This window comes from Oncorhynchus keta, chromosome 27 (genome assembly GCF_023373465.1).
Source record: "Oncorhynchus keta strain PuntledgeMale-10-30-2019 chromosome 27, Oket_V2, whole genome shotgun sequence".
Taxonomy (NCBI): Eukaryota; Metazoa; Chordata; class Actinopteri; order Salmoniformes; family Salmonidae; genus Oncorhynchus; species Oncorhynchus keta.
In genome coordinates this window covers 32,992,036-33,280,393 of record NC_068447.1, presented here as the reverse complement: position 1 = coordinate 33,280,393, position 288,358 = coordinate 32,992,036, and the positions used below count along the sequence as shown (strand labels likewise).

Sequence of the window (288,358 nt, the reverse complement as noted above, 5' to 3'; positions counted from 1 at the left end):
CGTGCGTGCGTGCGTGCGTGCGTGCGTGCGTGTGTGTGTGTGTGTGTGAATCAAAGAAAGGTTAAACACAATAACAACCATACATTTTTTCTCTATTTTAATTGCATGAAACATGAAAGCTTTCTTAAGCCTCGATCACACCAAAAGCATCATTTAATTTCGGTACACCAGAGGTACATTCATTTCCAATGGAAAGCTGCGTTTGTCTTGCAGCATTGCGTTGCAGAGGTAGTTGCAGTGCATTCTGTGTGGTACATACATTGGACTTATCAAACGTATGCATCAAACTGCATTGCGTAGAAGGCTTGACAGAAATGGTAGCAGAAGTTGAATCCAGATGATGCTGCATCCTATTTTGCGCAATGACGCTGTCGGTGTGGTTAAGGCGTAAGGCGTCTATCATCTGAGTGGGCGGTATAGGGCCGCAATGCAGCAGCATTTCCAGTGCTGTGGAGTTAATAACATATTTTGATAATATGGAGTCAATATCATTGAATTAAATCAGTTGAAAAAATCTGGTCCAGGACACATAGGATGTCATGGTTTGAAAGATGACTATCAGGAAATCTAAACCTTGATATGGCTATTATTTTACACTAGTTCAGCTGAATCCCAATCTCAGATATTTTTTGCTACTAGTATCTGAGATTGTAACGAAGAAAGATGCGCCTGAACAAAATGTCTTCCACAAGGGTTTCAAAGAAATACCACTCAGGGGACTCTCGATTAAATATCTTGGAATTAAGACTTGTCTTTTCCCTATTGATTTGACGGCTAGATCAGGACCTAAGTACTCCCAGACCCCAAGGTAAAACGCCTAATTGTATGGACCTCAGAGCCAGTGTGAGGATAGGACCCCATGTCCTTTACAACCTCAAGCAGTCAACAGTAGACCAATAGACATAGAGACAATGGGGGGAATGTACAATATCACTTGTATGTGCAATCATCTTAAAATCGTGAATTTGTTACTGCTCCCTGTTTTCTGAAACATTGGTCAATATTGTTGACAATAAAAGCGGTTTGTGTCATTCGACCATAACACATCACACAATAAATCTTATTCACTGTGACATGGTTTTCAAAGAAGCTTGATACATTAAATGTTACGGGTGCACCCTTCAAATCCCTTACTTTATTGTATGTAGGAGGAAACGAAGAGACGCCATGTCTATGTGTGTCCCAATGGCACCCTATTCCCTACACGTACCGTAGATAGTGTACTACTTTGGGCAAAAGTAGTGCACTATATAGGGAATAGGGTGCCATTTGGAACGCAAACCCAGGAGTATCAACTGCTGCTGTGCCCTTCTCATTACTCTGGTCAGGCTGCAGCTGCCTGCCAGCAGTCCATCACACACAGCCATCAAACCAATGTTAACTTGCACCATGACACACATCTCCACAAGGACACACGTCACATCCCACCCCACACTTCCAGACTTACACTGCTTTTCATAATGCATATCAACCTGAGAGAGAGCTATAGAGGAACATCTATCATTACAATGACACACCCATTCATCTACAGTATATGAAAAACATACACTACTGTTCAAAAGTTTGGGGTCACTTAGAAATGTCATTTTTTTGTCAATTAAAACATCCAATTTATCAGAAATACAGTTTAGACATTGTTAATGTTGTAATTGACTATTGTAGCTGGAAACAGCATTTTTTTTAATGGAATATCTACACAAGCGTACAGAGGCCCATTATCAGCAACCATCACTCCTGTGTTTCAATGGCACATTGTGTTAGCTAATCCAAGTTTATCATTTTAAAAGGCTAATTGATCCTTAGAAAACCATTTTGCAATTATGTTAGCACAGCTGAAAACTGTTGTGCTGATTTAAAGAAGCAATAAAACTGGCCTTCTTTAGACATACTTGAGTATCTGGAGCATCAACATTTGGTGGTTCAATTACAGGCTCAAAATGGCCAGAAACAAAGATATTTCCTCTGAAACTATCCTCTATTCTTGCTCTGAGAAATGAGGGCTATTCCATGCGAGAAATTGCCAAGAAACTAAAGATCTCGTACAACACTGTGCACTACTCCCGTCACAGAACAGCACAAACTGTCTCTAACCAGAATACAAAGAATGATCACATGAAGATCCTAGATCTGTACCCATGAGCCCCCTCTCTATTTACTGTAACCAGCATCTTCACCCACTGAGCACCCCTGAACACACTGTTCACACCTCTCGTTGGTGCAGAGGATTTTGCAGGTTTAAAGCTGCAATTCTTCACATTTTGTGAAAAGAAAATTGTGCAGTTTTAAAGCACATTTTCTTGCAATTCTATACATTTTGCCATGTCTAATGTGTAGTCATGTGATATGAATGACAAAAAAGGACAACTATCTATGGGCTAAAAAAACTAAATTAAAAAAACATTAGCTGACATGGGCTAGTTGATCTGGACATTTCTGACAAGTTATAAATAGTTCTCTAAGGTATGCAATGACTAACATGACAAGAGGAGCTGATGATGAACTACCCCATTTAGAAACTGCACCTTGTCCATTCTACTATTACAATTTTCAAGAGTACGTTTGGAAACTTACTCTCCCACAGTTTGGGAACCACTGCATTAGAGCACAGTACAGTAAAGGAAAGAGTATAGTTCAGTACAGTAGGCCTATAGTAAATGACAGTGCAGTAGAGCACAGTAGAGTGCAGTACTGTGCAGTGGAGTAGCATGAAGTGGAGTAAAGTTTAGTACAGTACACAGTAGAGCACACGAGTTGAGTACACAATAATGTACTGTACTGAACTATACTCTATTGTACTGTACTGAACTCTGCTGCACTGTATTGTACTAAACTGTACTCAACTTGACTATATTCTATTCTACTCTACCATTCTGTACTTTGATGTCCAAACTTTTGAAACATAGACATCTATGATTGGTTAAGATAATTATGCATTTCTGTATAGTACAGATCAGGGACCCATGATGCAATTCTGTTACAGGATCCACTTCACTTACTGTAGTTCAATAACCAAAATATATATTTTCAAACTCAAGGTGTCATGTCATAGCTGACACCCCATTCTTTTTGCAGACATTGTTGAATCTTAATTTAGACCAGATATTTTACAAAGATTTTGGAAAAAGTGGTCGCATAAAAATAATTGTCAGCACAGTTCTTCCAGTAAATGTGCTTCTGAAAAATGTTGTGTTAATGGTTAAGATTGGTAATTGTGGGTAGAAGTATATGGTTTGGCATACATTTTAAGTAAAGATCTGAGTCACCGCAATACTGATACTGTGGAATTGCCCTCAACCTACCTCAAGATGTTCTTTACATGTCCAGGGCCAATGCTACACACAGAGATGGAATGGCACAGGTAGATTCTGGAGGAGTTGTGATCATGTCCTAAAAAGGATATCCTGCAACAACATAATGGTGCATTGAGTATAGGGATCAGTTCTCTTTGCGTTTTTGAATTTGCATCTTTTGTAAATCGAGCTTAATCAGTCTGAGTTCAGATAGAGTGATGTGATACATTAAAATAGAGTTGGCTGTAATAAGTAATGGTCACTCAGACAATTGAATGAAATAAGCAGCAAATTCAATAAGAAGCACTGGGCATAAGCTGCTGACATAACCTCCATTGATACATGTAGAAAATAAAGAGCTTTCAGGCAATGAACCCAGGGTTGAGCCTCCTGAGTGGCGCAAAACTACCTCCATATCTCCCTTATTTTATATTGGTTACCATCAGACAAGTCCCGTGACACTTATGGGGGTCTTAGAGCAAAACGGCGAACACCATTGTGTTCGTGAAAATCTCCCCATAGGGTGGACATATTAGTCTCTAGGCCAAACGGTTTCGAGCTGTTACAGACGTTTTCGTGAGGTCTCATGGTCTGACAAACACCACTGTAGATTGTCTGTAGCCTGCGGAAGGCCGACATAGGCAAATGCTGTTGAGACGCAGCCCATGCAAAAACGAGATGTCTCGTTAAACTGACAGATTTTGATGGGGATTTTTAAAATTATTTTACTTCGATTGACGCATGGGTACGTCAATAAACTCTTGAGGATTTTAACTCGGGTCGGAATTGGGGCCAGAGCACATAAATAATGTAGAGGTTACACTTCCTATTTCAAGTCTAGATCAGTCAGAGGGAGAGATCAGCACTTTTTGGTGCCAGTGTGCCCTCGCCCTCCAAAAGGCTTTGATAATGGAACAGGGTATGTCAATTCTGACCACATGTTGAGTGCCAGGCCTTGATCAGTGGAACAAAGTGGCCAGGTACAGTCAATAGTGGTGTCCATGTCCCGTGGATCAAACCCCAGGAAAATAACTGTGGCTAATGAGTTACAGTCCAATACATCAATCTCCTCTCACCTTTTCTCACCTCCCTGTATGCGCTTCAAACTTTGTAGAATAACCTAGTAGTAGAAGGACAAGAAAAAGTGAAGGGATCTCGTTGTTGCCTTATGGCCCAAATTAGATGACGTGGATTAATTAAGTGAAGTAAGTAAACGTCTCAGAGTAGACCGGCTCAAGTCAGTACAAGACAAGAGCAGCATAAACTTGGCCTGAAAAAACCTTGCACAGGCCTGATTCTCCATCCTCATCATGATGACCACCACCTCCTCCTCATTCTCCTCCTTCACTGTCTCCTCCTCCATCCCCATCCAGCTCCACTATATCATCCTCCCCCATCCTATTTGCCTGCCTCCCAGGACCTGAGCACCTGACTCTTGTGCCGTTGTTGCCAAGCCTGGCCCCTGGAGAGAAGACTGTCCCCACCAACTAACTGAACCATACATTCTAATCCCTCCCTGAGTACCATGCAACAGCAGCGAGGGGGAACAAGGAAGGATTGAGCAGAAGGACATGTTGGTCTCAACAAAGTTGAGAGAGAGAACCAAATCATGAGAAAACAAAAAGATAATTACTTGACACATTGAAAGAATTTACCAAACAACAGAGCAAACAAAGATGCTATTTGGCCCTACACAGAGTACACAGTGGCAGAATACCTGACCACAGTGACTGATCCAAAGTTAAGGAAATATTTGACTAAGTACAGATTCAGTGTGCATAGCATTGCTATTGAGAAAGGCCACCAAAGGCAGACCTGGCTCTCAAGAGAACACAGGCTATGTGCACACTGCCCACAAAATGAGGTGGAAACTGAGCTGCACTTCCTAACCTCATGCCAAATGTATGACCATATTAGAGAGGCATACAGTTGAAGTCGGAAGTTTACATACACCTTCGCCAATTACATTTTAACTCAGTTTTTCACAATTCCTGACATTTAATCGTTGTAAAAATTCCCTGTCTTAGGTCAGTTAGGATCACCACTTTATTGTAAGAATGTGCAATGTCAGAATAATAGTAGAGAATCATTTATTTCAGCTTTTATTTCTTTCATCACATTCCTAGTGGGTCAGAAGTTTACATACACTCAATTAGTATTTGGCAGCATTGCCTTTACATTGTTTAACTTGGGTCAAACATTTAGGGTAGCCTTCCACAAGCTTCCCACCATAAGTTGGGTGAATTCTGGCCCACTCCTCAAGTTATGTCAACAGAGGACTCGTTTTACTGTGGATATAGATACTTTTGTACCCGTTTCCTTCAGAATCTTTACACGGTCCTTTGCTGTTGTTCTGGGACTGATTTGCACTTTTCATACCAAAGTACTTTAATCTCTAGGAGACAGAACGCGTCTCCTTCCTGAGTGGTATGACAGCTGCATCATCCTATGGTGTTAATACTTGCATACTATTGTTTTTACAGATGAACATGGTACCTTCAGGCGTTTGGAAATTGCTCCCAAGGATGAACCAGACTTGTGGAGGTCTACACATTTTCTTGGCTGATTTCTTTTGATTTTCCCATGACGTCAAGCAAATTGAGTTTGAAAGTAGGCCTTGAAATACATCCACAGGTACACCTCTAATTGACTCAAATTATGTAAATTAGCCTATCAGAAGCTTCTGGAGCCATGACATCATTTTCTGCAATTTTCCAAGCTGTTTAAAGGCACAGTCAACTTAGTGTATGTAAACTTCTGACCCACTGGAATTGTGATACAGTGAATTATAAGTGAAATAATCTATCTGTAAACAATTGTTGGAAAAATGACTTGTGTCATGCACAAAGTAGATGTCCTAACCGACTTGCCAAAACTATAGTTTGTTAACAAGTTTTAATGACTCCAACTTAAGTGTATGTAAACTTCCGACTTTATACTGTATATATACAGTATAAAGTCGGATATATATATATATCCCTCAGATTACACAGACCCACAAAGAATTTGAAAAACAAATCCAATTTTGATATACTCCCATATCTATTGGGTGAAATACCACAGTGTGCCATCATAGCAGCAATATGTGTGACCTGTTGCCACAAGAAAAGAGCAACCAGTGAAGAACAAACACCATTGTAAATACAACCTATATTTATGTTTATTTATTTTCCCTTTTGTACTTTAACTATTTGCACATCATTACAACAATATGACATTTGAAATGTCTTTTGCAATTTTTGTAAGTGTAATGTTTACAGTTCAATTTTTGTTTATTATCTGTTTCACTTGCTTTGGCAATGTAAACATATGTTTCCCATGCCAATAAAGCCCTGAAATTGAATTGAGAGAGAGAGAGACAGAGAGTAGACTATAGTAATAGTAGAAAGAGAAGTAGACAGTAATAGACAGACAAGGAGAGAGACATAATAGAATAGAAGAATGTGAGAGAAAGAGAAACCAGAAGAGACCATAGAAAATAAACTGAGAAGAAGGAGAGACAGAGAGGGCAAACCGAGAAGGAGAGATAGACAGAGACAGTGGTGCACGGTGAACGAAAGTGTGATGAGTTGAGGGCCTTGTTCCACAGACCTGTCAGCTGGTGATGTATAGCCATCTTATCTCAGAAGATCAAAAGCATGATCAAAAACACTAAGACAGTGTGTCAATGCATCTTATGGTGGGGACATGATAAATAAATAAATAAATAACGGGGTGTCAGTGATGGTGTCTCCCTTAGTCATGGTTCGTGATGCTTGCCTTGTGGTGGCTGTTTTGCCCTCGCTCCAGTGACTGAAGACGGATTGGTTGTTTAGCAACAAAACCAATGAGTGCGCAACTATGGGGCAAAACGGACATGGTTGGCATAGATTGTTGACTTCATGTAAACTATATTTGGTCTCCAATGTTTATTGAACACAAATAAAGTTGCACAATGAGCACGTGTTGCACATTACAGTTGTTGGTTAGTTAGATACCTCATTTTAGCCATGTTAGCATCGATGTGAAATCAGTTAAAACACCTCAAAACAAAACATGGTATCAAGAACAGGATACAACTAGCTGAAACAGGCCACTTACAATTCACCACATGGCATTTTCTTGTCATTGTTGCTAGCTATCTGTCCATCCACAATCATAACAAGACACGGCCTTCTGCCCCATTGACGGGTGCATCGTTTTCGTGACGTTCATTGTGCATGTTATATAGTGAGATAGAAATGAAAGCATGACAATGGGGGAAAAACTGGAATAAAATCTTGAGGTTACACGTGATGGAATGGTTTAACGTTCAATACAGTCCAGACAGTCATTGCTATTTAGACCTATAGTGTTTTTTGTTCCAACTCAGGCTGCGTCATATGACTTGCTGGATATTCAACTATAGTGAAATGATTTGTCAGTGCATCTGCCAGTATTGTTGTGGCAGGGTTGAAAAATTCTGGGAACTTTCAATATATTCCTTGTTTTGCAGAAATCCTGGTTGGAGGATTCTGAATTTCCTTAATAAGAAAGTGGTCAGATGAAGCAGATGATAAGCTACAGTACTGTTTTGCTAGCGTAGACTGGAATATGTTCAGGGATTCTTCCAAAGGCATTGAGGAGTACACCACATCAGTCACTGGCTTCCTCATTAAGTGCATCGATGACATCATCCCCACAGTGACTGTACATACATTTAATAAAAAACTAAAACATTATTTAACCTTCATTTATCTAGACAAGTCAGTTAAGAACAAATTCTTATTTACAATGACGGCCTACACCAGCCAAACTCGGATGGCGCTGGGCCAATTGTGCACCACCCTGTGGGACTCCCGATCACGGCCAGTTGTGATACAGCCTGGATTCAAACCAGGGTGTCTGTAGTGTCACCTCGAGCACTGAGATTCTGTGCCTTAGACCGATGCCCCACTCGGGAGCCCTACATACCCCAACCAGAATCCATGCATTACAGGCAACATCCGCACTGAGCTAAAGGGTAGAGATGCCACTTTCAAGGAACGGGACACTAACACAGAAGCTTATAAGAAATCCCGCTATGACCTCCAACGAACCATCAAACAGGCAAAGCGTCAATACAGGACTAAGATTGAATCATACTACACCGGCTCCGACGCTCGTCGGATGTGGCAGGGCTTGCACACTATTACAGACTACAAAGGGAAGCACAGCAAGCTGCCCAGTGACACGAGCCTATCAGACCAGCTAAACTACTTCAATGCTCGCTTCGAGGCAAGTAACACTGAAGCATGCATGAGAGAATTAGCTGTTCCGGCTATGTGATCACGCTTCTCCGTAGCCGATGTGAGTTAGACCTTTAAACAGGTCAACATTCACAAGGCCGCAGGATTACCAGGACATGTACTCCAAGCATGCGCTGTCCAACTGGCAAGTGTCTTCACTGACATTTTCAACCTGTCCCTGAAATAGTCTGTAATACCAACATGTTTCAAGCAGACCACCATAGTCCCTGTGCCCAAGAACACTAAGGTAACCTAAATGACTACCGACCCGTAGCACTCACGTCTGTAGCCATGAAGTGCGTTGAAAGGCTGGTCATGGCTCACATGAACACCATTATCCCAGAAGATCTAGACTCCAATTTGCATACTGCCCCAACAGACCCACAGATGATGCAATCTCTATTGCACTCAACACTGCCCTTTCCCACCAGGACAAAAGGAAAAGCTATGTGAGAATGCTATTCATTGACTACAGCTCAGCATTCAACACCATAGTGCCCTCAAAGCTCATCACCAAGCTAAGGACCCTGGGACTAAACACCTCCCTCTGCAACTGGATCCTGGATTACCTGACGGGCCGCCCCCAGGTGGTAAGGGAGGGTAACTAAACATCTGCCATGCTGATCCTCAACACGGGGGCCCCTCGGGGACTTCCTCAGTCCCCTCCTGTACTCCCTGTTCACTCATGACTGCATGGCCAGGCACCATCATTAACACCAACACCATCATTAAGTTTGCAGATGACACTACAGTGGTAGGCCTGATCACCAACAACGATGAGACAGCCAATAGGGAGGTGGTCAGAGACCTGGCTTTGTGGTGCCAGGACAAAGACCTCTCCCTCAACGTGGTCAAGACAAAAGAGATGAATGCGGACTACAGGACAAGACCGAGCATGCCCCATTCTCATCGACTGGGCTGCAAGTGGAGCAGGTTGAGAGCTTCAAGTTCCTTGGTGTCCACATCACCAACAAACTAACATGGTCCAAGCACACCAAGACAGACGTGAAGAGGGCACGACAAAGCCTATTCCCCCTTAGGAGACTGAAAATATTTGGGGTGGGTCCTCAGATCCTCAAAGGGTTCTACAGCTGCACCATTGAGAGCATTCTGACGAGTTGCATCACTGCAACTGCTCGGCCTCCGACTGCAAGGCACTAAAGAGGTTAGTGCGCACAGCCCAGTACATCACTGGAGCCAAGCTTCCTGCCATCCAGGACCTCTATAACAGGCGGTGTCAGAGGAAGGCCCTACAAATTGTCATAGATTCCAGCCACCCTAGTCATGGACTGTTCTCCCTGCTATCGCACGGCAAGCGGTACCGGAGCGCCAAGTGTAGGTCCAAAAGGCTTCTTAGCAGCTTCTACCCCCAAGCCTAAGACTAATAAAAGGGCTACCCAGACCCCTCTTTTATGCTGCTGCTACTCTCTGTTTATTATCTATGCATAGGCCAAAACATTAATATCCACCACTGTTAAAAACTGCTTACATTAGACACTGCTGCTGTACTGAGGTGACATTGTAAGTACAGTGGAACCTCATCCGATCGTCATGGAGACAAGGGCTGATTGAAGCGATGCCATGTATGAGGAAATAGGCAGCGAGAGAGAGGGAGGGAAAGACGGAGAGAGAAGGAGGGATGGATGGAGAGAGAGTTATCCAATAGCCTTGGCAAGATACAGAGAGATGATCAGGCTGCTCACAAAGATGGAACACACCATACTTTTTTCACTCACGAACTTTACCCAGGTGATTCATCCATCCATTCATATATATCAGATGACCTACTGTGCTGCGAATACCTTTAGGAATGTGAAAGTAATGGGTCCACAAACAAGAAGTGCTTGAAAGGCAATTAGATTTAAGCAGAAGGACTATGTCATCATGTCTGATACCGAGGTGTCAATGAAGAGCAAAAGATCAAAGACGTGCCAGCTGTCTTATTGTCATGTTGAAGCTTTTCTATTTCTGTATCTTATGCAACAAATCCTGGAGGAAGGCAACATATACAGTAACACAGCAAGAAATGAGTTGAAATCTAAGAGTGATTGCAGAACTACACACGCACACATCACTCAGTGACCACTGGCAGTTTGCCCTCAGATTTGGTTGCTTTATGTTATGAGAATTGTGTGCAGTGCACCTCCCTTCCTCCTCCCAAAAGCACTTATATTGTGCATTACAGTAAAATCACTGGCAAACTCGCTCAACCCTGGGCTTGATCCACTGCCAACAGAGGTAGAAAATCTAATCAAATATATTTTATTCGTAACATGCTTAGTCCACACCTGTTGTTTACGAACAGTGAAATGCTTACAGGCCCTTCCCAACAATGCAGAGAAAGGAAATAATAGAAAAGTAAAGCACGTAATAATAAATACACAATGAGTAACGATGACTTGGTTATTTACAAGCAGTGGTGTAAAGTACTTAAGTAAAAATACTTAAGTACTACTTAAGTAGTTTTTTAAGTATCTTTAATTTACTTGGATATTTATATTTTGCACTACTTTACCTTTACTACATTCCTTAAGAATTTGTGTACTTTTTACTCCATACATTTTCTCTGACACCAAAAATTACTCATTACATTGTCAATGCTTAGCAGGACAGGAAAATGGTCCATTTCACTCACTTATCAAGAGAACATCCCTGTTCATCCCTACTGCCTCTGATCTGGAGGACTCACGAAACACAAATGCTTTGTTTGTTGTAGTGTGCCCCTGGCGATCCATAAAAATAATGAAAATGGTGCTGTCCTATTTGCTTACTATAAGCAATTTGAAATGATTTATCCTTTTACTTTTACTACTTAAGTATATTTAAAACCAAATACTTTTAGACTTTCACTCAAGTGGTATTTTTCTGGGTGACTTTTACTTGAGACATTTTCTATGAAGCTATCTTTACTTTTACTCAAGTATGACAATTGGGTACTTTTTCCACCACTGTATATAAGGGGTACCAGCATCGAGTCGATGTGCAGAGGTATGAGGTAGTTGAGGTTGATATGTACATACAGTGGAGAGAACTGCAAATTAATTACTTAAAAATCATACAATGTGTTTTTCTGGATTTTTGTTTTAGATTCCGTCTCTCACAGTTGAAGTGTACCTATGATAAAATTACAGACCTCTACATGCTTTGTAAGTAGGAAAACCTGCAAAATTGGCAGTGTATCAAATACTTGTTCTCCCCACTGTATAACTAGGATTAAAGTAACAGATAGTAAACAGCAGCAGTAGAGTATGTGATGAGTCAAAAAAGTTACATGCAGATAGTATTTAACTAACTACTAGCAGTCATATGGCTTGGCGGTAGAAGCTGTTCAGGGTCCTGTTGGTTCCAGACTTGGCGCATCGGTACCACTTGCTGTGTGGTAGCAGGGAGAACAGCCTGTGACTTGTGTGGCTGGAGTCTTTGACAATTTTAAGGGCCTTCTTCTGACACCGCCTGTTATAGAGGTCCTGGATGGCAGGGAGCTCAGCCCCGGTGATGTACTGGGCCGTCCGCACTACCCTCTGTAGCGTCTTGCGGTTGGATGCCAAGCAGTTGCCAAACCAAGCGGTGATGCAGTCAGTCAAAATGCTCTCAATGGTGCAGCTGTATAACTTTTTGAGGATCTGAGGGCCCATGCCAAATCTTTTCAGCCTACTGAGGGGGAAGAGGCGTTGTCATGCCCTATTCACAACTGTGTTGGTGTTTGGACCATGATAGGTCCTTAGTGATGTGGACACCGAGGAACATGAAGCTCTCAACCCGCTCCACTAAAGCCCTGTTGATGTGAATGGGGGTGTGCTCAGCCCTCCGTTTCCTCTAGTTCACGATCAACTCTTTTGTCTTGCTGACGTTGAGGGAGAGGTTGTTGTCCTGGTACCACACTGCTAGGTGTCTGACCATGGCACTGAAGTCTGAATAGCTGCACAATCTTTCACTGTACTTCACAAAGTAGTATTCCCTATTTAGTGCACTACTTTTGACCAGGACCCGTAAGAAATAGGGTAAATAGGGTGCCATTTGGCATGCATACAAAGACCCCCGAAAGAAGATGCCTACCAGTCCACAGTCTATAGAACAGATGTACCAGATGGTGGTCTGTCACTTCTAGTCAAACATACTAATTGCTGGTAGACGGACAGAGGGATCAACATTAGGAACATGGTGCCACACATACAGTAGTGTTATTAACTAATGCCACAAAGCTTAATGAGCTCCTTTAAATACTGAAGCATTTCATCACCAGCTGGAGGAAGGAAAGGAGATTTAAACTTTTATCTCTCCACACTCAATACATGCACACACACACGTTCTCAAATGATCGTATCCTTGGGAAATGACAAACAGGGGATCTGCACTCCGGCCATCCGGGGACAATGCGGCAATAGCAGCAGCAGCTCCATTACTGTAACAGGGCCTGGCATGGCAGGCAGGTTTAGCTGAAGGAGAGGGAAGGCAGTGACACCCATATTAATGAGACAACACTAAGCAGTCACTGAACGACCGCCTAGCATGCAGGAGGCAACAACAGCAGAGACAATCACATCTCCACGAGAAAGCTATTATCTCACAATGGAGTCCCGACTTGTACCCATTCAGAAAAAGCTAGTTTCTCTGCTACTTCTATCAGTTTCTTAAACCACTGTACAGATGTAGGATCTTCATTTGAGCCAGTTTGCTACAGCAGGAAAATAATCCTGCAGTAAAAGGAAATGTGAATTATTATGTGGATTATAATTATGGGTTGACCCATTTTTGTCAGGGCAAATCAAGTCTGATATTTTAAAGTGGAAATGACTAACCTTAAAAGCCCTTTTAAACATTGAATACACGACAAGTGTACACTTCCTGCTGTTAGACTTGGGTGGTATACCATATATACCGTATACCGGGGTATTTGGAAATAGCAAGGGATGGTTTTTCAATTCCGTAAATACCGTTTAAAACGATGTATTTCAAGTTTTTTAATACATTTTTATAATACCTGCAGTCAACTTGTGCAATAACGTTAGGAGATAAAGCAGATTGTGTTCTTATTTCACCTGTCACATTATGTTACATTATGAAGCTTACTTGGTTCCCCAACACAGTTGAGCCAGTCATGTGTTTGTTTGTAAATGGCACAACAAGAGAAAGTCGAAGCAGGTGAGTTCAGCTGTGTATTGACAGGGGTCGTTTTTGTATTGCAAGTGTTTTTTTCTTTCTTGAATAGAGTGATCAGGGACATAGAGTATATGAACATACATTAGTGCAACACATTTGGCAGAAAATAGCTTCATTTTCATCAGATGATAACAGAAATGCAACGCTATTTGGCTGGCAGCCACACAAGTAAATGAGTTTACAATGAAAAGGCAAAAACGATGCATGGCCATCAAAGTTCTGATGTTTACGCCTATTATGGAAATAATGTAGCCGGCAACATTTCATGATGTTTGGTTAAAGTTAATCTTGCATTTTACCAGAGAAAAATAGGCTTGCTACTCCTGAGAAAATAACCAGAGAAAAGTAGCTACACATCAGCCAGAGCACTGTCTGCTGATAGAATGCCGTTGGTGAATTCTCATCAAAGTTTAGAAGTGCAACTGAAGCATAAAATGAGTCTGGTGCTGAGCAGAAATTACAATAAGAAGCCTTTCAGATCTGTGTTTACAAAACACTGTAAGATAATTCTTAAGCGTTTTATCTATTTTTCCTGCATAAAAAAAAAATCTGAAATATGCCTTTAACACAACCCCTAGTTTAACTTGCCATCTAAGTAAGTGGTTGAATTAATAAGGTGACTGGGCATCATATTGTGTTAGCTTTCTGCTGTGTTTGAGAATGCAAAGCCCTTTGGATGAGTTATTTGCACAGCTGCCACTTCCATCTAGATTTCCTTGCTCCTCCCCCTTCTTCTCCAAGCAGAGCGGACAGGCCCATTGCCCTAGCGATTCCAGACTCCACACAGACACAGGGTGTACACTGCTGAAGATCCAATACTGCATGCGTAAAAACTTTTCATTTGCACAATGCCACTCATTCACATTCGCTTGTAAATGTCGAAAATAACATTCGGTAGCTCCTACCTATATATGTTTAACTTTATGGGGCTAGATAGCCTGTCTTTGCAATTCATATATATTTTTTAATGATGTTAGCATTCTGGTAATTGATGCCCAATGGGCTTTTTTGTGTCTATTTGGCACCCCTCTATCTTGGGGTCACTTGGCTCTGTCAGGTCTCTCCTATCATTGCTATGCAGGCAGAGAGATCACCCCCTTGTGTACTAAATCGGTAATACCGTTCTCATATCTTGGGGTGACAGGAAGCGGTTTGCATGTGGACATCTTCAGCAACAAATCACGGTCCCTACTTGATTGACACACCTTTCTCAACTAACTGTTGGCTGGGTTTGACAATATGGATATCTTGATACCGCCCTAACCCTACCTGCTGTGCAGGAACATTCTCAGCAACAAAAGAGTAATCAAAGTAAGATCCTACAACTGTATTGACACATTTCCATAGATCTACTACTGTGCTCCGAGCTTTCATAAAAGCATGCCCCTAAACCTCATTGATGTTCACACTGACGCAGAGATCCAAAGGGAATGTGTTTGAAACTGGATCCTCTTATAGCTAGCTACTGTAGCTGCTCCTAGCTACTGTATCTGGCTTATGCCTGAACCTTAATGACAATATCCTGAGTGACTAGCACTGACAGAACTGACTATGTCCTCATTTGGGCAGTTGATTAATTATCAGCGTGTGTTTGTGTCTGTGTGTACGTGCGAGCGTGTGTGATTGACAAATGCAAATAGGTGAGTCAGTCAGCAACCTTCGAGAGCCCTTGAAAACCTCCAGAAGAAATTCCTTACAAACCCCAACGGTTTAATAAAGAGCAGCATTGCCTTATGATGACAGACAGATGCTATCCATGCAGGGAGGCAGCCAATGATCGACTGACATCGGCTCACTTATTAATGTCAATTCCTGATTCTAGTCTGTGCCTCCCCAGGTAAAAATACATTTGAAGACCTATGCATAAAGAGTCTGGGACAGTTTTATATATTGTATCATCTTATAGCAGAAAGGCAGTAGCTCCAGTACAAGGGCCAGCAAAAAAAGGAAATACATTTGACGACATTGGCATGGGGTGGGTGTGTCGACTGTGTACTTTGGCATGGGGTGGGTGTGTCGACTGTGTACTTTGGCATGGGGTGGGTGTGTCGACTGTGTACTTTGGCATGGGGTGGGTGTGTCGACTGTGTACTTTGGCATGGGGTGGGTGTGTCGACTGTGTACTTTGGCATGGGGTGGGTGTGTCGACTGTGTACTTTGGCATGGGGTGGGTGTGTCGACTGTGTACTTTGGCATGGGGTGGGTGTGTCGACTGTGTACTTTTTGCACTACATTCTCCAAGCCAAACCGTCAGTCTGCCTCCCGGGCTCCAGTGCAGTTGAAAGCCACTGGCGTAGCAAATACCCCCGGAGGTCGGCCCCCCCAGATAGCATATGAACACGTCATCAGCCATACATTTTATTATTATTATTACTACAGGAAATGGGCTTTAAAACTGCAACATTTTCGCTCAGCCTCATGGCAAAATGTGTAGAATAGCAAGACATTAGCTATAAAACTGCAGTTGTCCTCTCTACCCAAAAAATAATAAACCGTGCTATGCTCCTGGCGAGAGCCCCATTATGCTGCCCCATTACCTGCCTCTCTTGAGGCAGCAGCTACCTTCCTAATGTGAATTATGCAACAGCAATGTTTCTGTTCACAATACAAGTGCAGTGCTTGGGTAAACACAAACAAGGACACCTAACCCCGAAGGAAGGCTGGGTCTGGGCTGTCTTGTCCTGCCATAGGTAGGGATGTCAAACAGACAACTCACACTGACCTTAAAGTCACAAAGCCACAAGAGGAGGTCTGAGGAGAACACATGAGAACAAGACAAGATGGTGTGTGTGGGTGTGTGTGTATTTGTATGTGTGTACGTGCATGTCTATCAGTGCCAATCCAAACCATCCTTCTGTAGCAAGAGGAGAACAGAATTCCTTGTCGTAGATGAGTTGATGTATTACATCATTCCCTTCTCTATAAATCCCACAAACAGTTGTGTTACAGTTACCACATGCTAATGAATGGCGAATAGCATAACATCATAAGTGAATTAGTGATCCCCACCTGTAAGTTACAGTAGATGACCAAAAGTCTGCTCGTCGAAAGTCTCATTCCAAAATTATGGGCATTAATATGGAGTTGGTCCCCCCTTTGCTGCGTAAACATCCTCCACTCTTCTGGGAAGGCTTTCCACGAGATGGAACATTACGATGGGGACTTACTTCCATTCAGCTAGAAGAGCATTAGTGAGGTCAGGTACTGATGCTAGGAGATTAGGCCTGGCTCGCTGTCAGCGTTACAATTCATCCCTAAGGTGTATGATGGGGTTAAGATCAGGGCTCTGTGCAGGCTCGTCAAGTTCTTCAACACTGATCTCAACAAACCATTTCTGTATAGACCTCGCTCTGTGCACGGGGGCATTGTCATGCTGAAACAGGAAAGGGCCTTCCACAAACTGTTGCCACAAAGTTGGAAGCTCAGAATCGTCTAGAATGTCACTGTATGCTGTAGCTTTAAGATTTCCCTTCACTGGAACTAAGGGGCCTAGGCCGAACCATGAAAAATAGCCCTAGGCCATTATTCCTACTTCACCAAACTTTACAGTTGGCACTATGCATTCGGGCAGGTAAAGTTCTCCTGGCATCTGCCAAACCCAGATTTGTCCATTGCTCTGCCAGATGGTGAAGCGGGACTCATCCCCCCAGAGAACGCATTTCCATTCAGTCCAATGGCGGCAAGCTTTACACCACTCCAGCTCCCAACGAACAGACGTTGCTTCCAGAGGCAATTTAAAACTCGATAGTGAGTGTTGCAACCGAGGACAGATGATTTTTACACACTATTCTCTTCAGCAGTCGGCGGTCCCACTCTGTGAGCTTGTGTGGCCTACCACTTCACAGCTGAGCCATTGTTGCTTCAAGGTGTTTCCACTTCACAATAACAGCACTTACAGTTGACCGGGGCAGCTCTAGCAGGGCAGAAAATTGTTGAAAAGGCGGCATCCTAAGACAGAGCCACGTTGAAAGTCACTGAGCTCTTCTGTAAGGCCATTCTACTGACAATGTTTTATGGAGATTGTATGGCTGTGTGCTCAATTTTATACACCTGTCAGCAACGGGTGTGGCTGAAATAGCCAAATGTACTAATTTGAGTCCACATACTGTTGTGTGTGTGTGTGTGTGTATAGAGTTGAAGTCTGAAGTTTACATACACAACCAAATACATTTTAACTCAGTTTTTCACAATTCCTGACATTTAATCATAGTAAAAATTCCCTGTCTTAGGTTAGTTAGGATCACCACTTTGTTTTAAGAATGTGAAATGTCAGAATAATAGTAGAGAGAATGATTTATTTCAGCTTTTATTTCTTTCATCACATTCCCAGTGGGTCAGAAGTTTACATCCACTCAATTAGTATTTGGTAGCATTGCCTTTAAATTGTTTAACTTGGCTAAAACGTTTCAGGGAGCCTTCCACAAGCTTCCCACAATAAGTTGGGTGAATTCTGGCCCACTCTCCCTGACAGAGCTGGTGTAATTGAGTCAAGTTAGTAGGCCTCCTTTCTCGCAAACCCTTTTTCAGTGATGGCCACAATACCTTGACTTTGTTGTCCTTAAGCCATTTTGCCATAACTTTGGAAGTGTGCTTGGGGTCATTGTCCATTTGGAAGACCCATTTGCGACCAAGCTTTAACTTCATGACTGATGTCTTGAGATGTTGCTTCAATATATCAACATAATTTTCCTACCTCATGATGCCATCTATTTTGTGAAGTTAACCAGTCCCTCCTGCAGCAAAGCACCCCCACAACATGATGCTGCCTCCCCCATGCTTCACGGTTAGGATGGTGTTCTTTGGCTTGCAAGCCTCCCCATTTTTCCTCCAAACATAACGATGGTCATTATGGCCAAACAGTTCTATATTTGTTTCATCAGACCAGAGGACATTTCTACAAAAAGTACAATCTTTGTCCCCATGTGCTGTTGCAAATCGTGATTTATAAGTGAAATAATCTGTATGTAAACAATTGTTGGAAAAATTACTTGTGTCATGCACAAAGTAGATGTCCTCACCGACTTGCCAAAACTATAGTTGTTAACAAGAAATTTGTGGAGTGGTTGAAAAACAAGTTTTAATGACTCCAACCTATGTGTATGTAAACTTCCGACTTCATACTGTATATATATACATATATATATGTATATATATGTAGTGTCTGTATTCAAAGAGAATGGCTTACTTAGCTTTCAGCGAAGTCTAAAAAAATGTTTATTCCATCCCATCTCCAAACATTCTATCTTTGCAATGGTGCTAAATGATAGACTTCGTACAATCGTATGAATTGTTCAGATGAGTTGTTCAGAAGCCTGTGCCTGGTATGCCTTGTATGACTTTGAGTGCTTCTTTGTGTTTCAATACTGCATGCATGAGTACGTGTGCGTGTGTGCACTCGTAAATATTTTAATATTTTTATAAAGGCAGAACATACAATGAATGTGGAGTAGCATATCATTAAAGCAGGGGAAGCAATTACCGTGTATGCACTAATGCCGTTATTAACATTATGAGTGTGAAGACAGAGCCATATTGTCATGCAAATAACTCTGAATCCTTAGACTCGATTAATGAGGCTTGAGGGGCTAGGCTGGGGCTGTGAACGTCGACTTCGTTTCATGAAGATTTCTACCTCAGGGATTAGACAGCTTCCAGGAAGGAGAATAACTTCTCCCAAACAGAGCTGCCTGTGTACATGATCAGAGAAAGGCCTACTATTTTTCAGCCCCTAGTGGGGCATTTTCACAGAATGCTAAAGTGATAACAACAACAGAGATAACTGAGAGGAGAATAGACATTTTGGGGTATCCTCGGGGAGAGTTTGTAAGTGCTACTAAATGCAAAACTATCTGCACGATTCATGTGTTGTGAGCAAAACTGTTTTTAAAATGTTGTGCAGTCTATTCATATTATCCAGCATTATCACATAACTTCCTACTTCTACAGCATTTTATGGTTTCAATTATTAGACATCAATGTTAGTTGTGGTCTACTGTAATTCCTCTTTAGGCTATGTATTATAATCATCCTATATAAAAGTCACTTTGGCTGCAACTAAAAGTTCCTGCAATGATCGAATCAGCAGGAAGAGCTGCAGAGAGGGACCCTGTGTCCTGAGGATGACAGGGGAAAAAGGAAACCCCACCATTATAATGCCAATTGAAAAAACAGCAGCGTGGATTTGGAACATGCCCGAAGGGGGATTGTAATACGTCTTATATCAAGGTCACAACAGGGGATGGACACAAAGTGATTGTGCTAGGAGTCCTGGGAGATATTTAACACACACACACACACACTTGTGTGCATAGGCACACACATACACTCTTAGAAAAAAATGGTTCCAAAAGGGTAATTTGGCTATCCCCATAGGAGAACCCGTTTTAGTTCCAGGTAGAACTATTTTCAGTTCCATGTAGAACCATCTTTGGAAAGGGTTCTACCTGTAACCAAAATGGTTCTACATGGACCCAAAAATGGTTCATTAAAGGGTTCTGCCATGGGGACAGCCGAAGAACCCTTTTTTGTTCTAGATTGCACTTTCTAAGTGTACACACACATACCCATTCAAATCAAATCAAATCAAATGTATTTATATAGCCCTTCGTACATCAGCTGATATCTCAAAGTGCTGTACAGAAACCCAGCCTAAAACCCCAAACAGCAAGCAATGCAGGTGTAGAAGCACGATGGCTAGGAAAAACACCCTAGAAAGGCCAAAACCTAGGAAGAAACCTAGAGAGGATCCAGGCTATGTGGGGTGGCCAGTCCTCTTCTGGCTGTGCCGGGTGGAGATTATAACAGAACATGGCCAAGATGTTCAAATGTTCATAAATGACCAGCATGGTCGAATAATAATAAGGCAGAACAGTTGAAACTGGAGCAGCAGCACGGTCAGGTGGACTGGGGACAGCAAGGAGTCATCATGTCAGGTAGTCCTGGGGCATGGTCCTAGGGCTCAGGTCACCCAGGTACCCATACACACACACACACACACACACACACACACACACACACACACACACACACACACACACACACACACACACACACACACACACACACACACACACACACACACACACACACACACACAGTTCTCTCTGTGAGAAAAGAGACAGCCTTTAAAGGGGCAGTTCAGTCAAAAAAAGTGATTTTCCACACTATAAGGTTGAAATAACACTCTGAAATTGTGAAAAGGATGATAATGTCAGTTTTTTCCTTTTTTTACGCCTGGAATGTCAGTCTGTTCAGGTGGGATGGAGTTTCTGGTCCACAGCATGACATCACAATCTGATCTCATTATTCTGACCAATGACCAGTCCCCTTTTATTTGCATATGTACTATATCCTCCTACTTTGAAGGGGCACACGGGGTAGGCTACAGAGCAGTGGTCACCAAGAAACAGAGGCACAATGTTATTTTAATGAGAGTTTAGTCCACTTGAGAATTCAATAGTCATGCTGATGATCTGTACAACATGAGACAGACAGCAATACAGTACAAATAGTTTAAAACATAATATGGAATATAATACAGATACAGATCATGTGCATGTGGTGGTTTCAAATAACAATGTTACTTCTACTAGCTTGCTCTATCCCTGCTTTTCCTGAAAATGTCTCTGATATATAACGGGGGCACAACGGGAGCCTAGCGGTTAAGAGCTTGGACCAATAACCAAAAGGTCGCTGGTTTGAATCTCCGAGCTGAATAGGTGATAAATCTGATGTGCCCTTGAGCATGCACTCAACCCTATTTTCTCTGGTTAAGAGCGTCTGCTAAATTACTAAAATGTCAATATAAAATAATAACTAGCTAGTTGAAATTGTTCTACAGCAGTGGTCACCAACCTTTCGCAGTCAAAAGGCAAGCCGAGATCTATCCCTCAGATATTTATTTTAAAATGACTTTAAAAAATTGAACATTAACCTAACAAAAACAGTTATGTACGAATGAGGTTGGGTAGTAGGCCTAAAACATTATCACAGCATATTGGCTATATGTCTGGCCTGCCAATATTGTTCTTCTCAGACAATATTATAGACCATATTATATTTCAAAACTCGAGCTTTGATAACAAAATAGATCAGTTGGTTCAACACTTGCGAGGTACTGCGGAGCAAAAATGTAAATAATTTGCTTTTTTATTTTACTGGACTGATGGTGCCTGTATCTGATGGTCATGATGCTGTCAATAAAACTGGGAACTTTAAAAAAAAAATAAACTAGGTCAAATCATGACATCAGTGATCTTCAGGTTGGAAAGTCGGAGCTGTAGAAAGATGCCAGTTTCCGACTTGGAATTCCGACTTGGAAGAACGTTTAAAACCATTTTTCCCAATCGGATCTAATTTTTTTCCAACCCTCCCAATTGGCTTGAACACACTGAAGTCAGAGATTTCCAAGTTCCCAGTTGTTTTGAACACGGCATTAGTCTCAGCGGAGGGAGGGCGAGAGCAGCAGACGGTCCACCTCTCGAGGTCCCTGCTTTCTCCTTCCTTTCCTCTGGTGACACTGACCAGAGAGAGGGGACACTGACCAGAGAGAGGGGACACTGACCAGAGAGAGGGGACACTGACCAGAGAGAGGGGACCCTGACCAGAGAGAGGGGACACTGACCAGAGAGAGGGGACACTGACCAGAGAGAGGGGACACTGACCAGAGAGAGGGGACACTGTCTTCCGATGGCGAAACTCAAGCCGCATCTGCCTCATACACAAATGTTGTTCCTATGACCAGAGAAAGTGAAATATTCCTTGATATGAAAATATATATGACGAGTTGCTGCTAATAATAATAAAAACAAAGGGCTATCTATACACTTGGCTACTCATTTATTGCAGATGCAGCATGAGTGGAAGTATGGAGAAGCGCATTTTATGTTTCGTAATAGTGTTGAATAAAAACAGCGTTGACAGTGCTGAATAAAAACTTTAAACATTAACTCACTCCTAAAAAGAGCAGTTATTTGCTGTATTCTTTGACGGTCTCTCTGTGGTCACGGTTTTAAAAGTTAATAAATCTTACATAGGCTAGTATCAAATTTAGTTTTGGCCGGGGTTGTGAAAGCTCTGTAGGCACAGCGTTTTGAGCAATCCGATTGGCCAACGCAGTAGGTGCACTCGATTTAGCCTTTAACATTGGCTTTTCGACATAAATATTTGCTGATCGACTAGGAATACCTTGAAGATCGACCGGTTGGTGGCCACTGCTCTAGAGTCTAGATGATTCTATCCATCAATCAGGGCTGTGCATCTAAATATATAAAAATGTGTATCAACAAGCCAACACGATCAGGATAAGCATTTCAATGACAAAAGGAGGCTCAAAGAAATAAATGATTGCAAATATATATTAGACGTACAGTGATGGCGACCACTGTTCTATAGGTCTTTCCTCCTCAACGGTCTGCAGATGCTTGATACTTGATTATGATGTTGTGGCTGTAACATTTCATGTTCATTGCATTAGAACAACAACTAGCTAGATTTATCATAGACATTTATTGGAAACGCAGCTCATTTAACTTGTTCTCCTCAAACCATTAGCTAACGTAAACTCATGTAAACTCGTACATCGACTTGGTCCGTACAATGCCCTTATTTTAGCGCCCCAAAAACGTAATACTTCCAGATCAACTGTAATGTCAATACCATTGTAAAGCATAATTTCTCCCCTTTCCAACAGAATCAATTACATGACCTAAACACTGCCCGTTTCTGCATAATTCAAGCAGGCAATGAGCCCCGTCGGGTCTTTTTAAAAATGGCAGGTGGGGAAGCTAAACTAATGTGTGATAGTGAGAAGGAAAGATGTTGTGTGGGAAAATTGCTTTTTTTCACTCGATCTGTCCAACTTATCACCTTATCGCCTCTAAAATATAAATTAAACACTATAAAGAGTTTATATAATGTGTCATTACATACCTATTTGAAGGTTTGTGTCAAATTAGAAACCGAGTTCACACCCCCGATTTTGACACAGTCGCTACAGTTCCATTAGTTTTCTTTGTAGCCTCGTTTGAATGTTGCGGTTGCGCACATTTGTACAGAATGGGGTGAGTTTACCCTTGCTAGCCAACTTCAACCAAATGACAAGTACTGTACATAGACCTTTTGCTCTGTTACACAACGTAATAACAACCATACGTTACAGGCTAGCCAGGAGGCTCAAATGCTAGCTAGCTAACCAGCCATGTTATTTAAATGAGAAATCATCTTTGTAGCGACAATGCTGTGGAAACACCTTCAATTTCTCACCAACGCCTTGCTTACAAATTCTGTGAATGTCATTTAGTAATTTCAACTATTTTGATCCATATTTAGCAACTTCGCCGTCGTCCCTGAGTTAGCAAAGCATCGCGACGGGCTGGAAGTCAAACCAAAGTCAAACGGAAATTAAACCCCTGGTATGAAGAGGAATGGAATGTGGGAGGTGCTTAGAATGCATTGACTGTATTGTATCATGGAAGGAGACAGAGCAACGATGTCACAACGATGCATTTTGCCTTGAGCTGTAAATGGTCATCTAGTAGATTTTATATGGTCATCTTTCCCCATTCCATCTCTTCTCTACACTTCTCTTATTTCTCCTATAACCAAGACTATTAGCTACATATGTATAAGCAAGCGGCTACCATTATCCTAAACATCTAAGTAAAAACAGATGGAATTTGCAGCATATACTGTATAAACCTTGTGTCTTCAAGCACTGAATTTGTTCACATTGAATTGATTACTTTTTGTATTCTTTCCCTCTCCCTAGCTACCTTTCTGACTGCTCTCCGCATTACAGTACAGTAGTGGGTGTAGGTCAGATGGTGGTACACTGCAAGGCAATTACATTACAGTGGCTCTCTCCACCAGCCAGCCCCATACACCACTGGCTACATTACACTGCGTTGGAGTGCACCGTAGTAACCATGACACTTGTGATGACACAGATTGCCAAATGGCCTGCGTGTTATGCACACTGAAGCATAAAGTTCACTTTGTCAAAAACCCACGCTAGCCTGTGTCATGGCGCCACCACAATTTCTAACATTTTGGGTCCATTTGGAGTTGAAAAGATGACATGAAAATCAAAGTGCCTATTCATGTCTGCCTTGTCTAGTGTACCATGTCCAGAATAGGGATTAACATGGGTAACTGGGATCCCGGAACAAAATTATTCAATGTCAGCAACAATGCAATTCAACAAAATACATAACATGAGCAGCATCAGATTAGCAAAAAATAAAAGTGCACATTATCAACATCACATTATCACATGGAAGCCTTTAGCCTAGCGTATTTACTTCACACAAAGTAACCATAAATTCAAAGCACACACAGGATTGACAACCCCTACACTATAGTTTATAAAATAATTTGCGCCTCTTTGAGCTATCATTGTGACTCTTCAGACAGTCACATATTTGACATGCATATGCACAATTCTCTATATAAGCATCTCTATTACAGACATGAAGTCTGTTAACAATTCAGAGAGGCATGGGGGAAAATGTTGTCCTCTCCTTGTCACGCCCTGGCCATAGAGAGGTTTTTATTCTCTATTTTGGTTAGGCCAGGGTGTGACTAGGGTGGGCATTCTATGTTAATTTTCTATGTTTTGGATTTCTGTGTTTGGCCGGGTGTGGTTCTCAATCAGAGGCACCTGTCTATCGTTGTCTCTGATTGAGAACTATACTTACTTAGGTAGCCTTTTCCCACCTGTGTGGTGTGGGTAGTTATTTTCTGTTTACTGTGTGTTGTACCTGACGGAGCTGTTTCGGTTGTTCTTTTATTGTTTTGCATTTTAGTGTTCAGTTTCGAATAAACATGATAAACACGTACCACGCTGCGCTTTGGTCCTCACCTTCTTCCACCAACGGCCGTTACACTTCTGACATAAACATAGGCTATTTTCCTATCCAGTCCCAATCCCACTGACCACCCCCAAAAATCCTGACTCCATACCAAATGTAACATATCATGCTAATTGGAGTGTCCCGAATTTACTATGTGACATCTACATTTACATTTACATTTAAGTCATTTAGCAGACGCTCTTATCCAGAGCGACTTACTAGTCTGAGACCAGGTTCAACAATGATTCAACAATGCTATGGGCCCTACTCGGGGTGTCTCTGTGCATCCTAAGCGGCTCTTGTGTTGAGATAGCCTACTGCTAAAATGCACTGAGGAACATGACAACGCTCTGAATTTATGAATGGCCTGTTTCTCCATTCACAACAAAGTCATTGACAATCAAAGATAACTATCATTACAGAGGGCACTATTCAATCTGTAACGCTGAAGCAGTATACATTTAACAGTAATTTCAGATTGAGCCGACATATGCAGCGTTTACCGTGAATGCGGTCTCCGCTAAAGCGGGAACATTGCCTTTAAATTTCAATCACTCTGTAAAGCTGAACTTCCATGATGCAGATTGAATAGAGCTCTAAATATCAGTTAAATTTGCTCTGAAATCTTTACATAGTGGTGCAGCCAAGCAGATAAGCTGGCGCAGCTCCACTTTTATTTGGGGAGAACTCTGGCCTATTGACCATGGGTACTTCCAATTTTTGAGGTATGGAAATTTAGTAGACTTTCAGGAAAATATTCATCCCTAGTCCAGAACACATGCAGCTCAGAGTGGCCCTGTATAATATAATGTATTCTGTGGGGGTTAATTTCTGTATTATCAAATGAGGAGAGACAAACGTATCACACAAGTCAGAGTTATACTTAAACTAAATCTTTATTCACTTATAAATAAGGAAAGCATGTCACACACACATGCACACAAGTAAATGATGTGAGTGCTCTGCAATAACGATGGCTGGTCGACGAACCACCCTTAGATGATTCATTAAGAGCCCCGACACAAAGGATACAAAGATATTTTATAGCAAAGATACATCCCCTTAGTCTACATGACAAACAACAGATGTGTGGAATGGGTCACAAGGTTAGGATGTGTATGAAATAAATGAACAATTCACAGAAGACAGTATCTGCTGTAAACAACTGTTCTTATTGTGTGGAAACCAGGGTTTGGCCCCCAAAACGAGATTCCTCTCATCATTATCCATACCTGAGCCATCTCCTCCCTGGTACCTCGCAGTACACAAACACCAACTCATGTTTGAATGCGGCCTTTAGGTTTTATCACCAAAGGCATCGTAAATCCACTGTCAGAATTAAGCCCCAAAGGCCCAATTCAGAAGAACACATACAGATGAGAGTGCTCTAAGAACCCTATTCTATTCCATAAAACAACCATTTGATGCAATAACAGTATTATAACATAATCTTGTAATTTTGCTCTCACAGTTCATAGTACTGTAGGTAACAAAATATATTCAGCAAGGAAGGAGAGGACATTCTGAAATGCGTCAAATTTTGTCATTGAGTGGGGGTGTATTTGTAGACTCTTGACCGACAGCTTATTTTCATATCCGTTTTATTCTCCATAGAAACAACGCTTGGATTTGAGGCAGATTGAGAGAATGCAGAGAGGAGATCAGCAAGAGAAAGAGTGTGAAAAGCTCCCTGTTGATGGCCATGTATTAGGCTGATATATGCACCATAGTGTGGAGGGAGGGAGCAGATGATCAGGACATACTCAACGAAGATCCTGACTTTATTTAGATGTATGCCAGTGTTAACCCAGTATCTTACTTAATTCAATTTGTGCATTTCATTCACTTGATTTTATGGTCGAGTCGATATCCTAGTGGGAAACTCAATTTACTGTACATCAGATATCACAAATCCTTGGCCATGCTAAACTCCCTGCCAATGCTTGTGTTGAGGTCAAGAGAGAACATTTAGGTGTCCTCAATTTTCAGATGACTTTCAAAGGAAGATAACATAATGAAATTAATACATTTTCAAGTAGAATTTCCTTTAAAAAAGGGACTTTCTCTGCCACCACCGCTGAATAAAAAACCTTAGGGAAACATTGGTGTGGTTATGTGTGTGCACAAGTATGTGTGTGTGTGTGTGTGTATGTCTGTGTGTGTGTGTCTCAGCCTTCAACAAATACATTTTATATGCAGAACACCCACAGACACAAAATCACCCAGCAATGCCCCTGAAACGGCAAAGAGAATAACAGAAATTGCTTTGTAGTCACCAAACAAAGTGTCTCTCTGCATTGGATGTAGTGTACAGCCCTGCAGTATTCCACTGCAGTATACATGCATTTTTCTCCCACCATCGCAGCCTCCTCTTCCTAACAAACAACTTATCTTCTTGCTAATGTAATTAACTGCTTAGAGGGCTTTCTCTCCGATTATTTTTCTTTCAGTGCTGTAACTGTATATTATTTACCCTGAAGACTTTCTGTTATGTCTCCCTGTAAGTTAACTATAACAGGGTAGGACATTTTCCAGTACCAGAGCACAAATAACTGGCTGTTTCATTTTCAGTTAAATAAAAAAAGAGCCTGCTTGAAGCTACACTTTTATGATGGAATTGCCTCAGAATGCACCATAACTCATGCCACAATTACAGACTATTTTTCTCCTCAAAGTTGAGTAAATAGAAATATAATTAAAGCTTATTTAATAATATGTATTTATTTTTATCTATAATTTTTTCACTCTTTATGTGCACTGCAGAGAAGACCGGAATAAGAATTACCACTGATTTATCACAGTGAATTATTGTAATGTTTGTTTATGTGTCAATTAATCCCATAAGGGACGGGTTGCCAACTGGCGATTAGACATCATTTTTCCCCTTAAATCATTCATTATAACAGAACGCCAGAAAAAAAGCTCACTAAAAGGAACAAACAGCTGGTCCAGCTTCTTCCCTGTGTTGGACGCAGGAAATGTAAATGAATCACCTAGGGACACACTCATTAACTGCTGTGCTGCTCATTAATCATCCCTTGTGAGTGACGTTCAATTTAACATGCTAATCTGTGTCAGAGGATCCTTTCAGTGAGAGTGGGGAGGCAGGGACATACTGGAAACAGACACGACACGTGTTGTCGGAGATAACAGCTAACACACAGTCCATCAGGAACATAGGACAGCTATTTCCAACATTTATTTTTATGGAGAGATCACTGGAGAGAGAACAGAACGCAGAGGGACAAGACGATTGTTGTACAATCCACTAACATGCTGGCAGGAGCTGTGCTGTTTTCTGCTGAGTCAATGACATGGTGCTTCAGTGTCAATGAAGCCAGCAGCCCAGCACTTAGCAACCACCTCCATCCACTTCATCAGCTCTAATAGGGGATGTATGGAGAGGAAGGTCATCATATGCTAAATGGCATATATTATCATATCACAGAGGAAACTACATAGAATGAGGATGGCAGTCCTCTCCGAGATGAAATGACAACGGTTATTTGGGCCATTTTGAGTCCACTCTGTCCAGAGTTTTGAGAGAGTGGGCTCAAGGATAGGAGAGAGACATTATTATTGAACCTGGAGGATGTGATGAGAATCTGAGGAAGATATGTAACTTGTTATAACTTGTCACAATCTTATAAGCGTGTCTCGGCAAGTAAGCGTGTCTCGGCAAGTATTCATACTCCGCGATTACATTTTTCCCTCATCACTCTACACATAATACCCCAAAGCAAAAACAGGTTTTTAGAAATTTTTGCTAATTTACAAAAGAAACAAAACAAAAATACCTTATTTACATAAGTATTCAGAGCCTTTGCTATGAGACTTGAAATTGATCTCTGGTGCATCCTGCTTCCATTGATTATCCTTGAGATGTTTCTTCAACTTGATTGGAGTCCACCTGTGGTAAATTCAATTGATTGGACATGATTTGGAAAGGCACACACCTGTCAATATAATGTCCCACAGTTGACAGTGTATGCCAGAGCAAAAACCAAGCCATGAGGTTGAAGGAATTGTCTGTAGAGCTCCGAGACAGGATTGTGTCAAGGCACAGATGTGGGGAAGGATACCAAAAAATGTCTGCAGCATTGAATGTCCCCAAGAACACAGTGGCCTCCATCATTCTTTCATTCTTAAATGGAAGAAGTTTAGAACCACCAAGACGCTTTCTAGAGCTGGCCACCCGGCCAGACTGAGCCATCGGGGGACAAGGGCCTTGGTCAGGGAAGTGACAAAGAACCCGATGGTCACTTTTATTTGATTACATGTTTTATTTAACCTTTATTTAACTAGGCAAGTCAGTTAAGAACAAATTCCTATTTACAATGACGGTCAACCAAAAGGAAAAAGGCCTCCTGCGGGGACAGGGGCCTGGGATTAAAAATGTAAAAAATATTATATAAATATAGGACAAAACACATCACAACATGAGAGACAACACAACACTACATAAAAAGAGACCTAAGACAACATCATAGCAAGGCAGCAACACATGACAGCATGGTAGCAACACAACATAACAACATGGTAGCAACACAACATGGTAGCAGCATAAAACATGGTACAAACATTATTGGGTTAGGGTTATAGATAACAGCACAAAGGGCAAGAAGGTAGAGACAACAATAAGAGGGTATTATAAATAAGTTTACAGAGGAGTATAAAGTGCAGTGATGTGTCCTATAAGGAGCATTGGTGGCAAATCTGAAGGCTGAATGGAACATCTTGCCGCTCGAGAGCACCCTTACCTGCCGATCTAAAAATTATGTCTCAGTAATCTAGCATGGGTAGGATGGTCATCTGAATCAGGGTTAGTTTAGCAGCTGGGGTGAAAGAGAAACGATTACGATATAGGAAACCAAGTCTAGATTTAAATTCAGCTTGCAGCTTTGATATGTGCTGAGAGAAGGACAGTGCACCATCAAGCCATACCCCTAATTACTTGTATGAGGTGACTACCTCAAGCTCTAAACCCTCATAGGTAGTAATCACACCGGTGGGGAGAGGGCCATTCTTCTTATCGAACCACATTACCTTTTTTTGGAGGTGTTCAGAACAAGGTTAAGGGCAGAGAAAGTTTGCTGGACACTAAGAAAGCTTTGTTGTAGAGCATTTAACACAAAATCCGGGGAGGGGCCAGCTGAGTGTAAGACCTTATCATCTGCATATAAATGGATGAGAGAGCTTCCTACTGCCTAAGCTATGTTGTTTATGTAAATTGAGAAGAGCGTGGGACCTAGGATCGAGCCTTGGGGTACTCCCTTGGTGACAGTCAGTGGCTGAGACAGCAGATTTTCTGACTTTATACACTGCACTCTTTGAGAGTCCAGCCCAAAGACCCCTCAGAGACATCAATACTCCTTAGCCGACCCACAAGAATGGAGTGGTCTACCGTATCAAAAGCTTTGGCCAAGTCAATAAAAATAGGAGCACAATATTGCTTGGAATCAAGGGCAATGGTGACATCATTTAGGACCTTTAAGGTTGCAGTGACACATCCATAACCTGAGCGGAAACCAGATTACATAACCAAGAGTATACTGTAGACATCAAGAAAGCCAGTCAGTTGATTATTGACAAGTTTTTCCAACACATTAGATAAACAGGGCAAAAAATAAATAGGCCTATAACAGTTAGGATCAGCTTGATCTCCCCCTTTAAATAAAGGACGAACTTGGCTGCCTTCCAAGCAATGAGAACCTCCCCAGAAAGGAGAGACAGGCTGGAGGTAGGCTTGGCAATGATAGGGTGAGCAAGTGTAACGGATGTGAAACGGCTAGCTTAGTTAGCGGTGTGCGCTAAATAGCATTTCAATCGGTTACGTCACTTGCTCTGAGACCTTGAAGTAGTAGTTCCCCTTGCTCTGCAAGGGCCGCAACTTTTGTGGAGCGATGGGTAACGATGCTTCGTGGGTGACTGTTGTTGATGTGTTCAGAGGGTCCCTGGTTCGCGCCCGGGTATGGGCGAGGGGACGGACGTAAAGTTATTCTGTTACATTGATGCTGTTGACCCGGATTACTGGTTGCTGCGGAAAAAAAAAAAAAAAAAGGAGGAAGGTCAAAAGGGGAGTGAGTGTAACGGATGTGAAACGGCTAGCTTGGTTAGCGGTGTGCGCTAAATAGCGTTTCAATCGGTTACGTCACTTGCTCTGAGAACTTGAAGTAGTAGTTCCCCTTGCTCTGCAAGGGCCGCGGCTTTTGTGGAGCGATGGGTAACGATGCTTCGAGGGTGACTGTTGTTGATGTGTGCAGAAGGTCCCTGGTTCGCGCCCGGGTATGGGCGAGGGGACGGTTTGAAATTATTCTGTTACACAACCTTAAAGAAGAAAGGGTCTAAACTATCTGACCCAGATGGTTTTTGGGGTTCAAGTTTAAGGAGCTCCTTTAGCACCTTGGACTCAGTGACGGCCTGCAGGGAGAAACTTTGTAGCGGGGCAGGGGGAAAAGAAGGAGAAGCATCGGGGATAGTCGCATTAGAAGGGGTGGGAGATAAGGAGGCATGGCTGAGTCAAATAGGAATCACATCAACGTTAAGGGACATGGGCAGCTGTGAGGAGGATGGTTTATTCTCCAAGTCTTTAAACATTTTCCAGAACTTCTTGGGGTTAGACCCAACTGCTCCTTAAAGTAAGTAACTTTGGCCTTCCGGATATCCTGAGTGAACTTATTTCTCATTTGCCTAAACGATAGCCAGTCAGCCTGAGTATGCGTGTGCCGAGCCTTTCGCCAAATGCAATTCTTGAGGTGGAGTAACTCCGCAAGATCACGGTCGAACGAGGGGCTGAACCTGTTTTTAATTCTAATTTTCTTTATCAGGGCGTGTTTGTTAACAATACCACTGAAAATATAAAAAAAAGAAGGTCAAATTGTCTTTGACAGAGGGGATCAAGCTGATTCTATACAATTTTACACTTTTACAGAGCTCCAGAGTTCCTCTGTGGAGATGAGAGAACCTTCCAGAAGGACAACCATCTCTGCAGCACTCCACCAATCAGGCCTTTATGGTAGACAGAAGCCACTCCTCTGTAAAAAGGCACATGACAGCCCGCTTGGTGTTTGCCAAAAGGCAGCTAAAGGACTCTCAGATCATGAGAAACAAGATTCTCTGGTCTGATGAAGCCAAGATTGAACCAAGCGTCTGCAAGAAACCTGGCACCATCCCTACGGTGAAGCATGGTGGTGGCAGCATCATTCTGTGGGGATGTTTTTTAGCGGCAGGGACTGGGATATTAGTCAGGATCGTGGGGAAACTGGACGGAGCAAAGTACAGATCCTTGATGAAAACCTGTTCCAAAGCCCTCAGGACCTCAGACTTGGGTGAAGCCAAGACAAAGCAGGAGTTCGGGACAAATCTCTGAATGTCCTTGAGTGGCCCAGCCAGAGCCCAGAATTGAACCCGATCAAACATCTCTGGAGAGACCTGAAAATAGCTGTGCAGCAACAATCCCCATCCAATCTGACAGAGTTTAAGAGGATATATCGGGAAGAATGGGAGAAACTGGTGTGCTAAGCTTGTAGCGTTAAACCCAAGAACACTCAAGGCTGTAATCGCTGCCAAAGGTGCTTCAACAAAGTACTGAGTAAAGGGTCTGAATAATTATGTAAATGTGATATTTTGTTCTTTATTTAAATAGATTTGGTCAAATTCCCCCTCCAAAAGTTTTTGCTTTGTCATTTTGAGGTATTGTGTGTGTATTGATGAGGGGAAAAAACGATTTAATCAAATTTAGAATAAAGCTGTAACGTAACAAAATGTGGAAAATGTCAAGAGGACGAGCCATATGCTCTCCCAACATATTTCTGTGAGATTTCTTCTGTTCATCATAGAAGAATATCCCACTCAGTGGCTACTACTATTCTTCATCTTTAGAAACTGTAAGCAGAAACCATCAAGTCAGTTCTCTCATTTCATTGGACAACAGTATGAGATCAAGATGTCAATGGGAGTCAAGCAGAATTTGATGTGTGAATGTGATGTGTGATGACTCACCTACACATAAACAATTAAATTGATTTGAAATATTCCAAATGCCATCACAAACGATTACTTCATGTGGCATTTGAAATATTTGGCTTGATTTGTCACCTGAGATAGTACTCTGTAGGTGTCTCATCACAAATACTTTTTACAGACAGTGGCAGGGACATATTGAATGTCAGTGAGCAGAGATGAGTCCTCTGATGTCAGACGAACACTGCGGGATGCCAACCTTGTGGCTCCGTGCTCAGATAACACCAGATTGCACCTTTAGGGCTGACATCAGAACCCTGGTGCCAAGTAGCAACCTCATGTTGTCAAACACACAATCTCTAACAGGGATACTGTTCGATTAGCTTTAGGCTCATTAGAATACAGTCAGAAGTGACACTAGTGCAATTAATAATGAGAAGATTGGTTTCCATGGCCATTCTTTATGTTGGTTGCCTATTTAATTTAACATATACTCTAATATGTTATTGGTTCAACTGATAACACATTCTATGTTACAATAATTATACTCAACAGAGATCACTTTAATAACCTGCTAGGGAACATGGGTATGGTTTCTCTTTGATTTTCTCTTCTCATCCCTAATCCCAAAGTCCATCGAACTGGAAGGTGCTTTGCACAGATTCCTAGTGTAATTAAAAATGGAAGGAAAAGCCTATTTTACTCACACACAGCTCAGTTAGAGAAGCGTAGGGGTTGAACCCAGTGGAGGATTTTCTGACTAGGAGTCAAGGAATCCTCTTCCCCTATCTGAACCACTAGATTAAATTAAGCTAAATTCGAGGTTTGAAAATCACACCAAGGCTTCAATCTGACTTAATCCTGCCTTTGAATAATGCCAGGGTCTTACGTAATGAACTGAAAGTCAATGCAAAAGTTATAACATTTCCATGAACATCATAACTTTGATGGAAGGCAGGAAGGAAGTGGCAGAATGAGCTGTTCGGAATAGTGACGGCAGCTCAGCAAAGTGTTCCCGGGTGCATTTAAATCTCACTGGTTTATGGGCCTTTGATTCATGTACATTTTTTGAGTTATAGGTGGGATACCTCTGGGAGACTGGGAGATTATATTCTTAGGCTGTCACTAAAGCTGCTTCTCTGCAGGTCCTGCTGCTTGAGAGTGGAACAAGCTGGGCCTGCAAAGGCAATGGAAAGTATGGGATATACTTACATAGGAGATCTCTGAATACCTACTAGGTTGTTTTGTTCCTTTTAAAAATATAATACAATGGCACTGGGGTTGATAAGGAGAGTGAGCCAAGCACACTTGATACTGGTTAATTTTGAGTCAAGAGTAACACTTAGCCTTGTGAAATGACCCTCCGCTGACAATGGCTGTCCGGAGTGGAGTGTGTGTTTGTGTGTGTCACCGTCATAATTGCTGTGTCTCTTTAATGGTCAGGTAATTTAAAGCCCCCATGCAGTCGTTTTATTATAATTTTATATACACTGAACAAAAATATAAATGCAACATGTAGTGTTGGTCCCATGTTTCATGACCTGAAATAAAAGATCCCCCCAAAATGTAAACGCATAAAAAGCGTACTTTTCTCAAATTTGGTGCACAAATCTGCTTACATTCCTGCTAGTGAGCATCTCTCCTTTACCAAAATAATTCATCCACCTGACAGGTGTGGCATATGAAGAAGCCGATTAAACAGCATGATCATTAAACAGGTGGATGTGCTGGGGACAATAAAAGTCTACTCTAAAATGTGCAGTTTTCTCACACGACACAATGCCACCGATGTCTCAAGTTTTGAGGGAGCGTGAAATTGGAATGTTGACTGCAGGAAAGTCCACCAGAGCTGTTGCCAGAGACATGAGTGTTATTTTCTCAACCATAAGCCACCTCCAATGTTGTTTTAGAGAATGTGGCAGTACATCCAACCTGCCTCACAACTGCAGACCACGTATATGGTGTCGTGTGGGAGAGAGGTTTGCTGATATTATGAACAGAGTGCGCCATTGTGGCGGTGGGGTTATGGTAAGGGCAGGATTAAACTACAGACAACGAACACAATTGCATTTTATTGATGGCAATTTGAATGCACAAAACTCCTGTAAACAGATCCTAAGTCCCTTTGTGAGGCCTATTTTTCTAAGGTATCTGTGACCAACATCTGTATTCCCAGTCTTGTGAAATCAATAGATTAGGGCCAAATAAATGTATTTCAATTGACTGTTTTCCTCATATGAACTGTAACTCAGTCAAATCTATGAAATTGTTGCATGTTGTGTTTATATTTTTGTTCGGTATAATATGGTCTGAGAAGAACAATATTGGCAGGCCAGGCATATAGCCAATATGCTGTGATAATGTACTACCCAAACCTCATTCCTACAGAATTGTTTTTGTTAGGTTAATGATACATTTTTAAAGTCATGTAAAAAAAAATCTGAGCAATAGATCTCGGCTTGGTTTTTGAATACAAAAGTGATCTTGACTCAAAAAAGGTTGGGGACCACTGCTATAAAACATGTTACATTGACATTTTAGTAATTTAGCAGACACTCTTATCCAGAGAAAATAGGGTTGAGTGCCTTGCTCAAGGCACATCAGATTTATCGCCTATTCAGCTCAGAGATTATCAGATTTATCGCCTATTCAGCTCGGAGATTCAAACCAGCGACCTTTTGGTTATTGGTCCAAGCTCTTAACCGCTAGGCTCCCGTTGTGCCCCCGTTATATATCAGAGACATTTTCAGGAAAAGCAGGGATAGAGCAAGCTAGTAGAAGTAACATTGTTATTTGAAACCACCACATGCACATGATCTGTATCTGTATTATATTCCATATTATGTTTTAAACTATTTGTACTGTATTGCTGTCTGTCTCATGTTGTACAGATCATCAGCATGACTATTGAATTCTCTTAGCACTTTGTTACATTTATAAATACATTTGGTTGAAATTTGATTGATCTTGAATTGTCAAGTGTACTAAACTCCCATTAAAATAACATTGTGCCTCTCTTTCAGATCTGCCAAACACATCTCTGCTTCTGACAGCTTCTCCCTGTGCTGACCATGATGGACAGTGCCCATGAGAGCTGCTGTTGATGGGCTTCTGGCCAAACACCACAGAGAGAAAGACATCCTGAAGTAGGTGGATGCAACATACAGCTCTGCCATCAGCTCTACCACCAGTACAGTGGCAATCGGTGGCGTTTAAAATTAGGGAGGCAATGGTCTTATTTCTATTACAGCATAAACAGTGACACATTCAGACAGTGACACATTCAATACCGCCTTGCATACACTTGCCTGCATCTAACTGATTTAAGGTGAAATAATTAGTCTAAACAGTTACAAATTCAGTAGTTTATTTCTCGTTTTATTCCGCTTAAGAAACGTTTTTCAACAGAATTGGCAGAATGTATACACCCCTGATCACCCGCACACACAGTTCACTTTAATAGCAGCCACATACAAACAGCATGATCACTTTGCCCGTTGTATAATTCCTTCTTGCATGAACATCTCTCCACCTCTGACCTTTTCCCTTCGCTTATGGACTTTTCCAAGTCAAACCTACCATAATCGCTAACCGTTACACACAGCCTACATTATTGTCACCATATTAGCTAACGCCATAGTCAACATAGCTACTTGAACTAATGTGTTAGTAAACCCACTACGATCATGCAGTAGAGTGTACAGTAGGGATGACCCCATTTAGTCAACTGGTCGATAGTTTGGTTGATACGCTGTTGGTCGACTGAGATTTCTTTAGTCGAGCAGTAGCAAAATATATATATATCATGATGTACCCAAGACCCAGTCTGATTCACGCTGATTGGTCTGATCCATTGTGGAAGCAGTGAGGATGTCACAGTCTATAAGTCTAAGACACGTGCTACTGAAAGTATATATGGTTATATTACATAAGAACAATGGTGCAACACTAATAAACAATTTATTATTTTATAACAAATGCGCTTTCTCCCTCGTCGGATAGCTCTCGCTGTCCAAGGTTCTGAAACACATCAGTGCGCTGTTGAATTGGCGCCTTTTCCTAGACTTGCTATGTTTCTATGTGCGCAATAGCAAAGTTAACCAGTGTATTGGTGTTGAGAACAATGCCACGGAGGCAGAATGAGGAGATGAGAAAACAGCCCTTGCCTTATTGTCTAGGAAATGGAGGAGAGAGGAAACCCAAACTTAATTAGGTCTATAATCAATAGCCTAACTCTTAAATGTGCCTGGCTTTATAAATCATCAATATATCTACAGAAATAACACAGCTCATGCTTCTGTTGCCTGTTGGAGTGGTTGTTTAATAGCCTACAGATTCCGTTAGCAAAAAGTAAACAATTTCACAAATTCCTCTATTTTTAATCTTCGCTTTGCTGTAATAAAGACTTTAAACTTTTTTTTCCCATTAGAACAGCCTCTCTGGTATAATTTATTTAGTGTTTACACTGTTTCAAATTGTGGGAAAAATAATATTTATAATAATAATATTATGATTATGATCATAAGTAATGTCATTATCAGTAGTAGGCTTAGTATAGCAGCCTTGTATAACCACGATGGAGCTGTAGGCCTAAGAGCACATCCTGTCTAGTCTTAATACCGTAACTTACTGAGGCCTATATTCAATACTTCTATAGGCTACTGTATCAGTCAATCATTCATTCATGTAATCACACAACATACGAGTCATTCATGATTGGTTTGAGGCTAGACTATGATCTGTAAATGTCTACTACCCTTTTTAAAAAGTTGTTGAGTGAAATTAGCACTATCCAATTGGTAGTTAGAGTCTTGTCCCATCGCTGCAACTCCAGTACGGACTCGGGACAGGCGAAGAGCCATGTGTCCTCTGAAACACAACCCTGTCATGCCACACTGCTTCTTGACACAACGCTCATTTAACCAGGACGCCAGCTGCACCAATATGTCTTAGGAAATGCTGTACAGCTTGCGACCGAAGTCAGCATGCATGTGCCCGGCCCCCCACAAGGAGTCCCTAGAGCACGATGGGACAAGGACATGCCGGCCAAACCCTAACCCGGATGGCGTTGGGCCAATTGTGCGCCGCCTCATGGGTCACCCGGTCGTGGCCGGCTGCGGCACAGCCCGGGATTGAACCCGGGATTGTGGTGACGCCTCGAGTACTATGAGGCAGTGCCTTAGATCACTGCCCACTCGGGAGGACCGCAATTAGCACTGTTTCTATTTGATTTTTGGTGAGGAAGTAGGCAATATGGAATACATTGGAGGAAGGGAGAATAAATGAGTAATCTGTTAATGGATGTACAAACAGAGGGCATCTGTACAAGACATGGACAACGTCAGGGAATAAGCAGGTAAATGTAGAGCGTATCAATGACAAAAGTTGGGCAGAGAAATAACAATTATTTAGATAACATTAGATAGTAGATACGTATGCTATGTACTGAACAGGGCTAGCAAGCTGTTTTCAAAACATTGGATCAACTTGAGCAATGAGTTCTCAGCTTGCTAGATAGCAAAGCCAACCAAATATACACCTTAGCAAACAATAGTTTTGTAAACTAATGTTGGCTTCAACTAATATGGCAAGTACATAGACCTATTTCTCTGTAAATACAATGTTAGATCGAGTCTACGATATTAGCCAGAAGGCTCTGATGTTAGCTAGATAACCAGTCAAGTCTATGGAAGAGACTAGCTAGCTACAGTAGCATCCTCTTTGTAGTGTTTCTACTATGTTGAAACAATCATTTTCAAATGTTCTTAAATGTTGCTAACACACACATTGCTGTAGCTTTTAAATTCTGTGAATTTAATTTTGTAATTTTAAACAATTGAATCCACATTAAACATCTCCTCCCTGTTGCCAATGCCTGACAACGCATCGGAAACGGCTCCCACGATACGAAGAGGACTTGGATATGAAGAGGACTTGAAACGTTCGAGCTTGGAATGTGCAAAGTCCGCATTATGTTTCCCAGCAGCTTAGCAGTAACAGTCACTGATTATGTCACAGAGAGAGATGACAATAACATTCGTAAATTCGCTCTGGCTATCTACTCTGATTTCAGAGCACTCTCATCTGAGGAAAAAAAGCATAATTAAATTGTTGCCAGCAGCACAGTTACAGTCACCAACGCTCTGGATAACATGAAAAAAGCCTAACTAGCTCTGCCAGGGTGAGAAAAATGGTTACCATGGAGATTACCCAATTCACTGACTGAACTTCTAGTCAAAGAGATTGCACTTATTTGGGGAGATCGCAAAATAGAACTTCTACATTCAAGACAGGAGAAACAAATTGATTCATAATATAATAAAACACATTTTTACATTTTTTCTCAATTTGTTTCTATTCCTACTTTCTGCAACTCCCCAACGGGCTCTGGAAAGGCGAAGGTCGAGTCATGCATCCTCCGAAACATGACCCACCAGTCCGCGCTCCTTAACACCCGTCCGCTTAACCCAGAAGCCAGCTGCACCAATGTGTCGGAGGAAATACCCTTCAACTGACGACCGAAGTCAGCCTGCAGGCGCCCGGCCGCCACAAGGAGTCGCTAGAGTGTGATGAGCCAAGTAAAAAATACCTGTTCTTAACCGAATGACATGGGGCCAATTGTGAGACTCCCGGTCACAGCCAGTTGTGGCACAGCCTGGGATCGAGCCGAGGTCTGTAGTGACGCCTCAAGCGCTGTGCCACGTGGGAGGAAAAATTAAGGAAGCTTTAAGGGAAAAGATGAGGGGGAAATTAACTTAAGATGTTTTATGCAACTGGGACTTAATCTTTGCATTGGTGAGACTGAGGTTGGTGAATATCAATTATTCATATTATGTTTTCCTCCTCCCCCTATGAGCAGCACAGTGGAACATAAATCAGCCAAGCCATCTTTTCATGCATAATTTGCTTACACAAGTGTTTTTCACCTTACCATTGACTGACTTTACTTGGCTGTTCATCTTGGAAAATTGATAGCAATAGTCCATCGCAGCAATGTTTTTGTCTCTTCTCTTCAAATGTGATGAAATCCTGGTACATCAACCAGTTGCCATAGCGCCCTGGTAGCAGCCTAAGCACAGAGCTCTGTAAATGTGTACATATTTAGTTATTTTTAGGTGTTTTAAATTGTTGTTGTTTTAATCAGCTCTTTTGTTTTGATAACATCTGGTTGTTATTGCATATATCTGCGTTTTAGAGCCACAAATTTGCAGATTGACTGACAGGTTCACACTTTGTGGCTTGGCTAGCTAGTTTAAAAAAATGCATCTGGACACAGTACCATCTATTTAGTTTCATTTGCCAATTCCAGATCTTTTGAGAACATAATTTGAGGAGTCGCCTGAAGCGTGAGAGGAATGGGATATACAGGAATACAGCAATGCCGAGGCAGAGGGCTCGTAATGAGGATGACTGGCTACTATGGTAAACTTTGTGTGGTGAACTTTCTGGTGCTGCTGAGGAACCACCCAAGTGGCTGCTACACAGAGTGGAAGAGGAGAAGTCCAGTGGCTATAAGACTCTACAAGATCATCAGCAGACTCCATCACCATCATCTACCATCCCCTGTCCAGCTCCCTTCGCTCAAGTCATGAACTGACCCTCTCTATCTTCAGAGGATGCAGCTTCCAAAGACTAAGCCTCTGTTGGTTGACCTGTCATGATATAGGCCTATTGTTTTAGTTGTTTTGCTCACGAAGCGTTTTGGGATTCTATGAAAAGAACTATAGAAATGTCATCAATTATTATTCATTATTGTATAGTGTCCTTACTGAGATGTCTTGCCATTTCTACATAATGGCCAATCAGAGGTTACACGCCACTGAGGCTCATGAAACCTGATTAAATGCATCTTACAATGAACACTCTATAACCATGGAAAGGGAGAGAGTCAAAACAAAGCCCATGGATTTCATATCGCAGAAGAAAATATTGTCACTTTGAGCAATTACTAATAAAACATTGGTCTCTAAAGTCATGATATGGAATGACTGTGTTTCGCTGTACTCAGCTTGACTAAGACAACTGCTTGCAAAACAACCACCATTCTGGACTTAAGTTAGCTCCATTTTCCTTAGTTAAAGCTCACTAGGAGTAGCAACATTGCTGTTGATGCCCTGCTGTCAGTAGATACTGTAGAACATTGGCAACCCAGTGACTAAGCAGAGAGAGAACCTTCAGCAGAGAGGGGTGTTTTAATTAGTCACTTCAACCTGATGGAGTAGAAGCCTTCAAACCTCCAGAGTGGCTCCTCAACGTACAGTATTGTACTGTATGTGCATGGTGGGGGGAGCTTGTATGTTACATTTGCCTGAACCCGCAGGTATAAAATTTGAATGGAAATGTTAGACCTTTTTCTGTAAAAATGCTAACATACAGACATGCTATGACCTATTCACAGCAAATTCAACACAACAATTTATTCAAACATAAATCTGCGAGGATGGCAGCAATATTTCACAGGGTTAAAACATGCATAAGCAGCGATTCCCTCTGAAATGTCATAGAGCGGCCTTCCGCTTAGCAGTCGCAGGGCTATCACAGTTCACAGCTGCAGAGGTGACGCCACGGCAGGGCCTTGCCAAATTGAACACTGGCCCACGCAATCAGGCTGGCTTAAAATATGAAACAACATTTTTTAAATGAAATATTTTGGGCCTCCCGAGTGGCACAGTGGTCTAAGGCACTGCAGTGCTAGCGCCGTCACTATAGAACCGGGTTTGATCCCGGGCTGTATCACAACCGGTCTTGATCAGGAGTCCCATAGAGTGGCGCACAATTGGCCCAGTGTCTGGGTTAGGGGAGGGTTTAGCCGGGGAAAATTTACTTGGCTCATCACGCTCTAGCGACTCCTTGTGGTGGGCTGGATGCCTGCAGGCTGACCTTGGTCATCAGTTGAACAGTGTTTCCTCCGACACATTACGAAGCGTGGTTAGGCAGATCAGGTGTTGGAGGATGCATGACCCGACCTTTGCCTCCCGAGCCAGTTGAGGAGTTGCAGCGATGAGAAAAGATTGAAATTGGGGAGAAAAATACTAAAATAAATTTTAAAAATACAAATAATATTGTATAATATTTATTTCCACTTTTCGTAGGCCTAGATTGCATGGTTGCATTCAAGACAAGGTTGTTTTTATTGATCTCAGGTTGTCAGTGTCGGCAGAGTAGGTCTACAGGTTCATTTTTGAAGTATGCATATTGCCTATTATTAAAGATTCTGATAATATCTCCAGAAATGTAAAGTGTCGTAGAATTGCATAAAATATGTTTATAAAAGGCACATTTTTTCCCCCAGATCCTCCTAAACAATGTTCCTCTAGCTGGGGCTGAGCTGCTTCCCCACCTATGATGTGTATTTCATTATGTTTGTTTACAGTCTTCCTGTTTTGTCAGCGGTGTTGTTGTAAGCGGTTGTAACTTGTGTAGTTGCTACCTAACAACCGGCCTAGTAACGGCCTAGTAAGGAAAAATTGTGGTGTTTCTTAGTCACAGTTATCTTGTGTTATGTGTTAAATGATGCAATGTGATCGCACAAATTTTCACTTTAATATGTCTGGGTATGTTTGCTGTATTTTTGCTGGAAATGGTTGGCCCAGTAACTTTTACTCATTCCCAGCCACACAGGAATTTCTGCCTACACCTCTGCACAGCTGCCCAGAGCTCACTGAAGGCCTGCCTGCAGCAGCAGCTGTGGTGGGCATCAGAGTAGAGCACCACCAAGCTGCCACACTGTGACATCCCTCAATATGCTCTGTGAGGATTTGTTGCCGACTCGATTTGTGGATGACTTATTATTAATTCTTCCAATGACAAAATGGGCCTTTAATTCGGGAAGTCATGTCGGGCAACAACAACGGCTCAGGCCTCGACCAACGCAAACCCATCCCATCGATCTACCCTGACTTCCCCTGGCCTCCTCTGACTGAGGTGAGTGAGCCAGATTACATTAAGACATCTACCAAGGGGAAGGCTGTCCTGCAGTCCTTCTATACTGTCTCAATAGGTCTGTGTGTTGTCGTGTTAGATCTCATACAGGCTACAGTATGTTTCTCGAATGTTATGCCATGCTTCACCCACAATTGGGATTTGCCCGAAAGCTTTTGTGTTATTCCATTTGCAAAATGTCAATAACAGTAAACCTCAGATAATTGAGCTGGAGTGCAAGGATTTGTCTCTTATAAAAACAGAACCAATTTTTCAACTACTCAATCAATTGGAGTATTACTGAACCTATTTACATTGCTTTTGAGGATTTGGATTACCTGACAGTAATTATGGGAAATTATAGCATAATGAACAGGCTATAGGCTTAGAGACAAACTGACATCAGGGAAAACTTCTGGGTACATAGGGATACATTCCCTATATCCACACAAATGTGGACATTCTATTGATTTGCCTGAGTAAATGATGCTCTTGAGTTTGACAAGATGGTGTGGTATATACACTATTCAGTACAAGCACCATACATTTAAATCAACGGTGAATACCATCACTATCCAAGTCTCAATCACCTCTATTAATGCGCATTATAAAACAGGTGGTTTGAGCCCTGAATGTTGATTGGCTCAAAGGCATATACCAGGGGAATGGCTAAACAATCATTTTACTGTTCTAATTATGTTGGTAACCAGTTTATAATAGCAATAAAGCACCTCGGGGGTTGTGGTATATGGCCAATATACCACGGCTTAGCGCTGTGTCCAGGCATTCTGCATTGTGTTGTGACTAAAATCAGCCCAGAGCTGTGATTTATTGGCCGTATACCACAACCCCTCGGGCCTTATTGCATTAATTATACTTTGTCCAATATCAATAATCAAAACGTCACTGTTAAATTGGATGGCATTCGCTACAATACTAATTAACTGCACATACTGTAGAGGCGTGCAAATATCCATAGGCTACTTTATTGTACATATAATTGTTACATACATTATTCGATCACCGTACGTAAAGTTATGTGAAATGTAGCCAACTTAATTTAACATGAGATCACCCGCAGTCTGTCAGCCTATCCCTGTATCTCGACTGCAAAATTGTAACACAATTCGGATATCTCTCAACATTCCTCACAGAGTCGGCCAAACATTCAATAGCCTACCTTATTTCATCGTTGACTGTTAGATGGGTTTCGGTCGCACAAGATTTAATACTCTGTAATTCCGTTTTATCTGCAATATGAGTGATGAGAAGGAAAACGGTACTGGTCTAAAATATCACGCAGATTAGATTGGCGGTCCTTCTCATTCGAATCGAATCAACAATGTTTTCTGGTGCCCGCCGTATTGCCCCACTGCGTGACGATGGATAAACGACGCTAAAGTGGAGCTCGCCGGCTCACGGTGGTAAATGCAGCACAGAGGCTCATTCACGTTTGCATTGGAGATGCAGTTGTGTGGCAGTTGGTGATGCTGCTGCTGCGCTGGTCGTTTGGTCCGTGCAGACATAGGATTAGAGGTGGGGGTGGGGGCAGTGGGCAACACAGGGCCCTGAAACAGAGCATTTCAAGAATCACTATCAGCTCAATTAATAGCAAGCTGTCCTTTACAACAAGAATCTGCATTTGACACGACAGTCATGGTAATCAATCGTGAAACAAAATACTGCATATATGTTTACTTAGCATGTACAACAACATAAAATATAGTGAGGTGGATGTCATTTTCTGAGCATTCTCAATTTATAATGTGAATAGAAGGTATGACCCTTAGATTAAAATAATCTGCCTAGTTAGGGTTTATTTTAGCAAAAGCACACTTTGAAGTGTGTGCATGTGTGTGTGTTTGGTTTTACTAACCTTGTGGGGACCAGAGAGAGAGAGAGAGAGAGAGAGAGAGAGAGAGAGAGAGAGAGAGAGAGAGAGAGAGAGAGAGAGAGAGGGGTGGGTGGGTGGGTGGGTAATAGAAAGGGGAGAGGGGGATTTGTTTTACTCAAAATATGATAAATATTCAGTGATGATACATTTTGGATGGGCAGGGGCATTCCAGGTCCTGAAAGATAAACCATGTTTTATTTTTTATTACTACTAGTTCTTTAATACCATCCTCAAGTCACATATCCATTAAAAACATCATAAACGGTATTTGCCCTGGTCTAACCACTTTCATCATGTTGCATTACCATAAAATACATAGCTCATCTGTAAACAGCCCATCCAATCTACCTCATCCCTATACTGTATTTATTTATTTATTTATCTTGCTCCTTTGTAGCCCAGTATCTCAACTTGCAACATTCATCTTCTGCACATCCTACCATTCCAGTGTTTAATTGCTATATTGTAATTACTTTGCCACAATGGCCTATTTATTGCCTTACTTCTTTTGTCCTACCTCATTTGCACATGCTGTATATAGATTTTTCTACTGTATTTATTATTGACTGTATGTTTTGTTTATTCCATGTGTAACTCTGTGTTGTCGTATGTGTTGAACTGCTTTGCTTTATCTTGGCCAGGTCGCAGTTGCAAATGAGAACTTGTTCTCAACTAGCTTACCTAGTTAAATAAAGGTGAAATTTAAAAAAATGAATGTTAAAGAAAGTGCCAAACCCAGATTCGTCCATCGGATTGCCAGATGGTGAAGCGTGATTCCTCACTCCAGATAACGCATTTCCACTGCTCCGGAGGCCAATGGTGATGAGCTTTACACCACTCCAGCCGACGCTTGGCATTGCTCATGGTGATCATATGCGTGTGTGCAGCTGCTTGGTCATGGAAACCCATTTCATGAAGCTCCCGATGAACAGTTCTTGTGATGACGTTGCTTCCAGCGCCGTTTGGAACTCGGTAGTGAGTGTTGTAACCGAGGACAGACTATTTTTATGCGCTTCAGCACTCGCAGGTCCCGTTCTATGAGCTTGTGTGGCCTACCACTTTGCTGCTGAGCTGTTCTTGGTCCTAGACATTTCCACTTCACTATAACAGCACTTACAGTTGACTGGGGCAGCTCTAGCAGGGCAGAAATTTTACAAACTCACTTGTTGTAAAGGTGGCATCCTATGATGGTGCCACGTTGAAAGTCACTGAGCTCTTCAGAATGACAATGTTTGTAGAAGGAGACTGCATGGATGTGTGCTTGATTTTATACACCTGTCAGCAATGGGTGTGGCTGAAATAACCAAATCCACTAATTGCAAGGGGTGTCCACATACTTTTGTACATATAGTGTATAGCTCAGCAATAATGTAATTTCTCCTTGAGGCATCAGCAAATATAGACTTTGCAAGATGAAGGGCTTCAATTGATTAAATATTGATTTGATTATGTGGTGATCATTTAAATGGCTAATTTCAAAGATCAACAGCAGGCTTGCCTTAGCCCTAATCCTAGCTTCATTTCCACATCCCGATTCCACCCTAACCCTCAACCATAACTCTAACCCTAGCTTCATGTCCACATCCACGTTCAACCCTAACACTAGCCTCAACGCTAACCCTAGTCATACAAACATTTGTTGTTGTTTCCAACTCAATGACCGTCTCTATGTGTCACGACTTCCGCCGAAGTCGGGTCCTCTCCTTGTTCGGGCGGTGCTCGGCGTCACCGGTCTTCAAGCCATCATCGATCCACTTTTCATTTTCCATGTGTTTTGTCTTGTTTTTCCTCACACCTGGTTTCAATTCCCTCAATTACTTGTTGTATATTTAACCCTCTGTTCCCCCCCATGCCTTCGTGTGGGATTTTTTATTTATTATTAAGTGCATGTGCACGTTTTCTCGAGTGCGCAACGGGTTTTGTCCCCATTTGTTTGTTGTTCTGGTTTCCGGTGGTTTTAGGAATGAAACTGCTCTGTTGATTACCGAGTTTTCTCTCCTGCACCTGACTTCCCTGCCGCCAGTTACACACTCCCTTACACAATGGGCCATTCTTTTTACCATAATAACTTTTTATTTGCCCTCTATTCTAAGTCTATAAACTTTACCTTCCAATGGCCTGTATACAAATACTTCTTTACTTGTATAAGCAGGTAGTTTGTGTTTTTTTGTCAGGCATCTTGCTTTTTTGTAACCCTGGGGAATGCAATGTAAAAAATACTGTGTCGTTGAAATACTATCTCATGGTTCTTTATGTGATTGAATTTTCTACGATTTTAACTTTATTTATGAATCCTGACACAATCCAAATCCTGACACACACGGTTGGACAGTGTTAGCTTGCACCATTCGCCTGCAGTGTGATTAATTCCCAGTTTGAAATTGAACTGACAAACAACGACGATCTATCCTCTCCTGATAAATGCCCCATCGGCGGACCATTAAGGATGCTTGATTTGATAAGACCATGACTAACATCTTGGCATCTAGTCTGAGGGTAAATATGTAAATTGACCAAGTAGCAGCCAATCGGTGAGGTATAAACTAAAGGGTGATTAGACAATGTTTTGTCACGTCCCTTACAAAGACACACAATTAATTCTCCCTTTCAGCTTAGCTGAAGAAGAATTGTTGCAGAGAGGTGGAGAGGTAGACAGACACAAGCACAGCTGTAGCAGGATGCATGATTGTGTCAGCCACATCATGTCTCTGGTCACAGATCTGGTTATTGCTACATAGTCTCTGCTTGAGTCTAGAAAATGTAGATGTACAGCCTGTACATCCTACAGTACAGCAGGGATGGGCAACTTTGATGGGGTGGGGGCCACAGAAAATCTGAAGGCTCTAGCCTTTTGGGGACCATAAGCAAAATAATGTCATACATTTCTTGCCATAAAGTGGAGAGAAATGTTTGCAGTTTTTAATATGATATCTGAGTGAGAGTGACTCACAAAATCAATGGGGCGCCCCTAGTCGGTAATTCAACCATGATTAAGTTTAGATAGCTGTCTATACTAATTTACCAATCCAAAATGTTTTAGCTGACATGGAATAATTGAGTGACTGCCAGTGACTGACATAACAAGAGAAAAACTGCTGATACACAACCACATGTCAAATTGCACCTTGTGTAATGTACTATTCTTTCTCTCAACAGTAAGTTGAGACCCTGACTGAGTTCCTAAAAACTCAACAAATGTTGTTGTTTTTTATTGGGGGGGGGGATATTTATCCACACCCTACAGAAGGTGGGCCCCCAGCTGCCCATCTCTGCTGTACAGTAATGCAGTTAACATTTCAAAGTGCTTCAAGGATTACAGAGTAGGGTTGGGAGGGAGGGAGGGAGGGAGGGAGGGAGGGAGGGAGGGAGGGAGGGATGGAGGGAGGGAGGGAGGGAGGGAGGGAGGGAGGGAGGGAGGGAGGGAGGGAGGGAGGGAGGGAGGGAGGGATGGAGGGAGGGAGGGAGGGAGAGACGGTGCTCTGTAAGGTTTCAGCATCTAGTGCAAACAGCATTGCACAGTGATCAGCAAGCTCTGTGCTGATTGGATGGGAAACAAAAACATGGTTGACAATTGACAAGATATCGGTTAATCAGACTTGTCTTCACCATTTCGCTCCACTTCTTTATTTTCCCAATTTGTGTGCACTGGGGCATGTGCAGAAACCCTGCTTTTGATACCTTGGACTTGTGAGACCAATTCCCTTTCACAATCTATTGTAGTGGATATACAAATAGGTAGTTGGCTTTGCAAAGGAGCGTATTGATTTTTTATCCAAGGCTGTGCTGTTTATCTGTTAGCAGATACTGTTTCTCCTCTGACTGCTGTGGCACTGGTTCACTGAACACTGGCATGACACACATCCACAATTCATGTGGAATTAAATGGTTATATGCCGCAGTGTATGACATCATTAGCAGTGTGCTACTGTCGGCTACCTACCTCCAAATACTGACTAAAGATGAACTAACCTTAGTGGTAAATCACCTACAGTTATCACAATGGTTCACACACGGCAGCAAGACTGCTAGGCTGCTTTATAAAGACCTTACGTTGAGCACAAAACTCAACGCATTTGAGTGAGACATTGTGAAAGGAAATAGAGAAATCGTTTTTTGCACTGATTCCAAGAAGCTCTCCTTCCAGTAGGAGTTGTACTGCTGTCTGGAGCCAGTGCGGTCCTGACATGCCTATCAAGAGACAAGCAGACCTTGGCTAATTAGTTTAGTGCCAACAGCCTGTGTATGTCAAAATATAGTCATACTTTGGTAGACTCAGGTATTTGCAAAGTAAATGAGTCATTGTGTTTTTCTTGCCAGGCCTTACTAACACATTTGCTCAGTAATTGTACATAAATCTTTGCAGTTCAGCATAATTACGTTCATGGATGGGTAAGGAAGTACAGTAATTCATTGCAATTCCAGCATTGGGCACAACCCCAAAAAATCACAGAATCATTCAGCAATTATTACAAGAAGAGGGGAAAGCAGCACAATCTGATGAGTAAAGAATTTAGTTAAACTATTTTGAACTGGAAAAAATGCTGCACTTCTTTACAATGGCAACACAATTCTACTAAGCTAACACATGGAATTGTTTTAAGATAGTCATACCGTGCATCATTGAGCTACTTGATTTTGAATTTTAGGACCCTTTTAGGCCTAATTTTAATTGTATGTTTTATAATTGATAAAATATTGAATTTGGCCTTTACTACTATAGTCCATAGAATCACATTGAATAACACATTCATAAATGGCTAAAAAAAAAGACAGTCCAAAATACAGCATAAGGAATAAGGTTTTGAAGAGTCTATCATATATATCAAGGAAATATAACAAAGCTCAGAAAATGTAGTTTTTTAAATGGACACATATTTAACCCCTTTTTTTTAAAGAAATCTCAGGAAATACAGTACTGTGCAACAGCTTTAGGCAGGTGTGGAAAAATGCTGTAAAGTAATAATGCTTTCAAAAATGGACATGTTAATAGTTTATATTTATCATTTAACAACATGCAAAGTGAGTGAACAGAAGAAAAAATTTGGTGTGACCAAGATTTGTCTTCAAAACAGCATAAATTCTTCTATGTACACTTTTTGAAGGAACTCAGATGGTAGGCTGGCCCAAACATCTTGGAGAACTAACCACAGTTCTTCTGCAGATTTAGGCAGCCTCGTGTGCTTCTTTCTCTTCGTGTAATCCCCGATTAGACTCAATGATGTTGAGATCAGGGCTCTGTGGGGGCCATACCATCACTTCCAGGACTCTTTGTTCTTCTTTACACTGAAAGTAGTTCTTAAGGACTTTCACTATATGCTTGGGGTCATTGTCATGCTGCAGAATACATTTGGGATCAATCAGATGCCTCCCTGATGGTATTGCATGATGGATAAGCATCAGCCTGTACTTCTCAGCATTGAGGAGACCATTCATTCTGACCAAATCCCCAACTCAATTTGCAGAAATGCAGCCCCAAACTTGCAAGGAACCTTCACAATGCTTCACTGTTGCCTGCAGACACTCATTCGTGTACCGCCCTCCAGCCCTTCGGCAAACAAACTGTCTTCTGCTACAGCCAAATATTTAAAATATTATGACTCATCCGTCCAGAGCACCTACTGCCATTTTTCTGCACCCAGTTCCTGTGTTTTAGTGCAGAGTTGAGTCGCTTGGCCTTGTTTCCAAGTTGGAGGTATGGCTTTTTGGCCACAAGCCTTCCATGAAGGCCACATCTGACCAGACTTCTCCAGACAGTAGATGGGTATACCAGGGTCCCACTCCTTTCTGCCAATTCTGAGCTGATGGCACTGCTGGACATCTTCTGATTGTGAAGGGAAGTAAAGCTTTCATCTGCTGCAGTTAGTTTTCTTGGCCGACCACTGCGTCTACGGTCCTCAATGCTGCCCGTTTCTTTGTGCATCTTCAAAAGAGCTTTGACAGCACATATGGAAACCCCTGTTTGCCTTGAAATGTCTGCCAGGGAGAGACCTTGCTGATGCAGTATAACTACCTTGTGTCTTGTTGCTGGGCTCAGTCTTGCCATGGTGTATGACTTTTGACAGTAAACTGCCTTCAGCAAAATAATCTTGTTAGCTGAGTTTGGCTGTTCCTCAACCAGTTGTATTCCTCCTACACAGCTGTTTCTGTTTCAGTTAATGATTGTGTTTCAACCTACACATTGAATTGATGTTTGGAATAATTGTTTAATCACACACCTGACTATCTCTGCAAAATCCCTGACTTTGTGCAAGTGTACCTACAAGAATTGATGCTGTTTTGAAGGCCGTGTGTTCACACCAAATATGGATTTGATTTAGATGTTTTTTCTGTTCACTCACTTTGCATATAGTTAGTTGATAAATATAATGTATTAACATGTCTATTTTTGAAGGCATTCTTACTTTACAGCATTTTTTCACACCTACCTAAAACTTTTGCACAGTACTAAATATATATACGTACACTATCGGTCAAAAGTTTTAGAACACCTTCTCATTCAAGGGTTTTTCTCTATTTCTACTTCTTTCTAGATGTAGAATAATAGTGAAAACATCAAAACTATGAAATAACACATGGCATAATTTACTGTAGTAAGCAAATAATTGTGAAACAAATACCAAAATATTTTAACATATTTGAAATTCTTCAAATAGCCAACCTTTACTTCGATGACAGCTTTGCACACTCTTGGAATTCTCAACCAGCTTCACCTGGAAGGCTTTTCCAACAATCTTGAAGGATTTCCCACATATGCTGAGTACTTGTTGGGTGCTTTTCCCTCACTCTGCGGTCCAACTCATCCCAAACCACTTCAATTTGGTTAGGGTCAGTGGATTGTGGAGGCCAGATCATCTGATGCAGCACTCCATCACTCTCCGTCTTGGTAAAATAGCCCTTACACAGCCTACAGCCTAGGCCGACATCGACGGATGAGTCGAATTGAGATGCAACCCATGCAAAAACAAGATATCTCTAGCTTACACTGGCAGATTTTGGCGTAGATTTCTTTTATTATGTTACTTAGATTGACACACGGGTGTGATAGGGGCAATTAGACAAAACTATGGGAGTGAGGTGGGCAATGAGACAAAGTTCTTATTAAACTGAATCTGATTTTTTTTAAATGATGTGAAACGTTTATTTACTTTATTAAATAAATTCATGAATTGCATGAATTTACCCCAACCCCAAACTGTTCTATGTGCCCCTTGTCTTCTATTTGTTGTTTTCACCCCACAGATGCCAGCATTAGCACTTCCCGGTTGCAACAAAGGGACAAGTAGGAATGGCATAAAACAGTAAAATGGTCAAATTGAGAAGCAAAAAAAAGAAAATTGTGTTTTTTGTGTTATGTCATTTTAATGTTTTATTACCATGGCTACAAGTATCACTGAAATAACGCTCCTGTAACATACACTCACGCTGAGGTTTATTAGGTACACCACTCCGTTCACCAAAATGGATCGCTCCTACAGACAGAGAGTCGCCTGGCTGTGACTTACTATAGAAAGCAGGCAAGACAGGCATAAAATCACTCAGTTACTGTTTGATTGAACTTTAATTTGGGCAAAACGAGTGAAATAAGCAACTTGAGCGTGGTATGATCGTCGGTGCCAGGTGTATCTTAGAAATGGCTGCCATCCTGGGATTTAGAGCATCTTTGGGATGAGATGGAATGGGCTGTTCACAGAATGAATGTACCACCATCCAATCTGCAGCAAATGCATGATGCCATCATGTCAGCATGAACCAACATCCCTGTGGAACGTTTCTGACACCTTGAAGAATGCCCAGAATAATCCATTCTGTTCTGGAGGCAAAGGGGGTTCCGACCCCGTACTAGAAAGGTGTACCTAATAAACTGGCCGGTGAGTGTACATGTTAACACATAGTGTTAACATGTATTGTGAAAAACAAAATATTTCAGGTCTCTCCAGAGATGTTCGATTGGGTTAAAGTCCGGAGTCTAGCTGGGCCAACCAAGGACATTCAGAGACTTGTCCCAAAGCTACTCCTGCGTTGTCTAGGCTCTTTGCTTAGGGTTGTTGTCCTGTTGGAAGGTGAACCTTTGCCCCAGACTGAGGTCCTGAGCACTCTGGAGCAGGTTTTCATCAAGGATCTCTATGTACTTTGCTCCGTTCATCTTTCCCTCGATCCTGACTAGTATCCCAGTCCCTGTCGCTGAAAAGCATCCCCCCAGCATGATGCTGCCACCACCATGCTTCACCGTAGGGATGATGCCAGGTTTCCTCCAGATGTTATGCTTGGCATTCAGGCCAAAGAGTTCCATCTTGGTTTCATCAGACCAGAGAATCTTGTTTCTCATGGTCTGAGAGTCTTTAGGTGCCTTTTGGCAAACTCCTAGTGGGCTGTCAAGTACCTTTTACTGAGGAGTGTCTTCCGTCTGGCTACTCTACCATAAAGGCCTGATTGACCATCGGAGCACACAACATACAGGTCCTGACCATCGGGTTCTTGGTCACCTCTCTTACCAAGGTCCTTCTCCCCCGATTGTTCAGTTCTAGAAGAGTCTTGGTGGTTCCAATCTTCTTTTTTTTTACCCCTTTTTTTCTCCCCAATTTTGTGGTATCCAATTGGTAGTAGTTACAGTCTTGTCTCATCGCTGCAACTCCCGTACGGACTCGGGAGAGGCGAAGGTCGAGAGGCGAAGAGAGGCGAAGAGGCGAAGCTAGTTCCCCAGATCTGTGTCTCGACACAATTCTGTCTTGGAGCTCTACGGACAATTCCTTCGACCTCATGCCTTGTTTTTTGCTCTGACATGCATTGTCAACTGTGCGACCTTATATAGGCAGGTGTGTGCCTTTCCAAATCATGTCCAATCTATTGAATTTACCACAGGTGGACTCCAATCAAGTTGTATTAACATCTCAAGGATGATCAATGGAAAAAGGATGCACCTGAGCTCAATTTCGAGTTTCATAGCAAATGGTCTGCATACTTATGTAAATAAGGTATTTGTTTTTTTAAACTTTGTGTTTATGGAGTATTGTGTGTAGTTTGCTGAGGAGGATAAGAAAAATTGATCCATTTTAGAATAAGCCGTAACAAAATGTGGAAAAAGTCAAGGGTTCTGAATACTTTCCGAAGGCACTGTATAAGCATATATGGGCACATATGTTTCCACCATACAATATAGGCCCATATAAGTAATATATCTTTAAGTAATATATCTATTGCCATTTATTACTTTTCCGTATGGGCACCCACACTAGGCATACAGTTGCAAGAAAAAGTATGTGAACCCTTTGGAATTACGCTCAATTATAGTTCCATGGTTGTCATGATTAAAAATGTACATCAGAGCCTTGATTCAGCTAGATGTGAAGCACTCGGATTTACAACAGCCGCGAGGAGATTGCCATGCCAGTTTTGATAGTTGAGAATGTTTTTATTGTGATGAAATATACATGGCTCCATTCTCATGGCTGCTGGTTGTACTGTCACCTGGAAAATCCACATGCAGTCAGAATTTTCCAGGCAATATAGAGATTTGTCGAATCATGTTTGTCTACAGATTTGCAATTTGTTTTCAGGGTTGACAAACGATACTGAAGCTAGTACGTTGTACACTTAAATGTTAGACCAGTTTGTCGGCTTTGGGGGAAAAATGAACAGCCAAATATTTTATTTTTCAATTATTAGTCCAAATATATTCCTGTAAATCTGAATCATTGATTCCAGCCTACTACCCATTATTTTGAGTTCAGTCCTGACTCAAGTTAGTGTTTCTCTAAACACAGTCCTGAGAGTGTGCCTGTTGGCGTGTATAACTCAGTTTTTCCTGTGGAGGGTTGGCATTAAAATGCAGAATGCTCCTCATGCAAGTGCCCCCAAGATGTCACGCCAATTATTTGTCTCTGTGGGAGCAGCCTATTTGTACAAGCTTTTCTTAAAATAAAAGCAGGAAGTCACAGCCTCTCTGTATTCTCTCCTGCTCCTGAGTGGACAGATAGGCGGGCCACGTGTCACCTGTCGCTGTGGGTCATGCAGGGTCAGCGTACCAGATCCATAGCATGGTCATTGTGACATCACAGCCCACGTGAACCACAACTTATTTCTTCCATTCTCACCCCTGCAGAGTCCTACATCAGTCACACCGTGGTCGTGAGCTTCACTGCTGCTCCATTTAGGCCAGTCTCAGAGATCTTTTACCACCTACTCAAGGCTCTGCCAAATATCAAGCCTCCCACTCCTCTGCCAGTGGGCAAATTTGACATTTCCTCAGTTGACTGTACCTGTACTGGAGCTAAGCATGTCGTAGCAACATTCTGTACCCTTCTACAGTGACATCCCTTTACCTGTGACCTGGAGTAGCTCATTAACCCCAAACTATGAAAGCTGCGGTTTTATGGTTGATAGCACTGTAGTGTATGTGACACTTGCCACAATATATGATCCCCTATATTCAACTTTAAGACAGGAGCATACTAAGAGGGGTAACGGGGTCACAGCTAGATTATACAACCCACCGGGAACGTTAGACAAAGTAAAATGCTTGACTAATAGGTAGAAATGGGAAGCAGTGGTATGCCAGGAGCAGCTGACGAGGATGTTAGGTAGGCAAGTTACATTCTGCCATGGATTCCAATGTAATGACCTCTCAACGGTGAAGGAAAGACAAGGACAAGAGGACTGGAGAGGAGTGAGAGAGTCAGTTGGCGTGTCAGATAAAAGCAGTGAAGGAGAAGAAAGGAAACTAAAGAAGGCTGCAGGGGAAAGAGTGCAGTGGATAGGGGAGCCAGAATCCTAGGGAGAAAGGGAAAGAGATTAAAGTGAACAGATGATTATGTAAGAGATTGGTCGACAGGCACAAATAATAGAGGGAAAGAGGCCATGGAGCATTTGGCCAGGCTGGGGAGCCCGGAGCACACAACATACAGGGCCTGACCGACTCTATAATCTGGCTTTCACTGATTGCTCTTCATATCAGAGTGGGACTATTTTAACCTAATTAAACAGGCCTCATGTTTCATGATGACCGCCAGGGACAGTCACGGGTAGTAAGGCGTGGTAACTGAGATAGACAGACACACTTTCCAGCTCACAAGAGTACAAGTTATTCCGTCTTTGACGGTCATAAAGAGATAATGAGTATCCACAAAAAATGAACAATCCTTCCAAGGAACTACGATAGGGAAGAGTGGGTAAAGTTGAGCCAAAGGGGTAAATTGAGCCACCCATGTTTCTAGGAAAACAAAATGAACCATTTGACCAGATATTTGGGAAAAGGTCATAATTTCATGGAGTCTGTGAAGAAAGAAACAACATGGGAAAAGGTCATAATTTCATGGAGTCTGTGAAGAAAGAAACAACATGGGAAAAGTGGTAAGCAAGTTAGGTAACATTTTTACAAGTTGAGCAAAGTGTTTTCTTCCCAGGCATAAGGCAAGGCATTATCACTGGGATATTAGGTAACAACAGGGCCTGGCCCATGTTAAATGTGTTTAACAAGTGTGTTAGGTGTTAAACCTGTGTTAAATATATATATATATATTATTACAATACAAAAAGTGATTGTGATTGTGTCGAATTGTGTTTGGGAAAGAAACATAGACATGGTTTTAAAAAGTAGTTGTCACGTTCTGACCTTTTGTCTTTATTTAGTATGGTCAGGGCGTAAGTTGGGGTGGGTAGTTTTTCTATGTTGTGTTTTTCTATGTTGGGGTTTTGAGTTCAGCCTAGTATGGTTTTCAATCAGAGGCAGGTGTCGTTAGTTGTCTGAGAATCATACTTAGGTAACCTGGGCTTCACTTTTGAGTTGTGGGTGTTTGTTGCCACATGGTACTGTTTCGGTTTCATTTATTGTTTTTTATTTTCATAGTGTTCAGTTTATATCTTAAAACAAACGTTATGGACACTTACCACGCTGCGCATTGGTCCTCCGATCCTTCTCGCTTCTCCTCCTCAGAAGAGGAGGAGGAATGCCTTACAGAATCCAGAAGCCGCTAGAGTCTCCCGCCAGTCCTGAGCCGCCAGAGTCTCCTGTCTGGCCTGAGCCGCCAGAGTCTCCCGTCTGTCCTGAGCCGCCAGAGTCTCCCGTCTGTCCTGAGCCGCCAGAGTCTCCCGTCTGTCCTGAGCCGCCAGAGTCTCCCGTCTGTCCTGAGCCGCCAGAGTCTCCCGTCTGTCCTGAGCCGCCAGAGTCTCCCGTCTGTCCTGAGCCGCCAGAGTCTCCCGTCTGTCCTGAGCCGCCAGAGTCGCCAGTCTGTCCTGAGCCGCCAGAGTCGCCAGTCTGTCCTGAGCCGCCAGAGTCGCCAGTCTGTCCTGAGCCGCCAGAGTCGCCAGTCTGTCCTGAGCCGCCAGAGTCGCCAGTTTGTCCTGAGCCGCCAGAGTCGCCAGTCTGTCCTGAGCCGCCAGATTCGCCAGTCTGTCCTGAGCCGCCAGAGCCGCCAGTCAGCCATTTTTTTCTCAGAAATTCCTTTTTCCACCTCTTTTCCATCTGTCCTTGAGGTCTCCTTTATGTTGGGGCTCTCAGTAGTTACAGCAAGTACCTAGAGCTGGTCTGTCTCAGTTTGGGGTTGACGCAGCAGCCAATGGTTCTGTCTCAAAAACAACATCAGTTCTTTAATCCTGGCACCACTGAGCCAGCTCTGTGAAGCCAGCTCCAATATCTAATTCATGTTGAAAAAAATAAAGGGAAAGAAACGCTATAACAAAATGATATAAAATCATAATTGAATTGAGGGGTTTTAGATCCATGAAACAGCTTTTAGATCATGATCCAGACATGAGTCTTTCTGAGACACCTAGCTAGTCCTTCATGGACTGTTGTATTTCTGACCAGCACCTTTTCTACAGATTAGGCATGTGCAAGATTAGCTATAGCTTTAGCGTGTTTATTTTAGAGTTTATCTTGTACCAGATACAGAAAAATGCAGAAAAGGCTACTCTGTCCGTTAGCTAATATAATGGTTGCTCTGCAATATGATGTGTATCAGAGTAGGCTAATGAGCATGTGGTGGGGGAGGTCAGAGTTGGGTTTTGTTTTTATTTATGTTCTCTCCTCATTCAGATCACCCTTAATCCTACCTGATGTACAAAACTGTACACACAATTCATTACATTAATTACCACATCAATCATCTCACAAAACAGCTCAACATCAACAGCCTAAACAAAAAACAAAGTAATCCATCGTAAAACGTAAAGTCATCAATCAGATAGTGAGTGACCGAGACGGTAGCCTTTTATGATTATTCCGTCTAAGTGAGGGGACTGGAGTTGGTTCATTTTGCATCAGGAAGTCAAGTATTGACCTCATTGTGGAAACTTTTTAGTTTGGATTAGATATACATGTATTTTCCTGTGTCTAGTTTGTTGTCCAAACCTCCCATTGTTTCTAGCCTTGCTTGGTGAAAAGGACACAGGGTACCGAAACACTGGAAAGAATACACACACTTATTGATGTTCCTAACAATGGTGAAGTTGAATTTTCTTCACAATGTCAATCACAGCTGGTCTTTGTCAGGCAAGCTTTTGTCAATTAAACCCACAACCAATTGTCTCATTTTGCCTATTGGCATAATGGGCTAAATCAATGGGCTAAATCTTCCCTAAAGACTATTGCCATCAAAGGCAGCCTCTGAAGAGACCCTCTATCCTCACCATATAAAAGGCAGGATATAGATAGAAATATACCTCATTACTCAACCCCTTAATCTATTCTACACTATTTAAATGTATGTGACTGACGTTTCAATGCATTTCAACGTTCGATCCCATATATTGAGAGTAAAATTGTTGGTAGTTTTTGCCCTTTTTTCACCCCAATTTTGTGATATCCAATTGGTAGTACAGTCTTGTCCCATCGCTGTTTACTCCCGTACGGACTCCGGACAGGCGTTTCTAGAGCGCGATGGGACAAGGACATCCCGGCCGGTCAAACCCTTCCCTACCACGGACGACGCTGGGCCAAATGTGTGCCGCCTCATGGATTTCCCGGGCGCAGCTGCGACACAGCCTGGGATCAAACCCAGGTCTGTAATGATGCCTTCAGCACTGCGACACAGCCTGGGATCAAACCCAGGTCTGTAATGATGCCTTCAGCACTGCGACGCAGCCTGGGATCAAACCCAGGTCTGTAATGATGCCTTCAGCACTGCGACGCAGCCTGGGATCAAACCCAGGTCTGTAATGATGCCTTCAGCACTGCAAACAAACCCAGGTCTGTAATGATGCACAGCCTGGGATCAAACCCAGGTCTGTAATGATGCCTTCAGCACTGCGACACAGCCTGGGATCAAACCCAGGTCTGTAATGATGCCTTCAGCACTGCGACGCAGCCTGGGATCAAACCCAGGTCTGTAATGATGCCTTCAGCACTGCGACGCAGCCTGGGATCAAACCCAGGTCTGTAATGATGTCTTCAGCACTGCGATGCAGCCTGGGATCAAACCCAGGTCTGTAATGATGCCTTCAGCACTGCGACGCAGCCTGGGATCAAACCCAGGTCTGTAATGATGCCTTCAGCACTGCGACACAGCCTGGGATCAAACCCAGGTCTGTAATGATGCCTTCAGCACTGCGACACAGCCTGGGATCAAACCCAGGTCTGTAATGATGCCTTCAGCACTGCGACACAGCCTGGGATCAAACCCAGGTCTGTAATGATGCCTTCAGCACTGCGACACAGCCTGGGATCAAACCCAGGTCTGTATGCACACATGACTGTAAGTCGCTTTGGATAAAAGCGTCTGCTAAATGGCATATATTATTATTATTATTATTATTATTATTATTAATGATGCCTTCAGCACTGCGATGTAGTGCCTTAGACATCTGCGCCGCTCGGGAGGCAGAGTCAAATAATTTGTACATTGAATCCCATGTATTGAGAGAGAAAAATCTATAGCAAAATGTGTACAGTAGCTCAGCAGGACTGCAAGATAATTCTCTAGTCCCAGTAAACAATATTCTGTGCTTTGTTATTTTTTAGTGATATGATTCAATCTCCCATTCTCCTCTCTCTTCTTTCAGCCCTTCATACTGTGTATACTGTAGATAAACACAAACAGTTAACCTGCAGCTACAGTAACTAACATGGGAAAGGAGAGGTTAGGAAAGGGGAGGAGAGGATTGCTGAGCAATCGCAGCCCGACCAACCGGCTCCCCTGGGAGAGACATCACAGCCATGGTGGGTGGGCCTGATCTTCGAGTGATGCTAGCTCCTGTCGAGACAGCGGGGAAGAAGCGCTGAATTTCCGATCCCTTGCCTTATTTCTTCCTCTTGTTGTTCTTTGCACCTATTTGTGCCCACTGGGAGCAGGAAAATATAGACACTGGGTGAGAAATGGAATTTAATGGTGCCCATTTCAGAGAAGGACACATTACTGCAGAGAACCTCATTATTGATATGCAGCATTACGTGCAGTTGTCCGTTCTGGTTTTAGTAGTTATCATAAGGCTGTTCTGCAGAATGCATTGGATGTGTGTGTGTGTGCTCGCATTTGTGTGTGTGCATGCGTGTGTGTGTGTGCATGCGTGTGTGTGCATGCGTGTGTGTGTGTGCATGCGTGAGTGTGCGTACACAGATATTCTCATCCGTTTCTCTGACAATTACCTTCATTGCCTGTGAATCAACTGTCATTTCACTGAGCCTGCTGCCTGCATAATCCATTGGCTGAGTTTAATGGTGAAAACATCTGGAAATATTTGTCTCATGCACAATACTCACTAGCTACAATACATGCATTACATAACATTGTTTAATACTATATAATTATAATTCCTCACATAATACATGTAACAGCATTATATTGCTAACATAACATGCAGTAACATGTCAATATTACACATACAGTTGAAGTTGGAAGTTTACATACACCTCAGCCAAATACATTCAGAAGCTAAAACAAGAAGCTCCCGCCCTGATGTCTGTTCAACGCTGGTCCGACCAATCTGATTCCACACTCCAAGACTGCTTCCATCACGTGGACTGGGATATGTTCCGCACTGCGTCCAACAACAACATTGGCGAATACGCTGATTCGGTGAGGGAGTTCATTAGAACGTGCATTGAAGATGTCGTTCCCATAGCAACGATTAAAACATTCCCAAACCAGAAACCGTGGATTGATGGCAGCATTCGTGTGAAACTGAAAGCACAAACCACTGCTTTTAACCAGGACAAGGTGACCGGAAACATGACCGCGATACAAACAGTGTAGCTCCACAAGGGATTCAAACAAGCTAAGCGTCAGTATAGAGACAAAGTAGAGTCGCAATTCGACGGCTCAGACACAAGTGTGGCAGGTTCTACAGTCAATCACGGATTACAAAAAGAAAACCAGCCCCGTCACGGACCAGGATGTCTTGCTCCCAGGCAGACTAAATAACTTTTTTGCCCGCTTTGAGGATAATACAGTGCCACTGACATGGCCAGCAACCAAAACATGCAGACTCTCCTTCACTGCAGCCGACATGAGTAAAACATTTAAACGTGTTAACCCTCGCAGGGTTGCAGGCCCAGACGGCATCCCCAGCCGCGCCCTCAGAGCATGCACAGACCAACTGGCTGGTGTGTTTACGGACATATTCAATCAATCCGTATCCCAGTCTGCTGTTCCCACATGCTTCAAGTGGGCCACCATTGTTCCTGTTCCCAAGATAGCTAAGGTAACTAAGCTAAACGACTACACTCACGTCCGTCATCATGAAGTGCTTTGAGAGACTAGTCAAGGACCATATCACCTCCACCCTACCTGACACCCTAGACCCACTCCAATTTGCTTACCGCCCAAATAGGTCCACAGACGCAATCTGAACCACACTGCACACTGCCCTAACCCATCTGGACAAGAGGAATACCTATGTGAGAATGCTGTTCATCGACGACAGCTCAGCATTTAACACCATAGTACCCTCCAAACTCTGGGTCTCGACCCCACTCTGTGCAACTGGGTACATGACTTCCTGACGGGCCGCCCCCAGGTGGTGAGGGTAGGCAACAACATCTCCACCCCGCTGATCCTCAACACTGGGGCACCACAATGGTGCGTTCTGAGCCCTCTCCTGTACTCCCTGTTCACCCACGACTGCGTGGCCATGCACGCCTCCAACTCAATCATCAAGTTTGTAGACGACACTACAGTGGTAGGCTTGATTACCAACAACAACGAGACGGCCTACAGGGAGGAGGTGAGGGCCCTCGGAGTGTGGTGTCAGGAAAATAACCTCACACTCAACGTCAACAAAACAAAGGAGATGATTGTGGACTTCAGGAAACAGCAGAGGGAGCACCCCCCTATCCACATCGTTGGGACAGTAGTGGAGAGGATAGTAAGTTTTAAGTTCCTCGGCGTACACATCACAGACAAACTGAATTGGTCCACTCACACAGACATCAACGTGAAGAAAGTGCAGCAGCGCCTCTTCAACCTCAGGAGGCTGAAGAAATTCGGCTTATCACCAAAAGCACTCACAAGCTTCTACAGATGCACAATCGAGAGCATCCTGTCGGGCTGTATCACCGCATGGTACGGCAACTTCTCCGCCCACAACCGTAAGGCTCTCCAGAGGGTAGTGAGGTCTGCACAATGCATCACAAGGGCAAACTACCTGCCCTCCAGGACACCTACACCACCCGATGTCACAGGAAGGCCATAAAGATCATCAAGGACAACAACCACCCGAGCCACTGCCTGTTCACCCCGCTATCATCCAGAAGGCGAGGTCAGTACAGGTGCATCAAAGCAGGGACAGAGAGACTGGAAAACAGCTTCTATCTCAAGGCCATCAGACTGTTAAACAGCCACAGCTAACATTGAGTGGCTGCTGCCAACACACTGACTCAACTCCAGCCACTTTAATAATGGGAATCGATGGAAATTGATGGAAAATATATCACTAGCCACTTTAAACAATGCTACTTAATATAATGTTTACATACCCTACATTATTCATCTCATATGTATATGTATATACTGTACTCTATATCATCTACTGCATCTTTATGTAATACATGTATCACTAGCCACTTTAAACTTTGCCACTTTGTTTACATACCCTACATTACTCATCTCATACGTATATACTGTACTCGATACCATCTACTGCATCTTGCCTATGCCGTTCTGTACCATCACTCATTCATATCTTTATGTACATATTCTTTATCCCTTTACACTTGTCTGTATAAGGTAGTAGTTTTGGAATTGTTAGGTTAGATTACTCATTGGTTATTACTGCATTGTCGGAACTAGAAGCACAAGCATTTCGCTACACTCGCATTAACATCTGCTAACCATGTGTATGTGACAAATACATTTGATTTGATTTGAATAAATTCAAACTCAGTTTTTCACAATTCCTGACATATAATCCAAGTAAAAATTCCCTGTCTTAGGTCAGTTAGAATCACCACTTTACTTTGAGAATGTGAAATGTCAGAATAATAGCAGAGAGAATGATTTATTTCAGCTTTTATTTCTGACAGTGGGTCTGAAGTTTACATACACTCAATTAGGATTTGGTAGCATTGCCTTTAAATTGTTTAACTTGGGTCAAACGTTTCGGGTAGCCTTCCACAAGCTTCCCATAATAAATTGGGTGAATTTTGGCCCATTCCTCCTCCTGGCATCTAGCTCGCACACGCTTTTTCAGTTCTGCCCACAAATCTTCTATGGGATTGAGGTCAGGGCTTTGTGATGGCCACTCCAATACCTTGACTTTGTTGTCCTTAAGCCATTTTGCCACAAATTTGGAAGTATGCTTGGGGTCATTGTCCATTTGGAAGACCCATTTGCGATCGAGCTTTAACTTCCTGACTGATGTCTTGAGATGTTGCTTCAAAATATCCACATAATTTTCCTCCCTCATGATGCCATCTATTTTTGGGAAGTGCACCAGTCCTTCCTGCAGCAAGCACCCCCACAACATGATGCTGTCACCCCCGTGCTTCACAGTTGGGTTGGTATTCTTCGGCTTTCAAGCCTCCTTCTTTTTCCTCCAAACACAACGATGGTCATTATGGCCAAACAGTTCTATTTTTGAATCATCAGTCCAGAGGACATTTCTTCAAAAAGCATGATCTTTGACCCCATGTGCAGTTGCAAACCATAGTCTGGCTTTTTTTATGGCAGTTTTGGAGCAGTGGCTTCTTCCTTGCTGAGCGGCCTTTCAGGTTATGTTGATATGGGACAAGTTTTACTGTGGATATAGATACTTTTGTACCTGTTTCCTCCAGCATCTTCACTACGTCCTTTGCTGTTGTTCTGGGATTGATTTGCACTTTTCTCACCAAAGTACGTTCATCTCTAGGAGACAGAATGCATCTACTTCCTAAGCGGTATAACGACTGCGTGGTCCCATGGTGTTTTTACTTACTATTGTTTGTACAGATGAACATGGTACCTTCAGACGTTTGGAAATTGTTCCCAAGGATGAACCAGCATTTTGGAGGTCTACTATTTTTTTTCTGAGGTCTTGGCTGATTTCTTTTGATTTTCCCATGATGTCAAGCAAAGAGGCATTGAGTTTGAAGGTAGGCAGTGAAATACATCCACAGGTACACCTCCAATTGACTCAAATGATATCAATTAGCCTTTCAGAAGCTTCTAAAGCCATGACATAATTTTCTGGAATTTTCCAAGCTGTTTAAAGGCACAGTCAACTTAGTGTACGTAAACTTCTGACCCACTGCAATTGTGCTACAGTGAATTATAAGTGAAATAATATGTATGTAAACAATTGTTGGAAAAATGACTTGTTTCATGCACAAAGTAGATGTTCTAACCGACTTGCCAAAACTATAGTTTGTTAACAAGAAATTTGTGGTGTGGTTGAGAAATTAGTTTTGATGAATCCAACGTCAGTGTCTGTAAACTACATGCAAAACTGAGCAGTGTTTAAAACGGCCTTTTAATATCAAGTTCTCTTTCAATGATGTCCTGAAAAAGCCATTTTTAATTAATTGAGTTTGATTGAGTTATGTTGGGATTAGTGTAGTGTGTGTTTTCTGTGAAAACTTTTGTATCCATATTTCGAGGCCAAACATTGACGATATACTGTAAATGTCAGTTGTCATAGGGAGACAAATTTTTCACATTTTCAAGCTCTGCTGCATGAAGAAAACATTCCTTTTCAGCAAAATATTCTGGAAAATGTCACACAGAAATGATTGCAATACTCTGTTGGATGATTGGTCAATTTTTTATTTGTTTTATTTCACCTTTATTTAACCAGGTAGGCTAGTTGAGAACACCTTTATTTAACCAGGTAGGCTAGTTGAGAACACCTTTATTTAACCAGGTAGGCTAGTTGAGAACACCTTTATTTAACCAGGTAGGCTAGTTGAGAACACCTTTATTTAACCAGGTAGGCTAGTTGAGAACACCTTTATTTAACCAGGTAGGCTAGTTGAGAACACCTTTATTTAACCAGGTAGGCTAGTTGAGAACACCTTTATTTAACCAGGTAGGCTAGTTGAGAACACCTTTATTTAACCAGGTAGGCTAGTTGAGAACACCTTTATTTAACCAGGTAGGCTATTTGAGAACAAGTTCTCATTTGCAACTGCGACCTGGCCAAGATAAAGCATAGCAATTTGACACATACAACAACACAGAGTTACACAAGGAATAAACAAAACATACAGTCAATAATTACAGTAGAACAAAAGAAAACAAAAAGTCCATATATAGTGAGTGCAAATGAGGTAAGATAAGGGAGTAAGGCAATAAATTGTGGCAAAGTAATTACAATATAGCAATTAAACACTGGAACGGTAGATGTGCAGAAGATGAATGTGCAAGTAGATATACTGGGGTGCAAAGCAGCAAGATAAATAAATACTGTATGGGGATGAGGTAGGTAGATAGATGGGCTGTTTACAGATAGGCTAAGTACAGGTGCAGTGATCTGTAAACTGCTCTGACAGCTGGTGCTTAAAGCTAGTGAGGGAGATATGAGTCTCCAGCTTCAGAGATTTTTGCAGTTTGTTCCAGTCACTGGCGGCAGAGAACCAGTGAGATATAACTGCTGGAGCGTGTGCTACGAGTGGGTGCTGCAATGGTGACCAGTGAGCTGAGATAAGGCGGGCCTTTACCTAGCAGAGACTTGTAGATAACATGTAGCCAGTGGGTTTGGCGACGAGTATGAAGCGAGGGCCAACCAACGAGAGCGTACAGGTCGCAATATTGGGTAGTGTATGGGGCTTTGGTGACAAAACGGATGGCACTGTGATAGACTGCTTCCAGTCTATCAATTTATTAATTGGATAGTTGTGAATTATAACTCAGTAAAATGACATCTAGTGAGTTTGCTATTGCCAGAAACATCACCATACTGCTATTCCGCCTAAAATACATTTTTGATGAAAAATTTCACAAATGGACATATTATGCTCTCATTTTATGTTTTTATCGTTTTCAATCAATCTACAGACACGGTATGGATAAATTTACCACATGCTGGCCTCAATATTGGCTGTTGCCTCTACACAGCAAATCATAGTTCTGTCAGCTCTCTACTATCTTTCTTCTTTATCTCTTGGTCATTCTTTAGAATTGGAGGATGAAGAAGAATGCTGTATGTTTGTCTGTCTCAGGCCAGAGGGGAAAGTTTGACAGAGTCACAGGATAAATGTCACAAAGCCAAGGATTCAATTATTTTCCATTTTTAGACTGTAGTCACAGAAAGTCAAGGTGAGGAAAAACTGTAGCATCCATAACAGGTTTACAAAAGTTTTGCAGGATCAGTGACTATATAATACAACTGTCATAAAAGCATTCAAGACCTGCGATAATGTCCCTCAGTTTGGCCGACACAACTGTTAGGCCGAGGGATGTTTATACCACTAATTATCCCATTCAGGATAATAATTGTCTGAATGCATGAGTGGAGAAACTCAGTATGGTTGGTCATGCATATTGGACAGCTGTTGTTATGACAGAAAAAGAACACACTGAGTGTACACAACATTAGGAACACCTTCCAAATATTGAGTTGCTCCCTCTTTTTCCGTCAGAACAGCCTCAATTCGTTGGGGCCATGGACTCTACAAGAGGTCGAAAGCGTTCCACAGAGATTCTGGCCCATGTTGACTCCAATGCTTCCCACAGTTGAGTCAAGTTGGATGTCCTTTGGGTGGTGGACCATTCCTGATACACACAGGAAACTGTTTTGCAGTTCTTGACACTCATATCAGTGCGCCTGGCACCTACTTCCATAACCCATTCAAAGGCGCTTCAATCTTTTGTCTTGCCCCACTTAACTGAACACACACACAATCCATGTCTCAATTGTCTCAAGACTTAACAATCTTCATTTAACCTGTCTTTTCCCCTTCATGCAGGTGCAGGAAGGAAGATAGCCAAACTGCATTGTCATCTCTTAAAAAAAGCTCATTCCACATTTTATTGGGTAACCAAAGTAACCAACAATTGCAACATAGTTTGTGTATTTCGTTCAATTTAGACCAGACATACAACCTTATATTGCCATCTGCTGTTTTTATATAGGACTGCAACACACAGTTTGAGAAACAGTTATATTTGGGACAATTTGAGGGACATTGGGATAAATAAATTGCAGTATTATATTGTATTATATTGGGGTTTGCAGCAGGTATAATTTTTAATCTATAAGACCAGATCATATTACCTGTACTTTAGGGCAATGTAGATATTTTAATTTAGAGAAATAATTTAACTGGCAAATCCAATCATTTAAAAGTTACTGAAAAAATGGAAAGGGTCTGGATGACCTCTACTAAACACTATGTACTGATTCAGGGATGTGTGAAGGACCACAGGGATGTCCGGCAAGAACAGAATCAAAGATTACAGAAAAGGTTTTTTATTGTTGCCACACAACAAGGCACTTTCCGTTTTGTGTGCTTATACAACAGTGTGTGTGGTTTCTAGGAGGAGAGACAAACATGGAAATGTAATTTATACACATGAGAGACTATACAAGGCAACTCGGGCTATATATACTTTCACACTACTGCGTCACAGAGGTTAAGCTAAATACAGTAAATCATCTTCTCAATGGCACACTATAAAGCTTATCATGTATAAAGCTAAACATGCATAATCTTGCCTGAAAGTGCCTGAATCACATGTCAAAGAACATGGATGGCTAAATAGTAATCAGGCCCAGGTATACAGTACCAGTCAAAAGTTTGGACACACCTCTACATTGTAGAATAGTAATGAAGACCTCAAAACTATGAAATAACACATATGGAATCATGTAGTAAGCAAAAAAGTGTTAAACAAATAAAAATATATTTGAGATTTGAGATTTTTCAAAGTAGCCACCCTTTGCCTTGATGACAGCTTTGCACACTCTTGGCATTCTATCAACCAGCTTCATGAGGTAGTCACCTGGAATGCATTTCAATTAACAGGTTTGTTAGCCTTGTTAGAAGTTAATTTGTGGAATTTATTTTCTGAGTCAATCAGTTGCACTGTGACAAGGTAGGGGTGGTATACAGAAAATAGCCCTATTTGGTAAAAGACCAAGTCCATATTATGGCAAGAACAGCTCAAATAAGCAAAGAGAAATGACAGTCCATCATTACTTTAAGACATGAATGTCATGCAATGCGGAAAATTTCAAGAACTTTGAAAGTTTCCTCAAGTGCTGCAAAAACCAGCAAGCGTTATGATGAAACTGGCTCTCATGAGGACCGCCACAGGAAAGGAAGACCCAAAGTTACACTACAGGTCAAGTTTTAGAACACCTCATTCAAGGGTTTTTCTCTATTTGGACTATTTTCTACATTGTAGAATAATAGTAAAGACATCAAAACTATGAAATAACACATATGGAATCATGTAGTAACCAAAAAAGTGTTAAACAAAAATTATTCAAATAGCCACTCTTTGCCTTGATGACGGCTTTGCACACTCTTGGCATTCTCTCAATCAGCTTCACCTGGAATGCTTTTCCAACAGTCTTGAAGGAGTTCCCAAATATGCTGAGCACTTGTTGGCTGCTTTTCCTTCACTCTGCAGTCCGACTCATCCCAAACCATGTTAGTTTAGTTGAGGTCGGGGTATTGTGGAGGCCAGGTCATCTGATGCAGCTCTCCATCACTCTACTTCTTGGTCAAATAGCCCTTACACAGCCTGGAGGTGTGTTGGGTCATTGTCCTGTTGAAAAACAAATGATAGTTCCACAATCACCCAACCTCAACCCAATCGAGATGATTTGGGATGAGTTGGACTGCAGAGTGAAGGAACATCTGCCAAAAAGTGCTCAGCATATGTAGGAACTCCTTCAAGACTGTCGGAAAAGCATTCCAGGTGAAGCTGGTTGAGAGAATGCCAAAAGTGTGCAAAGCTGTATCAAGGCAAAGGGTGGCTACTTTGAAAAATCTAAAATCTACATTTTGATTTGTTTAACACTTTTTTGTGTTATTTCATAGTTTTGACGACTTCACTATTATTCTACAATGTAGAAAATAGTACAAATAAAGAAAAACCCTTGAATGAGCAGGTGTGTTCAAACTTTGATGACTGGTACTGCAGGAAAAAACGGTTTGCATGCAAAAGTGATTGCTTTTGATAAAAACACATTATCTGCCTTCCCAATGAAAAGTAGTTAGTAAATTCAAACCTTTATTTTATGAAAAAGAGACGTTTTATGTTTCTGGACGATCAACCATGTTGCCCTCCTGACAACATGCCCGAGCGGAGCAGATGACTGTTTGATTTGAGAAGGGTGCTCTTCCCTCCCCACTATCTCCCTATGACGTGACAGGCCATTGGCCGATTCAACCCGGGCCAGCGTAATAGATCTCCCTCAGTTACTGTATGTTGATGACTAACCTATGTTATGAGAAAATGTTATCTCTAATCAAATGTTCTTGTTCCCACGAGAAAGGCTTGACTGATATAAACAGTGTTGGAATGTGAAGCATCATCATACTGTACATGAGGGGAAACTATGCTGCATGTAACTTAAAATAATACACAAAGGCAATAGAAATGATGAAATGAACAAATCATGTTTGCTTAAGCTTTGGACATGCTGATCTACAGAAAAACAATGTCATTTTTGGGATCCTTCAAGGATCTGAGATAATCTGTCATTGTCCTCAATCATATCCTATGTTTTGTATAAGATGATAACATATTTTAGAACATTGTAGACCAATACAAACTGAACCAATAAAGCCAGGCAAAGGAAGGGAGAGCTTCAAGAGAAGAGAGATAATGTATAGTTAATTAGGAATACTAACCGATCCATGTTTGGCAGTGCATTGTTTATTTAGGGGAGAGACAGAACAGAATGCCCTTGTTTGGAATGGAGTGACCTGTGTTCAGTTCTTTTTGAAGAAAAAACTGCAACATTCTGAACCACTCAATTCCCACACTCATATCCTGTTCCATTAATAACTTAGACTCACTCATGCTATGCACGTTGCCATGACTATAAGCATTTTCAGTTATATTTGAAAAGCTGTAAATTCAGCAGAAGGACACAAGTCACATTCAACAGCTGTACGTTTCAACAGATCAGCTCTAGTACGATGATGATCTTACAAAACCGTTCCATGCACCTAGAAAAAGACGTTGGAGACACCATGGCACCAGACGGGTGGGCACCAATCGTGACCTGAACAACAGGGCCTGTCAGCCAGTCATAATTGAAGAGCCTCGATGACCTTTCACACTTGCTGCTGTGACTGCAAGCATTCCCGCGGCGCAGATGGAGGCACACAGGACAACTTCGGGTCTGTAGCCGAGATTTGTCTACCTGTCGATTAGGTTGCAGCAAGGTTATCTTCCAAATCAAGCCTCTGGGATTGATTATTCGTCTGTCGACCGCTCATGGAACTTGATGAATATGAAACGAAGAGCGACATAGACACGTTAAGGGCTGGTAAGTGTTTCACTCTTGACATTTTGCTCACACAATTTTCTTCAGAATTGATCATGCATTCATTCAAAACGTTAGTCAGGTCAATAAAATCATATATCAGTGTAGGGTTTATAAATACTGTGCTAATGTGCTAATGGACTAAATTACTCAAACCTTTGCAGGTTACTGGTCCAGAAAAGGTTTTGTATGTGGTTGAATTTTGTTTGGAAAAGTTTTTGTGAGAATGAAGATCAGTTGCAAGCAGGAGCTGTAGGATATAGCCTACTCGGGACAGAGTCTGCTGACTTCAATGTTTACTGTTTGAGATTCGCACAGCGGCAAATAAAGGCATGTTTGCTTGTCACTTAAAGGAGTTACATTGAACACAAGGGGCCTTATTTAATTTTCTCAGGTTTAAAATTGACTCGTGTACAAATTGTCTACTCTACAAATGCCATGTCTCCTTTGTAAAAGGGTACAGAAATGGCCATCGTTTCGTTTTCTAGACACATTTAGCATCACATCCATGTCTCAAGACTAAAGCATATTAATGATCATCACCTTTACATTAGGCTATGGTACATAGAATATTATGTTAGTCCATCCCATGTGTCTTGGTCAGGTGTTATTTTAACTGGGAGAAATATGACTGTCATGAATTGGTAAATAAATGTTGACCATTGCCCACACACTTTTCATTATGCACTGTAAAAAAGTCTAGATGTCGCAACTAACTATTATTAAGTAACTGGTTCCACTGCTTTTTTTGTTTGTTTACTCAACTGTTTGGTCAAAGTGTTACCTTCATTTAATATTTTTAGTTGGCCCAAACTTAGCTCCAACATGAGAAAATCTAGGACAAAATGCAGTCAATAAAAAATGACACGTTTGCTCAATTTGTTTCATATGTTCATTCAATTACAAATGATTATTTTACACAGAAAAAAAGGCATTAAAACAAGTTACACAGTGCTTTTAACATACAATGTTTTAAATTAACATATCTCACAAACATGATTACATTGTGCATGCATACAATAATTAGTATTCAACATGTCCTCACCAGAGATTTGACCTCACAACCTCTTGGTTCACAGCATTCCAATCTTCCTGCTATGCCACTATTGCTACACTTTACACAAAGGAAAACTCAGCTCTGTTAGAAGTGCACTCAAGAAAAACAATTGTATTGATCATAGTGATTAAGGAATAACATTAAAACAGTAATATGCCCCACCAGCATAAGACAACTATACAGAAGCCACCCAAATTACTGAAATAAGTCAATCAAATCAATGATGAGAGAATAGTAATTAACTGATAACTGACACAGACATGGTGGCATAGCAGGAAGATCTGAATGCCATTAATAAAGAGGTTGTGAGTTCAAATTTCAGGTTAGGATATGTTTAATAATGATTACTGTATAAATGAACAAACACTATTTAATTATCTGAACCAATCATAGACATCTATGTTTCACATGTTTGAACATCAAAGTACAGAAAACTAGAGCACAGTATAGTGTAGTTCAGTACTGTAGAGTGCAGTACAATACATTACAGTGTGCTCTACTGTGTACTGAACTATACATTTCTTTAGTGTACTGTACTGTGCTGTCCACATTTGTGGACCCAGCTATGGTTTGTGACTACTATGATTTCCCACTGTAGTCAATTTAATTGCAGAAATTCCGTTACCGATTTTTCAGAAATTCTGTTCGTTTTAATCACTTAATAATTCATAAACAAACTTTATATCAGTAAAAACACTATAACTAATTGATAGGTCTACCTATACTTGTTACTTCTGTGAACTTTCATTATCCTTCCTTAATTATCTTAAAGATATGTAGGGTTTAGGATAACAGAATTTCAAGGCCCAGGGTAATGTTACTTAAACTTACAGAAGGCTAATCATTTCCCAACAATTAAATATGCATTGATATTAGTTGGCAGGGTTCTTTACTTCAGCATTGTTGTGTTTTGATGTATTTCTACCTTTTAAGACTTTTCTGATAGATGTTGAATCCCCCCTTTCCATCTGTTTGACCAGAAATCAAAGCCTTTGCTTATTCCACATTTTCTTTACAGAAAATGGTTGAAAGATCTATATATGCTTTAATATCTAAAAATATATAGACTCTTAGCTTTCATTTGACACCCAATTTGACATGCTCCTATGAACTTAACATGTTGGTGCTCAACGTCAACGTCTATTCCACGTTGGTTTAACATAATTCCATTGAAATGACAACCTTGATTCAACCAGTGTGTGCCCAGTGGGGACCCTCTGGCATTGGTATTTAACACTATACTATTCACACCATTTGTTGGTCACCAGATCCTTTTTAATCATTATTTACATAAATCATTTATAATTGAATCTCTTGCTATCCCCCACCAGAATATAGAGTAATACTAGGTATTATATTCATCAGAAGCCCAGTAGAGGGAGCTACAATTTCTCTAGAATCCATTACAACTAACACCAGAACTTTTCAGGTATGAGACAATTAGTGAGTTGAAATATGATGATTCAATTCTTCCTTTCCATTCTCTTTCTATATCTTCCTTCCCTCCAGTGTTTCCTAATATCCCACTATACCACTTTCTCTGTTCCTTGCCAGCTGCTGCTGTCTGTATCTCTCCACTAGGACTGCCCCTGTGCAGCAGGTTATAAATAAGGACCATCCCAGCAGCAGCAAGACATTCAGCCATTGTGTTGTTTAAGCAGCTGCACACTGTCAGTCCAATCGTTCTATTAGAAAAGGAGGAGAACAGCTATGGGGGGAGCTGCGGTGGAAAGGAGGAGTGGAGGAGGTGGAGGGGTCTGTGTGAGTCAGGGAGTAGACTTGTCCCTGGCAGGCTCCAGGGAGAACATGCTGGGAGAGCCAGACTGAATGTGCACGGGGAAGAGACCACCAGTAGGCTTGGCAGTCTATATTATCCATGAAAAGGGTCATATTAGATTTAGTTTCAGGGTATGAGGTGGGTTGGGGTCAAAGTGATGACTTATCACCAACAGATTCTCCAGTTAAAATGAGATTGGCTTGTCTATGGGTGATTAATAGTAGAGAGGGCATCTTTAGAGATACGAGGATGGAGGACATGTATGAGTCAAAGCCAAGGCTCCGTGTGAATTAGCCTGAAGGACAGACACTGACGACTCAAGGTTACCCTGAGGTGAATTGTCCCCTAATGCAACATGGAGTCTTCATCCACCAGTAACCCCTGCTTAGATAAAGGGATGTTATATTAGGCATTTCAGCTGGATGTTGTGAGTGAAAATTGCCTAATGCCTCCCTTTACCTCAGTACTGACCACATCTAAACTTTCCTGTAACTCACTATCGTTACATTCCTACTCATCAGTTTTGTAATTTATTGTCATCTAGAGTTATTTTGTGGTCTCTTGAGTTATTTCCCCCCCGGCGGTTTACTCTTGATGCCTCAGAAAAAAAGGAAGTTCACGCACAGCTATGTGAGAACTTAAAAAAGGGATGCAGCTGCTTTTAAGGCCAGACTGTTTGAAACGAATACAAACAGGAGGGTGATTTACGATGACAGGGTCAGGGTTCAGCCTAGGATGTCGGGTCAGAGGCTCACACAGCCTGTTAGATGATTGCTAAAATAGACCTCTCCCATTGAGTCTATTTTTCTCACTCATCATATCTTTCATAGTGAAACAAGTGTTCATGTTAAAGTGCTTTGAGTTTCCTTATTAGGCCTCCGTTGTAATTATTTAGCCACTGATTGCTTATTCAAGGCATTTTGTCTCCTATGTTAACTGCTTTATAGAATGATAATGAGGTGTTAGTTGATTTAGAGAAGTGTTTGGTTCTTACATGCCATTCATTCAATGGATTTTCAAGTCAAAAATAGTGAGGAGGTGCAAGGTCAGTTTGTTTCCATAGGACCAGCATTAACAACACTGCAACTGAAAACAGTCCATTCCACAGCCACTGAAGCTACTGTTGCAGAGACCTGCAGACTACTGACTACTGTTCTTTTTGTGGACTGTCTGTGACTGTTGACTCTACTTTTGCGTCACATGGGAACTGTGGTCACCCGTGGGCTATCAGGTCAATGAAACAAGGTCGACCAAGCCTTGGCCAACTAATGCATAAAGCCAGGGACAACTCCCCTGGCCATAACATGCTAACTCTGGTAAGTCCATATGCCAGAGATGTGGCATGACATTTTTCATGTTGGCCAGGGGCCTAGCAGAGGATGATGTAGGGAGAGAGTTGAACAAGGACAGAGGACCATGCAGCAGTGTACTTTTCATCCTCACTTCCCCAGGGTTATGTGTTACAGTCAGAGCAATGCACTGCCCTCTAGTATGAGCAACTAAGCAAAGAAGGCCAAGGGAAAGTGACTAACATGTGCTTATTACACACATATGACAGACAACAGGAAAGCCTTGTGTAAATAGGACACATTGGCTGGTGACCATCACAAGGTTGCTAGGTGAAATGCAACCATATGGGAGTATAATCATCACATGCTCATCCTCACTATAGATTAGGATGCTCTCTCTGAGGGTCAATTGACTTCATTGCCCCTTGGCCAGTCTGTGGGTTGTTTGATGGGATAATGGAGAATTACTATATGCTTTGTGCTTGCAAGTACATTTAATAACGTCTCATTTCATTTTTGTGGAAGAACGGTTTACCAGGCCCTGGTAAACACTTACATGTTGTCCACAAGGGAGAAGCTGAATTCTTTATTGAGTTGAAATGATATCGTATGATAATACCTGTAGAATGAACCTGCAAACTGGGAAGCATGTATTGCCCTACCAAGCAAAAAGGCAGTAACTGCTCATAGCGTGGAACTGAGAAAAATGGCTTTTATTTACCTTGGTTTCACAGTAACTTTATGCAGTTACTGCTAACATGACCCCCATTTTCTCCAAAACACAACACAATGGAGGCAGGATACTTGTCCACATGATTAAGCATGTATTTAATGTTGCAAAAATGATATTAACTCATTTTTTAACAAATGAGCAGTTACTGCCTTTTTGCATGGTAGGGCAGTGTAAATATATCCATCTCTTACATATACTGTAACCACATACACACACATACGTCTTGTCCTTTGAATGTAATCTGTGTAGAGGAATGTGCTGGTTGGGGTCCTCTCTCCAATGGTCAGGGTTAGTATGAGCCTTCACTCTCCCCTCCCAGGTTTGCTTACTCAGCCAAACGGAACAGATATACTTTTCACTTTTTTAAGACCAGTTACTCTCAGTGGCCGTGCGTTATAAGGCTTTTCATCACACACCGCTGTCTCTTTGAACAGCTCCACCTGTCAGACCACAGTTAGGGCAAGGAAATTACCTGACATGTCTCCTTTTCTCTCCTATCTTCTCTCTTCTCTTCTCTCCTTTTCTCTCCCCTCTTCTCTCTTCTCTTCTCTACTTTTCTCTCCTATCTTATCTCTTCTCCTCCCTAGTGTGGCTTCCTGTCTGGGGTCTTGGTACATATTGTGACTGACTGTGTAACGGATTGGCCCGATAATGTGCCTGGTAGTCTAAACAAGATCTATCCACACAACAAACATTCCAATTTAAGTCCGGGAAAAATGGTCCAGTCAGTGCACACTAAGAAGGGGCTGAGGGAGGGAGCGTCTGTCAGGCGTCTGTAGTTTTAGATGGTTATCTAGTTAATATGTTTCTTCAAAGAACTACTATTTATCTCTCAACACACTGATATTAAGTACAGGATGTATGGGCATACATTTGAGATATCTGTCTCTGTGTGCTCTGCAAATAGAGATATCTAAGAGCTGGTCCATGGGAGAGTGTGTTTGCACACAGATCTTTATACCGAGATAGTAGGGTAGCTGTGTGCCAGGTCTGGAGGGAAGCAAAAGTAATGAGGATAATAGTGGTTTATATTGCCACTCCTACTTGCCATGTCTTCAACTTAGCCTACGACAAAGTGTGTGCCCTCAGGCCGGAAGGGGAGCAAAAGTCATTCTGCTACCTAAGAACAGTTTTCGCTCCAGAGTGGTGCAGTGGTCTAAGGCACTGCATCTCAGTGGTAGAGGTGTCACTACAGACGCTGGTTCGATTCCAGGCTGCATCACAACCGGCCCGTTTGGGAGTTCCATAGAGCGGCACACAATTGGCCCTGTGTCGTTAGGGTTTGGCCGGGGTAGGCCGTCATTGTAAATAAAAATTAGTTCATAACTGACTTGCCTATTTAAATAAAGGTTAAATAAAGAACATTTCAAAAAAATAATAGTAAAGTGCCCTAAACTGGCTCAAATAGCAGACCAATCAGCCTGTTACCAACCCGTAGTAAACCTTTGGAAAAAATTGTGTTTAACGAGATACAATGCTATTTTACGGTAAACAAATTGACAACAGACTTTCAGTGCACTAAAAGGGAAGGACAATCAACAAGCACAGCACTTACACAAATGACTGATGATTGGCTGAGAGATATTGATGAAGAAAAGATTGTGGGGACAGTTTTTGACATTATTGATCATAGTCTGTTGCAGGAAACACGTATGTGTTTTGGCTTTACACCCCCTGCTATGTTGTCAAGAAAGAGTTGCCTGTCTAACAGAACAGATAGGGTGTTCTTGGAAGCCTCTCCAACATCCAGGTAGAATCAGGAATTTCCCAGGGCAGCTATTTAGGCCCCTTAATTTGATGACTCAACACTATACATGTCAGCTACGACAACGACTGAAATTACTGCCACACTTAACAAAGAGCTGCAGTTAGTTTCAGAATGGGTGGCAAGGAATAAGTTAATCTTAAATATTTCAAAAACTAAAAACATTGTATTTGGGATAAATCATTCACTAAACCCTAAACCTCAACTAAATGTTTTAATGAATAATGTGGAAATTGAGCAAGTTGAAGAGTAAACTGCATGGAGCAACCCTGGATTGTAAACTGTCATGGTCAAAACATGTTGATACAACAGTAGCTAAAATGGGGAGAAGTCTGTCCTTAATAAAGCGCTACTCTACTTTTTTTTAAAACACTGTCAACAAGGCAGGTCCTACAGCCCCTAGTTTTGTCGCACCTGGACTACTGTTCAGTCATGTGGTCAGGTGCCATAAAGAGGGACTTAGGAAAAAGCAATTGGCTCAGAACAGGGCAGTGCGGCTGGCCCTTAAATGTACATGGAGAGCTAAAATTAATAATATGCATGTCAATCTCTCATGGCTCAAAGTGGAGTAGAGGGCCTCCTGAGGCACAGTGGTCTGTGCCACTAGAGATTGTGGGTTCGAGTCCAGGCTCTGTCACAGCTGGCCGCGACCGGGAGATCCATGGGGCGGCGCACAAATGGCCCAGTGTTGTCCTGGTTAAGGGAGGGTATGGCCTGCAGGGATGTCCTTGTCCCATCGCGCAATAGCGACTCCTGTGGCGGACTGGACACAGTACACAGTCGCCAGGTGTACAATGTGCACACTGGCTTCCGGGTTAAATGGGCATTGTGTCAAGAAGCAGTGCGGCTTGGTTGGGTTGTGTTTTGGAGGACGCACGGCTCTCGACCTTCGCCTCTCCCGAGTCTGTACGGGAGTTGCAGCGATGAGACAAGACTGTAATTACCAATTGGATACCACAAAACTGGAGAGAAAAAGACGAAATATTGACTTCATCACTACTTGTTTTTGTTAGAGGTTTTGACAAGCTGAATGCACCGAGGTGTCTATTTAAACTACTGGCACACAGCTCGGACACTCCCACAAGACATGCCACCAGAGGTCTTTTTACAATCCCCATGTCCAGAACAGACCTTGGGAGGTGCACAGTACTACATAGAGCCATGGCTACATGGAACTCTATTCCACATCAGGTAACTGATGCAGCAGTGGAGTCAGATTATTTCTTTAAACAGATAAAAAAAACACCTTATGGAACAGCGGGGACTGTGAAGAGACACACACAAGTATAGACACCCACATACACACATGGGCGCTAGCACACGCACTCTACACACACATACAATGTAATATTGTTGTATAGTGGTATCATACATTTTGTGTTGTGGTGGTGTGACAGTGTGTAATATAAGTGTCTTAATGTGTTTGGTCCCCAGGAAGAGTATTTGCTGCCTTGGCAGAAGATAATGGGGATCACTAATAAAATACAAATACAAATGTGAGGTCAAGTTATCTGGTCAGAATGGAATTACCGATATTGAAGAACCCACAGCTAGTCCTCCTGAATGGAATTCTTTGTATCTATATCCACCATCTTCACATTCTCTCTGCTTACAGTGCCATAATAACAAGCATATTTAGTTAATTTGCAGGACAGAAGAGGACAGGAATGTGGAATGGAAGCCAAAGGAATGGGAAAGTGGGAAAGGTGCATGTGTGAGAGAGGAAGAGGAAGAGAGAAGGGGATGGGGAGCGATAAAGAAAGAGGGAGGGAGAGGTGAGACAGAAGTTCAGCGTAACCCCAGAGAAAAGTAAGAAATCATCTCGAAGGGATTTCCTTCTGAGAGGGAAAGCTTCTCCCCTCCCCTCTAACTCCCTCTCTCTCTTTCTGTCTCTCCCTCGCTCTTACATGCTTGCATGAGTTGCTTGTGTCATGCTGCCCCCTCTCAAACTGTGGGCAGACAAACATAACACCAGAAGAGAGAAAGCAGACAGGGAGATTTATTAGCAGCAGCAGAAGAACACTCGGGAGCTCCAAGAAAAAAAAGAAAAAAAAGATATATATTTTATTCACATTTTCCTGTTTCTATAAGTATTGTCCTCCTCGGTAAGCAATGAGAGACAATGTGGATATATTGGAGAATACTGTGGTCAGTTTGTCACCTTGTGAGACCCATCTGTCTAAGGATTATCCTCTTGACTGGACTCTGTACATCCCTGCTTAACTGGATAACCAACACACTGTAGGAGACATGGTACTGTAACTGCTGCTCAACATGGCTTCATTTGACTGTATTTCATTCAATTTCATATGTGTGTCATTTTTTGTATTTTCTTTTTTGATAGGATTTTCATCATATTGGAAATCATTTAAAAAATATATATATTTAAATGTACATCCTTCAAATGTCTCTAAATAGGCCCCATAATCTCTGTCATTACAAATACACATGTAGGGCTAACCCACATAGCTAGCGACACAGCAAAATGCTTTGACTCAAGGTGAGGGTTTCAGGTTACTGTGCATTTGCAATTTCCCAGTGATTTCCCAAAACACTCACAGAATCTGTTGCCCTGCGTCTCCTCTTAGAGTCCAGCACATAGGATTGCACAAAGGATCCCTTCGGGAAAAAATTACTGAATTAATGTTTTGCTGTTTCAAGTGCTACTCGGGCTCTGGAGAGGGGATGGCTATATGTTTATTATCTTTATAGCTCAGGATGAGAGTACATTGGAGAGGTAGATTTAGGAACTGAAGTGACCATCATACCGGTATGTTTCCATTGAACCACAACCTGAAAACAAGAGTTCTTTCTATAGCATTAAAAAGTATGTACTGTCTTGCCTGGTTACCTCAGTAAGTTCTTAAACATTGAGGCCACTCATGGAAAACCATAACATTCAGGCTCTCTATGTACTTGTTATCTCTGTGATCATGCGAGGGAGGGAAAACTGCCACTTTGAATAAAACTATGTTCAGCTGTGACATAATTACAGGTAGGAGGATGAGTAAAGATGATGAAACTGATCCCCTACTTGTAATTAAATGTTTTTAAGCTCACTACTAATGCCAGACTACTGGTCTGCCACCAACTTCAAGCCATTCTGCTAGACAAGGCATCATAATTAGTATTTGCATGCAATACATACCCCATTTGCAGAGCTTGTGAAACAACTAAATATAACCTCTGCTTCTCAGTGGCTCAGTGATGGTTGACAGTAGATCCACACAGATCAGGCCTGTGTTTATTTTCTCTCACTGTAATTTGGTATGTTCTCATGGAGGGCGTTAGCACGTTCTGATCTGAGGTGGTGAATCAAGATGTTGAGACATTCTCTCAGAATAGATCTACTGGTATGTAATTGAATGCCTGTCTGTAAATTCTGCTGTGTAATGCAGGATATTTGCCCCCAGCTTTTTGTGTGCGCCCGGTCCATTTACTTCAGGGAACATGTATCATGACTTTGTTAAGGTGTTATCAAGGAGAGGTTATCTTTCAATTCTGCCCTCTGTTTAATTACACTGGGTATACCAAACATTAGGAATTACCTTCCTAATATTGAGTTGCACCCCAACCTCATTTTATCATCAGAACAGCCTCAGCATGGACTCTACAATGTGTCAAAAGCATTCCACAGAGATGCTGGCCCATGTTGACGCCAATGCTTCCCACCGTTGTGTCAAGTTGGCAGGATGTCCTTTGGGTGGTGGACCATTCTTGATACACACGGGAAACTGTTGAGCGGGAAAACAGCAGCAGTGTTGCAGTTCTTGATACAAACCGGTGTGCCTGGCACCTAATAGCATACACTGTTCACAGGAACTTAAATCTTTTGTCTTGCCCATTCACCCTCTGAATGGTACACATACACAATCCATGTGTCAATGGTCTCAAGGCTTAAAATCCTCCTTTAACCCGTCTCCTCCCCTTCATCTACACTGATTGAAGTGGATTTAACACGTGACATCAATAAGGATGTATAGCTTTCGCCTGTGTTCACCTGGAAAGTCAATGTCATGGAAAGAGCCGGTGTTCTTAATGTTTTGTATACTCACTGTATATAGCTTGCTTATCAGTTTAGTTCCATGATTATTGACACAAGCACAGTTTGTAAAGAGCCAACGTCAAAAAAGACATTTATGGACATTTACCTGAATTAGCATGTCAATGTGCAGCAGTCAGTCTGCTACACTCAGGGCAACCATTTCTGGAACCCAAAGGGGACTAAACCTAGACAGATCCTGATTGAGTATCTGTAGTGATCCGGCAGTGAGACCCTTCTATTAACTGGCCTGTAAATTAAAACAATGTTACAGTGACATTGATTTATTTAGATCACAGATATGAATCTCATTTCTGCAACACCGCACCAGTACATTTACAGTAAGTAGTCTAAATCTGGGCACAAAGCCCAAAAAGCACAGCTGATTGAGGACACAAAGGAGGGAACTGGCTGGGTTTATCTTCACAGTTGGCTGTGTTAGTTTGCATTGTTTGCCATCTCTGTAAGACTAAATGCTCACTATCACAGGGACTGTATAATGAGCAACACTGTGCTTTTCTTAATCTATTCACATATTTTATTGACGGAGTTGCCTTCTAAATAACACGACACTCTTAGAAAAAAGGGTTCCAAAAGGGTTATTCAGCTGTCCTCGTAGGATAACCCCTCCAACTGGGCACAGATGTCAATTCAACGTATATTTCACATTTGTTAAATGTCATTTTATTGAAATGACGTGGAAACAACATTGATTCAACCATTGTGTGCTCAGTGAGTTTTTGGTTCCAGGTCGAACCCTTTTTGGTTCCAGGTACAACTCTTTTGGGTTCCATGTAGAACCTTCTGTGGAAAGGGATTTACATGGAACCCAAAAGGGTTCTTCAAATGGTTGTCCTATGGGGACAGCCAAAGAACCGTTTTAGGTTCCAGATAGCACCCTTTTTTCTAAGAGTACTGTGGCTTGATGTTAATCTCATCCTTTGGATTCATGGTAGGGACTTAGCTTCTGAACTGAACAGACTCATAACATCTTGGTTGGTTACTGACAGGCAGCTCATCCCAACTAAACAATACACACTTTGTCCTAATCTCCATTTTGGGGCATTCCTAAAAAGTCAGTATGTGTTTGTTGTTCAGTGGATGCCAGATGAAGATATCATTAAGGCTAACCAACGCTGTCACACAGAACTAACATACCTAATCAAATGTTCAATAGAAACATGTGAAAAATGTACCAGATGTAGGATACCAAAAATTCACAGGATTGGATGCTACAACAACCCTCTATTGGTCCAGCTGCAAATGGATGTCCAGTTTGCCATTCCTTTTAGGTATTTGTGATCTCTTAGATTCTTACTATAATAAGCTAGTTTGGTAAACTGTGCCTGCCTGTCCTGGGGGACCACAGAGAATGATGTGTGTTGTTTGGACAGTCATCCTGGGGGTGGCTTACAGGACAGTGTTATCTCCTGATGGCCAACAGAAAGCTGTCCCTCAGACCTCACAAAGATAGTCTGGTCTAGGAGAGTCTAAACATCTCCACGCAATTTGTTGAATGTTAAAAAATAAAAACTGACGTAAACATAGGAAATTGAGCTTTTGCCTATCTGAAGTTAAATTGCTCAGATGCTCTGCCAAATAACGTTATCCATGGTCGTATTACAGCGACATTTTGTATACAAGATAATTCATACTGAAATACTTTAGGATACTTAAAAGGCGTCTTGGCCACTGGCTTAGAAGAGTTGTTTAGTTTGGCTGTTTAGTGAAGAGAAATGTTCAACTCTGAAATATAAGAATGTACTCTATCTCCACTGGGATATCCTAATGCAATTAACTGCATCTGAAACGAGTCATTTATTTTAGAGATGGGATGTGTATTTATTTAGTGCCCAGTGTTAGACCTACCTCAGCAGAATGTCAGCACTCAGCAGTAGACCGTTAGGCAGGCTTGCTGTTTACACCCTCAGGGTGCTCTCTTGTTGCTCAGACATAACAGTAACCATGAATCATGGCCGTGCTAGCCCTGCTAATGCTACTTTCCCACATTGCAGACCCTCGGCTGCTCTTCTCTGTTTTTCATTTCAAACGACCAATAAATGACCTGTCATGCTTTCCTTAGGGCTTGTTATCATGCCTTGATAAGTAACCTGCCCTGCAGTGCTGTTTTAAGTGTGGAGATCAACTCATTCAACCATAGTATGACATAACACAAGGGCTTTATTCAAAAAATGTTTTTAGGTCAGGTCAGCCCCAGACCTAGTTTTCTATTGACCCAACATCAGGCCCTGCATATCATACAGTTGAAGTCAGAAGTTTACATGCACCTGAGCCAATTACATTTAAACTCAGTTTTTCACATTTCCTGACATTTAATCCTAGTAAAAATTCCCTGTCTTAGGTCAGGTAGGATCAATCAATCAATCAAATGTATTTATAAAGCCCTTCATACATCAGCTGATGTCACAAAGTGCTGTACAGAAACCCAGCCTAAAACCCCAAATAGCATCACCACTTTATTTAAAAAATGAGAAATGTCAGAATAATAGTGGAAGGAATGATTTATTTCAGCTTTTATTTATTTCATCACATTCCCAGTGGGTCAGATGTTTACATACACTCAATTCGTATTTGGTAGCATTGCCTTTAAATTGTTTAACTTGGGTCAAACGTTTCGGGTAGCCTTCCACAATAAGTTGGGGGAATTCTGTCCCATTCTTCCTGACTTGGTTTGTAGGCCTCCTTGCTCGCACACGCATTTTCAGTTCTGTCCAAACATTTTCTATGGGAATGAGGTCAGGGCTTTGTGATGGCCACTCCAATATCTTGACTTTGTTGTCCTTAAGCCATTTTGCCACAACTTTAAAGGTATGCATGGAACAAAACACATCTTTCATAGAAACTCCCTTGACCATGTAGCAGGTGTTTCTATCTTCTTCAGCGGCAACAGAGCTTTTCCAAGACAATGATCCAACCTTCATAAGATGAAAATCCCAAGTGTTTCCCAGCTAAAGTACATCATCTATTGTAAATCATCATGAGCCCACCACTGTTGGTGTGTGTCTGAGGCTCTGAGCTGTGGCCCAGTCATGCGAGAAGTGTAATGATCGTTGTCTTTGGAGAGATCAAGAGGGAGTGTCCATGTTATATGCGGAACTGGTCCTTAGAATCCTAAAGCCTTTCCAGAGACTTGGGAGAGGCTTTTAGAGGAGGTCTAGTATCTTGTGTCAGACTTAGGGTTGCAAAGCTAATGGTACTTTACCAAAAGTTACTGGAAAATTTACAGTAATTTCGGTACTTAACAGAAAATCTATTGCAATCTATCGCAACTTTGGTCATTTATACTTGAATAACTTTTTTTTTAAAGTACTAATATATACAGTAGTATTAATTTTTTGTTCATGAGTTTCGAGTAGAAAGACCATATGGTTCTCTTCCAACTATTGACTTTTTTCAAAACTGCCACCAGTTTGATGCCAAAACATTGACAACAAATACATGCTGACATATTAAAATAAATAAAGGTGTGTAAAAAAAATATATATAAAGAGTATTTAATGCTAAAAACCTCATGTTAAACACCAACGGTATTCACTAAGTTGATATTTAGGATAATATTTTACAGCTTTGTCAATTACATTTTTTTAAATCATCATAATTAGTTATTTCATATATTTTACATGTGATAAGGCCACACAGAGGGCCAAAGATAATTACAGACACCTGTAAAAAAGGGTCACTAAATGTTTTGTGATTGATTACATAAAATCCTAGAAAGATACCAAAATTCTGGTAGTTTACAGGTAAACCTCGAAAGTTTCCAGTAATATGTCCTGCCTTTGCAACCCTAGTCAGACTGTTACATAAAAGTGTACAAATCGAGCAGTCAGAGTGCAGATTGCGTTACTGGGTGCAGAGGTTAGTGAAAGGGTAGGTTTTTCTCCTGGCCACCATAGACTAGCAGGTGTTCTAACTGAGAGCTGGACGGGAAGCAGTCTAATTAGCCAGATGAGGTCTGAGGGGATCGTTCTGGTCACATCCTGATACGCCCAGACCCTCTCTCCACCTCCACACCACAGCTGGGATACATTGAGTTATGTGGCGTGGTCTGTGGAATGATCACAGTGGTATTTCTCTATTCAAAACAAACTGAACAGAGATGTAAGCAGGCAACATATTTTCCCATTGAGGAAACAGATGTAGCCTATTGTTGATCAAATCGCTTCATCATTACATTTAGCATATTTATTGAAATGCCTACTCTTTGTTGGAATATAATTGAACAATCAAGACGGTGGTGTCTAGTAACATTTGCCAGTCATTATATCCCTGCAATTATATTGAAACCAGACTATGTAACTTGGCAAGGCATTGTAACCTCATTGCACCAGAAACCACATAACAATGTTTTCTCCTACAGAGGCTGTCTGTTGAGATGAGAAACACGCACATGTACATTTACCTCCAACAGCCGACACATGGCCTTCACAAAGCTAAATTAAGCAGGGCCTAAAATGGGTGATGGGGCCACTCTGATGAGATCAGAGAGAATGTGAAACCATAAACCAGGCCTCTTCTCTAGCAGAGACCCCCAGTCTGTTTATGGATAATTGGTATCTGCCTGTATGATTCTTATGCTGCTCAATGTCTCCCGTGATACTGTAGCCACCCTGACATCCACAGCAACTTTGCCCTCTTGTTGTCAACATCTGTCTCTGGTGAGCGTTTATTGGATTGTCCTGTATGAAGAACAAAAGAACAAAAAAAAGTGGGGTGTGACATCTTATTGGAAAAATACTGAAGAATGCCAGGATCAGAGGATAGCAGACAATGGTGACTGTGTATTTTATGACCTTAAGGGATGCAGTGCTGCTTTTAGATGTTCAAATCAGCGATATATGACACCGTAGTCATCAGAAAGTATTCACACCCCTTGACTTTTTCCACATTTTGTTGTGTTACAGCCTGAATTTAAAATGTGTCACTGGTCTACACACAACACCCCATAATGTCAAAGTGGAATTATGTTTTTACACATTTTTACAAATTTATAAAAAATGAAAAGCTGAAATGTGTTGAGTCTATAAGTATTCAAACTATTTGTTATGGCAAGCAAAAATAAGTTCACAAGTAAAAATGTGCTTAACAAGTCACATAATGGACTCGCTCTGCATGCAATAATAGTGTTTAACAGGATTTTTGAATGACTACCTGATTTCTGTGCCCCACACATACAATTATCTAAAGGCCCCTCAGTTGACTAGAGAATTCCAAACACAGATTCAACCACAAAGACTAGGGAGGTTTTCCAACGCCTAGAAAAGAAGGGCACCTATGGGTAAAAAAAAAGCTGACAAATCCCTTTGAGCATGGTGAAGTTATTAACTACACTTTGGATGGTGTATCAATGCACCCAGTTACATCAAATATACAGGCGTCCTTCCTAACTCAGTTGCCAGAGAGGAAGGAAACCACTCAGGGATTTCACCACGATGCCAATAGTTACTTCAAAACAGTTAAAACAGAGTTTAATGGCTGTGATATGAGAAAACTGAGGATAGATCAACAACATTGTAGTTACTCCATAAATGTAATATTAACCTAATTGACATAGTGAAAAGAAGAAAGCCTATACAGAATTTAATATTCCAAAACATGCATCCTGTTTGCAACAAGGCACTAAAGAAATACTGAAAAAATGTGGCAAAAAAAAACCATTTTTATCCATAATATAAAGTGCTATGTTTGGGGCAAATCCAATACAACACATTACTGTGTACCACTCTCCATATTTTCAAGCATAGTGGTGACTGCATCATGTTATGGGTATGCTTGTAATCATTAAGAAATGGTGAGTTTTTCAGGATAAAAATTAAACCGAATGGAGCTAAGTACAGGCAGAATCCTAGAGGAAAACCTGGTTCAGTCTGCTTTCCACAAGACACTGGCAGATTAATTCTCATTTCGGCATGACAATAACCTAAAACACAATGCCAAATTGACACTGGAGTTGCTTACCAAGAAGACAGTGAATGTTCCTGAGTGGCCGAGTTACAGTTTTAACTGAAATCTACTGGAAAATCTATGACAAGACCTAAAAATGATCTACAATCCATTTGGCAGAGCTTGAAGATTTTCGAAAAGAAAAAAAAAAAAAAAAAAAAACTCCTGCCTGTATCTAATCTTTATCTTTAGCTTTTCTTGGTCATTTTCTTTGTTGTTGTTGAATATTTACATTTTTGTTTGTGCTTACCTTTGTTTGTGCTGACCTTTGTTTGTGCTGACCTTTGTTTGTGCTGACCTTTGTTTGTGCTGACCTTTGTTTGTGCTGACCTTTGTTTGTGCTGACCTTTGTTTGGGCTGTCTCTTATGTTAATAGAACCCTGAGTCTCTGGACGGGTCCATCCAGAACACTCTCTCAGCCCTCTTTCCCCCATTCGAGGCCACAGCCCCCACTGTCCTGAGCCAGCTCTTCCAGGTAATAGAGGAACGTTTCCGTGGAGATGCCCTCCAGTGTCTACTGGACTTCCTCATCCCGGCCAAACACATCCTTGAGAGTGTTCAGCAGGCTGCCTGTGTGAGTCAACAACCTCAGATCTATACTCATCAACACAGATGCACAGCTATACAAAAAAATACATACTGCAACAGTTTACCATACACACCTACAGGCTCAAATAACGACCACCTATGCAAATCAAAGTTAGGTAAATTACAACGTTTGCAACTGCCTTCAACTCCTCTCTGTCTTGTACTGCTAATTGTAAAGACAAATGAAATGGTAAAGAAATGTCTGTCATTTTCTCCTGTCAGGCCCAGTACTCTGATGTGGTGTTCTGCTGTGAGGGCTGGCCTCTGTGTCTGCATGAGAAAGTGGTGATCCAGCTGGCCCCGATCAACCCCCTATTTCTGTGCCCAGGGGACTTCTACTTACAGGTTGCTCCCTTCTCTGAGCAGGCCGCCCGCATCGTGGTCCGGAGCCTGCTGGAGGACGGACAGGGTCAGGTGGTGGAGGTGGAGGAGACACCCATCCCTGAGACCTCCTACCCCTGCATCTTCTCTGAGGACTGGCTAGGGGAGCTCAACCAAGGCCGCCACGGTACTCCACTTAGCCATTGTGTCCTCTCCACAGACCAGGGCATGGTGAAGGTGCCATGGGCGCAGGTGACTCTCCCTGAGTTTGTGGATAAACCCAGAACTATGGCCTCATCATCTCTTTCTCCGGCCTCTGTTCAACAGGAGGTAGTGGCAGGGCCCGGGCCCTCATTGGTCCTGCCTCACCCTGCACCTGTGTACTCTGTGGAGACTAGGATCTCTCCTGCTAAACATGGCATTGCGGTGTCGCTGCGTCTGGTGGACAGTAATTGCTCCCGGCTGGTTAAGGTGGATCAGGATGGGCCTATGGCTAAGCCCATAGGCTGGGTGTCTCCCAACACATGGGACAGCCGCAGCAACAACACCTCTGAGGTTGAGGGGGAATACGTGGACTTGGTGGAGTTCACTAACAAGAAAGAAGCATTGCTCCTCAGTGGGGCTCACAGTTACAAATATCCCAGAGCGCTCATGTCTAGGCCTGTTCCACTTAACAGGCCTGGTGTCCCTCTGGCTCCAGCCCTGCCCCTGTCCTTGGCCCAAGCCCTGGCCCCCAACCAGCACCCCAGGGAACACTTACACTGCGGCCGGACCATCCAGTCCTCCGAGGAGCCCCCCTGCACCCCTTGCATGAGGAGGAGAATGGGCCAGGTGTCCAAAGCACAGGAGCTCAGGTGCCGGTACAGGGAGTCTTACCATTCAGCACTGCAGAACCCTGTTACCTTTGAGAGAGACAATACACTGAATACACTGGCGGTTCTGGAGGAGGCTAGTCCATGTGAGGGGAGGCTGGGACTAGAGGGGAAAGAACTATGTCCTGGTGTCTCCCAGCAGTGCTGCCATCCAGACCCAGGACATCATGACCAGATTCCCCCTGTTAGCACTGTTACCTGTAGGGAGTCTGGAGAAAGTAACACTATATCCAGTAGAATTTTACAAGGCCTGAGTGACACTACAGAGAACGATGGGAGATGTCCCTCTTCTCTGTCGACCACTGTTGTGGACACATCAGAGAAGTGTGAAGTAGTGATACAAGGAAGAAAAATTATGAGGGATATTGTCTCGTCTGCAGAGAAGATTCCCAGCTTACATGTAGTGCAATGTAAAAACGCCACAGCTTTTGGACTGGTTTCCCCAAAGATGAACAGGCGGAGACTGCCCAAAGGTAAGAGATCTACAGCATGAAATATGTTTCTTATTCTGTAATATATAAAGGTGATTTTCTTTAAACACAATTGATTAAAAAATGAATGGCGCCGGAGGAGAAGGATGCCGTTTTACAGGTTCTTAAGTGCTATTGTGTGTGTTTTTTTGCGTTATTTGTAACTTATTCTGTACATAATGTTTCCGCCACCGTCTCTTATGACTGAAAAGAGCTTCTGGAAATCAGGACAGCAATTACTCACCTCGTACTGGATGAAAATGTTTTCTTTATAACACTTATTTTTCTTAAAAATGCATTTTTGGTTAAGGGCTTGTAAGTAGGCATTTCACTGTAAAGTCTACACCTGTTGTATTCGGCACGTGACAAATAAACTTTGATTTGATTTATTACATCTCTCTGTACCATCCTTCCTCTCTAAAGATGTCTCCCAGGCTCACCAACCCTCCATGCCTGTTAGAAACGGACAACAGACCCCTCCACCGGCCCCTCTACCTGAGACAACCCAGCAGCCTCCGGGTCACTATGCTGTTTCCAGGTCTAAGGTCCAGGCACCAGACTCAGAGGAACCCAGCACTCACCCCCTCCAGATGGGAATAGCATGTCTTACTGGTATGGAAACCCCCTTACATGGTTTGCCTTAGAGACAGAGGTAGATGACATCTCCGTTCAGTGAAAGATCCTCATGTTCCCCTCTCCCATATTTAGGTGGCAGAGACAGGACAGGTCGGTTGGTGGTTGAGGTGTACGGAGACCATGAAGGATGGAGATCTCCTTCAGTGTCTAGTCTGGAACTCTGCAAACTGCTGCTCTACCTCCACTCTGTAATCAGGTACTGTATATATGCATTGTGCATTGTGGTTCAGGCTACAGAGGTTTTTAACTTCAATGGGTTTTAACTGTTTAAAATATAAAATAAAAAATAATTAATTGTTTTCATCTTCATATTTTCTAGGAGAGAACTAAGAGAACTTGGACTGACACTAGTTATTGATGCTCGGCAGAATCCACCTCCATCACAGTTCAATAAGGCCTTGCTGATGCTTCAGGTAAGAAAGACTTTACATCTTCCTGGTCACATTGGGATCTGCACTACACAAAATCACATCAAGAGGATAGCAACTTGCTAAATATTATACTCAACTAAACTTTTCCCTCTGTTTATTATTTTCTTCACTCCCCTGACTTGTGCTCAGCTTTACCTGCAGGTCACAGGAGGTTGGTGGCACCTTAATTGGGGAGGACAGGCTCATGGTAATGGCTGGAGCGGAATGGGTGGAATGGTATCAAATACATCAAACACATGGTTTGATCCCATTCCATTCCCTCTGTTCCACCCATTATTATGAGCCATCCTCCCTTTAGCAGCCTCCACTGCTACAGGTATAAGCTAATGCATTTACGGATAACTATTTATTACTGTGAGGTCTCATATTTTGAGAATGTTACAGGAGCAAATTCCCCATGCAGTACACAGTGTCCTTATCCTGGTGGAGAAAGAGAGCAGCCATCGCCCAGAGAAATGTCCTGGACAACAGGTCAGATCTGAACCAAGTGTTTCCTCTAATGATTTCCATCAGGCTTATCATTTCATGAACAGTTACTGTAATTTATTCTGGGAGAATTGCTGTCTGATGTCACTGACTGTCACTGACAGATTGATGTAGTGACATCACTGAAGGCGTTGCACAAGCTGGTGGAGGGGAGCCAGTTGACCTACGGCCTAGAGGGCACCCTGCCCTACAGCCACCAGGACTGGCTGCAGCTCCATCAGGTAGGCCCCTAGAGGGCACCCTGCCCTACAGCCACCAGGACTGGCTGCAGCTCCATCAGGTAGGCCCCTAGAGGACACCCTGACCTACAGCCACCAGGACTGGCTGCAGCTCCATCAGGTAGGCCCCTAGAGGGCACCCTGCCCTACAGCCACCAGGACTGGCTGCAGCTCCATCAGGTAGGCCCCTAGAGGACACCCTGCCCTACAGCCACCAGGACTGGCTGCAGCTCCATCAGGTAGGCCCCTAGAGGACACCCTGACCTACAGCCACCAGACTGGCTAGGCCACTGGCTGCAGCTCCATCAGGTAGGCCCCTAGAGGGCACCCCTACAGCCACCAGGACTGGCTGCAGCTCCATCAGGTAGGCCCCTAGGGGCACCCTGCCCTACAGCCACCAGGACTGGCTGCAGCTCCATCAGGTAGGCCCCTAGAGGACACCCTGCCCTACAGCCACCAGGACTGGCTGCAGCTCCATCAGGTAGGCCCCTAGAGGACACCCTGCCCTACAGCCACCAGGACTGGCTGCAGCCACCAGGACACCCTGACCTACAGCCACCAGGACCTGCAGCTCCATCAGGTAGGCCCCTGCCCTAGCTAGGACTGGCTGCACTCCATCAGTGACCCCTAGAGGACACCCTGCCACCCACCAGGACTGGCTGCAGCTCCATCAGGTAGGCCCCTAGAGGACACCCTGCCCTACAGCCACCAGGACTGGCTGCAGCTCCATCAGGTAGGCCCCTAGAGGACACCCTGACCTACAGCCACCAGGACTGGCTGCAGCTCCATCAGGTAGGCCCCTAGAGGACACCCTGCCCTACAGCCACCAGGACTGGCTGCAGCTCCATCAGGTAGGCCCCTAGAGGACACCCTGCCCTACAGCCACCAGGACTGGCTGCAGCTCCATCAGGTAGGCCCCTAGAGGACACCCTGCCCTACAGCCACCAGGACTGGCTGCAGCTCCATCAGGTAGGCCCCTAGAGGACACCCTGACCTACAGCCACCAGGACTGGCTGCAGCTCCATCAGGTAGGCCCCTAGAGGACACCCTGACCTACAGCCACCAGGACCTGCTGCAGCTCCATCAGGTAGACCCTAGAGGGCACCCTGACCTACAGCCACCAGGACTGGCTGCAGCTCCATCAGGACCCCTAGAGGACACCCTGACCTACAGCCACCAGGACCTGCTGCAGCTCCATCAGGTAGACCCTAGAGGGCACCCTGCCCTACAGCCACCAGGACTGACTGCAGCTCCATCAGGTAGGCCCCTAGAGGGCACCCTGTCCTACAGCCACCAGGACCTGCTGCAGCTCCATCAGGTAGACCCTAGAGGACACCCTGCCCTACAGCCACCAGGACTGGCTGCAGCTCCATCAGGTAGGCCCCTAGAGGGCACACAGCCACCAGGACTGGCTGCCCATCAGGTAGGCCCCTAGCACCCTGCCCTACCAGGGTAGGCCCCTGGGGCACCCTGCCACCAGGACTGGCTGCAGCTCCATCAGGTAGGCCCCTAGAGGACACCCTGCCCTACAGCCACCAGGACTGGCTGCAGCTCCATCAGGTAGGCCCCTAGAGGACACCCTGACCTACAGCCACCAGGACTGGCTGCAGCTCTATCAGGTAGGCCCCTAGAGGACACCCTGACCTACAGCCACCAGGACTGGCTGCAGCTCCATCAGGTAGGCCCCTAGAGGACACCCTGCCCTACAGCCACCAGGACTGGCTGCAGCTCCATCAGGTAGGCCCCTAGAGGACACCCTGACCTACAGCCACCAGGACTGGCTGCAGCTCCATCATGTAGACACCTAGAGGACACCCTGTCCTATAGCCACCAGGACTGGCTGCAGCTCCATCAGTTAGACCCCTAGAGGGCACCCTGCCCTACAGCCACCAGGACCTGCTGCAGCTCCATCAGGTGGGACAGTTAGAGCAATAGACAGACACTAGAGAACTCTTGTTTGTTGTTTTGCTTTGATGTCTGATGAACAGTACATTTGTCTTTCAGAAACTTCATCCCTTCATGTCAGATCTCCAGGAGGCTTCAGGTTTGCTACTGAAGGCCATCAGAAAACTAGAGGGAGGTCGTAAGATTGACAAAGTGCAGGTAATGAATTTAACCTTGACTTTGACGACACTGTATTACTGAAAACATGTTGGTTTATCCTGAAACCCTTCTCTCCATGTGTGGCAGGATGTACAGAGGTGTATTCTAGAACAGAGAACGCTGATGAAGGATGTTCTGGAGGACAGCCGGTTGGTCGCCCTGCAAAGGGAGGGCGGAGCCATGCTGGCCAGGCTGAGGAGGGAGAGTGACCTCAGATACTCTCACTGTGAGGATTACAGGTATACGTTTTATTTTTATTGAACCTTTATTTAACTGGGCAAGTCAGTTAAGAACAAATTCTTATTTACAATGACGGCCTACCCCGGCCAAACCCGGACGACACTGGGCCAATTGTGTTCCGCCCTATGGGACTCCCAATCACGGCCGGATGTGATACAGCCTGGATTCGAACCAGGGACTGTAGTGACACCTCTTGCACTGAGATGCAGTGTCTTAGACCGCTGCGCCACTCGGGAGACCACTACCTGTCACTGTTTTGTATGCCTGGGCCAATTGAGAGGCTCCTTCACAAAATTATTATCAATGTATTATTCCCTTGACCTCTGACCTCTCTGTACAGTGATGCTGTAGACTCTGTGACCTATATGTACAACCATGTAGAGGAGCAAGCCCACATGCTGGTGCAAAGATCCAACATGTCCCTGGAGCACCTTGAATACCTACTCCAACTCAGAGAAATGGAGGGCCACTTCTCTAAGGTACATTCAGAGTCTCCTCATATACAGTACATACTATATACCTGTTATGTAAGGTTCATCCAGGGGCTGTTCTTGTAAGAACGATTGCATGATGATAACTCACTGACTATATGACTACGCCATGTTTTGGGGTATAACATTTTTAGAATCCTCCTCCTCACGTAGATCAGGGAATGGTTTGATGCCGAAGGGGAACGGCGGTTGCTGGAGGCAGAATCGGTGGAGGACTCCAGAGAAAAGGTTGCCCATACTCTCCAGAGTTTCAGAGCATTCCTCTCTGAAGCCAATGTAAGTCCGTCTTTCTCCATTCATTCTCTCTCCACCACACCACGGCAAGGTGTTGACACTGTTTCACACTTGTTTCATTAGGATCTTCTTAGACAATGGGGAATGGAAGTGCCCATGAAAGTCATTTTTTGGTTTAATTTGTCTGTTACTATCTTTTAGGAGCAGAAGCACCAGGCTTTGGTCCTGGTGACAGAGGCAGAGAAGATTCAGGGCCCATCTCCATACCCTGAGACTGAGGTGTTCAGGACCATGGTGTGCACTTTCAAGTCTGGCCTGGCTGACTCCCTCTCACGGGCAGAGAGGTGCTCCAGTGAGCTGGAGACTATGGTCTCTGTTTGCAGCTTCTGTGAACAGGTTGGTGGGATGGATTTTTCCACAATTGCTGTTTACATCTCATTTATAGCATATCATATTGAAGTTGACATGTTGTAGGAATATAGGAAAAAGTAATGAAGCTTAAATGACTATCGCCTCTCAATGCCTCTTTCAGGTTTTTGATTAGGTATTCTGCCTCTTTCTTCCAGGCTACTGAACTGGCCAAAGACTGCAGACAATACCTGGGCCAGGAGCAGGTTGGCAGACACCCAGAGACGGATGATATCTCTACACTCCAGATGTACCAGGAGAGCTTTGTCCAGTTCTCCCCAGATCGCTTCCAGGAGGTGAAGGCCCAGGCGTGTGCTCTGAGGGGCTCCAGGGGCATGCGGGTGTGGAATGTAGCCTGGCTCAAGTGTCAGGAGGTCAGGCAGCAACTGGAGGAGAGACTACAGGATGTGGAGAGGGCCTTGCGGAACACAGGCTCCTGGTATGAACAACATAGACATGGTGAGGATCAGGCCACAGCTCAGACAGTGACTCATCATGATAGAGCTCTGTTACTGCCCAGACCTGGTCCACCACACTGGTACAATCCCCCAACAGGCTCTATGGTGGAAAGGTATCATGGGATCTTGGAGAGCAGGAACAACTCTGTGACCTGCTGTAATATCAACTTCAAGCCTCAGAATAACAGACCTTGTAAAGGGTCAAAGGCCACCACGGTGCTGGCCTCTCCCCGTATCAAATCCATTAGGAGAGCGGAGAGGGAGCCCAGCAGGAGAGAGGCCTGTCGAGGGAGGAGAAGAGAGGCCGCCACCCTTGCAGACTCACAGACGGTGGGCTGTGAGTGGTTCCCGTGGAAACGCGGGGGCCTGGGCCGGTCCATGAGTGAGGACTCGTGTGCAACCACCATGTCCAGTCAGTCTGAGGCTCGGGTCCAAACACCGTCCTGCTCCCACGGGCAACCCTCCTGCCGGATCCTGCAGGCTGCTCAGAAGTTTCAGATCTCACGGCATGGTAGCTTCTGCTCAGCAGAGTCCTGTAGTGGCCAAGAGGGAGCAGAGAAGGCCTCTTCAAGGAATACTAGCTCATCAGTGAGAAGGTGTGAGGGAACAACATCTCTGGCAAGTCCAGAGGAGAACGCTGGCAGTGTTATGTGAGTTACTAATTGAGCAAGACCTTCACCTTAGAACGACTCAATATATTTGTATCCTTTTTTGCTTTTTCTGTCTCTAAGCTTGCACTGACGTGGCACAGGTACATTACAGACATGTATTCTTTTTTTCAGAGGACTGAAAATGAGAGCTTGTGTTTGACTGTGTTGTTGGTGTAACTTTATATCTCTGTAGGAAGCTGCAGAGGATCATGGAGGAGCTGCTGTTAACAGAAAGGGAGTATGTGCGTTCCCTGGGCTACATCCTGATGCATTACCTCCCCCTACTGGAGAGGACTGACGTGCCCCAGGACCTGCGGGGCAAACGTGGAGTGATATTTGGAAACCTGGAGAAGCTGTATGACTTCCACAGCCATTTCTTCCTCAGGGAGCTGGAGGCCTGTCAGACAGAACCCTTAGGAGTGGCTCGTTGCTTTCTGAGACACGTGAGTTACAGTTCACCTGCTCGTGTCTCTTACTCTTAATTCACATTTTCTACATGTTAAGCTTGAGTTCTATAACTCTGTTGATTTGTTGAATTTGCTACTGAAGTTGATACCTTGAATATTCCTGTTGTGACTGTCAACTCTCCCCCCTATATGCAGAGAGAAAGTTTAGGCCTTTATGCTCTCTACAGTAAGAACAAGCCTCAGTCAGATGCCTTAATCCTTCACCATCGCCATGACATCTTCAAGGTGAGGCACTCCCATTAATGCCTCAATGTCAAAGATCAATGGTCAATTCCCATCAATGCTCTCTCCATCCCTCTGGTGACCAATTCTCTGTGCCATCTCCTCCCACTCCAGAGGAAACAGCAGGAGCTGGGGGACCAAATGGACCTGTCCTCCTACCTGCTGAGGCCCATCCAGAGGATCAGTAAGTACAGCCTGCTGCTGCAGGACATGCTGGGGGTATGTGGGCCTCAGAGAGACAGGGACAGGGAAGAGCTCCAGGCTGCAGCCGATGTGATCCGCTTCCAGATGCGCCATGGCAACGACCTCCTCACCATGGACGCCATCCAGGACTGTGACGTAAGTTTACCAACCAAATCATCACAACCTCCAAAATAATGTGTAACTTATGAACAGCTGTCTAAATGTGATGGAAATGTGGGCTATAAAGGGAAAATGATCGCCTATTACTGTGTAAACAGTATCAAGGATTTTCAGGAAAAACAAGGGTGTCTTTCTCTCCACTCCTCCCCCTCCAGGTGAATCTGAAGGAGCAGGGCCAACTGATTCGCCAGGATGAGTTCATCGTTTTCTTCAGAAAGAAGAAGTGCTTCCGCCATATCTTCCTCTTCCAGGATCTCATTCTCTTCAGCAAGACCAAGAAGACAGATGTGGGCAATGATGTGTACATCTACAAACAGTCTTTCAAAGTGTGTATACAATATAAAGACATTTTTTACATGAACAACCGTAAAGGACCCCATTTTCAGAATAAATATTTTGTGTTGTTTTCATTGTTCAACAAAAATAATGCAATTTTACCGGCCTTTATGTTTCCGAAACAAAGACCAAATCATCCAGCCCTTATGTTGAAATTGCTAACAGAAAGCCATTTTTATTTAGTCTTTCTTTCTTTAGTCTTTCTTTCACTTCTGTTTCTGTCTAGACGTCTGATATCGGGATGACACATAACTCTGGAGAGAGTGGTCTGTGTTTTGAGATCTGGATCCGTAGGAGGAAGTCCCAGGACACGTACACTCTGAAGGCTGACAGGGCAGAGGTGAAGAGGTCTTGGACCAGAGACCTGGAGCAGATTCTCTGGGAACAAGCTGCCTACAGCAGAGGTTAATCCTCCATTCTGTATATGCCCTGTCAATCGCTATACATGGGTTTTTATCAACTGTCTACTTCAAAAGTGATTTTTAAGTCATAGACTTTATTTGTTTGTTCCTCAAGCCGACCTCTGTGTCTGTAATTATTGATATATTGTCTTTGGGGGGTGCAGTTGTGAACAAATACAACTTATTGATGTTTTGGTCAAACGTTTTAGAGTGTGTTTGGTGTGTTGTAGACCTGCGGATGCAGGAGAGGGTGTTCAATGGGATGGGGAGGAAACCTTTCATGGACATCCAGCCTAGTGAGGCAGCAATCTGTGACAGGGCTATCAACTGTGTCCTGCTAGGAAGAGGTACTGTATAAAGTCCACAGCCAAGTCCCATACCCATGATCTAACAACACAAATGCATACTGTACTCACTGACTGAATTATGTCTTTCCTTTGTCAGCCCCGGTGCCGTCTTGTCTACAAACAGATATTGAATATCTCAGGCCCAACTCCATTGGTTCAGGCAGTAGTGCCTCTACCTCCTGCAGCCACTCATCTTCCTCCTCTGGGCGAGGTTCTTTACCTCCGGTTGGTTACCCTGGCAACCAGACACAAGATGGGGAGGCCAGTCATATTGTTCATTCTTTCCCGGCGACTGTGACTGAAAAGGACCTCAGTAATCATCATAATCACCAGAAACAAAACCTTCATCTCAGTGAGTTTTCTTGTTCTTGGATGGTATATGATGACTACAGACTAAAACTAACAGACATACAGTACTTTACTCTTGATACAGTGGCTTGCGAAAGTATTCACCCACCTTGGAATTTTTCCTATTTTGTTGCCTTATAACCTGGAATTAAGGTTTGTATCATTTGATTTACACAACATGTCTACCACTTTGAAGATGCTAAATATTTTTTCTTGTAGCTCAAGAAATAAGACAAAAAAAATGAAAACTTGAGAGTGCATAACTATTCACCCCCCCCAAAGTCAATTATAGTTGCAAGTCTCTTGGGGTATGTCTCTATAAGCTTGGCACATCTAGCCACTGGGATTTTTGCCCATTCTTCAAGGCAACACTACTCCAGTTCCTTCAAGTTGGATGGGTTATGCTGGTGTACAGCAATCCTTAAGTCATACCACAGATTCTCAATTGGATTGAGGTCTGTGCTTTGACTAGGCCATTCCAATACATTTAAATGTTTCTCCTTAAACCACTCGAGTGTTGCTTTAGCAGTATGCTTAGGGTCATTCTGCTGCTGGAAGGTGAACCTCTGTCCCAGTCTCAAATCTCTGGAAGACTGAAACAGGTTTCCCTCAAGAATTTCCCTGTATTTAGCGCAATCCATCATTCCTTCAATTCTGACCACATTCCAAGTCCCTGCCGATGAAAAACATCCCCACAGCATGATGCTGCTACCACTATGGTTCTATGGATGGTTCTCGGGATGGTTCTCGGAATGATGAGAAGTGTTGGGTTTGCGCCAGACATAACATTTTCCTTGATGGCCAAAAAGCTCAATTTTAGTCTCATCAGACCAGAGTACCTTCTTCCATATGTTTGGGGAGTCTTCCACATGCCTTTTGGCGAACACCAAACGTGTTTTCTTATTTTCTTCTTTAAGCAATGGCTTTGTCTCTGGACACTCTTCCGTAAAGCCCAGCTCTGTAGAGTATACGGCTAAAAGTGGTCCTATGTACAGATACTCCAATCTCCGCTGTGGAGCTTTGCAGCTCTTTCAGGGCTACCTTTGGTCTCTTTGTTGCCTCTCTGATTAATGCCCTCCTTGCCTGGTCTGTGAGTTTTGGTGGGCGGCCCTCTCTTGGCAGGTTTGTTGTGGTGCCATATTCTTTCCATTTTTTTATAATGGATTTAATGGTGCTCCGTGGGATGTTCAAAGTATCAGATTTTTTTTATAAGCCAACCCTGATCTGTACTTTGTCCCTGGCCTGTTTGGAAAGCTCCTTGATCTTCATGGTGCCACTTGCTTGGTGGTGCCCCTTACTTGGTGGTGTTGCAGACACTGGGCTTTTTAGAACAGGTGTATATATACTGAGATCATGTGACAGATCATGTGACACTTAGATTGGACACAGTTGGACTTTATTTAACAAATGATGTGACTTCTGAAGGTAATTGGTTGCACCAGATCTTATTTAGGGGCTTCATAGCAAAGGGGGTGAATACATATGCACTCACCAGTTTTCAGTTTTTTATTTATTTATTTGTTTTTTAAAACATTTTTAACATTTTATTTCACTTCATCAATTTGAACTATTTTGTGTATGTCCATTACATGAAATCCAAATATATTTAAATTACAGGTTGTAATACAACAAAATAGGAAAAACACCAAGGGGATGAATAATTTTGCAAGGCACTGTATGTGCAAGCATGTGTCTAAACCTGAGTGCTGCCATATCTACATACCTTTCTGTTGATATTCTAGTGGGCTGCACAGATTCGTCAGGTGAGAGTACCAGTGTGTTCATAAGCTCGAAACGCAGCTGCCTCTTTGCTATTGGTGGAGAGATGGAGGACTCGTCATCTGTCACGTCCCAGAGTTCCCAGTCCCATGTCAGCCAGAGAACAACAGCACCCAGCCTCAGCTCACCTGCTACCATCAGGAAGAAGCCTTCCATCTCTCCCAAACCACCAGTGCTGGCTGCTCCTCAGAGCCTGCAAAAGGTGTGGTGAAATGATGTGATCAAGCCAGTAATTGGATCTAATTGTAAAACTTCATAAAAATTACACTGCACATTTTCAAATGTTTGAATTTAGTTACATTTTGTATATTCCATCTCAGAAGATCAAAGAAAACTGACGGCCAGTACTTTCTTCACAGGGCAAAGAAGTGGTTGCTATAGGAAAATCAACAGAAGTTTAACCTGTGGATTCAACGGGTGAGTTGAAACCAAATACAGTACTTTTCATTGCCATGTACGGGGCATAGATGTGCAATGTAGTCATTTAACTTATTATGCGATTGATTTTCTTCCTGATGGTTTCATGCAGTCAGATTGATGGTGCAGCCTGCTGTGACCGTCCTGTGGATCTCTGAGGAGTGATGATGGAGTGCAGTCAAGCTGACCATCCTGGCATGAAGAAGGTTTGAATTAAAAACGCTTGTGATAACAGATACGGTAACTAAGACCTCTAGTTGACAAGCACTGGAGAGAAAGCCACTTTTGTTTTTAAAGAGCTACTGTATCTGGAATATTCTAGCTGAAATATCATGAAACATGAACACCTGATGAACTGTGGTTAGCTTAAAGGGTATCCATTCATCTGATAATACTACTTGAACAACCACTTCTTTATCAGCTACTGCTTTAACTGAATGACTGTGCGTTTGACATCATTGGCTCATAGAACTGACTTCCTTTTTCTTGTAATATGTTTGAAATCTCAGCTATGAATTTCAATGTTGCAAATTTCTTTGGAACTGACACATCCTTCCCATGTGATGTTTACTCTCTTGATTACCACATTTTTACAGATTTTTGACACAGTTTATAATAACAATGTAGATATTGTCAAACAACTGGCGAAAGAAACAACAGTCTTGTCCCCATTAGTATTCTCTGCAGGTTCAGGGCAACTTGTCAGTGGCATGCTTAGACATGATTTGCTGCCCAGACAGGTCAATAGATTTGGGATCAATTATCCAGGGTCAAAATAAGCCCACTGACAGGTGGGAAGAGAAGCAGCAATATATCAATAGGCCGGGATTCAATCCAGTCGCAGATTTGGATAATGCACCATTTAAGGTCATTTCGGATTGAGCCACAACATGCAGTGTTTACCGTGAATGTGGTCTCTGTGAACACAGGAATATTGCTTTTAAAACGTGCATTGCGGAGAAATTGCGATCAGATTGAACCCCGGCCTTAATCTAATTTTTCCATTTGGACAGAAAGCTCTGTGAATATAATCTCTGGAAAGTGCGAACACCACTAACTGTAAGGGTCTGTCTGGCATCATCAGAAGCCACCAGTTTCTGACTGACTATTATCCGGTATCAGTCAACATTTTGTTTTACAATACTGTCATTATAAAATATGTACATTATTGACTTCTTTCTTTTCTTTTATTATAAAAATGAATGAGCAACTTTGCTTCCTTTTTAAATGTCAATATGGTGTGACATTCTATGAATCCACTGTTACCAATGTTAGTTTTGTTCATTGTCCACATTTCCCTTTTTTTCTTTTGAATCTTTTTTTTTGTTATGTTTTTTATATCCTGCTCAATGCAATGATTCTCACTGCAAAGCTATTTATTGTAGGATCAATGCCATTTTTTTGTAGACAATTGAGGACTTTTGCCTGTATTTCTCCAGCAGCTAGTTTGAACTGCAGCCCACCCTTATGTTGTGCAATTAGAAGAAATGGGAACAACTTCCTTCACTGGAAAATGAAACTTGCCACCTCAAAAGGTCATAGATCATGACTAAACCTTGTGACCTGACTGACCGAGCATAGTCCTTTTGGTCAGCACATAGCTATCGGTTAAACTGTCTGTATCAGATAATTAACAACACTGTTGTTTAGGCAAGTGGTTCCCAACTCCGGTCCTCCAGTACCTCCAACAGCAGACATATTTATTGTAGTCCCGGACAAGCACACCTGATTTAGCTTGTCAACTAATCATCAGGCCCTCAATGAGTTGAATCAGTTACTGTATGTTTGTCCGGGGCTACAACACAAATGTGTGCTGTTGTTGGTATTCCAGGACCAGAGTTGGGAACCAGTGGTGTAGGCTACCCTGCTGAACTGAACACTCCTCTACCAGCTCCCCTCCACTGTCCTGAAAAGTCAAACATGGGTTCACTGCAATGTCAGTGCACAGAACATGAGTATAAAAATGAGGCATTGAGATATTATTTTTTTAAATGTGGGTTGTCATTTAATTATAACCTCTGTCTATGATATTAATATATGTTACAAAGAACAATAATGACATAAAAGGTTTATGTAAAAATGTGTTTGTTGTTATTTTATCTGTAGATTAGTAGAACACTGTTGTAAAGTATTTATAGACCTCCATGCAAGTGTCAGGTCTGTCTGTGTGAGTCATTGTTACATATAGCAAGCTATACCATAGACTGAATTTACAAACCAACAGTTCACAATTCCATCTTTATGTAATGCAAGCCACATTTAATAATGTTGGGGAAGGAACAACGTGACTAAAACAGCTTCAAGGGGGATGTGGCCTGACAGACAACTCTGGTCATATTACACATGCTACAAATATCCCTGGGCTGACATTACAGCCAGGACATCATAAAGCATGCGTTCTAACGGCCCAACCAGGAACACCCAGCATTATCTAAAGTAATGGATCAAGGTAAAATAAACAACGTTTCTTTAGTGTGTATCTATCTTGTATCGATACATCAAAATGTACTGTGGTTCTTCAAAGTCTTTGTGTGTGTTTTACTCATGGAAGCTCTCCAGGTTTAACAGGTTGGTGGACAGGTTGTTAAACAATTGAAATGACATATTTTGGCTAAGAAATACCATCAGCAGAAAAAAAGCTTGACATTTGGTAACCTGTTGCTGATTAACATCGATTAATAAGTAATATAAGAGTTTGAAAGGAATACAAATCACTGCTTGTTAGTAATCCACATTTTTACCTGTTATACTATACATTTTTACTTAGGATAATGGCCTTGATGAGATTGAAATGTGTTTTTAATTGACTTATTTCACAGCCTTGGATATAGAGAGATGTGATTTGGAGAGTAGGATCAACAATACTACTCACCACACTGACCAGAATGGGCTTGACCGGCTGATAGTTAGAAGGGGCCTGCCCTTCACCATCACTTTGCACCTCAGATCTGGGAGTCAGTTCGAAGCAGGCGTCAGCACCTTCAGGCTCATAGTAGAGATAGGTACAGTACTCTGGACACGATACAAAGACCTCATTAGGATTGTAACATTCAGTATTTTGTCAGCAAAGCTGTATGCATATGAATTTATATTCTTGTATATGAATTTACATTTACAGTGGGGTCTGAAATTATTGAGCAAAAATTATATAATAAATCCTTCAAATATTTCAAGTTGGCCATTTTAATTGATAGGATTCATATTAAGATTAGCAATGGCCATCTCAGTCTCCAGACATGAAACCTATTGAACACCTGTGGTTTGAATTGAAGAGGGCCGTCCATAAGTACAGACGAAGGATATCAAGGATCTGGGAAGATTCTGTAATAAAGTCCTAAAGGATTCAGTTGAAGTCCTCAAACCTTCCCAATGTGTTCTCCAACTCATAAAACTATTTAGAAACAGGCTCAGTGCCGTTTTCCCCGCAAGGTGAGGTATTGAAAGGGATTGAAAACTAGGGTGTCAATCATTTTTACACCTACCTTTTTGAGAAAAATCTATATAATGTTAAACAAAATCTCTTTCAGCAATTCTCTCAGCAGTCTTAATATAAAATCATATAATTTCCCAATTTATTTTAGCAAACAATACAGCTCAGCATTTGTATGATTTATTATATCATTTTTGCTCATCTTTATCAAGGGTGTCAATAATTTCGGACCCCACTGTAAATGTAAATTCATATACATTAATGTAAATTCACATACATACAGTTTTGCTGACAAAATACTGAAATTTCAAGCAAGGATTCTCCAACTTTCTGTCAAAATTATTTTTCTTGTGCTTTTTGAGGTGGAATGGCACAAGTGTCAATAATTTCAGACCCTACTGAATGTCTACGGCATCGAGGGGAATCATCTCTTCGGTTTCGCTTTTCCTCAGTGTGTACAGGTGACTTGTCCTAAAGGCATAATTCTAATTGATGTCTTTCAACAGGGCCATTACCTAAAGAGCAATCAGGCACCAAGTCTACCTTCAGTCTGACTGACTCTGCATTAAAGACAGCCTGGAGTGTGTCCACTAATAGTCCCCCTGGGAATGTAGTCTCTCTGTCTGTGTCCTCCCCTCCTGATGTCCCCATTGGACTGTACTCCTTGACCTTGGACCAGGGCCAGAAGGTCAAACTGGGGGAGTTTGTACTGCTGTTCAATCCCTGGTGTGCCAGTAAGTCAGAGTGTTTTGTTGCACTGTCATTAGACCAGGGAGCTCTGTAATAGATCTCGTCTGTAATCTGCTTGTCTATTTTTCTTGGCTACAGAGGATGCAGTATACATGGAGGAAGAGAGAGATAGGCAGGAGTATGTGTTATCCCAGGCTGGTCTCATCTACAAAGGCACAACAAAACGAATCAAAGCCTCCCCATGGACATTTGGCCAGGTATGTTGTGGTGCTTCCACAGAATAATACATTATATAATGCACATGTAGCATGCATAATTGGAATTTGAATTAGTTGAACTGTGTACAGTATGACAAGCCAGGATTAATGTATATTTATCCCTGTCTTCCGGTTTTCCCTCTGTAGTTTGAGCCTGGGATGTTGGACATTTGTCTGAAACTCCTGGATGAGAATCCTAAATACTCGTCAGATGCCGATGCAGACTGTTCTGGAAGGAGAAACCCAGTTTATGTGACTAGGGTGATCAGTGCCATGGTAAGTGTGAGCACTGAAGTATCAGGATGTGGCTGTGCTCAGACTTAACATCAGGCACTATTGACTGCAATACATCAATATAAGAAAGTAATGATTTTATCCTTGTGTGTCAGATCAACAGTAATGATGACAAAGGTGTGCTAGTGGGGAACTGGTCAGGTGACTATGATGATGGCGTGAGACCCTCTCACTGGACAGACAGTGTTGCCATACTACATCAGTGGGCTGATAACTGCTGCCAGAGGGTTCGCTATGGCCAGTGTTGGGTGTTTGCTGCAGTAGCATGCACAGGTAAAAGCCAAATAACTTCAGAGTGTGCAAAGCTGTCATCAAGGTAAAGGGTAGCTACTTTGAAGAATCTAAAATATATTTTGATTTGTTTAACACTTTTTTGGTTACTACATAATTCCATATGTGTTATTTCATAGTTTTGATGCCTTCACTATTATTCTACAATGGCAAAAATAAATAAAACCCTTGAATGAGTAGGTGTGTCCAAACTTTTGACTGGTACTGTACATAAAATAGTGAATGTATATATTTGTCTTGAAGCTGCAAGTACTAGAATACGTATTTTGTCTGGTCATGAAGCAAGCCCTTTAACAAGATTATTTATAGTGCATAGCTTCAATGGAAACTGTCAGGACTGTAATCTGCAGCTACTTGTAATACCTTCAGTGCCTTTCTTTATGTGCCAAGTGATAGGAAGGTGCTGATGTGTGACTTCTTCTGTCCACAAGTTTCTCGTGCTCTGGGTATCCCGTGTCGAGTGGTTACTAACTTTGGATCCGCTCATGACACGAACAGCAACCTACTGATTGAGTTCCTGTATGATGAGGATGGGAATGATATATCTGATGATTCCGTATGGTGAGAATAAAACTCTAAGCGATGCTGAAACAAAAATGCTCTATATGATCGTGAAACAATGTTACAATGTACCCGTGTTATACACTTTGTTTCAGGAACTTCCACGTGTGGGTGGATAATTGGATGGCTCGTCCTGATCTTGATGCAGGCTATGATGGCTGGCAAGCAAGTGACCCCACACCACAAGAAAAGAGTGAAGGTGACCCTGCAAATGTTAATGCACAAAAGTTATATTTCAAGTCAGACACCACCGTGTGCATGAAAATGTTTCATAGATTAAGCTGGCACTATTATCATGGCCAAAGCAAGTAATGAATTAACTCACACTCTCGACACAGGCCTCTTAGGTGTCTTAGAATGCAATACTATCTGTGTGATTTGCCTGTTACTAGGTATTAATCCACTCAGCTGGGAGTATCTAGGTCACTTGTCACACTATCTACCTCAACTCATTTAATGCAAGGTGCAACCAGTTAAGATGCATGGTAGTCTGATGTAGGCCTATCTTCAGAGATATCCAGAGACAATTGTTGAAAGGGAAACGTTTTATGATGTGTTACTTTGTCTGGCATGTACACTCTCACAACAATTGCAGTACAACAACCCACTCCATGGCCTTGGTTATTCTATCTGACAGGAGTGTTCTGCTGTGGCCCTGTCCCTCTGAAAGCCATTAAAGAGGGGGAACTAAATCTGAAGTACGACGCCCCCTTTGTGTTTGCTGAGGTCAACGCTGACGTGGTCGAGTATGTGAAGCTGACCAATGGTAGGATGGTAAAGATGGGGGGATCGTCCATAGATGTGGGGCACTTTATTAGCACCAAGGCTGTGGGCAGTGACGAGAGGCACGACATCACACACCTATACAAGCACCCTGAAGGTAGGTCACATGTCTGCAGGACACATAAAATCAGACTTTGTAAATCTGGGCTAGAGCTGCATTATACCTTCTGGTGGCTTTCAGGTTCTTTGCAGGAGAGAGAGGTCTTTGAGAGAGCCAAGCATCACCATGAGATCCAGCAGAAAGGAGAGGAACCAGGCCTGAAGGTGAAGATCAAGGTGTCCCCTGACATGGACATTGGGGCAGATTTGGATGTGTTTGCAGTCGTCACAAACAACACAGAGGCTGACAAGACGTGTCGTGTTATGTTTTATGCCCGAATTGTGTCCTATGATGGCAAACCAGGTGCCAATTGTGGATTTATTGAAGACTTAACCATGGAGGTTCCCACTGGAAAAGGTCAGGTTTCATTAGTTTTACTTCGTGCCATCTACAGTATTAGCCAGAAACATGGAATGTATATGTTTTCCTGACCCTGCTGTCTTCTGATCTGTAGAGAAGCGCCTTCCCCTAAGACTGGAGTATGTTGACTATGATGACACCATAACGTCAGATAGGCTGATTCAATTGGTTCTCATTGTCATCGAATCAAGTCCCAGGGAATTCCACAAGGCAAAGAGGACCATTGTGCTGGAGAACCCAGATATAGCCATTAAGGTATTGGTTATTTTCTTTACCAATTATTTGTAGAAATTGGGATGTTAAATCAAATCATTCAAAATGTTTCCTTTCCTCAGATAAAGTTGATTACTTTTGTGTAATATTTACACTACCGTTCAAAAGTTTAGGGTCACTTTGAAATGTCCTTCCTTTTGAAAGAAAAGCAAAAAAAATGAGCTTTTCTTTCAAAAACACGGACATTTCTAAGTGAACCCAAACTTTTGAACGGTAGTGTAGGTATTCGGAGAGGGTATAATCAGCATGTCTAACATGTTCTCCTGCAGCTCCTGGGAGAACCCAGAGTGAACCAGAAGCTGTCTGCACAAATCTCACTACAGAACCCTCTACCAGAACCCCTGCAGAACTGCTTCTTCAGTGTGATGGGAGCCAGCCTCACAGATGGAAAACTCCTCATACAGAAGTATACAAACAGTGCTGACACACTGGATCTGTTCAATATTAGCTTGATAGCTTTTTTAGCCACTAGTCTGCAAAGAATCTCCAAATATGGAAGTACAGTTGTAGTAGGCATGATTGTAAACTCACTTCAAGGCCACATATCCTTCTCACATTGGAAAATACTAGAGGTCCTCTCATATAGCCCACCAGTAAACTATGCTCTCTGCCCACGTCACTGTATCCTTCCCTCTCATGACCTTCCTGTTCTCTCTATTCTCCCTGCAGTGTTGGAACTGTGGGTCCAAAACAAGAGGCCAAGTACACAGTGGAATTCACACCTACTAGCACCGGGTCCAGGACCCTAACGGTAGATTTTGACAGTGACAAGCTGAGCAACATCAAGGGATACTTGAACATTGAGATAAAGGAATGAATAATTTAACGGCCAACGACACTAATGCCATTATTATTTATTTTTTAAGAAGAGATTTGCCACATTTCAATCGCACTGCCTTACAGTATTTGATGACATCTGTACGTTTGCATGCTGTAGCACTTAGATGAGCATTTCTAATTATTCAAGAAATACAAATATTCGATTTGTTTCACAGAAATGTGAATGACCTTTTTACATTTGTAAATGCTGTGAAAGTCCATTGTTCTACATCAAATAGTGCAACAAATCTGTTTGCACTGAATCAGAGACAAGTGTTGTGTAGAAGTAAAGCCACCTGTCGGAAGACGCTGGTTGAAGTCGATAAATTCAAAATGTCCACCTAAAAATATAAAACAGACTCAATGTATCAACGTCACATTAGTCAAGAGTATAAACCAGTCTGGACAGCTTTAGTCAGAGTATAAACCAGTCTGGACAGCTTTAGTCAGAGTATAAACCAGTCTGGACAGCTTTAGTCAGAGTATAAACCAGTCTGAACAGCCTTAGTCAGAGTATAAACCAGTCTGGACAGCCTTAGAATATAAACCAGTCTGGACAGCCTTAGTCAGAGTATAAACCAGTCTGGACAGCTTTAGTCAGAGTATAAACCAGTCTGGACAGCCTTAGTCAGAGTATAAACCAGTCTGGACAGCTTTAGTCAGAGTATAAACCAGTCTGGACAGCCTTAGTCAGAGTATAAACCAGTCTGGACAGCTTTAGTCAGAGTATAAACCAGTCTGGACAGCCTTAGTCAGAGTATAAACCAGTCTGAACAGCCTTAGTCAGAGTATAAACCAGTCTGGACAGCCTTAGTCAGAGTATAAACCAGTCTGGACAGCCTTAGTCAGAGTATAAACCAGTCTGGACAGCCTTAGTCAGAGTATAAACCAGTCTGGACAGCCTTAGTCAGAGTATAAACCAGTCTGGACAGCCTTAGAGTATAAACCAGTCTGGACAGCTTTAGTCAGAGTATAAACCAGTCTGGACAGCCTTAAGAGTATAAACCAGTCTGGACAGCCTTAGTCAGAGTATAAACCAGTCTGGACAGCCTTAGTCAGAGTATAAACCAGTCTGGACAGCTTTAGTCAGAGTATAAACCAGTCTGGACAGCCTTAGTCAGAGTATAAACCAGTCTGGACAGCCTTAGTCAGAGTATAAACCAGTCTGGACAGCCTTAGAGTATAAACCAGTCTGAACAGCCTTATCAGAATAAACTAGTCTGGACAGCCTTAGAGTATAAACCAGTCTGGACAGCTTTAGTCAGAGTATAAACCAGTCTGGACAGCCTTAAGAGTATAAACCAGTCTGGACAGCCTTAGTCAGAGTATAAACCAGTCTGGACAGCTTTAGTCAGAGTATAAACCAGTCTGGACAGCTTTAGTCAGAGTATAAACCAGTCTGGACAGCTTTAGTCAGAGTATAAACCAGTCTGGACAGCTTTTTTTCCCAATTGTTCAATTTTATTTGTATCCATGGATTTGTTTTGTTTTTACTGAAAAACTACCACTTTATTACATCATCTGCAAAACATCATTTCTTGGGGCAGATGCCCTCCTATTACTCCTACTGCATTCTGTAACATTGACAAGCACTTATCTCCCAGGATCCATAATCCAAACTAAAGAGATCGCAGAAATCAGATTGAGTTAACGATTGACTCCTGAGCAAGGAAGGACTGCAGTGGTGACAATGAACCATGAGCCAGTTCAGATTCTGCTACTCTGTCAAGTCTGAATAATTGGTGGCAAAGCATAGCCCCGAAAAGCATCAGTCTGCTAGTTAGTTTGACATTTGTACCAAGGGATGCAATCATCTGGGAAAGAGCAGAACTCATCAAAGACCATTTTATGGACACGTGTTTCTAAATGACTATAAGTCAGTGTCTCCATCTGCCCCACGTTTGCTCTCATAACTTCTATCAACCACATGTCTGAGGGCTAAAATATTTCACATTGGATTGAGAAAAACTACCACATGGTTGTAACGGTATCGACTGATGATTGGTATGCATGACAATGCAAAACATGTTTGATGACAGACCTGAAAAGTGTTGAGCTGGAATAATGGAAGATGAAAATAATGTCACAACCAAAATATAACCTACATAGAAAAACATCCCCCCCTCCCCAACATTACAAAAATCAACCAACTTTAAAGCCATTAAAATAAATGAGATGCATCTCTTCATAAAGATCTAGTGGGTGTGTGAGCCACCATCCCACCATACGAGCACATAAACAATGCAGAAAAATGGTGATTGGCTGATGACCAACACTTCTCTTCTTTCCAACGCAGAATCAGTTAGCTGGCGTTCGACTGGCATTCACAATAAAAACAAACAGGAGAAATGTGTCCAAGCTGGTGGAACAGAATCGTCAACAACCATTGTCTCCCCCACCAGGGATGTCCCCAAGCTCCCACTGTCCCTCTGAGCCTCTCCCTAGGGTTCAGTAGCAAGAGAGCAGGTTCAACAGTGTGTGCCCTGGCAAGAGGCAGGGTATAGCAGGGAGCTCAGTCGGTGGAGAACAGGTCTCCAGCAGAGGGTAGAGGAGCCAGACCTCCCGTCACATTGGGCAGCAGAGAGAGGTCAGGCAGGCTCTGGATGTGGGACTTGAGGTCCTTGCGCACCTGTGTGACCCGTGCCAGCTTCTGTTTGTACTCCTGCAATACAAAGAATGCTACTGATGTCAAATGGTACACAGTTCAGATGGGTTCACTGAGTACTTCTTCTAAACAAGCCAAGTAAATTACATAGCTGCTGTAATTTTATAATGGGAACATAAATATTTCCACATTCTAATTACTTGTTTGTAACAAGAGACAAGTAAAACAGTGATTTAGATGGTTTAGACATGCCTCCAGTTTCTTCTCCCTCTCGGTGAGGGCTTCCTTCTGGCTACCGATATACTCTGTCAGCATGCGCGCCAGCTGCCTCCTGTCCTCCAGCTCAGCAGCCAGACGTCCGTTATACTCAGCCAGCAGTAGACAGGCCTCATCCACCGTCTTGGACAGTTTATCAGCTGCCTCCTTATCTATAGGGTCAGGGTGAGTCAAGTCAAACAGGGTGGAATGATGCCTTAAGCACAATATCGTAAACTATTTAATTCACCAAATTTAAGTTTGAAAAAATAATCCCTTCGTCTACAATACAGATTGAGTTTGGAGATGGGCGGGGACAAAAGTTCACCTGTGCTCCAGATACCACAAAAACTCCCTCAGGACTTACCAGTGATCTTCTCTAGCAGGGACACATCCTGCACCTCCTGTGGCAGAGAGGCAATCTTCTGGCGCACAGCAGCATCACCCGAGGCCGCATTCTCCAGGTCCTGCAGGGCTTTGACCAGCTCCTCCGTCTGAGGGGAGGATGGGGGAAGAAGTGAAGGGTGTGTGAATACCAAAGCTCTGGGTATCAATCTCCAATTTTCAATCTGGAGAAGGTTTCTAAAACACAATTCACAACCAAAGTACAAAAACGAGAATTTTCCAAATCATGAGTCCATTGGACATCTATGGATCACTGACACCTAGTGGAGAGTTGGGAGATAATTACAACTAGTGTGAAAAGCTGTCACATTGCAGTGTAATAAGTAAAGTACTGGTGGATGGGCTAAAGACATATGGAGTTGTGTTAGTTCTGTCTACCAGCTGTGGCCCTGAGATGTCTGAATCCTGTGGGGACATGTGGCCCCTGTAGTCGTCATCTTCTTCCTCTTCTTCCAGCTCCTGGATTTTCTGATAGGTCCGTTTAGGGGCCTTCTTCTCTTCTGTATAAAAAATACCACAGATTTATACAAAAACAACCAATTGGAAGTTGATGTTGCATGGGAATTCTGACATCCAAACACACACACGAAACATGCTGTCACCAGTCAGTCATCTAGTAAAGCTGTACTGCTACATTAGTGATAACCTAACTGACCGTACCTGTGGGTTGGTGTTGGGGGCTGTTAGAGTCTTCGATGGCGAGCTTCAGCTGCTGGATGAACTCTACCTTGTAGAGGCTGCGCTCCTGCCAGATAGTGAGCAGCCTGTCCATGGGCCTTCTACAGCCATCATCAGCCTCTCTGAGGGAGAGAGAGAAAAAGAGAGATTTATCATGAAATTCAACTCTTCCTAGCCAAGCAACTCAATAACTTATTTGATACTTTTGGTTATTGTCTTGTTATACTGCAGTAGCAGTGTACTCCACTTACCAATGTTTAGAAGCAGTTTAATGTCTTACCAATGTAGATAGGCCAACCCTCCAATGCAAACACGGTATACTAAAACATAGGCCTGCAGCACAAGTCTCTTAAAGGAACATTTCAGTGCAAGAGAAAAGTTTAGCTCTGAAACTGTATCATCCCAGACCACATACCTTGCAACATGAGAGCAAGCATCAACAAGGACTGTCTCAAAGTCTTTGGCGAACTCTGGACCTTTCTTCTTGCTGTTTTGAATCACATCATTGGCAAGATAAAGGAAAGTCAACTTCCTGCTGCTTTTTGCTGTAAAAACAAATACAGAAAGGAAACAAGACAAATACAGAAAGTAGACAAGGTAAATAACAGTGTTTGGCATACTTCAAGTGACATTAACGTTTCAGTGTGCAACTAGCTGTGGTAGACAATATTGTCGAGGTGGCAACGTTCATAAGTTCTCTCACCTTTCTTCAGTTCTCTGTGCCATACTTTGACGATGAGCGACGAGTGTTTGCGATGATGAATGATCCACAGAGACAGCGTCTGAACGCTCTGCTGAGAGTTGCTGAGCTCCGAAAGCTTCTTCTCCAACGCAGACTCAGAAAATGATGACATGATGTGCCCAGAGAGGTCTTTCTTTGATATGCCTCACCCCACAACTGTTTCTTGGACGTTAACTAAGGAAACTAGTAATGTCATCAAAAACAAAAGTTCCAGACAGTTAGCCATGCAACCTGCTAATGTTATGCATGAAACCCCCTAACGTTTGCTACCCAAACGTCTCTTTGTCCATGCTTCTCGAGTCTTCCTTAATTTAACTACCTACAAAAACGTGTTCAATTAATTATGCAATCGCCTTTACATTGATGAGTTCGCAATCTAGTTAACGTGTTTACCTCGCTATCTAACGTTAACGTTATAGTATCTATTTACAAATAGCCATCTAGAAAGTCCTAGCTAGATAGCGTTAGCCTAGCGAGTTAGCTAACCTATTCACTGGCTTTGTTTTCTCTTTAGCTACTCTGGGATACTAGTTGCAAGTTCATTACCAATACATCCATTCACAGTCTAGTAAATGTGCGTTTCCAATACACATATATGTCGCTATACCGTCACTCCGTTAGCCAGCTGTCTTTCTAAAAGTCTCTGGATCTCTTCAAAGATGGCCGCTTGACCTTTCACCCGACGCAGTCACACCGTACAAAATCTGTTCGAAAAACGTTGCAGAGTAACTGGTGAAATTAGATCATTACTTGAAATATTATGAAATTATTGTCACGTGTAGCTATATTAAACGACATACATTTACATGCAAATTAGCTCGCTAAATCAACCGCTGTCGGTCAAGTATCATCATGCTTTGCTAGGGGGGGAAACGACAAAGATACAATCGTACCGTTTCCTTTAGCCAGTTTTGCTGGTCAAAAAAATTGAAGTGCAGCGAAGTGAACTTCGACCCCAAAATATGTTTAAATATAATTAATTTACAAGTATTAACTGCACCAAAGCACGCAAGCTAGCAAACAAGCATGGTAAACACAGCTATGCGACGCAGGATAATGACGTAGCTACAGGGAAAAGTGACGCTGGTGTGACAGCCAGCTAGGACAGTCTTCATTCAGTTTCAGTGCTGTATCTCGAAAGGCGTTCGTCTCAGATGTCCGTCACAAAATATTTACTAACAAAGGTAAGCTAATTTGAAACTTACTTTGTTAGGTTACTCTTGCTTTGGCATTTAAGAATTCCATTAGATAGCTAGCGTTCTGTCTATCTAACGTTAACGTTACCTTTAGCAAGGATGGCCAGGCAAAGTTCTGTTTTGGGGTGACGAGCAAAGGACCAAAGTTAGGCCTATAAGATTAACATTTAGGTAACTGAAAGATATACCTCTAAGCTATTATTCTGATAGTCAAAATAATTTGAATGCATTGAGCATGCCTACTGCTAAACTGCATCCCACTACTGCATCCCAAAACAGTTTATGATCAAATGACCAATATCATCATTCTCTCTTTCAGTGAGTGACATCTGTCTTCAAAGAATGGACCATCAGATTGATGACCCAAAGCTTGCATTTGCTTACCTCCGTCCAGCCTGTGTGCTCCTGACTCGTGAGCCCACGGTGGGCAATGTGGAAACCCTGAGCACACAGCTGAGGCATGTAAATCATGGAACTCTGCAGCAGCTGCAGGACTATGTCCTTTTTCCTCTCCGCTTCATCCTCAAAATCCCTGGCCCCAAGCGGGATGGCTTGATCCAGGCTGTGGCCGAGGCCATGGGATATGTCCTGGAGAACACCTGTGTACGGAGCTGGGAGACGCTGAGGGACCTTCTCTCAGAGCTCTGCCTCTGCCTCTGCTCCCCCACAGACCCAGGGAAGCCAGCACCTACCTCCGAGGAGCTGAGAGCTGCAGTACTGAGGTGCCTGGATGCTCTGCTCCATGCAGCCTATGGTGACGTCGTCTTCAAGCTGTTTGAGCCCATCATGCTGCCTGGCCTTGGGGCTGCTATCTCCCTGCTGCTGGCACTGGGAGAGCAGGAGAAGTCCCGCACCGTGCAGGCTGCTGCTCTGAAATGCCTGCAGGCCCTGACCCTCCAGTGTGACTGTTCTATGGACCATGTGTTGGTGGATCAGAAGGAGAGGCGTATCCTAGGCAGCACCATGGCTTCTTTCTTACCTGGGATCACCATCGCTGTGAGCCGTGTGATCACTGGCGATATGAGACATGGACATGCTGTCACAGTTAGGGCCATTAAGGTGTGGTTCAAGACAGTGGGATTGGTGATGGCTGACGACCAGCTTCAGAACACAGGGACTGGGGAGAGACAGCTGTGGGAACTGGGGAGAGTATGGGAGCTGGTAGTGCAGAGAACTCAGGACTGGGTGCGAGACACCTCTGGGAGGCTGGCCTTACTGTTAAAAAAGATAATCTCCTGCACCTCAGCTCATCAGCACTGGAGAGTGAGGCTTGAGATGGTGAACTTCTCAGACCACCTCCTGGCCAACTGTAACTCCTCCCTGGGTGAGTGTGTGGGCCCCCTCCTGGAGGCTCTGGTGGGGGCTGTGAACGATGAGGAGCCCACTGTGAGGGAGAGGTGTGAGGCTGCCCTGAGGGAGGTGGCAGAGAGGCATCAGAGCTCAGATAGTAACAACCAGGCCTTTACTAACGTTCTGTCAGAGAACCTCCACTCCCTGGCCACCTCGCTGCCGCGCCTCATGAGAACGTCTGATGACCAGCGTAAGGTGTTTGTCCTCAACGTGTTCCTGGGCTACCTCAAAATCCTGGGCCCTAAGGTGATAGTGGTACTCAACTCGGCGGCCCACCTCCAGCGGGTGTCCAAGGCCCTGATGCAGGTGTTGGAGTTAGACGTGATGGATGTACGCATCGTGGAGGAGAGGAGCTCTGCCGTAACTGTGGAGACGGGGCCCGGGCCACATGGGGCACATGCTCAGAGGAAGCACTTCCTCTACTTCACAGACGAAAGAATCTTCTCCTTGCTCAAGGAGATCTGCAGGGTGTTAGGTTACTATGGGAACGTCTATCTCCTAGTAGATCACTTCATGGATCTGTACAAGGAGTCGTCGGTCTACAGGAAGCAAGCTGCAATGGTGCTGAATGAGGTGATCACAGGAGCAGCAGGCATCGGTGTGGCAGGAGGGCAGGAGAGGCAGGGAGTGCCCAGTCAGGAGGACCTGAAAGCAGTAGTAGAATCCATCATAGAGGAGTACATCTGCCTGAGCCACTGGCACCTGCCAACCCTTATTGGTGAGGAGTCAGACAGAGGGGAACAGGAGCAGCAAACTCAGTTTAGTCTCTTCTCCATATCTAATGGGGTTGAAGGGAAAGGGAATCCCCTCCAGTTGGTCCAAGCAGTCCACAAGAGCTCCAACATCCACGAGCTGAACAGCAACATCTGGCAGATCTGCATTCAATTGGAGGGGATAGGCTGCTTCGCCCAGGCCTTGGGGATGGACTTCCGTCTCATTCTGATGACATCACTGTACCCGGTTCTGGAGAAGGCCGGGGATGAAACCCTGTTGATCAGCCAGGCAGCGCTGGATGCCATGTGGGACATCAGCCAGGCCTGTGGATACGCCTCCCTGAAGGAGCTGATCAATGAGAACTCAGATTACCTGCTGAACGACGTGTCTTTGAACCTCCAGAGGCTGGGTGTCCACCCCCATGCCCCCAGGGTCCTCACCGTCATGTTCAGTCACTCCGACCCCAGCTTGCTGCCTCTGGTGGGGGACATAGTCCAGGGCGTGCTGCTGGCTCTGGACATGAGCTACAACGAGATGTCCCCATTGTTCTGCACTGTGCTGCACTCACTTATGAAGGCTCTAGGTAAAGATTCCACATCCACTTAAATGTTTTCCCTAGTTTATAACATTGTTATCACCATGTCATGGCATGCTTTTGAATTGGAGAACTCAGTGGAAATTGAAACGCAGGACACAAAATGACAACCTTTAGCTAACACAGCCTAAGTAATACAATCTTAATCATGTTGCTTTTCCACTACAGCGAGGTGGTTCCCTTCTAGTGTTGCGGGAACAAGTGACGCTTTGGGAACCAAGAAGGTGTGGCGTGAGCAGGACCAGCTGAATGTGCACCAGTTTCTCCTGGACTACCACAAACAGAAGGAGCTGGCAGTGGGCATCGGGGCAGAGGAGGAGGGCACAGAGCACCCAGGTTAGTTAGGGCTCTCTCTGACTGCCACACTATTCCCCTGAAAACAAAGTTCTCACATTAATGATGCACAACATTAGCGCTGTGCTTGGTGAAGGTTCTCAACACTACTGTGCCGTGTCAGACCTGAATAAGTCATTGAGTCATTGCGCTGCTTTTTAGGCATCGGGACGATTTTGTGTGGTGTGCTGCTGTGACAGTTAGTCATGTTTCAAAAATGTCAATTAAAAACAGTGCAACAGAAATCAGAACCCATCAGTGTTATGAGTCGCTGGGTTTCTAGCACTGAATTCAAACGTGTATTATTATTTTGATTTGAATTCAGAGCTCCCACCAAGCATGGACTGTGAAGAGGATATGGATGGTCCTGATGTGAAAGTTGAGCTTCCAGCCCACATCACCATAGCTAAAGACGTCATGGAGCGCTGCATTCACCTGCTCTCAGACCCCAGCCTGAGACTCAGACTCAAGGTAGTCCTCTAGATTCTTTTGAATTCAAAGATACTTGGCTTGAAATCTAAAGACCAGAGAGTTCAATAAAATATAAGCCTCTGCCACATGTTGCTGTCACGTGTGCTCACTATCTCCAATTCTGTGAGTCCTGACCCAGGTTTTTGATTTGGTTTGTTGCAGGTCCTGGATGTGTTGGAACTGTGTGTGTGTGTGCTAAGTCAGAAGGAGAATGAGCTACTGCCCATGGCCCACCGCTGCTGGCCTGCCCTGCTGCTCAGACTTACTGCTGATGACCCATTAGCTGTCCTCCGAGCCTTCAGGGTGTCTATTTCACTACTGCTCTCACCTTCACTCAGTTAAATAATAATCATTTCCTGTTTACATAATACATCGTTGATTACATAATTAGGAAAAAGTACACATGGGAATTAATTTGTCAGTCAGGTCCATAAGTATTTGGAAAGTGACACAATTTGCATAATTTTGTCTCTGTACGCCACCACAATGGATTTGAAAGGAAATAATCAAGATGTGCTTTAAGTGTAGACTTTCATCTTTAATTTAAGGTTTTGTCAAAATTATTGTATGAACCGTTATGGAATTACAGCCATTTTTATACATAGCCCCCCAATTTTAGGGGCTCAAAAGTAATTTGACAAACTAACATAATCATACATTAAATTGTGAGTTTTAATATTTGGTTGCAAATCCTTTGCAGTCAATGACTGCCTGAAGTCTTGAACCCATAAACATCACCAGATGCTGGGTTTCTTCCCTGGTGATGCTCTGTCAGGCCTTTACTGTCTTCAGTTACTGCTTGATCTTGGGGCGTTTTGCCTTCAGTTTTGCCTTCCTTCAGCAAGTGACATGCATGCTCAATTGGCTTCAGGTGATTGACTTGGCCATTGCAGAACATTCCACTTGTCATTGTCCATCTGCACTGCGAAGTAGTGCAATGAGTTTTGAGTTTTGAAGCATTTGGCTGAATCTGAGCAGATAATATAGGCCTAAACAGAATTGATCCTGCTTCCTTTGTCACCATGCTTCACAGATTTTTTTAAATTATTTTTTTTTACCTTTATTTAACTAGGCAAGTCAGTTAAGAACAAATTCTTATTTTCAATGACGGCCTAGGAACAGTGGGTTAACTGCCTGTTCAGGCGCAGAACGACAGATTTGTACCTTGTCAGCTCGGGGATTTGAACTTGCAACCTTCTGGTTACTAGTCCAACGCTCTAACCACTAGGCTACCCTGCCGCCCCAGATGAGGTGTTATGCTTCGGATCATGAGCAGTTCCTTCCATTTTCCATTCTCTTCTCTTCATTCTGGTACAAGTCGATTTTTGTCTCATCTGTCCATAGGACGTTGTTCCTGAACTGTACAGGATTTTTTACATGTTGGTTGACAAACTAATCCGGTCTTCCTGTTTTTGAGGCGTACCAATGGTTTACATGTTATGGTAAACCCTCTGTATTTACTCTAGTGAAGTGTTCTCTTGATTGTTGACTTTGACACAGATAGGCCTGCCTCCTGGAGGGTGTCTTTGATCTGGCCAACTGTTGTGAAGGGGTTTTTCTTCACCAGGGAAATAATTATTCTGTCACCACAGTTGTTTTCCATGGTCTTCCGGTGTTCCTGAGCTCACCAGTGCGTTCTTTATTTTTAAGAATGTCCCAAATAGTTGATTTGGCCACACCTAATGTTTTTGCTATCTCTTTGATGGATTTGTTTTGTCAGCCTAATGATGGCTTGCTTCACTGGCAGTGACAGCTCTTTGGACTTCATATTGAGGGTTAACAGCAACAGATTCCAAATGCCACTCTTGAAATCAACTCCAAACCTTTTATCTGCTTCCTTTTTTTATTTAAACCAGACAGGTCAGTTCAGGACAAGTTCGTATTTACAGTGACGGCCTACACCGGCCAAACCCGGACGACGCTGGGCCACGACGCTGCGCCACCCTATGGGACTCCCAATCACGGCCGGTTGTGAATTAGCCCGGAGTCGAACCAGGGTGTCTGTAGTAACACCTTTAGCACTGAGATGCAGTGCCTTAGACTGCTGTGCCACTCAGGAGCCCCGAGTGTAAATTAACTAATGAGGGAATAACACAGACCTGCTCATGGAACAGCTGAGAAGCCAATTGTCCAGTTACTTTGGGTCCCTTAAAAAGAGGGCGACCACATATAGAAAGTGCTGTAATTCATACACCATTCACCCGATTTGGAATACTCAAATTAAAGCTGAAAGTCTGCACTTTCAGCTCATATTCATTATTTAATTTCAACTCCAATATGCTGTGGTAGATCATAATAGCTTGGTCAATGTCCAAATATTTACGGACCTGACTGTATACATATGATTCACCTAGAACAGTTGGTATTTATAATGATGTATTTCTCTAGGTTCTGTGCACATTGGGGGAAACCTGCAGAGATTTCCTGAGGAAGAGGGTGTCTAAAGAGGTGATCCCCAAGCTGACTGCCTGGCTGTCCAAACAGGCGCCAGTGAGTGCCAGGGCTGGCCCAGTCTACAGCCACACCCTGGCCTACAAGTTACAGCTGGCTGTGCTGCAGGGCCTGGGGGCTCTCTGCCTTCATCTAGACCTAGGTAGGCACTCAGCTTTATTTTCATAGTTTTTTAGGGAATGTTAAAACGGTAACGTTTTTGGCCACTAGGTGCCACTATTGCACTGTTATGGAATTACACGGGTGTATCCTATAGACTGCATTGAATGGTGTTTGTTCATGTACATTTCCCCAACCAAGCTCCCAAGGGAGACAGACATGGCTGCTGCCTTAGTCCAGGGATATCGAGACACACAAGGCAGGGCCAGCATGACACCCACCGTTTGGATATACCTCACCTAGCTGAGCCGATTCATGGTCTTTCTGTCCTTGGTCTGTGAAGACGCTACCTCCCTTCACATCAACCCCAGATGAATACAGCTGAGTCGGTTTAAGTTGAGACACAGAGAGACAGAGGCTGCTGCAGCAGAAATAGTAGAATTACACTGGTAAACATCAGCACCACCTCACCGTTGGGGCATCTCCAGAAAGGCAATTCTTGGCCATAGAGAAATTCTCCCAATGTGATACGCTTTATGTTTATTTACCCCAATAGAGAAACACCTGGACTGGCCTCCCTCTCAGTATTTATTTTCAGTGTTCACCTCTTGATTCCACAGAAAAGAGGGGGATAGGTATACTGGATCAAATGAGTTCTGAAATAATCCCATTTATCTTTTCAAATATGCACCAATGTTTTCTGACACAACGAGCAGGCTGGTTTTTCACCCGTCTGGGTTGAATTGCCAAATAAGAAAAGCTTTAGCAAGAAGCGAGAAAGCTTATTTTGAAATGAGGTTTGAATGGCAGCCCAGTTAGGAGCTTAGGGAATACGTGTCTGGGATCGGGGGAATGGGAAGGGGACTACTACAAAGTGATGGAGTTGCCATGGTTATGAAAGGTACTGAGAGTGGGGAGTGGATGTGTGAAATCTGGAGATGGCGGCAGGCTGCTGTGAAATTCCCAAGTCATTTCAGTATTTTCTTTTTTCCTCAACATTATCTCCATTTTCTTTTTTCTTTTCCCATTTTTTTTTCTTTTCCTTGGTTTTCCTTCTGGTATATATGTGGTATATCTGAGTTGTATTTGCAGGGGACTCAGATATGGATGCTGTAACGGAATCCTGCCTGCCCTACCTCAGCTGTAGACAGCCACCCAAACTGCAAGAGGCCTGTCTGAGGTATATTTGTATTGCAATAATAAATCTATCTGTACAATTAAAATCCTGTTTTTATCTGATACCATCTCCTTATTATGTCTGTATATTGTGATTTATCCCATATCATTTATGACCTTATGTTTTAGAGTAAGCTTTCTATTGTAATTTTATTCAGTTGAATTGATCTATGTGCTATCTCTATTCTGTGTAGTGTCTTCCTCCGCCTAATAGAAGTGGATCCTGATGCCTTCTGGTTGACTCTGAACGAGCTGTACTGTCCCTGCTCCTACAACCCACCCCACCCTGACCTGCAGCCTGTGGAGCTGAGTGGGATGGGCCTCCCGAGGAATGAATACACAGATAATGTCTTGAAACTCCTGGAGGACTTTGCCTGAGGAAACACAGCCAGCAGGGATTCAGATCCAGTGAGCTGCACTGATGAACAGTACCCCAGTCATCCACCCATCTGTCCCCAAGCCGAGAAAGGAACACTACACTGACGACAGCCTCAGGAGAGCATAGCTTGTCCCCCAACCTCTTTTCAGGGACTCTGCCTTGCAGACTTCATCCTATAGTTTAACAGTGACTTTGAAACACAAATGTTAAGTGCTGATTCTGTTGTGTTGGGTAAGGGTGTACATAATCCAATGTGCTCCCAAGGGATGGACAAACGACCAGTATTTTGAATGTAAAGAGAAAAAAAGGTAGTAATTAATAGTCCTCTTTTTAATAAACAATTATTGTTTTTTTTATTATAACAGAAATGTATTTTTCCTGACCTCTTCGTTGTAACTGCTTAGCCTATCATACAATTCGCTGTAGCAATCTATGCCATAATTGATCTTTTCTACCGTAAGTACAATGGCCTGCATTTGCCTGCAATTCCACCTTTTTTTAAATGTATGTTATTTTTTTATTTTTATTCACCTTTATTTAACCAGGTAGGCCAGTTAAGAACAAGTTCTCATTTACAACTGCGACCTGGCCAAGATAAAGCAAAGCAGTGCGACACAAACAACAACACAAAGTTGGTTTCTCAAATGATTGCCTCGCCTGGTTCACCAACTACTTCTCTCATAGAGTTCAGTGTGTCAAATCGGAGGGCCTGTTGTCCGGGCCTCTGGCAGTCTCTATGGGCGTGCCACAGGGTTCAATTCTTGGGCTGACTCTCCTCTGTATACATCAATGATGTCGCTCTTGCTGCTGGTGAGTCTCTGATCCACCTCTACGCAGACGACACCATTCTGTATACTTCTGGCCCTTCTTTGGACAATGTGTTAAGAACCCTCCAGACGAGCTTCAATGCCATACAGCTCTCCTTCCGTGGCCTCCAACTCTTAAATACAAGTAAAACGAAATGCATGCTTTTCAACCGATCACTGCCTGCACCTGCCCGCCCGTCCAGCATCACTACTCTGGACGGTTCTGACTTAGAATATGTGGACAACTACAAATACCTAGGTGTCTGGTTAGACTGTAAACGCTCCTTCCAGACTCACATCAAACATCTGCAATTCAAAGTTAAATCTATAATCAGCTTCCTATTTCGCAACAAAGCATCCTTCACTCATGCTGCCAAACATACCCTCGTAAAACTGACCATCCTACCAATCCTCAACTTTGGCGATGTCATCTACAAAATAGCCTCCAATACCCTACTCAATAAATTGGATGCAGTCTATCACAGTGCTATCCGTTTTGTCACCAAAGCCCCATATACTTACCCACCACTGCGACCTGTACTCTCTCGTTGGCCCCTCTCGCTTCATACTCGTCGCCAAACCCACTGGCTCCAGGTCATCTACAAGACCCTGCTAGGTAAAGTTCCCCCCTTATCTTAGCTCGCTGGTCACCATAGCAGCACCCACCTGTAGCACGCGCTCCAGCAGGTATATCTCTCTGGTCACCCCCAAAACCAGTTCTTCCTTTGGCCGCCTCTCCTTCCAGTTCTCTGCTGCCAATGGCTTGAACGAACTACAAAAAACTCAAACTGGAAACACTTATCTCCCTCACTAGCTTTAAGCACCAGCTGTTAGAGCAGCTCACGGATTACTGCACCTGTGCATAGCCCATCTATAATTTAGCCCAAACAACTACCTCTTCCCCTACTGTATTTATTTATTTTGCTCCTTTGCACCCCATTATTTCTATTTCTACTTTGCACATTCTTCCACTGCAAATCTATTCCAGTGTTTTACTTGCTATATTGTATTTACTTCGCCACCGTGGCCTTTTTTTGCCTTTACCTCCCTTATCTCACCTCATTTGCTCACATCGTATATAGACTTATTTTTCTATTGTATTATTGACTGTATGTTTGTTTTACTCCACGTGTAACTCTGTGTTGTTGTATATGTCGAACTGCTTTGCTTTATCTTGGCCAGGCCGCAATCATACTTGCCTAACTGGTTAAATAAAGGTAAAGTAAATCAAATTAAAATAAACAAAAGTACAGTCAATAACACAATAGAAAAATCTATATACAGTGTGTGCAAATGGAGTAAGGAGGTAAGGCAATAAATAGGCCATAGTAGTGAAGTAATTACAATTTAGCAAATTAACACTGGAGTGATAGATGTACAGATGATGATGTGCAAGTAGAAATACTGGTGTGCAAAAAAAAGTAAATAAAAACAATATGGGGATGAGGTAGGTAGATTGGATGGGCTATTTATAGATGGGCTATGTACAGCTGCAGCGATTGGTTAGCTGCTCAGATAGTTGATGCTTAAAGTTAGTGAGGGAGATATAAGTCCAATTTTTTTTTTAAATGGAGCAGCAGAGAACTAAAAGGAAAGGTGGCCAAAGAGGTGTTGGCTTTGATGACCAGTGAGATATACCCTCTGGAGCGCGTGCTACGGGTGGGTGTTGCTATGGTAACCAGTGAGCTGAGATAAGGTGGAGCTTAACCTAGCAAAGATGAATAGATGACCTGGAGCCAGTGGGTTTGGCGACGAATATGTAGCGAGGGCCACCCGACGAGAGCATAACAGGTCGCAGTGGTGGGTAGTATATGGGGCTTTGGTGACAAAACAGATGGCACTGTGATGGACTTCATCCAATTTGCTGAGTAGAGTGTTGGAGGCTATTTTCTAAAGGACATCGCCAAAGTCGAGGATTGGTAGGATGGTCAGTTTTTTGAGGGTATGTTTGGCAGCATGAGTGAAGGAGGCTTTGTTGTGAAATAGGAAGCCGATTCTAGATTTAATTTTTGATTGGAGATGCTTAATATGGGGTATGGAAGGAGAATTTACAGTCTAGCCAGACACCTAGGTATTTGTAGTTGTCTACATATTCTAAGTCAAATCCGTCCAGAGTAGTGATGCTAGTCGGGCGGGTGCGGGCAGCGATTGTTTGAAGAGTATGCTTTTAGTTTTACTAGCGTTTAAGAGCAGTTGGAGGCCACAGAAGGAGTGTTGAATGGCATTGAAGCTTGTTTGGTGATATGTTAACACAGTGTCCAAAGAAGGGCTAGATGTATACAGAATGGTATCGTCTGCATAGAGGTTGATCAAGGAATCATCTGCAGCAAGAGCGACATCATTGATATATACAGAGAAAAGAGTCGGCCTGAGAATTGAACCCTGTGGTACCCCCATAGAGACTGCCAGAGGTCCGGACAACAGGCCCTTTTATCGATGGCGGTTATATCGTTTTGTACCTTGAGCGTGGCTGAGGTGCACCTGTGACCAGCTCGGAGACCGGATTGCACAGCGGAGAAGGTACGGTGGGATTCGAAATGTAACTTGGCTTTCAAAGACTTTAGAAAGGCAAGGCAAGATTGATATATGTCTGTAACAGTTTGGGTCTAGAGTGTCACCCCCTTTCACAGTGATGAGGGGTGGTCGTTTGACCGCGGACCCATAACGGATGCAGGTAATGAGGCAGTGATCGCTGAGATCCTGATTCAAGTTGGTCAGGATAATATCTATGAGGGTGCCCATGTTTACGGATTTAGGGTTGTACCTGGTGGGTTCCTTGATAATTTGTGTGAGATTGAGGGCATCTAGCTTAAATTGTAGGATGGCCGGGGTGTTAAGCATATCCCAGTTTAGATCACCTAACAGAACGGCTTCAGCTTCCCATCTTGGTTCCATTTTTCCTTTGATAACCAGGGGTCATGGTCATTCCACACAAACCTCCCGTTGATTCACACAAAACAGATCCGTCACTTGCTGCACAAACGCCTGATTGAAAGTCCTAGCGTGATTTTGAATACAACTTGAAGTCCACTGAGGGTTGAAGTGTAGGTTAGAGCCCTAGCTTGTTTGTCAGGTCTTGTTAAGACTGAGGGGTCTGGAAGCCTCTCCGTGACATAATGAATGTGCATGCTGGGGAGACAGGAACAGGGTTGCCACATGTGCTTTGCGTTGGCGAGGGAGTGCTTCATCTCCACCATACTTTGCTATTTATCCAGCTGCCAACGCTGACAATAGCGCCATTACTCATCAGCCATGGAGGCCCTGCCTGGCAGCCCATACAGACACAGCCCGGGACGGGGTGAAGCGATTTCCCTCCAACCACGCTTGATAATTTCATGCAGCAATGGTTCATATTCTGTTAATCATCAAATCATCTGACAGCCTAGCTTGACTGATTAGGCAGGCACTGTTTGGCACACCAAAGAGTAAAGCAGTTCAGAGATTACATACTGTAAGACTCAATTTGTTGATTACTCAGGATGCATGGGTGTGAGGAAGGAGACTGGCAAGAGGAAATGTATGACTGCCTTATGAGTTGACTGTGATGGAGTATTCTGGCTTTGAATAATAATGTCTCTACAATGGCAGCATACAAATCAGTGTGTGTTAGCATATAAATAATTGCAAGGTCAGATGCTGACTTTTCATGATGAATGTAATACAAACATATTTTCCATCATCAACGTCTCAAGCCCGTACATACTAGAGGTACTAAATAATGAAGTTACTCTGAAGGCAGTTCGCATTCAAGTCACAATAAATAGGTAAATAGGTTCATGTACAATTTATTTAATTTGATAAAGGCATACATTTAGTGCGAGACCAACAACCTAGAAGAAATTCTAAAATATACATTTTTATAATGATTTCATACAAAACATTAAAGCAAAGTTAAGAGCTAGAAACAGTTCCTTTAATCCATGTCTTTCACAATGCCACATTCAGTCTGTAGGGAAAGCAGAAAACACCACAAACAGGTTTTATTTGATAAACATTGGTTTAGATCTGGTTGAGTGGAAATCATACTTGAGAGGAAACTCTTCAGTGACCAAATTATATTTCTCCATGAAGTTGCCCATAGAGAGACAGCAAATGAACTGCTCTGAAAAATAAACAAGTATTCTCTATATTACTTTGGCTAAATCAAATGCAACATAGAAACGGAGAGTAACTTAAGATATTAACAAACCAAAATGAATTAACAAAGCAACAAGTTAACTGTCCAACTTAAAACTGTATCTCCTCATGGATAGTTGAAAAACATTAGAAGAAAACATGTTGAACATGCGCTCACTTTGTCATTTTATACAGTAATCTATAGAGTGTGGACCATCTAGAGTAGGGGTGTCAAACATACGGTCCGGATCCGGCCCGCGAGGTGGTCCAAACCGGGGGGGCAAAGTCAATATACTTTAAAAGGACTAAAACCAAATCAAAACTGTATAAAAATGATAATGGATCAACATTCATACAGTTTCTTGACTAGGTCCAGCTCGCTGATATTCACAGAAATAAAAGCTAGAGAGTCAGGGAGCGTCATAAATTCCCAAAACTATGGATAGAGGACTGTTTTTAGCTAATTTTGACGGTGAGGAAATATAACCAATTTTCAGTGCTGCCCTCTGGACCTCGTTGAAAATGGAATGCGGCCCCCGGGGAAAAATGACTTTGACACCCCTGATCTAGAGGGTTGTGATATAGAAAGAGGGGGCTGGGACTGGGAGTGGAGCTGAGGGACATTGTTGGGTTGGGGCAGTGTAAGGGGAGATGAGAGAGGCCAAGGTATAGGACTGGGGTGGCACCAGAGTCCATTTGGTGTGTGCATGTTGGGCAGAGGGCAGGGGTACGCAACAGGGGAAGCAGTGTGTACAGAGACTTTAGTTGAATCATGTATGTTACAGCTGGGGTGGTTGAATCAAAAGTCTCTACACACTGTGGTCCTCCAGGACTGGACTTGCCCATCTGGGGTGTAGGACAAGGTTGAAGCTTGGAGCTGAGGCCGGAGCAGATTAGGGAGGTTATGGGTGAGCTGTGAGGCTTAGAGGACAGCTGTCAGTGCAGTCAGTAGCGCTGTCATCCTCAGCAGACCTCTTCCTCAGCTCCCTGCCAGTGCCTGTTGGTTTGTGGTGGCTGTGGTGGGCTGCTGGCGAGTGCTTGCCATGCTCCGGCTGGTGGCCGCTGCCTGCCAGAACCTTGGTGTCCTTGGTTTGAAAGTTGGCCCCATGGTGGCGCAGCGCCGGGTTATGGTTGCTCTCTGGCTCCACCTGCAGGTAGGCCCTCACCTTGTGGTGGCGAGCATTGCTATCGGTGTCGCTGAAGTCGATCACGCGGCACTCGTACGTGCCCTCGTCAGACGGCTTCACGCTGGACAGACGCAACTTGTGGGAGATGTTGCTCCCAGCAACCTTTACCACCTGCAATAGACAGAGAAAATATATTGGTCTATTATTCCCAAGAGAGAAATGATACATTTGGATTCCTGACAGGCTATCCTTTCAGAGGAAATATGCTCACTTCAACCCTACTTTGCCAGCCAGATACATTTCTCCTTCCACTCTGAAGATTCTAAGTGTCTATATCTGTTGTTAATAATTTTCCTAGAAAACAAACGTCCTTGTGCATCCCCACCACTTCCCCCTCTGTCCCTGCATCCTGTGTGTGTGTGTGTGTGTGTGTGTGTGTGTGTGTGTGTGTGTGTGTGTGTGTGTGTGTGTGTGTGTGTGTGTGTGTGTGTGTGTGTGTGTGTGTGTGTGTGTGTGTGTGTGTGTGTGTGTGTGTGTGTGTGTGTGTGTGTGTGTGTGTGTGTGTGTGTGTGTGACAGCCAAGCTGTCTGATCTGAATGAGGCTGGCAGCCGGCTCTGTAATGAGATGCTAGCTGCGTTGCCACAGATGCACCACAGTACACACTTACAGAGCAGATGCACCTCCTCCTCCCCAAGCCCTGTACTGCTGGCAGCCCCACCGAGCCCAGGGGGAGCACAGCCACCCGGCCACTGCACTAAACAAAGCCGCCTGGCAACCAAACAGATTGAGGGGGGATGTGAGGAGGCACACACACAAATTACATGTACACACACAGTCAGAACTTCGTTCCCATGTTGCAGAGAGATCTGTTCCATTTGTTCGCTAAAACAAATGAGGAGTTGCTGTGGCCCTACATACATACAGAACACCTTTACTTGTTAGGGGTCTAATAGTTCAGTGGCTTATGAAACCTCTTGAAAATATATTTTATAGTGTCAAATCTTAGATAACACGAAGTGATCACATACTGTGGGAAAGTCAATGGTTGTGACACACCAGGGTATAAATACAGTTTTCTATATATCAGCTTGCTCCCACACAGGTAGTGTAGCCAAGGCTGATGATTAGTCTGTGGTTGTGCATCTCTGTTATCAGCCCAGAGTCCTCTAAGCTCAGAGAGAAAATCACACAATCACATTCAGCCGTGAGAATAAAACCAATAAAACTGAGCAAAATAATGTTGCTGGAGTATAGTTAGTAGGTCTGCATGGTTTAGTATAATCTCAGCATCTTCGATTTTACATCAATAGAATATGAAAATGATCTGATTGATGCCATCTAGCCCAGCTGATTTGTACGGTTCCAGGTTTTGCAGCTCTTTCAGAACATCAGCTATCTGGATTTGGGCGAAGGAGAAGCTGGGAAGGCTTGGGCAAGTAGCTGCGGGGGGTGCGGAGCTGTTGGTCGGGGTTGGGGTAGCCAGGAGGAAAGCATGGCCAGCCATAGAGAAATGCATATTGAAATTCTCGATTATCGTGGATTTATCAGTAGTGACAGTGTTTCTTAGCCTCAGTCCAGTGGGCAGCTGGGAGGAGGTGCTCTTATTCGCCATGGACTTTACAGTGTCCCAAAACCTTTTGGAGTTAGAGCTACAGGATGCAAATTTATGTTTGAAAAAGCTAGCCTTTGCTTTCCTAACTGACTGTGTGTATTGGTTCCTGACTTCCCTGAAGAGTTTCATATCGCGGGGGCTATTCAATGCTAAACCGTACAGGATGTGTTTGTGCTGGTCGAGGGCAGTCAGGCCCGGAGTGAACCAAGGGCTATATCTGTTCTTAGTGCTACATTAGTGCTATATTGAAAGGGTAATGCTTATTTAAGATGGTGATGACTTTTAAAGAACAAGCAGGCATCCTCTACTGACGGGATGAGGTCAATATCCTTCCAGGATACCCGGGCCAGGTCGATTAGAAAGGCCTGCTCGCAGAATCGTTTAGGGAGCGTTTGACAGTGAGGAGGGGTGGTCGTTTGTACGTGGACCCATAACGGATGCAGGAAATGAGGCGGTGATCGCTGAGATCCTGATTGAAAACAGCAGAGGTGTATTTGGAGGGCAAGTTGGTCAGGATAATATCTATGAGGGTGCCCATGTTTACGGATTTAGGGTTGTACCTGGTGGGTTCCTTTTTAATTTGTGTGAGATTGAGGGCATGTAGCTTAGATTGTAGGACGGCCGGGGTGTTAAGCATGTCCCAGTTTAGGTCACCTAACAGATCGAAATCTGAAGATAGATGGGGGGCAATCAATTCACATATGGTGTCCAGAGCACAGCTGGGGGCTATAACAGGCGTTAACATTGAGAGACTTATTAATGGAGAGATGAATAAAAAAAATTGAAGCTTGAACTGTTTGGGAATAGACCTGGAAAGTAAGACAGAACTTTGCAGGCTATCTCTGCAGTAGATTGCAACTCCTCCCCCTTTGGCAGTTCTATCTTGACGGAAAATGTTGTAGTTGGGGATGGAAATTTCTGAATTTTTGGTGGCCTTCCTAAGCCAGGATTCAGACACAGCAAGGACAAAAGGGTTGGCGGAGTGTGCTGAAGCAGTGAGTAAAACAAACTTAGGGAGGAGGCTTCTGATGTTAACATGCATGAAACCAAGGCTTTTACGGTTACAGAAGTCAACAAATGAGTGCCCGGGGACACACAGGGCCTGTGTTAACCTCTACATCACCCGAGGAACAGAGGAGGAGTAGGATGAGGGTACGGCTAAAGGCTATCAGATCTGGTCGTCTAGTGCGTTGGGAACAGAGATTAAAAGGAGTAGATTTCTGGGCGTGGTAGGATAGATTCAGGGCATAATGTACAGACATGGGTATGGTAGGGTGCGGGTACAGTGGATGTAAACCTAGGCATTGAGTGATGATAAGAGAGGTTTCATCTCTGGAGCCACTAGTTATGCTAGGTGAGGCTGCCGCATTTGTGGGAGGTAGGACAAAAGAGCTGTCTGAGGCATGTTGAGTGGGACTAGGGGCTCCGCAGTAAAATAAAATGATATGATTACTACCCTAAACAGCAGTATACAAGGCATATTGACATTAGAGAGAGGCATAAAGCAAGGCATAAAACAATCACGATGAATTGGCAGAGAGGCTCAGTTAACTACACACAGGGCCTGAGTTCGAGGCTGGGGCCGACAGATAAACAAAATAAACTAAATGGAGTACCGTGATTAATGAACAGTCCAGCAGGCATCAGCTATGTAGCCAAGTGATCATAGGGTCCAGTGAACAGCAATAGATGAAACAGGGAAGCCGTTAGGTAGTCGTTACTACGCTAGCCAGGGGATTCACCTGGCTCGAGGCTAACTGGTGCTAGCTTCGGGACAAGGGCATCACGACGTCTGGCAAAGGCCGGTTTGAGGGCACATCGGAAATAATTAAGTTGGCAGACCAGTCGTGATGGATCGGCGGGGCTCCGTGTCGACTAAGGGTCCAGGCCAAATTGGCAAAAGAGGTATTATAGCTGGAGTAATTTTGTTTGCTAGCCGGGAGATGCGCCTGGCTCGAGGCTAACTGGTGCTAGCTTTGGGACAAGGGCATTAGTCCCCATAGCCACTCCGGTGCACCCGGTGCAAAGGTCCAGAGTTTACGGCAGGAATTCGGTGATGTAGTGGCTTCTAGTCGTGTTAGTGAAGAGTCCGGGAGGCATCAGCTGTGTAGCCGAGTGATCATAGGGTCCACTGAGCAGGCTGGGAGATGGACTTGGCTCAAGGCTAGCTTTGAGGCTGGGCCACTTGGTAGCAGCTAGCTAGCTGCGATGATCCGGAGTAATGGTCCAGAGCTTACAGCAGGAATCCGGCAATGTAGTGGAGAAAAAGAGTCCAATTTGCTCAGTGTTGATATCGTGCTGTGTAGACTGGCAGGTATTATCCAGGCTAAAAGCTGGTGGTGTCTGAGCTAAAGGTAAAGGCCGCTAGCAGTGGCTAACAATGACTAAAGAGCTAGTAGCTAATTAGCTGGTTAGCTTCTGATGGCTAGCTGCTGATGGAGGTTCTAGCTATAAGGTCTAAAAATAGCAGATCCGTATCACATTGGGCGAGGTGGGTTGCCGGAAGGTATATTTAAATTATAAATGTAAAAAGAGATATATACAAAAGAAGACACAAAAAAACATACAATTTACACGGGATAACAACAAACACGTCCGCACTGCTACGCCATCTTGGAATTGCAGGATCAGATGGTGACAGGTGTCCCAGCAGGGTCAGACAGCCAGGGAAGACCAGTCTACAGAATTTTGCAGTATATTATAACAACCAGTGAAATCTTGAGTTGATGGATAGGCTACAGTCTGGGATCTGGGAGTGATGGTCATTTCAATTATTGAACCATTGATTCTATTCTTGGATAATACTAATGTAGAAATGTACACCAAGGTAATTCTTTGTCATGCCTCATCTGAGCAGGATCAGATGATGACAGGGGTCTCAGCAGGATCAGATGATGACAGGGGTCTCAGCAGGGTCAGATGGTGACAGGGGTCTCAGCAGGGTCAGGCAGCCAGGCAGCCTGCATTACTGCAGTTTAAGACCATACATAGAACGTACTATATATGTCAGTGAAACTGAATATCATGCACTCAGAAATGTCATTCGTCTGCTGGAGGTGTAAAACACTAAAGGGGACATATTTGCATATGTTGTGGTCTTGTGAAGGCTGGCTGAATTCTGGCAAAGAGTATGTTATTTTATCTCAGCATGTCAACAGATTCTCTCCGTTTGTTTGCTTGGAAATGTTGATACTGAAGACTGTTGTCAGAAGAAAAGCTGACATTCAGCTTCCACAGCCCCCAATAAATATCAATAATTATTGCATTGTTTCTTTGGTAATGAGGCCTCTATTGGACACTAGATTGCCAACAAGACAAATACAAAAGTGCAAAAGAGAAGCCACACAGGCAGGAAATATAACATATACTGCAGCAAGTAAAGACTCACACTTATTTTGGTAGCATCCTTTGACCTCTCGTCCTGGGGTACAACCTGTAGGAAAGAGATTTCAAAGAATAAGAAACTTTAGAAATACTTGTATTATTTTTTTAAAAATTCCCAACTCCCTCATATCGATGATGAGTCCACTTACAGGTAATTTTACCAAAGAGCAGAACATAGATAATGGGCCTAATAATGCCTACTTTACAGGTAATTGCATCCAAAACGTACAGCTGTACTCAAAATTCCGTACGGGTTGTGGAGATTCACCACTCTATTCAGAGGAATAGATTTGAGAGGTGAAACCTGTGTCGGGGCTTTTTGAGAAGTGTAACTTGGTCAAAAAAATACAATTTCAAAAGGAATAGTTTCACCATATTAAGACGAGAGTTCAGTTCATGTAACAGGGTTGAACTTAAAATGTAAAATGAGGGACAGACATAAATCAATCACTAAACAATACATAATCATCTCCAGAAATGACTTTGTTAAAGCAACAAAAGAACTATGGCGTTACAATGGGGGTGACATTTTTTTTTAAATGTTGGGGTTTAGTGGGGTAAAATCTACCTAGAAGTCATGGAGGGACATGTCAAAATGCTGAATTTAGCACTTCAGCAAGATTTTAGTCATATAAAAACATTTGATTTATTGAATTCTCCATGTAGTCTATATTAAAACGGCAACATATTAAATATAACAGTCTTTTGAAATTCCATATTGGTGCACAATTTCTACTTAAAATATCAAAGGGATGCAAAAGACACTCGTTTCATGGAACCACCCACCTCTGTTTCCCCCAAGGCACCAATCTCCACAATCTTAGTATTCCCCAAAATTGTAATATGAATTTGAAAAAACAAAACAATTATACTATACATTTCAACCTGTGTCTATATTATCATGTAGGCATGATTCATCAAGAAAATTAGGGTTCACTACAGCACAGCCTGTACAGTATTCTAGGTCAGTAGCACCACCTGCCCTGCGCTCCAGCAAGGGAAGGAAGCAAGGTGTAACACAGCTAGTCCTCAGAGACACTTCATGAATAATGAACCAGAGTGAGGTGAGAGGAAGTTTCTTTACATTTCTCCCTTTTCCAATTAAAAAGTGTTGGAAAACACAGCAGGAGGACTGGAAAACATTCTGTGTGTCCTCATGGAAAACCTGCTCTGCTTTACCCAGCTCAGGTGCATTTTCCCATGAGATGGTTCCTCAGCCTCCTCTTCTGTTCCTGTGCCTCCGGGGCACCTGGGAACCTGCTGCTATTTCTGCCTACAGCAGTGATTAATGTGTGGCTTATTACCTTGCTGCTCACCTCACTCAGTTTATTCCTATGCACTTTATTAGTTGGTACTGATTCTGACTTGTATAGCTGTGCCTCGATGGCAAACTCTAAGGATTGGGATTTAGTCAGGAGTTTGTGCACTGTATTCTAATGCTATGCTTGCTAGTTGCATTTCTGTTTGCAATGTGGGAGAATAAGAAGACTTTGTTCCATCTTCTGCCTCAAACCTTTGATCACTGATCACAGAACACCTCACCAACAACATTCTCTCAGCAGTGACAGAGTGAGCAGTCTAGCTACCTGATTGGAGGTCCAGGACTGTTTCTCTGTCCAGTCTCTGTGGTTCCTGATGTACCACCACTGGATCTCCAGGGAGTAGGAGGGTCCTGCCCCCCGGAAGGAGCACGCCATCTCCACGTCCTGGCCACTCTGTGCTGTGATGTCATGGGGGACCTCTGTGAACACAGCTGTATGGAGAAAAAAGCTAAGTTAACAGTTGGCTTTAAAAACGATGACTCAGTCCTCTATGAAGACAATATGGGTGGTGTTTGCTCTTACTGCAGTTGATTTACAGTGATGATAATACACTGTGATTGTAAATGGTCTCTAATAGAATATTGAGTTAACCCTAATAATAGTGTGCATAAATCGTCATTTTTTAACATAACACAACACAATCTAGAAATACTTGTTTTTTTAAGCAACTATGAGGAATACAATCATAAATCCTCATTTACCAGTTGAAACATTTCCATTTTGATGAGTATCATTTGTTGGTCTGATGTAATAATGAGCATCCAGACACTGCACTTGATTGCTTTATGAATTTGCTTTTTCCAATTATTGATAAACATGCACCTGTTAAGAAACTGACTGTTGGAACTCTTAAGGCTTCATGGATTGATGAGGCATAGAAAAATTGTATGGTTGAACAAGTTGGGGCAAAAGGAGTGGCTAATAACTCTGGCTGCACATCTAAATGGCTGAGTTTCTGCAAATTAAGAAATGATGTGACTAAACTCAACAAAAATAAGAAGAATCTGTATTATGAAGCCAATATCAATTAGATAAAGAATGATGGAAAAAAGCTTTTGAGTGAGATGAGATTATGGGCAGAAAGACAAATTATTTAATCGAATCAGCTGGCTTATTCATCACAAAACCATGTGATGTTGCCAATTATTTTAATGATTACATCATTGGCAAAGTGGGCAAACAACAAACCTCAGCTGAATCTGGTAATAAATGATGTGGCTGTTAAACCGGTTAAGGAGACTAAATTATTTGGTGTTACCTTAGAGTGTAAACTGTCAAGGTCAAAACATTTAGATTCAATGGTTGTAAAGATGGGGAGAGGTCTGTCCACACTCTAAACAGCAAGTCCTGCAGACTCTAGTTTTCTCTTATCCTGATTATTGTCCCGTTATGTGGTCAAGTGCTGCAAAGAAAGACCTTGTTAAGCTGCAGCTGGCCCAGAACAGAGCGGCACGCCTTGCTCTTCATTGTCATCAGAGGACTGATATAAATACAATGCATGCCAGTCTCTCTTGGCTAAGAGTTGAGGAGAGACTTACTGGATCACTTCTTCTTTTTATAAGAAACAATGTGTTGAAATTTCAAAATAGTTTGCATAGTGAACTTACACACAGTTCTGACACACACACTTACCCCACCAGACAAGCCACCAGCGGTCTTTTCACAGTCCCCAAATCCAGAACAAATTCAAGAAAGCATACAGTATTATAATAGAGCCATTATTGCATGGAACTCACTTCCATTTCATTTTACTCAAATGAACCGCAAACCCGGTTTCAAAATCAGATATAGCAACAACTCACAATACAATGCTTCTCCCCTATTTAACCTAGATATTTTGTGTGTATGTGTTGATATGTAGGCTACGTGTGCCGTTATTAAATGTATGCAGTTCTGTCCTTGAGCTGTTCTTGTCTATTAATGTCATGTTTCATGTTTTGTGTGGACCCCAGGAAGAGTAGTTTCTGCTTTAGCAGTAGCTAATGGGGATCCTAAGAAAATACCAAAAATATAAATCATTGTGCTCACCTGGCTTGCTCTTTAGTTAGCCTACGTATACAAAGTTTGTAATATTTTGTTTTATTAATTTACCACTCTGTTTGTTTACTAAAGAAGGCAATGCTGCTAAAACAGCTCCCCTTTTTTTGTTTTTCAGTTCAAATATGTACTGAAGGTTTGAGATACAACAGACAGCTTTGACAGATTTTCTAAAGTAGTTCTGATGAGCAATGTCACAACTGGAGAGTGACGCCTTGCTGAAGAGCTGGCAAACTAAAGAGGATTGGGTGTATCTCTCTCCAGCATAACACCACACTCAGAAGGTTATGCAAAACTAGTGTTTACGAAACCAAGATGTGCATGTGTTCACAAACACATAGTGTGAATATGCAGTTTAATAAAAATGTATAAAGTTTAGCCTGTCATAATGTAAACTGGCATTGAATGTTTACTCTTGTCCAAACGTGGATATCAGTAACCTATGTCATAAGAGTTTAGCACATTCTGAGGTTAGAATATCTTAATTTTACCCACTATATTTCACATGGAAGCGGAGCTAGAGTTGGGCTTCATCCCAGACACCTGCCTGGGTGGGAGGAGAGCAAGGAAGCTGCCTGGGCTGAGCTGGATCCTCTCCATGTATAACACAGGCTGAAATCCCTCACATGGGTAAACTAGCCTCAGTAGAATGAAGACATCAGCTCTTCTGATCCCAGTACATCCGTTTATTAACTGGGCCCAAATCCTCTTAAACGCTCCCTTAAACACATTTTTAATTTGCTTCAAATCCCGTTCATGGCGACGGAGGTTCACGTACCCACGGGTGTATTGGTGGTGCTCACACCGATGAAGTCTTCACAATGAAGATTCACAATGAAGTCAGCATGGCAAACCATTGTACCAAAATCAAACATTTTAGATCAGGGGTGTCAAACTCTTTCCATGGAGCGCCTAGTGTCTGCTGGTTTTTGGTTTTCCTTTCAATTAAGACCTAGACAACCAGGTGATGGGGAGTTCTTTACTAATTAGTGACTTGAATAAATCAATCAAGAACAAGGGAGGAGCGAAAACCGGCAGTCACTCGGCCTTCCGTGGAATGAGTTTGACACGTGTTTTAGATCATAAAAAAAGTTGATCTTTCCTGCAATTCCTGACTACTTATTCTTAAAGCAAATGTAATTTATATACATTAGACAACCACTGGGAATTGTCGGATCAGAATTGGTGCTTACCAGAAAACACTACCCATAAAAATGACATCAACCTTGAGAAAATCAACTGGCTGGAGAATGAGAGAGAGTGAACAGCACTGTCTGAGCTATAGAGAGAGCGGTGGCCATGGTGCTGAAAGTCTAGTGCTGCTGCCAGCTTATTACTAGCTCCCAGGTGGTAGGCTTATTCAATCTCCACTAGAATACCAGAGAACATAGAGACAATAAACTAATTCCATTTCTTCCTAAAATTTCAATCTATCTTTGTTTTTATTCCACCGCTTTCAGGCCTGAGTTTAATAGCCTCTGTAAATCTCTGGGCCAACTGTGCATACTGAGAAAGCAATGTCTCCCGCTCCAGAGAGCTGCAAGCCCCAAGTCATATCTCCTTGTAAATCGATCAAATCCCTTTGAATTTCATTTGCCAGACACAAGACACACTTTGTATTGATTCACCTTTATGGTAGGAAGTGGAGCCTACAGCTTTCTTGTATTCAAAGCAGTGATGTAAACTGTCATTAAATGGATAGGCTCTCTGTATTCTTTTTTGACGTTGATCATGTTTATTTGTTATTTAGTACAGACATAGGATCTTAAAATAACCCTGCAGCAACAGGAAAAGTGAATTATTATGTGAATTATAATGAATGCCCGTTTTTGTTTCCCATACATTTTCCGTAAGGGAAACTACCAGAACCTTTTTAAACCTCAAATACACTACAAGTTTTACATTTCCTGCATTGCAGGAAAGTTCTCCTGCAACAGGTTGATCAAATGAAGATCCTCCATCTGTATGAATCATGCCAAATGGGTTTAGAGGGAAAATATGTGGGAATGATTGACAATATTTCTCTTATTAATGCCTACATGACAACATTGACTTAGAAACAATGCTAATTCAAAGATGGCCTGTGTAATCACTAGCACCCTGTCTGCACATCTTAATTAGAGCCCTCAAAGGACTTTGGAAGTTGGATATGAAATGTTTGGAGGAATCATTATCTTCACAATAACACAATAGTGTAAATAGACTTAGACAATCACTACAATCAATGCTGACAAAACTGCAACAGAAAGACATACATGACAGATGAACAAAGGCCCACCCACAATGCAGAGAAATGGATATGAAAGAAGGAATCTTTGAGGCTCTGGAAAGCCTGGGAGAGCTCTTGTCATCATTTTCCTTTGAAATGTGGAGTTAGTTAATGAAACCCTGATAAAAGCTAGCTGGAGGTGCTTCTTCATGCTACTGTCTTAATCCAGACTCCCTAAAAAAATATTTTGTAAGATATACTGTAGCTAATGACAGATAAAAATAGAGATTCACCACATATCCTCACTGCATGAGACCTTTTCTTGAGTCTCATTGATTACTTTGTGGAATCTTGAAGAAAATGGCCAAAAGGAAGGAGGATTGCAGCCCACACTGTACTGTAAACAGAGAGATGGAGATATATTTGATTGTACAGTATAAAAATGACTGAGTGTGGCTGGGATGGGAAACAAACCATTTCTATCATATATTCTCTTGAGATCATATGAGCGAGGCAAGCAGTCTGGTAACTTGCTTATTGGAATCTACAGCAGCAGCTTTATACTCAGGAGGAGAAATGCTGCTCAAGCCTCCAAATGAAACCTTATTCCAAGTTGCAGTCTGATAGTCACACTGCACAGCACCGACAACATCAAGCCATTACACAACATAAACATCATTTGCATTCTCCTTCTCTGATCCATATTCTGGGCTTGAAGTTGCTGTACCGCAGTGACTCATCTAGAGTTCCACTCTCACCCCCATGAAATTACACTGCAACAGTCTTCGCCTCTCTCGCACACTTTTTAAATATCTCATAACACCGCAACCACAGGAGTCCAACTCTGAATATAAATGCTTCTGTTCTGTAAAGTTGAGTTTGAAAGTTTTGAAATAATTCTGCACTAATTTTGGTGGTTAAACACTGTGGTGGGAAAGGTACCCAAATGTCATACTTGAGTAAGAGTAAAGATACCTTAATAGGAAATTACTCAAGAAAAAGTGAAAGTCACCCAGAAAAACTCTAAAAGTCTAAAAGTATTTTTCTTTAAATATACTTAAGTATCGAAAATAAATGTAATTGCAAAAATATAATTAAGTATCAAAAGTAAAAGTATAAATAATTTCAGATTCCTTATAATAAGCAAATCTGAAGGCACATTTTTTTTCAAAATGTTTATTTATGAATAGACAGGGCACACTATAACACGCAGACATAATTTACAAATGAAACATTCGTGTTTAGTGAGCCCTCCAGGTCAGAAGCAGTAGGGATGACCATGGATGTTCTCTTGATAAGTGAGTGAATTGGACCATTTTCCTGTCCTGTGAAGCATTCAAAATGTAACGAGTACTTTTGGGTGTCAAGGAAAATGTATGAAGTAAAAAGTACATTTATTTTCTTTAGGAATATAGTGAAGTAAATGTAGTCAAAAATATAAATAGTAAAGTACAAATACCCCCCAAAAAGTATTTTTACTTAAGTACTTTACACCACTGGTTAGACAACAGTAGACAAAGGTTGGTAGTTCCCCCCTTACAATGTAGCTAGCTCTGGGAACACAAGAAAGAGAGAGAGAGCAAGAGAAAAGATTGAGATAGAAAGAGAGAGAGTGTTAGAAAGAGAGATCGTGTGAGAGAGAGATAGTGTGAGAGAGAGAGAGTGTGAGAGAGAGAGAGAGTGTGAGAGAGAGAAATAAATAACGCAGTACAATCACTACAGAAACAAAGGGCTAAGCACAATGGAGCCACACTGGCTTCGAATAACCAACTCCTGCATCAAGAATACTGATGCCAAAACTTCAATACTGTCTTCCATTTAATCCACCACTACCATCCACAGCCTTGCCTTGGGCATCTCTCCAACTTGAACTCACTAGAGCTCATTTTGTGCAATCTCTTCTGTTTTGGCTCAAAATCAAAGCTCAAAGAATATCACCTGCCACAGAAAATAATGTAAAAAGTGATTGAAGTTTCAGCTAAGTTTATCAGAGGGTCTTTAGACAGAGCTCATCGGTTCATATTGTAATGGTAAATAACATTAGGAAATGGACTCAGGACAATGGTGAAGCGTATTAGTGATCTCTGTTGTGTGTGGTCAATAAATTCCATGTGGTAGCATTCGTACAGCTCTTGTTCCAGCCATCATCCACAGGGCTGAAGATTTCAAAATGTTTCATCACTAACAGTGTTAGCTCCATGTAAAGCCCCACCCCCACCCTCCACCCTCCACCTTGCAGCCCAAAACTCCAGCTCTCAAAACCATTATGATCCATGCTGGGGGTCTGCCTCTGTCGCTTAGAGCTCCTGCTGCAGTGAGATGATGTATGAGGATATTGTTCCTTACAGCACAGCATGTCTGGTATCTGTAAGGCAATCTAGTGATATGAATCATGTCATCATCAGCCTCCTCTTAAGATGTCAGTGTTATGCAGTACAGGGGGGAGCTCTAATGAGCTACACATCTCTACTGATACTCAAGGATTGTACATGGCACTTTTGAAAATAGAATGTAGATGCGGGAAGAGAGGGTGAACAGGGGGAAGGGAAGGTGAGTGGGATGCCAGAGCGTTCACAAAGGGAGAGAGCGATGGAGAGAGAAGCACACCAGGGGTGAAGATGGTGTCAGGAGAGAGAGAGAGAGAGAGAGAGAGAGAGAGAGAGAGAGAGAGAGAGAGAGAGAACGAGAGAAGAGAGAAGAAAGAAAGGGAGAGACATTTGAAGAAGAGGAACTAAGAGGAACTCGAGATAGTGGAGAATAGTGACATTTAAAAAGAGGACATCTTGAGGGTCCTGGGAATGGAAATACATTTACAAAGAACAGAGAATGCACTCTACACATAAAGGGGTGTATTTCTTTTATAGCCTAGTCTTGATTCTTTTAACAAGAAATATATATTCAAATTTCAGTATCTATAAACACATATGTAGTCACTGCAGCTTTAAACGCCTGGACGAAAAATAGCATGAAAACAAGTTATGAGAGTGATGTGCAATGATGCGCTCTCCCTCCCTAGATGATAGCTGGCCTAGCAGATTCATTAACCTCTGCAGTTGCCCCCACAGACCCAGGCAGAGAGAGGCTCGTCGCTGAGCACAGCCTCTCCCTTTGATTCCTCACTTATCACTGGCAGGCCAGCCAGCTCTATCCACTCCACTGAAATAATTGCCTCTTCTTACGATGCTCGCTTAATATACTGTAAAAAGCAGCAGTCATGTTTCAAAGACACCTGTAAGCTTCTTGAAGACACAGTAAACAGACAGTGTCTAACTATCCAAAGGTCATCTGGCTGTTGGTTTGTTTATGCTGTGATGTAATGCATACAGCCCATTTAGAAATGATTTGTTTAGTGAACGTCTTTTGCTTTTGTTCTTATGAAGTGAAATTCTCTGTAGATATTTCTGTTTGTAATGAATAGTCTACATGGTTAGGCCTAGTCATTTTCCTGGAAAAAGGTATTGTAAATATTTTGGAGAACAGTGGAAGCTGGGGTAATTTAAATTAAAATATGATTAACCCTCGTTTGAGTCGTACAATTTTTCCATGAGCAATTTTGACACAAGACAGAGATCGGATTTATGCAGCTGATTACAAAAAGTCAATAAAGTCACAATCTGAAAAACAGCTGTCAAACATGATCATACATGAACCTTGTGAAGCCTCTCTGTTCTCAGGACAAAGCTGAAGTCATTGGAGGTTTAGGCCTAAAGTATATAACACCACAATGAAACATGTGTAATGTATTTTACAGAGCTTAATAAAGAAGGATTTTTGGTCACAACCAGTAGTTACCATAACAAGCATAAAAGCTCTAAATGATTATGGCCTGGGATGTTTAACATGACCTAGTGGAAATGCCAAGGCTTTATAATCCAGTCATCTGTATGCTACTTCCAACACATCTAACAGTCAAAATAGCGTCATTCAGAATGATCACATAATAATTCCATGAGACTGTTCATTTCATCGATTTACAGAAGGGTGGTTATTGGTTGTTGTTGTGCATACAAAGCATTTTTCTTGTTACAGCATTTGGGAGAAATTGGTAAGAATATCATCATTATCTAAATGTCTTAAAAACCAACACTGCAAAAACTCTTCAGTGGGAGAATGTGTTAAATACTCTGTCACTGTTTCATAGAATTTCTGGCTGAGCTAAAAGGACAGAAAAATATTCAACTAGGTTAATTAAACACTGTACCAAATGAGTGATATTACTGTTGTATAAAAAAGAAAGGTCACATGACAGACAAACAGTGAGCCCCATGCTGAGCTGCCTGCTTAACAATATGCAAGCAGTATCCTGTGAGACAGGGGGCCTTTGAGTCCATTGACGTATGCAACTAGTGTCTCCTCCATGGCACTGTTTCCACTGTGTTTCATCCGTCACGAAGGAGAGCGATTAAATAGCCTCCCCACAACAATCAATGAATTCAGAGGCAAATACCTCACCTCAGAGATGGGACCATCAATAATCACAACAATACTTCCTCGGAAAGGCATACAGTAGCTATCCAGAACCTCTATCTGGACTCAAAATGCACTCATCACAATACATCCACACACAACAGCCGCCACAGCCTGTTAAAGGTGTGTAAATCCACTGAAACCCTTTGAACCTTCATGTAAAAAAAGAAAGGAACATAGAAAACAAAAAAATAGCATATTTTTGCTCGTCCTCTTTAAATCTCCCCAGCCAGCTAGCTAGCCAGCAGCCATCCAAGCCAGCTCTCTGGGGCCAGATACAAATGGTGTGATGCAGCGCTACGAGAGATATCAGCGTTTGGTATCTAATCTTCTCGCCCTCCTAATGCACCCAGGAGTCTCTCTCTCCAGCAGCTGAGACTGAGAGGAGAGCTGAAAGCTCAGAGAGCCAGCCAGGGCCAGGATAGGAGAGCAGGAGAGGAGAGGAGCTGGAAGTCTGCCCGACAGTGCTACTGAAATTGCCCGACAGTGCTACTGAAATTCACCTCCACTTAAATCAGCTTCTCCTCCTCAGGCGTTCCTAAGGAGATGCTCATGGGGCAACCTGACACCAAAAATAAGAAATAAACAGGGCCTTTTTGGAGAACATGTAGTCAGGGATTTAACAAAACAGCCATGCTGTCTTTTTTTCATCTCCCTTCACTTGTGGTGACTTTGATGAATGATGTAACTCACTGCTTATGTTTAGAGCTCATCTGAAATAAAGGGAATCAGACAGAAGCAAGCTGGCCCTGCCCACTGTGGACTGCAAGTCGGAAGTCCTATATAGACAGGAAGGACTTGGAAAATTCTGTGTTATCTAATACAATAGCAAAAGGTGATTTGCGGTTTCCAAAAGGTAAACACAAGATCGGGAGCGATTTTGTCAAATTGTTACATGTTTGCAACCTGATAATTAACATGATTTATCAATATAAATTAAAGGTACACTGAAAACCTGGATTCTCACTTTAACCATTGCATCGTTGTTCTTATTGCTCAATCCTAGCTTACCATGAACTCCATGTTTGACGAGCTAGCCTATTTAATGACTGCAACACAGGAGGCTGGTGAGTGGAGGACGGCTCAAAATAATCACTGGAATAGAGTGAAAATCAAAATATTAAGTGGTATTAAATACCATTCTATTCATTCCGTTCCAGCCATTATGAGCCCGTCCTCCCCAATTAAGTTGCCACCAGCCACCTATGACTGAATGCCAGTCAATATCCTTCACATAAGAACAGAAAACCAGATAAATATAATATGCCTGTCCCACTTTCTCATACCACCCATTTAATCCATTTAAAATAAAACACTTCTGAGAACTCTGAGACGGTCTCTTTTTCATTGAAAAGTACAGAACACCGGCTTTCAACAGTCTCTCTCTATGCCACATCAGTGGAGCCTTTGACAGCATGACTGTAGAGAGAGAGAGCAGCAATGACTTTGACGTGCCATATTAAAAAGAAAAACAACGCCCTATCAAAAGTGTCACATTTGATAGGCCGCAACACATCAACCGTCTGCAGAAAAGTCCCCAGACATCCAGATATGGTAACAACACACTAAAATAAAAAAAACATAAGCTCATTTCTTTGGCCGCTAATCAAAAGTGACTCTGTGAATACGATGTCCTAATAATAATTTATCTGCAGTAGAATGTATCATCTCTTTTAGCTAAATGCCCTTCCAAATGTTATCCTCCATGCCGTCAACTGAAGCGATGACTTCAATCACATCTAACTGGCGACAAAAACTTGCTATTAACTATCCATCATTGTAACCAACACTACGAATGCATCAGTGTAGTCAGATGGCTGAATGTCATGGTATTGCATAATTGTGTATATGATAGCCAGAGGACCATCTAATTAGCAACATCTCTATTTGCTATATTTGTGAACATATCATTGTAATATGCCCGCTGTCCTTGGCCAAAGCACCAATCTAACAGCAAAGTAACTGGATAGAGACAGAACCATTGCTGACGGGAGCATTAGCTCTGAGCAGGAGGTGTGTGCAGTCAAGCAATACAAAACCACAGAAAAATGTCATTTACCAATTCTACATTACTGATAGGTGCAAGCTATCCAGCCCACTAGCCTTTTGAAATACCAAGTAGCCTTTAAAATATTACTGTCAGCAATTAGAGGGACAGGTAAAAGACAGAAACATTGGATATGAAAGCCAGACAGGAGCTAATGGTTGGGTTTTAAACAATCCTGTGAATAACATGCAACATGCGTGCAGATATCAATTCCCTGTTGTCAAATTGCCTTTCGTACTAAATTTCTCTCAGTTATTCCAACCTTTCTACACTTGCTTAGTGTGTAAAACACAGCCTTGTAGATCATTAAAACCAAGAAAATACCGTGGAACAGACTATAAATACAAAGAGAAACAGAAAAAGTGAGTCTCCTGTGTATTACCATCACCCCCTCTGGCTGAGCCAGCCCATTCCCAGAATGAGATGATTGAACAGTGCTGCTGGGCCTCCATTCACCCACTGTGTGTGAACCAGCCGCTCCACAGCAGCATAATTAGGGCTGGTCACTGGCGAGAAAGAGAAACGGTATAATGGATGTCCCTGTCTCAACATGGCCCCAGGCCAGCCTTCTAATTGAGCCAGCCCTCTGATATGGTGGACGGGATCATGATGGCTAGTTAACGTTCTATTTCCACACTGATAACATTGTTTTTCAACACACTGTGTAGGCTACCAGATTGAATAATACTGCAAACTAGCCCACATGTGTTCAGTAGCAACATACTGTAAGCCTATTGAAAAGCAGTAACATACATGTGTTTTTACTGGTGTGACCAAAATCCATCTCATGTTTACAAAATAATCAAATTAATCTGCCTGATGACAACAACAAAAAAGTATAATCATAACTGGTAAACAAAGTTGTTTTCTCCAAGCCCTTGAATGTTGTGTAATGCTAATAATGGGAGTAATATTTTGTTGGTGCCCATCAGTGATGTGACACTGATGTCAATTCGTATTAGTCATCAAGGTTGCACAAAGAAACTACTAACTCAGCACATATGTCTGTAATTAACTGACCACTTCACACCTAATACTGACAAAAAGTATAATAACTCTTTGTTTTCAAGGACAAGCCACATGTAAAGAAAAAACAAATTAAAAAGATGTTTTAACGTGGCCTGTCTTTAAAGACAAAGAGGTATTATACTTCAAACATTTACTCAAGCTGCTGTCTTCATTGGTTCGTTTCGGGACACTCATGGGGGCATGCAAGCTATTTGGAGAAGAAAATCTCAGTTCGACTCCACTAAAGCAAATCAACATGGCTCCACTATTCACGCTGACTGCCAACATATGAGCCCTGCCAAGTCCTCTCCAGGAGGTCTGCGATAGCCACCACAGCAGTCATGTGTCTAATGTGAGATAAGCTTGCCCACTCTTCCAACCAGAGCCCAGAAGGATCCCTCCATCCAGTCGTCTTATGATCAAGGCTGGAGGAAATATAGAGGAAATATGGTTTGTTCTCTGTGGGGAGAGCCAGGGAGAATTGGTGACTTCCAGAGACACTGGCATGAAAGGGACAGAGACTGTGACTCTGTATTGCCAGTCAAAAGGCACATATTTTCTTCTCCAAAGTGCTCTGGGGATATGTTTGGCCAGAGACATAAGGACATGAAAGGGAAATGACAAGGAAAAAACTGGTTCACTTTGAGGCGCTTATACTCCACAAGAGCCATCAGAACTGAATACACAGAGAGAAAACACATTGCATGACTGCTGGCTGACCCTACAGTTTGTAATGGGCTGCATTTGAAGAGAAAGGAAAAGGAAATGGAGAGAAAGAGAGAGTGAGAAATGGTAAGGAGGTTGTATCAGGAGGCCTCCAATAAGTGCCTTGTCCATTCAATGCAGGTCTGAAGCCTAGTGGTTAAGAGCGTGGGCCAGTAAACGAAACGTTGCTGGTTCGAATCCCTGAGCCTACTAAGTGAAGCATCTGTTGATGTGCTCTTGAGCAAGGCACTTAACCCTAAACGCTCCTGTAAGTTGCTCTGTATAAGAGTGTCTGCTAAATGACAAACAAATTGAATGTAAATGGTACTTTATGCTACTGGAACCTTTTGGTCAACAGGGCTTCCCTGCATTACCCACTGCTAGGAGAAATGTTGGTATATAGAACCAAAAATAGTGAAATGGTTCGCTTCATATATGGCCCTCAAAAAGCTTCTATACAACTGCAAAGCATATTTTTTTGTAGTGCAGTTACAGGCTCATCTAAACATCTAACATATATTATACCCACTCATAAAATAGAGAGTGGAGAGGAAGTGTGCCATTCAGAGCAGCTTATCATGCGTACCCTTCCCACCAGAGGGACATCTGTCCCAAGTTGATTCCTCCTGGCTGAGCATGGTATGGAGAGGAGCCCACCACTGAGAGCAGACCAGAAACTAGCCTGTCAGCCTCTCCTGCTCAGCGTGAGCCTGGCTTGATGAATAGTCAACAGAAACTGCTAAGGCTGAAGCAGGAGTGACTGTAGGCCTAGAGCAGAGAGAGGACATGGACGTTAGGTGGCTGTTTGTTATATAGCGGCCCATACTATTGTTGAAAAGGAAATTTGAAAAATCTGCCTTGACATGTCATATTTTATTCAATAATCTATCGGTTTAAATAATATTACCGGTATATTCATAATCTGTACACTGTTGGCTCTCAGTGTCTCAGTCTCTATGTGGGAGTTGCAGGATCTGGTTGTTTCTTTCCTCTTTAGCACTTAATTGATTAATTCATGTCATTTGATTGGCTAGATACAGTGCATTCTGAAAATGTTCAGACCCCTTGACTTTTTCCAAACTTTGTTACGTTACAGCCTTGTTTTAAAATTGAATAAATTGTTTTTTTCCCTCATCAATCTTTGCAACCCAGTATCTCTACCTGCACATTCATCTTCTGCCGATCTACCATTCCAGTGTTTAATTGCTATATTGTAATTACTTTGCCACCATGGCCTATTTATTTCCTTAACTTACTTCATTTGCACTCACTGTATATATACTTTTTATTTTATTTTCTTCTACTGTATTATTGACTGTATGTTTTGTTTATTCCATGTGTAACTCTGTGTTGTTGTATGTGTTTAATTGCTTTGCTTTATCTTGGCCAGGTCGCAGTTGCAAATGAGAACTTGTTCTCAACTAGCCTACCTGGTTAAATAAAGGTGAAAAACACAATACCCCATAATGACAAAGCAAAAACAGGTTTTTAAGAAATGTTTGCAAATGTATAAAATAAAATAAAAATGATATATCACATTTACATAAGTATTCAGACCCTTTACTCAGTACTTTGTTGAAGCAGCTTTGGCAGCGATTACAGCCTAGTGTCTTCTTGGGTATGACGCTATAAGCTTTGCACAAATGTATTTGGGGAGTTTCTTCTCTGCAGATAATTTCAAGCTCTGTCAGGTTGGATGGGGAGCATCGCGGCACAGCTATTTTAAGGTCTCTTCAGAGATGTTCAATCGGGTTCAAGTCCAGCTCTGGCTGGGCCACTCAAGGACATTCAGAATTGTCCCGAAGCCACTCCTGCGTTGTCTTGGCTGTGTGCTTAGGGTTGTTGTTCTGTTGGAAGGTGAACCTTCGCCTCAGTCTGAGGTCCTGAGCACTCTGGAGCAGGATTTCATCAAGATTTCTCTGTACTTTCCCTTGATCCTGACTAGTCTCCCAGTCCCTGCCGCTGAAAAACATCCCCACAGCATGATCCTGCCACCACCATGCTTCACTGTAGGTTTCCTCCAGACATGACGCTTGGCATTCATGCCAAAGAGTTCAATCTTGATTTCATCAGACCAGATAATCTTGTTTCTCATGGTCTGAGAATCCTTTAGGTGCTTTTTGGCAAGCTCCATGCGAGCTGTCATGTGCCTTTTACTGAGGAGTGGATTTTGTCTGGCCACTCTACCATAAAGGCCTGATTTGTTGAGTGCAGCAGAGATTGTTGTCCTTCTGGAAGCTTATCCCATCTCCACAGAGGAAATCTGGAGCTCCCACCGGTTTCTTGGTCTCCTCCCTGACCATGGCTCTTCTCCCCCGATTGCTCAGTTTGGCTTGGCGGTGGTTCCAAACTTCTTCCATTTAAGAATAATGGAGGCCATTGTGTTCTTGGGGACCTTCAACGCTACAGAAATGTTATGGTACCCTTCCCCAGATCTGTGCCTTGACACAATCATGTCTCGGAGCTCTACGGACTATTACTTCATCCTCATTGCTTGGATTTTGCTTTGGGACATGAAATAGACAGGTGTGTGCCTTTCCAAATCTTGTCCAATCAATTTAATTTACCACAGGAGAACTCCAGTCAAGTTGTAGAAACATCTCAAGGATGATCAATGGAAACAGGATGTACCTGAGCTCAATTTTGAGTCTCTTAGCAAAGGGTCTGACTATTTATGTAAATAAATAGTAATAACATGTAATAACTAATAATAGTAATAAAATGTAATAACATTTTTCGCTTTGTCATTATTTTTCGCTTTGTCACTATTGTGTGTAGATCGGTGAGGATTTTTTTTTATTTAATCCATTTTAGAATGAGGCTGTAACGTAACAAAATGTGGAAAATGTCAAGGGCTCTGAATACTGTCAGAATGCACTGTAAAAAATCCCTCTGCATAACAGTTGGTGATGCAGACTGCAGCATTCAGAAAATCTGTAGTGAACTACAAATAATGGATAATGTCAACCGACACAATGACTGCAGGGACATTATATAATAATATTTAGCCCACCTTGTAGCCTTTCCGGGCCAGTTTACCCGCTCTATGCTATCCCTGTTACCACTAATTTAGGTCAGAAGCAGTGGGAGATTCATGCATCTGTAGAGGTGATGGCAAGCGGTGGACACAGTTGGCTGTCTGTAATAGCGTGACCTGCATGTCATCCTGGTCTATCTGGTTCCAGCCCACTGGCAAGAGGTTAACCCACACACCCTGGAGGAGCAGGTAATTAGGGTTCACACCCTGATACAAATGTAAGCTTTTTTCTGCACATTAATTTTGGACACCAAGGTGCTTCCCATTTTCAAACTGGGTTACTTGGATAAAGTTTTATCAGCGCAACATATTCCCCATCTTAAGCTTTTCCATGGTGGACTAATGAGCCCTGGTGAGGCAATGTTCCTCCTCTGCAGTTTTCCTCCTCTGCTTTTCCTTAAATTAAAAGTTCATGAGTCATCAGAGAGATCTCACTTCCGTCCCTGATCACACCACCCAACATCACACTATACTTCACACAACCCAACCATAGAAATGATACCATGCATGTTATCATACTAGTATCTGCTAGTAATACCAGTGGGCATAATAGTGACGTTAGAGATAGTGCTGGCAGAAGTAAGAATCTGATGTTACACTTTGTTCCGGGGTATCATCAGTATCTTGCTCAAGGGCATGGAGGCACTTAGCCTCACATGCAATCTTCTCTTCTCGACAGTCCATTTTTATACACATGCCAAACTTCTGCCCACACATCTGCTGAGCTGACAACCAAGCAGCTGGAATCTCAAACAGATGATGATGAACCCAGACAATACATGTTTATCTGAGTGATGCAACTAACTGTAAAATAGACTGCAGGAAGCCAGAGAGAATGTTGAGGCATCATAAGAGAGAGATGTTTGAATCCTCCAGTTAGTAACAGAATTTTGACCATTGTAGCCTATTATTGGACTACCCACTGCTTAAATGGCACTTGTTATCCACTACATTCTGAAAAAGATGAGTATTGTGTCAGAATATAGGCTTGATGTATTCAATTACCACCTGCAGTGGTTCTTTCAATGGTTAATTTTCAGAAGCTGATCATTACATTGTTGTAACTATACAATTACGAGGCCAAAATCAAAGCAACCCAGCAGACATAGTTTAGTTGAAAGAAATAGATAGCTTCCACACACATATATTTGGATAAATACAGTTGATTGAGATGAACATTACATTTTCAATAACAATATGTCATTCAGCACCCTCACGAGGTATTTTCATCATAATATTTCTGCCCCCACTATTGTCCTGCTATGACGTAAATAGGATTGTCAGTGTGCTAAGTATTCACTTTTATTTCACAGAAAAAAACGGTATCTACAGATTTGTACATAAACAAATGAAAAAAGTTAAATAACAGTGCATATAGAACATGAATTAGCTGCCGGCGCTTGACTACCGGTAATATTAATGTGCAAAATAAATCCCTCATCCTTCTACCTCAGGTGTTCCCTTTATAAAGAAAAGCACCTTTGCGTCAGTTGCCTCCGCCCTGATCGTAGGCTACTCTCCCCCTATAACCGCAGTATCTTCTGGTGTTTACTGTCAAGTGTTCCTTTCTGCATGTTACACACTAATATCATTAGAATTTAACCGAATAAAACACTAGGACAGAAACGTACCGTTCCCGGAGATGTGGTTCTCTACCTCTGCATGTCCACCTTGCCTTGTGGAGGCACTAAGTTGGATGTAGAGTCCCATGTAATGTAAAGTCCCTACTATTACCCCAAAGGCTCCCATCTCTTTTATTTGAGATTCCGTATTCTTTGCCACTCTCTCACATTAGGTGTACTAAGTTTACAAGATAAAATCCAGGCAACGTGCTGTATAGATAGACCCGGGTTTTAAACAAAAGCGCAGATCGCAGATATGAAGCGGTTTGATGGTGCAGCCACCCTCTAGTGCAAATCGCTGATTGATACCTCGCTTCAGCTCGTTCGGCTCTGGATGCGGCGGAAGGAGATTTCTCCTCACACACAGAAAGGGGAGTGAGTGCCTTGCAATGGGGAATATCAATTAGGCGGAATGATCTGAGCAGGTTATTTGTTCATTAAACTTTTACAAGACGGTCATTCTTAAAGCTGTAGGACCATCCCATCTTTGACAAACTATATACATCTGTCTGCATTTATAGCATACAAAAACAAACTAAGACAACTGATGCAACACATAAATGAACATGTTCAATTAACCCTGGTAGGACATCAACAGGTGGAGAATTTATGAATGTCTTTGCCTACATCAGTCACATGTTGCTAATCAGGATTCCTATAACTGGAGTTTGCTTTATTGGCTAAGTGTCCAATGCACAGTTAATGCACAGTTAATGTATTTAGCTCCACGTGACAGTTAAGATAGAATTTGAGAAAGAGGTATATTGAGGACAATTCATAGCTTTGGGGGAAAATATTTTCCTGATCGTAAAGCCTAACATAGGATATTGTCTCCGGTCTGGTCGTAAAAGCACACAGACACATCACAGCCATTTCAGGGACCAAGGACACAGCACTGCACAATCAGCCCCTTGGACAGTGCCAAACTGACAGGATGCGCTCTTCGCCCTGGATGCACAGTTGCACACAGCACATACAGTGGACAGACTGTGGGACATACAGTGCCTTAAGAAAGTATTAATACCCCTTGACTTATTCCACATTTTGTTGTGTTACAGCCCGAATTCAAAATTGATTAAAAATAATGTTTTCCCTCAGCCATCGACACACAATACCCATGATTACAAGGTGGAAACATGCTTTTTGGATTACTTTGCAAATTGATTGACAATTAAATACAGAAATATCTCATGTACATAAAGTATTCACACCCCTGAGTCAATACTTTTTAGAAGCACCTTTGGCAGCGATGACAGACGTTTTCCACACCTGGATTGTTCAAAATTTGCCCATTATTATTTTCAGAATTCTTCAAGCTTTGTCAAATTGGTTGTTGGTGATTGTTAGACAACCATTTTCAGGTCTTGCCATAGATTTTCAAGTAAAAAAAGAGGAGGAGAGAGGTACTCAGTAATGTGTTGTATTGGATTTGCCCCAAACATTAGACTTTGTATTCAGGAGAAAAAGCTTATTGCATTGCCACATATTTTGCAGTATTAATTTAGTGCCTGGTTGGAAATGGGATGCGTGTTTTGGAATATTTTAATTCTGTTCAGGTTTCCTTCTTTTTGCTCAGTGAATTAGGTTAGTGTTGTTTAAGTTCTCCTATCACAGTCATTAGACTAACTGTTTTATGTCACCATTGGCTTCATGGTGAAATGCCTAAATTGTTTCCTTCCTCTCCGGCAACTGAGTTAGGAAGGACACCTGTATCTTTGTACTGACTGGATGTATTGATACACCATCCAAAGTGTAATTAATAACTAATAGGTGATCTTCTTTGCGAGGCAATGGAAAACCTGCCTGGTCTTTGTGGTAGAATCTGTGTTTGAAATTCACTGCTCGACTGAGGTACTTTACAGATAATTGTATGTGTGGGGTACAGGGATGAGGTAGTCATTCAAAAATAACATTTATAACCACTATTACTTCACATAGGTCCATGCAACTTATTCTATGACTTGTTAAGCACATTTTTACTCTGAACTTATTTAGGCTTGCCTAAACAAAATTATTGAACACTTGACTCAAGACATGTCAGCTTCTCACTTTTATATTAATTTGTAAAATTGTCAAAAAAACATAATTCCACTTTGACATTATGGGGTATTGTGTGTAGGCCAGTGACCCCAAAATATATTTACAGGCTGTAACACAACAAAATGTGGAAAAAGTCAAGGGGTGTGAATACTTTCTGAAGGCACTGTAGCACAATCCATCGGGAATAGAATTTGGATTTGAGGACTTTTGTCATAAATCACCACAATTATCTTCTTCACAGAATTAATAACCACATAATTAATCATTCACTCGGTTGCAGCCACACATGTACTCTCATGTGAAAGCACACAGACACATCACAGCCACATGTACTAACTTAAATGTCTTGTGTTTAGAGATGGATAAATGTGATGATAAGTTACATCTATTTTGTTTTATGGGCTGTTCAAGGAAACAGGCTAGAGCAAACATTTTCAGAATTGAAGAGCACAATTAGGAAGATCATGTGGTTAATAATGTGACCTCTGCATGAGATATATCATTACAAGCTTCATGGTAAAGGAGCTAAGGGCCTGATATTAAATCTTCCACCAGAAACCAATTATTCAATAACATTGAAATTGCAGTTTGTCTTCCCACTTACACCATGTACACTGCAAGGAACCAGGGAGAAAAATCCCAGCACCCGGTGTTCAATTCAATCACTTGGAAAATACAATTATTCTACTTCCTCTCAGCTGTGAAATTGCTGTACAACCACTGTTAACATGGTGGTGTCATAATCACTGATAAGAGATGCGTGGGGTACCTTCCTGCCAATACAATATGCAAATAACAATTCTCTCCTTATAAACGATATTATAGGCCAGCTTGCAGAGCAGCTGTTACGCTGTTGGAGAACGGCCTCCTTTGCCTCATCCCTGCCGCGACGACACAACTGCAACGTGAGACATGAGTGATTGGCATGGCAAGATTGCTCCCAAATGTTCTCAATAAGCATTGCTATGGTGATGATGTCATTGAGCCTCTGCTCGAGCCTGGGCTGGTGGCTCGCACTCATTTGCATGTTAAGTTTGATGATGTGGCAGAGCATCAATAAAAATGCACTCCCTCATGACACGCTTGAAGGCATATGGTCTCCTCTAATGCATCACACATACAAACACAATACAATGCAGGATTCATTGAAACTACTTTACGATCCTAGTTTCCAGGGAGATCACCATCCACGGGGACACAGCCCGAACGCTCACCTCCCCATAATTTCCAACCAACGCGTCTCCGGTACTCCAGTACTCTAATCATTTGAATGTGTTGACAGTTGGAGAAATTGCTTGAGCTGCGCTGAGAATTCGAAAAGTATGAAAGCCAACGGTCCAATATTCTAGAACACTGCTGTGCGTACCCGTACAAGTTTAGGACTCTTATGATAAACCGTTTAGACTGAACGTATGCGAGCAAAATGAAGCATTCCATTTCTAAAACAACTGAATATTGAATTATGTCAAAATCTGCGGTGAGCAAAGTGGCAACAGGGCCATGAGGCATAAACATAAACAAGAGTAAACAAAGGCATGGCACAGAAAGCTGCACTATTTAAAGTTCCAAGGCATCTGATTTGATCTCAACATCAAATTATTTCTGGTAAACAACTAAGTACCTTACTGTGATTGTTTTCAATTAAAATGGTCAAAAATAAGTAAAAATAGCTTCTTAGCTAAAAGCAATTTCTCAAACAAGAATTTTGATAGGACTGAGAGGGGTCTAATGGGAGGGATGTGTAACCTGTAAAGAACTGTTATCCCTTACAAAAATGTTGTTTTTCAACAAACTTTCTGCCAGTTTGTGGCAAATTTGATGCAAACTAAATAGTATACCACAATGTTCACAGAAGTTTGCAAATGCTCGCCACTAGTGGTGAAACTGAGGCAATCCTTTGGCAACAATAATATTTATTGCCACAGTTGGCAAACAGTTCACCAGAGGTTAGTGGCCAACAGTTCACAATGCAGATAGCCCAGTTAGCCAATGTGCAGGGACACTGGTTGGTCGGGGCAATTGAGGTAGTATGTACATGAATGTATAGTTAAAGTGACTATGCATATACGATAAACAGAGAGTAGCAGCATTGTAAAAGAGGGGTGAGGGGCACACAATGCAATAGTCCGGGTAGCCATTTGATTACCTGTTCAGGAGTCTTATGGCTTGGGGGTAAAAACTGTTGAGAAGCCTTTTTGTCCTAGACTTGGCACTCTGGTACCACTTGCCATGCGGTAGTAGAGAGAGCAGTCTATGAATGCGGTGGCCGGGGTCTTTGACAATTTGTAGGTCCTTCATATGACACCGCCTGGTGAAGAAGTCCTGGATGGCAGGCAGCTTAGTGATGTACTGGGCCGTACGCACTACCCTCTGTAGTGCCTTGCAGTCAGAGGCTGAGCAAATGCTCTACCAGGTAGTGATGCAACCAGTCAGGATGCTCTCGATGGTGCAGCTACAGAAACTTTTGAGGATCTCGGGACCCATGCGAAATCGTTTTAGTTTCCTGAGGGGGAATAAGCTTTGTCGTGCCCTCTTCACGACTGTCTTGGTGTGTTTGGACCATTCTAGTTTGTTGGTGATGTGGACACCAAGGAACTTGAAGCTCCTCAACCTGCTCCACTACAACCCCGTCGATGAGAATGGGGGCGTGATCGGTCCTCCTTTTCCTGTAGTCCACAATCATCTCCTTAGTCTTGGTTACGTTGAGGGATAGGTTGTTATCCTGGCACCACCCAAACAGGTCTCTGGGCTCCTTCCTGTAGGCTCTCATCAGGCCTACCACTGTTGTGTCGTCGGCAAACTGAATGGTGTTGGAGTCGTGCCTGGCCATGCAGTCGTGGGTGAACAGGGAGTACAGGAGGGGACTGAGCACGCACCCCTGGGGGGCTCCAGTGTTGAGGATCAGCGTGGCAGATGAGTTGCTACCTACCCTCACCACCTGGGGGTGGCACGTCAGGAAGTCCAGGATCCAGTTGCAGAGGGAGGTGTTTAGTCCCAGGATCCTTAGCTTAGTGATGAGCTTTGAGAGTACGTTGAATGCTGAGCTTTGATCAATGAATAGCATTCTCACATAGGTGTTCCTTTTGTCCAGGTGGGAAAGGGCAGTGTGGAGTGCAATAGAGATTGCATAATCTTTGGATCTGTTTGCGTGGTATGCAAATTGGAGTGGGTATAGGGTTTCTGGGATAATGGTGTTAATGTGAGCCCTTGCCAGCCTTTCAAAACACTTCATGGATACGGACGTGAGTGCTATGGGTCGGTTGTCATTTAGGCAGGTTGCCTTTGTGTTCTTGGGCACATAGGGACTATGGTGGTCTGCTTGAAACATGATGGTATTACAGACTCAATCAGGAACATGTTGAAAATGTCAGTGAAGACACCTGCCAGTTGGTCAGCACATGCCCGGAGCACACGTCCTGGTAATCCGTCTGGCCACGCAGCCTTGTGAATGTTGACCCGTTTAAAAGGTTTTACTCACGTCGGCTACGGAGAGTGTGATCACACAGTCGTCCGGAACAGCTGATGCACTCATGCATGCCTCAGTGTCGCTTGCCTCGAAGCGAGCATAGAAGTGATTTAGCGCATCTGGTAGGCTCGTGGCTGTGCTTCCCTTTATAGTCTAATAGTTTGTAAGCCCTGCCACATAAGACGAGCGTCGGAGCCGGTGTAGTACGATTCAATCTTAGCCCTGTATTGACGCTTTGCCTGTTTGATGGTTCGTCAGAGGGCATAGCGGGATTTCTTATAAGCTTCCGGGTTAGAGTCCCGCACCTTAAAAGCGGCAGCTCTACCCTTTAGCTCAGTACGAGTGTTGCCTGTAATCCATGACTTCTGGTTGGGCTATGTACGTACAGTCACTGTGGGGACGACGTCCTCAATGCACTTATTGATAAAGCCAGTGACTGATGTGGTGTACTCCTCAATGCCATCGGAAGAATCCCGGAATATGTCTGTGATAGCAAAACAGTCCTGTAGTTTAGCATCTGATTCATCTGACCACTTTTTTGTAGACTGAGTCATTGGTGCTTCCTGCTTTAATTATTGCTTGTAAGCAGGAATCAGGAGGACAGAATTGTGGTCCGATTGACCAAATGGAGGGCAAGGGAGAGCTTTGTACGCGACTCTTTGTGTGGAGTACAGGTGATCTAGAATTTTTCTTTGCACATTCAACATGTTGATAGAAAATAGGCAGAACCTATTTAAGTTTCCCTGCATTAAAGTCTCCAGCCACTAAGAGCGCCACCTCTGGGTGAACGGTTTCCTGCTTGCTTATTTCCTTACACAGCTGACGGAGTGCGGTCTTAGTGCCAGCATCCGTCTGCAGTGGTAAATAAACAGCCACAAAAAGTATAGCTGAAAACTCTAGGCAAGTAATGTGGTCTGCATTTTCTCACAAGATATTCTACTTTCGTGCACCAGCTGTTTACAAATATGCACAGACCCCCCAGTGTGCGGTTCTATCTTGCCGGTGCAGCGTATATCCCACTAGCTGAATATCCATGTTATCATTCAGCCACGATTCCGTGAAACACAAGATATTACAGATCGTATCTCATCTAATTTATTGTCCAATAATTTCACGATGGCAAGTAATATTGACGGTAACAGCAGCTTTCCCACTCGCCTTCTGCAGATCCTAACCTGGCACCACGCGCTGTGTCCTCTGTGTCTCTTCCACTTGCAAATAACTGGGATGTTGGCCTTGTCAGGTGTTCGGAAAATGTCCTGCTTGTTGAAGAAAAAATCTTAATCTAATCAGAGGTGAGTGATAACTGTCCTGATGTGCAGAAGCTCTTTTTTTTGCCGTAAGATACAGTTGCAGAAACATTATGTACAAAATAATTAACAAATAACACGAAAATAAACATAATAGTACAATTGGTTGGGCACCCCTAAAACTGCTGCCATTTCTTCCAGCGTCATTAAAAAAAGAAATCTGTGGCAACAGTTTACCAGAAGTTGACAACACAAGGATTCTCACTAACTCCATTGCTCATGAATAAACCATAGCCCATATCACAGAGTCTGCTTTCCAAGCACATTTCAGTTTCTACTAAAATCTGCGTATAAGGCCTACCCGCCCCATTGGGATTGCCAAGGAAGTCATCTGAACAGACATGGTGCAGTATGATACCAGCACCTTTATGTCATCCTGGGAATCCCAGGCATCAGACCACATTACCACTACCTGTAGGGTGTCACGCTGTGATTTCACAACCCAACTGCGGTAGTCCTTCTGTGTAGAGGAGGCATACTGTATATTCAGACATCCTCCCATTAAATATGCATGCTTGAGATATAAATACCATTCTAGTCTTGCCAGATGACAAAAGGCCTGAGAGTAGTTGACACAACCTAAAAGAAGCATAGACATCATGCCCTTGGCCTACACAGTCTTCCCTCAACCTCTCTTACAGCTAACACAACCCTGCCAACAGCAACAAAGTAGGAAATAATTACACATAATTCACCTGCACAGAAAACAATGTGACAGCAATTAATTTTATTCCTTAAGCATTTCTATCTCAAAAGAAGAATGGAAATGAGGTGTAAATGGGTTTAAAATCACAAAAACAATCTTATCCGGATGGGATTTTATTACAAAATACACAAATCAAACACAAACATGTGAGTCTGAAAGAGTTGCAGTTTAAGATTGCACATCTTTGTTATTATATTTTGAGTCACTATAGTCCAGCACACAGAGAGCGCAGTCAATACACCTTCTCTGCACCTGCTGGACACTGGTATCTTCTGTCTGTGAGTGTGTGGAGACCCTCTGTTCTGGTTAGGTACTCCTCCCAGGGATTGGTTAGGGTTAGAAGTTCTCCAGCAGGTCCATAATCCTCTTCTGCTCACTCTCTTTGAACTCCTCACTCTTCCCGTCCCCGATGTTTTCAGCATACTCTGAAAAAAAGACAAATCCCCAAGTTTAGTTTGGTAGACTATGAGCTCTTCACGCAGTCTTCTTTTGAATCAAACCACTCCATGGGCATGGTTCCTGTAATCCACACAAATCAAAGGAATGGGAATTGAAACCTAGGAGGATGTTCCTGAATGACAATGGCATAACCTCCCTTTTCCTCTCTCTCACGCCCACACAAGAATACATGCATGAACACTGAACACACCCAGTTTCCCCATACGCATGTTAAATAACCAGTGGCTTAGTGCCGAGGCCAGAATACAAAAAAGGAGAGATCTAGAAAAGGCTGCAGTCTGCAACCTAAAAATCTAGGATATACATTTTTTCTAAAAGTGAATCTCCAACCCTATGTTCTAGCCCGTAGATCCAGTGTTGTGCTCTAGCAGTGCAGTACGTTTACTCCTATATCCCCTGACTTGCACCTCGTCTCTCAAGGGTACATACTTCAGCCTATATTCCCTGCCAACTCACACTAGACTCTTCTTTAACGGAGGCAAACTCGCTGTGGAACGCCAGGCAGTCACACAGGCGTAGCCTCTGAAAGCAGCAGTCTATTTGTGAGTCTAATGTGGAGGGGTGTGCTGTCAGAAGCCCAGCGCAGGTAGCCCCTCTTGCAGGATTACCAGTAAAGCCTGTGGACCCTTGAGAGAGGAGATCAAAAACAAAGTTTCTCTTTTAAATGCCAGAGAATAAAAGAGTTTCTGACAATGGCCTGAGGCAAGGGGAAAACATGGCTTCAATAGACTGCTGGGGTGAATCATAAGGAGTTCACACAGAGGATTCATCTCCTCATAAGATTCAGTAACCATGACCAGAAATTCAAGAGACTCACACACACTTTCTAACACAGAGCGGCGCTCATGATGACTGATAGTAAAACTATATACAGTGGTATTAAGCACTAACAAAAAACAAGACTCCAAATATTTTCTTGAAGTCCTAGATTCTACATCATACCCTGCTCATTCAGCCCCGAATGTGTGTGAGCCAGCAGGGTTCCACAAATGACCCACACAATCTCAATATCCCCTAGAATTAGCCTCAAGAAGACAGGCCCACTCTCCAAAATCATGGGCTGGCATTCTAAGGCGCTCTTCCTGTCACTGTGGCGACCAGGCTGAGGGGAATATGGCGTGACAAACGCTGCTACCATTTGCTGGGTCACCGACTAGGGCTTCCTGCTCGATCACAAATGTTGCACTTAATTTTCAAGCCAGTCTCACTGTCGACAAGTAGGTTAATCATTAAGGATCTCAGCCTGCAAACTTACAGAATGGAGAAACCTTTGAAATGGACCACTCCTGACACTTCACCTGTCAACTCTGATGTGTCACCGATGAGGCTATGAGCTGAAGATAACAGGGAGTGCAGACTGAGGCAGTGCTTGTCAAGACACTCTGAAGAACTGCAATGCTTAATTTCTCCCAAGAATAACACCTTCAATCTATAGGTTGTAGTCTTATGCAAGACTTCAAAACCTTCGACTGCACCGGTTGGGGGGGTATGGCAGTCACACACACGGGATCATCATGCTTCTGGATGGCATCGTCCACCACACGTGACTTCACAGGTTGGGCCCTTTTACTGAGCAGCTGTCGATCGGAGCGAGGTTAGAAAGCTACATTAGATTATTAATTCCCCAACACAGTTTCATTGATACCTTGGTTCCACAGAACCTCCCACTCTGAGCTGAGGGCCAAGAGTCCCCATCTGGTGCGAGCCCATCAGACATTAAGGTCATTTCACCCGGCCTGGCCAGACCACTGAGGCTGCTGGAGTGTAGAGGCCTGGACAGACAACCTATATCATCTGGAGCAGACAGAATGTAATATACCTAGTGTATCATTCAACAGAAGTAATAATCTATAATTACAATGTATTCTCAAGCTCCATATTATCCATAGAACGGGTGTGATAGGCAGCAAAAAAAAATCTCTACATACAAATTCATCAGCGGCCCACTCTAGACAGCCTTCACTTTCATTCTAAAAGATCGGGGTCAAGTTCAGAGACATTGACATTCTCTCTGAATGTATTTAACCTGTTCATGCTGCCTAAGCCATGTCCAATGCAGGAGTCAGCCTTTTAAAATGGGGAAGATCAGGGAGGAGCTTCCCACTCTAATGGGCACCCACACAGTGTGTCTCACAGAGACGACACAGACGAGGGCAGCTGAGCATGAATGTAAGTAAGTAGTAACTGTTGGCTTTCGAGGGAGACAGGGGACATGGGGCTAGTGCTGCGCATCAACATGAGACTCGTTACCCCGTCCAAGCTGTGACATGGATGTCTCTATTTACATCACTACATGTCATCAGGGCTGAGAGCCATACCGTCCACAGCTTCCTGGTCTTAGTTGACAATGACAGAGGTTAATGAATAACTCAAAATACAATCACATTAATATATAAACTAAAAACAGATAGTACACATGTATTTATGCCTTTTAGGTAAAGAAGGAAGCAGTGAGGCTGGTAAATAGGCTAGGTGTTGTATGTCTTCGGAGTAGATCCATGTCAGTGCTAGTCTCTCTGCCTCTAGCAGGGTGTGACGTGGACCCTCACCTCTCATGATGTGCCGCACCACTTTGACAGAGCCTCCCCTCAGGTTCAGGATCTGATGCACCCTCTGCTGCAGCTGAGAGGAGAAAAGACAAAGGGTCATGACTGAATCACTAATAATGCTAGCATACTGTACACTTTGCCTCTGTGACATTGTACAGTTACTATATCACTCAGAAGTTAAGCTAAAAAGACAGTGTCTTGACAACTTCAAATGAGTGGATTTGGCTATTTCAACCACACTTGTTGCTGACAGGTGTATAAAATCGAGCACACAGACATGCAATCTCCATAAACATTTGTACATCCTATGACGTGGTACCATCATAGTATACCACCTTTGCAAAAAGTCAGTTCATAAAATTTCTGCCCTGCTAGAGCTGCCCTGGTCAACTGTAGGTGCTGTTATTGTGAAGTGGAAATGTCTAGGGTCAACAACGGCTCAGCCACGAAGTGGAAGGCCACACAACTCAGAACGGGCCGCTGAATCGCGCAGCTTGTAAAAATAGTCTGTCCCTGGTTGCAACACTTACTACAGTTTTCCAAACTGCCTCTGGAAGCAACGTCAGCACAATAACCGTTATGCTGGACCCTCATGAAATGGGTTTCCATGGCAGAGCAGCCGCACACAAGCCTAAAAAAAAAAAATTGGCAAATGCAAATGTCAAGCATCGGCTGGAGGGATGTAAAGCTTGACGTCATTGGAAACAAGTTCTCTGGCGTGATGAATCACACTTCACATCTGGCAGTACGACAAACAAATCTGGGTTTGGCAGATGCCAGGAGAAAGCTACCTGCCCGAATGCATAGCGCAAACTGTAAAGTTTGGTGGAGGAGGAAAAATGTTCTGGGACTGTTCATTGTTCGGCCCCTTAGTTCAAGTGAAGGGAAATCTTAACGCTACAGCATACAACATTCTAGACAATTCTGTTTCAGCATTGCAATGCTCCCGTGCACAAAGCGAGGTCCATACAGAAATGGTTTGCTGAGATCGGTGTGGAATAACTTCACTGGCCTGCACAGAGCCCTGACCTCAACCCTATCGAACACCTTTGGGATGAATTGGAACACGACTGCGAGTCAGGCCTAATTGCCTAACATCGGTGCCCGACCTCACTAATGTTTGTGGCTGAATGGAAGCAAGTTCCTGCAGCAATGTTCCAACATCTAGTGGAAAGCCTTCCCAGAGGAGTGGAGGCTGTTATAGCAGCAAAGAGGGGGACCAACTACATATTACTGCCCATGATTTTGGAATGAGATGTTCGACGAGCAGGTGTCCACATACTTTTGGTTGTGTAGTGTATCTATAAGGTACCAAATACAAGTTGCCGAATCTTCATATAGACTGTGCATACAGTATATTTCATGTAAATCAGCCCATGACCCTACCTGGGATATCCCTGAGTTGCTGATCTCCACCATGATATAACAGAGCAACTGGAGGACAAACAGCCCAGCATCCAGCCTCCGTAGGTAGAACTCATCCTCCATCACATCATCCAGAATCTCTCCACGTTTAACCATGTCCTGTTACACACACACACACACACACACAGACGGATAAAAACATAATTAAATAAATAATATTCAAGTGTTATTTGTCAACCTTTCCAAATCCAATCTCTTTATTGATCAAGTCAACACACATATCAATTGATTTAAGAGTTAAGTGGCCAGGGGGTCTGCTCTGCTGCTTCTGCTCGCATGCACACCTGCATAGTTATCCATCTTAACAAAGCTGTCCATATGCCAATAACGTATGGCTGTCAAAACACAACGGCCACATTAATCATCATGAGCCATGCAACCGGACCGAGGAGAAGCGGCTTCTAGCATGTGGTGCATAACGCCTAACCATGACGACTTGACACCTGAGAAGAACTGCAACAGAACCGTGATGTGCATGTTAGCTCTCACCCTGCTGTCAGCCCAGGTGGAGAACATGACAGTTGGCATTCTTTACTGGATATAATTGCACCAAGACATCAGCCTCCCCCTCAGGACTAAATCTATTTTCAAGGGATATTCTGGCATCAGAGAGGGAGGCATATTGCTGGCATGCACACAGCAGCAGTCAGTGTGCTCTAGTAGTCATACACAAGGGCATCCAACAGGAATATTAATCCGTGCTCTATATATGAGCAAACAAACAGGATCTTTTAAAAGAGGTTTGTGATGAAAACAAACTGCTCTTCAAATGTGGATCCAGAGGGCAGTACCGTGTGCTTGACATTCGGATTCAAATACTGACGCCTGTCAGTTGACTTTAATTTGAAAGCATTACAACATTGAAGGGCTCCATTTCTTTAAATAAATCATATCAAGACACATTCAAGCTAGGCTAATTTATCTTTACTATGCTAATATCAAAGACTAAACTATTTTGGGACATGTAAGCATTTGCAACTCTAGCCTATTTAGATGTAAAACAATAGACCTACCCATGATTGAAACAATGTTTAAAAAGACATCTGGGGATATAGCTGGTGCAGCTTTCAGAACAAAACTCCTGCCTGTTCTGAGACGGTCATCTCATATAGGCTACTGCATCAGACCAAGTAGATAAAAAGAAATGTCTGTATATGCTAATGTATAGCGAACCCTAGGGACAAGGGGACTGGCAAACCTACCAGCTAGTCTGTCCTCATTACTCTGAAAATAATTGGAGTGGAGAAAACCTTTTTCAAAGGAAGCCTGGACGACTTAATCAAGGAATGAGGCCTGACAACCAACCACCAAGGAGAAAGTAATGAGGACCGATTTTCAGTCTCTTCTCCATTCCACATCCTGGTCCAGTACAGGTGTTAATATGACAACAGCAAAATGGAACAAATGCTGGCTCCATGCTTTTCCTCTGGTGGAATGCAAAGAATTAAAGTTACTTCTTTGTCAGCACTTTCCCTGAGCTTACTGTAGCCCTCCGTACACCAGAGGGCTTACCGAATCAGCTTACTTGTGTGGTGTAAGAGTAGGTGATAAAACTTGAACAGGGAGAGATGCTGATTTTCACTTTTGATAGTTGCACAGATTAACATTTAGGCTTTTCAGAAATCAAATGGCATTTCTCTATTTTGATCCTACCCTAGGTAATAGAATCCCAGAAATACAGGTAACCACCTACACACAAACGTACACACTTTAAGCCATCACAAGGATCAATAAGACTCCAGTGGTTGGCTGGGAGATGGTGCTGCGCAATAGGACCGATCCCTACCCAGCTCCCATCAATCCCACAGCACACAGCCCTCCTACACACAGAGGCTGAGGCAATGGATGTCTGAGCAATAGCTCCATTCTCTTAATGAGGCTGGAGCAGGTAAGGGGAGGAAGACAGGAAGCAGGGAGAGAGAGAGGAGCAAAAATATCCAAAAAGCATTGAAACCATCCACCAACACTTAAAATTAGATGAAAGGTAAACTACGTGAACACCTGACATCAAACATGTCATTCCAAAATCATGGGCATTAATATGGAGTTGGTCCCCCCTTTGTACTATAACAGCCTGCAATCTTCTGGGAAGGCTTTTCACTAGATGTTGTAACATTGCTGCAGGAACTTGCGTCCATTCAGCCACAAGAGCATTAGTGAGGTCGGTCACTGATGTTGGACGATTAGGCCTGGCTCGCCGTCGGCATTCCAATTCATCCCAAAGGTGTTTGATGGGGTTGAGGTCAGGGCTCTGTGCAAGTTCTTCCATACCGCTCACAGCAAACCATTTCCGTATGGACCAAACTTTGTTCACGGGAGCATGGGCCCTTCCCCAAACTGTTGCCACCAAGTTGGAAGAACAGAATAATCTAGAATGTAATTTAGGGCTGACCCCAATTAGTCAACTAGTGGATTGTTTGGTCATTAGGCTGTTGTTCGACCAAGATTATTTCAGTCAAGCAGTAACAAATAGATAGCACAGGAGGTCGGTGGCACTTTAACTGAGAACAGGCTCGTTCTAACGACTGGAACCAAATGTTTAACAATGCGAAGGGCTCTGTACAGCTCCACATTGACATGATTGGTTGACGGTAGGCGGGGGCGGAACATCCTGAAGAAATAACAAACTCACTTCCTTGACAACAGATCTGCACTGCTCCATGAAGCATAAATGCCCTGACTTCTGCTGAGGCCATATCACCGTAAATGATGCATGGCCATGGATTGACCATGTGCCCAGACGCACAATGCACTTCTCTCTGCTGAACGCGCACACTCCCGCCAATTTGTGCACATTCATCGTTTGCGTTTCATTGTTGGCGTATATCAATTTCCCATTACCTATATCACCAGTAGTACATATACTGTTATAAATAAGAAATTAATCTACAATGTTTGTTACTTTGGTTACGGTCATTTCTGTTAATACATTCAATATTATTATTCCAGTCTTCCCGTTATCATTGTCGGACTGGACACGTTGTTTGCAGAGTGCACAACCTATGCTACATTTGTGAGAAACAAGTTTTGTTTTATTTAATTCGATTTATGAGTTTTGTCAACTTAGTTATTGTATTTTATTTGGAGAACTTCTGTCAATGTTGAGTAAGAGAATGTAGGCATATAAATGTGCCCATTTGGGGATCTGATACCATTTCTGGTTTGCTTAATGAGTTCAAGCAGTAGAACATTTGAGGTGCTTGGACTCCAGTGCGCTCCTGCCCAAGTCAAGCACGGCTTCTTATCCCTTGTGCAAAGCCTACAGCTGTGTCTGTCCCGAGCTCACTGGCATGGGAAACTGAGGGCCCAGAATATACAACGTTGCAAGTTCGCTAGCACAAGCATTGGGCTGGACCCACATAAGTTATTAATAGTTGATACAGAAGAAATGGTAGAAATGGTAGAAATGGTAAGATAAATTGGCATTCCACATGAGAAAGGTCTCCGCCGACTCCTTTAGCCAATTATCGGCTACTTCAAGAGAGTAATGGCAGAACCTGTGAAAGCCAAAATGAGTGGGAGGAGAACAGTTGGGTCAGGTTCAGGTTTTCTTCTTGTTATCTGTAACTCTGGCGCCCTTGAGGCATTGGTCTAATTTCATCAAACCGTAAGCTTAAAGCACCAGACAAGCTCAATGCATATAGTTGATTTTATAAAAAATAAGAAACAGGTTTTGTCTATATACGGAAAAAATGTGTAGCTCTAGCAGGGCAGAAACTTGATGAACTGACTTGTTTGAAAGGTGGCATACTATGACGGTGCTAGGTTGAAAGTCACTGAGCTCTTCAGTTCGGGCTATTCTACTGCCAATGTTTGTCTAAGGAGATTGCATGGCTGTGTACTCAATATTATAAACCTGTCAGCAAAGGCTGTGGCTTAAATAGTGGAATCCACTAATTTGAAGGGGTGTCCACATACTTTTGTATATATAGTGCATGCTAGACTATAGACAAGGTTGGGAAAGGCAAGAGAATGGCTCATTTCTGGACGCTTTGAAATACTTTCTCCTTTGAAATCCTTTTCAGCATTGATGCATCCAGTTACAGTGCCTTGGAAAAATATTCATTCCCCTTGCATTTTTCCTATTTTGTTGCATTACAACCTGTAATTTAAATAGATTTGTATTTGTATTTCATGTAATGGACAGACACAAAATTTGATGAAGTGAAATTAAAAAAAGAACTTGTTTCTAAAAAATAAAAAAACGGAAGTGTGGTGCATGCATACCCCCTTTTCTATGAAGCCTCTAAATAGGATCTGGTGCAACAAATTACCTTCAGACGTCACATAATTAGTTAAAGTCCACCTGTGTCCAATCTTAGAGTCACATGATCTCAGTATATATACAGCTGTTCTGAAAGGCCCCAGTGCCTGCAATACCACTAAGCAAGGGGCACCATGAAGACCAAGGAGCTCTCCAAACAAATCTGGGACAAAGTTGTGGAGAAGTACAGATCAGGGTTGGGTTATAAAAAAATATCTGAAAATTTGAACATCCCACAGAGCACCATTACATCCATTATTAAAAAATGGAAAGAATATGGCACCACAACAAACCCGCCAAGAGAGGGCTGCCCACCAAAACTCACAGACCAGGCAAGGAGGGCATTAATCAGAAAGGCAACAAAGAGACCAAAGATAACCCTGAAGAAGCTCCACAGCGGAGATTGGAGTATCTGTCCATAGGACCACTTAAGCAGTACACTCCACAGAGCTGGGCTATACAGAAGAGTGGCCAGAAAAAAGCCATTGCTTAAAGAAAATAATAAGCAAACACATTTGGTGTTTGCCAAAAGTCATGTGGGTGACTCACCAAAGATATGGAAGAAGGTACTCTGGTCAGATGAGACTAAAATTGAGCTTTTTGGCCATCAAGGAAAACGCTATGTCTGGCGCAAACCCAACACTTCTCATCACTGCTATAGACCTATATCCATCCTGCCCTGCCTATCTAAGGTCTTTGAAAGCCAAGTCAACAAACAGGTCACTGACCATCTCGAATCCCACCGTACCTTCTCCGCTGTGCAATCTGGTTTCCGAGCCGGTCACGGGTGCACCTCAGCCACACTCAAGGTACTAAATGATATCATAACCGCCATCGATAAAAGACAGTACTGTGCAGCCGTCTTCATCGACCTCGCCAAGGCTTTCGACTCTGTCAATCACCAAATTCTTATCGGCAGACTCAACAGCCTCGGTTTTTCGGATGACTGCCTTGCCTGGTTCACCAATTACTTTGCAGACAGAGTTCAGTGTGTCAAATCGGAGGGCATGCTGTCCGGTCCTCTGGCAGTCTCTATGGGGGTGCCACAGGGTTCAATTCTCGGGCCGACTCTTTTCTCTGTATATATCAATGATGTTGCTCTTGCTGCGGGCGATTCCCTGATCCACCTCTACGCAGACGACACCATTCTATATACTTTCGGCCCGTCATTGGACACTGTGCTATCCAACCTCCAAACGAGCTTCAATGCCATACAGCACTCCTTCCGTGGCCTCCAACTGCTCCTAAACGCGAGTAAAACCAAATGCATGCTTTTCAACCGATCGCTGCCTGCACCCGCATGCCCGACTAGCATCACCACCCTGGATGGTTCCAACCTTGAATATGTGGACATCTATAAGTACCTAGGTGTCTGGCTAGACTGCAAACTCTCCTTCCAGACTCACATCAAACATCTCCAATCAAAAATCAAATCCAGAGTCGGCTTTCTATTCCGCAACAAAGCCTCCTTCACTCACGCTGCCAAGCTTACCCTAGTAAAACTGACTATCCTACCGATCCTCGACTTCGGCGATGTCATCTACAAAATGGCTTCCAACACTCTACTCAGCAAACTGGATGCAGTCTATCACAGTGCCATCCGTTTTGTCACTAAAGCACCTTATACCACCCACCACTGCGACTTGTATGCTCTAGTCGGCTGGCCCTCACTACATATTCGTCGCCAGACCCACTGGCTCCAGGTCATCTACAAGTCCATGCTAGGTAAAGCTCCGCCTTATCTCAGTTCACTGGTCACGATGGCAACACCCATCCGTAGCACGCGCTCCAGCAGGTGTATCTCACTGATCATCCCTAAAGCCAACACCTCATTTGGCCGCCTTTCGTTCCAGTACTCTGCTGCCTGTGACTGGAACGAATTGCAAAATCGCTGAAGTTGGAGACTTTTATCTCCCTCACCAACTTCAAACATCAGCTATCCGAGCAGCTAACCGATCGCTGCAGCTGTACATAGTCTATTGGTAAATAGCTCACCCTTTTTCACCTACCTCATTCCCATACTGTTTTTATATACTGTTTTTATTTATTTACTTTTCTGCTCTTTTGCACACCAATATCTCTACCTGTACATGCCCATCTGATCATTTATCACCAGTGTTAATCTGCAAAATTGTATTATTCGCCTACCTCCTCATGCCTTTTGCACACATTGTATATAGACTGCCCATTTTTTTCTACTGTGTTATTGACTTGCTAAATTGTTTACTCCATGTGTAACTCTGTGTTGTCTGTTCACACTGCTATGCTTTATCTTGGCCAGGTCGCAGTTGCAAATGAGAACTTGTTCTCAACTAGCCTACCTGGTTAAATAAAGGTGAAATAAAATAAAATAAATAAAAATCACCCCGAGAACAACCCTAGAGTGAAGCGTGGTGGCAGCATCATGCTGTATCGGCAGGGACTGGGAAACTGGTCAGAATTGAAGGATGCCGCTAAATACTGGGAAATTGTTGAGGGAAAATCGTTTTCAGTCTGCCAGAGATTTGAGACTGGGACGGAGGTTCACCTTCCAGCAGGACAATGACCCGAAGCATACTGCTAAAGCAAAACGAGTGGTTTAAATATTTACATTTTTTTAAATGGCCTTGTCAAAGCCCAGAACTTCAATCCAATTGAGAATCTGTGGTATGACTTAAAGATTGCTGTACACAAGCAGAACCCATCCAACTTGAAGGAGCTGGAGCAGGTTTGCCTTGAAGAAGGGGCAAAAATCCCAGTGGGTAGATGTGTCAAGCTCATAGAGACATACTCCAAGAGACTTGCAGCTGTAATTGCTGCAAAAGGTGGCTCTACAAAGTGAATAGTTATGCACACTCAAGTTCTGTTTTTTTGGTCTTATTTCTTCAAAGTGGTAGGCATGTTGTGTAAATCAAACGATACAAACCCACAAAACAATCTATTTTACTACCAGCCTGTAAGGCAACAACATGTAGAATGTGCAGCCCTGCATGTCTATAGCATGACCACTAGGATAGTGTGGCTACTAGAGGAGCTGCAGGTAGTTAGACTACTCCTCGTTCCCTGCCTGCAGTCAGCAGAGACCTGACTAACCTGACAGGGGCTACAGCTGTAATTACTTGTCGGCGCTAATCAATTTCACAGCAACTTAGCACCGTCATCTCTCTACCTCGGCCTGCCTCGAAAGCAGAAATGAGAGAGAGAGAGTGGGTGAGGAGTTGGGGGGGGGGGCAGACGTTGGGACTAGTGCCTTAACACAACCTTTAAATAGAAGATGAGATGAGTTTAATCAAATGCAAACAACTGATATGTCCAGGTTCTCAGTACTGCACTGAGGAATTTTGCCATATTGTGGTCGGTCTCAGACATGTTTTACTTTAATCAATTTCCATCAATTATCACCAAGAAAGAGGGATGAGAGAGGGGAAATAAGCAGCTTATTAAATTCAGGTCCGGAGGACTCCTCTGATGACGAGAAGTATACTCCTGCGGAGTAGAAAAGGAAAACATTTTGCTTACCCTAAAAAATAACACCTGAACGAGACTGGACTAATAAAAACAGAACCGCTGACGGCAGCCAGTTGTACAAAGGAAGTGGAAGAGGCACAGGACACAGCAGGAAATGGCATCTATATAGATAGACATGAGAGAAGATCCCAGCCAGGACTGAAATAACATACATAATGTATTAGTTACCTACGTTTCTTCAATCTGTAATGAAACTAAATACATTCTCATTTCGAACAATGTACTAGGGCTATCCATGTGTATCAAGATAGTGAAGACAGAAAATGTGTTCTTTGGGTGTCACTTGGTCATACTTGCACTCAAATGTAATGGGGAATGTCAAGCCGTATCAAACTGTCACCCTTTAATTTACAATGTCAAATCAATGGGGGTCAAATAAAGTAATTTCTCATCAGATATGAATCTTAAAGCCATCTCCCTCTTAAAACTCTACCTTCTCCTGTTCTCTCTCTCCTGCTGGAGAAGAGAATTCTCTTATCTGGCTCTTTCCATCTGGCTGAGGGAGCACAGCACAGTCTGGGCCTCACACATTCTCTGGGATCACAGGGTATCAGACTCAAACACTGCCTTGCTTACCTGTGGCTGATCGGATCTCATTGGGCATCTCTGCCTGTAACAATGGAGGGGGATTCCAGCCACAAAAAGCAAGCAGACATAACCCTCACACAGCAACATATTCTGAGTGGGTCCATGCAGCAGAAGCTGGGGAGTCAAACGTAGATAATAACATTATATTTGGGCATTGGATTTAAATCAAGGATTCCAGCCTCTCTCCAAGCTAGCCCTGAAGTTGTGACAATTACAAGTCTATCTAAAATGACTCTTCTTATCTGGACACTTATCTGCCCTTGTTTCAGAATTATTGTCAGCCGAGGTTAGAATGCAGGCTGTTGTTAGCGGAGGGGGGTAGGGGTAGGACCCTTACATGTTTCTCTCCTTCAATCCTCTTGTCAGCCAGCTGAACAGCTTCCAGGTACTTAAAATGCAGCTCCATCAGTCTATCAACCTGTAGGACAGAGGGAGAAGAGATCAGACACCAATACAAGAAACTATGCATACAAAATCCCCAGGTAGGGAGAAAATAGAATTCAGACAGTCAGAGGCAGGCATGTAGTATGTCTACGACCGTGTCTGTAGAACTACTCAGGTAGACTGTTGTCTCGAGAACTTAACATGCAAAACCCGAACAATGGGGCACATTATTCCTTATGAACTTTCAGAAATATTGGTTATTTTTTATCTGCACAGTGGTGGATCTGTGAAGATCTCACCTTCTCACAGTCATTCTCTGTGAACTTGCTGAGGAGCCTCGTCCTCTGCTGGGCTTTCAAGTTCCGCAGGCAGGAAGCAATGATGGAACACACGTGTTCTGCAAAGGGAAAATAACAATATCAGTTCCACTGTGGCTTCACCAAGGTAGCTCAGCTTCATCAGGTGTTAGAAGTAGCCTAGTGTTATTGAACCCACAGTGCTAATATTATACTGTACGTAAAAATAATATGCATTTTCAGAATTCATAGGAGCAACAGACTATTGTAAAACGGATTATATTCCAAGATCAGGTTACAGTCTGGCAGTGGCAGGAATGGAAACGCATAATGATTAGGACTGATGATAATTTGCTATTACTATGCAGAGAGAAGCATGGAAAATCTTAGCAGGGAAAAAATACAAAGTAATGAAATTTAAAAATCAATTTTTATTAAAAGGCTTGCTGTAATGTTCCACAACCGTTATGCTTGTCATTGAATATAATTTTCTGGTGGTGATAAAAAGCCCTTCTGTATAGGGTGTGTGGCCATTTAATGAGCCTGTGCTCCAAAATCTCTGGTTAATTGAAAAAATTTGTAACAAAAGGCAATTGGTCCTACGAGTGCTATTGTTAACCTAATAACCAAAACACACTTCACAGAACATTTACTCTACCCCTGTGACCCACCACTTTTGTTCCAGCTTACACCTGCATGTGACATTTAGACCTAAATCTGACAAAAAATTATGCTTATGAATAGGTCACACAAAATACTAAAACAAAAGACGGAAAAATAACAGTTACATGCTGATATGAAACTGTAATTTGACAATTAATAAGAGGTCAATTTCTAAGTTCAATTTTATCACGGAAGTTGCTAAGCAACAAGCACAAGACTTGATTCTATTTTGGTTTAAGACTCATCTTCAGGAAGGTGCTCAATACTGCTCTCCCATGTGTCACTTATCAACACATTTTGCAAGAGAGATAAATGCCATACAAAGCAAGCACACAACTCTATTCACTAGTTTTATAATGAACTGTGTGTTTATTATGATAGGTTTTACCATCTTAAGCTAATGTCAACAAGTGGACTGTCTACACATAATGAGGGGAATACAACTTCCGGGGACATTAGTTTGTCAACATAAGCAGAGTGGTAATTGTTGTCAGCACCTTGACACAACCGTGGGATGTTATTGATCGCTACTGGGCACTCTACACAAACAGGTGCACAAGATCGATGCTGATTAAGACATACCCTTGTCATCCAATGAGGGGGTGTCGTTAGACTACTGATGGCATGGGAGTTGCTGTCACTTCTCAAGCTTTAGGAGCTACACCATGCTGATCAGAAATATTCCGATTTTTTAAAATGAAAATGAACAGCCAAACAACTAAGCAAGGCAAGTATACAAGACCAAAGATATACATTTCAATGGAAAAATATCACCCACCCTCTTATTATAAACTCATATTTTGGCAATCACAGTGATAGGCCTATTTCCCCACTAAATACTGTACAATAAGAGGGACATCAAATTCAGGAAGTAAACAAACAGAGGCAGCATGTAGATCAAACAGCACCACAGAAAGGAAGTGCTGTCTCAGCTCTCCCCATCTCCAGAGGACCAGTGTCACATGGGCACAGTGGGAATTTGATGGCTGGGTGGGTAAATTAGGACATCATTAGAGCTAGTATAAGAAGTGCCTCTGGTGAAGGACTGGGACCACTGCAAAGACTCCCTGGGCTGAGCTGCAGAAGGCTGTGGAAGAAGTACTAGTCTGCAGTCGGTGGCAGTTCAACTCAAAGTCTTGAGTGTGTTACAGTACCACTTGGGTTGTCTTAAATGCCACCCTATTCCTTATATAGTTCAATACTTTTAACAAAAGCCATGGGCCCTGGTCATAAGTAGTGCACTATATCAGGTATAGGTTTCCATTTCAGATGCAGCCCTGGCCTTTACCCTAGGCCAGATCTGCTCCTCTGTTATCAGGATAGGTGGACGAGGTCTGTGAATGAGTGTCTTCACTACGGCACACTCCAGAGCCCCTCAATGAGAAAAGCCATTAGCCACAGGGCCATGGTTGCAGTGTGACATTCCACGGCCTGATCATTATACCCCAAGTGATAGAAGGCTTCAGCTTGAACACCTAGCAGTAATAACAGCTCCATTAAATGTATGTAACTTATATTATGAATCTCTGCTGATAAATAACCTACTGCAGGTTTTAGGCCTACCTATTGGTTTGTTTGGTTTTGAAGGGTTCCTGTTACAGTAAATTGCACAAAGCAAAAAAAAATGATATGGTCCGTAAGATAACATAACTAGTGTCGAAAATAAAAGGAATGGGTGAACGTGCTTAATTTTTTTAATGCAGTATAGTTGATTAACAGTATTGTTAATGATTTATCCAACTCTCTCCATATCACGATTCTATAAAACATCCGGCAGACCAATATAATTTCAGTGAACAAATTGGGGGGTGGCCACAATTCTTTTTTTTTTTACCGCTATCAGTTACCTTCAGATGAGTCCCATGATGGTTCGGACGCTACAGAAGTTGGCACATCAGACGAGTCAATGGAGAACACCATTGTATTCCTGAGAGTCTCATCTTTCCAGAGTGGTCATATTAGTTTGTACTCCAAACTGTTTAGATGGAACAGACATTTTCATGAGAAAAACGATTTCAGGATGTCTCATGGTCAACAAACACCGCTGTAGCTTGGCCACTTTCCACCGCAGATGTGGAAGGACGACAGAGATCTCAATCCATCGCATCTGCCCATGTTAAACTGACAGATTTTGATGGGGATTTTTGTATTTATTATTGGCCTCCCGAGTGGCGCAGTTGTCTAAGGTACTGCATCTCAGTGTAAGAGATGTAACCCCCCCCCCCAATTTTTAAAAAAAAATCAAGTTCCTCTGTCACGTGCGCTGAATACAACAGGCTCTAACCAATAGTGCAAAAAAGGTATTAAGTGAACAATAGGTAAGTAAAGAAATAAAACAGTAAAAGGGCTATATAGAGTAGTGAGGCTATAAACGTAGTACATACAGACACCGGTTAGTCAGGCTGATTGAGGTAGTATGTACATGTAGATATGGATAAATTGACTATGCATTTATGTTGAACAGAGAGTAGCAGCAGCGTAAAAAAAGGGGGGCACAATCCAAATAGTCCGGGTAGCCATTTGATTACCTGTTCAGGAGTCTTATGGCTTGGGGGTAAAAACTGTTGAGAAGCCTTTTTGTCCTAGACTTGGCACTCCGGTACCGCTTGCCATGCGGTAGTAGAGAGAACAGTCTATGACTGGGGTGGCTGGGGTCTTTGACAATTTTTAGGGCCTTCCTCTGACACCGCCTGGTGTTGAGGTACTGGATGGCAGGCAGCTTGGCCCCAGTAATGTTCTGGGCCGTACGCACTACCCTCTGCAGTGCCTTGCGGTCAGAGGCTGAGCAATTTCCGTACCAAGCAGTGATGCAACCAGTCAGGATGCTCTAGATGTTGCAACTGTAGAACCTTTTGAGGATCTCAGGACCCATGCCAAATCTTTTTAGTTTCCTGAGGGGGAATAGGCTTTGTCGTGCCCTCTTCACGACTGTCTTGGTGTGTTTGGACCATTCTAGTTTGTTGTTGATGTGGACACCAAGGGACTTGAAGCTCTCAACCTGCTCCATTAGAGCCCCGTCGATGAGAATGGGGGCGTGCTCGGTCCTCCTTTTCCTGTAGTCCACAATCATTTCCTTAGTCTTGGTTATGTTGAGGGATAGGTTGTTATTCTGGCACCACCCGGCCAGGTCTCTGACCACCTCCCTATAGGCTGTCTCGTCGTTGATCAGTGTTGTGTCATCTGCAAACTTAAATGATGGTGTTGGAGTCGTGCCTGGCCATGCAGTCGTGGGTGAACAGGGAGTACAGGAAAGGACTGAGCACGCACCCCAAATGTCAGTTAATCGCCTAGCACTAGTTAATGGACTCGTGCAACTAAACTAAAACACAATGGTATATCAAATACAGGCACGCTGTATTCCAGAATTACACATAATAACAACGGTTTAACCCCATTCGCTCAATACAGGTATGCCACATTAAGGCCAACTGTTCATTAGACATGACCTAGAAAAATGATGCAGATCCTCCCGTTTGAATACAACATCTATTAGCCTTATCAAAAGGCACATCACAACAAGACATAGCATACTATAGACTGCAATGTTGGTCTCAGGTCTCCCAATTGATAGAGGAGCAGCATGGTTGCTTCTGCTGCTGGTTTCTCATAGGCTCACCACACCGCTCGCCCACATCGCTCGCGTCGCGTGTGCGAGTGTTGCAAAATAAATGTAGCAATCTGTTATTCAATTATTGCACCCACACTGCTCGCTCGCACGCGTCAACAAGCGTCTGCGTTGCCACATGCTAAAATATAAGTAATACTGTGGAAGTTTAGAAATGAATTCTAGAAATGACTCAGTTGACAGTTATGTGTGGATTATTTGTCGGAGTAGAGGACCTTGTGCACTTCAGGTAAAATAACAACTCAATGTTTATATCCCAGGACAAATTAGCTAGCAACAGCAAGCTAGCTAAATAGGACAAATTAGCTGGCAAGTATAAACTAACTATGTTTAATGCTTTTGGACCTGTTCCCAAACTATGTAATTGGTTCAGAGTTTGTTTTGATATTTTAACATGCATGTCATGATCGCGTTTGTTGTGGGGGGGGGGCAAAATAAATATATGCACGATGGCGCACGTGCGCACCTGGTTTTGGTTCCGTGTCAGAGAGTTGCTCAATGCAGCAGTGTGCTTGACCAGCTCTAACTGCCTCCTCTCCTCCTTGGTGAATGAGAGGAAACGCACAGCTCATCATCAACTTTAAAAAAAGACTACACCACCACCCCACTACCACCATGCCAATCCATAGTGCCCCATCTTCCATAAATCAGCAGCAGGAGAGAACAACACAATGCTTTCCATATGACAGCCCCTGCAGCAGTGGTGGACAAGTGAAAAACATGAATGAGGAAATAATACCAATCTCTGGGAGAGCTAGCATAGCGTCGGCTGTGAACAGTCTCAGTCTAGAATGGTGATCAGATTCATGGGTGAGGAGCTCCAAGTACCAGAGACTTTCTGTTCCAGTCCAAGAGAACCAGAACAAGGTGACGCAATTTGACAAAGAAATGGTCCATGTTACTGCTGTATTACCATGATCAACACCCATTGAAAATATAATCTTAAAAGAAAAACTGCTACACGTCAACCTGGAGCAGCCATTAAAGTTAGAATCCGTAGCGGTGATAATGCCATGTCTGTTTTTGATATTACAACAAGGGTGTCGGACATCATTGCACTCGCGATTTAACAGTAGAGTATGTACTACAGTTTCATTTTTGTTACCTTAATGCTGGTGCTCCTCTGTCGTTTCATAAAAACAATAACAAATGTGCCTGGGGCAGCAAGTGGCGATTTTTCACCTAATGCAGATCTCAGCTTTAAGTTAACATGCAAATAGCAAAGGGGGCCACGCTGCAATTGAGCTCAGAGGAGCAGTAGAGGTTAAGGGTGACAGGTCCTGACAGCTCGCCGCTGGGGAGAGATTGAACCAGAACCAGCCGTGCCCTGAGGAAAGCAATCAACCCTTAAGAGTAGACCACAGGCACCTCTGCAAAGTACAGGCTCCCATCTATACAGTCTGAGGATCCCACTATACCTGACTAGAATAGTCCAGGGGAAGAATTCACTGACATGGCTGGGCTGTACTTCATAAGGTATTTTGATTGTCGACACCCATGTGATGCCTACACTATGGCTCCTATCACTGCTGGGTATCAGCAACAATGAAATGGATTGACCAAGTTTCAAACCAATTCAAAAGAGATTTGTATGCAGGTATGCATGAGTTCCCCATTATCATAATCCCTCATTGACAACACAGGAGACTGAACAGGGCTGTAATACAGCAACTATTCATCCAGCTTGAGTTCAAAGGATTGAGTTTACTGTTTACTTCTGTTCTACCACACGGTGTGCATCATTAGCTTGCTAAATATAGTCTGCCACTGTCTGTACATCTAGAATCTCATTCAATCTATGCACAACATTAGGACATGGAAATGAATACAGATCTAAAAAGGCAGGCTATCTGCAATATTTTCTTAACATCTTCTCTTTATAATAATAATAATATAATATATGCCATTTAGCAGACGCTTTTATCCAAAGCGACTTACAGTCATGTGTGCATACATTCTACGTATGGGTGGTCCCGGGGATCGAACCCACTACCCTGGCGTTACAAGCGCCATGCTCTACCAACTGAGCTACAGAAGGACCATTTATTATCTTTTGTATAAAAATGTCTGACAATTCGCAGCCATTGGGCCTCAGAATATTTTCAGAGGCGATTTCATGGGGATCAATCTCTTTATATGATAGAGAGGGGTTTGGAGAGCGCTTTGCCTCTTAATTACTTACACTCATGTGTAGCCGCTGATAATTCATTAATCTATGACTGCATTGTGTTATTCTTCAGAACCAATTTTCGCATCCGTTTTTCAATTACAGCAAAGGAGGATCCACTCTAGGTCTAATTACTGTCACATGCTATATGACAAATCCTATGGTCATGTGGAAATCATATGCCCTCAAAACAATAGCAATTTAATACGCATTCTAAAATGTCACTGCTATATTATGAAAGAGCCACGACTCAAAATGTTGCAAAAGTGCTAAATAGTGCTTACACTACTATATAATTGGTTGTCACTCAAAATAATATATAAAAACACAAATGTTATAAGGACACATCTTCGTCAATAAATTATGCTATGCATTAGGAACATGTCTAGGCATATGAAAAGGATTATTATAGTCCAAAGGTACGTTACTAGCGGTAGTCCACTGTTCTATAACCTAGATTTCCTCCTGCCTCAGCATACAATTACTCTAAGCATTAAAAGCGGGACACAGCAGTGTAACCATACTTCATGGCTGGCTGGCTTGGCTGTGACTAGTGGGAGGTTCATCAGTGGGAGCACCAGGGGGATAAGCTTTAGCAGGCCCTGTTATCTCAGGCTATTCTGCAGGTCTCAGGTTAATTCATTCTGTCCCCCAGATGAAGGAGACAGACAAAGGAAGCCAATTTGTTCACCTTGGGTGGGCTGTCAGGACGTATGAAATATAATGAGAGAGAGAGATGTTTTCCTGTTGGTTGACCACCTCATCAAAAGGGGGAGGGGAGGGAGGCTGATAAGCACTGATAAGCATTTTGATAAGCAAGTATGGTTTCTGAGAAGAAAATCAAACAAATGAGTCAATGCTATATTGATAACAAATCGACAGACTAAAAAGCCATGAAACAAACCTGATTCGATCTCCTGCCATGGCAAATTGTGTTTTGGGTACTCAGTGGGACAGTTGTAAGCTTTTGCAGATTTTGCTGAGGAAATATCTACTGTAATGTAACTTCAGACAAACAATAATATCTTGTTTCCAATGGAAATTTGGAGTTTATAGAGAAATTAGTAAACCTTCATGTTCTTTGTCTACTGTCCCAGCTTTCCTCATCTTTTTAGGAGTCTTCATGAACAGGGGGAAGATGGTCCTCAGGCCCAGGATGTCCACAAACTTGTGGCAGTCATCAGAACCCTCTGGGCCAATCATGCCGTGGTCTAAGACCTTCAGAGCACTGGTCCGAGACATTTTCTTTTCCCTGGGAAGTGTACAAAAAAAAAAAAACATTTCAGAAGGGCTCAACTATCTCTGGCACAACAGCTAGCTCACAGCATGTTCATGATGGACTTTTGCCAGGCACACAGACTTAGTGACCGAGCAACACTGAGTCCCTCTCCGTTATCTAAATCTATTGGCAGTCCTTTAAAGATAACTCCTCATAACACAACGTTTCTGCAGCTTATGGAGGTAGTAATTTTTTGGGACAAAGTTAAAAGGGTTTTAAGAATGCAGAGGCAATTATAAAGATGCCTTCAACCGTGTTCCTAAGCTCATATTGCAAACCCCTTGATAAAGCCTAACCTCTACAAAAATAGAGAAAAGTATTAAAGCAGAGGTGCAGAACTTATGATTCTGTGAATCTCAAGGGAAGTGAAAAGAGTTACACGTTCCTTCCTAGATAACCCATTCGGAAAGCTTTCTCCTGTGGATAATATAAAAGTGAGTTTTGCATTGCTATAATTATACTGAACAAAAATATGAATGCAACATGTAAAGTGTTGGTCCCATGTTTAATGAACTGAAATAAATGATCACAGAAATGTTCCATATGCACAACAAGCTTTTTTTTTTTACTTCCCTGTTAGTGACCATTTCTCCTTTGCCAAGATAATCCATCCACCTGACAGGTGTGGCATATCAAGAAGATTATTAAACAGCATGATCATTACACAGGTGCACCCTGTGCTGGGGACATAAAACGCCACTGTAAAATGTACAGTTTTGTCACACAATGCCACAGATGTCTCAAGTTTTGAAGGAGCAAAAATCACGAGGCCCATGTTTATTAAGGTATCTGTGACCAACAGATGCACATCTGTATTCCCAGTCACGTGAAATCCGTAAATCCATGTTCCGCTTATACTTTTGTTCAGTATAGATGTCGATGTGTGTATAAATCCAGCTGTCTGCTAGGCGTCGGCATGGCGATTAGAGCTTGGGCATGGAGGGTTTCATAAATGCGTGTAACGTCTATTTATTGCTCTTTAAGGTCAATGTCGTGGTGCTCCAGCGCCGTGTCGACTGATTGACTGGACTGGCAGCTGAGCAGAGTCAGAGACGTGTTTTGTGAAAAAAGACACTCAACCCTGTCAATGTACATACAGTGCATTCGGAAAGTATTCAGACCCCTTCACTTATTCCACAGTTTGTTACGTTACAGCCTTATTCTAAAATTGATTAAATACATGTTTTTCTACACACAATACCCAATTATGACAAAGCGAAAACAAGTTTAGAAATTGTTGCAAATGTATTCGGGGGTGCGTCACCTGAGTGGGTTGATTCACTGATGTGGTCATCCTGTCTGGGTTGGCGCCCCCCCCCCCTTGGGTTGTGCCATGGCGGAGATCTTTGTGGGCTATACTCAGCCCTGTCTCAGGATGGTAAGTTGGTGGTTGAAGATATCCCTCTAGTGGTGTGGGGGCTGTGCTTTGGCAAAGTGGGTGGGGTTATATCCTTCCTGTTTGGCCCTGTCCGGGGGTGTCCTCGGATGGGGACACAGTCTCCTGACCCCTCCTGTCTCAGCCTCCAGTATTTATGCTGCAGTAGTTTGTGTCGGGGGGCTAGGGTCAGTTTGTTATATCTGGAGTACTTCTCCTGTCCTATTCGGTGTCCTGTGTGAATCTAAGTGTGCGTTCTCTAATTCTCTCTTTCTCTCTCTCGGAGGACCTGAGCCCTAGGACCATGCCCCAGGACTACCTGACATGATGACTCCTTGCTGTCCCCAGTCCATCTGACCGTGCTGCTGCTCCAGTTTCAACTGTTCTGCCTTATTATTATACGACCATGCTGGTCATTTATGAACATTTGAACATCTTGGCCATGTTCTGTTATAATCTCCACCCGGCACAGCCAGAAGAAGACTGGCCACCCCACATAGCCTGGTTCCTCTCTAGGTTTCCTCCTAGGTTTTGGCCTTTCTAAGGAGTTTTTCCTTGCCACCGTGCTTCTACACCTGCATTGCTTGCCGTTTGGGGTTTTAGGCTGGGTTTCTGTACAGCACTTTGAGATATCAGCTGATGTACGAAGGGCTATATAAATACATTTGATTTGATTTGATATTCAAAATAAACAAATACCTTATTTACATAAGTATACAGACCCTTTGCTATGAGACTGGAAATTGAGCTCAGGTACATCCTGTTTCCATTAATCATCCTTGAGATGTTTTTACAACTCGATTGATTCAATTGATTTAACATGATTTGGAAAGGCACACACCTGTCTATATAAGGTCCCACAGATGACTGTGCATGTCAGAGCAAAAACCAAGCCATGAGGTTGAAGGAATTGTCTGTGGAGCTCCAAGAAAGGATTGTGTCGAGGCACAGATCAAGATTGAACTCTTTGGCCTGAATGCCATGTGTCACATCTGGAGGAAACCTGGCACCATCCCTACAGTGAAGCATGGTGGTGGCAACATCATGCTGTGGGGGTGTTTTCAGTGGCAGGAAGAATAGTCAAGATTGAGTAAAAGATGAACAGAGCAAAGTACAGAGTGATCCTTGATGAAAATCTGCTCCAGAGCGCTCAGGACCTTGGAAGGTGAACCTTCGCCCTAGTCTAACAGGACAACGACCCTAAGCACACAGCCAAAACAATGCAGGAGTGGCTTCGGGGCAAGTCTCTAAATGTCATTGAGTGGGCCAGCCAGAGCCCAGACTTGAACCCAGTCGAACATCTCTGGAGAGACCTGAAAATATCTGAGCAGCGACACTCCCCATCCAACCTGACAGAGCTTGTGAACTTCTGCAGAGAAGGATGGGAGAAACTCCCCAAATAAAGGTGTGCCAAGCTTGTAGCGTCATACCCAAGAAGACTCAAGGCTTTACTTTCAACAAAGTAAAGGGTCTGAATACATGTGTAAATGTGATATTGTCATTTATTTTTAATACATTAGCAATAATTTCTGAAAACCTGGTTTTCGCTTTGTCATTATGTGGTAGTGTGTGTAGATTGATGAGGAAAAACATTTAATTTAAATCCGTTTTAAAATAAGGCTGTAACGTAACAAAAATGTGGATAAAGTGAAGAGAACTGAATACTTTCCGAATGCACTGTAAATCCCTACTTAGATATCAGATCACCAGTGACCAGTGTGAATTGAAAGGAGGGTTTAAAAAAGGCCTAGATCCAAGCCAGGTACCTCCTTTGAGGAGGTACTTAGATGGTTTGTTTCAACCAACAGCTTAGGACATTCAATTACTGAAATATTCAAAACGGAGCTGTGTGTGTGGTGTTGTTCAACATCGAGGTCTTTACCTAAGCATGAGGTTCATAAGCTGCAGACCCTCTCCCCTGAGGAAGCGGTCCCGGTTGGCAGCCAGCATCAGACAGGAGCACAGGGCATCAAACAGGTTCTCCATCATCTCCTGCTCCTCTGCCGTGGCTGGGTTGTGGCGCTTGAACACCTGAAGTAGAATGACACCCACAGTTCATCACCAGGGTTGGGTAGGTTACTTTCTAAATGTAATCCGTTAGTTATTAGTTACCTGTCCAACACTTATCAGTAACATAACACTTCCGAGTAATGTAATCTGATTACTTAATTTTAGATGACTTCCCCTGAAGAGGCATTAGGAGAAGACAAAAGTTAAAATTACCAATTGAACAACATCTATTGTGGGATAAATAGATGTTAAGGGTTTACACAGCTGGCCATAAATGGATGTTGCATTTTACTTTATGGGTTGGTTATGTATTAATCCATTGGTTTCTACAACAGACAATAATAGTAATAATACAATTATGCTCTCTTTACATTACAAACCAAAGTCTGGAAATCTGACTGTCATTCCAATTAATATAATATCCATTGATCTTCAAAAACAGGACTTGGAAATAAGGATTTATAATAAGGACTTATTAGCCTACTCTGTTTATGATTTTGTTGTCATGGAGGATTGGGCTCATTGTTTCGAGTTGAAAAATAAATGCTGCTCTCATGAAAGTAGTGCTTTGAGCACTACCGAAAAGTCCCTTTTGCATGTGAGAAATTAATGACATATGCTGCATTTGCTATAGGCCTATTGTTTACGCTTTTGTTGGTGACACTGATATCGTGATCATTTGCAGCTGTTTAAGTCAATCAAAAGTGTGTGAGTTTGAGCATATGTCCATTAGGCTTATAGAATCATTTTTTGAATTAGCACAAATTTGATTGAGCAACAAAAGCCCCACTCGTGGTCTTCTTAAATTTAACTTTTCTTTGACTGTATGGAGCACAATACCAGAGGAGTTTAGAAGGGAGGAACTCTGATTTGAATGTCATTGAGCAAACAGAAAGTTGAAAAAAAAAAAAAAAAAAAAAAAAAAAATCACAAACATCCTTTCTGAATTTGAAAGTAGTCATCTAGTTTTCAAAAGTACAATATCATTGCCCTCAGAACTAAGGACACACTGAAATCCTTGCAACCGGCATCGCCAACAAGGTGGAGAGACTTACAAAGCAAAGCAGAAGATCTGTCAAGCATCAAGTTACATTTCAAAATCGTATTAATTTGCATTAGACAGCATTATACTGGAGACCTTGAATATATCAAATATTATAATACATAGCCAAAAGAATCCTGCACATAAGGCTAATCTAACTGAGGTTGTGTTCATGTCAGGATGAAGTGGGTATGGCTAGATCACTACTGTAAAGAACACACCATTCTTATGAGCTGCTGAAACTTCAACAGTGTGATGTAAGGTGTGTGTGAGAGAGACAATGATGAATCAGAGAGAGAAGGAGGAGCAGTAGAAAGTGTGAACAGACAGGTTGGTAAAATCCCTAGGAGTCTTACAGAGAGCTGCTGCAGTAAAACGTCAATCCCATCCAGCTCCCCCAAGAGCTCCCTGGTGCCTGGAGGTAGGTAGGTGTAGAGAGAGCATGAGAGAGAGAGAGAGAGAGAAACTTAAAATATTGTGGACATAAACATTGACAAACATAGTTAGAGCGGGACGGTGGGAGACGGTGAATCGATCGAGGCAGCACAACCAACCCAGGCAGCTAAACTCACTCAGAGGGGGAGACCGAGAAGAAAATTAGATAGGACAGAATATCAATGTGGCCCAGTGCATTATTGTTCTGGACATAGTGCCTGACTGTCATCCAGCAGCACTACAAGGCCTTCTGGACCTAGCCACTCAGAAACTAACAAAAGTATACTTTAACCAGTCATGTTACTCTACAATTTTGGTCCACAGACAGAGTAATCACACCAACCACCTCTGTGGCAATGTTTATTCGACAATAACACATTCGAATAGAGCAGTTTTCATCACATTGTACAGCAAGTAGAGGAGAAAGGGCTGTAAATTTACTGTCATTGTTTTGAAGCAAGATAGCCAAGATTTCACTGCAGTACAGCTTGTTAGCATCGAATGGAATCTTTGCCTGAAAGAGAGAAAGGGTGGAGGGGGGTGAATGCCAAAATCAGTGACAGCATGAGCAATTGAAAGCCTATATGCTGTACTGTAGGTACAGGTCTAGAACAGACATTTTCAATGAGACGTACCCAACCAGCCTGCAAAAACCTCTACTTAAAGCATCAATAAAACATGGATTGTGTCATTTTCAGTCATATCCTCACCCTTATTCTCTTTAGCAACCACTGCATGAGTCCTTGCTGAGCTGCTTCTGTGCACAGGCCAGGCCTGAACTCTGCCATGTTCTCAATGATGGCTGATGGGAGAGAAGAGAGGTGAATGAGACTTTCAGATTATGACAGCACCTCGCTGAGAAGTATAGAGGTCTCAGATTCCTTTGCTAATACTTGCATTATAAAGCCGTCAGACACCTTATTCCTCAATCAGCCAGGAGAAGGTCGGCAAAACCCCAGAGAGAGAGAGAAGTAAAGATGGGAGGAGGGGGGGCAGAGAGACGACAGAAGGACAAGGAGAGGGAGCAATATAGGCCTGCTGGAGAAGAGGGAAGCCTTTATCACTAATTCCAGCTGAGCAGACAGCAGACACCATCCTGGAGGACATGAGCCTCTGAGCCCCAACCACGAAGCAGACAAAAGGCTTATTCAAGCCTGGAGAACTGCCTTGATAAGACGCCATCAAAACACTAGGAGCACTGAGCCCAAATGTAATGATTAAATAATCGGAACGTGTTTCTTCTATGTGAATTGAGTGGAGGGCATCCCACTGATTCACAAACCGTTAGGACATGATATGACAAACAGATTTTTAGACTATGGGCTAAAACTGCTCCACGCCAGCATTTACAAACATTTAATAATCCACATATTTTGTCCAATCATTCTGCAGTGGGTCTTACCTAATGTGTTGTAGACGCCATCTGCCTCCTCCTTCACCTGCTCATCCAGCCTCTCCATGTTCTGCACCAGAAGGGCCACAACCTGTCCCTCCAGCTACAGTTAAAGAAGAAGACAGGCTGTTTATCACAGCATTATGAAATACTGTGTGGTTGAGTGACAACAATAAAGGCTCAGGCCTAATTTCCGTTGCTAACTTATAAGTCATAAGACCAGAGTGATTTGACCTTTGCCTCCTTGGTCTTTCTAAATGTCAGCCGACATTATGATGGGGTACTCAACCTTTTCCAGAAAACCGCCAATAACTTTGCTGCTGTCAAAGTGAGTGCAAAGGGAGGGCTAAGGCTTCCGCATGCTTCATTTGGAAACGAACGAGTGTGCTCGCATACTCTCATAAAAGACCTTAGCTAGAAAGACCATAAAAGACCATGCAAAAGTTATGTTTGTCCATCTTGAGACGACGTAGCCAGTATACACTTCCTCAAAATAGTCCGAATTATGGCGCTGTGGCCTAGCGCACTGCATCGCAGCGCTAGCTGTGCAACCAGAGACTCTGGGTTTGCGCCCAGGCTCTGTCGCAGCCGGTCGCGACCAGGATGGTCCGTGGGGCGACGCACAATTGGCCTAGCGTCGTCCGGGTTAGGGAGGGTTTGGCCGGTAGGGATATCCTTGTCTCATCGCGCACCAGCAACTCCTGTGGAGGGCCGGGCGCAGTGCACGTTAACCAAGGTCGCCAGGTGCACGGTGTTTCCTCCTTGTCTCAGTGGCTGGCTTCCTGGATGGATGCGCTGTGATAAGAAGCAGTGCGGCTTGGTTGGGTTGTGTTTCGGAGGACGCATGGCTTTCGACCTTTGTCTCTCCCAAGCCTGTACGGGAGTTGTAGCGATGAGACAAGATAGTAATTACTAACAATTGGATACCACGAAATTGGGGAGAAAAGGGGGGTCAAATGTATTATTTAAAAAAAATAGTCAGAATTAATCTAAGACAACTCAACGAACAGCCGAAAAAAAACTTGCCGAAGACCAGAACTAACACAAACGTCAAAGTGTTGTCATAATATATGCACAAGTTGTTTTGGATGGGAAGCATGCGGACGCCTTAACAGGGCTCCGGGCAGCCGAGCGGAAATGGAGGAAAACTCGCCTCCCTGCGGACCTGGCATCCTTTCACTCCCTCCTCTCTACATTTTCCTCCTCTGTCTCTGCTGCTAAAGCCACTTTCTACCACTCTAAATTCCAAGCATCTGCCTCTAACCCTAGGAAGCTCTTTGCCACCTTCTCCTCCCTCCTGAATCCTTCTCCTCCCTCCTGAATCCCCCCCCCCCTCCTCCTCCCTCTCTGCAGATGACTTCGTCAACCATTTTGAAAAGAAGGTCGACGACATCCGATCCTCGTTTGCTAAGTCAAACGACACCGCTGGTTCTGCTCACACTGCCCTACCCTGTGCTCTGACCTCTTTCTCCCCTCTCTCTCCAGATGAAATCTCGCGTCTTGTGACGGCCGGCCGCCCAACAACCTGCCCGCTTGACCCTATCCCCTCCTCTCTTCTCCAGACCATTTCCGGAGACCTTCTCCCTTACCTCACCTCGCTCATCAACTCATCCCTGACCGCTGGCTACGTCCCTTCCGTCTTCAAGAGAGCGAGAGTTGCACCCCTTCTGAAAAAACCTACACTCGATCCCTCCGATGTCAACAACTACAGACCAGTATCCCTTCTTTCTTTTCTCTCCAAAACTCTTGAACGTGCCGTCCTTGGCCAGCTCTCCCGCTATCTCTCTCAGAATGACCTTCTTGATCCAAATCACTCTTCTCTGTATCACGGAAGCGCTCCTCACTGCTAAAGCTAACTCTCTCTCCTCTGCTCTCATCCTTCTAGACCTATCGGCTGCCTTCGATACTGTGAACCATCAGATCCTCCTCTCCACCCTCTCCGAGTTGGGCATCTCCGGCGCGGCCCACGCTTGGATTGCGTCCTACTTGACAGGTCGCTCCTACCAGGTGGCGTGGCGAGAATCTGTCTCCTCACCACGCGCTCTCACCACTGGTGTCCCCCAGGGCTCTGTTCTAGGCCCTCTCCTATTCTCGCTATACACCAAGTCACTTGGCTCTGTCATAACCTCACATGGTCTCTCCTATCATTGCTATGCAGACGACACACAATTAATCTTCTCCTTTCCCCCTTCTGATGACCAGGTGGCGAATCGCATCTCTGCATGTCTGGCAGACATATCAGTGTGGATGACGGATCACCACCTCAAGCTGAACCTCGGCAAGACGGAGCTGCTCTTCCTCCCGGGGAAGGACTGCCCGTTCCATGATCTCGCCATCACGGTTGACAACTCCATTGTGTCCTCCTCCCAGAGCGCTAAGAACCTTGGCGTGATCCTGGACAACACCCTGTCGTTCTCAACTAACATCAAGGCGGTGGCCCGTTCCTGTAGGTTCATGCTCTACAACATCCGCAGAGTACGACCCTGCCTCACACAGGAAGCGGCGCAGGTCCTAATCCAGGCACTTGTCATCTCCCGTCTGGATTACTGCAACTCGCTGTTGGCTGGGCTCCTGCCTGTGCCATTAAACCCCTACAACTCATCCACAACGCCGCAGCCCGTCTGGTGTTCAACCTTCCCAAGTTCTCTCACGTCACCCCGCTCCTCCGCTCTCTCCACTGGCTTCCAGTTGAAGCTCGCATCCGCTACAAGACCATGGTGCTTGCCTACGGAGCTGTGAGGGGAACGGCACCTCAGTACCTCCAGGCTCTGATCAGGCCCTACATCCAAACAAGGGCACTGCGTTCATCCACCTCTGGCCTGCTCGCCTCCCTACCACTGAGGAAGTACAGTTCCCGCTCAGCCCAGTCAAAACTGTTCGCTGCTCTGGCCCCCCAATGGTGGAACAAACTCCCTCACGACGCCAGGACAGCGGAGTCAATCACCACCTTCCGGAGACACCTGAAACACCACCTCTTTAAGGAATACCTAGGATAGGATAAAGTAATCCTTCTCACCCCCTTAAAAGATTTAGATGCACTATTGTAAAGTGGCTGTTCCACTGGATGTCATAAGGTGAATGCACCAATTTGTAAGTCGCTCTGGATAAGAGCGTCTGCTAAATTACTTAAATGTAAATGTTAAATGTAATGTAAATACCTTAAGAACGACCATTTTCACTAAGGCAATGGACATTAGCTGGGATTGAATCTGATTTTAATCTATTGAGTTTATCATCCGCATCAATATGGTTGTAGGGGGGGATGAGAAATAACACAAAATGGCTGCTAGCCATGACTAGATTGTATACAAACAAAATGGACTCACCAAAGAGTCTATGAGTACTTCCGCGCCCTCTTCACTTTCATGAAGTGTGTCGATGTCCGTCAGCTCTTGTAACAAATCAACCACTGCAATGGCAATATGTAGGATAGGCTAAGGATTTTTACCGTGGATATTAATATGTTTGATTTTTTCTAGGTTCAGTTTAGAATCATTAGTAGTCTTATTCAAGGTAAAATGCATAGAATAGCATTAGTCAATGGTTTAACAAGTGCAGGTAAATTAACTGAACTTAACAGTGAATGATGCCCAGTAAGCCATCTTTGAAGGAAAGGATATCTGTGTTCTCGTGGCTGAGTAAGCCCAGCAGGGAATGGACAGCATTGAGCTCCACCAAGAGGTGGTAGAGATCAGGCATGGTGGCGATGACATGGATCTCCTGGATGATGTCATTCAGATCCAGCTCTGTTTCCATGAACCTGAGCAGAGGCATAATAAAGTATGTCAGAAATGGAAAATAAATCCAGACTTGTTGAATGCAATGTCATGTAATTAAAGACTGGAGCAGATCAATTTACCCTTAAAAAATAATTATACCTTTATAGGACAAAAGCATGAATACTTAATGTTTAAACTAGGGCTGGCACGATTACCGTATAAACGTGAAACCGACGGTTATGGATGAAGACTGCCATGAAAATAAAATAAGTCATACCTGTTTTAACAAGAGTCTTCGGTGCCCAGGCAACGCCCCCCTCCCTGAAGTCTAGGTTGAAGATGACTACGGGTGCGTTTGTAAATTCACTCTGAAGTGTGAGTGCGCTCAGAGTGCACTCTGCGGGTTCGTAAATTCAGAGCGTTGTCAGATTATCTGTGCGCAAATTCAGTGTATTACGGTCTTGGATTATTCAGAGTGCACACTGGACGCTCTGGTCTAGGGGAAAAAGTGTGCAAGCATTCTGACCTAAAGACAGTCAAGCACCCAATTTAACTGGCTAAAGATGGCTAGCTTGCTAGCTACTGCCAGACACAAATGAGAGAACACCTCACTGTTATCTAGAGCGTTGGGGATTTTAACTGTGCTGCTAGCAACAACTTATTTACGTTTTTTTGTCTGACGTTTACTGATACCTGTCAAATTCAACGGGTGTTGTGCATTCGTAAATTCATCAGTTATTCTGCACTCTGTCACACAAACAAGACTGCTCTGATATCAGAGTAGATTGCCAAAGCAAATTTACAAACGCACCCAAAGATTAAGATAAGAGGATTCCAATATCCCACAACACTTCGCCGCAATGGAACCAGCTATGCTAGTTAGCAACGGCGCTGGTATTTCGCAACGGCACGTCACATAAACCTGTTAATATTCTAAAAGTTTCTACATTGAATCCTAACTTGTCCTAACCTGTTATCTTCAATCAAGCCTACAGCAGCAGCCCATGCAGTCAGGAGTTGAGGAGAAAATGTACCTCTTAAAATAAATATATATAAATATACATACAGACATAGTTGAAGTCGGAAGTTTACGTACATACACTTAGGTTGGAGTCATTAAATCTAGTTTTTCAACCACTCAACACATTTCCTGTTGGATGTATTTCAAGGCCTACCTTCAAACTCAGTGCCTCTCTGCTTGACATCATGGGAAAATCTAAAGAAATCATCCAAGACCTCAGAAAAAAAAATTGTAGACTTCCACAAGTCTTGTTCATCCTTGGGAGTAATTTTCAAATGCCTGAAGGTACCACGTTCATCTGTACAAACAATAGTACGCAAGTATAAACACCATGGGACCACGCAGCAGTCATACCGCTCAGGAAGGAGATGCGTTCTGTCTCCTAGAGATGAACATACTTTGGTGCAAAAAGTGCAAATCAATCCCAGAACAACAGCAAAGGACCTTGTGAAGATGCTAGAGGAAACCGGTACAAAAGTTACTATATCCACAGTAAAACGAGTCCTATATCGACATAATCTTTTAGGCCGCTCAGCAAGGAAGAAGCCACTTCTCCAAAACCGCCATAAAAAAGCCAGACTACGGTTTGCAATTGCACATGGACAAAGAGGTGCAATTGAAGCACGGTAGTGGCAGCATCGTGTTGTGGAGGTGCTTTGCTGCTAGAGGGACTGGTGCACTTCACAAAATAGATGGCATCATGAGGGAGGAAAATTATGTGGATATATTGAAGCAACATCTCAAGACATCAGTCAGGAAGTTAAAGCTTGGTTGCAAATGGGTCTTCCAAATGGACAATGACCCCAAGCATACTTCCAAAGTTGTGGCAAAATGGCTTAAGGACAACAGAGTCAAGGTATTAGAGTGGCCATCACAAAGCCCTGACCTCAATCCTATAGAAAATGTGTGGGCAGAACTGAAAAGGCGTGTGCGAGCAAGGAGGCCGACAAACCTGACTCCGTTACACCAGCTCTGTCAGGAGGCACGGGACTAAATTCAGCCAATTTATTGTGGGAAGCTTGTGGAAGGCTACCCAAAATGTTTGACCCAAGTTAAACAATTCAAAAGCAATGCTACCAAATACTAATTGAGTGTATGTAAACTTCTGACCCACTGGGAATGTGATGAAAGAAAGAAATTATTCTCTCTACTATGGAGGTGTGTTAGGTCATTGCCCTGTTGAAAAACAAGTGATAGTCCCACTAAGCACAAACCAGATGGGATGGCTTATTGCTGCAGAATGCTGTGATAATCATGCTGGTTAAGTGTGCCTAGAATTCAAAATAAAATCACAGACAGGGTCAACAGCAAAGCACCCCCACACATCCTCCATGCTTCACGGTGGGAACCACACATGCAGAGATCATCCGTTCACCTACTCTGCGTTTTACAAAGAAATGGGGGTTGGAATTTGGGGGTTGGAATTTGGCGGTTGGAATTTGGAGTCATCAGACAAAAGGACAGATTTCCACCTGTCTAATCTCCATTGCACGTGTTTCATAGCCCAAGCAAGTCTCTTCCTATTGGTGTCCTTTAGTAGTGGTTTCTTTGCAGCAATTCGACCATAAAGGCCTGATTCACACAGTCTCCTCTGAACAGTTGATGTTGAGATGTGTCTGTCTTGAACTCTGTGAAGCATTTATTTGCAATCTGAGGTGCAGTTAAAACTAGTTGAGGATAGGGGGCAGTATTTTCACTTTGGATGAATTGCGTGCCCATAGTGAACTGCATCCTACTCTGTCCTAGATTGCTAATATATGCATATTATTATTACTATTGGATAGAAAACACTGAAGTTTCTAAAACTTCTCTGTTTGAATTATGTCTGTGAGTATAACAGAACTCATAGGGCAGGCAATCTTCCAAACAAGAAGTGAAATTCTGAAAGTTGGGACAACTTTGACATCATCGCCCCCTCCTTTCCCAACAAGATATGGATCTGGAAACACTTCCTACGCCTTCCACTAGATGTCCTCATTCAGTAGAAAGTGGAATGGAGCATTTGCTGTGAACTTTGACCGAATGGGAGGGGAAATAGTCAGTGTCCCGACAGAATGCCATTTTCCCGTGGCGCATTTCTCTGTGGGTGCTACCGCTGTTCCATTTGGCTCCAGCTGAAAACGTATGATCCGTTTGGAACGTTATTGGATATGTATGATAATAACATCCTGAAGATTGATTCTCTACTTAGTTTGACCAGTTTATTCGACCTGGAATATATCTTTCGGAAGTTTTTGTGCGAGTTATCTTGGACCAGCAGTCGGTTTTTGGGCACGTGAGCTGAAAGTGATAGCAAATGCAGCTACTTGGACACTAGTATTGGACATTATGGAACAAAACAACAATTTATTGTGGAACTAGGACTCCTTGCACTACATTCTGATGAAAGATCATCAAAGGTAAGGGAATATTTATGTTATAATTTCGTATTTCTGTTGACTCCAACATGGCGGAGAAATACTGTTACGTCTGTGCGCCATCTCAGATTATTGCAATGTTAGGCTTTTTACGTAACGTTTTTAAAAAATCTGACACAGCGGTTGCATTAAGAACCAGTGTATCTTTAATTATATGTAGAACATGCATCTTTAGTCAAAGTTTATGATGAGTATTTATGTTATCTGGCGTAGCTTTCTATAATTCATCCGGATATTTTGGAGGAATTTCTGAACATAGCGTCAATGTAAACCGAGATTTGTGGATATAAAAATGCATATTATCGAACAAAACATAAATGTACTGTGTAACATGTCATATGACTGTCATCTGATGAAGATTTTCAAAAGGTTAGTGATTCATTTTATCTCTAATCCTGCTTTTGTGATTTTATCTTTGGCTGGAAAAAATGGCTGCGTTTTTCCTTTGATTTGGTGGTGGTCTAACATAAATATATGTTGTGTTTTTGCTGTAAAACATTAAAAAAATCTGACATGATGGGTAGATGAACAAGATGTTTATCTTTCATTTGAGGTATTGGACATGTTAATGTGTGAAAGTTAAATATTTCTAAAGAATATTTTTGAATTCCCTGCGCCACCTTTTCAGCTGAATGGGGGCCTTGCCATAACAGGTTTTTAACTCTGAAGAACTTGTCATCTGCAGTAGAGGTAACTCTGGGTGTTCCTTTCCTGTGGCGGTCCTAATGAGAGCCAGTTTCATCGTAGCACTTGATGGATTTTGCAACTGCCCATGATGAAACTTTCAAAGTTCTTGACATTTTCTGGATTAACTGACCTTCATTTCTTAAAGTCATTTATCTTTGCTTATTTGAGCTGTTCTTGCCATAATATGGACTTGATATTTGACCAAATAGGGCTCTTCTTCCTACCTTGTCACTACTGATGGGCTCAAACACATTAAGGAATGAAAATCTAATTTACTTTTAACAAGGCTCGCCTGTTAATTGAAATGCATTCCAGGTGACTACCTCATGAAGCTGGTTGAGAGAATGCCAAGAGTGTGCAAAGCTGTCATCAAGGCAAAGGGTGACTACTTTGAAGAATCTCAAATATAAAGTCATCCAAAGTTCCATGACCGTCACAGCCTTACTTATAAATGTCCCTCATTAACTCACCTCCCCGGGGTGTCTGGGAACTTTATCCTCAGCTCTTGGTTTTTGTAAGACCTTTTTTCAAAGGTCAGGATCATTTTCTTCACCGAACTCTCATCCACTGGTTCACCCTGAAAACAGAGTGCCCTTTCGTGAAAAGTGTAACCAAGACAACAAAAAATATTTTAGGAACAAGATCAGCACATTTAACGCCACATGAGAGAAGATGGCTGATGTTTTAAGTGCTCCTAATCAACTGATTTTCTGTTTGTTTGCAACTTATTGGTTTTTACTTATTTTGTACATAATGTTGCTGCTTCCGTCTCTTACCACCAAAAATAACTTCTGGACATCAGAACAACGATTACTCATTGCCTGCATCCGTAATGGGTCTGCGACCAAACGTCCACCCCTCATCACTGTCAAACGCTCCCTAAAACACTTCTGTGAGCAGGCCATTCTAATTGACCTGGCTGGGGTATCCTGGAATGATATTGACCTCATCCCATCAGTAGATGATGCCTGGCTATTCTTTAAAAGTGCCTTCCTCACCATCTTAAATAAGCATGCCCCATTCAAAAAATGTAGCACTAGGAATAGATATAGTCCCTGGTTCACTCCAGACCCGTCTGCCCTTGACCAGCACAAAAACATCCTGTGGCGTTTTGCATTAGCATCGAATAGCCCCCGTGATATGCAACTTTTCAGGGAAGTTAGGAACAAATAGGCACAGGCAGTTAGGAAAGCCAAGGCTAGCTTTTTCAAACAGAAATGTGCATCCTGTAGTACAAACAAAAAAGTTCTGGGACACTGTAAAGTCCATGGAGAATAAGAGCACCTCCTCCCAGCTGCCCACTGCACTGAGGCTAGGAAACACTCACCACCAATAAATCCACTATAATTGAGAATTTCAATAAGCATTTCTCTACGGCTGGCCATGCTTTCCACCTGGCACCCCTACCCCGGTCAACTTACCCGGCACCCTCCACAGCAACCCGCCAAAGCCCCCACCATTTCTCCTTTACCCAAATCCAGATAGCTGATGTTCTGAAAGAGCTGCAAAATCTGGACCCCAACAAATCAGCCGGGCCAGACAATCTGGACACTGTCTTTCTAAAATTATCTGTCGAAATTGTTGCAGCCCCTATTACTAGCTGTTCAACCTCTCTTTCGTATCGTCTGAGATTCCCAAAGATTGGAAAGCTGCCGCGGTCATCCCCCTCTTCAGAGGGGGAGACACTCTAGACCCAAAATGCTACAGACCTATATCTATCCTACTCAGTCTTTTGAAGGTCTTCGTAAAGCCAAGTTAACAAACAGATAACCAACCATTTTGAATCCCACCGTACCTTCTCCTCTATGCAATCTGGTTTCAGAGCTGGTCATGGGTGCACCTCAGCCACGCTCAAGGTCCTAAACAACATCATAACCAATCGATAAGAGACATTACTGTGCAGCAGTATTCATCGACCTGGCCAAGGCCTTCAACTCTGTCAATCACCACATTCTTATCGGCAGACTCGACAGCCTTGGTTTCTCAAATGATTGTCTCGCATGGTTTACCAACTACTTCTCTAATAAAGTTCAGTGTGTCAAATCAGTGTGTCAAATCTGTTGTCCGGACCTCTGGCAGTCTCTGTGGGGGTGGCACAGGGTTCAATCCTCGGGCCGACTCTCTTCTCTGTATACATCAATGATGTTGCTCTTGCTGCTGGTGATTCTCTGGTACACTGGTGATTCTCTGGTACACCTCTACGCAGACGACACCATTCTGTATATTTCTGGTGCCTCTTTGTTAACTAACCTCCAGATGAGCTTGAATGCCATACAGCTCTCCAACTGCTCTTAAACGCAAGTAAAACTAAATGCATGCTATTCAACCGATCACTGCCCGCACCTACTCGCCCGTCCAGCATCACGACTCTGGACGGCTCGGACTTAGAATACGTGGACAACTACAAATACCTAGGTGTCTGGTTAGACTGTAAACTCTCCTTCCAGACTCACATCAAACATCTGCAATTCAAAGTTAAATCTATAATCAGCTTCCTATTTCGCAACAAAGCATCCTTCACTCATGCTGCCAAACATACCCTCGTAAAACTGACCATCCTACCGATCCTTGACTTCAGTGATGTCATCAATAGAATAGCCTCCAACACTCTAATCAACAAACTGGATGCAGTCTATCACAGTGCCATCCATGTTGTCACCAAAGCCCCATACACTACCCACCATTGCGACCTGTACGCTCTCGTTGGTTGGCCCTTGCTTCATACTCGTCACCAAACCCACTGGCTACAGGTTATCTACAAGTATCTGCTAGGTAAAGCCCCTGCCTTATCTCAGCTCACTGGTCACCATAGCAGCACCCACTTGTAGCACGCGTTCCAGCAGGTATATCTCACTGGTCACCCCCAAAGCCAATTCCTCCTTTGGTCGTCTTTTCTTACAGTTCTCTGCTGCCAATGACTGGAACGACCTGCAAAAATCTCTGAAGCTGGAGACTCATATCTCCCTCACTTGCTTTAAGCACCGGCTGTCAGAGCAGCTCACAGATCACTGCACGTAGCCCATCTAAACAGCCCATCTAACTACCTACCTCATCCCCATACAGTATTTATCTTGCTCCTTTGCACCCCAGTATCTCAACTTGCACATTCATCTTCTGCACATCTACCACTCGTGTTTAATTTCTATATTGTAATTACTTCGCCACCATGTCCTATTTATTGCTTTAACTCCCTTATCTTACCTCATTTGCACTCACTGTATATAGACGTTTTCTTTTGTTCTACTGTATTATTGACTATGTTTGTTTATTCCATGTGTAACTGTGTTGTTGTATGCGTCGAATTGCTATGCTTTACTTGTTCTCAACTAGCCTACCTGGTTAAATAACGGTTAAATAATGTAATTATTTATTTTATTTTTTAAATAGTGCTTTACCGGGACCAAGCCCAAATCCCCCTCATTTGCGTGAAGAGAAGACGGAGAAAAAGAGAGCGGGGGCCTGACTTCTGAGAATTTGTAGGCGATCGAATAAACCCCCACTGCCTTCCGTTCTCCTAGCTAATGTGCAATCATTGGAAAATAAAATTGACAACCTACGAGGAAGATTAAACTAACAATGGGACATTAAAAACCAATATCTTACGCGTCATGGAGTCGTGGCTGAACGACAACATCATCAACATACAGCTAGCTGCTTATACGCTCTATCGGCAGGATAGAACAGTGGCGCCTGGTAAGACAAGGGGTGGCGTACCATGTAAATGTGTAAACAGCTGGTGCACAATATCTAAGGAAGTCTTGAGGTTTTGCTCGCCTGAGGTAGAGTATCTCATGATAAGCTGTAGACCACACCATCTGTATTTTTTGTAGCGGTCCATTTACCAGCAAAGACGGATGCTGGCACTAAGACCAAACAAATCCCACTATGCCCTCCAACGAACCATCAAACAGGCAAAGCGTCAATACAGGACCAAGATCAAATCGTACTACACAGACTCTGATGCTCGTCAGATGTGGCAGGGCTTGCAAGCCATTACAGACTACAAAGGGAAGCACAGGCGAGAGCAGCCCAGTGACACGAGCATACCAGACGGGCTACACTACTTCTACGCTCGCTTCGAGGTAAATTACACTGAAACATGCATGAGAGCACCAGCTGATCCAGAAGACTGTGTGATCACGCTCTCCGAAGTAAGTAAGACCTTTAAACAGGCTCAACATTCACAAGGCTGCAGGGCCAGACGGATTTCCAGGACATGTACTGAAAGCATGCGCTGACCAACTAGCAAGTGTCTTCACTGACATTTTCAACTTCTCCCTGTTAGAGTCTGTAATACCAACATGTTTTAAGCAGACTACTATAGTCCCTGTGACCAAGAATACTAAGGTAACCTGCCTAAACAACTACCAACCAGTAACACTCACTTATGTAGCCAATTTGCAAATGCCCTATGTGAGAATGCCATTCATTGACTACAGCTCAGCGTTCAACACTCAGCGTTCAACACCAAAGCTCATCAATAAGCTAAGGACCCAGGGACTAAAAACCTCCCTCGGCAACTGGATCCTGGACTTCCTGACGCGCCGCCCCCAGGCCGTAAGGGTAGGTACAACACATCCGCCACGCTGATCCTCAACACCGGGGGCCCTTCAGGGGGTGGTGCTTAGTCCCGTCCTGTACTCCCTGTTCACTCGGCACAGCACAGCCAGGCACAACTTCAACACCATCATTAAATTTGCCGATGACAACAGTGCTCGGCCTGATCACCGACAGATCTGGCCGTGTGGTGCCAGGATAACAACCTCTCCCTCAACGTGATCAAGACTAAGGAGATGATTGTGGAATACAGGAAAAGGAAGACCGAGCACACCCCCATTCTCATCGACAGGTCTGCAGTGGAGCAGATTATGAGAGCTTCAAGTTCCTTGGTGTCCACATCACCAACAAACTAACATGATCCAAGCACACCAAGACAGTCGTGAAGAGGACACGACAAAACGTATTCCCCCTCAGGAGACTGAAAAGATTTGGCATGGATCCTCAGATCCTCATAAGGTTATATAGCTGCACCATAGAGAGCATTCCGACTGGTTGCATCACTGCCTGGTATGGCAACGCTCGGACTCCAATCACAAGGCACTACAGAGGGTAGTGCGTACAGCCCAGTACATCACTGTGGCCAAGCTTCCTGCCATCCAGGACCTCTATATCAGGCGGTGTCAGAGGAAGGCCCTAAAAATTATCCATCCACCCTAGTCGTAGACTATCATTGACTGTTCTCTCTGCTACAGCACCGCAAGCAAGCGGTACCGGAGCGCCAAGTCTCGATCCAAGAGGCTTCTACCCCCAAGCCATAAGTCTTCTGAACATCTATTCAAGTGGCTACCCAGAATATTTGCATTGCTGCTCCCTCTTTTACACCATTGCTACTCTGTTATTATCGATGCATAGTCGCTTTAATAACTCTACCTACATGTACATGTTACCTCAATTACCTCCACTTACTGGTGCCCCTGCACATTGACTCATTACCGGTACCCCCTGTATATTGTCTTGCTATTGTTATTTTACTGCTGCTCTTTAATTACTTGTTCCTCTTATTTCTTATTCTTATTTTTTAAACTGGATTGTTGGTTAAGGGCTTGTAAGCATTTCACCTGTTGTATTCGGTGCATATGACAATTTGATTTGATTGATTTTATGTCAGTAAAACTTTGCCGACCTCTTGGTCGTCTGCGTCCTCATCATCATCCATGAGTTTCTCCAGTATCCTCTTCCTGTCACTACTCGGGTCCTCACCGTCATCTCTCTCCAGGCGTCTGGCCAGGTCTCTGCCAACCTTCTTGCTTCTGGGGTCATCACCATCATCATCATCATCATCCCGCAGACGCTTTGCCCCCCTGTCAGGCTACAATGAAGATCACACCATCAACACCATGTTGAGCAGGTACATCAAAACTGGGAAGTCAAGTCATAAGGCTTTGCAATGTATCCAAGCAAACAGTTAATAATGTAGCAAATGCATTCATCTTAACATGCAATAGCACTTGATTTTCTGATACACACTATGGCCAAAAGTATGTGGACAAATTCAAATCTGTGTATTCCACACCCATTGCTGACAGGTGTATAAAATTGAGCACACAACCATGCAATCTCCACAGAAACAAATTGGCCTTACTGAAGAGCTCAGTGACTTTCAATGTGGTACCGTCATTGGATGCCACCTTTCAAACAACGGCTCTGTCGAGAAGTGGTTAGCCACACAAGCTCACAGAACAGAACTGCCGAATTCTAAAGTAGAGGTGTGGCCAATTAATCAGGGCCGATTTCAAGTTTTCATAACAATCGGAAATCAGTATTCTTGGGCGCCGATTTGCCGATTAAAAAAAAAAAATTCACACCTTTATTTAATCTTTATTTAACTAGGCAAGTCAGTTAAGAACACATTCTTATTTTCAATGACGGCCTAGGAACCGTGGGTTAAATAAATAAATAATATGCCATTTAGCAGACGCTTTTATCCAAAGCGACTTACAGTCATGTGTGCATACATGGGTGGTCCCGGGAATCGAACCCACTACTGCCTTGTTCAGGGGCAGAAGGACAGATTTTCACCTTGTCAGCTCGGGGGATCCAATCTTGCAACCTTACAGTTAACTAGTCCAACGCAATAACAACCTGCCTCTCTCTCGTTGCATTCCACAAGGAGACTGTTATGCAAATGCAGTAAACCAAGGTAAATGGCTAGCTAGCATTACATTTATATTATAAAAAACAATCAATCATAATAATAATAATCACTAGTTAACTACACATGGTTGATGATATTACTAGATTATCTAGCGTGTCCTGCGTTGCATATAATCTGATTGAGCATACAAGTATGTGACTGAGCAGTGGTAGGCAGAAGCAGGTGCGTAAACATTCATTCAAACAGCACTTTTGTGCGTTTCGCCAGCAGCTCTTCGTTGTGCGGCAAGCATTGCTCTGTTTATGACTTCAAGCCTATCAACTCCCGAGATGAGGCTCGTGTAACCGAAGTGAAATGGCTAGCTAGTTAGCGCACGCTAATTGTAATTTTGTTGCTGGTTCGAGCTCAGGGAGGAGCGAGGAGAGGGACGGAAGTTATACTGTTATACTGGCAATACTAAAGTGCCTATAAGAACATCCAATATTCAAAGGTTAACGAAATACAAATGGTATAGAGGGACATAGTCCTATAATAACTACAACCTAAAACTTCTTACCTGGGAATATTGAAGACTCATGTTAAAAGGAACCACCAGCTTTCATATGTTAGGAACATAGGAACTGAAACATTAGCTTTCTTACATGGAACATATTGCACTTTTACTTTCTTCTCCAACACTTTGTTTTTGCATTATTTAAACACCTTTCATTATTTACTTGAGGCTAAATTGATTTTATTGATGTATTATATTAAGTTAAAATAAGTGTTCATCCAGTATTGTTGTAATTGTTATTATTACAAATTTAAAATACAATTTAAAAAAATATATATATAAATTTTTTTTTATTATATATATTTTTTAATCGGCATCGGCTTTTATGGTCCTCCAATAATCGGTATCGGCGTTGAAACATCATAATCGGTCGACCTCTATTCTAAAGCATGTAAAAATCTTCTGTCCTCGGTTGCAACACTCACTACCGAGTTCCAAACTGCCCCTGGAAGCAACGCCAGCACAAGAACTGTATGTCGTGGCGTCACGAAATGGGTTTCCGTGGCTGATTAGCTGCACACGAGCCTATGATCACCACGTGCAATGCCAAGCGTCAGCAGGAGTGGTTTAAAGCTCACCACCATTGGAAACAAGTTTTCTGGAGTGATGAATTGCGCTTCACCATCTGGCAGTCCGACAGATGAATCTGGGTTTGGCAGATGCCAGGAAAACACTACAGTGCCTTGCAAAAGTATTCACTCCCTTGGCGGTTTTTCCTATTTTGTTGCACTACAACCTGTAATTTAAATGGATTTTTATATGGATTTCATGTAATGGACAGATACAAAATAGTCCAAATTGAAATGAAAAAAAAAAATGCCATGGTGGGGTGAATACTTTCGCAAGCCACTGTACCTGCCCCAAAGCATAGTGCCAACTGTAAAGTTTTGGTGAAGGAGGAATATTGATCTGGGGCTGCTTGTTCATAATTTAGGCCCCTTAGTTCCAGTGAAGGGAAATCTTAACTCTAAGGCACGCAATGACATTCTAGATGATTCTGTGCTTACAACTGTGGCAACAGTTTGGGGAATTCCCTTTCCTGTTTCAGCATGACAATGCCCCCGTGCACAAATCGAGGTACATGCAGAAATGGATTGTTGAGATCAGTGTGGAAGAACTTGACTGGTATGCGCAGAGCCCCGACCTCAACCCTATACAACACCATATTAATGCCCATTATTTTGAAATGGGATGTTCGCAGGTGTCCACATACGTTTGGTCATGTAGTGTGCTCAAGAAATTACATTCCACGAAAGCAACATTACTTTAGCTAACAAGGCTGAGCCACAGATAGAAAAAGAAAAAATAGCAAATATCTTCAGCTGAGCTAAATTAGGCAAGCGTTTGTATCACAAGATAGCTTAGCTTAGCTAGCTACTGTAGTTAGTTAGCTACAGTAACTTGTTAACTGTATGTGGTAACGTTTTTTAGGCTAACTTGACATCAGATAGCCAACTCCTTAAATTTGTCACAACGTTAACTAGCTAAGCGAACTTGGTTTATTCGCTAAATACCAATCATTTTAGCCAGTAACGTTAGCTAACAACGTAACTATAGGGCTAGAGTCGAATACGCTGTTTACAGCACCCTTATTTTGATAGCTAACTAACGTTACCGGTAAGTTAGCTAGCCAGGATATGAGGATATGTCTAACCAGCTAATTACCTGATAATTCAGTAGCTCGCCTACGTCCATGACGAAATCTTAAGTTTCGGGCAAACGCTACAGTTACCAACAATGAATAGTGGCTATGTCAGCCTTGCAATGTCCCGCTACAAACTTAAAACAGCAAATGTTACCGTAAAGCACTTCGTTGTCGTGATATTCTGAAGAGGGTACTTTTTTTTTTTTTTTTAAGAGACTTGCTTTGAGGAACTGATGGGGACTTGACATTCCAAGGACCTTAGCTGTAGGCCCCCATAAATTAAGAGGTAACACGTTTTCCTGTTTACTTTACAAGTTGCACAGATACTACAGAGTGAGATTGAATTTACATTTATTGTTATACGATAATTATGCAGGTGGTAACTTTTACAGGACTTCTTTATTTTATTTTCAGGATTTGCAGCATTGTAATTGCATAATCATAATACTGTTATTAATTCAAAAATAATTACAGAGCAACTATGGCATGATGCAACACACGCACACACACAGTCACACACAAATACACTCTATACAGCCTTGTAGGTCCTCTAACAGAGTGTCTGTAAAATAAAAAATAAAAGAGAAATAAAGATTCAGCGTGTGAGACAAGCAGAAAACCACCTTTTCAATCTGCATCATTCGGGATTTATGAGTGTTGTCTGGCAGGGGCCTCCATGTTGTCACTCTTCACTATGACCAGCGATCTGTGACAGTAGTGCAATAGCAACAGTATTCAAACAGGAGGCCATTGTAAACCAGTCAAGCTTGCAATGCTAGCAACACAAGGGAAAAGAGAGGAGACGGGCAGTAAAATTCTAAGTTAGAAAACACAAGCACTTTGGCAAGGCAAAATTCTCACACTTCATGACGCTGTTACAATTGATGGAAAATATGGTTGTTCTTACCAATCCAGTGAAGATGACCCTACTGTATAAAAGCCAAGCAGAGTGTTGATAAACAGGTGTTGATAAACAAAGAAGGAGAAAAGTGTGAGTGGCTATGGTCAACGGTCAGCAGTGTCTCCAAAACCCCCTGCTATGTAGGTCATTCAAATCTGTCTTACCTCACACTACACATGCTGTGTTTGAGATGGAAAATATACCATAAAGGCTCCAAGAAACGCTGCTGGAGGTGACATCTCTCATAACCTTGGCGGCCGTGAATGATGAGCAGTGTGTGGTAATGCTAAATTTAATGTAGGCTTTTTCCATTTCAAGGAGTCCACAATTGTTATTTTAATGTTCTCCATGGCTATATTACTTTGTCCTGTCTGGGTGTTTTGCTTGGTTGAAACTTTCCTGTGAAGACATAAGAGAACATTGTTACTGTTATTATGAAGACTTAAAGTCGGAGAAAGAACCCATGATTAATGGTACTGCATTACAAACCAGGCCCAAGGCACTTGGCCCTGGAAACCATTGGAACATCTATTAAACCTGTAAAATTAATGTTTGGCTGAAAATAATTACCCAGAGACTTAATTACCAACGATTTTTATGGCCCTCTGGTTGTTGTAGTTTTTCTATTACCTCCCTCCTAAAGCAATAAAACAAGGCCAGCTGTGGTGCTATTAAAAACTCTCTATCCTCCTCCAGACTTAAAACTAGATTAACTGCAGTCAAAACCTTGTTTAATCTTTAATACACAGATACAACATCAACTATTGTTTTAAAGACGTTAACCTGTTCCTTAACACAAAGATGGTCAAGGAAAGCGTATAGGAAAGCCTATAACTGAGCTGTATTATATTAAAGGTACACTCAGTGAAAATTAAATTGCCACAAGCAGCACCGCAGATATTGAGATGAGCGAGATGCAAGTCTTCACTCTCGCACAGTCACACATCTGTGCATGTGCATGGGTTCGCTTCACACTGTTACAGCGTGGGAGCCACAGGACAAAACAGGAGAAGTTAAGCCTTGCGTTTCAATGCTCTTAGTTGATATGGAAATTGGCCCACTATGCGGTTTACTTTCTGCATCTACGTCATATCACTGAGTCGTCCTTTAATCAACATAAGATGTGGTTACTGGTTACAGTTTCCTCTACTTTGTCCTTATGGCATTCAAATCAACATGCAGGAGCATATTCCTAACAGTGGCTTTGACAACAATGTTAATCAACAACCATCTGCAAAGGGATCCCCTGACAGAAGGAAAGCCTTATCAGAACGTGACGTCTGCCTCAAAATTTGTTCATATTCAGCTCCTCTATACAACAAAGACATGACGCACATTGGATGTGAATACAAGTACTAGTAAAGGAGGCTGGTGAAGGAAGGACATTTCATAAAAAGGAATGGAATAAAGTGAATGGAATGGTATCAAACACATGGAAGCCAGGTGTTTGATGTGTTTGAGACCATCCCATTAATTCTGTTCCAGACAATATTTGCCTGTCCTCCCCATTTAAAGTGCCACCTGCCACCACTGCAAGTATTATATAGGAATATGTAAACTTAAGGTAAAAAAAGACCTTGTCAGTACCATTAGGGATTCATGCCTGAGGAGTCAGTGAAAGGCAGGTACTGTAAAACATAAAACAGAAGATGTCACAGATGACAGGTTTCCTCATGTCTGTTCAGCTGCAGTGCAGTCATCATGTGAGCAATGACATTCAAGGACCATTTGCCAAAAAGTTTTTTTCAAAAATCTTTAAATCAATCAACTCTTGTTTCCTCCTGCTGAACCCCAAACCCACCATGAATCTCCACTGTTCAACAGAATTAAATTAACTTGTACCATGATCCCTGAAGATGCTGGGCTTTTCACACAGTGTCTGCTCACTGTGTTAATGACATCTCTTCCCCCCAATGTATTTGGGCTGTGCCGCTGGATCCTTTCCATTGAATTCCATCCGTTTCCTTTCATTCGGAGCAATATAATTTCACACAAGCTGTGAGAGCTGATTACACTAATCTGCAGAGGTCGCCAGTGATTGTATCGCAGCAGAGCAGCTACGCTGAGTGTGCCGGGCTCCACACTGTGACTTCATTATTTAACATCAGGGGGATATGGTGGCCTGACTTTGTGAAATACAAAGCATTGTTTGGCCCATGAGTCAGATGGTGCAATCAAATTAATTGCACAATTTCTTCTGAGATATTTCCACCACACACATGTTTCCCTCCACAAAACAATTGGTGTTCATAAGTGTTGTACCTACTTAAATAAAGGTTAAAACATATATCTTCTTTAATAATAAATGTGGACCTATACAGGTGTAGGATCTTAATTTGATAACTTTCCTGCAATGCATTTGAGGTTTAAAAAGGCTTCTGAAATTAGTAATTTCTACATAAAAATTTCAGACCTGATTTTTCCCTCACGAAAAATGTTTCAGCCCATACATACAGTGCCTTGCAAAGTATTCACCCACCTTGGCGTTTTTCCTATTTTGTTGCATTACAACCTGTCATTTAAATTGATTATTATTTGGACTTCATGTAATGGATAGACACAAAATAGTCCAAACTGGTGAAGTGAAAAAAAAAATGGAAAAAAAAAACTTGATTCAAAAAATTCCAAAAAATTAAAAACAGAAAAGTGTTGAGTACATATGTATTCACCCCTTTGCTATGAAGCCCCTAAATAAGATCTGGTGCAACAAATTAACTTCAGAAGTTACCTAATTAGTTCAATAAAGTCCAACTGTTTGCAATCTGTGTCACATGATCTGTAACATGATCTCAGTATATATACAGCTGTTCTGAAAGGCCCCAGAGTCTGCAACATCACTAAGCAAGGGGCACCACCAAGCAAGCGGCACTATGAAGACCAAGGAAATCTCCAAACAGGAAAGGGACAAAGTTGTGGAGAAGTACAGATCAGGGTTGGCTTATATAAAAATATCAGACACTTTGAACATTCCACAGAGCACCATTAAATCCAGTATTAAAAAATGGAAAGAATATGGCACCACAACAAACCTGCCAAGAAAGGGCTGTCCACCAAAACTCACAGACCAGGCAAGGAGGGCATTAATCGGAGAGGCAACAAAGAGACCAAAGATAACCCTGAAGGACCTGCAAAGCTCCACATGGGAGACTGGAGTATCTGTCCATAGGACCACTTTAAGCCACACACTCCACAGAGCTGGGCTTTACGGAAGAGTGTCCAGAAAAAAATAAGCAAACATATTTGGTGTTCGCCAAAAGGCATGTGGGAGATTCTCCAAACATATGGAAGAAGGTACTCTGGTCAGATGAGACTAAAATTGAGCTTTTTGGCCATCAAGGAAAACGCTATGTCTGGTGAAAACCCAACACTTCTCGTCACCCCCAGAACACCATCCCAGTGAAGCATGGTGGTGGCAGAATCATGCTGTGGGGATCATTTTTCATCATCAGGGACTGGGAAACTGGTCAGAATTTAAGGAATGATGGATGGAGCTTAATGCAGGGAAATTCTTGAGGGAACATGTTTCAGTCTTCCAGAGATTTGAGACTGGGACAGAGGTTGACCTTCCAGCAGGACAATGACCCTAAGCATACTGCTAAAGCAACATCGAGTGGTTTAAGGGGAAACATTTAAATGTCTTGGAATGGCCTAGTCAAAACCCGACCTCAATCCAATTGAGAATCTGTAGTATGACTTAAAGATTGCTGTACACAAGCAGAACCCATCCAACTTGAAGGAGCTGGAGCAGTTTTGCCTTGAAGAATGGGCAAAAATCTCAGTGGCGAGATGTGCCAAGCTTATAGAGACATACCCAAAGAGACTTGCAGCTGTAATTGCTGCAAAAGGTGGCTCTACATAGTACTGACTTTGGGGGGGGGTGAGTAGTTATGCATGCTCAAGTTATCAGTTGTTTTGTCTTATTTCTTGTTGGTTCACAATAAGAAATATTTTGCATCTTCTAGTGGTAGGCATGTTGTGTAAATCAAATTATAAAAAATACAAATAAATCTATTTTAATTCCAGGTTGTAAGGCAACAAAACAGGAAAAAATGCCAAGGGGGTGTCACGTTCGGACCTTTATTTCCTTTGTTTTGTCTTTATTTTGTATTGTCAGGGCGTGAGTTGGAGTAGGCAGTCTATGTTTGTTTTTCTATGTTTGGTTTCTGTTTCGGCCTAGTATGGTTCTCAATCAGAGGCAGGTGTCGTTAGTTGTCTGAGAATCATACTTAGGTAGCCTTAGGTAGCCTTAGGTAGCCTCCTCAGAAGAGGAGGAGGAATGCCGTTACAGGGGGGTGAATAATTTTGCAAGCCACTGTAAATGTCCATTAGTTATAATTCACATAATAATTCTAATTTCCTGTAGATGCAGAATTATTTTCCTGCTGTAGCAAACTGGCTCAAATTAAGATCCTTACACACCTCACTTAAATATCCAACCTCTGTATGTTTACAGTACAGTAAACGACTACCGTCACGTAGCACTCACTTCCGTCATCATGAAGTGCTTTGAGAGACGAGTCAAGGACCATATCACCTCCACCCTACCTGACACACTAGACCCACTCCAATTTGCTTACCGCCCAAATAGGTCCACAGACAATGCAATCTCAACCACACTGCACACTGCCCTAACCCATCTGGACAAGAGGAATACCTATGTGAGAATGCTGTTCATCGACTACAGCTCGGCATTCAACACCATAGTACCCTCCAAGCTCGTCATCAAGCTCGAGACCCTGGGTCTCGACCCCGCCCTGTGCAACTGGGTACTGGACTTCCTGACGGGCCGCCCCCAGGTGGTGAGGGTAGGCAACAACATCTCCTCCCCGCTGATCCTCAACACTGGGGCCCCACAAGGGTGCGTTCTGAGCCCTCTCCTGTACTCCCTGTTCACCCACGATTGCGTGGCCACGCACGCCTCCAACTCAATCATCAAGTTTGCGGACGACACAACAGTGGTAGGCTTGATTACCAACAACGACGAGACGGCCTACAGGGAGGAGGTGAGGGCCCTCGGAGTGTGGTGTCAGGAAAATAACCTCACACTCAACATCAACAAAACTAAGGATATGATTGTGGACTTCAGGAAACAGCAGAGGGAACACCCCCTATCCACATCGATGGAACAGTGGTGGAGAGGGTAGCAAGTTTTAAGTTCCTCGGCATACACATCACAGACAAACTGAATTGGTCCACTCACACAGACAGCATCGTGAAGAAGGCGCAGCAGCGCCTCTTCAACCTCAGGAGGCTGAAGAAATTCGGCTTGTCACCAAAAGCACTCACAAACTTCTACAGATGCACAATCGAGAGCATCCTGGCGGGCTGTATCACCGCCTGGTACGGCAACTGCTCCGCCCTCAACCGTAAGGCTCTCCAGAGGGTAGTGAGGTCTGCACAACGCATCACCGGGGCAACTACCTGCCCTCCAGGACACCATACACCACCCAATGTTACAGGAAGGCCATAAAGATCATCAAGGACATCAACCACCCGAGCCACTGCCTGTTCACCCCGCTATCATCCAGAAGGCGAGGTCAGTACAGGTGCATCAAAGCTAGGACCGAGAGGCTGAAAAACAGCTTATATCTCAAGGCCATCAGACTGTTAAACAGCCACCACTAACATTGAGTGGCTGCTGCCAACATACTGACACTGACTCAACTCCAGCCACTTTAATAATGGGAATTGATGGGAAATGATGTAAATATATCACTAGCCTCTTTAAACAATGCTACCTTGTATAATGTTACTTACCGTACATTATTAATCTCATATGCATACGTATATACTGTACTCTATATCATCGACTGCATCCTTATGTAATACATGTATCACTAGCCACTTTAACTATGCCACTTTGTTTACATACTCATCTCATATGTATATACTGTACTCGATACCATCTACTGTATCTTGCCTATGCTGCTCTGTACCATCACTCATTCATGTATCCTTATGTACATATTCTTTATCCCCTTACACTGTGTATAAGACAGTAGTTTTGGAATTGTTAGTTAGATTACTTGTTGGTTATTACTGCATTGTCGGAACTAGAAGCACAAGCATTTCGCTACACTCGCATTAACATCTGCTAACCATGTGTATGTAACAAATAAAATTGTATTTGGTTTGATTTGATTTGATTTTGTATAGCTGGCAAACATATTTCTGTTAGTTTGTGACATTATTCAGAGTGTGTGAATCGAGGGATCAAGGGGTCTTAAACCATAGGGAACAAAGTGTATCAATGATACAGAATCAATAAATACAGACAAGACTAGACCTTGTGGCCTTGTGCTGAAATATGTTTGCCAGCTATACTGTAAACATACAGAGGATGGATATTTAAATGAGGTGTATAAGGACAGGGGGTTTGCCGTAATAGAACAATCTTAATCTGGAGCCTATGTTGAATGTAGGATCTCCTTATCATCTCAGTGGTTGCAAAAAGTCTGAAATAAATCTACATTGAGAGCAAATCAGTCTCAGCAAATTTGAATGTGAAACTTCCTGTCCATTCACATTTGTTTTGATGAACATGGATGAATCGGAAGTGACAGATGCATGCTTGTGTGGTGCTTTCTAGATAAGGATAGACAAGCTTTAATCGTCACCACACAACATTTTCTTTGCGATCCAGAGCAGGTTAGGAGCTGCACGATTCCTGTGTCTAACACAGCAGTGTTGGCTGGCTTGCGGTAACACAGGGGAAAGCTAATGAATTTTATATTGGAACGAATATGTTTACTGCGATGCTACGGAGGCCTGTGCTTTGGTTGATCACTAAAGGACCAGGTGCAGTGCTTGGGGCAGCCAATGTGCACACACACTCACATACTCACATACTCACTCACTCACTCACTCACTCACTCACTCACTCACTCACTCACTCACTCACTCACTCACTCACTCACTCACTCACTCACTCACTCACTCACTCACTCACTCACTCACTCACTCACTCACATACTCACTCACATACAGGCACATAAAGACATATACAGGATACAAAACTTGTGTGTACAAAACATTTCAGAACCTCTTGCATAAAGATACATTCACACACACACTTCGGTTTTGTGGTAATTTCAGGCACAAGTGATGCTTATAAATCACATTTTCATAGTCTTCAATATTCCCTATGAATAATTCTGAATAAACTCCTATGATGAACCCAAAGCATTCAGGGACTGAGCGGCAGACATGAGAGGGAGTCTGTATCCATTAGTGCCTCTCAGAACCAGAACTTGCATACCTCACCATACATTTTGATAGAGGGATACGTACTGTAACATGCTTTGAAAAAGCATAAAGGTAGAGCAGCACCACAGATATTGAGATATGCGAGATGCAAGACTTTTCTCTCACATATTCACATACAGTATCTGCGCATGTGCATGGGTTCCCATCATGCTGTTCACAGGCCACCAAAACAGCAGAGAAGTTGAGCCTCACACTTCTGCGCTCTTAGTGGTTGTGGAAATTGACCCACTATACAGTTTAGCCTACTTTCTGCCATGTCATTATGCTCAGCCTACCTTTTAACCTTGACTTCTCATTCACTATTACATTCACTATTACAATATAGAGGTAAGGTACCATCTATTGAAAATACCTATGATAGCCTGAATACCTTATGTATTTCAAATGATTACTCCATACATTGTCCCTGACTTCCAAAAGTACTAGTTCAATTTTGAATGCCCTGCAGGACAGACAAATGTGCCAATTCACACACTTATCAAGAGAACATCCCTGGTCATCCCTACTACCTCTGATCTGGCGGACTCATTAAACACAAATGCTTTGTTTGTGAATCATGTCTGAGTGTTGGAGTGTGCCCCTGGCTATTGCTTAATATAAGGAATGTGAAATTATTTATACTTTTACTTTTTATTTTGATACTTACATTTACTTTTGATACTTAAGTATATTTAAAACCAAGTACTTTTAGACTTTTACTCAAGTAGTATTTTACTGCGTGACTTTCCCTTTTACTTGAGTCATTTTCTATTAAGGTATGCAAAAAATAAATATATGCTGAACAAAAAAATAAATGCAACATGCAACAATTTCAAAGATTTTATTGCGTTACAGTTCATATAAAGAAATCAGTCAATTGAAATAAATTCATTAGGCCCTAATCTATGGATTTCACATGACTGGGAATACAGATATGCATCTTTTAGTCACATATACCTTAAATAAAAGGTAGGGGCGTGGATCAGTATCTGGTGTGACCACCATCTCCTTCACATAGAGTTGACCAGGCTGTGGATTGTGGCCTGTGGAATGTTGTCCCACTCCTCTTCAATGGCTGTGCGAAGTTTCTGGTTGGGAACTGGAACATGCTGTTGTACTCGTCGATCCAGAGAATTCCAAACATGCTCAATCAATGACATGTCTGTTGAGAATGCAGGCCGTAGAAGAACTTGGAAATTTTCAGCTTCCAGGAATTGTGTACACGCTTAGTTAAATAAATAAAAGGTTACATATTATGGTGGCGAACTAATGGCATGACAATGAGCCTCAGGATCTTGCCACAATATCTCTATGCATCAGCAGAGGCTGCTGAGAGGGGGGACGGCTCATAATAATGTCTGGAACGAAGTGTTTGATGTATTTGATACCATTCCACTGGTTCCGCTCCAGTCATTACCACGAGCCCATTTTCCCCAATTAATGTGCCACCAGCCTCCTGTTCTGTGCATTCAAATTGCCATAGATAAAATGCAATTGTGTTCGTTGTCTGTAGTTTATGCCTGCCCATACCATAATCCCACTGTCACCAATCTGTTTACAACCTTGATATCAGCATACACACAATGCCATACACGTGGTCTGCGGTTCTCAGGCCGTTTGAACGTACTGCCAAATTCTCTAAAACGACTTTTGTAAAGAAATTAACATTAAACTCTCTGGCATCAGCTCTGGTGGACATTCCTGCAGTCAGCATGCTAATTGCACTCTCCCTCAAAACTTGAGACATCTGTGGCATTATGTTGTATGACAAAACTGCACATTTTAGAGTGGCCTTGTTCCCAGTACAAGGTGCACCTGTGTGATGATAATGATGTTTAATCTGCTTCTTGATATGCCATATCTGTCAGGTGGATGGATTATCTTGGCAAAGGAGAAACTCTCACTAACAGGGATGTAAACAAATGTGTGCACAAATTTTGAGAGAAATAAGCTTTTTGTGCATATGGAACATTTCTGGGATATTTTATTTCAGCTCATGAAACATGGAACCAACACTTCACGTTTATATTTTTGTTCAGTGTATATAAAACATGTTTCTACTGTTACATACACTGGATAGGTGCAGTGGAATGTGTTGTTTTACAGGGTCAGGCAGAGTAGCACAGCGCCTCTGGAGCAAATTAGGGTTAAGTGCCTTGTTCAAGGGCACATAGACAGATTTGTCAGCTTCTCTACTCGGGTATTCAAACCAGCGACCTTTCTGTTCCTGACCCAATGCTCTAACTACTTAACTACCTGCCACCCTATTAATCTAACAGTAAAATGATTGTGTTGAGACTGAAAGCACTCCCTTATATAGAAAGGAAGCTAATTCAACAGATGTGAGAGGTCAGGGGTGAACACAGTGCTAACAGCTGCAGGGCCCAGGGAGCAGGTTTGAGGTGGATGGTAGGCTTGGATACATGGGAATCACACAGGAGCAGAGCTGAGAAAGTCAGGTGTGAGACCTTGATAAGAGCCAGAATTACATTTTAATTCAAAGTAACACAAATGGAGGCAGATAACACAAAAAGTCTAAAATACATGTTCACTTAAAAGTTCAGATTTTATGGCATTTTAAAAGCATCACCGGCATTATATATTACACAACATGAGTCTTTGGTGAATCTAAACAAAGTCAGCAAGGTGCCCTCTTTGTTGATGTGAGCCTTGAGGTGACCTCCCCTCCTCTGAGAGCACGATCCAGGCAGCTTGAAATCAAATGTTGATAGAGAATTGCAGACCCTATCAGAATGCTGAAGTGAGGGCCATGGTGACCAGACCACTGTGGTTTACTGCCTGCCGTCATGGGGCTTTGAAGAGTGCATAACCTTCATGTAAATTAGCCCACATCTCATTAGCTCTCCACAGGCGTATGGAGGGAAGAAAAGCAGGTGTAGGTGGACATATTAGGACATACAGTACCAGTCAAAAGTTTGGACACAACTACACATTTAATGATTTTTCTTAATTTTTTACTATTTCCTACATTATAGAATAATAGTGAAGATATCACCACTATGAAATAACACATATGGAATCAAAATATATTTTATCTTTTAGATTCTTCAAAGTAGTCACCCTTTGCTTTGATGACAGTTTTGCACACTCTTGGCATTCTCTCAACCAGCGTCACCTGGAAAGCTTTTCCATCAGTCTTGAAGGAGTTCCCACATATGCTGAGCACTTGTCGACTGCTTTTCCTTCACTCTGCGGTCCAACTCATCTCAAACCATCTCAATTGGGTTGAGGTCGGGTGATTGGGGAGACCAGGTCATCTGATGCAGCACTCCATCACTCTCCTTATTGGTCAAATAACGCTTACACAGCCTGGATGTGTGTTGGGTCATTGTGCTGTTGAAAAACAAATGATAGTCCCACTAAGCCCAAACCAGATGGGATGGCATATTGCTGCAGAATGCTGTGGTAGCCATGCTGGTTAAGTGTGCCTTGAATTCTAAATCCAATTTTATTGGTCACATACACATGGTTAGCAGATGTTATTGCGAGTGTAGTGAAATGCTTATTCTTCTAGATCTGACAGTGCAGCAGTATCTAACAGGTAATATCTAACAATTCCACAATAAAACCTAATATCTAACAAATTCCACAACAAAACCTAATACACACAATCTAGTAAAGGAATGGGATAAGAATATATAAACATAAAATATATGGATGTGCAGTGACAGAGCGGCTAAGATGCAATAGATAGTGTAGTATACAGTATATACATGTGAGATAAGTAACGCAAGAGATGTAAACATTCTTAAACTGGCATTATTTTAGTGACTAGTGTTCCATTTATTAAAGTTTCCAATGATTTCAAGTCTGTAGGTAGGCAGCTGCCTCTCTGTGCTAGTGATGGCTGTTTAACTATCTGATGGCCTTGACATAGAAACTGTTTTTCAATCTCTCTGTCACAGCTTTGACGCACCTGTACTGACCTCGCCTTCTGGACGGAAGCAGGGTGAACAGGCAGTGGCTCGGGTGGTTAAAGTCCTTGATGGTCTTTTTTGCCTTCCTGTGACATTGGGTGTTGTAGGTGTCCTAGAGGGCAGGTAGTTTGCCCCTTGTGATGTGTTGTTCAGACAGCACCACCCTCTGGAAAGCCTTGCGGTTTTGGGCGGTGCAGTTGCCGTACCAGGCGATGATACAGCCCGACAGGATGCTCTCGATTGTGCACCTATAAAGTTAGTAAGTGTTTTCGGTGACAAGCCACATTTTTTCAGCCTCCTTAGGTTGAAGAGGCACTGTTGCGCCTTCTTTACCACACTGTCTGTGTGAGTTGACTATTTCAGTTTGTCGATGATATGTACACAGAGGAACTTAAAACTTTCCACCTTCTCCACTGCTGTCCCGTCGATGTGGATAGGGGGGTGCTCCCTTTGCTGTTTCCTGAAGTCCACCATCATCTCTTTGTTTTGCTGACATTGAGTGAGAGGTTATTTTCCTGACACCACACTCCGAGGGCCCTCACCTCCTCCCTGTAGGCCGACTCGTCATGGTTGGTAATAAAGCCTACCTCTGCTGTGTCGTCTGCAAACTTGATAATTAAGTTGGAGGCGTGCATGGCCACACAGTTGTGGGGGAACAGGGAGTACAGAAGATGGCTGAGAACGCACCCTTGTGGGGTCCCAGTGTTGAGGTGCAGCGGAGTGGAGATGTTGTTTCCTACCCTCACCACCTGGGGACAACCCATCAGGAAGTCCAGGACCCACTTGCACTGGGCGGGGTCAAGACCCAGGGACTCAAGCTTAATGACGAGTTTGGAGGGTACTATGGTGATGAATGCTGTAGTCAATGAACAGCATTCTTACATAGATATTCCTCTTGTCTAGATGGGTTAGGGCAGTGTGCAGTGTGATGGCGATTGCATCGTGTGGGGACCTCTTGGGGCGGTAAGCAAATTGAAGTGGGTCTAGGGTGACAGGTAGGGTGGAGGTGAAATGATCCTTCACTAGTCTTGACTAGCACTTCATGATTACATAAGTGAGTGCTACGGGGCTATAGTCATTTAGTTCAGCTACCTTGGCTTTCTTGGGAACAGGAACAATGGTGGCAATCTTGCACATGGGGACAGCAGACTGGGATAAGGATTGATTGAATATGTCTGTAAACACAGCTACCAGCTGGTCTGCGCATGCTCTGAGGACGCGGCTAGGGATGCCGTCTGGGCTGGCAGCCTTGCAAGGGTTAACACGTTTAAATGTTTTACTCAAGTCGGCCACAGAGAAGGAGAGCCCACAGTCTTTGGTAGCGGGCCATGTCGGTGGCACTGTATTGTCCTCAAAACGTGCAAAGAAGTTGTTTAATTTGTCTGGAAGCAAGATGTCGATGTCCACGACGGGCCTGTTTTTCTTTTTGTAATCCGTGATTGTCTGTAGACTCTGCCACATACATCTCGTGTTTGAGCCGTTGAATTGTGACTCCACTTTGTCTCTATACTGACACTTTGCTTGTTTGATTGCTTTACGGAGGGAATAACTACACTGTTTGTATTTGGCCATATTCCCAGTTGCCTTGCCATGATTAAATGCGGTGGTACTTGCTTTCAGTTTTGCGCGAATGCTGTAATCAATCCACGGTTTCTGGTTAGGGAAGGTTTTAATAGTCACAGTGGGTACAACATATCCTATACACTTCTTTAAAAACTCGCTCACAGAGTCAGCGTATACGTCAATGTTGTTCTCTGAGGCTCCCCGGAACATATCCCAGTCCATGTGATCGAAGTAATCTTGAAGCGTGGAATCCGATTGGTCAGACCAGCATTGGATAGACCTAAGCACGGCACTTCCTGTTTTAGTTTTTACCTATAGTAGGGAAGCTTCAAGATGGAGTCATGGTCAGATTTGCCAAAAGGAGGGCGGGGTAGGGCATTGTATGCATCGCGGAAGTGAGCGTAGCAATGGTCGAGAGTGTTGCTCGCTCGTATACTGCAATCGATATGCTGATAGAAATTAGGTAGCCTTGTTCTCAAATTAGCTTTGTTAAATCCCCAGCTACAATAAATGCAGCCTCGGGATATATGGTTTCCAGTTTGCATAAAGTCCAGTGAAGTTCCTTGATGGCCGTCTTGGTATCCAATTGCGGGAGGATATACACGGCTGTGACGATAACCAAGGAGCGTTCTCTTGGGAGATAATATGGTCAGCATTTGATTGTGAGGAATTCTAGGTCAGGTGAAGAAAAGGACTTGAGTTCCTGTATGTTGTTACAATTACACAATGAGTCATTAATCGTGAAACATACACCCCCACCCTTCTTCTTACTTTGGGGCGGCAGCGTAGCCTAGTGGTTAGAGCGTTGGACTAGTAACCGGAAGGTTGCGAGTTCAAACCCCCGAGCTGACAAGGTACAAATCTGTCGTTCTGCCCCTGAACAGGCAGTTAACCCACCAGGCCGTCATTGAAAATAAGAATATGTTCTTAACTGACTTGCCTGGTTAAATAAAGGTAAAATTAAATTACAGCAGAGATGTTTATTCCTGTTGGCGCGATGCATTGAAAATTCTGTTGACTGTACTGACACTGAGAGCATGTCCCAAGCTAGACATGTTTCCGTATAACAGAGTATGTTACAATCCCAGATATCTCTTTGGAAAACAACTCTTACCCTGATTTCGTCTTTGTTAACTATGGACTAGACATTAGCGAGTAATATACTCTGGAGCGGTGGGTAGTGTGCAAGCATCCGAAGCCTCACTAGAAGACCACTCCGGCCCCCTCTCCTCCGCCGGCGTTGTTTTGGGTCAGCCACTGGCATCAGTTGAAATGCCCTGGGAGGGGCAGACAAAGGATCCACTTTGGGAAAGTTGGATTCCTGGTCGCTGGTTGTGCTGATAAATTGACGTCTCTCTGATATCCAATAGTTCTTCCCGGCTGTATGTAATAACACTTAAGCTTTTCTGGGCTAACAATGTAAGAACTACAGTGAGGGGGAAAAGTATTTGATCCCCTGCTGATTTTGTACGTTTGCCCACTGACAAAGAAATTATCAGTCTATAATTTTAATGGTAGGTTTATTTGAACGCATGTCAAAAATGTTATAAATTGATTTGCATTTTAATGAGGGAAATAAGTAATTGACCCCCTCTCAATCAGATAGATTTCTGGCTCCCAGGTGTCTTTTATACAGGTAACGAGCTGAGATTAGGAGCACACTCTTAAAGCACATTACGGTCCTGGAGTGGCCTAGCCAGTCTCCAGACCTTCATCCCATAGAAAATCTGTGGAGGGAGCTGAAGGTTCGAGTTGCCAAACGTTAGCCTCGAAACCTTAATGACTTTGAGAAGATCTGCGAAGATCTGCAAAGAGTAGTGGGACAAAATCCCTCCTGAGATGTGTGCAAATCTGGTGGCCAACTACAAGAAATATCTGACCTCTGGGATTGCCAACAAGGGTTTTGCCACCAAGTACTAGTCATGTTTTTCAGAGGAGTCAAATACTTATTTCCCTCATTAAAATGCTAATAAATTTATAACATTTTTGACATGTGTTTTTCTGGATTTTTGTTGTTGTTATTCTGTCTCTCACTGTTCAAATAAACCTACCATTAAAATTATAGACTGATCATTTCTTTGTCAGTGGGCAAACGTACAAAATCAGCAGGGGATCAAATACTTGTTTTCCCTCACTGTAAGACATTAAAAAAATCAAAATACTGCACAGTTTTCTAAGGACTAGAAGTGAAGCTTCCATCTCTATCGGCGCTATCTTCCTTCTGACAGTGTCACCAGTAAAGCACCACCACACCATCACACCTCCTCCTCCATGCTTCACAGTGGGAACAACACATGCAGAGATCATTCGTTCAAATACTCTGCGTCTTTTCTTCTTATTGGTGTCCTTTAGTAGTGGTGTCTTTGCAGAAATTCAACCATGAAGGCCAGATTCACGCAGTCTCCTCTGAACAGTTGATGTAGAGATGTGTCTGATACTTGAAGTCTGTGAGGCATTTATTTGGGCTGCAATTTCTGTGGCTGGTAACTCTAACTCAGGGTCTTCCTTTCCTGTGGCAGTCCTCATGGGAGCCAGTTCCATCATAGCGCTTGATGCACTTGAAGAAACTTTCAAAGTTCATGATATTTTCCGCATTGACTGACCTTCATGTAAAAGTAATGATGGACTGCTGTATCTCTTTGCTTATTTGAGCTGTTCTTGCCATAATATGGACTTGGTCATTTACCAAATAGGGCTATCTTCTGTATACCACCCTTACCATGTTACAACACAACTTATTGACTCAAACGCATGAACTTTTAACAAGGCACACCTGTTAAAACTTCTTGGTGACAGGGGGCAGTATTTTTACATCTGGATGAAATGCATGCCCAAATTCAACTGCCTGCTACTCATCCCCAGAAGATGAAATATGCATATTATTAGTATATTTGGATAGGAAACACTCTGACGTTTCTAAAACTGTTTGAATCATGTCTGTGAGTATAACAGAACTTATTTAGCAGGCGAAACCAAGAGGACAAACCAATCAGATTTTTTTTTGAGGTCACTCTCTTTTTAATGGGTTTTCATTGGGAATGCAGATTTCTAAGGGACCTTCTTGCAGTTCCTACCACTTCCACTGGATGTCAGTCTTTAGAAATTGGTTGAGGTTCTTCCTTTGAGAAATGAAGAAGTAGCCCTGTTCAGAACGAGGGTCACTTTAGTGAACTGTTTGTTAGAGGCGCGTGGCCAGAAAGCGTGCTACAGTTTGTTTTCCTCCTGTATTGAACACAGATCATCCCGTTTTCAATTTTATCGATTATTTACATTAAAAAATACCCAATGTTGTATTACAAGAGTAGTTTGAAATGTTTTGGCAAAGTTTACAGGTAACTTTTGAGATATTTTGTAGTCACATTGCACAAGTTGGAACCGGTGTTTTTCTGGATCAAACATGCACCAAATAAATGGACATTTTGGATATACATCGACGGAATTAATCGAATACAAGGACCATTTGTGATGTTTATGGGACATATTGGAGTGCCAACAAAAGAAGCTCGTCAAAGGTAAGGCATGAATTATATTTTTATTTCTGCGTTGTGTCGTGCCTGCAGGGTTGAAATATGCTTTTCTCTCTTTGTTTACGGAGGTGCTATCCTCAGATAATAGCATTGTTTGCTTTCGCCGAAAAGCCTTTTTAAAATCTGATACGTTGGCTGGATTCACAACAAGAGTAGCTTTAATTTGGTATCTTACATGTGTGATTTCATGAAAGTTTGATTTTATAGTAATTTATTTGAATTTGGCGCTCTGCATTTTCACTGGCTTTTGGCCAGGTGGGACGCTAGTGTCCCACATATCCCAGAGAGGTTAATTGAAATGCATTCCAGGTGACTACCTCTTGAAGCTGGTTGAGAGAATGCCAAAAATGTGCAAAGCTGTCGTCAAGGCAAAGTGTGGCTGTTTGAAGAATCTCAAGGACACTTCTTTGGTTATTGTAGAATGTAGAAAATAGTAAAGATAAAGAAAAAAAACCTTAGTAGGTGTGTCGAAACTTTTGACTAGTACTGTACATGCTTGTCACAAACGTCGTCAGGGAAATGAACGGACTAAGGTGCAGCGTGATGTGTACATTATCCTTTATTAAGAATGTCGCCAACAAAACAAGAAACACCAAAAACGAACGTGAAGCTGACTAGGGCTATACAGGCCACTAACACAGACAACTACCCACAACTAAGGTGGCAAAACAGGCTGCCTAAGTATGATTCCCAATCAGAGACAATGAGAGACAGCTGTCCCTGATTGAGAACCATACCCTGCCAAAACATAGAAACAGAAAACATAGAAATAAAGAAACTAGAATGCCCACCCTTGTCACACCCTGGCCTAACCAAAATAGAGAATAAAAGCCTCTCTATGGCCAGGGCATGACAGTCCGGAATGGAGGCCGTCGCTGGAGACTCCGGACTGGCGACCGTCGCTGGAGACTCCGGACTGGCGACCGTCGCTGGAGACTGTCGCTGTAGGCTCCGGTTCTTGGGGATCGTCGCTGGAGGCTCAGTGCCATGGATCCTAAATGCAGGCTCCGGGCCATGGATCATCACTGGAGGCTTCGTACCATGAATCATCACCGGAGGCTTCGTGCCATGGATCATCACTGGAGGCTTTGGGCCATGGATCATCACTGGAGGCTTAGGGCCATGGATCATCACTGGAGGCTTCGTGCCATGGATCATCATTGGAGGCTTTGTGCCATGGATCAACACTGGAGGCTTCGTGCCATGGATCAACACTGGAGGCTTCGTGCCATGGATCATCACTGGAGTGAGGAGGCGTATAGCCAGCCTGGTCTGTGGAGCTGCCACAGGGCTTACCAGGCTGGGGAGACATACTGGAGGCTTGGTTCTTGGAACAGGCACAGGACTCACCAGGCTGGGGAGACATACTGGAGGCTTGGTTCTTGTAGTCGGTACCGGATACACTGGGCGGTGGAGGCACACTGGAGGTCTCGAGCGTAGAGCCTGCACAACCCATCCTGGTTGGATGGTTACCTTCGCCCGGCAAATGCGGGGCGCTGGCACAGGACGCACTGGGCTGTGCAGACGCACCGGGGAGACACAGTGCGCAGAGCCGGCGCAGGATATCCTGGGCCGAAGAGACGCACTGGCGGCCAGATGCGCTGAGCCGGCACCATCCGTCCTGGCTGGATGCCCACTCTAGCCTGGCCGATGCGGGGAGCTGGAATGTAGCGCACCGGGCTGTGAACGTGCACTGGAGAAACTGTGCACTCCACCGCATAACACAGTGCCTCACCAGTACCACGCTCCCTACGGTAAACACGAGGAGGTGGCTCAGGTCTCCAACCTGACTCAGCCAATCGCCTCATGTGCCACCCCCCAAAAGAATTGCCAGCCGTAACCCTGTGTAATCCTGGGCCCTTCTTCTCGCTGCCTCCGCCTTCCTCGCTGCTTCCACCTGCTCCCACGGCAGGCGATCCTTTCCCCGCCAGGATCTCCTCCCACGTCCAGGATCCTTTCCCATTCAGGATGTCCTCCCATGTCCAGTCCTCCTTACCACGTTGCTTGGTCCATTTGTGGTGGGTAGTTCAGTCACGAGCGTAGTCAGGGAAATGACCGGACTAAGGTGCAGCGTGATGAGTGTACATTATCCTTTATTAAGAATGTCGCCAACAAAACAAGAAACACCAAAAACGACCGTGAAGCTGACTAGGGCTATACAGGCCACTAACACAGACAACTACCCACAACTAAGGTGGCAAAACAGGCTGCCTAAGTATGATTCCCAATCAAAGACAACGATAGACAGCTGTCCCTGATTGAGAATCATACCCGGCCAAAACATAGAAACAGAAAACATAGAAATAAAGAAACTATAATGCCCACCCTAGTCCCACCTTGGCCAAAATAGAGAATAAAAGCCTTTCTATGGCCAGGGCGTGAGAATAAAAGCCTTTCTATGGCCAGGGCGTGAGAATAAAAGCCTTTCTATGGCCAGGGCGTGAGAATAAAAGCCTTTCTATGGCCAGGGTGTGAAAATGCTATCATAATAATATGTGCAATTTAGCGGACACTTTTATCCAAAGCGACTTACAGTCATGCGTGCAAACATTTTACATATGGGTGGTCCCGGGAATCAAACCCATTACCCTGGCGTTAAAAGCACCATGCTCTACCAACTGAGTTACAAAGGACCACTACATCAGATGAAACCTACAAGCTATGAGTCTGATGTAGCACGTATGTCCTAATATGTATACCACAAGTGCACATGCTATGAACACAGGGAGGGACTCCAGAGAGGGTCCACGGTGAGATGAGATCCCCTTCTATGACTACATGAGCCATCTAAAACAGACAGACAGGGAGAGAAGGAGCGCAGGTGTGATCTTGGCCATCTACTCTTCTGTGTACTTAGTCCTCCATATGCTGATTTCCTCTTCTTTCCCACAAGCCTGCGTTCACATCAATAAAACACAAGCACATAGCAAATATATGAATTATATTCAAATCAAATCCAATTGTATTTGTTACATGTACCGAATATAATAGGTGTAGACTTTACCGTTAAATGCGTACTGACGAGCCATTTCCCAGAAATGCAGAGTTAAAAAGTAACACAAATTAGCACAAAATGTAAAAGGAAATAGTAACACAATAAAATAACAATAACGAGACTATATACAAGGAGTACCGGTACCGTGTCAATGTGCTGGGTGTACGAGATAGTTGAGGTAATTGAGGTAATATTTATACATGTATGTATATATGTGTGTGTGTGTGTGTGTGTGTGTGTGTGTGTGTGTGTGTGTGTGTGTGTGTGTGTGTGTGTGTGTGTGTGTGTGTGTGTGTGTGTGTGTGTGTGTGTGTGTGTGTGTGTGTGTGTGTGTGTGTGTGTGTGTGTGTGTGTGTGTGTGTGCGCGTGCGTGTAGGTAGAGTCAGTGCAAATAGATGCAATAATAAATCATAAATAAATGCAATAATCAGGGTGGCCATTTGATTAACTGTTCTTCGGGGCAAGTCATTTAGACAGGTTACCTTGGCGTTCTTGGGCACAGGGACTGGTGGTCTGCTTGAAAATGTACTGCAGGTATTACAGACTGGGTCAGGGAGAGGTTGAACATGTCAGTGAAGACACTTGCCAGCTGGTCAGCGCATGCTCTGAGTACGTGTCCTGGTAATCCCTCTATTACAAGGGTTGTTGCTGTTCGAACTACAGCGTCTCTGACTCTTCATTCAGGTATGACTATGTTATGTCCTCTATGGGTCGGGAATTGGAATATTAAATTGTATCTGTATTATAAATGCTGCTTGCATTTTCAGCCTTAGACATTTTAAAATACCAGAATTTGTTTACCAACTGAAATGACTGAGCAATTGCCTTGCAATACTGATGAAGTAAGGAGATTGGAAATTGGAAGGTTAATGAGATTTTCACAAAGTGTCCGTCTAGCGGTTTGAGCCAAGATTAAATTGACATACTATGATTAAAATTAATTGACCTGTGAAATGACTGTGTCCCTCAACAGTCAGAGATTGATGAATATGGGGGGGTAGAGATGGTGCGAGGATAAAGCAGAGACATGGCAGTTGGCTGAAAAGCTTTGAACTCCTCAACAATCACCTAATGGGAATGAGAAAGCCAGTGCACCAAGGGCACAGGAGGGACAAAGATGCTCCCATGCATCATGGAACAACCCAAGACATTACAGTTACCAACTGTAAATAGGTATGGAGGTCCCTGACATGGCATGGCTAGGATGACCCCAGTGGTTGAAGCTAGCAAAAAGTAAAGAATCCTGAAATCGGACCTCTTCAAAGGAACTCGACACATCAAGTACAGGTATCCAGGCTGCATCACATCCGGCCGTGTTTGGGAGTCCCATAGAGCGGCGCACTATTGGCCCAGCGTCATCCGAGTTTGGCCGGGGTAGGCCGTCATTCTAAATAAGAATTTGTTCTTCACTGACTTGCCTAGTTAAATAAAGGTTCAATTTTTTTAAAGTTCCACAATGGGACAAGGGACTGCAGAAGACATAGGAAGAAATCCAACAATTTCTCAAAAAAGTCCTGGAAAAAGTCCCACTGTAAAACAGTCAGAAAATTGTTGTGATAGACAAACAACACAGGCAGAACGGTCAGAGCTGGTGACAGACTAGCATTGTCATAAAGGACAACAACAAAATAATACTTTTTAAACATTACAAGGAAAATGACAGCAGGAACTATAGGCCAGTAAGTGGGACATTATTTTCACATCTCTCTCTCTCTCTCTCTCTCTCTCTCTCTCTCTCTCTCTCTCTCTCTCTCTCTCTCTCTCTCTCTCTCTCTCTCTCTCTCTCTCTCTCTCTCTCTCTCTCTCTCTCAATTCAATTCAATTCAATTCAAGGGCTTTATTGGCATGGGAAACATGTGTTAACATTGCCAAAGCAAGTGAGGTAGACAACATACAAAGTGAATATATAAAGTGAAAAACAACAAAAATTAACAGTAAACATTACACATAACAGTTTCAAAACAGTAAAGACATTACAAATGTCATATTATATATATATATATATATACATATATATATACATATATATATATATATATATATATATATATATATATATATATATATATATATATATATATATATATATATACATATATACACAATGTACAAATAATTAAAGGACACAAGATAAAATAAATAAGCGTAAATATGGGTTGTATTTACAATGGTGTTTGTTCTTCACTGGTTGCCCTTTTCTCGTGGCAACAGGTCACAAATCTTGCTGCTGTGATGGCACACTGTGGAATTTCACCCAGTAGGTATGGGAGTTTTTCAAAATTGGATATGTTTTCGAATTCTTTGTGGATCTGTGTGATCTGGGGGAAATATGTCTCTCTAATATGGTCATACATTGGGCAGGAGGTTAGGAAGTGCAGCTCAGTTTCCACCTCGTTTTGTGGGCAGTGAGCACATAGCCTGTCTTCTCTTGAGAGCCATGTCTGCCTACGGCGGCCTTTCTCAATAGCAAGGCTATGCTCACTGAGTCTGTACATAGTCAAAGCTTTCCTTAATTTTGGGTCAGTCACAGTGGTCAGGTATTCTGCCGCTGTGTACTCTCTGTGTAGGGCCAAATAGCATTCTAGTTTGCTCTGTTTTTTTGTTAATTCTTTCCAATGTGTTAAGTAATTATCTTTTTGTTTTCTCATGATTTGGTTGGGTCTAATTGTGCTGTTGTCCTGGGGCTCTGTAGGGTGTGTTTGTGTTTGTGAACAGAGCCCCAGGACCAGTTTGCTTAGGGGACTCTTCTCCAGGTTCATCTCTCTGTTTGTGATGGCTTTGTTATGGAAGGTTTGTGAATCGCTTCCTTTTAGGTGGTTGTAGAATTTAATGGCTCTTTTCTGGATTTTGATAATTAGTGGGTATCGGCCTAATTCTGCTCTGCATGCATTATTTGGTGTTTTACGTTGTACACGGAGGATATTTTTGCAGAATTCTGCGTGCAGAGTCTCAATTTGGTGTTTGTCCCATTTTGTGAAGTCTTGGTTGGTGAGCGGACCCCAGACCTCACAACCATAAAGGGCAATGGGCTCTATGACTGATTCAAGTATTTTTAGCCAAATCCTAATTGGTATGTTGAAATTTATGTTTCTTTTGATGGCATAGAATGCCCTTCTTGCCTTGTCTCTCAGATCGTTCACAGCTTTGTGGAAGTTACCTGTGGCGCTGATGTTTAGGCCAAGGTATGTATAGTTTTTGTGTGCTCTAGGGCAACAGTGTCGAGATGGAATTTGTATTTGTGGTCCTGGTGACTCGACCTTTTGGAACACCATTATTTTGGTCTTACTGAGATTTACTGTCAGGGCCCAGGTCTGACAGAATCTGTGCATAAGATCTAGGTGCTGCTGTAGGCCCTCCTTGGTTGGTGACAGAAGCACCAGATCATCAGCAAACAGCAGACATTTGACTTCGGATTCTAGCAGGGGAGGCCGGGTGCTGCAGACTTTTCTAGTGCCCGCGCCAGTTCGTTGATATATATGTTGAAGAGGGTGGGGCTTAAGCTGCATCCCTGTCTAACCCACGACCCTGTGTGAAGAAATGTGTGTGTTTTTGCCAATTTTAACCGCACACTTGTTGTTTGTGTACATGGATTTTATAATGTCATATGTTTTACCCCCAACACCACTTTCCATCAGTTTGTATAGCAGACCCTCATGCCAAATTGAGTCGAAGGCTTTTTGAAATCAACAAAGCATGAGAAGACTTTGCCTTTGTTTTGGTTTGTTTGGTTGTCAATTAAGGTGTGCAGGGTGAATACATGGTCTGTTGTACGGTAATTTGGTAAAAGCCAATTTGACATTTGCTCAGTACATTGTTTTCATTGAGGAAATGTACGAGTCTGCTGTTAATAATAATGCAGAGGATTTTCCCAAGGTTACTGTTGACACATATTCCACGGTAGTTATTGGGGTCAAATTTGTCTCCACTTTTGTGGATTGGGGTGATCAGTCCTTGGTTCCAAATATTGGGGAAGATGCCAGAGCTAAGTATGATGTTAAAGAGTTTTAGTATAGCCAGTTGGAATTTGTTGTCTGTATATTTGATCATTTCATTGAGGATACCATCGACACCACAGGCCTTTTTGGGTTGGAGGGTTTTTATTTTGTCCTGTAACTCATTCAATGTAATTGGAGAATCCAGTGGGTTCTGGTAGTCTTTAATAGTTGATTCTAAGATCTGTAGTTGATCATGTATATGTTTTTGCTCTTTGTTCTTTGTTATAGAACCAAAAAGATTGGAGAAGTGGTTTACCCAGACATCTCCATTTTGGATAGATAATTCTTCGTGTTGTTGTTTGTTTAGTGTTTTCTCTCTCTCTCTCTCTCTTTTATTAATTTATTCAACCAGATGTGCCAAAGCAACATTTACCCTGTGGACAACAAGTTGTAGCGACAAGCTACAGGATATTATTCACATCCAGACAATTATTATTTGTACGGTGCAACCTTTGCCACTACGACTTGTTATTATGCATATCACTTTTTTTCCCAGTTGGTGGTGACAACGCATAAAGTGAAACGTAGCATGAAAATATCATTAATATGCAAATCAGTCATGAAAATGACTGCTGTAGACATGCAAGTATCGTCTCTGTCACATACCATCCTTTGGTTTGGTTGAAATTCAAATCCCCAGTTGGGATACTTATGTGACTGTGCGCCTCAGACAAATCTTCAAAGGGAATACTATTCATATCAACAGGCAAAAAAAAAACTACCAAGTTGTATTTTTTATAAATGAGTGAAAACGATGAAAATGAAAATCATGCATAATATCCCACCAGGCACAAAAAAGTTGAGCCAACATTGTTTCAATGTTATTCCTCCAACAGGGACCTTGCTGTGGTCACTGGTCTCTTCAGTTCAGTGGGGCTCTAGCTCCATGCAGCACTCCAATGCAACAAGGCAAAAGGCTGGGTTGTTGTTGCTATAGTAACATCTGCACAGACCAAAAGTCAGACAGAAACTATTTTCCATCCAGTTTTTATGTGAGTAAAGTCAAATTCATGACAGCTGAAATGAATGTTTCGGGGCAATTTTAAATTCGGACATAATTTGTTTGTTCGACATGGTGGTATTGGTGGAAATGCCTTTGTGCGTCTATATTGATATAATAACCGCGAAGTAAACTTGGATTCACGGATGATATGGTGTGTTGTCCTCCCACTACAACTCGGGAAAGCATGCAGTTTATTAAGCTACAGAGAAAATAAGTTATGATAAACTTCACAGGGTGGTGAAAGTCAACGGTGAGGAAACATTGCCCACAATTTAATGCAAATGCAATGGAAAATCACGTCAAACACTTATCATCAAAACAGTATCATGCTTTTAAAACATTGTTTTACCTTATTGTGATTGATCAATTTGAAGAAAGGTTGAAACTGAGTGGAAAACATGGTCGTTGCGGATGTTTTGTCAAAGCCAGACACAATGAGTGTGGGTAATTACACTGGGCCCTGTGTTCTAAGGTGATGATTCATTCAAAGCATTTAAGACGTTGCATGTAGAACACACAAACGCATATTGCAACTTATACAGACGTATAGGACTATATATGAGCCCAAAGCCCGAAAACAACTGAATTAAAATAATGATTGTGCAGTTATACAATACATAGCCTAATAGCCTGCTGCATATTACATAAATCATTTATCATTGAATGATTCAGGGAATGTCTTACTGACACCATCATATATGGAGTGAAGAAATGATTTTCTACTTCAGTGCTTTTCGATTTGAGAAATGTGCGCTGCTTTAAAAATGATATCAGATAAATCATTCAGTATTGGTTGAAGTCTGGAGAGCTATATCATATAAAATCAAGTCAAATTGTATCAGTCACATGCCACGAATACAGCAGCCCCTAACCAACAATGCAGTTAAAAAAAATATGGATAAGAATAAGAAATAAAAGTAACAAGTGGTTAAAGAGCAGCAGTAAAATAACAATAGTATGTACATGTAGGTAGGAGTTATATTCCTTATTTAAACAGGGATTAAATGGGCTCATTTAGCTTTGTCTTACTTTATAGGCCTGTCTATTGTTTTATGATGTTGCTTTAAACCTTGTTTAAAAATGACATTCAAAATCATTTTCAGTTTGTATAGTTTTGCAGCACTTTAAATGTACACTGAACAACAATATAAATGCAACATGCAACCATTTCCAAGATCTAAATGAGTTACAGTTCATATGAGGAAATCAGCTAAACAAAATAAATTCATTAGGCCCTAATCAATGGATTTCAGAAGACTGGGAATACAGATATGCTGGTCACAGATACCTTTAAAAAAGGGCCTCACAATGGGCGTCAAGGTCTCTTCAAGGTATTTCTGTGCATTCAAATTTCCATTGATTAAAGTCCAATGGTGGCGAGCTTTACACCACTCCAGCCAACGCTTGGCATTGTGATCTTAGGCTTGCATGCAGCTGATCGGCCATGTAAACCCATTTATGAACACTTCTTGTGCTGACGTTGCTTCCAGAGTAGTGATGGGTTGTTTGCGAATGAGTCAGCTCTAAAAGCCGGCTCTTGTAGGTGAACGTTGGGAGCCGGCTCTTGTAGGTGAACGTTGGGAGCCGGCTCTTGTAGGTGAACGTTGGGAGCCGGCTCGCATATCAAAAGAGCCGAATCTATTTAGAAAAATATTTCAAAATTATGATATCAATAATCAAAAGATTTAAATGAATATAATTAACTAATTCAAAGAACGAAAAAATAAATAAAATAATGTAGGCCTAAATGCTCAAGCACGCACACATTCGTTCTGACTGTCTGCTCAGACTAACAGACTCACCTGTTAGCCTGTCAATCAGACACACAGTGTCAACCAATGAACAAAAGATGCGTGAGGGAGAGCGTTTCTGCTAGTGATAGTGGTTGATAATTGTTACATTTATATGCACTTTATTTATATACATTAAAAAAAGGTATACTTTAAATGCACATGTGTAATAGCATCCTTCTTTTTTACATTCATTTCAGTTTGTGGGATGTTGCAGTTCTGCAAATTGTCATTTATTTTTCTTTGATATGGTGCAATATTCTATTATTCTGTTCAGATTGTATTCGTTTTGAATGGTTAGATTTATATGCACTTTGTTTATATACATTAAAAAGTTATACTTTAAATGCAAATGTTTAATAGCATTATTTTTCATAACAAACCAAATACATTGTGGTTAAGGTAGAGTATGATTTCATTGAATAATTGAATTAGAATTGTTTCAACACCAATCATAGTCAAACTATCGCAAACTGTTTGACTTGAAAAAATACAAAACATATATTTTTTAATGAGCTGTTTAGGAGCCAAAAGAGCCGGTTCTTTTTGGTGAGCTGAGCCGAACGAGCCGGCTCACTGAAAAGAGCCGGAATGCCTATCACTATTCCAGAGGCAGTTTGGAACTTGTTAGTGAGTGTTGCAACCAAGGACAGATGATTTTTACGTGCTGCGCATTTCAGCACTTGGTGGTTCCGTTCTGTGACCTTCTGTGGCCCACCACTTCTCGGTTGAGCCGTTGTTGCTCCTAAACAGTTCCACTTCACAATAACAGCACTTACGGTTGACCGGGGCAGCTCTAGCAGGGTAGAAATTTGACGAACTGACTTGTTGGAAAGGTGGCATCCTATGACGGTGCCACGTTGAAAGTCACTGAGCTCTTCAGTAAGGCCATTCTACTGCCAATGTTTGTCTATGGATATTGCATGGCTGTGTGCTCAATTTTATACACTTGTCAGCAATGGGTGTGGCTGAAATAGCCGGATCCACTCATTTGAAGGGGTGTCCACATACTTTTGTATATATAGCGTATCTCTTTCATCCAGGTGACCTTTAAATTAAGTCACTTGTACATGGAAGATGAGGTTGCTATGGTCACTAAATTGAATTACACTTTAAGCACCCATTTGCTTTGTCCTTTCACTTTCTCCTTGCTGGTATTGTCATCGGCACAATACAAATTCCACCTCAAAAAACCAGCAGTGAAGAAATCATATTGCCCTCTGCAGGAAAGCCTTATTGGATGAGCATACAGTATACAGATACCAAGGTACGGTAGTCACGTAGTCATGCAATCGTGGACGACTGGAAGCATTAAGGAGTAGTTCAGCAGACATTTTTTGAGAATATGATTCGCAACAAAACATGACATATTTATCCCTGGTGGAATTGGCATTAGTGACGCACCTGAATATGTGAAATTGTTAGTGTCCTGTCTTCACAATGCCAAAATGATAATAGGGGAACCTTGTGTCAGACAAAACCCTTCAAAGAACACCAGCCCTCACTGTAAGATTCGTAGTCAGTGCGATTCACAGAAAATTATAAACAACAACCATAATAGCAGGGCATGAGCTGAAAAAGGGTTTAGTGGATTGGACCAGCAGCATGAAGTCCCATATAAAACATACCCCCCTCTGCAGAGCTATCTGCTGGGTAGCCTAACCCCTCTGAGTGTATACATAGTGGCAGCTTTGCAGGAGGAGAGGGGAATGATGGGAACACAGGGCCCAGTGTAATTACCCACACTCGACTATTGGACATGTGTTACACTGATAAGCCCTCGGTTCATTTATCTCTCTTAAAAATCAGTTGGCCTTCAGAAAGTTGGCTTAAGGGCTTGGCATGGACAAGATGCCTGGATTGGCATCACACTGAGCACAAACTGGTCTTTCATTCCATGGATCCCCTCTTATTCTTTCTTCCTCTCTTTCTGTTTCCATTCAGCGTTTCCATAGTTAATATGACTGCTGATTTCAAGGTCATCTGCAGCAACCGCTAGAGTTATCCTATTGCCCAGGGAAATACTGTATATTTCTAGCTCACTGCAGCTAGGCCAACACACAAGTACGTATATGTGTTGTCATTATGTATTCAGGTCATGTCACTTGTCTGACAGAGAAACACGAGTTGGAAGAACAGAGAGAGTCAAGCTAAATGAAAGAGCTTCATAATGGATGTTTCTGGGCCTTCTAAGCTCTGTAGCTAAATTTCAAATGCATACTAATCTCTGCCATTATGAATTCTATGTGAAATTTTGATGAACACAAAACAATTCTCAAAAGTACCTAATCTTGAGAATCAATGCAGAAAGGGATAGAGGGATAGAGATGGCCAGCCTCCCAACAAGGCAGTCGAAGTCCATTCTCCGTAGAGCTATGGCAAACAATTACTTTGGTTCCAATTACTCTTGACACGTTCCCTAAATGTGATAAATTGCAGTAGTGGGTGGAAATAACATTCTAAACTTCATTAGATACATTTTGTTTTGTTCCCCCCCAAACTTTAAAACATAATGAATTGATTCGAAGTTCTCTCTGCTCTTAATTACTGTACTTTTTGGATGCTTTTAAATTAAAGATGTGGTTGAGGATGAATTGATTTATTTCCTGTAAGATTCTAAGCAGAATGAGCCAACCCACACCGCTCTCTCTCTCTCTCTCTCTCTCTCTCTCTCTCTCTCTCTCTCTCACTCTCTCACTCTCTCACTCTCTCACTCTCTCACTCTCTCACTCTCTCTCTAACTCTTTCTATCTTTCTCTCTCTCTCACTCTCTCACTCTCTCTCTAACTCTTTCTATCTTTCTCTCTCTCACACACACGCATGTAAGGATGCACACAAGAACACACACAGACACACCCTTGTGTTTTCTCTTTCAATACATGCATATAACATAATGATACTAACACCTGAAAAACAGTGTAACAATTTCAGGCAGATTACTATAGAAAGGGGTTTCTTTCAGAGCTGCAGCGCACTGCGTGTTGAGTGTGACTTACTGACTCAAGTGATTCTGACAGTAGCGAAGCACACGGCAAAAGCATGAAAAGTGAAAGTGTTGATGCCTCATTGTTCATGCACAGTGGAAAACACTGCTCCTGCTCATTCACATGCATGAGCTTATCTGCCTTTGTTGAGACAGCAGCCCACAAGGATTCTCCTGAAATCAATTTACCAAGCCTGGGCCAAGGCGCTGATCAACAATTTAGAGACTATCGATTTAAGGGCTGCAGGGACTGATTAACTGGTATATTAGGAGTCTTCGTGCTAGGCCGGTTCAATACTCCATATAGAGAAGGTATAGATTATGAACATCTCCAGATGCCGAGCAAGACAAGAAAAGGAGCATCACATATCTCCTGGGGGTATTTTAATCAGGGTTTGTTAGTGAATGCTGATTGCTATTGCACAACAAAAATGCCTCTATGAACAATTGTGTGATGAATTTCGACATTCTGCTTATCAAACCAGTATGATGGAAATATCCTTTTTCCAACCGAGAGCTACTTCATTCCCTGCATGGCTTTGACTCTCTTGCTCTCCCTCTGCCTGTGTGAGGGAGGGTTGCCATGCAACAGCCTTATAAAACAGAGATCATCCAGTAACGCTACCTGGCATTAATCAGCATACTCACTGAGCCATGAATCATCATCAGCCATGCATTACAGAGCCTTGAGACTGCCCTTCTTTACACCTACCTGAGAGGCTATTAGACCTAAGCCCATTGGCTATGCATGCAGGCCCTTTGCTTAGCTGCACACTCTCAGGGAAAAGTGTGAATCAAAAACAACACATATATTTTGAATTGAATAGTCAATGTGCTTGGAGGTCATGTGGAGCACAATACTATGTAGATGTAGGATCTACATTTGAGCCAGTTTGCTATAGCAGGAATATAATCCTGCAGCAACAGGAAATGTGAATTATTCATATAGATTATAATTAATGGAATTTTTTTGTAGGGATTGATACGTTTTTTGTAAGTGGAAATTACAAACTTCAGAAGCCTTTTTAAACCTCAAATACACTACAGGTTTACATTTCCTGCATTTCAGGAAAGTTCTCCTGCAAGAAGGTGATCAAATGAAGATCCTACATTGGTAGCAGCCACACTTATCTCTTTGATCGGCTAATTCACCAACCTGACCACTTTTCCCTGTCTCTCCCCTGCCTCCTCTTTGTGTAATATTGATCATTCGTGGCCCCTTAGTTCTTAAGTAAGGGGTTGTGGAGGCACAGGTGACTGTAAACCTTATCTGAATCCCACAGCTGTGTCCCCATCGCCAGCTGGATCATCTGTCGACAGAAAGTTTAGTTGGGGGTATTTAAAATTAGATTTAACATCTATCATTTCCCTGGGCTGAATGGGTTTGTGTCAGCGCATGGCAGGGGCAATCCTTCACCGGGCGTCCGTCTGTCCCGGCTCAATAGCCCATCAGTCAAGCCTGCGAGAGCAGCAAGGTGACAGAAAGGACCAGCTGTGAGAGGAGGGGCACGGGAGATAAAATATCACCACGGGACAAACCACAAACAATTTGAGAAATAAAACACAAAAGATGCCTCTGGACAAGTGAAGCAAATGTCAACGATATCAAAAGCTTCCCTTTGGAGCTCTCAGGAGAATCCACAGAAAGGGTCCTGACAGGTGTCTGTGGTCAATGGTTAGGTTGAAGATGGCAGGACAAGTTATGATTCCATGTGGAAGCTTCGAAAATAAACAGATTCGTGGAAGCAACGCAGTTGCTAACTAGTATAGCTGGTCCCAGAGGCATATCTGGTCCCAGAGGCATATCTGGTCCCAGAGGCATATCTGGTCCCAGAGGCATATCTGGTCCCAGAGGCATATCTGGTCCCAGAGGCATATCTGGTCCCAGAGGCATATCTGGTCCCAGAGCCATATCTGGTCCCAGAGCCATATCTGGTCCCAGAGCCATATCTGGTCCCAGAGCCATATCTGGACTTGTTGTGGCATGGAGTTATGAGAATTGGAATTAGAATCCTCTTGGCTTAACCTTTGTCATTTTCAACCTAGGTCAATGAGAAACGGGAAGGGAGATAAAGGATGTTATATGTCTGTTCTACAAGGCCTCAGCCCTCAGCCAAGAGATACATCACGGTAAAGGTAAAGCTTGTCTGAACCCTAATCCCAAGTGATAATTCTTCCCATCATGCCACCTCTCCTGGTACAGTTAAAAGGTAGATCCCCCACTTCCTATTCTTAAAGTCATCAGAATAGCAATCTATTTTGAACAGGATGGTTTTGTAAATCAGTGAGTTAACCATGCGGCTGTGTATGATCACAGATAGAGTATAATAAATATTAAAAGCCATGACTTTTCCCTGAAAGATACATTTCTTGATACTATGGGGAAACAGGTAGAATTCAACATTTTGAATTCAACTAAATCTGAACTACCGGTAAGATCTAGTCACTTCCTGTAAATCCTTCTAGCAGGTTCCACATGTAATGACCACTTTGTCTTTGCTCCCCTCTCTCTCTCTGCTGTACTCACAGAGGTGATAGATAAGAGAAGACTAGCGAGTGTTTGAACAGTTGAAGCTACTGCAGTATATAGAGGTCTGACAGTATGTCAAAGCTGAGAAATGGATTATACAGAACTTGTAACTTAAATTAAATTTATGAATCTAGCAGCAGATCTCCTCAGAATATCATTATGAAAAAGTTTGCAGTGGTCTTTTGGTCCATCAGAAATACATTTTTTTTTATGTCAATAGATGATTACTGTATATTATGTGCTATTTTTAACAATTATGTATTTCAATGACATCAGAAAATGTATTAATTTGTACATGTAACTCGTTTGTTTGATGTTGTGTTTGTTAAATTGAATCTATCATAATATGTCAACAAACACTATGTAACCAACATTAAGTTCCCTCTGCAGTGGATAGTGAGGACATCTCTCCAGTTTACACAATATGATCTAGAGTTATTTCACTCTCGTTGTTGCATATTCTTGATCTACAATCTGTGTGTGTGTTTGTGTATGCGTGTGTGTGTGTGTGTGTGTGTGTGTGTGTGTGTGTGTGTGTGTGTGTGTGTGTGTGTGTGTGTGTGTGTGTGTGTGTGTGTGTGTTTGCGTGTGTGTGTGTTTGCATGTGTGTGTGTTTGCATGTGTGTGTGTTTGCATGTGTGTGTGTTTGCATGTGTGTGTGAGTGCCCAGCCTGTCTCTGGCTGTACATGCATCTCCTACAGCATCTGTAAGCTAGGTTTTTTCAATCTGTTGCTATGGAACATACATAAGATCAGCCTATTTTAACCTCAAGCAGCTTATTGGCTTTGTCTTGAGAGATGTGGCAGACCTGACAGGTTGTTGACATGGAGCTCAACATGCAGAATGAGTCCATGCCTCAGTTCTACTGAAGCCATGGGCTTTGTTCCAATCACCTTTGAGACTATAATGATTTTCTTGAGCATACATTCTGCAGGGGTTGGCACTTCAAAATGCCTTTTACACTGCTAATGACTTCATACGCATGTGGTCCTGGACTTAAACATTGCCAATAGATGTGATTAATGCATGATCGTTTAATGGCTAATTGCAGCTAATAAGTAGTCATTAGATCTTAGTTATAAGGCCATCTATCGTCAGAGAGTGTGAACATTAATCACCATGGTCAATAGATTAACTAGAGACTTCAATATCTATAAAACATTTCACGAAGGTACAATCACCTTCGGAACAGCTTGAGATATTGAACTCAAGTAATTATGATCCCTTTGAAATTTCACCATGGCTATGGAGTCAAATGTTTATCTTTTCCCTCCATATTTTGACCTCATCTATGTAACTTGTCCAGAAAATGATAGCATGAAGTCCCCTTTGTGATAACCTATTGTGAGAACAGTTAGGATAGGAAAACATGGATACATCTGTTCTTCTGTCAGTCCAGTACCTGGATGTGTCACTCTTCACACAGGGCAACAAGGTCACTGTTAGCTAACCGCTCCCTCATTACTATGGTAAAACTTACATGAAAGGCAGACGGATGACTGACATACTCACGCTAAATGTGGTCTATATTTTGATTTGACACAAACATGCGCAGACGAACACACACACCAGCACTATCCATCTTCACATGTTCCTGACAAGCAGTTTACCTTTGGATCCATGTCAACAGCGTACAAGCAGAGTTGGCAAACGATGACCTTATGTTCTAAAACAGAGACAGGGATGATTGATGACCTCAGCATGTGAGCAATACCTGCAACATGCTCGGTAAAATCCAACAAGCCATCCATCTACAGCTACATTATTCCAAAAGCCTCCCACTAAGTTGCTAGACATGCTTTGCACTTTAATATTTTACACCAGTATTTTGCGTGCTTCTTTATTATTTGGTGAATGAACCAAATCGTACATTTCATTTGGTTGTAACATTTCAGTGGTTAGAGTGGACAGTATGTTGATTGAAACGGTTAAACCTCTATAGTGGTATTACACAACCTGAAACACTTGGATGATCATGCTGATTTGAGCCGATTTGCCCCCATTTCATGGCTTTCAGCAACAGTTACTACTACTCTCAGCTGATGTCTGAAAGCCAGAGGCCCACACAGATAAACCTGTTTTCCCTGTGATATACTCCCTGCAGTTTGAGCTTGTGCTGCATAGGGAATGGGCAGGAAATGATGATGATATTTCATGTCCATTGATTTCAGAAGAGAGATTTATTTAAAGTATAATGTCTATTGATAAGAATGGATTGTTAGCCAGGGTTATGGGCTGGGCTGCTCCCACTCTCACTCCAGTAAAAACAAACTATTACTCTAGAGGGCCTAAATCAATGTCTCATTCATTCTCCTTTGGGTATTATTCTGCTGCACACAAATAAGAAAGTGAATACAAAGGTGGCAGAAAGCGCTCCATACTTTGACTTTTGTTTTAGTCTGGCGACTCAGGAATGAGGGACATTCTAAAAAATTAAAAAAACATCCAAAGCAAAAGCAATTTTACAGATGTACATCTACAACTATTTCACACAACAACAAAATAACGTTTGAATATTGTATACAAGTCTACTTGTGACAATCCACCAAATTACTGGGGTGTTGAAAGACAGCCGTGAAGTAAGTGTAAACAGAAGCATTGTGGTCCAAAGACGTTTAATCAGCAGCAGCTACTGACTACGAGGGGTCTTAAAAGGGACGTATTGTGAGAGACTGACAATGTGTGTTGGTGTTACTTGGGCTGTTGCAATGAACTAGGACGTGATTTGGATTGGGCATTTACACTATAAGACTAACCATTAGTATGCAAACAAAAGAAGATAATGTAATATACTTGCCTAGTTAAATAAAGGTTCAAATAACAAATATACAATGAAAATATCTAATGTGAATACTCCCATGGGCAAAACCCATGGTGTCTGTTGGATGAATAGTAGGAATCGACAACAGACAGCAAAAACAACCAGGGAAAATCTGGAGTAGAATGGGTAATGCCAACAGTGATTTCCAGCTCAAAGAGGAATTGATATAGAATAATTCAATTATCCTCCAGGCGGCTAGCTGGAATGAAGAGATTCTCCACTCTCTCTGTGAATTGGTTATTAAGACCAAACAGCATGGAGGCATCAACAGGCTGGACAACACAGAGGATATATTAATGGAACACAAAAGTGGAACATCAAACTTCCAATATCATATCTGACACAGTAGACAGAGCAAATATCCGTTATTCCCCTTCTAAAGCAGAGGAAAACAACTCTCAGAGAGAGAGGACAAACAAAAACATATACACGAAGTCACCAAAGTGAAGTAAATGAATCCAAACAAAGTATATAATTGTTCTAATTTACATAACCTCTGAAATGAACTTTTTATTCTCTCTTCTTTGTGTATGGCACGTTCATTCTCTCTGCTAGTAACTGGCAGAACATTCAACGTTACATTTCCTCTTCTGGCTGCTATCAGGGCATTCAGCGTGAAATTAAAGGGAATGAATTCTGAGTCCAAAATAAATGTGCTCCTCTGATGAGGTTGGAGTTCGTCCAAGCCACTGAGATAAAATGCTTTTACACTTATTTCCCCATCTCCTGCTTATTATTGTTCAAGATTCATGACTCATTCTCTGCGGAAAGGGAACTCTGTGCCAAAAGGAGTTTACTGGAGGAAATCAGACTCATATTTTATTTCCAGTTTTTACACATTTCCTTTTTTTATAGCAGTATAGCTCAGTCCCTAATTATCCAAGTCATCTTTGTCCATTGAAAATACAGATCTACAGTAGTAGCACACATCCAGTAAATTGTTTCTTTCGTGATATCCTATGACGTTGTATAATGATAAAGACTATCCATTCCTGCCGTTTCAGTGTAGCTCACCTCAACAGAAGAAATCACATCTGTTTGCTAACTCTGTCATCATCTACAGTAAACTACAACACATTTGGTGACATGTACAGTATGTTCTGACAATGATATAGATTTCCCTCTAGAAGAGGCAGATAGTCTTGCCAAGGCTCAGTGCAGTCAAAAACGAGATTTTACTGTGTTTTATATATATTTCCACACTATGAGGTTGGAATAACACTGTGAAATTGTGAAAATGATCATGCCCTTTTAGTGTAAGAGCTGTTTAAAAAGACCACCTGAAATTTTGGCCTATTTTTGTGCGAGGGAGTTTTGACCTTCCATGGTGACATCACCATGCTGTAAATTAGTTAATAGGCCAATAAGAAAGAAAATTCCAAAATTCTCTGCCAATGACAGCTCAAATTCAGTTTACCCTCCCTACTCAAACCACTCCACAGTCCTAGCAAAATTCTTGCTTGATAAATTGCTCTTTGCTAAGAAGCTATTTTTTAAAAATATTATTTTTAATCATTTTAATAAAACAATAGCAATTCGATACTAAATTGTTAACCAAAAATGATTTGTTATTGAGATTTTTAAAAAAGAGCTGCATTGAACCTTTAAATACTAATTCAACTTTCCAGACGAGCTGTCACTGTGCAAATGGATGTCATAACCCCAGGGGTACAGGACTGATATACTGTAAACACTCATCAGGCACTGTTTGGCTCACCTGTCTAGTCTCTTTGTGATTCATAATCTATATATATTAAAAGAGCTGGGGAATGAATTACACCACATGGCATGCTGCTTCATTTGTACAGGTGCTGCTTATCCTAAAGCTCCCTGATATTCTACTCCTGTAAAACCTATTACACTGTACTTATTTCTGTAGGAAACAGTGTGAAGTATTATTAGAATATTAATGAAATGTAGGGAACTTCATATAGAAAGGCTTGATCAATGCTCAATAGCCTACATGACCCAAGATTATCGATTGTCAATTTTCAAGAAATTGATTTCTTACACTGATTTCAACTCCTGAAAAGATCATGCTTGTATTTGAACGGATGATTACATGAACACTTGGCTACCCATATTAGTTTCGATTAAATTGTTAATTTCTGGATGCCCTTATGCCTTGTGTATGTATCCTGTTTTGTCTTCATCATACAAAATGGTCTCAACTCACAGCCCACTTACTGTAATTAATAGGGGTTGATCAATGGTCGGTCGGCCAAGTTCTGTGTTAGCTCTAGTTCTGCCAATCCTGCCATATTCATCATCCCCTGGTCTAATTGACTGATTAAACCCTAACAAGCATGCTGACTCACAAATGGCTAACTTGCGTGACACAGATGGGAAAGATTCAAGCTTTCTATTTCTCCACTCCTCCTTACATTTCTAACAAGGCGGTAGCAGGTATGCTGGCTGTAATATTGGATTGGATCGCGTGACATACTGCATGTCTTCCCGCGTGCTGCTATTCTACGGCATGGAGTATGATAGTGTGGAATGACATGACCATCTAACATGTCCTGCTGTGGCTCTACAGAGAAGTAATAGCTTTAACATGTTGTGATTCAGGGCAGGACTAGGTGGGCTAGACAGAGGTCAATAACAGTTTGTGGCAAGTATTGATTTCGCCGTAAACATGGTGACATTTAATTTCAGGGGTATCATATTTTTCTGATACAGGCACTAAAACTCCAGATGCAATTCATGTCAATGCAGGTGACCATCCCAATCCTTTCCTCTTACAAAGAAACACAGAGACCTGGGCATGAATAGCAAATTCATCAATTAATTGTTCCGTTGGTATTTTCAGGAAACCAGCGAGAACGATTGCATTTGTCGCCTGGCCCCCCATCCTGCCTCTGATGTACAGAATGGTGGTAATAAAATAACCATTTCCACAGAGGTCCCCCCAGACCAGCCACCACAGCTCTTCAGGTGTAGTTATGGGGGCCACAAAAACCCTGCAGTAGCACTACAATCCAACTTCACCAGATACCAGAGATTCAAGAAGAGAATGTGGTTAGTCAACAACAGTAGCCTTTAAAACAGAAATAGTGTAACCTGCCGCTTAGAGGCGTTGGAGAGTGGAACGACAAATATAGGATAGTTAAGGGCAGACAGAGGTAGCACACAGGAGCTATGTATAACATGTCTTTATTCTCTTGAAGCAACCCCCATCTCCATCAGTTCACATGACAGACAGGAATTTATAGACACAGGTCAGGCATTACTGATGAACATCTGATTGTCATTGTTACAATAGCATACTGAAGAAATACAAAAACAAGGTCCAAGAGAGGTAAGCTAAGAACACTGCAGGAACAATAGCCCACCTCTGCCCAGCAAACTGCACCATGGACACAGTAACCATGCTCAATAAAACAAGGCAAGCACAACAGAACACAGATCTATGCTGGGCCCAGAATACTTCTCCGTCAATCTGCACCTATTAGAACAGCCCCCAGCAAATCCACTCACATTACCTAGCCTGACCAGGAGCCAAATCGGTTTGTCTAGGGGTAATTGCAATGACCAGAGGCGACCCTCTTTCGGCTTATGAAAGAATGCAGGTTTAGTAGGTATCGGTAGCATTGGAAATATCCTCACTCACCTCACACAGAGATCAGTGGTGTGAGAAGAACCAATGCAAAGGCAATGATACAATCGCACAGCTAAATAAATGGATTGTTTCACCAATTGCGTGGTGCCTTTGGCACATTAGGCAATGTTAGTAATGAGCTATTGAAGCTGTGACCTCGGGAGCAAACCCATTAATGGGTGAAGATGGATGGGTCACTAGTAGATTAATTATCAGTCATCAAAATCTGATTACTCCCAGATCTCTTACTCAGGGCTGTTAGAGGACTATTATTACCACACATGCAATAGCTTGAATAATTTCTCCCTGACTTCCCCATTATATGTCCATATTTGCAATAGGTAACACATCATTTGGCAGTGAACCTCTGCAAAGACTTCAATAAAACTGTTTTGGAAAGATAAGGCATACTTCAATCATACACTAGGTTACAGAATAATGAAAAGTGAAGAGATATATCACTCTTTTTTATCCCAAACTATGAATCCTAGCACCCTCTCTGCTTGTCCATTGGAGTTGTTGGACTGACATTTGACTTTGCAGCTGCGTCATTGTTCATTTGAATTAAAAAACAATCTATTTGCTCACATTGTTTCCCCCCACTCCTCTGTGAAGTTCAACAACTTTACCTCTAGCCTATACAGTACCTCTTAAATCAAATTTGGTGTGACGCTCTTTAAAGCGGCAGAGGGAGGGAGAGAGAAGCCGTTAAGAATTTATGATCGCCTCAGCTTTTTAAAGCACCGGAGCGGTCCTGCTCCCCAGACATTTAATTTGTCTGAAAATCAGCAACTGTGCAGTCTGATTATTGCTCGTGTCTGCCAATGTGACTGCATGTAAAAGCCTTCCGCTGTACCATAAGATAGTTTACAAGGATGTTCCATATATCAGTCAAACAATATGTAGGTAAGTATTGTTTTAATAGTCATCTTCTGATCCACCAGCCCCTTACTCACCATTTGGGTGAGGTTGTATTTCATAAGCTAAATCTCAGGATCTTCATGTGTGATCTAGGTGTTACAGATTGATGTTGACCAAAAAGGTCCAGTAGTGTTTCTTTTTATCAAGACACTCTCAGCACTGGTCAAATGTCAAGAGAAATAACTGAGGCAGATTAAATTAACTTTAGCAAAAAATCATGCTTATTGTGTTCTATGATTACAGCAGAACACTTGTCAAAGCAATGGCAGCATTCAAAGAACTACAAACATCATAACTTGTCATATTCACACAGAAGGGATACAAGGCAAACGCATACAGCTACAAGGGGGCCACATGAATTTTGAGGAACTTCAATGCTTCCATCTAGTGATGACCCAAGATCATAACAGGTAGGCCTACTACACAAATAGGTGAGATTGGGGTAAGTTGAGCCATTTTTTACATTCAGCATCACTCTGTACAGGGAAATATATTATTATTTCCAAGATATCTACATATATTTCAGGATGTTGTGTATCCCTGGAAAAAAATCAGAATTAATCTAAAAATTACAGTTTTGAAAATATTGATTGTCCAAAGAAAGTGGTATATTGGCACAATTTACACCTGGTATGGGGTAAGTTGAGATGCAGGACAGAATAAGTTAAGCCACCTACACATTTCTGTACTGAATTAAATATTACCACTACTTTTTAAAACCATGTCTATCTTTCTTTCCCAAACACAATTCAACACCATACGTTTTGTCTTTTAATCATTTTAAGCATCATTTAATCATGTTGTTACCTCATATGCCAGCCATAATTATTTGCAAATTCAATTTGCTCAACTTGCCATTGGCTCAAATTACCACATGGCCATTGAATCAACTTACCCCAAGGCAAACATTTAGACTATATTAGCCCGCACACCTGAAAGGAAGCGCTTTCATGCTAGGTTTAGGACCTCATATTGAAGCTTATTGAGACCACAAATGATGTACAGAACAATCTTAAAACAGTCTACTTTGGTTTTAGATACAAGCATCATGAAACCTTTTAAAAAACAATAAATCATTTTGACTTGGTGAAAAGCAGTTTTTGGACCTAACTTGCCTACCACTTATTCCATGGTTCTTCCTTCATAGACTTCAGGTACTGATGACCTCTTCCTAAATATTTGATCATATTGTTAATTTTGTGTATGGTTTCATAGAAACAAGAGTGGGTCAACTTACCCTTCTCCCCTACACACAACCCAAGTCCTCTATAAGCTGATCTGTATCCCTTGTCCTAATAGGCTTGTTAAAGTGCACTGTCAAAATGTCCAATACACTCACCACCTACAAGAGCAAGCCAATGAGTTCCTCCTGCTGGAGAGATGAATTTACAGAGCCTTCAAAAAGTATTCACACCCCTTCACTTTTTTCCTCAGCAGACACCCTTTGAGCATGGTGATGTTATTATTTATACTTTGGATGGTGTATCAACACACCCAGACACTACAAAGATACCGGGGTCCTTCCTACCTCAGTTGCAAGAGAGGAAGGAAACCGCTCAGGGATTTCATCATGAAGCCAATAGTGACTTTAAACAGTTACGCAGTTATTAAATGGCCGTGATAGAAAACTGAGGATGAATCAACAACATTGTAGTAACTACACAATACTAACCCAACTGACAGAGGTAAAATAAGAAAGCCTGTGCAGAATTTTTTTTCCCAAAACATGCATCCTGTCTGCAACAAGGCACTAAAGTAATACTGCATAAAATGTGGATACAAAAAGTGTTATGTTTGGGGCAAATCCAATACAACTGTGATTTGGGTGGGCATTCTATGTTTTGTATTTCTTTGTTTTGGCCAGGTATGGTTCTCTATCAGGGACAGCTGACTATCGTTGTCTCTGATTGGGAACCGTACTTAGGTAGCTTTTCCCCACCTATGCTTTGTGGGTAGTTATTTTCTGTTTAGTGTTTTCTGCACCTGACAGGACTGTTTCGGTTTCGTTTATTCTCTTTGTTATTTTGTTAGAGTGTTCAGTTTTCAAATAAAAAGTCATGAACACTTACCATGCTGCGCTTTGGTCCAATTCCCCCTCTTCAGACGACAACACCCGTTACAACACATTACTGAGTATCACTCTCCATATTTTCAAGCATAGTGGTTGCTGCCTCATGTTATGGATATGCCTGTAATCGTTAATGACTGGGGAGTTTTTCAGGATAAAAAAGAAACGGAATGGAGCTAAGCAGAGGCAAAATTCTAGAGGAAAACCTGGTTCAGTCTACTTTCCACTAGACTCTGGAAGATAAATTCACCTTTCAGCAGGACAATAACCTAAACACGAGGCCAAATATACACTGGAGTTGCTTACCAGGAAGACAGTGAATGTTCCTGAGTGTTTGGGATGCTGGTTTTCTAGGCAGAGTTCCTCTGTCCAGTGTCTGTGTTCTTTTGGCCATCTTAATCTTTTCTTTTTATTGGCCAGTCTGAGATATGGCTTTTTCTTTGCAACTCTGCCAGCATCCCGGAGTCGCTTCTTCACTGTTGACGTTGAGACTGGTGTTTTGCTAGTACTATTTAATGAAGGTGCCAGTTGAGGACTTGTAAGGCGTCTGTTTCTCAAACAAGACACGCCAATGTACTTGTCCTCTTGCTCAGTTGTGCACTGGGGCCTCCCACTCCGCTTTCTATTCTGGTTAGAGCCAGTTTGCATTGTTCTGTGAAGGGAATAGTACACAGCTTTTGTATGAGATCTTCAGTTTCTTGGCAATTTCTCGCATGGAATAGCCTTCATTTCTCAGAACAAGAATAGACTGATGAGTTTCAGAAGAAAGAAAGGCCATTTTGAGCCTGTAATCGAACCCATAAATGCTGACGCTCCAGATACTCAACTAGTCTGAAGGCCAGTTGTATTACTTCTTTAATCAAAACAAGTTTTCAGCTGTGCTAACATAATTGCAAAAGGGTTCTCTAATGATCAATTAGTCTTTTAAAATTATAAATTTGGATTAGCTAACACAATGTACCATTGGAACACAGGAGTGATGGTTGCTGATACACGGCCTCTGTACGCATATGTAGATATTCCATAGAAAACAAGCTGTTTCCAGCTACAATAGTAATTTACAACATTAACAATGTCTACACTGTATTTTTGATCAATTTACTGTTATTTAATGGACAAAAAAAAGGTGATTTTCCTTTAAAAACAAGGATATTTCTCAGGAACCCCAAACCTTTGAACGGTGGTGTATACATTGGCCGTGTAAACATTTTTTTGCAGATGTTATAGCATGTGCAGCAAAATGCTCCCGTTTCTAGCTTAAGCTACAACTGTGCAGTAATACAAAACAAGAAATTAAGAAATAGAACGAGCATTTTAATATTAATTTACCAAAGGCAGAGAAATACAAAAAAGTGAGCTTTGTGCAAAAACAGAGACTTTGTGGAAGCTTCTGATGGCTGTGGAAGTGTTGTTGTAAGCCAGGCTTGCCTGCACCAGTTTGGTGCCGGTTGTGGTGGAGGTGAAAGAAACCTTTCTCTCAATGGTCTGTCCTGGCTGCAGAAGGCACATCCTACGAGGAACAAAAGGGTATTAGAGAATAAACCAGGATGTCACGATAAGATCTTTGAGCTCCCCTATCCTTCCACTGTTGCTAAGACCCTATAGATGGGTAAACTGACAACTTCACGAAAACGATGTGTCCGCTTCCATATGGCAGAAGTCAGCGTGTTCTGGTTAACCAGTTTTCTAGTAAAAATGACCAGAAACTGCCATGCGGAGAATCGGAAATGGCTCGTTTCCATCTTGTTTTTGATAATATGTCTTGTTTTGAGGTGTTCTGACTGATTTCATGTCAATGCAAGTATGGCAAAAAGATTTGCTAGCTTGCTAACCAACAACTGCAACAATGTATTCGAGAGAGAGGTGCTCATTGTGCGAATGTATTTATGTTTTCAATAAACATTGGAGACGTAAAATAGCTTACATGTTCTCAACAATCCACCCCAACCCTGTCTGTTTTTTCCCATAGTTGCGCATACGTCGGTTTTGTTGCCAAACAACCACCCTGTCTATACCAGTACATATCTTTTGCATGTTGTCGTCTTACAGTCTGAGACAGGCATTACAACCTGTGTGACCTTTTTAGTGAGAGGTCAGATCTCATCATGCAACCACTTACATTCCGTTCCATGAAACTGACAATCAAGAAGAGCATACCTGGTGAATATCAAGACCACATTCTTTCCTCAAGCCACAGGAACAACAGGTTTTCCTTTGTCATTCAAACAAAGAAAGTGTTAAATGTGTTCCATATAGCTCAGCCAGAGCTTATTTGGTTTTAATCGGAATAGTTTAGAATATAATCAGTCTTTTGGTCTTCTGATGGCGATCACTTACTTTGTCTGGTCTTTGCCCTCCAACAAGCCTGAGCCTTCCGCTGTCAGCACAGCACTGCTCAAGGGCATAGCGAAACCATTAGTGAAAGAAATCAGGGCACTGTGCTCCTTCTTTTGCTGAATGTTATCCCCTCCAACGACCTGTGGAATAAAAGCACTTCAGGATCTCTGGGAGGTACGTCAGAGCCAGAGTTAGCACAATAAAGACTAGATATGTTGTTAGAGAGCAACCTGTACCTCTATAGAGATCTGTGGGGCGATGATGTTGAACTCTTCTGATGCTAGGACTCGCTCTTTGGTCTGCTCATCCTTTATGACCACCGCCACATTCAACAAGCCCTCACCAACAAGCATGTTCTCATACTCAGAGTATGGGATCTGGTGATGAACTGGAAGAAACACAGTAACAATGTAAGCAGTGTTGAGCATAGTGTCTAAATCGAAACAGATTACGAAATATTTATCTGGGAGGAGGGACAAGGGAAATGTTGTGACTCATTACCTGCTCATGGTGCAAAATGAAGCTGCTTATCGGCCTCCCAAAACGTGCCTTGTGGGCTACCGTTGTATTCTTTGGTTTGAGCATTGACAAGTTCTTTCAGAGCCTTGGGGACTTTAGCCCTGTTTGTGATGAACAAGGAAATGTTCTCCCCCATCGTTGGCACTTTGTCAATCTTCAGGGAAACCTCCAAACTCTGAACTGTTGCTACGGATAGAGAAAAGGCCAGGTGTGATAACAAACATCAACAACAACAAATGTCATGCATAACAAACAAATTAGAAAAATATGATGGAAAAACTAAAACCAACCTCTTTCACATGTTGCATGAGAAAAAGACAAGTCCTGTCAGACCTTTGCATCTTGACAGCAGAATAATGTTTCTATAGTTGCGTGTGATTTCATGATGTTAGCGCAATCTTACTTTCATGACACTTGTAAGCACAGGTGAGGCTCTGGGGTCCATCAGAGCCCACGTTCTTAGTGAGGATGTGAGATCGGACCCTCGGCGTGTCCACACTCCTCCCCAACACTAGCCCATCCCTCACTATCACAGTGACAACGTCCGCATTGACCGACGCATATTTGAATGGAGCGTCGTACAAGGAGTCATAACGTCTCTTTCTGATGCCTTTCACTGGACACGGACCACAGCAGAATATTCCCACAGAGTGTTGCAGATGTTATCATTCTATTCACTTAAAGGCATGTCAGAACAATTGGCGGATCTGATCAATAGGCCCTCGGTTGAAAAGGCAAACATTTGACAATCAGATATTTCAGAGTCAAAAGTCAAAATGAAATTAAAACGGCACAGTCTTCAGTAGCTTTCATTTGAATGATCTAACAGAAAGTGATTATTGAATAGAATGAGGTATTTGACCTCCACTTTTCTCCTGGGGAGTTGGATCCAATACCTGCCACCCATCAAACCCTGGGCCCAGGTCTGGTCGTGACATCCAGCATTCAACCCACACCTGGAAGTTCCTGGAAATAGACAGAAATCTATTTATTTATTTAGGACATAAACAATTGCACAAAATACTATACATTGTTATGAAACCATCCAGATGACTGAGAGAAAACAAAGTGCTCTTTGTTGCAGATCCAAACATATGACATGTAGAGATATTGAACACCAACCATATGCTGTCCTTGGACATGCTGATTTCCCCCCCAGTGTTGGTGTAATATTCCTCGATGACCAGGCTTCCATTGGTGTCATGGGCAGAGTTAAAGATTGTGACAACTCTTGATGGGATCCCCAAAACTCTCATAACTGAAAAAAGAAAGAAGCACAGAAAGACAACTCAAGACAATGATATTTACTGTTGTATATTGCCACTGGAACAACCTCTAATTGTGAATAATTTTAAAATGGATTGTCAAATGTCAGTTACCTGTACACATGACTGAGGCAAAGACCCAGCACTGGCCGTACCGTACAGGGCTGAAATTGGATCGGCCACAGAGCTTTAAGATGTCTGCGCTGCCCGTTCATTGCACCATATTTAAAGTTTCCTGACCAGTTCCCCTTCAAGACACCTTGATCCTCTTCACAATTGACCTGGTTATAAACAGTTATAAACACAGACACTAAACAAAGAAATAGGAGGGCATCACACAAAGTCATTGTGAGTGTGTGTGTCATAGACAGAGGGTGGTGTGGTGAGAACACACTCAGGTATTTTGAACATAACTGACTAGTATTTGCGGATATTTGAGGTCTTGTAACTATCAAAGTGCATAACAGTTTACACACCACGGCACACACAACTCTGCTGATGTAGACAGGGTCTGCACGGAGGAGGTCATCTCCCTGCTTGTCTTTGCTGTGCTGTGGGCTGACCTAGAGGATGTTAAGGCAAATCTCCAGTATCCCCTGGTCATACTACGTACAGGAGGAAGAGGAGATGGTGGGGATCGGGTTACTACTGTAGGTTCCTCAAGGAGACACAATGATTAACAATAAATTAAGGTTGCTTTTCTTTGCAGCTACTTACCTGGTAAAATGACCATGGTCTTGATATGACATTGTGCCCATGTACAAAAATCCTAAGTCATTTTTAACGTACTCATCTTTCTGGTCTTCAAAAGGGATGTACACTGTATCATCTGAAAAATACACAATCCCAGTAAATGATGATAACAGTAGTGGTCATCACCATCACCATCATCACCACCACATGAACCTACACTGAGGCCAGGGGTTGCACAGCAGGACAAAGCTTCCTATGGCGAAGCTGCGTTGCCCATCAAGACACACAATGTGGACTTGGAGGTCGTAGAGTCCCACAGGAGCCCTAGCAGGGGAACAGACGTGGACAGTAACCGACTGAGAATGCCTCTCCCCTGGGTGGATATGGGCACTCCACCGAGAAATAGACTCATCCTTTGACAACATGACAGGGATTTCAACAGACAGCCCACCTATACAGCAGAACATTCAGAAAAGGTGAGAAATAGCCACAGGCAATAACCGGCAGAAAAAAATATTTTCATCATATATCCTGAACAGCTTTTAACAGAGAGGCGATAACAAATAACTGCTAGGAAAAGCGTAAAGAGTTCACATCAAATAGTGAGTGGCCTGTAGCCTACCCAGCAGGGCAGTAAAGATGAGTGTCTTCATCTGTGGGTTGAACACTCTTCCATGTAACAGCATGGTGACTTTGAAAGGCCTCCCGCGCCGTACCACCAGGTGCCTGGAGTTCAGGCCCAGTGCCTGGTTGGCCGTGTGGTTGTCATGGACTTCCAGATTGACATGCTTCAGCCTCAGATCTGCTCATGGGAATAAACAGTGACATCAAGAAGATGAAGCACACAGACAAACCGTTTCTCTTATCAAACAGCATAGACATGTACACTCTGCATGAAAACAAACCGCTGGAGGGTAATGTGAGAGGGGTATGGGACTGTATATTTGCAAGTGAAACAGAGTGTGTCCATGTTTGTGGGAGAAAGATTATAGGCCACACGACACTGCACTTTTGATAGCTATTCCAACTCAAGACATCTTGTGACAAATGTCACATACTTCTCTGAAAACCTTTAGCTGCCTATAATTATAAAGAGCATTTAATGAATAACCTGGCCTGTCGGAATAGTTTCTGGTGTAGTTAATTTATTAGCATTTCTCAATAAGAAGAGACACTGCTGTTACCTCAAATAACAGCTGATACCACCTTACATTTTTTTTTTAATTTATTTTTTTAAACAGTTGCTCAATCATACTGTTGCTGAATGGCTATGACAACATTGTGTGACAGGAATGCAGTACAGCCCTATTTAACAAGGAATTGTGTGTATCTGTCTGTGCTGTGTGCAATCGGAATCAAAGGACAGTAGTGTTGCTCCTACAATATGCCATTGCCAGCCCAATATCCTTATAACAATTACATTGAATTGTAATCTCATGGATTTGTTATTTGTATATTGCCAAATGCTAATAGGTGAAATAAAAACAATGGCATAACAATGACATACAGAAAATATATGACTAAATATTCAAAAGCACGGTTCCCTCATTGAACAGAATTTAACAGACTCAAAAGAGAATTAAACACAAAGCATGGATTTATGAGGATACATTTGATAAAGCACCACACTATCAATATATGCATTTATTGATCTACTTTACACTAAAGTTTCTGAACATATGAGAAAGACAAGTAGTATAGATGCACAGCAGGAAAATCAAAGGCAGAGTGTATTCAAGGTTTAAAGTAACTGTCCAGTGAAAATCTCACTTTTAAAAGTGAATGGTCTGTTAACTCAAACCTAAATAATCCTGTTGACTCGTCCTATACTCGTATTTGTGGCCAAAGCATAAATGGGAGAAAAAAAAACACTTCAAACTTGTATCTCGAAGAGAACGTTTAAAAAGTACTATGAGCTGGCCGAATCAGCAGCCGACTTGCATTGTTAATGACCAGTATGCATCCACACCATTCTGTTGGGGTACGCCTACACCAATCCAACACAGAAAAGCTGCTTTTTGACACTAATTTAGCATTTCTTGAAAGGAAAACTATTTCACTTATATTGTAAGTAATAGGTAATATTTCATAGAAATTTGGAAACACTGGACAGTTCATAAATGCTTCAACATTTTGTAATTTTCACTTAAAAATGTCAGATGTGATTTGCCCTAATGAAAAATGTATCCTCTATAAAAATTTTGCTGAATTATAACCCACATTTCCTGTTGCTGCAGGATTATTTTCCTGTTGTGTGAAACTGCTGGTGTGTGTATCGCATGGTGAGCATGTCTTAATTCCCCTCGTTGTTTGAAAGTTCCAGGGACAGACTGCTCATCCTAGAGTGAGAACCGGTCTGTGATGAGAGAGAACTATGTGCCAAGACACTGTAGGCAAATGAGACATGACCCGCTACAATCTTGGGAGGGGACAATGGCAGGGGGCCAACATAGCATAGCAGAACATAAATGAACAGGTACTGCACATCCCCTCATACAGATAAACATCTTTATCAACTCTTAAGAGACATTGTTCCACTAGAAAGTTAAGTCAAACGATGATTGAGTGATTTATCAAGGCCTTGTGTCACTGATGTACATTTATGACAAGCCATATAGGAATGCTTGGAACGTACAGTCTCATCAGTACCTCTGCTTTGCCTCACTGAACTTCAGTCAGATTTTAGTTGACATACATATTCTCTGCAGAACTTGCTTTTAACACATTCTGTAGAGTCAAATCAAAATGTTTTTATTCTTTAAAAAACAAAGTTGAGGCAAAGCACATGCTTGAAACCATTTGTTAAGATTGTTACAAGTAATTACTTTTACCACAGAATTTGTGGCAACAATGTTAATCTTGTAACATTGTTATAAAACAAAGCACAGAACATTGTAATTTTGACCACTGCTCAGTTTCCTCGTTTCCCTTGCGTGTTGTTAGCAGTGGCTGAATTTTCAAGAACAGTAGCCTGACTGCCCCCCAAAATAGTCATTCACAACGTGCGGTTAAGAAATTCAAATCAAACATTTTCATAAACACCTCAACTTTACACACAGCATAACACCTGAATTCAATCCATCCACCAGACATCCTGATTGTTTTTGGTTTGTTTTTATAAGGCACTACATGAGTCTTGCAGAAAAGAGTTGTGATGAGGTTCATGATAATGACAAAATAAACAAAATACCTCACATTAAAAAATGTCTATTAGTTCAGCTGCCATTTCAAGAGAATCAAATTGAAGGCTGAGACAGTCCGACCATTAATGTGTGTGTGCCTTGTAATTAGCTTATGGGAGGGTTTGTAATAGGCACCCACAGGTCAGAGAAATAAATAACACCATGAGGGGAAATAAAACAATCTTGGGAATATAAACAGAGCATACCAAACATTAGGAACACCTTCCTAAATTTGCTTCAACCTGGATTCACCCATGTCACGGAAAGAGCAGGTGCTCTTAAATGTTTTGTGCACTCAGTGTATATCCTCCCATTACCATTTGCCAACATACTGCACGACTTTATAAAATGCATCTGAACTCCAACTCTTACTGTAAAAGTCACTGTTCCTTACACCTGAGACTATGGCTAAAATGTCTACTATAACAAATTCATTATTAGCATTACATGCTAATATTCCAGCTGATAATCACATCCATATCCCACAAATACACCTGCAAACCACTTAACGAAAAAAAAGAAGCTGTACAAAAACATGATTTGTATATAAATAAATTAAATAGCCAACTAAAACTAAATTATTTTGCTAAGCAACTTAAGTGCTAGTACAGTCTGTGCTGTACAATTCTGTATTTTAACCACTTGGGTATGCTTCTTTGTTCTGAGATGGTATGGGGTGTTCCCATAGAAACAGAACCTCATTCTAGTTCTTTGGGTTTTCCTTTCCACCACATTGTCAGAACTCCAGTGGGGTCAGGTCCCCAAAGTCACAGTCAAACAGTTCGCTGATGCCCTCGTGCTCCTCTAGACCAAAGTGGTAGTCTTGGCTCTGTGGAGGTGACAGGTTGATGAAGCCATCCAGTGGGTTCCCAAAGCACTCCCCACCGAGGAAGTCAGAGGACGGCAGGGGTGAAAGGTCAAAGTCCGGCAGCACTCCCAGGTTGGGGAACGGGTCGCCTTCCAGGAATGCTTCTGAAAGACAGAAGTAAAGGGAAAGCACTTTTAGTGACCACAGCAAATAGCCATTGGGGAATGTTAATGTATTTCTTGGAGAAATCTCAGACATTCCTGAATCTCAGGGTGACAGAGCAGCTTACCCGCTTCACGACATAATGGCAGAGGGGAGGAGTTCTGTTGGGACGCAGCTGTTGATGTAATTTCCTGTGTGTTGCTGCACTGTGGTTGTTCTGCATCCGGGGGCATTGTCTGGTCTGTGGCTTTAGTTGGGCTGATGCCCGTCACTGGGCTGCAGACACCAGAACTGTCCTCTGGACACAGGAAGACATCGATGGGACCCTGAGTGCTCTTCAGGGAGACCTGATAGCCCTGCCAGAAGATGACAAAAGAATAACAGAAGACAAATCAACAGTTGTGGTTGAAGTTTAAACCACATTTAATGGAATACAGTATTTGGTCCAGAAAAAGAGTCTTGAGCAAGCGTCCATTGTTATTTTACCCTCCCACATACCTCACTGGGCTCTGAGACTTGCATCTGGGTCTCTGGAGGGGCTCTGATGACCATCACCAGCTGGTCAGGAGAGTCAAAAGACTTCCGCAGATCCTGGCACATCACATAACCCAGCGTGCCATTATGTTAAAGAAAGCGGCCCTATAATGCATATTCAAACACAAAGAGTAAAAAAATAAAATGTAAAAGACAAAAGGATATTTCTTGTTCTGGGTATCCTCAGTGAGGAGTCTCAGCTGAAGGTTACACTTGGTAATGAGCTCGTCCAGTTTCTCCTCCGCCTGTGTGAAGTCAGAGACCTCTTTCTGTAGGTCCTGGTAACGGGAAACAGACGCTTCATCAATACGGTTCCCCCTGTGACCAACAGAATGACCTCATAGTTAGGATAATGGAAAAAAGTGTTTCTAATACAAATATCCTGTGGAATCACTGATGTATGCATTGACTCATATCTGTAGAGGCCAGCACAATAAGGATTGTAAGTGTAATTGATGTGAAATGGCTAGCTAATTAGCAGTGGTGTGTGCGCTAATAGCGTTTCAATTGGTGACGTCACTTGCTCTGAGACATTGAAGAAGTTGTTCCCCTTGCTCTGCAAAAGCCGCGGCCAGAAAGACCAGAACACATATTGTCATACTGCATGTACAGTACAGGAGTTCAGACTTACAGCCATTGTATGTTGTTCTTTGATTTCTTGGAGATGAGCTGGATACCCTCCAGGACATTGGTGATGTCATAGATGCGTCTCTTCTGCACTTCCAGGACCTGCGAGGCCCAGTTGAGGTCCACCACCCCGTCAGGAGACTGGGCTAGCAGGTCCAAGAAGCGCTTGGTGGTCAGGTTCAGAGACGTGTCATAGCGAGACTTCTCTGTCGAAGGCTTTGGAACTGAGAGCGAAAGGGAGACAGGTAATAAATGCAAGTATTTTCATTCCTTTGGCCAAAATTATAATAGTTATAACTGAACTATCATTAATAGTTATATTTAAGTTGTGAATGTAAAACAGGGTGTCTTGTACCTCTAGGAGGTGCTGGTGTGGATGTTGGGGCTCTCCCAAGAGAAGGGGGGCGAGAGGTGCTCACATATTGGTGATCACTGTCCAAGTCCAGCTTCCTCTTCACCTGAAGCACAATTTATTTAAAAAAAAAGGGGGGGGGGAATAAGATCAAATGTTAGTATATATGCACACAGATAATTATTTCTCACACACTTTCTGTAGTCAGTGTACAGGGATAACCTTATCCTAGTCACACTCCGGCCAACACCCATATCAAAATGGTCAGTTAACTACCGGTGGTCGTCCCAGAGTTGGCCGTCGCTGGTCCTGGACCACATCTGCAGGGCCTTGGGGGGTGGCGAACAGAAGGATCTCTCCAGTGTTGCTGGGGACTGCAGAGTTGAAGCCCACATTGCTGGGAGTGGAGATTATGACTATTTGGTGGTCCTCTGAGAGACCAATACTCCCAGCATTCAGAAGAGACTCAAAGTCTACCAATAGATCCTCCGACGTCTGACCTGATAGGAGTGTTTCTGACATCGCACACACAACTGGGGTGTTCTAGTCCCCTAGATCGTGTTGGGGGCAGAATTCAAGTCCAATGGCTTGGTATGGTAGTATTAGCACCTTTTGACATATGTCATCTCTAATATATGTGCATAATAGTGTACATGTATTGAAAGAGTTGGCTTTCAAATACTGAGGTTAAACATGTCTAATATTAACAGTATCTTGCTGACAATCAAGCTTCAACAAAGCTGACTCATTCGAAAATGTATGGTCAAAGGTCAAATATAGGGCGTGATTCCTACAAATTAGCCAGCTATAAAATAACGTTGAGACAGTGGTTGAGGTTTCTGACAGCTTCAGTCTAATATACAGTAGTTAGTCTGAAACCATACAATACAGCAACACTTATGGTATATTGATAGTTGGAAAAAGTGTAATAAACCAGCACCAAGGTCAGCTAGCGTGCTAACTTGCTGCGAAGTTTTTCTAACTAACGTTAGGTATTTTCATCTTTCCAATGACTGCGGCGAGGCCACATATAGCAACTCCTTCCCTTTGTCCATTGTCGTTAGCTAGTTAGTTATTTACTGTAGCTAACGTCGATTTACATCAACGTTAGTTTTGAGCAAATTGTAAACATAATGATAATAATTTGCTTACTGTGTTGCTAGCGAACAGAGTTAATTGAATAATGTATCCAACGACCTAGAAAAGTTGAGCGAGTTAGTTAACTAGCTGGCTTGCTAGTATTGTTAGCCAAGAAATTGGGTTGTGTTCGCTTTAGGGTTAACTTTGAACACAACTCAAGTTTCATACGAAGCTCACAAGCAAAACATCAGCTACAACAAGTCAACAATCTAAATACTTATTACACTTCCTAACAAAATTGCACTACCCAGAACGTATAGTTTCCCTTGGAAGAATAAATAACCTTATTTATATAATGCGTTCTTTCAAAATGACAAAATTTGGGCAAGTTAGCATGCTAGCGAGACACAGTACTAGCAAACTCAGTTCTTCACCCACTCGTTTTGGTCAACACACCCAGGAAGCAATACCGCAAAACTGAAATAATGACAAATATTCACCCCAAAAATCTACATATCCGATCAACGAATCATATGGATCGTTTCAATGAACACCTTGAATATAATCCGTACACAAAATGTATCATCTGAGCCCCAAATCAACTATGATATTTTGTGCTATTATCCCAGCTGATCAGAACAAGAGTTGAGGTTTACCCGCCAAATCCTTGAGCCGCGAAACTGGCATGTGCAGGAATATCACGATTTCAATTGGCTGAGTGAATGCGCCCCGCTAAAGTCAGACTTGTAATTGGTTCAATGAAGTGCCACTCTCTGTGATACCACGCGTTTCGTTGTTTTGAATGGGAAAAATATGTTTTTGTCAGATAAAATGTAAGAAAGTGTATATTAGACTATATCCTAACTCATTTGATTCACTTTATTATTTGGTAACTATGTTGTGATGCAAATCAAGAGTGGTGCAGGAGTTACCGCCGAGTTACCATAGCCATTAACACCTGACTTGGGATCAGCCTGTCCTACCCAATCCCAAAGTAAAAAGACAAGACAAATTCTGTTGGAACTGGTCCTGGAACAGCTGTTGGGAATCCGCCCACCTAACTTTTGTCGGACACGCAGTCGTATTAATTGAGCGCCTACACACAGAAGAACTACAAGATGGCGCAGGCTATATTTGAAGTCCTGGAAGGTATCAATAAATTTGATCATATTCACACTTTTATTTTAGCAACATGCTAGTGGGTTTTAAAACAACGCTTTCTAGCAACAGTGCGGTTATTTTAAGTTATCTTGGAGGTGAAATGATGTCATTGTGGTATGATAAAGACATTATAATCGATGCCAGACAGTTAGCTTGCTATTATTTCGTTGAGCGAATTTTTATAATCTTCCATGGATTCTTTAGATTTGCTTGTGGTAATGCATTGCTTTTCCCTTGGTTTGGTAATTCGTTGAGAATAAACAACTGCCACTTGAGATCGCAATCATTTACCACCACCAGAAAATGGCAGGAATAGGCAGTCTTGTAGTCGGAAAGAGCAGTGGCGCACCAGTCCTATCACGCATTTTGATTTGTTCATGTCGTACTGTGGTATATGCACCATGATTTGCACCGTTCTGACCCCCAGTTATATTATTCTGTTCCAGGGATGGACAACCAGACAGTTCTGGCTGTCCAGTCTCTGTTGGATGGCCAGGGAGGTGTGCCTGACCCAAACAGCCAGAACGTCTCCGGCTCATCTGCCATTCAGTCAATGGGTGTGCGCTTCTCTTCACTTCCCCTTTCTCCTCTTGATCAGTGCATGACTGCATTGTGTTGGTCATAGAGAGGAACTACTCTAACACACATCAAACATGCATTCTGCATTTCCATTTATTGCCATTGAAATACTGAAGTGTTGATATATCCCCAATTGTTCTCTACAGACGACGAAGACGTATTTCTTTGTGGGAAGTGCAAGAAACAGTTCAATTCATTGCATGCCTTCATGACCCACAAGAGAGAGCATTGCCAGTCCAATGCCCCCTCCCTGTCTACAGTATCACTGGCATCTAGTAATGCCTACACCCCTGTGCCCTCCATTAGCTCTGTGCCACAGACCCCCGCCAACAGACAGGTGGGTACTGGCTTCTTTTTTATTGTTAGCTGAGATGTTTGTTATTAATTAGTCTCTTCCCAAAGTGGAGTGCCATGAGTGAGAAACTAGTTACTCATCTCCTGTATGGGCCAGTGCGTCGTACCATAGCATCCTCTCTAGAACAATAATTTGCTTGCATTGTAAATGCTGGCTAATGCGGTCTTTCTTTTTTCTTTGTTTTGCCATCCACATCAGGTATCCACATACATTACAGTGCCTCCATCTCCTCTTACTCACACACTTGTCCAAGGCAATGTTTTAGTGAGTGATGATGTTCTGATGTCTGCCATCTCTGCCTTCACGTCCATTGACCAACCCATGGCAGCTTTGCAGCCCCCTATTCAGGTAAGTGGTGTTCATTGAATTAAGCTATTCTTCTGGCTGTATTCACTATAAACAGTTGAAGTTGGAAGTTTACATACATCTTAGCCAAATACATTTAAACTCCGTTTTTCACAATTCCTGACATTTAATCTTAGTAAAAAATCAATTTCTTAGGTCAGTTAAAATCACCACTTTAGTTTAAAAATGTGAAATGTGAGAATAATAGTAGAGTGATTTATTTCAGCTTTTATTTCTTTCATCACATTCCCAGTGGGTCATAAGTTTACATACAATCAATTAGTATTTGGTAGCATTGACTTTACATTGTTTAACTTGGGTCAAATATTTTGGGTAGCCTTCCACTAGCTTCCCACAATAAGTTGGATGAATTTTGGCCCATTCCTCCTGACAGAGCTGGTGCAACTGAGTCAGGTTTGTAGGCCTCCTTGCACGCACACACTTTTTCAGTTCTGCCCACAAATGTTCTATGGGATTGAGGTCAGGTCTTTGTGATGGCCACTCCAATACCTTGACTTTGTTGTCCTTAAGCCATTTTGTTACAACTTTGGAAGTATGCTGGGGATCATTGTCCATTTGGAAGACCCATTTACAACCAAGCTTTAACTTCCTGACCGATGTCTTGAGATGTTGCTTCAATATCCACATACTTTTCCTTCCTCATGAAGCCATCTATTTTGTGAAGCACACCAGTCCCTCCTGCAGCAAAGCACCTCCACAACATGATGCCACCCCCGAGCTTCACGGTTGAGATGATGTTCTTCGGCTTGCAAGACTCCCCCTTTTTCCTCCAAACATAACGATGGTCATTATGGCCAAACAGTTCTATTTTTGTTTCATCAGACCAGAGGACATTTCTCCAAAAAGTATGATCTTTGTCCCCATGTGCAGTTGCAATCCGTAGTCTGGCTTTTTTATGGCAGTTTTGGAGCAGTGGCTTCTTCCTTGCTGAGCAGCCTTTCAGGTTATGTCAATATAGGACTCGTTTTACTGTGGATATATAGACACTTTTGTACCTGTTTCTTCCAGCATCTTCACAAGGTCCTTTGCTGTTGTTCTGGGATTGATTTGCACTTTTCACACCAAAGTACGTTCATCTCTAGGAGGCAGAACGCGTCTCCTTCCTGAGCGGTATGACTGCTGCATGGTCCCTTTGTGTTTATACTTGCGTACTATTGTTTGTACAGATGAATGTGGTACCTTCAGGCATTTGAAAATTACTCCCAAGGATGAACAAGACTTGTGGAGGTCTTTTAATATTTTTTTCTGAGGTCTTGGATGATTTCTTTTGATTTTCCCATGATGTCAAGCAGAGAGGCACTGAGTTTGAAGGTAGGCTTTGAAATACATCCGCAGGTACACCTCCAATAGGCTAATTGACATAATTTGAGTCAATCAGAAGCTTCTAAAGCCATGACATCCTTTTCTAGAATTTTCCAAAGTTTTTAAAGGCACAGTCAACTTTGTGTATGTCAACTTCTGACCCACTGGAATTGTGATACAGTAAATTATAAGTGAAATAATCTGTCTGTAAACAATTGTTGGAAAAATTGCTTGTGTCATGCACACAGTAGATATCCTAACCGAATTGTTAACAAACTATAGTTTTGGCAAGACATTTGTGGAGTGGTTGTAAAATGAGTTTTAATGAATCCAACTTATGTAAACTTCCGACTTCAACTGTACATCTTGTTTACTTTCCCTTCTCAGAGTAACCTGAGTATGCACACAGGTGCATCCTACCTCCAGCACCATCAGCAGTCCTCCCACTCTCTCCCACCTGGACAGTCTCAGCCTATGTCCTCCCAGGTGCTGTCCAGTATCAGCAACTCAGTGGTCCAGGTCTACAGCACTATGCCTCAAATGTCTGTGAGTGGTAGTGCAGAGATTCACACCCTGGGCTTGCAGCCGTTCCAATCTGTACAGGTGAGCTTTTACTAAGGCAATCTGTAATTTGCACAGAATGAGGAGGATGACAGACTTGTTTATTTACATGTCTGTACTCTGCAGTGTTTGGGCAACATCCTAAAGATGTTGGACCAATAGTTCATGTTCATGTGTTATACATGGCCAGGTTGCAGTTGTAAATGTGAACTTGTTCTCAACAGGCCTACCTGGTTAAATTAAGGTGAAATAATAAAAGAAAATGTATTATTTCTGCCCCACAGGTCCCCAGTCAGTGTGTGGAGAGCCAGTCATTCAACACTCCTCCAGTATACAGTCCTGGGAAGCAAGGCACCAAGACCAAAACCTGCAGCATCAATGCAAACCTAACTGAGCTTGAAGAGTTTGACAAGGTGATCATTCCCAAACAACCAAGAAATGGCAAGAAAGGCCAGGATGGAGCAGCAGGTATGATTTTGAGAAACAAATGTCAATATACATATAGGTCTGTATCCTAAGAAATTCTTATTTATTTTTTATATGACGTTTCTCATTATTGGCTAAATAGAATAATGTTGTCCGTTCTATGCATCGGCTTTTCAGCTGAACAAATTAAAGGAAAGTCCCAGAAGCTTAAGTGCAATTTCTGTGACAAAGTCTTCTCCAAAAACTTTGATCTCCAGCAGCATATCAGAAGGTGAGATTCACAAATCGAGTTCACCAATCAGCCCAAATAAAAAAGCACTATCCATATGCTTTGAATCTACCCAGGATAAGAATATCACATGTTTTATATTATAATCTTGGATGTCTCCACAGTCATACAGGGGAGAAGCCTTTCCAGTGCATTGTATGCGGCCGGGCCTTTGCCCAGAAGTCTAATGTGAAGAAGCACATGCAGACACACAAAGTGTGGCCCTCTGGCGTGGCCAATTCAGTGTCCAGGCTGCCCATCACAGTCAAGGTGGTACCACTGTGTGCAGAGGAGGTCATAGAGCAACAGGAAGAACAGGAGGAACAACAACAGGAAGAGGAGGAGCAGCCAGGTAATCACCTCACTGTCTAATCATGATCAGTTCTCTATAGGCCACTAAGAACTTTTAAGGATGACATACTGGCAATAAGTAACGATTACCAAAATCCAAAGTCAATGAAATATGTAGTAATGTATAAGGGCTTAAGTATGTATTATGAATGTAGATTGTGTACTGAATGTGTGTCCAGAAGCCCCAGGTGAGCCCGAGGAGAGAGACTGTGACTCCCAGACTGATGTGGACAGCTTGGGAGATGGTGACTGCAAGCAGAAAGGCCAGCAGGCCCAGACCAAGCAGATTATCCTGATCGACAGCTCCTACCAGTGCCAGTTCTGTGCCGGCAAGTTCAGCACCTACTTCCAGCTCAAATCTCACATGACCCAGCACAAGGGGGAGCAGGTGAGTCCACATGGCCAGAGGGAAGGATCTACCGGGAAAAATAATGAAGCATTCATGCACAAGCCTTATTATGCACAGGGGCAATCAGTGCTAATATTATTTGGCAAACTTTTTTTGTCCTCCGATGCACAGTTATTCAAATATGAATCTCTCCATATCCCAGTCTACTGTCCCCACTTGCTTCAAGATGTCCACCATTGTTGCTGTACCCAAGAAAGTGAAGGTAACTGAACTAAATGACTATAGCCTCGTAGCACTCACTTCTGTCATTGTGAGGTGCTTTGAGATGCTACCTGAGGACCATATCACCACCTTACCTGACACCCTAGAGCATATCGCCGCAACATATCCACGGACGACACAATCGCCATTGCGCTGCCCTATCCCACCCGGACAAGATAAATACTTATGTAAGCATGCTGTTAATCGACTACAGCTCAACCTTCAACACCATAGTGGCCCTCCAAGCTCATCACTAAGCTCAGGTCTCTGGGTCTGAACCACTCCCTGTACAACTGGATCCTGGACTTCCTGACGGACTTATCCCAAGTGGTAAAGTTGGGCAACAACTCCTCCGCCACGCTGATCCTCAACACAGGAGCCCCACGGGGTGTGCTTAGCCCCTTCTTCTACCCTGTTCACCCATGACTGCGTGGCCACGCACGTCGTCAACTCAATCATCAAGTTTGCTGAGAACACAATAGTGGTAGGCCTGATTACCAACAACGATGAGACAGCCTACAGGGAGGAGCTGAGAGCCCTGGTGGAGTGGTGCCAGGAAAATAACCTCTCCCTTAATGTCAACAAAATGAAGGAGCTGATCGTGGACTACAGGAGACAGCAGAGAGAGCACATACCGATCCACATCCACGGGTCGCAGTGGAGAGGGTCAAAAGCTTCAGGTTCCTTGGCGTGCTGATAACCTGAAATGATCCCTTCACACAGACGGCGTAGAAGAATGTGCAACAATGCCTCTTCAACCTCAGAAGGCTGAAGAAATTCGGGCCCTCACAAACTTCTAGAGATGCGTCTTTGAAGCTATCCTGTCGGGCTGTATCACCGCCTGGTACGGCAATTGCATTGTCCTCAAACGCAGGGCTCTCCAGAGGGTGGTGCGGTTAGCTCAACGCATCACAGAGGGCACACTGCCTGCCCTCTAGGACCTCTACAGCACCGGTGTCACAGGAAGGCCAAGAAGATCATCAAGGACCTCAGCCACCCGAGCCACAGCTTGTTCACCCCACTACCATCTAGAAGATGGAGACATTACAGGTGCATCAAAGCTGGGCCCAAGAGACTGAGAGAGGTCCTATCTCCAGGCCATCAGACTGCTAAAGAGTCAACACAAGCTGGCCTCCACCCAGTACCCGGTACTCAATGCTGCACCCTAAAAACTATTGCCCAATGTACAGTCATGAACACTGGTCATTTTTTTAATAATGTTTACATACTGTATTGTAGTCATGGCTCATCCTATATAACTTATTTTAAAATATTTCTGGCTTATGTGTAATTTTTTTATCGCTAGGTATTACTGCACTGTTGGAGCTTGAAATCTGCGATAACATCCGCAAATCTGTATACACTACCAGTAAACTTTGATTTGTGTCAGATGTCTTAGAAGGATGAGAACAGAGCTTCTAATGTTCCTTCCTGCTGTGTTTCAGGTATATAAGTGTGTGGTGAAGACCTGTTCCCAGACATTCCAGAAGCTGGATCTGTTCCTGGAGCACATCCGGACGCACCAGGAGCAGCTCACCTACCGCTGCCACCTGTGTGGCAAGGTGTTCCCCTCGCTGTTTGAGCTGGGGGTGCACCAGTACTCCCATTGCTTCTGTCCCCAGCAGAACCCACGCAAGGAGACTACTTTCTATAGGTCAGCTTCACCATCTCCACTCTTTTAATTAGGCCATCCTAATGCTTACAAAGTTCAGTCAGTGGCTTTGGTTAAACATTTTTATTTTCAGTGTGATCACAACTTCTCTCTGTGTTATGACCTTTAGTTTGACCCCAGGGTTAGTGGTTTCACAAGTGTTTCTATCACACTCAGGTGCATGAAATGCCAAAGCCGGTACGCCACACAAGAGGCCTTGGAGCAGCATTTATTAACTGCCTCCCATAACTTCCCCTGCCCACATTGCCAAAAGGTATGGTCTAGAAGAGATGGTTGTCATTCACTGCTAGGTTAGCATCTAATTTCCATGCAGTTACTCTAAAGAATGCATTTTGTCAGGTTTTTCCTTGTGAGAGGTATTTCCGACGACACCTGCCCACACATGGTATCGGAGGGAGGTTCAAATGTCAGATATGTAAAAAGTTCTTCAAAACCGAGCACTACCTCAAACTGCACACTCGTATCCACTCAGGTAAGGCATGCAGACACATTAGCCCATGATGCAAATAACTTTCACTCAATTCTCTTTGCTGTGCTTATGGCAACACTGTCATTTCATTGCAGGAGAAAAGCCATACAAATGTTCTGTTTGTGAGGCCATGTTCAACAGGAAGGACAAGGTGAAGAGGCACATGCTCATTCATGAGCCCTTTAAGAAATACAAATGTCCATTTAGGTAAGTGAGACTTCTGTTCCAATAGGTCATGAGGCAATTTGGAATGCTGAGCCACAAAGGATTCCAACAAAAAGCTGGGGATACATTTGATGTCAATGAAACTAAGCTCTGCTTTATTGGCGTATTCAAAGCATTGTTTTGTTCTTTCAGGACACATGTTGGCTGCACTAAAGAGTTTAACAGACCAGACAAGCTGAAGGCACACATATTGTCTCATTCTGGTGAGTGTTTCCGGTCTGTTGTAAATTATTAATAGTCACAGCTGTAAACATAATAAACCTTGTTGCAGGTCTTGACAGCCATTTTAAAGTTAGGGTTTAAAACAATAGAGCCATACCTTTTTCTGTCATCCCAAGGTATTAAGCCCTATAAATGTGGGTACTGCCAGAAAGCTTTCAGCAGAAGAGCCCACATGCTGGAGCACCAGCGCTCGCACACAGACAACTATCGTTTCCGCTGTGCCACCTGCAACAAGGGCTTCACGCGACAGAAGTACTACAGAGACCACAAGTGCCCCGTGGCTGCGGTGAAGGACGGGGCGGAGAAGAGAGTGAAGAGGCAGGGACACAGGACAGAGGGGAACCAGGAGGCAGAGCATAGCAGGGAAGAGGTGGATGAAAGGGAGGAAGAGAGGATTGAGGACCCTCAGGCAGTGGAGTCAAGTGTTCCAGTTGAGGATCAGTCAGAGGGAGGAGAGGCAGAGCAGGAGGAGCACTTTGGAGACTGCTGAGTGACACTGGCTGTTTACAGCAGAGCACCCATGTTTAGAGACAATGGATTGTGGCCTGAGTTACATTCAAGCCAAATCTTGATCTTGTCCTGAGACTACCTCTGCATGTGGAAGAGATTTGAATTAAAAGGTGTTTCTATACGTTTTATATTAAAACATTGAAGCTTGGCACTTTTTCCTGTTAGTGATTGTTATTCAGAACAGTGAGATGCCTCATCCGTGACCAGACATGTGATGTTTTCATCCTAATGAAAGCACTTTGTTTAAAAGGTATTTTTTGCCACATGTACAGTTTCTCTATTGTGGACATTCCTGACTACCTTACGCACTAATTCTATTTTGTGAAACTTGATGTTTATTGAATAAATTAAGCTGCATCTATTCAAAATTGATAGCCATGACTTTAAGCAGTTTCACTCTACATGATTGGAACATTGTTATCTTTTGTACATAAATCAAAAACAGCATTTCACCATAAACCCCTTTTTATAAAAGGAAATTCATTTGTTATTAACAATTTACAACATGGTTTCATATACAGGGATAGCAGTTACGATACATCTGGAGACAAAAATAAAAGGGTCTGGCTTTTTATTTGCAATGCAACAAATGATTATTTACACATTTACTTCCCTGGGATTTCCATTCATAATCTTCCAGGGGGAAAAAAAGATGTATTCCCATGCCTTTGCCACAGCCAGAAAAACATCTCCCATTACTATAAAAATCGATAAGTTCGTATGCTAAAAATCTCCCAGACTATTAAAAGCTACATGTATATCTAATCTCCAATGTGGTTAAATCTCATATCACCGAAGACATCAAGGCAATATTCTAGACAAACATTTCAGAATACTTAAAAATGTTGATCATGTCACAATGCCCTATAAAACTAGGGCCATAGTAGATTCTTGTACCATAAATATAGGGGCCAATATCGTCCCTTGCAATATTTTATTGATTCACAGATAAATGCTAAGGAGCTTTGAACAGAAGGACTGTTCTATTTTGAAGCATGTGCAGTGCAACTTCTGGATCTGGCCATTGCCTGATCAGAGGTCTTCATTTTCCTCAAAGTCAGTGTTGGGATTGTCAGAAATAGTGGTGGGTCAATCAAAGGATGATGGGACCGATGCTTCTGATATCCCTGTCCCATATATGTTATTGATGGTGGGTTTCCAGCATTCATGCATGATGTGGGGGACATTCTGAGAGAAGGGAGCAGCTTACTGTTGTGGATCGATACCCTCAAATATTCTTCCAGTATTTTAGAGCAAGTTCTCCAACAGCACGCAGTGTTTCCCCTAGGATTTGTTTCAGCAGAGGTGGCAGAGTTTGGAGGGGTGGCGGTGAATGGGGTCTTCTTGGGGCATACATCTATACAGCCACATAAAATAAAATAAAAAATGCAGGAGGTAGCGTTGGTGCGCCACTGCTAAATGCATATAGGGGAAACACTGGCAAGCACACACAAAAACACACTGGTCTTCAAGAGGCACCCTGACAAACGAAGACCACACTCCTCTGTCTATTGAGCCGTTGCTGGATCACTCCTGCCCAAAGCCCTCAGTCTCTTCAATCGCAAACATCAATTTCTCCTTCAGCTGCTCGTAGCTTTTGTAAGGAGGCAGATCCAATCGATTGAAGCTAGAGAAGGGGAAGATAGAGGCAGGTTAGTTATCTGTCGAGTGAAGCATTTACTCTGTTTTGACTCTTCCATACAGTACTCACCAGGTGTGACTTCTGGGTAGCCAGTTCTCCTTTCCCACCTTCTCGATGCAGAACTTCTGCGGGCCATTGCTCCCTACAAAACCAAATATGTAAGTCACTAACCCATCTACTTAGAGGTAAAAATGGCTAAATGTTATATTTCATGAACTTTCACCCGTACAGGTTAAATTCCTTACCCAATAGGTCTGCAAAGCCTCCGACAGGAAGCCGGCAGGTGCCTGTAACGAACTGGAGGAGCCTCATCCTCTTCTCATTGTCCATCTCTTTGATGAGCTGGAAGGCAAGTCCAAGAGGGTACAGTATGTTCATAGATGTTCTTTGCTACACGAATGTAATGATACTGAGATGTGGCACCTGACTGTAGCACTGGTGAGGAGAGATGTGTAACACTGACCTGCCAGAACCAGAGGACCTGCTTGCTGCTGCGTGCATAGTGTCTGTAGATGGTGTTCCTCTGCCAGTCTGCCAGGTCAATCTCCTGCATCCCACACAGCATGACCTACAGGAAGTTGACAAGTAACAATTGGCTCACTGGTACATGTGAGTTGGAACAACAGCGGCCATCTTTACCAGAGTGAATATGGTGAACCTGGTGTAAATAAGTGTGCCAAACTAAGACTCGTACCTCAAGTTCTTTGGCATCAAAGTACTGCAGGTACTGCTGTGGAAGGACCTCGTTGAAGCCCTCAAAGAAGGCCTGGGTCTGCTCCTCCACACCTCTGGACAACCTCCACTCTGCTACAAGCCTTGGAGAAACACAGACGATCAAGGCACCACAGACCTAGAGGGGAGGGGAGGGGGTGTATATGTTGAGACAGACCTGATATACTCCTCCTTGTTCTCCTCAGTGACCAGGACCTCTCCTCCGTCCGGCTTGAGCTCATGAGTGGTGATTTCACCCAGAATCTCTTTGTCCACAGAGAAGTACATCTCCAGGCCACACTCCTCAATGTCATTCTCCCTGAAGTGCACAACAGATGATAAAGACACGTATCAGTGGCCCAAAATGGAAAACTCATGTTATCAAGAAAAATGGGGCCATGAAGTTAAGTGTGTTCATCACAGCCACCAGAACATTAAACAAACAATATTTACTACAACCAAAGTTACTTTTAGTACAGCTTCCTCAGAAGACTCACTTAATCCAGATGAGAGAATTGTAGAATTCTGGGTCAATGGACTCTAGATCTTTCAGTGCCCATGGCTTGTTCAGCATGCGCTTGTAGAACGGTAGCGAAAAGCCTGTGTCAATGAACTTCCCATGGAAAAGAGCCTGGGAAAAGAGATCAGGAGGTTAACATTTAAAAATCCAGAACTGCATCAGCAGATCTTTACACTCGCAAATGTCACACTGCAGTTGAAAAACATAGTGACTAAAAATAATCACCATGGCAATGAAGCGTCCGATGAATTTGAAGTACTTAAGGTGATCAGGGTTGATGTAGGAGGCAGGGTTGATCTGTAGGCAGTAGTTGTCCTTCCCAGCATACTCAAACAGGCAATACATGGGATTCAGCACCTCGTGAGACAGCAGGAAGAACCACTCCCTACAAAGAGATATATATATATAATATGTATAATATATATATAATAGTTCATAACACTCATCACAATACAAAACCTCTCTGCAAGGATCCAGTTTACACCACAATTCATAACTGGCTCAAATATCAACGTGTAGACAAACACTTATCTAGGATGTTTTAAAAGGTAATTAAAGTAGCTGAACCTTAGACCAGGGGGCACAGAAGGTTCCGTCACCACTACAATAACTTCGGTGGCGGCTCCTCTGAAGAGGACCATTTCATAAAAAAAGTGAAACAAAGATGCACTATGCAGAAATCGATCCTCCATTTTCTGGTTGCTAAAATTCTTAAAAAGTTGACTTAGTCTCAGTTTGTGTGACAAAACAAGTATAGTGTAGAGCTTTCAAACTCAACTCTCATTGTTCCCCTCTAATCAGGGACTGATTTAGACCTGGGATACCAGGTGTGTGTGCAATTAATGATCACGTAGAACAGAAATCCAGCACCTCTGGACCTCGTAGGGTAAGGGTTGAGTACCCCTGGTGTAGAGAATAATTAAACAGCTGTGAAATATCTTTTCCATAACGAAAAATGTTGTATTTTCAGCTGTTTGAAGCTGGTGTACAAACAAAACCAAAAGATGCAAAAACAAAGCTTCAAAACGGGAAGCATAGAAATAGCACACAGAACAGATCTACAGCTTCTTAGACATGTTTTCAATGAGAATTATAGATCTATAACTAACACTTCTATGTGAATTTTGTCAGGTTGCCCAACAAGTTACATATTGCAGCTTTAAGTTATTTTCTAGACAAAAACTATAAGTATATTCACGTCACCACATAACTGATTAAAACACAGTTTTGCAATGGTCTACAGTAGCCTCAACAGCAGTAGGGTAGCACCATGGTTTAGCCGGTGCTACCCCTGGCTACATTGATTTCAATACAAAACCTAAGAGGCTCATGGCTCTCACCCCCATCCTATAGACTTACACAGTAACTATGATGACTTCCAGAGGACATCCCCCAACCTATCAGAACTCTTGCAGCATGAACTGACATGTCCATCTAATCAAAGGATCAGAGAATGAATCTAGTACTGAAAGCATAAGCTACAGCTAGCTAGCACTGAAGCACATAACATGTGGACAAAAAAAAAATAATAATAGTGGAGCAGTTTTGAACAAATTAATTTCTTAAAAAGTTGAGGAGAAACAGTAGAGATATTTTGTAATATGTTATTTTAGTTGCACTTTCACTTACGCTAGCTAATGCAGCTAATTTTGCCTACTCAACAACCTAACTCAAACAGAAAGGAATGGTATTCATGTTAGCTAGCTGGCTAAGGCTATCCAACACTTCAATTCAAGGTAAGCTTTCGGTTTTATACTGTAAATGTATTGCCACTGGAGCCCGCCGGTGTAACTGCAAAACTGCTTGCTGTATGTACACTACTGCGTGATAGTAAACCCGATCCATGTGTACAAACACATTAACTACTATAACTATGTTGACAGCAAATATGGTGACGTCGATGTAGGTTGTGTGTAACGGTTATTGTATGAAGGTTTGGCTTGGAGAGTATTTTTTTTTGCATGGTGACAGACAGCTAGTGTTGTGCACTGAAGTCCACAAGTGAAGGGAAAATGTTTTAATGGCTGCTAATGAAAGGGAACTGTGGGTGCTGGTGATTGGGTGTATTCATTCCGCCAATTCTGTTTCAAAACATTTCTTAAAAGAAGCAAACGGAACAAAAAGTGGATGGACTAGGGCTGTTACGGTGACCATATTACCGCCACACCAGCGGTCACGAGTCATGACAGCAGTCATATTCTACGACTTTTTAGTCACGTTAATTAGGCTTCTCCAAGCTCTGATGGTCATTAGTAGCCTACCAAACTTGCTAACTGCCTGGTACTCAGCACTCTATTGTCTCTCTAATCAATCTGACATCAATGAAAACACTTCATGAGAGCCTATGAGCTCATGTTTCACAACATTTCTATAGGCTATGCATTTGCGTGAGAATTGTGATGGCCTCTATTAAAAAGAGGAAGATCCCATCAGCTCTCTATAGGCTAGGCCTACTATATTTATTTCTCAACTGTCCTAATATTAAGCACATTGCTTCTCTTTACAACAGGATTATAGCCCACCTGCCAGGCATGAAAATGAACACTTCTAGACAGGTGCATGATAATGATCCATTCTAAATTAAAACAAATTTCACACATATACTAAATAATATATGTAAAGACAAGACTAAACAAGAATAGTCTGATGGGTGACAATATTAGCCAATCACTTGTGAATTATATTATCACTTGTGAATGATGCCCAGCTTGTGTGCAGTAAGGAAAGAAACAGCGCAAACCTTTTCAAATCATAGTTGCACACCTCTTGTAGCCTAGCCCATAGCTTATATGTTTTGATATGGTTTGCATCACAACTAAAGTGGCCAAATAACTTCATAAAATGAAGCACATTAATCCGCTTTACAATGGGTGTAGAGCCTAACTGGCATACACACGCAGTTTGTGAGTTTCAAGTTTGGAGAAGATAATTTCCCCCATAAAAATGCACTTTTATAATAATAATAACTGCATAATTGCATTTGCAGTCACTTTTGAGAATGGTGTTTTCCCACTAACTGATTGTATTTTGGAACATTGACACCTATAGCCTACTGCCATGTGCGCATTGCTGTGCTTATAATGTGAAGAAATAAACTAATAGTTTATTGACAAGTTAAACATTCTGATCGATTCTGTCTGCCTCATTGCTTGAAAAAGTTTTTGGGATGCTAGTGGTTGTATTAATTTCGGAACTATGTTTGGAATATTTATGTCTCGCACAGAATAGGTCATCTTCCGTGCTATAGGGGACAGTAGACTGATATAGGCTAGTGCTTCTGCTGTTCGTTAGGCCTACTCATCTTGTTGAACAGTGTGAACAGTTCTTCCAATATCTTCAATATGCGCCTCGGAATTGGATAAGGACGTACGCAGTTGCGTCCATCTTCACTTGTAGCCTGTGGGAAAGACCCAACCACATGACGGCATTGGCTAATAACAATTGAGCGACAGTATCTGAGAGAGCCATACGAGTGAGAAGTGCTTCGGCACACGCAGCCGAGAGAAAGGAATTATAATATTCAGCCCAAGGGCACAACAGCCACACAAAGCTGATGCCGCCGGGAAATTCAAGGCATTATTAAGTAACTCTAAATGAAGCATATAGGAGGACCGGTTTCTTTGTTAACCGCTCAACACAGAATAGCCGTGCGCACTCCCTCAAATCATTTCGCGAAAATATTATTTATATTTTATTCCTCTTTGTTCAATTGTATTCTTCATATTATAAAATAATGCCACAGAATTCTAAGAAAATCTTGCCTGCCAAATGCCAAATGAAGTAGTGAAACCCACAGCCATATGGGATAGCCAGATCAGGGCCTAACATAAGGACAACTCAAGAGTATGCCATTCTGTCCCTCTGAAATAGACTACATTTTCCTCATATCATGTTTCTGTAGACCCTTCCAAAATAAATAATGGATTTATTGTAATTGTGTAGTAGGCTATATATCATGGATTCATTTGACTTTTATAATGTAGATGCACCTAATATCTGCATCAGTGGCTTGTAGGCTGTGTGTGGAAGCCAGGAGATGCTAAATGTGTTTGTTAAGTAACGGTCAATACCATGAGACTATCAGTTATTTGCTTGGCAATCACCGTCACCATGATTACTCCAGTTTGTCTCTCTACCGGTGCACCTACGTTGTAAACTTGAATTCGTAGGCTAAGTTATAGCAACCTCATGATGGGTATAGGGAAAATTCTAGTATCATGTAGTAGCCTAAACCTATCACTGTTACTTTGAACTGGGTGAATGGAAAATGAATGAGGCAGTCATCCAATATGCTGTAATAGAAATAAGGTCATGCTCATAAAAAAATAAAAAACAATGTCCTGACCTAATCTTAAACGACACAGAATGCCACTGAATGACTTATTATTTATTGGGGTACAATAGCTGCATGGGAGCACTTGAAAAGAGTACATTATAACTTTACCTTGCCACCCCTCCATAATCAAGACCTTCTTCCCCAGGGAATATGATCCATAGTCTCCTGCGGAGGTCCTGTGCATTGAAGCTCATTATCTACAATGGAGAGTCAAATTAATATGGACAACATAGGTCAGTGTCAACATGCTCATTTGGGAGGATGTTTACTCACTTGTTGGAACGAGTCCTCAAACAGGGTTTTGCGGGTGACAGTGATCTTGATGTGCTGAGGCATTGACAATTGCTGGACAAGGAGAGGAAATCATGTGATTTTGAAGCATGTGACCCCCCCACACACACACGTGCCAACAAAAATAGCAGGTCATTGTTCATTTAATTATGTCACTGTGCATTGGAATTCATGTTGTTCTGTTGACCATAAAAACAATGTCACTGTTTAACCACTCAAACTCAGAAGGCATGAGACCTACCTGGCACCAGAATCTGAAGTACTGGACTTTGGCTTTAAAGTCTCGAACATAAGTTATCTGGGGCCCATTTTCACTGTTGGAGAGAGAGAGAGGGAAGGAAAAGGCACATTCAGTCACGCATCATGGACCAAATACTGAATCAACTTTGTCAGATTATCTGGCTTTTACTATAGTGTATTAGAACTACACAATAATGTCAAACCATAGACCCCAGACAGTCAGAAAATGTTATGTTTTCACTACTCTGCACAGACTAAACTGATAATGAAAAATGTTTAAGCCAAAGCAGGTTACAGGTGAGACGACAAACAGTATTCCTGTGAAAGGCACCACAGGTTATTCCTGTTAGTTGGGGAATAGAGCACAGCCAGAGCATAGTCACTGTTAAACAGAGAGCAGTCATGTTGATAGCACACCAATATCGTCACTCAGGTGTGGCTCATTAGAATACTGAAAGATACACAGACAGTACATTATCTGTTCAGCCCATATTAGTCATCCTAATTTGACAGTTTGGGTACAGAAAGAAAGCGTTATTATTAGCAACAGTTCCATTACTGGAGTCAAACTAGTGCCTAGGAAACAGACCCGTGTTTGCTACATAGAGTCTAATTTTAGTCTAACATGATGCTTCGTCAGAGAGGTAAGTCCAATGCTTTGATAAGTGACTGTAAAGTTGGTACGTACAGTGAAGATTTTCCAGTACGAGGGTCGATGTACGTAGTGGCTCTCCTGTTGTGGTCCACAAAGTATGGGATGCCGTCGACTGTAAACCTCATCTCCCAGCCCTCTGGAAGAGGCTTCTCATTCAGCAGCCTGAGGGAGAGAGAGTGTCAACATAAAACAGGGACATACAGTAGGATACAGATTTGCACAATGTCTGAATTTACACAATTCCAGTGTATGGGCATGTGTAGAGTACTAGATCCAGGGGCCGCGCTAATCTTACACGGTTCTAGGTGTTACAGGCTAGCACCCACTGACGTTAAAAGTAGCTGTTAGGATACATCTATACTAAGAGTAGTACAGATTAACTTCTCACCCCTGAGTGCGAGGGTCCTCCCACTGTGTAGTCCGTGTGGTGTGTTGAACAAAGTACACTCTCCCGTTGCTGTCAGTTCTTTTCTCTGAGAATGTAAATGGGATGAAACAGAACAGTTTAAGTACAATCCTCATTCAAAAGTCTAGAAAACAGATTCATCTGTGACCTTTTCATGTGAGATGTGAGGTAGTGAGGTCTTACCCCATCCATGTGGCAGCGGGCCCAGGGGATCAAACTGCTTATTCTCAGTGGCTGGAACCTGATCCTGGAGCTTCAGTGCACAAGAGAAGAAAGATAATAATTACCAAACAAAGTTAAAAATCAACTGATAAAGAGTGGTTAAATATCCCCAACTGAAAAAGGATAAACTGTTTACAGTCTAATATGTAAAACAGAGTTAAGAGAAGCAACATGTTTTAATAAAGCTGATTATATAGCCAAACTCTAACTGCTAGGTTAACTGCATGGACCATCTTAGAGAGAAGCTGATAAGGCTGACACCCAAATACTATAAAATATGGTGTGGGCACTACACTAAGGCCCAATGAATTACATTTAAGAGTTATAATATAATTTTCCTACAACAGCTCTGTATGGCTTGCCAGCTCGCTAAATGAAGCGAGGGGTGAGGTAAAGTGTCCCTCTAGTTCCTTTGTTCCAAATAGACTTCCTGTAATTACCCAATCCATTTGATGGCATTATCATTTCACACAGTGCAAATAGCAGCTGACTGAGGTAGTTAGCACAATGACTGGAAGTCTATGGATACCCATAGACTTCGTCATTGCACTAATGCTACTTAGCATTGGCTTGCGAAACTCTCTCTTACTTCCTTCATACTGGACATAAAAATTGTATCCTCGAGTTCATCTGACTCTGGGGAATTAAAGGGCCTCATTGCCAAAATCTCAAAGTATCCCATTAAACTCATCACCTGTTGAGTGTTTCACATCGGTTCAGTACTATTATTGTAAGAGCTGAGCACTTGGTTTGACCAGTCAGAGTTCCCACTTACCCCATTCACTCCAAATATGAAGCGCTGGTTGAACTGCTGCATGGCACCCTGTAGCTGGTTGCGTTGGTGCTGCCACTGTTCATAGTTCCGCACCGTCTCCATAGTGGGCCGTTGCCATGTGGTAGTTCTGGTGATGTGGTCTACAAAGTAGACCCTGCCCATGGGGTCCACTCGCCGCTCCCACCTACATACAGGGCAAAGAGGAACAGGGGAGACTATATAAAGAGCTTTGGCATTTAGTATCCTCTAGTAACAGACACACTATTCTCTGCTCGTCTTGTGAACTGGTGGAAATACGTGGATTGGAAAAAGACGCAGGATATGTAAAGGGGGAGTTACCCAGAAGGTAGAGGCTCAGGACGCTCCCACGCGGTCCTCTTTTCCACATGATCTACGAAATACAGCCTTCCGTTCTGATCCACCCTCTGCTCCCATCTTCACAGGAACATGTGATTCAAAGAAAATTAAAATATTTACAACATCAGTCAGCAAACTACAAAATTAAAAAATGCAAGTCACAGCAGGTAGGGTAGAGTTTAATTATAAAAGTGATGAGACCACGTAACCCAGAAGAAATAACAACAGGTCATTGCAGACATGACAACAGCCAAAGCCACATTCTAATCTCTTAAGTTTAACAAAGCATAACAGGAAGATGATCCTGAGGGTGGAATTGTATTGACACCACGAACCGATTAACAGTGTGTTTCTGCCTGCCAGATCACCATGGACGGTTTGAACCTTACCCAGGAGGCAATGGGCCTGCGGCGACAGCGGGGGCTCTGGGGGGGCCTGGGGTTACACTGTCTGCTTGGCTGGCTGCTATTGCTTGGCTCTGGTCGTGTGTAGGGGGTGGGGCGTTGGGGTCTGGTACTGCAGGTGTACTGACTGGGGTATCTGAGCTGGGGCCATCGCTTTCTTCAGTTGGAATGGATCCATTAGAGGATGCTGCTGTGAACCAGTGAATGAGAAAAGAAAACGGAGTAAGTTTGAGAAAACAAAACCACCTAGTGTCATTTTCTGACAAACACTAATAGTAGACATATAAAGCTAAATATTATACCAATAAATCCCCAGGAGCAGTGCTGTTGGTCTGAAGATGGGTTATGAGTTTGACCACCTCACCTGGAGAGGAGGTTGGTCTGCGCGGGGTGGGTGGAGGGGGTCGGGAGGGCCTTGGGGGGCGTAGAGGATTACCCCTGGAGCCTCCTGCTGACAGAGCGGGAGACCCTTTGCAAGACCCTGTGCCATTCACTGCGACCGCACAACCATTTGGGGAAGCTCTGTGCTCCAAACCATCCACAGAAGGAGAGCTGTCTCTACTCCGCCTGCCACAATATCAACTATTAACTTTGGAGCACTGACAAGACAGTGTTGATATACAAATAAGCAAGAATATCATTACCACAGTAACCATGAATAAACAATATGCTTACTTCACATCATCCCCGTTTTGTTGCGATTCCCCATTCGATGTACCTGAGATCCAGAAACACAGAGTTGGGAACTGGATGTACTGAGGGGAAGGTGGAGCTTGTTTTCTGGGCAGGATGGGAAAACCCTAACTCTCCCTACAAATCAATACAGATAACACTGTGGATAACATCGCACAGAGCAGACTCACTTTGGGTGTTAGCCTCAGCAGCAGACGCAAACATCTCTGGGTCCACTTGCATGCCATCCAGACAGACAGACAGGTCCCCCACGACATCGGTCTGGTCTCTGTCTGCACTCAGCTGCAGCGTCTGCACCACCTCAGAGACTGGGGGGGAAAAAAACATGGAACAAAAGCATTGGTTATGGAACAAAAGCCCTCCTTCCACTCAGCTCTTCGCCTGTCAAAAGCCGTTATCAGCCCTTTGAATCATCCTTATCTGCCACTTTACACCAGGACTCGAACGAGTTTGGGACATGAGGGACAGTACTGCATGGATAGTACACCACAAAGACTATGACCAATGTTTCTCTCTGTTATCACCTTATCAAATATACCTTCAACAAACTAGTGGATGGAAAAAGTAATGGAGAGAGAATCCCCATAAAACGCAAGCAAACCAACCAATCAAAACAGAGGAGTTCTGTTAGCAAATATACATTTAAGATACAGAGTAATTATCCTATTTCAAACCAAAGTTACCATTATTTACCGATCATCAAAATAGGAGAGTGATGTGATATTTCCTATCTGGTTTGGCTTAAATGTGTTTAGAAAATAAGGATAATACTGTGCCACCGTCGCGGCCCGCGAAGAAGGACTTGATTACCAACAACGACGAGACAGCCTTCAGGGAGAAGATGAGAGCACTCAGAGTGTGGTGTCAGGAAAATAACCTCACCCTCAACAAAACAAAGGAGATGATCGTGGACTTCAGGAAACAGCAGAGGGAGCACCCCCCTATCCACATCGAAGGGATAGCATTGGAGAAGGTGGAAAGTTAAGTTCCTCGGCGTACACATCAAAGACAAACTGAAATGGTCCACCCATATCCAGAAGGCCAGGTCAGTACAGGTGCATCAAAGCTGGGACCAAGAGACTGAAACCAGCTCTATCTCAAGACCATCAGACCGCTAAACAGCAATCACTAACTCAGAGAGACTGCTGCCTACATTGAGACCCAATCAATGGCCACTTTAATAAATGGATCACTAATCACTTTAAACAATGCCACTTTAAATAATTGCACTTAATAATGTTTACTAATCTTACATTACTCATATCACATGTACAGTGGGGAGAACAAGTATTTGATAAACTGCAAAATCGGCAGTGTTTCCTACTTACAAAGCATGTAGAGGTCTGTAATTTTTATCATAGGTACACTTCAACTATAACAAAAATCTAGTTAAGTAATTAAGTAATTCATTTGCATTGTATTGCATGACATAAGTATTTGATCACCTACCAACCAGTAAGAATTCCAGCTCTCACAGACCTGTTAGTTTTTCTTTAAGAAGCTCTCCTGTTGTCCACTCATTAACTGTATTAACTGCACATGTTTGAACTTGTTACCTGTATAAAAGACAACTGTCCACACACTCAATCAAACAGACTCAAACCTCTCCACAATGGCCAAGACCAGAGAGCTCTGTAAGGACATCAGGGATAAAATTGTAGACCTGCACAAGGCAGGGATGGGATACAGGACAATAGGCAAGCAGCTTGATGAGAAGGCAACAACTGTTGGCGCAATTATTTGAAAATGGAAGGAGTTCAAGATGAAGGTCAATCACCCTCGGATTTGTTGTAGATTCTGTCTTTCACAGTTGAAGTGTACCTATGATAAAAAAAAATTAGACCTCTACATGCTTTGTATGTAGGAAAACCTGCAAAATCGGCAGTGTATCAAATACTTGTTCTCCCCACTGTATATACTGTATTTTATACCATCTATTGCACCTTGCCTATGTCGCTCGGCCATCGCTCATCCATATACAGTGGGGCAAAAAAGTATTTAGTCAGCCACCAATTGTGCAAGTTCTCCCACTTAAAAAGATGAGGCCTGTAATTTTCATCATAGGTACACTTCAACTATGATAGACAAAATGAGAAGGAAAAAAAAAAATACAGAAAATCACATTGTAGGATTTTTTATGAATTTATTTGCAAATTATGGTGGAAAATAAGTATTTGGTCACCTACAAACAAGCAAGATTTCTGGCTCTCACAGACCTGTAACTTCTTCTTTAAGAGGCTCCTCTGTCCTCCACTCGTTACCTGTATTAATGGCACTTGTTTGAACTTGTTATCAGTATAAAGACACCTGTTCTCAAACAGTCACACTCCAAACTCCACTATGGCCAAGACCAAAGAGCTGTCAAAGGACACCAGAAACAAAATTGTAGACCTGCACTAGGCTGGGAAGACTGAATCTGCAATAGGTAAGCAGCTTGGTTTGAAGAAATCAACTGTGGGAGCAATTATTAGGAAATGGAAGACATACAAGACCACTGATAATCTCCCTCGATCTGGGGCTCCACGCAAGATCTCACCCCGTGGGGTCAAAATGATCACAAGAACAGTGAGCAAAAATCCCAGAACCACACGGGGGGGACCTAGTGAATGACCTGCAGAGAGCTGGGACCAAAGTAACAAAGCCTACCGTCAGCAAGGGCATTGAAGATGAAACGTGGCTAGGTCTTTCAGCATGACAATGATCCCAAACACACCGCCCGGGCAACGAAGTAGTGGCTTCGTAAGAAGCATTTCAAGGTCCTGGAGTGGCCTAGCCAGTCTCCAGGTCTCAACCCCATAGAAAATCTTTGGAGGGAGTTGAAAGTCCGTGTTGCCCAGCAACAGCCCCAAAACATCACTGCTCTAGAGGAGATCTGCATGGAGGAATGGGCCAAAATACCAGCAACAGTGTGTGAAAACCTTGTGAAGACTTACAGAAAACATTTGACCTCTGTCATTGCCAACAAAGGGTATATAACAAAGTATTGAGATAAACTTTCGTTATTGACCAAATACTTATTTTCCACCATAATTTGCAAATAAATTCATTAAAAATCCTACAATGTGATTTTCTGGATGTTTTTCTTCTAATTTTGTCTATCATAGTTGAAGTGTACCTATGATGAAAATTACAGGCCTCTCATCTTTTTAAGTGGGAGAACATGCACAATTGGTGGCTGACTAAATACTTTTTTGCCCCATTGTAGCTATATGTACATATTCTCATTCACCACTTTAGATGTGTGTATTACGTAGTTGTTGGGGGAATTGTTAAGATTACTTGTTAGATATTACTGCACTGTCGGAAGCACAAGCATTTTGCTACACTCGCAATACCATCTGCTAACCATGTGTATGTGACCAATAACCTTTGATTTGAAAATTGGCAGTGGACTGAATTTATTCTTTATGAGGGGAAAGTGGTGCCTGTGCCGTGTGTGTGAGAGATAACTAGCACACAGACACAGTACAGGCCTTCATCACATAGCCAAGCAAGGTATGCATAACATGATACAAGGAAGGCACTCACTTTTCATGTCGTTGGCTTTGAGTGTTTCGCTGACCTCGAGAGCTGCCATGCCTAACAATATGTCCGACTTCAAGGTCTGGTGACTCCATACTCGGAAGATTAGCTTGCTAAAAGGAGTGACAATTCTATTGACAAGATGAAAGACAGACAATGAATGACAGTTAAATCACTAAATATAGCAGATATTGTAGGTGAGAGGCAATATATGAAAGCGTCTATGTTATTTTTCTACATTTGTTGTATTTTATGTTCCCTTAAAGCACTTTGAGATTCTTTATGTAATGAATAGCGCTATAAAGGCTGAGACTAGAAGCAAGTGTCCATGCCTACTCTAACAGCTGCTAGTTAGATCCTGAATGCTTGCAGGAAAACACAGTTGTGGGAGCCCATCAGCTTACTACACCATTGTATGACTGCTCTGAATACACCACACCAAGACATACTGAAACAGAAGAGTGGCCCACTAAATTAAGAAGGGCCAGTAGAGTAAGAGTCCAGAGCTATATAATGAAGGGATTGATTATGTGGATGTGTTGGCACTTGCAACTACTACAGGTAACTGCCAAAATAATGTAAACACTTGAGTAAATGAGGAACACAAAGTATATTGAAAGCAGGTGCTTCCTGCTTCCTGAGTTAATTAAGCAATGAACGTCCCATCATGCTTAGGGTCATGTATAAAAATGCTGGACAGGCCATTATTTTGGCAACCATTGGTACGTCCCCAGGAGGTGACATCCACAGGGCACGAGTTTTTTTTTTTTTTACCTACGAGTGATCACTGAATGGTTTGATGAGAATGAAAATGATGCAAACCATATGCCAGTCACCAGATCTCAACCCAATTGAACACTTACGGGAGATTCTGGATTGGTGCCCAGGACACCGTTTTCCACCACCATCAACAAAACACCAAATGATGGAATTTCCCGTGGAAGAATGGTGTGGCATTCCTCCAATAGAGTTCCAGACACTTGTAGAAGAAGTTGTCGAGGTGCATTGAAGCTGTTCTGGCTTGTGGTGCCAAACATCCTATTAAGACACTTTGTTGGTGTTTCCTTTATATTGGCAGTTACCTGTATAGCATGAGTGGATCCTCAGTAAACCCTGTACACTTGCCACTTGTGTAAAGAATTTGTACTCAAATTAAGAAGTTCTTCTCAACACTGACTGTCATCAAAAACACAACGACAACTTACACTGTGAGCGGCTGCTTCCATTTGGGACTGTGGGTGTTGTTGCATTTCTCTGTCTTTTTGGACTGTCCATCAACGGCCACTTCAACATATGGACTGGGGCCAAACCAATTCTTCCTGTTTTCTTTCAGTTTTGCTGACAGCACTGAGGAGATGTAAAAAGTGTAAATTAGGGCAGAGCTAGAAGTTAGACGGTCTGGTAGGAGTTAGTTTGATAGTACTTCGGGTCTATTCTGTTTTTATGAGTGTAGACAAAATAAAAACAGTCCACACCCTGAAACACTTTTTTACTAAGGACTAAAACCTTATACTACAATCCAAAACATGGCTATGCAACAGACTTCAAAACCAAAATAAAAAAGGGAAATATAAAATCAGACACTATACGTGCATCCTAATTCTCCAAATGTCACCTTTTAATTTCCATTCTGAAGAAATCCAAAATATGACACGACATAGACTACGTATTATGAAAATGACAGAGATCATGAACAAACCCATAATTTGCAGTTGTGCCTTCATGGGGTAGCCATTCCCAGGGCCTGGTTTAGCAACACTGGAGGCCATGACATAGGGCTGGCTACCTGCAACAAACAAACACACATTCAGTAAACCATTCATTCAAAGGCTCAAAGCACATTCCATACAATGCAAGTCATAGCCTTCCCATCCTTACTTCTAGAAATTATATTTTTGTTCAATGCATTGTGACAAATGCTTTACAATGTTATAGACAGAGGGCTATCTAATCTTTACAGGCGTAATGGAACAAGACCATAAAATATCATGGTCAGCATTACATTAGATAACCACCCAGCGACTAAAACACATTGACCTATTTTGAATGGTAATAACATGATATTGTGATAAAGCATAAAAGATTATGCTTGTACCAGGCATTAGCCAACTAGTCCTCGCTACAAGGTCAGAGTCTGGGTGTCCAACTTATCCAGCTGAGTTACGAAAAAAGAAAAACGGATGAATAAATAATTAACATACAAAACAGTACCTAGATGTGTGATCGATACTATGATTCCTAACAACAAATAACTCTGCAGTCTGGGTTTACTTACACCTATTGACATCTACAGTGCATTCGAAAAGTATTCAGACCACATCCTCTTTTCCACATTTTGTTAAAAGTTACAGCCTTATTCTAAAATGACCCCCCCCAATCTACACACAATACCCCATAATAAAAAGTGATTGTTTTTATGTTCGCAAACATATTAAAATAACAAAAACACCTTATTTACATAAGTATTCACACCCTTTGCTATGAGACTAGAAATTAAGCTCAGGTGCATCCCTCTTCCACTGATCATCTTTGAGATGTTTCTACAACTTGATTGGAGAACACCTGTGGTAAATTCAAGTGATTTGACATGATTTGGAAAGGCACACATCTGTTTATATAAAAAGGTCCAACAGTTGACAGTGCATGACAGAGCAAAAACCAAGCCATGAGGTTGAAGGAATTGTCGGTAGAGCTCCGAGAGAGGATTGTCAAGGCACAGACCTGGGGAAGATACCGAAAAATGTTTGCAGCATTTAAGGTCCCCAAGAACATGTTCTCCATCAATTTTAAAAGGAAGTTTTTAACCACCATGACTCTTCCGAGAGCTGGCCCCACAGCAAAACTGAGCAATCGGGGGAGAAGAGCCTTGGTCAGGGAGGTGACCAAGAACCCGATGGTCACTGACAGAGCTCCAGAATTCCTCTGTGAAAATGGGAAAACCTTCCAGAAGGACAAGCATCTCTGCAGCACGTCAACAAATCAGGCCTTTATGGTAGAGTGGCCAGAGGGATGCCACTCCTCAGTAAAAGGTACATGACAGCCCGCTTGGAGTCGGCAAACGTCACCTAAAGGACTGTCAGACCATGAGAAACAAGATTCTCTGGTCTGATGAAACCAAGATTGAACCCGGACCTGAATGCCAAGCATCATGTCTGGAGAATACTTGGTACCATCCCTACGGTGAAGCATGGTTGTAGCAGCATCATGTTGTGGTGATGTTTACAAAGTACAGAGAGATCCTTGATGAAAGCCTGCTCCAGAGCACTCAGGACCTCAGACTGGGGCGAAGGTTCACCTTCCAACAGGACAACGACCCTAAGCACACAGCCAAGACAACGCAGGAGTGGCTTCAGGACAAGTCTCTGAATGTTCTTGAGTGGCCCAGCCAGATCCCGGACTTGAAACCGATCGAACATCTCTGGAGAGACCTGAAAACAGCTGTACAACGATACTCCCCATCCAACCTGACAGAGCTTGAGGGGATCTGCAGAGAAGAATGGGAGAAACTCCCCAAATACTGATGTGTCAAGCTTGTAGCGTCATACCCAAATAGACTCAAGGCTGTAATCGCTGCCAACGGTGCTTCAACAAAGTACTGAGTACAAAATTCTCAATAGTCTAAAAACCTGTTTTTGCTTCGTCATTATAGGGTATTGTGTGTATATGTATTAGAGGTTGACCGATTATGATTTTTCAACACCGATACCGATTATTGGAGTAAGTTCCTTGCTCAGAACATATAAAAGCTAGGGGTTCCTTTTAACATGTGTCTTCAATATTCCCAGGTAAGAAGTTTTAGGTTGTAGTTATTATAGGACTATTTCTCTCTATACCATTTGTATTTCATATACCTTTGACTATTTGATGTTTTATTAAGTAATTTAGTTGTGCCAGGCTAATCTCAGGAGTTGATAGGCTTGAAGTCATAAACAGCGCAATGCTTGAAACACAGCAAAGAGCTGCTGGCAAATGCAGGAAAGTGCTGTTGGAATGAATGCTTACGAGCCTGCTGCTGCCAACCACCGCTCTGTCAGACTGCTCTATCAAATCATAGACTTAATTATAATATATCACACAGAAATACGAGCCTTAGGTCATGAATATGGTCAAATCCGGAAACTATAATTTCGAAAACATTACATTTATTATTTCAGTGAAATACGGAACCGTTCTGTATTTTATCTAACGGGTGGCATCCCTAAGTCTAAATATTGCTGTTACATTGCACAACCTTCAATGTTATGTCATAATTATGTACAATTCTGGCAAATTAATTACGGTCTTAGTTAGGAAGAAATGGTCTTCACACAGTTCGCAACGAGCCAGGCAGCCCAAACTACTGCATATACCCTGACTCTACTTGCACAGAAGGCAAGAGAAGTAACACAATTTCCCAAGTTAAAAGAAATTCATGTTAGCAGGCAATACTAAATAAATATGCAGGTTTAAAAATATATATACTTGTGTATTGATTTTAAGAAAGGCAGTCGTGTTTATGGTTAGGTACACATTGGTGCAATTACAGTGCTTTTTTCACGAATGGGCTTGTTAAATCACCCGTTTGGCAAAGTAGGCTGTGATTAAACAATAAATTAACAGGCACCGCATCAATTATACGCAACGCAGGACAAGCTAGAAATATCATCAATCATGTGTAGTTAACTAGTGATTATGTAAAAACTTCTTGTTTTGTTGAATTAGTTTTTCAGTAGGACCGATTGGAGTAATGGCTACCTCTGTATTTTACACGAGAGTCACCCTGGGAGCCATCAGGTGACCACTTACACAATGTAGCCGCCTACGGCTATTCTCCAACATAAATGCGTAAAACTACGTCACAATGCTGTAGACACCTTGGGGAATATGTAGAAAGCGTAAGCTGGTTGATAGCAGATTCACAGCTCAATAGGGACTCATTGGAACGCAGCGCTTTCAAAGTATGGGGCACTTCCGGATTGGATTTCTCTCAGGCTTTTGCCTGCAACACCAGTTGTTATACTCACAGACAATATCTTTACAGTTTTGGAAACGTTAGTGTTTTCTATCCAAAGCTGTCAATTATATGCATATTCTAGCATCTTGTCCTGACAAAATACCCCGTTTAAAACGGGAACGTTTTTTCCCAAAAAATGAAAATACTGCCCCTAGAGTCACAACAGGATTTGTTAAGATTGATATTTATTTTATTATTATTTATTTTTTTACAAGAATTTAATGCGAGCAAGCACCTTACCTTGGTTCCTTGCTGCATTCGTATTACAGGTAGTCAGCCTGTCACACAGTCTCCTCATGGAGTGCAATGTAATCGGCCATAATCAGTGTCCAAAAATGCCGATTGTTATGAAAACTTCGGCCCTAATTAATCGGTCGACCTCTAATATTCATGGGGGAAAAAATGATTGAATCCATTTAAGAATAAGGCTGCGACATAACCAAATATCAAAAAAGTCAAGGGGTCTGAATACACTGTATAATCATGCTTGCTCTCTGGAAAATGCCACAAGAGAATATTAAACGGGTGAAAATAGCATCAGGAAGCATAGCCTAGTCTTCTTTCCTGCTTTGTGGTAACTTCACTGTGCTTCTGCATAATGTATGTTCCCCCGCCTACCTCCCCTGTGCAAATGAGAGAAAGAGCTCTGGATAAACTTTCACATTGACTGTACCCAGAGTTAATAATTTATCAGTACTGATTCTGTGGCCTACAGAGAAAGGATCTGTGTGTTACTCACAGTGATGGACTGCTTTGCAAGCCAGCTAAATGACTCACAACAAGTCAGGAGCTCATCAGATGAGACAAGGAAGAAATATTCACCATCAGCCAATGACTGTTTCTGTGAAAGTGTAAAATATTCCATAAACTAATCAAACAGTGAATAAAATATCCTATTATTACACTTACCACAGAACTGACAAAAATCTACTGATATACACACAGGCATGTTTAACTGTTGTTTAAAAACCATGGAATGGTTACAGAGCAACATTACAAAAGGAAGAGCTCTGAATCTTGAAGAAATTAACTTATAAATACTCTATGAACTTAATACTACTGTCTTACCCATCATAACACACAGTGCATTTGTGAGAGGTTAACTACATTTACCCAGCCCCACCCCTCAGCTCACAAAACAAAGTGGAAAGGTAAGGCTGGTGAAATGACAGAGTATGCCGTTATTTACACAAATGTGACCAGATGACAGCAAGAGATACCCAACTGCATCTTACTGAATAACAATATTAGGGCTGGATAGTATAAACACAGATAATAATGGCTGCATTTAGTTTGCCATCGTTAGGATTTGACGTTATAGTCAGGCGCATGACATTGGCAAAAGGCTTAGTGACGACCTGTTTGATTGACAAGGAAAGAGGCTAACGTTAGCTTAGCTAGCTGAGTAGCTAGCTCGGTCTCAAAATGAGTGAAATGACAACCTTGAAACTCCAAAATCTGATTGCCAACTAAATGTTATTTACATATGTTGCATTCAACTCCGGGATGCAGAGTTTGTATTCAATATCTTTGAAACGGTGTTGTTGTTTTACGTGTTAAATGTCATCGGGCAACTGATCGCAAAAAAAGCTAGCTAGCTCGTGTCATGGCTGGCTAGCCCAGTGGAAGAGTGAGTTTGCAAAATATTGTGGTTGAGGACTTTCCACCTCGGTCCTTTCGCTTACCCGAATCCAAGGGCAGAAGAAGTAGAAGACGTGACGTTACAGGCAACTTTCCGCAATATCCCTGTCTGTTTTGGGTTCTTTTGCGGCTTCACTTCAAGAAAGAAACTTCCACCATCTTCGTAATCGTCTCACGTGACCAAAACCATCTCTATTCGAGGAGGACATAAAAACCAGCGAGAAATGATTAGAAACGTACAACGCGCCACCCGGAAAGACTGTCGACCAATCGCGTTCACGGTGTCATGCAGCGTCACGCGGTTGCTACGATAATCGTCAAGCAATCCCTTCTGAAAGTCAAGGTATGAGTCGAAAAACCTGCCTATTTTCCTCGACACTACGTAATGTCACGACTTCAAAGCTATACGATATTACAGAGAACAAGTTCATTATCTCACATTTGGGAAAACATTTGTCATGTTGTACATGTTGTTCATGCTGATGTTGGGTTTTTCAACTAGCGCCCAATTGACTCCCATTCTCTTCTTGAAGGACTGATCTCCTTGTCCGATAATCACCCAAAATGCACCTCGCGTCCCAATGACAACGCATGGGTAACACAATGGGAGTTATGTCGCATTCATGTGTCAGTCGGAACTAGAATATGTGGAAATGTCCGACTCCGACTTTCTAACTGCTTGTAATTAGTTATCCACGTGCCGCTTTAAACAAATCAAAAAGTCTGAAATGTTCGAGGACCAACTAGTATAGTATATAGAACGTGGCATTTATGCGATTCCAATGGAGTTCCCATCTCCTCAAAAACATGTTTTATTTTTTTATTTTAATTAACAACAAATCAATTCAGAAAGTACATG

The 288,358-nt window shown here is 42.6% G+C and overlaps 10 protein-coding genes, 1 long non-coding RNA gene and 1 pseudogene across 26 annotated transcripts in view; 4 read left to right on the top strand and 8 right to left on the bottom strand.

The window, feature by feature from the left end:
- LOC118360308 (disks large-associated protein 4-like) overlaps window positions 1-44,822 on the bottom strand; it is a 155,122-nt gene extending 110,300 nt beyond the window's left edge. The window contains exon 1 of the mRNA XM_052482586.1: window positions 44,612-44,822. The gene's annotated coding sequence lies outside the window, so the exon portion shown is untranslated. The remainder of the gene's footprint in view (window positions 1-44,611) is intronic.
- Window positions 44,823-79,620: 34,798 nt separating this feature from the next.
- On the top strand, window positions 79,621-103,166 carry LOC118359818 (uncharacterized protein KIAA1755-like). Its single transcript, XM_035738610.2, has 24 exons — window positions 79,621-80,047; window positions 88,177-88,374; window positions 88,611-90,054; window positions 90,475-90,663; window positions 90,760-90,883; window positions 91,007-91,100; window positions 91,503-91,589; window positions 91,709-91,825; window positions 93,827-93,925; window positions 94,013-94,164; window positions 94,506-94,644; window positions 94,810-94,932; window positions 95,092-95,286; window positions 95,457-96,406; window positions 96,600-96,849; window positions 97,009-97,098; window positions 97,210-97,434; window positions 97,614-97,784; window positions 98,021-98,198; window positions 98,426-98,542; window positions 98,640-98,894; window positions 100,633-100,871; window positions 101,029-101,086; window positions 101,199-103,166. The coding sequence occupies exons 1-23, from the start codon at window positions 80,045-80,047 to the stop codon at window positions 101,068-101,070; spliced, it is 5,481 nt and encodes a 1,826-aa protein (XP_035594503.1). The 5' UTR covers window positions 79,621-80,044; the 3' UTR covers window positions 101,071-101,086; window positions 101,199-103,166.
- Window positions 92,216-93,735, bottom strand: LOC127912524 (uncharacterized). The gene is made up of 3 exons (XR_008083059.1): window positions 93,306-93,735; window positions 92,581-92,891; window positions 92,216-92,328 (listed from the first exon to the last, which is right to left on the bottom strand). It is a non-coding gene; the product is annotated as an uncharacterized LOC127912524 (long non-coding RNA).
- Window positions 103,167-103,389: 223 nt separating the features above from the next.
- Window positions 103,390-109,249, top strand: LOC118359820 (protein-glutamine gamma-glutamyltransferase 2). Its single transcript, XM_035738613.1, has 13 exons — window positions 103,390-103,535; window positions 103,906-104,088; window positions 105,023-105,250; window positions 105,345-105,463; window positions 105,611-105,739; window positions 105,853-106,030; window positions 106,480-106,609; window positions 106,705-106,808; window positions 107,247-107,489; window positions 107,574-107,849; window positions 107,947-108,107; window positions 108,395-108,531; window positions 108,795-109,249. Exons 1-13 carry the CDS (start codon window positions 103,526-103,528, stop codon window positions 108,940-108,942), a joined length of 2,046 nt encoding a protein of 681 aa, XP_035594506.1. The 5' UTR covers window positions 103,390-103,525; the 3' UTR covers window positions 108,943-109,249.
- Window positions 109,250-110,275: 1,026 nt separating this feature from the next.
- Window positions 110,276-114,672, bottom strand: LOC118359821 (regulation of nuclear pre-mRNA domain-containing protein 1B-like). 6 transcript variants are annotated; one of them, XM_052482178.1, is made up of 9 exons: window positions 114,523-114,672; window positions 114,237-114,333; window positions 113,591-113,812; window positions 113,303-113,432; window positions 112,870-113,009; window positions 112,588-112,709; window positions 112,172-112,298; window positions 111,802-111,977; window positions 110,276-111,606 (listed from the first exon to the last, which is right to left on the bottom strand). In XM_052482178.1, the coding sequence occupies exons 3-9, from the start codon at window positions 113,739-113,741 to the stop codon at window positions 111,457-111,459; spliced, it is 996 nt and encodes a 331-aa protein (XP_052338138.1). In that variant the 5' UTR covers window positions 113,742-113,812; window positions 114,237-114,333; window positions 114,523-114,672; the 3' UTR covers window positions 110,276-111,456. The 6 variants fall into 6 exon arrangements, with proteins under 6 accessions (XP_052338138.1, XP_052338140.1, XP_052338136.1 ...); XM_052482180.1 differs by lacking the exon at window positions 114,523-114,672 and adding an exon at window positions 114,430-114,447; XM_052482176.1 differs by having other exon boundaries at window positions 113,591-114,333.
- On the top strand, window positions 114,664-124,450 carry tti1 (TELO2 interacting protein 1). Of its 2 annotated transcripts, none has more exons than XM_035738611.2 (8): window positions 114,664-114,813; window positions 115,145-117,472; window positions 117,653-117,820; window positions 118,143-118,288; window positions 118,451-118,591; window positions 120,677-120,881; window positions 121,931-122,018; window positions 122,209-124,449. In XM_035738611.2, exons 2-8 carry the CDS (start codon window positions 115,168-115,170, stop codon window positions 122,390-122,392), a joined length of 3,237 nt encoding a protein of 1,078 aa, XP_035594504.1. In that variant the 5' UTR covers window positions 114,664-114,813; window positions 115,145-115,167; the 3' UTR covers window positions 122,393-124,449. The 2 variants fall into 2 exon arrangements, with proteins under 2 accessions (XP_035594504.1, XP_035594505.1); XM_035738612.2 differs by lacking the exon at window positions 114,664-114,813 and adding an exon at window positions 114,852-114,996 and having other exon boundaries at window positions 122,209-124,450.
- Window positions 124,451-126,967: 2,517 nt separating this feature from the next.
- LOC118359822 (V-set and transmembrane domain-containing protein 2-like protein) lies at window positions 126,968-152,230 on the bottom strand. The gene is made up of 4 exons (XM_035738615.2): window positions 151,903-152,230; window positions 135,026-135,192; window positions 133,444-133,488; window positions 126,968-128,613 (listed from the first exon to the last, which is right to left on the bottom strand). Exons 1-4 carry the CDS (start codon window positions 152,018-152,020, stop codon window positions 128,218-128,220), a joined length of 726 nt encoding a protein of 241 aa, XP_035594508.1. The 5' UTR covers window positions 152,021-152,230; the 3' UTR covers window positions 126,968-128,217.
- Window positions 152,231-159,421: 7,191 nt separating this feature from the next.
- LOC118359817 (beta-catenin-like protein 1) lies at window positions 159,422-203,752 on the bottom strand. 3 transcript variants are annotated; one of them, XM_035738606.2, is made up of 17 exons: window positions 203,594-203,752; window positions 200,404-200,589; window positions 195,191-195,297; window positions 190,497-190,636; window positions 190,203-190,300; window positions 186,886-186,979; window positions 186,194-186,285; window positions 185,925-185,997; window positions 185,405-185,463; window positions 183,879-184,027; window positions 180,413-180,594; window positions 172,891-172,988; window positions 172,545-172,625; window positions 172,196-172,321; window positions 163,810-163,947; window positions 162,424-162,496; window positions 159,422-159,840 (listed from the first exon to the last, which is right to left on the bottom strand). In XM_035738606.2, the coding sequence occupies exons 1-17, from the start codon at window positions 203,621-203,623 to the stop codon at window positions 159,752-159,754; spliced, it is 1,815 nt and encodes a 604-aa protein (XP_035594499.1). In that variant the 5' UTR covers window positions 203,624-203,752; the 3' UTR covers window positions 159,422-159,751. The 3 variants fall into 3 exon arrangements, with proteins under 3 accessions (XP_035594499.1, XP_035594500.1, XP_035594502.1); XM_035738607.2 differs by lacking the exon at window positions 172,196-172,321; XM_035738609.2 differs by lacking the exons at window positions 163,810-163,947; window positions 172,196-172,321.
- A 35,289-nt stretch (window positions 203,753-239,041) lies between these two features.
- LOC118360307 (protein-glutamine gamma-glutamyltransferase 2-like) lies at window positions 239,042-251,151 on the bottom strand (annotated as a pseudogene).
- A 697-nt stretch (window positions 251,152-251,848) lies between these two features.
- e2f1 (E2F transcription factor 1) lies at window positions 251,849-257,693 on the bottom strand. Its single transcript, XM_035738605.2, has 7 exons — window positions 256,211-257,693; window positions 255,938-256,040; window positions 255,587-255,806; window positions 255,121-255,273; window positions 254,920-255,034; window positions 254,549-254,777; window positions 251,849-254,423 (listed from the first exon to the last, which is right to left on the bottom strand). Exons 1-7 carry the CDS (start codon window positions 256,454-256,456, stop codon window positions 254,188-254,190), a joined length of 1,302 nt encoding a protein of 433 aa, XP_035594498.1. The 5' UTR covers window positions 256,457-257,693; the 3' UTR covers window positions 251,849-254,187.
- On the top strand, window positions 255,685-266,452 carry LOC118359814 (zinc finger protein 341-like). Of its 3 annotated transcripts, none has more exons than XM_035738604.2 (15): window positions 255,685-255,827; window positions 258,622-258,732; window positions 258,901-259,091; window positions 259,308-259,457; window positions 261,165-261,380; window positions 261,623-261,806; window positions 261,942-262,035; window positions 262,158-262,384; window positions 262,563-262,771; window positions 264,439-264,647; window positions 264,822-264,918; window positions 265,005-265,137; window positions 265,230-265,341; window positions 265,492-265,562; window positions 265,698-266,452. In XM_035738604.2, the coding sequence occupies exons 2-15, from the start codon at window positions 258,624-258,626 to the stop codon at window positions 266,069-266,071; spliced, it is 2,376 nt and encodes a 791-aa protein (XP_035594497.1). In that variant the 5' UTR covers window positions 255,685-255,827; window positions 258,622-258,623; the 3' UTR covers window positions 266,072-266,452. The 3 variants fall into 3 exon arrangements, with proteins under 3 accessions (XP_035594497.1, XP_035594495.1, XP_035594496.1); XM_035738602.2 differs by lacking the exon at window positions 255,685-255,827 and adding an exon at window positions 258,003-258,163; XM_035738603.2 differs by lacking the exon at window positions 255,685-255,827 and adding an exon at window positions 258,208-258,289.
- A 193-nt stretch (window positions 266,453-266,645) lies between these two features.
- Window positions 266,646-288,125, bottom strand: LOC118359813 (E3 ubiquitin-protein ligase Itchy-like). 6 transcript variants are annotated; one of them, XM_035738599.2, is made up of 25 exons: window positions 287,939-288,125; window positions 287,544-287,691; window positions 282,565-282,651; window positions 282,071-282,212; window positions 280,872-280,996; window positions 277,514-277,651; window positions 277,326-277,368; window positions 277,015-277,217; window positions 276,636-276,840; window positions 276,229-276,324; window positions 275,890-276,073; window positions 275,076-275,145; window positions 274,875-274,959; window positions 274,520-274,648; window positions 273,833-273,905; window positions 273,574-273,645; window positions 273,409-273,497; window positions 269,190-269,349; window positions 268,942-269,075; window positions 268,623-268,763; window positions 268,428-268,548; window positions 268,197-268,301; window positions 267,979-268,075; window positions 267,803-267,875; window positions 266,646-267,718 (listed from the first exon to the last, which is right to left on the bottom strand). In XM_035738599.2, the coding sequence occupies exons 3-25, from the start codon at window positions 282,632-282,634 to the stop codon at window positions 267,619-267,621; spliced, it is 2,655 nt and encodes an 884-aa protein (XP_035594492.1). In that variant the 5' UTR covers window positions 282,635-282,651; window positions 287,544-287,691; window positions 287,939-288,125; the 3' UTR covers window positions 266,646-267,618. The 6 variants fall into 6 exon arrangements, with proteins under 6 accessions (XP_035594492.1, XP_035594493.1, XP_035594491.1 ...); XM_035738600.2 differs by lacking the exon at window positions 287,939-288,125 and adding an exon at window positions 286,598-286,699 and having other exon boundaries at window positions 287,544-287,914; XM_035738598.2 differs by lacking the exon at window positions 287,939-288,125 and having other exon boundaries at window positions 287,544-287,914.
- Window positions 288,126-288,358: the final 233 nt, after the last annotated feature.

Bases quoted from the DNA above. Each gene is read 5' to 3' on its own strand.
- LOC118359818 (XM_035738610.2), top strand. The intron at 94,165-94,505 runs GTATACGTTTTA...CTCTCTGTACAG, and splicing joins TCTCACTGTGAGGATTACAG to TGATGCTGTAGACTCTGTGA. The intron at 97,099-97,209 runs GTGAGGCACTCC...CTCCCACTCCAG, and splicing joins ATCGCCATGACATCTTCAAG to AGGAAACAGCAGGAGCTGGG.
- LOC118359822 (XM_035738615.2), bottom strand. From the start codon at position 152,020: ATGGGAGCCTTTGGGGTAATAGTAGGGACTTTACATTACATGGGACTC. The intron at 133,489-135,025 runs GTAGCTAGACTG...TCTTTCCTACAG, and splicing joins AGTCCTGGACCTCCAATCAG to GTTGTACCCCAGGACGAGAG. The intron at 128,614-133,443 runs GTGAGTCTTTAC...TGTCTATTGCAG, and splicing joins AGGATGCTACCAAAATAAGT to GTGGTAAAGGTTGCTGGGAG.
- LOC118359813 (XM_035738596.2), bottom strand. From the start codon at position 286,156: ATGAGGAGACTGTGTGACAGGCTGACTACCTGTAATACGAATGCAGCA. The intron at 282,652-286,098 runs GTAAGGTGCTTG...TGTTTGTTGCAG, and splicing joins GAATGCAGCAAGGAACCAAG to GTAGCCAGCCCTATGTCATG. The intron at 267,876-267,978 runs GTAAGGAATTTA...TTGGTTTTGTAG, and splicing joins AGGCTTTGCAGACCTATTGG to GGAGCAATGGCCCGCAGAAG.
- LOC118359820 (XM_035738613.1), top strand. The intron at 104,089-105,022 runs GTACAGTACTCT...GTCTTTCAACAG, and splicing joins CAGGCTCATAGTAGAGATAG to GGCCATTACCTAAAGAGCAA. The intron at 107,850-107,946 runs GTCAGGTTTCAT...TCTGATCTGTAG, and splicing joins GGAGGTTCCCACTGGAAAAG to AGAAGCGCCTTCCCCTAAGA.
- LOC118359817 (XM_035738606.2), bottom strand. From the start codon at position 203,623: ATGGACGTAGGCGAGCTACTGAATTATCAG. The intron at 190,637-195,190 runs GTGAGTTAATGA...GCCTCTGCTCAG, and splicing joins TTCCCAGACACCCCGGGGAG to GTTCATGGAAACAGAGCTGG. The intron at 184,028-185,404 runs GTAAGACTCCTA...ATTCTACTTCAG, and splicing joins TTTTACTGCAGCAGCTCTCT to GTGTTCAAGCGCCACAACCC.
- e2f1 (XM_035738605.2), bottom strand. From the start codon at position 256,456: ATGTCAGAAACACTCCTATCAGGTCAGACGTCGGAGGATCTATTGGTA. The intron at 254,778-254,919 runs GTATGTGGGAGG...ATCTTCTGGCAG, and splicing joins AAGTCTCAGAGCCCAGTGAG to GGCTATCAGGTCTCCCTGAA. The intron at 254,424-254,548 runs GTAAGCTGCTCT...TCTGTCTTTCAG, and splicing joins GCCATTATGTCGTGAAGCGG to AAGCATTCCTGGAAGGCGAC.
- tti1 (XM_035738612.2), top strand. From the start codon at position 115,168: ATGGACCATCAGATTGATGACCCAAAGCTTGCATTTGCTTACCTCCGT. The intron at 118,592-120,676 runs GTGTCTATTTCA...GTATTTCTCTAG, and splicing joins CTGTCCTCCGAGCCTTCAGG to GTTCTGTGCACATTGGGGGA. The intron at 120,882-121,930 runs GTAGGCACTCAG...TTGTATTTGCAG, and splicing joins CTGCCTTCATCTAGACCTAG to GGGACTCAGATATGGATGCT.
- LOC118359814 (XM_035738602.2), top strand. From the start codon at position 258,133: ATGGCGCAGGCTATATTTGAAGTCCTGGAAG. The intron at 262,036-262,157 runs GTGAGATTCACA...ATGTCTCCACAG, and splicing joins CTCCAGCAGCATATCAGAAG to TCATACAGGGGAGAAGCCTT. The intron at 265,138-265,229 runs GTAAGGCATGCA...ATTTCATTGCAG, and splicing joins GCACACTCGTATCCACTCAG to GAGAAAAGCCATACAAATGT.
- LOC118359821 (XM_052482176.1), bottom strand. From the start codon at position 113,741: ATGTCATCATTTTCTGAGTCTGCGTTGGAGAAGAAGCTTTCGGAGCTC. The intron at 113,433-113,590 runs GTGAGAGAACTT...TTGTTTTTACAG, and splicing joins GCACAGAGAACTGAAGAAAG to CAAAAAGCAGCAGGAAGTTG. The intron at 113,010-113,302 runs GTATGTGGTCTG...TCTCTCCCTCAG, and splicing joins GCTTGCTCTCATGTTGCAAG to AGAGGCTGATGATGGCTGTA.